We start from the raw sequence: 288,358 nt of genomic DNA, 5'->3' as shown, positions 1-288,358 counted from the left end.
AAAATAGGCTATATTCAAAAATAGAAAACGGTTATAATCATATTTCACAATATTTGTTTTACTGTATTTTGATCAAACAAATATTTTTAACAAACAAAAAATTCACAGACCCCAAACTTTTGAACAGTTTTGTGTACTGACTTACCAGCATCCAAGATCGAAACTTTTATATTTTATATTAAGTGATTTTCCTCTTTAATAATCATATAGAACCTGAATAAATGCGACAGGGATCAACACAAATGCTGGCATTCTGATTACTAAGTGCCAACCTGATGCTTTCTTTGACTAGAGTGGAAAAAGCAAGCAGCGTTCTCTCTATTTCTCTCCCTCTTACTCGTCTTATCTTTCCATCAGCTCCTTTGATCAGCGTTTCATATTAGAGGGGGGCTGATTCAGCTTTGAGACTCCAGCATAAATCATGTACTCGGCTGTCAGGGGCCACATGAATAACAGCCCAATCATCTCAGTTAACTAACACATGCGGTTCATCCCTGCCCTCTGAACGGAACAGCCATCAGCACCTGGCGCAAGAGAACACACACACACACACAAACATACTATCCGTGTTTTGTCTATCACACACACATTTCAATTCCCCGCTGCTATCACACACGAGAGACCTATAAGACCAAAATAGCAGCAGATATGGGAAGACCGAGAACACTGTCCACACTGTCAGTTTTTGTATGTATATACACAACTAATTTTTTCTGCTTTTGGGTTCTTGTAACATGAAATGTGTCTTTGATTGGTAAGGTTTTTTTTTTTTAATGTTTTTGAAAGTCTCCACCATTTATTGGATCAAAAATACAGTTACAGTTACTTTACAATTTTAAATAACTGTTCTATTTTTATATAATTTTAAAATGTAATTTAATCCTTTGATGGCAAAGCTGAATTTTCAGCATCATTTCTCCAGTCTTCAGTGTCACATGATCCATCAGAAATCATTATTAGAAGCTGATTTACTGAAATCTTTTGTAACATTGTAAAATTGTAAAGAATATAGAACATTAAAATGAATGTGGATGATTAATAACAGTGGAAATATCTGTTCATATTGAAATCTTGTGATTGCAGTCTTCAGTATCTCTGTAAATCTGAGCACAGTTTTCAGGATAGATGTCTTCATAGTTTATAAAAAACAATTGAGATGATTTGAATTTGGCTGATTTCTTTTTCTTATGGTTACATTTACAGAGAATGCATTGTGAGTAATGTGTAGTGTGTGTCCAGGCCGTTGCCTTGGGATGATTAGAGGACATATGCAATGTGATGGTGGGTATCTTCACAGAATGATTAAAATAAACGACCCCTTCCAAACACACACACACCTGAACTCATAATACATCCCAACTCTCCCTCCATAGTTTTACTATCAAACACACTACTATCACACACACACACACACACACACCCCACCCTGATGGATTGTTAGCGCTTCTGTCGAGCCATGCAAGGCCTATTAATAACGTGTGGATGGATGGAAGCGTCAGGTGGCCCAGGGGGGAGACATCTTGACATGCGGCCCAGCGAAGAGGGGTACTACTCAGTTACTGAATGACAAACAGCCCCTTAGACAGCAGAGAGTTGCTGTTAACCTGGATCACAGGCCAGGAGAGGTGTCAGTGTTAAAGGCTCTTCATGCTGTCAGTACAAGATCTACCCAGTGAGCAATAACTGTATTAAACCACGAGACAGACACTGCATGTCTACACTCTGGTATAATACTTGAGCATTAAAAAAAGTACTATAATAACAATAATATGTTTATTTTATATAGTGCCTTTCTACAACTCAAGGTCGCTTTACAATATGACAATAGACAAAGAAACAAGACAGATAAACTAAATAGGTAACATAATTAAACTGAACATATAAACATATAAACATGACAAGAATCAGATCAGAGAAACAAGAAGCAAAAAAGATGGGTTTTGAAATCATGCAATGGTTGAAGGTCGCGAATGTGTTTGGGAATGGAATTTCAGAGAGTGGGGGCAGTTCTACTTTAAACACCTAAGCAACCCCCCACAACACTTAAGATACTACATAGCAACATCCTGGCAACCACCCAGAACACTTTAGCAATGAACTTAAACCAACTTAAACCTCCACACCTGCCAACCATGCAGAATATTTCCTTAGAAACTACATAACGCACTAGCAACCACTAAAAATTGCATAGCAACGCCTTTACATACAACCCAATACACTTTAGAAATCACATACTGTAAAAGTGCCCTGGAAACAACCCAGAACAGCCTTGCAATGACTTTGGCTCTGTTTACACCTGGTATTAAGATGCGATTTGGTTGATCGGATCATGGATGACACTTAACACAGGTGTAAATAACATTTAGAGTTTTAGAGTCCACTTTCGACCACTTCCAGAGGTAGTCGAAAACACATTCGACCGGATTGCTTTCGTACCAGAGACGTTGATGTGGTAAAATGCATCCGAACAGCCACAAAAGACCGCCTACTGACTTAATGCGTACATATTATGGCAAGCGCAGCAATGACTTTGTCGGCTTTGTTTGGTTTGAAGACGAAAACGTATCACACACAATATTCTCTCACCATCTCACGAGCTGAATCGAAATCTGATGCTCTTTGTGTTTTTCTGTCATCTCCTTTCATGTTCATATGTAAATTGCACAAGCTTAAGTCCATTAGATCGAAAGATCTGAACAAGCCTATGTTTACCCCCCCCCCATAGACCCTCCCCTTGAAGAAATCAGGACAGAAGTGGTTAAAAGTGAAGAGGCGGATTCAAACACCAGGTGTAAACGGGACTGTGTCTCCCTCGTCTACTTGTGTTCTGATCAACCAAAACACATCTCAATACCCAGAGTAAACAGGGCCTTAGTAACCACTTTAAAATACACTAAAAGCAACATCCTAGCAACTACTGGAAACACCATAATAACCACAGATCAACCCCCCCTTTCAACCACTCAGAATACTTTAGCGTGTTTGACATAGCAACGCCCTGGCAACCACCCAAAACACCTTAAGCCAAGTTCACACTACAGGATTTTAAGCCCGATTTAAGCCCGGTTTGCGAATCGTTGAGCTCGCCGACAAGTCAGGGTGTTATCGCGTGCAAATCGCGGGGGATTAGCGGACGATGAGCGCTTGGCAATCTGTTAGTATGAAAGAGTCAACAACGCATCAAAGACGCTCGCAGACGCCTCGCTGACCCCAAAAATATATAGAATGCTAGATTTCCAGAGCTGTCACGCGACTCAACCTCAGTGATGTCATGAGCTCCAGCCAATCAGAGCAAGGCATGGGTTGAGGTCACCGGGTAAATCTTATTTTTTATTTTTGTGCATTTTTTTTTCTCAGAGCAAATCTTCGCGCAAACAGTTTGAAGTACTAGTTTCTGTCTGACGCCCATATTCACGTGTCGTGTTCTTCGTCTTCTTCACTGGGTATTGACGCACGTGCTGTTTTGCGTCATTTCCGGTTCGTATTATCGCGTGATTTTTCGTGACAAAACGTGGTTTGTAGACAAGATCGAATCGTTGGCTGAAAGAGTTGTTGTCAGCTCGTGTAGTGCGTTACCTCCTGTTGTGGATCAATCATGTTGTGTTGTGTGGCGTGAACAGCTCAACAACTTTCAAAAGTCATGTAGTGTGAACCGCACAGTTCAGCCCGACGTTTTAAAATCATTTAGCAACTGCAGCATGCAGTGGAATTGGCAAATATATTTCTTCAGTACTGCCAGTACATATTTTGATTTCAGTAGCAAGAGTGTGAGGCTTCTGTTTGTGTCAGATGGCACATGTGTTTGCCACCAGGGCCCCTGAGCATGCTGTAAGATTACACACACACACCGATGATGCCATCAATCATACAGCAAATGAGACAGTCCAAACTAAGAGGACTGACTGGCCTAACACTCACCTCTGAATGCTCACACACATTCCATAATACACTTTATGTTGTACATTCTCTATCTAATTGTATATTTTATCCAATAACCCTAAAACTACCCCTAATAATTTTTTACGGTTTATAAGCTGTTTTCCTCATGGAGGCCAACAAAAATCTCCACAAGACAATGTTTCCAATGTTTGTGGAAATATCACCATGTTAACTTTTTCTCCCTTTTTTCTGCGAACAAGGTCTCCTTCAGAACGACTGATAATTTATCCAGTGTTTCCTTTCACGGAGCTCAGAAAAACCGAAGGCCTGGAAACACGGGAGTGTGGGTCAGAGAGGTTCTCAAAACCTCAAATCCACAAACTCTTCCTGGTTTTCAGCTTCAGGCCCATGGGGGAACAACCTCATAACTGTGTCTCCTTACTGAACATGAAAATACGAATCAATCAATGCAGCCATTAGGAGCTGGATCGCTGCAGCGTCTCGTTAGTCATTCTTACGACTTTTACACAGCGTTCCTTGACCAGGCGAGCTGTTAGCCTTGGAGGTGGATCGTGTTGTTTCATGCAATTGAAGGCATTGTGAAAAACCACTAAACTAAAGCATTTACTTCCTCCTTATGTTTCACAAAACTGAGAAAACTCTTTATTTAAAAACAAGGAATTCTTGGCTGCGCAGTCGTAGTTGTTTCCAAGGTCACTTGAATAATGCTGGAGACGTATATCATGACAGTTAGAGCTTTGTTTTATTTTGTGTTTTATATATGTGATTGTGTTTATGGGGTGTAATATGACATGGTTTTTCTTTTTTTAAAAGTCTTATTTTTCATAAATTTCAGCAGCAGGATAATGCAGCTGGATAATGATTCACATCATGATGGGAAGTGTAGTGCAGGAATCTGGCAGACCTATAACATCATGGATGCGCAGTCGACAAATCTGCAGGAACTCCATGATGCTCTCATGTCAATATGGAGCAAAATCTCTGAGGAATGATTCCAGCACCTTGTTGAATCTGTGCCACAAAGAATTAAGGCAGTTCTGAAGGCAAAAGGGGGACGAACTAGCAAGGTGGCTTGAAAATAAAAATCGCCACTCACATTCAGTGTATGTAAAATAACAGCTCAGATATTCTGTAAAATACCGTAGGTAAATTTTTGTTGCACGGAATAAGTCATACTGGTTTGGAGTGACAGTAAATGTTGACGTATAATGTCACAAACATAAAGCCAATGTATGCAAAAGTACATTCTCAAGTGTACATTCGCAAACTTTCCTAAAATGTAAAGACACGTACAAACATGCAATCCAGCTTACTGCCATGAGAGCCTTTGCACAAGGAGCGCTCTTTGAATCGGGCCCCTTTTCTCTCTCTGTATGTTTTTCTAAGAGCAGGAAGCTCATAAAAAGCACAGGTTTCTAAATTACTGTCACTCAAAGAGCTCCTTTCTTGGTTCCCTCCACTCCTTTCCTTCACTCTATACCTTACAGTTCTCTACCTTTCCCTTCATTTACTCAAACCAGAGTCTCCCTCGCTCTTTTTCTGTCCTCTGGCCCTGAAGGTAGAAGAGTAAACAGTGGAACCCCGGCCTGAATAAAGACTTGATTCTTCTCTTGCATGTTAAAAATGGATACAAAGGCAAATCTGTATGATAATTTCTGGCATATGGTGGCAGGGCCCGGCAAGACACTGTTGTTCTTTGTTCTCTTAAAACTAAAAAGTAACTTAAAGTAACAGCTCTCCTAGTTTAACTTTTTTTTTCAGTAGCGGTGACAGTAGCACAGCTTTTTAAGAATTGTGTGGCTTTTCTCGCTTTCCCAGAGCAAACATTCTTTCTCATATATAAGGCTGGGAAGTCTGGATTGTCTGGACAGTTCTTGGAAATGAACATGTTTACAAGAATTGTTGATTTAAATGATTCCCTGCAATGACATTTTGTTTCTGCTGTTTGTCACTGTTTGTATTAATGTTTCTAGATTTACTTTGGTTACACTTTATTTTAATGTGTCTTTGTTACACAGTAATTATACAGTACTGAATAATATTAAGTAACTACAGGACATGTTTATGGGTTATGGGTTGCATAACGTATAGTTAGTAACTACATGTATATAATAATGACAGTATAATAAATTGTTACCATTCATTTTTGTTTCTTGTAATAAAGCTAAAACTAAACTTTCGGGTCCCACTTTATATGAATGTCCCCCTGTGGTGAAAATCAAGCTTTTAATGTTGTTTATATGTCTATGTGGTGTTTTTTAAAGGGGTGGTTTACTGCTTTTTTTCTTTGCATCATTGTGTTTATGGGGTGTAATATGACATGGTTTTTCTTTTTTAAAAAGTCTTATTTTTCATAAATTTCACCTTTATTGTAAGCCGCTTTCTCCTCTGTCATTTGAATGACCGGTTGACCTCCTGAGTCTAAGAAACCACTCCCTCAGAAACAGGCAATGCGCTCAGATTGGTTAGTTTAAGCCGGTGTGTTGTGATTGGCTAAACTGTAGTGCACGTTGTCTGGAAAATTCACGTCCATTACCTTTACGGGCGAAGTTGCATGTGTTGTTCATGTCAAATGTACATAATGGTGTCAATACTGCAGAGAAGCAAGCAGAACCTCACCATAAACGGCTCTTACAAAACGTTTCTGAATGATAATTTGCCTATAATTTTTTTTTAACTTATACATGTTTGTCTTACTGTATAAAGTTGTCTTCCCTACTAAGTTGTCTTGTCTTAATAGCATCGAACTGACTGGCTACTATATACACAAACAGCGTTGGCACTGGTTTACGTTCTTGATCAAATTGAAAAATAACACCATAAAGTATATATACATTAAAAATACATTTACAACATTAGTACAAAATTCAGGTCCAAAATGTTTGTACCCATTTGTCGTAGACACAAAATAGCATAACTAGTAGACTAGTGGCTATAAAGCCAGTGCTGGCAATTGATAAACTAAAACATTACGTCTGAAATTATACATGCAAATACATTTAAAATGATTAGGTCTTAGCCTAATTACAGGTTGTGGCCCAACAACTGCTGCCTCTGGTTTTAAAGTTGGAACTGCTTCATGTGTTAGTAACAGTTTCTTGTTGAATCCGGCATTGAATTCGTGGAGATTCTGGAAGCTGTTTTTAAAATGCGTAGCACAGAGAGCTATGTCATTTTCAGGAACATAATCAAACAACAATTGTCTCCATTGTTGACGAACTACAACGTCTGTTGGAAGCCCGGACACAGAAGACCAGACAGCTGGGTGAACATAACACACTTTCGATGAACCGCAGAAATATGGCCATGCCCTTTTTCGGATATTTGTGACGTCTAAAACCCATTGTAGTCCCATTCGAATCGTTTTTGTACACTGTAAAAAATTTGGAGTAGGATTTACTTGAAAAAACCTTGCCAAACTATCTCACTCAGAAAATGCTAGTAAATTTACAAAGATTTGCCAAGTGAAAACCTAAACATATTCATCAGTAGCTTTAATTAGAAATCTTTAAGTTAAATTTACTTGGAATATGGAATTAGGTAAACTTTACAAAAAATAAGTAATTTTAACTCGGCTTGTAAAAGGTTGATTAATACCGATTTCCTTTGCCTTTGTATTACATTTCACTAAAACAATAATCTTGAAATGTATTAGTCATTTATCGTATGTGCTTTACTTAGATCATCTAAGTAATTTATATATACATCATGTCAGACTTTATGCCTTATGTGAATGCACCTCAATACTTGGTAGACAATACACGATGGCGGTAACATTTGATGGATCGTTTTTGTGTTTGAATGTGTCGTTTTGAGCAAAAAATTTACTCGAAATGTCACAAAATGGCAATTTACTAATACTGACAACAAAAATCAATGATAAAACAGTGTAAATACAGCTGGAAACCAGTGAAAAATGAGCCTCATTAATTATTCAAGGTCCAGTGCATGATGGGAACCCCAGTATCAGAAAAGTTGAGTAATGTTTACTTAATTTTATTGAGTTGATATTTACACTTTCATTTATACTCGCTTGAATTAAGTACTGATATGGAATTTACTTAGTTTTTTTTAATTCTTGCCTGAACTAACTTTTTCAAGTAAATTACATTGGGTTTTTTCATTAGTATTAAACTTCCTGATTTTAAAAATACAATATCTCTGCTTACATTGAACTTTCAGCGCTGCAACTTTGCAGATACTGTTCATGCACCAACAGCAACATTACACACTATTTAAAATGAAAAAAGTGAAATCGCAATCAACCCCCCCTTTAATATGCTTTAAGACAAACCATGTACAAATTCATGTCAACACCAATGATGAGTATTTTCTGCAGTGAACCAAAGAGAATCAAAAAAGCGGTTTGAAATTGCTAGCGTTTCTGACGTCACAAACTAGCATGTAACCAATCACGTCAACGTGTGATCGTCAACGAGTGAATCTCTGAGCTAGGTGATTGAGTGGAGACGGGGCTAATTTGCTTATTCATAAAACCACGTATACTAAATGAGGCAAGGGTTACATTCAAGCTATTTTAAGGCATGATTATTATTTTTTTTCAAGGAAAAAACATTTAAATAGGTCATTTTGGAGATCAAAGATGAGTTTTAAGCAGTGTTGGGAGTAACGCATTACAAAAGTAATACATTACAGTAACATATTACTTTTTGCTGTAACGCAGTAGTGTAAGGCATTACTAATCAATTTTCAGTAATATTTTACTCGTTACATGTTCAGTGAGGCTTGTATTACAGTTGTATTACAGTGTATTGTTTGCTTTTACTTCTTAAAGGCAACAGACTATGTGAAAGTTTTAAAGCAGTCTTTTAGTGCCAGTTCAGAGCGGTCGCGTCTGTAACATTGTTTTTTCCTCATAAATGCGAACACGAAAACTAAAATAAAATGAATATTTTAAGTTCTATGGTTACTGCAGAGCCAGCCCTTCCTCGTCCGATTTGCGCAGTGTAATAACAGAATTACAAAAAATATATTTTGCCTCCTATTTTTTTGTCACGCATGAATGTGTGTCTTTTCCTTAATACTAAAAATAAAACATAGACTGATATTTGTCTAATGTCTGGAGTCCTTTAAGGAAGTAGCCTATATACGTTTCAATACATGTATTTTCTGAGAATTTTTATTTCAAGTTTTGACTGCAAATGTCATGTCCATAATGCTGGACTTCCCCAATTTTAAATAATTTATCCTCAACTAGTTTTGTGGTGTAGGTCTACGTATTTTATAATGTTAACTTCAAATAATACTAATAGCCTAATTTAAAGATAAGGCAGCATTGGATATGGACGCAAGGAGAATAACGCTGGAGTTGGAAGAGGTGTGTCGCGATTCTGTAGGTTCGTGGATCTGAGTCGTGTGGCGAATCGCGATTTCGGTTTCATATTGCATATCGTTACAGCCCAAAAGTTAAGTTCTACTTAGTTATTTTGGTGAAAGTAATTTAAAAGTAATACATGAGTAATGTAACGCAGTACAATTCTGAGACAGTAATATTGTAAGGTAATGAATTACTTTTAAATAACAGTAACAAGTAATACCTAATGTATTACAGTTTGGAAGTAACTTGCACAACACTGGTTTTAAGGGATAAGCTATTGAGTATAGGGAGATTTTAAGTTTCTTTAAAAATATGTGCATACATATTTATTATGCATTGTGCATGTTTTATATTGCAGTGAGCACAAGTGCTTCTGTGGATGTGGCATGTTTTAAGGACTCTGCTGTGTCTCTACATGCCTGTGATGTGTGTTTGGAAAGAAGGACAGCTTTCACAACTCATTCACTGCTGGGTGCCAGGTGGGGATGTTTACACAAGGCTGCCTGGTGCCAGGCTGACAGACGGCTCCTCTTTACCAGGTACAATCTGGAAACATGACACAAGTTACGAGCCAAAAAACTTGACGGTCGACTGTGGGTCTTCGGTACACCCTGCAGAGCATGGCACTGTTGGGCAGGGGTGTTCTGTCTTTAATCTTTTGAGAGCTCTGCGGACAGATGGAAAAGTTCATAGATACTTGCCTGCTATAGATATTTTGTTCAAAGTTAAAATTTCAAGACAGCAACACAGTGTCGGCTCAAATACGGGCCACATCTGGTACATGTGGATTCAACGCGTATCAGATGTGGGCCGGATCTGGGATGTTTTCTTCTATCCCAGTCTAATGTGCAGAGAAACCCATTGTTAGCTTGACTATCTGACTAAGTTGTGCTGTAAGTTGCTTTGTCATTATATAAAAGTGCCAATATATACAAATTATACAAATATGGTTTTAACAATACAGGTTTTTCATATAAATTATATGATATACAAATTTCGAACCGATTTTTTCATAAACATGTCAAACAGGCTAAATTGATGTTTGTATTTCTTTACTATTTCTTTTAATCTTTATTTTTTATTTGCAACAATGGAAAGACATTTATATTCTCTTACTGTCACATGACAGAAACTAAATGGATCCTGTTAAATTTCTAATCATCTACTTAAATGCATTTCACTTAAAATGTTAAGTCAATACTAAAAAGGTAAATATTTAAATCATACATACTACAAAAATGTACCCAAAATAAACATATGAAACATTCTCTGCATCCACCACCTCAAACACAAAGAAATTTTTTCATAACTTCAAAATGAAGCCTAAATGTTTTAGTCTAAAATGACTAACAAATGTGTCAAAAGCTTATTTTTTAGGCAAATTTAATTTAGACTGACCAAAAAATTAAATATAAATACATAAATCATTTGTTAGCAAAATGAGGAAAGGGGTTTGCTACCAAGAAGGAAAATTATATTAGAGGTTTATTAGAAGATAGGATCTCCCCTCAGCTGGAGATCCTGTCCATCCACCAACTGTATGACAGTCAGAGGCCAAAGATCGTGACAAAATGAGAACGAGAGAACGATAAGAAAATCAATGTACAAACACGTCCACAAAACAGTGCTTTGCTCATTGATAGCATTCAGCATCATATCAAGTTCTGATGACCATCTTTGACCCATAAATCCCTTCAGAGTGCTATCAGTCAGCAGAGGCAGAGCAGGCCTGCAGTCAGACACATTTTTGACAAGCACCACCGGGAGAGAGGATGAGACAGGTTATCTGCAGAGATAAGATTACAGAGACAGCCGAGTGATATGACAGAGTGAAATAAAGAAGTAATGGAGATGTAACAGTTCTATAAAAAACACTGATAATTCACTATTGTTTTGAAATCAACCCCTGGAGGCAAGCTGGTGAGGACCCAAACACAAACTTTACCATCAAAACATAAAACAAGGGCATGGCAAGGCATGAAACAAGAACTATGGCAGGAAGCAGTAAACACTAGAAACATACAATGCAAAGACACAGGGCAAACAAGAGGGCTTAAAGGGATAGTTCACCCAAAAGTGAAAATTAAGTCATTAATTACTCACCCCCATGCTGTACCAACCTCGTAAGACCTTCGTTCATCTTCAGAACACAAATGAAGATATTTTTGATTAAATTTGAGAGCTGGATCACTCCTCCATAGGCTTGCTAAGGGATTGAAACTTGACGGCCCAGAAAGTGTCTCAACTGTAAGTTTATCAAGCGACGAGAATACTTTTTGTGCGAAATTTTTTTTTTAACTTTATTCGACTATATTAATGCATATTAGTGTATAAAAGGTACACTAATATGCATTAATACATGATTAATTACTTCATTGTTAGTGCAAATTAATGTACAAATTACTACAATTACTAAATTACTAGTTAATAATGATGTGCCCCAACAAGTAAAGTCATGACATTATGATACCTTTGCAAATCATTAGCTAAAAAAATTAAAGAAAACATAAAAAAAAATCAGCAAATTTATTTGATCATGGACTCTAAAAACCCTAAAACCTCACGATTCTTTATTATATTTAAATTAGGCCAGTACAAATATACAGTTTTAATAAAACAGTTTTTCTTTTCCATTCTTCAGATGATACTTCAGATAAAACAAAACTGTGGTCATATTTTACAAGGACAAATAATGTTCTAATAATAAGTAAACAGATATATTTTATTGGTCTCCAGCATTGCATTTCGTGGTGACGCTGTGCCAATAAATATTAACTCCTCCTGAATTCCAAGTTTCTTCCAGGAAGAGTGAGATCAATTTGTATTTAACTTAGAATGCATGGGTACAGAACAGCTACCAAACTTTGAGACTGGACAGAACAATAACACGTCAATCCCACAACCAAAGATGAAATGTGACACAACCCAGTTCCCCGAGGACAGAGCGACTGGCACTGTCAACAGCCCAATCAATGTGCAATTTATGTCTTTACATCACAATTCACGCCAATGAAACATCATGTCAGAAATAATTGTGCCCAACAAAAATAAATAAAATAAATAAAGGACGAATGAAAGGTTGGCTCAGAGGGCTAATTGACATCTTGTGTGCTTTATCGTGAGTGCAGACACCTCAGACCAGGTCCATAATACCCCAGTTCATTACGTGAGGTGTGAGAACACAAAGCAGGCATTCACTGCAGGCCAACAGACACAGAGCCACGGGAGTTCGGAGGGGGGGGGGGGGATATGAAACACAGGAGCCGTCGGCTGTTTCTCTTGTAATTGTCCCAAAGGCTGCTGCAAGTTTTTACCCCATCATAGACCCCCTCTCTGTTCCTCTGCGCAAGCATCCAGCCTGCCCTGCCAAACCATTGGAAAAAGAAACCCATGCCTCAAAAGACTAGCCGCTGTGGGCAGGGGTGCAGGGCATTCAGTGCGAACATCAAATGCAGCCTTTTGTGTATTGTTATAGAAGACAATGAAGGGGATATTTATCAAAATTCTAAACGGAGTCGGAAAAAAAACCCTACTTAACAATGAAATCCTTCCCACTGAAAGCGTATACTTTGTTTTGACATTCATAGCCACTGCTGGTGCCACTAGAGAATAAATGCACTGCTAAGTGGCTTATTTAATAAAAGTTTATAAAAATAAACTATTAATAACAATAAACCAAACGTACATCTTACAAACCATACTAAATGAGCTGAAAATGAAAACATTGTAGGCTACATTTATTTTTAGAGAGCCAACAATTTGCTAGAAGTCTAGCTTGTATGGTTTTCTTTGAAAAATGCCCATGAGAAAAAGTACATTTTAACAGACTTTCAAAAAGGAATTATGTAAATAATATACTTTATAATAATATACTAAAGTGCTAACTGAATGTAATGGTTTTTGATTGCTTCATTGCATTTAATTTATAATTAAATGAAAATGCAGTTAGTTGAGTTTAAGAGTGCTTTTTTGCGTAATATTTAAATTTCATAATTATTAGGGCCCAAGCCCTGAAAGGGCGAAGGCCCTATTGTTTTCCTTAGGATGGATTTTTTTTTAAATGTTCTATCGACTATTCAGGCACTTTTGGGGCCCTTAACATGCTCGAAAACTCTTGAAACTTTGCACATGGGTCAGAACCCGCGGCCATCAGGGCCGGGCTGAAGCTGGTATCCAGGCGTGGCAGGGGGGCTCGACAAAATGTACTTTATTGTCATTTCTATTGAAACTTGTATATGAGCTGTCAAATCGAGGAATCATTTTAAATCACATCTAACATAAAAGCTTGTGTTTATTTCAACCCGATCTCACGGGAATTCGTGCGAATTTTACGAGGTGGCTAATTCGTAACAATTCATACGACCTCACTTGTACAAATTAGTACGATTTTGCTAAATCGTACATATTTTACGAATTGGCCAATTTGTATGAATTCGTGCGAATTGGCCAATTCGTATGAATTCGTACGAATAACCTACCCCTGACCCCGCCCCTAAACCTAACCATCACGTGGGTTTAGACAAATCGTATGAATTCGTACGAGTGAGGTCGTACGAATTAGTACGAATTAGCCACTTTTTTATCACTCGTACTAATTTGTACGAATTGGTCGTGAGATAGGGTAGGTTTATTTATGTATGCATATATACATATATACACACAAACTTATATGAACACAAAATTTTATGTTAGATGTGATTAATCGCGATTAATCATACTTTGAAATACTTTTGCATGAGTACAAAATACAATTATTAAAATTGTACTTAATTGTGTTCAGAAACTAAGGGCCCTATTTTAACGAAATGAAACGCAAGTGTCAAAGCACAAGTAACTTTGTGGGCGGATCCCGGCGCTGTTGCTATTTTACCGGCGGGATAAATGCCTTTTGCGCCTGGCGCAAATCTAAAAGGGGTTGGTCTGAAGTAGCTTCAGACTTCAGACTACGTGTGGTTTGGGCGTAACGGAAATAAACCAATGAGAGCTTCATATCACATTCCCTTTAAGAGCATGATGAGCGAGGTGCTCTGGTTCCATGGTGCAATTCTATTTTAACGGCGCATTTACCAGACTCGCATGGGACAAACGCATCCAAATTAGCTTTGGTTAAACATGCATATAATAATTTGGGTAAATGTATAAGCTTTATGCCTATTTTTCCCATCGTCATGGACACAACAATTTCCCTCATGTTTATATATTTTTCCTTATAAAAATGTATCATTTGCAAAAAGTAAAATGCATCTGTGTAGAGGAGAGAATCATCTACAGTGTATGCGCATTGTTCACACTCTGTATTATGGCCAAGCAGGCGCGCTTAAAATAGCATCTGAATGTACGCGCAACGCGCCACTGACTTTAGACCAGTTATTTTCTGGTTATTGGCGCAATTATTTTCTGGAACTGCAAAATAGCAGTTTTTGCGCAGTAGCAATGTTTGCGCCGACACACGCCTCCTTTTTGCGCCGACCCGCCAAGGGAGCACAAGTTCGTTTCCTAGTTTACCGACGTGCGCCTGTGGAGGAAAAAAGCCTGCTTTGCGCGTATGCAAAATAGGAATGATAAATGCGTCAGTGCATAAAGTCATTTGCGCCGGGTGCAAGATAGAGCCCATAGTCATGAAAGTGTACTTTGGTACATATCGTACCTATCAGTCATAAAGCACTTGTTTTTCCATTGCCTCCAGACTAACATTCCATCAAATAAGAGAAAGAACGATAGAATGAAAATGAGAGTTCCCCCACCCTAAACCTCAAAACCATTAAATTAAGTTTCAATAGTCTCTTTTATTCAGCTCAGGTTTGACTTCCATCGTGAATATCTGTTATGTAGTGAAATCTGCAAGTAATTATGTCACAGCTCAGAGAAGAACAGGTCATTTGTAAGCAACACACAAGTAAGAGTTCAAGCATTCAAAATAAGACCGATTCAGGCCTGCTCTTTTCATTCATAGCCACACTCAACTGAATGCAAACAGAGCGAGGGATTGAAGGCCCTCATCCTCTGCTCAGGAAATAGATTGAAGAGATAAAAGGGCTGATAAGGTGTGTCTGCGCGCAAGAGTTTGTTTTGCAGGAACTAACGCAGACTTCCTAGAGTAAAGAAGAAGAATCACAAAGGAGACAATAAGACAATGCAGAGGCTTAAAATGAGAAAGAAAGAGAGAGTGAGATAAAGAAAGGAGACGCTGATTTGAAGAAGGGGACGGAAGCTCAAAAGTACCTGACAGAAACTGAGTAACATAACATCCTTTTACCCTCTAGGAGCTAGGATTAAGCAATCGAAAGTTCAATAGCAAGGTTAACATCGCCATCTAAGCCAGGTTTTAAAGAACCAGTGTTACATCATTACAAATATTCCAGAGATTGTGGCTTTACTTACACTTTCACAACTGAATCTGTTTCACATTTCACATTTGTTTGTCAGCCTCGGATCTCCACAGGCTATACATGTAAAGATTTGGTAGTAAAGGTGCTTTACACACAGACAAACTGATTTTGAATCTTGCTTGGATCTTTTCCTGATTCTAGGCCCTTCCCTGAAAAAGTAGTACTCTTTAGCATACTTTTAAAAAGAGAACTTGTTCCAGATGTAATAAACTTTAAAAGAACATACTTTAGTGTGACGTGAATGTAATGGTTTGGAGACATTGCATGTTAATTACAATGAAATGAAAATATTATCACGAACTGTGCTTTTGTGTGCTGTGCGGATGTGCCTGGAGCTTTCAAAAGGCAGGATAGACATCTTTACATGATAGCATCGTCTCTGATGGGCGACTTCAGCGATGCATTTCTGCAGAGGTCCTCTTATCATACTTTGACTTTACTGAATGATCCCAATCAGACCTCAGCAGACAAGAAATTTGATTTGTGAAGGAAGTACTATATCCCATACACAACTGATATAAACTCACTGCACTCACAGATTGAGAAAATAAGGTTTCATTATTTTGCCAGTTTACTATGCATGTATATACAGCTTTTTTTAAACACAAATAACCCCTTTTGAGTTTGACTATCTCTATTTAGATGCGAGCCATTTTTAAAATGTATTTCTTATTGTTATGTTACTGTGGATGTCTGTAGTCTTTATCGTAATTATAAATCACTACCGTGCAATGCACATAAATGCTAACCTATTACAAAACAAATATAGCTTTGCTAATATGCATGAATATAAAACATATCCAATGCATACATATCTTGTCATATCTTATTTTTGACTTGACTTCTTACAAATAAATCAGTCAATCCCTCTAAATGTGCTTTTTTTTTTGGTTGTTGAAATGATTCTGTCAAATGTTTCCAATGCAATCTCCTGCTGCATATACTTCCATTGTAAATGCATTAATGTAAACACAATATATTTTTTTAAAAAAATAATGAAGGCTGAAAAAAAAACCTTTATGTGAAAGCCAGCAAACACTACTCCATGTTTTTAAGGGTAACCATATGTCACAAGCCTTGACTTGTGGAAGCGGTGTGGTGGATTCGGTGACAAACTGACCGCAAAATTATGGACTCCTGAACCCAACATCTAATTACCACATTACCAAAGCACCATAGACAGGCTTGGATTGGTTTAGCCATAAATTCATCTGTGTTGCATGTACACTCACCAACCACTTTATTAGATACACTTCACAATCTAATCAGCCAATCACACGATGAATTTAGGGATTTAGACATGGGAAAGACGATCTGCTGAAATTCAAATTGAGCATCAGAATGGGGTAATTTAAGTGACTTTGAACATGGCATTTTTGTTAATGCCGGATGGGCTGGTCTGAGAATTTCAGAATCGGCTGATCTACTGGGATTTTCATATATAACCATCTCTAGGGTTTACAGAGAATGGTCTGAAAATGAAAATATCCAGTGAGTTGCAGTTCTTTGAATGAAAATGCCTTGTCGATGCCAGGAGAATGGCTAGACTGGTTTGAGCTGATAGAAATCCAACAGTAACTTAAATTACCACCGAGCTCTGCAGAAGAGCATCTCTGATTGCACAACATGTTGAATCTTGAAGTAGATGACCTAGACATCGGGTACCACTCCTGCCAGCTAAGAACAGCAAACTGAGACTACCTTTTGCAGAGACTCGCCAATATTGGAAAAATATTGCGTGCTCTGTTGAGTCTTGATTTCTGCTGTGACATTCACGGTCAGAATTTGTCATAAAAAAACATGAAAGCATGGATTCATCCTGCCTTATCAATGGTTTAGGCTGAATCCATCTTCAGGATAACGTGCCATGTCACAAAGCCCAAATCATCTAAAAATTTCTTGAACATGACAATGAGTTCACTACTCAAATGGCCTCCCCAGTCACCAGATCTCAGTTCAATAGAGCACCATTGGGATTTGGAGGAACAGGAGATTCACATTATGTGTTATGGAAGCAGACTCAAGAAATGGATAATGAAGTTCATAGGAGTTTATTGACAACACTGAGCAGAGACAGAATGCAGGTAAGGGATATGAACAATGGTATTTTGGAGAGCGGTATGCAGGCGATGAGTGGAATGGTTCTTCCTTACCGTTATGGAGACTGATCGTGGGTGAGATGGATGGGTGGAACAAAGAACACTGGAGACACTGGAGACATGGAGATGGAGACACTGGATAGTGATGTGTCGTTCGCAAATGATCCGTTTTGTTGCGTGCGACATATGGCAAATGAACCAAAGACCTGGAAGGTAAATTAAATATTTATTTTCCCTGTAAATGATCTTTGGCTGTACATAAATTATTTCTTAATTCAAAATATAATCGAGATTGCGTAAGTAGATGTTTTCAGGGAATTTGGCTGCTAGAAGTCTAACATTTAAAGCCACTTAAATGAATGAAATGACTCAAAGATTCATTCATTTTGATGAACGAGAGAGTCAAATGATCCGACGTAGACAACGACGTAGTTCACTGCTTCACTACCATAGTACGATGCATCGTTGGAAAAATCAACTAGCTAGTCACGAATGTTTCCCGAAACCAACTGTCGCAAAGTATCGTTCAACCACGCTGGTTTCGCACGTGTGAAGTAATAACTACTTTTAATTAAACTGTTTGAGATCCAATTAACGCTAGATTGGTATATATAAATTACCGACATGACATCTGAGGACTATTTCTAATTGTTCTCAGTTATTTTGCTTTATTACCAGACTCAATATTTGGCTCGTTCTTACATAGTAGAGCATGTTCACACATGCGCACTCTTCAAAATCGGTACTTTAAATCTTTTGACAAACTAAAAGACGGAAATTACATTTATATGTATTCTAAATAAAAGGCACCGGTTGTACTAAATGTCAGCTTGCTTATTTTGCTCAAGACAATGATTAATTACGTCCAAATGTGATGCAATATAGAAACGACTCTCAACTAGAGGTCGAGAGCTGTTGTTCAAACCACACAACTTTGCGATGGTTTCGGGAAACACCGACTCGTTGAACTATGCTGAAAACGACGGAACTTGCGACCATAGTTGGCTAACGATGCTTTCGGGAAACGCACCCCTGGATGTGCAGCTGACAAATCTGTAGCAACTGCGTGATGTCAATATGGACAAAAATCTCTGAGGAATGTTTCCAGCACCTTGTTGAATCTATGCCTAAGTCAGTTCTGAGGACAAAAGCAGGTCTAACCCTGTACTAGCAAGGTGTACCTACAATAAAGGATAAAATCTGGTAGCTATGAAATAGAGGCAAAAAAAAAGGAACAAAAAAAGACATGCTTGTGCTCAAGCAATGACTTTATTAGCCTAACAATCAGCTCAAAGAATGCTGGAATAACAGTCTATCTAAAAGTTTTATTCTTTGGCTGACAGCTATTCTTTCTGTACTATAAATCTCAACCATTTCAAAATAGCTTTCTGTTTAAACACTAAAATGTTATAAATTTGCTGGGTAGCTGCTGCCGTGTATAAACAGGAGACTCGCTCTAAATAAGTGCTGAGTTATGAATCTGTTTCTTGCTCCACAGTTTGGCTGCTCTCTCTCACTCCCCCTGGGTCTTTGGGCCTGTTGCCTGGAGCATGTGATGTACAGCCTCCGTCTCATCCACTTCCTCAACACTGGCATTCCCTGGCTATGTTTCAGACAGCATCATTCCATACTATTTATATTATTTATACTATATACAGGGGTTGGACAATGAAACTGAAACACCTGGTTTTACAACACAATAATTTGTTAGTATGGTGAGGGCCTCATTTTGCATCCAAATACAGCACCAATTCATCTTGGGAATGACAGATAGAAGTCCTTCACAGTGACCAGAGGGATTATGAGTCGTTCCTCTTCCAAAACAGTGTCCAGGTCACTATATGACGCTGGTGGACTCGCTCCTCCAAAACACCTCAATAATATTTAGATCTGGTGACTGTGCATGTTCAACGTCACTTTCATCTTCATCAAACCCTTCTGTCACAAGTCTTGCTGTGTGTGTTGGTGCATGATCATGCTGATACACGGTTTGAGCACCAGGTGCTCATGATCCTCCAGAAGGGTTTGGTAGTCCTCGGCAGTGTCGTGTCCATCAAATACAATCGGGATTGTCATGATATTGGAGCTCAAACCATCACTGATCCACCCGTGCTTCACTCTGAAGATTGCCCTCCAGGCATATAGATGTGAAACCTCCAACATTGACCAGTGTTTCAGTTTCATTGTCCAACCCCTGTATGTACACTGAACAAAATTATACAAGCAACACTTTTATTTTACCCACATTTTTCACAAACCGAACTCAAAGATCTAAGACTTTTTCTATGTACACAAAAGGCCAATTTTTTCTCAAATATAGCATATCAAGATGCTGATTAAATAATATGATTATTGCACAGGTGTGCCTTAGGCTGGCCACAAAAGGCCACTCTAAAATGTGTGGTTTTACTATATGTTGGGGGTTGGGGGTCCAAAAACCAGTCAGTATCTGGTGTGACCACCATTTACCTCATGCAGTGCAGCACATCTCCTTCACACAGAGTTTATCAGGATGTTGATTGTGGCCTGTGGAATGTTGGTCCACTCCTCTTCAATGGCTGTGCGGAAATGCTGGATATTGGAACAAGCTGTCGTATACGCCGATCCATAGCATCCCATCTATTCTCAATGGGTGACATGTCCGGTTAGTATGGTGGCCATGCAAGAACTTGGATGTTTTCAGCTTCCAGGAACTGTGTACAGTTGCAACTCTGGAGTGTTCCTTAATCATGCTGCAACATGAGGTGATGGTCTGGGATGAATGGCGCAGCAATGGGCCTCAGGAACTCGTCACAGTATCTCTTTGCATTCAAAATGCCATCAATAAAATGCACCTGCGTTCGTTCATCATAGGCCACTCGATCCACATAATACAATAATAATACACAAAGACATACATTCACACATATAATAGCACTTTATTATATACTACATTATATTATTAGATACATTATGCATTATTCACATTAATTATGAACCAGTATAGCTCTTACCTCTGGGAGATATGACAATTTTTTTGTTATTGAGTGAGCTACTGAACTTCGTTCAACTGAGCGCTACTTATCAATTTCTTTAAACAGAGTTTCTTGTTAGTTAACAGTTCTTCTTACTAGAATTTAAATGTTGCATACTCGTTTGTTTCTGTCTAGTTATGCATTAATGATGGAACAGTATTCTAGAGTGTCACCGCAGGATGTGCTATTTCAGGCCAGTTCACCACAGTGTTTCGTTTGAGATACCAAAAATGTATAGAGTCAAAGATCCGTATCTCTAGGTGGATTCATTTCAAACCACATGAACTACTGTATAATTTCCCATTAAATCTTCTGACAGCTGTGGACTTCCCAAAAAAACTAAAAAGTCCAGGTGAAGTGATCTTTCTTAGCTTTTAACCCAAAACAACTTAACATGTTTCATCTTTAATTCATTCTATAGAACTAAATAGGCAAAACAATGAGAGTATTTAAGATAAGATAGCTCATTTGCAACCAGAGTGTGATGTACATGCCTTGAAGCCCCTTAGGAAAGTCAAAAGAAAGAATTTCTCTTCTTTCTATTTGACATTACAATGAAATTTTACCCAGGATATACTGAAAAATAGAAAAGAAAAACCTGGCACCTGCTGTTGCCAGAATAATTCTGTAAAAATACCGATTTTTATTTATTTATTTTTTAACAGAATAACCTGTAAATTGTTAAAACTAAAATTACAAGTGGTAAATCCAATAGTCCTTTTCTTTAGTAATGCTGTTAAAAAAAATACTTCCAAAAACAGTACATTGAACAATACTTTTACTGTTAAGTACAAGGTTAGATCTATTACAGTTTTTCATAAATACTAAAGGAACTTAATCAATTAACAAGTTTTTACTGTATTTTTTCAGTGTCTCTTGTGAGCTTTTTGTCTTTAAATAAGCGTTAACTAAGGAACAGCATCTCAATTTTTTTTTCTTCTGTCCATGCATGTTCAACATCTAGATGTGCATCCTATAACGTTAAAACAGTCAGCAGTAGAAACACTGAATATTTAATTTCTGCCATGTACAGAAATTTACAGTATACACAGCTTTGTATAATGACATGTGTGTAGCTTTGTGGCACATCACTACTAAAATGAATGAATGAATGAATTATTAAATAAATAAAACTAAACATGCAAATATGTTTCTCTGAGAGTTAGGGGTAGACCAACAGTAATTTAATATGAAACAAACAATTAATGCAATGTATTCACCATGATGTGATCTAGAAAAATGGAAAAGTGGACACAGAGGAATTGTTCAATTGGGAAAATCCGACAGATTTTCAGACAGACCCAGGGCAACATCTGGGTAGAGTGTGTGTATGTGTTGTTTAAGAGTTATAAGAGACAGTAAAACAACTTTGTGCATACAAACTACTTGTTATAAATGAACTTGATTTTCAAATGTAACATTTTTGAAAGTGAAAAAACATTGTTTCATGATATCTCATTTGAATGTAATTTATTTCAGTGTTCTCTTCATTTTGTTCCAGTTTAGGTAAACTTCTCTTCAAATATATCATAACATGAAAACAACTAAATTGCAATGGGCCACTTTTCATTTGAATGCCAAAGGTCAAACAGGGGTCAGAAAAGCAGACAGAAAGCTATAGTGCAATGAAAGTGCAAAGCCAATGATGACCACATGTCAGAGAAATCTAAAAATATGACTAACATATTAACTTACAGGAGTTCTAAACATAGGTCTCGTCACCAAGGCATTTTCAATAGGCACTTGGGAGTCTGGACATGCGGACGGCATACCGGACCAGCAAACCACATGGTGCTCTCATAAAGAGCAAGAAACTAAAAGAACCTGAAGGGTTCAAATGTACCAAATGTACCAATGTATCTGCTGTAATGATGGAATATGTGGATCCAGTATTCCTAATCATGTTTATTTTTAATTTAGGAGAAAACAAACAGAAACAACAACATAGAGACTCATAAATATCTCATAAATATATTCAAAATAAAGTCATGGGGGTAAAAAATAATTTACACTTTAGCATGCTTTTAAAAAGAGTAATTAGTAATTGTTATGTAAATAATTTTGGCAATACTTTGATTTAGGGTTCAATTCTCGCTATTAACAAGTTGATTATTAGCACACATATTACTAGGATATTGGCTGTACTTTTAAAGCTCATATTAATGGCTATTAATGCATAACCTTATTCTACATCCCTTAATCCCAATACCTCAACTTAATATTCAATCATATTAAAGTTTAGAGTGCTTTTTCACCCACTTGAGAACATCTTTATATGTCATTTCTTAATTATTGTCTTCATATAGCAATACCTACTTCTAGATGTACTGACAATCATTATGGTAAACTAAAATATCCTTTAATGTCGTTTGACACATGTATGTTGTATATTTCAATATATTTGTAAATTGTAATTACACATTTGATGCAGTTGGAATTTCATTTTTAAATATGTATTAATTTTAAAATGTAATATCGAACACCTAGTTAACATTATAATCAAGTACTTTACGTGTGCGCTTTAGTATGGTATGTCCCACTTTATATTAAGTATCTTTAACAACTACTGTATGTAGTTACATTTTAATTAATCATTAGATACAATGCAGTATTCACACACACACACACACACACACACACACATATATATGTACATATATATATATATTTACCGTACCCTTATTCCACGTAAATAGCAGCAAATGTGATTTTCAACATGTATACATTAAATGTGTATTATAGAAGTGCATTATACCTAATAATATTGTATTGATACAAGAACATAACACCAAACATAAAGTGTGGCCAAATAAAAAGTTATTATTTAATGTGTGTTAGAGCAGTAAGTGGTAGAGAGGAGGAGAACGATTTGAGAGAATGGCAGAAGAGATATATTATACGGCATAAATCGAATAATGACCAAAACAATATATCACATGGAGAGAATGGACAGATAGAGAGACAGATGACAGCAGCGATACTAATGTCTTTGGGATGTTTCCAACTGTGCCAGCTCACTAAATGACATCACTGAGAGGGAATGTAATAAGTGATTCATGATCAACTTTGAATCTGATACCTCATTTTCCACACCTGAAGACTGAAGACACACCTGGCTGTAGTGTTATATTGTCTCGGATGAATTAATTGATTTTCTATTCTTCTTCATGAATACAGGATTTATCTTTTTACTTTCACTATTTTTAAATCAAGTTTAATTACCATGTCCATTTTTCTCTTTCCATCTGTTCCCTCTCTTTTCACTCCCTCACTTCCTAACACTAATGCAGAGATGAGCCAAACCTCTAGACCACATAAGCAGGAAATTGCAGTTTGTTTTAAGAAAATTTGCACATGTAATGATATCTCGATGTTCGGTCTGACAGCGTGCAGCAGCGTGTAATTATTGTTCGAGGTTTGCGGAATATATTCCCATCAGGGTGATCACTTAAAATCTTGGGGCCTATGCAGGACAAAATGTTTATGAAGGCCTCCCATAGCTCCATTGAGTATGTTATACCATAGAGCACTTCAGTGGGACCCACTTGCCCCTAAGAAAAGCTCGTATCCATTTATTTATTCAGTACTGAGTAATAAACCCTTGTGATAAAAGAAGTACACTTTAGCATACTTTTAAAAAGAGTACTTTCCATACCTTAAGTGTGAACTGAATGTAATGTAATTGGACACTTAAAGGGATAGTTCACCCAAAAATTTTAATTCTTTCATTAATTACTCACCCTCATGTCGTTCCCAGCCCATAAGACTTTCGTTCATCGTTGGAACACAAATGAAGATCTTTTTGATGAGAAATCTGAGAACTTTCTGTCCCTTTGACAGCAACACTACCGACAATTTAACGCTTCAAAAAGTTCTTAAAAAGATTGTAAAACTATTCATTTGAATTGAACAGTTTAGTCCAATTTTTCTAGAGACACGTGATCACATTAAATGATGAACTGATTGAATTTAAGCCTTTATTCACATATAAACTCCTGGGAGTACGCACACAACACACTTACAGTTTTAAAATGTGCACTTTGTAATAACACTAAAAGCTTTACTTTAAAGCTACACTGTGCAACGCTTTTAGTTTATTCTTAGCTAAAAAACACATAGTTCTTTCAAAAATTTATGTGCTCATTAATGTATATTTACTTTGTTCAAGTAATAAAATATTCTTGTGACTGTATAATATGCCATTGAAAATACATACGGGTAATGTCAGTCGCCATGTTGCCCCTCCATCTTGAAAGTACATTAGCCAAAGAGGGACATACCCGTTAATTCAAGCTTCGCCTTTCGCATTTACGTTTGAGTTAACACTCATGGACGAGGTCGAACTGGAAGCCATGTTAATCTTGGACTACATTGGCCACCGTAGGATTTAAAACGAAATCGGAATTGAGAGGAACAGAAACTAATATTCACTGTATGGTCATATACCTTTTCACCGCTAGATGGGGTTAAAAATCACACAGTGTAGCTTTAAGACACATTTAAAATCATTACATATGAATCTTGTGTTGTTCTTTAAAGGAGTAGCCTTATTTTGATGTGTTGACTAAAGCCCATGTGAGCTTGATTATACTTTTAACTGTAGTATGTTACTTGACAACTGTCACAGATGTGAATGCAGGCAAAAAGAACAAAGACAGATGAATAAAGTTCTAAGCGTACTTAATAATAACAAGTAATCCAAAAGACTATTTAAGATTTTAACACTACAAATGCACATTCACTAAAATGAGGCGCACTTTTTTTTCCTAGGTAAAATCTTATTCCCGGTCATCTTTCGATGTGTTAGGCTGAATGACTTGATCATTTGTACATTTGTCCTGTAAAGTTCACAGTCATGCACATAAATTGCATTTAGTTGTATAACAACTGATAATCCAACAATAAGCCAGTGTATAGAAAAATTCTGTACAGAAAAAAAAAAACAGGCATGAGAAGAAAAACAATCTAAAAAGAGACAAAAAAATAGACAGAGACAGAAATACTTATAAAATATTCTCCAGGTTTAAATTACAGCACTTCTGGTCACAGATAATGTCAAAGTTTACTTAACCATCCTGGAATATTTTTAACTGATGTAAACAGTCTGACCACAGAAACAATGAGAGCATCTGTTTTCTAGATGACTGTTCCTATAAAACTCATCAAATAATTCTTCATACTTGGACCTGCGTACAGTAAACAGCAATAAATCAAAAGTTGATTCACTGATCAGAAAAAAAGTCTGAATAAGAGAGGATCTTGTTGACTTTGTTTTGCTTCAATTGTAAGATGACAATGGCGGTTGTGGTGGTCAGTGGGTCTATGGATAGAACTGAATTCAATAAGCTACATTTATTTCTTTATTACAACACTGGGGAAGGACAAATGTGCACATTAGGAGAGAGAAAGGGAGAATGAGAGAGAAACATGCCAGTGTTTGAGGTTTGTGTTTCCCTTGGCCTCCTCTATGGAATTCACTTATTTGTGGAAATGTTAAGAATTCAAGTAATGGGCCCTACTAAACACAGAAAAATAAATGCAATGCTCAGCATATGAAGAAGCATGACAACCATACCTGCGAACGATCAACGATCACTTTTTCCATTTATATACACCTATAATTCATCTATATATTCTTTATAACCCAACATATAGAAAGCTGTTGTCATTGACAATACTATTAGGCTACATTGCAAGGTTGGTTCATGTTCACATATCAAAAGAAATAACCTCAAGATAACCTCACACGAAGTGTGGCAGGCAACACACACGAAGAAGAAATACTTTAAACAGTCCTTAATAATAAAGGCAGGAGATCATTTGGAGTACAAAGGAGATAAACCACAAGGCTAGGAGATAAACTGAAGGCTTATATACACATGGGAGGATAATCAACACAACAGGGAACAGGTGTGGAACTCAATTAACGTTCATAGAAAATCATGCCATAAACAACTAACAAAATCCAATAGAGGAGGGAGGGTGCACATCCTTATTTTGCCAAGTTAGACTCATTCCTGGGTCAACATATTTAGTTGATCCTGGAACAACATTCCTGTGTGAAACTGTAATCATAACCATATCTACGCCTAAACCTACCCATAAGTCATCCCTAAAATCAGTTGGAAATGATAGGTGAATAACACTGATGTAGAAACACCTAACCCTGGTTGTGAGCATAAACTGTGAATTTGGTCCTCAAATCTGAGGGGTTGATTGGAACGTTGTTCCAGGATCAACAAAGATGATCAACAAACATGATGCACTTGGTGAAATTGGGTTCTGCAAGGGAGAGTGGAGGCTAGAGCTGTAGAGGTAGACATAGAGCTGGAGAGGAATGTGACCAAGGTTGGACTGGCAGAAGGAGACACCATAGCAGAGGATCCAAATGACAACATAGAGTACAGCCAGAGAATGTCTAATTTAAGAGAATTGGCACTGGCTGGTTACTTCCGGGTTCTGGACTGGCTGCAGTAACGCGTCTTTGTCCATGCGGGGGCGCTCGCGGTCGAGTGCAGAATGAATGGGAGTCAATGGGGTTTCACCCCCAGAAATCCACTTTTCTCATGATGTAATTTTTTGTCAAGTAATTTGAAAGTTGCATTCAAAAGGGAGGGCTAAGAAAATACACTCAGCTGAAAATTACATTTTTAAGTTCACTTATCTGTTCTAAAAATCTGTTCAAAAATGTGATAGAAGTCAAGCACAATAGCAGAATGCTAGTGTGTTACGGCCAACAACAGCCTAACCTGTAAGAAATCAAAAGGACATAAGTACTCGTTCATTCGACTTTTGGCCTATAATCTATATTGAACTTGCGGAATCAACAATAAAATCTATTTTGATTTAACGACAAGCAGGTGAAAGAGACACATTTAGCCGTTTAGCCCCATAGACTCCCATTCATTCTGCACTCGCCCGTAATCACCTCCAGTGGAATTCTAATGGAACTGTAACCAAGATAATACACAACGGGGCTAATAGGAAGTGCCAAGGCTCTCCGTTAGACGGGCTCTGGTACAGCCAGGATGAAGGCCCGTGGTGGGAGGAGCCATAGTGGAGTTAGAGGTCTGACAACCATTGAGCCAGGAGAGCTGGAGATCTAAGCGGACCTGAGGAGACACAGAGACTGATCCACACCGTAATTCCTAGAGGCCAAGGTGGAGCTGCTGTAATGAGTGGCTGAGGTGGAGCGAGTGTGCTGGAAAACTGAGGAAGAGAATTGGAGCTGGGCTGGACCATCAGAGATGAAGGAGACTTGGGGCTGGGCTAAACCAGCGGAGATTATGGGGATAACTTCTTCTACTTCCTCATCAAATAATACAGAGCACACCCACTAGGACGGGCGATGCTGCCAGCTCACATATGTGGTCAGAAATTCCGTTGGGCTCAGGCTCCAGGGTGGATCCAAATGACAACAAGAGTACAGCCAGGACGAAGGCCCATGGTGGAACCGATGGTGGGAGGAGCCATAGTGGAGTCAGAGGTCTGACAACCTTTGAGCCAGGAGAGCTGGAGACCAAAGCGGACCCAAGGATAGACAGAGACCGGGCGACACTGTCTGGTCCAATAGGCCAAGGTGGAGCTGCTGTGACGAGTGGCTGAGGTGGATTCAGAGGAGTACTACATGTTCAGGTTCATGTTGTCGACACTTCGAGAAGATGCTGTTTTCTGCTCAAAACCAATCCACTTTGCTTGCACTTCCAAGGCAGAGGTCTTGGGCTCAAACTGATATGGATAAACCGACACCATTGTTACTGTTCGTATAACTGAAATTCAAGTAAGGTAACATGTGTTTTGTTTCTGACATGTGCTGTAAGAGGTAGACCTATTACAACAGACTGGGCCATCTGATCAATCCGAGCAGAGTAAGCTCTCGGAAAGGAGGGAGAGAGACCAAATTCTTTATCAAACCATTTCAGAAAAGAGGTGATGCTGCAATGCTTTGGAACGTGCAGCTTTGCATGATGCTTTGACGTAATAACCAGTGAAACAGGAAGCTAAAGAGGGATATATTGAATGGCTTCCCCCCCCCTTTTAAATAGCCACTAGCGTTTAGTTTACCTCACAGACTGCAAGTTGTACTTGACAGCACCATGGAAGCGAATGATGATACGTTGGATTCAATAGTAGAGGTGTGAATAAATTCTAGCCATCTCATTCTTAACCAACATACAGTTGAGCGTTTGAGCAACCAAACACACATCTCCAACCACATCTCCTTGCACCATGTCAATGGTCGCTTTGACCAATTTGTATTTATAGAATAGGGGGCGGGACGCTTTAAATTCTAGAGAGAATTTGATTGGATGGAAGATGAGATGAGAAGCTAAAGTCCAGCAAGTTTTAAATGCTTATATCCAACGCATTCTCATCCAAAGGTGTCATATACGACACTTTTGCCAAAGCGTAGACATCCAACGCACATGGCACCCTTTAGCGTCAAATAAGACGCTTCGGTTATGGTAGGTTTAGGTATGGAGTAGGGTTAGGGTTAGACCACTAGGAGGTGCCTTCTGCCCCATATATATCTGCATCTCATTTGACAGCCCATTCTCACCCCCAAGGCGTCACTTAACTGACTTAACATTTGGACATGCTTCAATATCTGACGCTTTAGGCACCCTTTAGCGTCAGTTAGATGACGCCCTAGGATCGCGTGTACCCTACCCCCACCCCACACCTAAACCTAACCGCGTCCCTTAACTGACGCTTAACTGATGCTTCAATATTTGACGTTTTAGGCACCCTTTAGCGTCACTTACATGAGGCGATCCTACGGCGTCATCTAACTGACGCTAAAGGGTGCCTAAAACGTCAAATATTGAAGCATGGTCAAAGGTGACGCCTTGGGGTGAGAATGCGTTGCATTTGACGCTAAAGGGTGCCATGTGCGTTGTATGTCTACGCTTTGGCAAAAGCGTCATATATGACGCCTTGGGATGAGAACGGGCTCTTGTATCTCCTAAATGTGAAATTTGACATTGTTTTCGAACACACCAGCTTATTCATAACCTTAAGGCTAACATATTCATTCTAAAAGTTTAGAAACTTTTAATTTCATTGGGCCTTTAAAGGTGCCATACATTTAATATCCTACTTGGCAGAAATCACTGAAATAGTTGATAAATTGCATCACCTTTAAAAATCAAAAACTTACTTTTTAGTGGAATGGAATGGAATCTTTTCAATAAGATTACCTCTATGACATTGGCACATAGAATTTAAACTAGAATTATTGTTTTTTTTTAATTATCTGTTCATCACCCTGGAACATCATATTTGTCATGAGTGTTTGTTTAGCACATTGACATGTATAAGGTCATAATCAGTGATCCACTATCCACTTTTACACAAATGGAGAAAGTCAAGGTATCAGATGAAGATTTGTGAGCAAGATTTTTTTTTACACTGTTCCACCCTGTGAAACGGTGCCAGATCATGTCTCAAACATGACTTCCAAATTGCCGTCACTGTCACTTTGATCTCACACCCCAACTGCCCGCACAAGCGCTAAAAGTGTGCATGTGTTTATGGTTTTTGCACGTTTGAGAGTGTGCTGAGAGTGTAAATATTTAGTGTCTATACAAGTAGGTGTGAATGTGTGTTTGAGAGTGTATGTTTGGGTGTGTGTTTTGAAAGGAGGATGGCGGCTTTCTTTGGGTGACTTGATCAACAACTTTCATTACCAAGAGACAGTCTTTGTAAGAGTATCACAGTTTCACACTGACAGTTCAGCCTGGGAAAAACATGTTCGGAGATCTTCCATGGAGTTCCAGCTGTCACTGCGGCAGCCACAGATGTCACCCTGGTTATGTAGCCTATAACTGCAATCATGGACCATCTAAGATTTCCATTTGCACGTTGGTGTGAATCTCAGCACTCTTGTCCTCTAGCACATTTCATAGGGCATGCCATTCTGACCTCATTAACCTTAATTAGCAACTAATCTCTCAGTGCATGCCTGCATTAAAAACATATGAGCATATGATCTGTCCATGTTGGTGCGCCATAAGTTAAAACTAAAAATAAACTAAGTTGATGTAGTACCATTCAAACAATTGGAAATACCTGACTTGATAAAGGCTTAAATGGCTAAAATTAATTTGGTAGACATATTTAAACCACGGATGTCCATAGATGCATATATAGGCTACTGCAAGACTTCACAATAAGGTTCCATTCACTGACATTGGTTAATGTATTATGTATCATGAACTAACAATGAACAATGATTAATTTGCAGCATTTACTAATCTACAGTAGCTTAATATTAATTCATAAATACAGTACAACTCATTGTCATTTCATCATAATTCATTAACTCTTGTTGAAAATCTATGAAATACACAGAGAAGAGATCATCAACAGAACAGGGAACATGTGGACTAATTAGAAATGATATATCATATATATATATATATATATATATATACATATATATATATATATATATATATATATATATATATATATATTAAATAGAATAAATATCTGGACACAGGTAAAACAGAGACCAAGAAAACCAAGACTAGAAATAAAACAAGACCGTGAAACAGAACTTGAACACTTTAAAAAATAATCCTGTAAAAAAAAAACAAACAAAAAAAAACGGTAAACTACTGGCAGCTGCTTTGGTTGCCAGCATTATACCGTAAAAATATGGTGTCTTACTGTTTTTGAAATTTACACCTAAATACTGTATTGTCAGCTACAGTATAAAACTTTAATTTAACAGCTATATGCTCTAACACAAAAACAGTAACACACCGTATAGTTACGGTATGATGCTGGCAACCACATCTGCCGGTAGTTTACCGTTTTTTTACAGGATTATTTTTTTACAGTGATGGTTGCTAGAGTGTTGCCTAATGGAATAAGTCAAAGGAGTCCATCCACAAGTACAGTTTACAAGATTGTAAGACTTTTTATTGTTTGTCAGGTGAAAATCATCAGTTACACTTTATTATAAGGTGTCATTGTTACAGTGTAATTATTTATTTATTTACTGTTTATTTGAATGGGCTCTATGCACAGCGTTATTTCCGGTGAAGGATTAGGGATGCTCGATAACTTCCGCCGATCATAGAGTCCAATGCAATACCGAGAATTTATATTGAATTTTATACTCCATGGTTATACTAATGAAACGTTAGTCACAAAAACAGATAAAACAGACACCCCTCGTTGTGTTTATGCTTCTTTTTAAAATTATATTAAATAAACATAACTATATATAAAATTACATCTAAACGTATGTACGTTTCGTTTCAAAGACGGGAGGACAGTAAATATTGAAGACTCTGCCATAATCCCGTTTTCTCCGGTTTTCCTCCGCTTTAATCTACACAACCGGAAATGGACGAGCATCCTTACGTCAAATGCGGAACTTATGCGTGCATATAGCCCATAGGGACAGATACAAAAAAAACATAGATTATTACATAAAGAACAATCCGATGCCTGTATCATAGTGTTTATAGCCAAGGCTAATTCGCAACACCTTAATTCTTAAATAATTATATATTTAAGTTCTGAGTAATATTAAGCAACTACATGTACTACAGGGTTTGGGTGGGATTAGGATTTGGTTGAGGGTTAGTTGCAAGTAATTATGCATAATTTTACTGTTATTACTATGGTAAGTACGTGTAACATATGTAACAAGGACACTGTAAAATAAAGTGTTACCAAATAATCTTAGAAAAGTGATAGCACTCCTGTCCATAACAAGCAGTACAATTTGAGATGCCATTCATTTGTGCAAGATGAATTATATAAGTTTAATACTTAGGTCAGAAGACTTTCTAGTCAAAAACTAAAACAATGGATAGTGATGCTTGCTTTAGTCCTGAATTAAATAATTATAAAATGGAAGTGTCTCAAACTAAGTGTACAGTACGTCTGTGCATAAGCACTTTCAAAATGACATTAACCTCTCTGAAATGTTGTAGGACTGACCGCAGTCTGTTAAAGTGTGAAGCAGAAGGCTGAAGTGGAGGGTTGCATGAGAGTATTCTGTTAACTGCCATATGTCAGCTTGTTAAATGAGATTAGAGAGCACTGTCTGTGCCGCTGTGGTGAAATCTGAACCTAATAATTTCAATGTAAAAGAAGATACCCGAAGAGGGGGCCTTCAGATGGCGGTTTGGATAAAACGGCTTAATATCCACCACTAAACACTTAAGAACTGCAAATTACTCCAACACAAGCAAAAATCTCTAAGCAATTATGCCTATTGCATTCAAAAGCCAGATCAATTGCTCTAAACACTCTTTCAACTGGTATTGGAACAGACAAGATCATTTGTAAGAGGTGATGACACCACATAAAGTCCTCTGGAAATGTAACATGTGTTGTCAAGCCCAGAGGAGAATCTCCTCATTCATATAAAGCATTCTTGTGTATTTGCCAGCCTAACGGGATTTATTTCAAACTGAATGGCATATTGGTATGTACAAAATAATTTACAGGAATGCCCTTACAATGGAAGTCTATGATGCAAAGCAACGATGTGCATGTCACATTTTTGTTAAAGTACTTATTCATTATTTAACATTAAAAATTAGTTATTTGAGCTGTGAAGATCAATTGTCCTTCAGCTGCTGTTATTGTCTGCAATGTAGAAATTAGCCTTGCATAACCAGTCCTTCAGACAGCAGAAGTTTTAGACTCCATAGCAGCTTGCCCAGGACCACCCAAGAGGATGTCTGAACCCACGTAAAGCAACCAATCATAGTTCGCTGTGTTCAGCGTCATGTTTAACGGTGTGAAAATGTAAAGTCGATGTATCCACGATAACAAAACCGGCTTGCAATTAATTCAAGAACGTCCTGAAAGTCTACCGCAACAATGGTGCTGAGACCTTCACATACTTTTGAAAATCCAATTCTGATAAGCGTTTGTTTTCAACACGGTAACATTTTATATTACGACCCGCAAACAACTTCGTAAGTAAACCAAAATGGTGTACGGTGTACATTTCTGTAATTATAGTGTACTTCCGTGTAGGTATAAGGGAACCATATAATAAGTTCCCAGATAGCAAACTGACATTGAATCAACGTGGAAATATGACATAGAAACAACGTTGATCTGACATTGTTTTGCTCATCGAATTAACGTTGAACCAACGTCAGACGCGTCATTCTTTCAAAACTAACGGAAAATCAACTTGAAATCAACGCGTTGTCTCAACGTTATGAAAGCAAAACAATTTTCGATTTTCATTTAGCTTTGAAGAATGCCGCGTCTGACGTTGGTTCAACGTTAATTCGATGAGCAAAATCAACGTTGTTTCAATGTCATGAGAGACGTCGTTTCCACGTTGATTCAATGTCAGTTTGCTGTCTGGGTTTTGGATAATAAAGGGGTACAACCAGATATGGTTGTGCGACGGCTCCTCCCAGTCTGTGCCTTTGTTTTAGTTTTGATTGCATTTTGAGTTTGGAGGAGATATGGAGGAGATTCAAGCAGTGCTGCTTTTGTTTGCGATTGGTTTACTAACGAGGTAATTAACAAAATGGCAGAAAAGAGATGAGCACCCAAAGCGTATTCAGAAAGCTTGTAATGCTAGATATAAAAGTAAACGTTTGTTATCAGCGGACATTGACCGTGAGATGGATGGGACGAACGCGCGCCATCAGGCAGAAAGAACAAGTGGTAAAAAACAATCAGCATGTTCAGCGCACAAGTCCCATCCCGAAAGTTCCCGAACTCTGAAAAAGTACTACCTCGCCAGCAGGGACTTTCTGGGGGGGGAATTTTTAACCGGAACTTGGTTTAGACCCATTTAGACCCTGGTTCCTAGTTCCTGGGGAAAGTCCTTGCGGTGGATACGCAGCTATATATATATATATATATATGGCTGTATGTAAGCACAGTATGATAAAAATTTAATTCATTGGCTTTTCTTACTAAACTACTTAACGGTAAGCCAAAAAAATAATAATTTCTGGCTGTATCCCTTTATTACCCAAAACATAACTTGTTCCCTTATACCTACACGGAAGTACACTATAATTACATAAACATACACTGTAATTTCAGTTTACTTACAGGTATGCAGTTGTTGTGGGTCGCAATATAAAGTGTTACCGTAAACACAACTTTGGAGACAACAGCTTTCTTTTTCCATGAGGGGGTTTGGCATCACAATGACTTTGTTTTCAGGCGGACCATTGAAGAACACGACTCACGTTTCCCGGTTTGATTCAATTAAGCAGATTATGATTTCGAAACACCCAAAGTTTTTATCATTTTGTGTGCTACCTGCATCAAGTGTGCTGCCAACTGTCCGTGGGCGTGACGTTTGAGGCTGAGACTACGTAGAAAAAGGATAAGCGTGTTCCCATCACTCCTCACATGCTATAAGAAAAACATTTTTGATGATGAATGGATAGAAAATATAGCACTAGGCCAAGTTAATATTCATTTTAACTGAGGTATGAGTTTTTCTGTAATCAACAGAAGGTCACAGATGCTGTTCACAGAGCTTCACTCATGTTGAATCCAAATTAGGGTGACCATACATCCATGTTTTACAGGAACAGACCCGATTTTGGTGTCATGTCTCTGTCTGAAGCTGTCCCAGGAAATGTCCCCATTTTACATTCAAAATAGCCTGCGAATACACTGCAAAAAAGCCTGACCATAGCCTGCTGGTTACCAGAGAAATCGTCTATTGATTGTTTTCACCAACAGAGGAGGCTGTTCATCGTACGCTGCTAATTTAGCCATGAAGAACTTAAAGTCAAGAAAATGTATGGAATATTGCAGTATTTATTGTAAATGATTTATGTGCACATCATATTTTTTTTGATCACATGGCCTTGTAATCTTCAATCAAAATAACTTCCTCTTCTTTTTGCAGTGACATCTCTTCTCTGGTGATGCGTTGGGGCGGGGCAACCTGTCACTCACATAAAATCACAGGAATAACAAACCACAACTTTCAACGATGCACTCAATTCCTGATGGTCAAAGTCAAGTCCCACCCTACATTATTTCTTGTTCGAGAAGCTGTTTCCCTCAAATATACTTCACAATAGGAACTATTGCAACTTTGTTTCAAGTCAACTTCAAGGAGACCAGATTTCTGAAATGGAGGGACATTTTCTATTTCAGTGGTCAAAATGTAATAAAATGCAAGACAGCACTTGATCATGTCTATCAGGAATTAATTGGATCATTGTGGTTTGCTATGGCTGTGATGATCTCATGAATTTCACACTCACGCCAGTAAACACGTCATCGTTGAAGAGATGTCACTGCAAAAGGAAGGGGAAGTTAATCTGATAAAAGATTACGAGATTATGATATTTAAAAAAAAAAAAAAAAAAATCAGCGTGAAACAGAAGTTGAGATCGTCATTTTTTTCCTTGTCGTGACGTATATCCAAGTGAAACGGCTTCTGAAATTAGAAAAAAATGAAGGGCAGGACTTGATTTCATCCTTCGGTAATTGATTGGATCGTTGGAGGTTGGGCGTTGCAAACAATTTGAATGCGATTCTCTGAGAGGTGGTGCACCGATAGTCGCACCCTCATCAGATCTGGCCACACCCTTTTGCCATTCCACGTGACCAAAAGAGAGAGAGAGGTCGTTTCGATGGGGGAGGGAAGGGTAATGTATTTGATTAAAGGGGGGGTTGACTGCTTTTTTTCTTTGCATGATTGTGTTTATGGGGTGCAATAAAACATGTATTCGTGGTTTTTCGTTTTTAAAAAAGTCTTATTTTTCATAAACTTCACGTTTATTGTCAGCCGCGCTCTCCTCTGTCCTCGAACGAGCGGTTGACTTCCTGATTCTATGAAAACACTCCCTCAGAAACACGTAGTGGGCTCAGATTGGTTAGCTTGGTCCGGTGAGTCGTGATTGGCTAAACTGTCACTTACGTTGTCCGGAAAGTTAACTCCCATTACCTTTACGGGCACGTCATGAGCTCCAGTCCAGATGTAAATAATATGCGTCGAACTGCAGTATCAGTATGACCCAGAATCAGACCGAGAAAGCCGCGATGAAGCGAGTCAAACAGAATCACACCACACACGGCTCTTAATAAAAGTTTCTGAATGATAATTTGCTACATTTTTTAACTTTATACACGTTTGTTTAACAAAATAGCATCTGACTGGCAACAATAGCAACTGACTGGCTACTAATGTTATACTCAAACAGCGGTGGCAAGTTTACATTCTTGATCAAAACGAAAATAACGTCATAAAACATATATACATGAAAAATACATTTACAACATTAGCACTTATACAAAATTCATGTTTGTACGCGTTTGTCGTAGACACAAAATAGCATAACTGATAGCCTAGTGGCAATAAAGCTAGCGCTGGCATTTGAAAAAAACTAAAACACAAGGCTAACGTTACGTCTGGAATTTTAAATGCTAATACATTTAAAATGGTTAAGTCTTAGCCTACTTACAGGTTGTGGCCCAACAACTGTGGTTTTAAAGTCGGAACTGCTTCATGTTTACAGTTTCTCGTTGAATCCCGGTGTTGAACTCGTGGAGATTCTGGAAGCTGTCTTCTTTAAAATGTGCAGCACAGAGAGCTAGATTACGATCGTCATTTTCAGGAACATAATCAAACATAAATTGTATCCATTGTCGACGAAGTACAGCGTCCGTGGGAAGTTCGAAGACATAAGACCTGACAGCTGTGTGAACAACACACTCAACGAGCTGCTGGAGCTGCTGAAATATGGCCATGCCCTTCTGCTTATTCCGGAGGGAGTAGTTGATGCAAATGTGTGGGTTAGTGACGTACCATAACCCAGCTGTAGTCCCAATCCAGTCGTTTTTGTACTTCCTGATTTTTAAAAGACGATATCTCTGCTTACACTGAACTTTCAGCGCTGCAACTTTGCAGATACTGTTCATGCACCAACAGCAACATAACACACTATTTAAAATGAAAAAAGTGAAATCGCAGTCAACCCCCACTTTAAAGATATCAAGGGTACATGAATTTTTTTAAAAATATTGAAGTGCACGGATAAATCATTTATAATAAACACTACAATATTACATATAAAAAGAATATTAGTCAAATTTCATGCCGACTTTAAAGAATCATGTGCATGGATAAAAGAGACCCAGACACGGTCAGGTACACATTCCAATAACAGAACATTCTGTGTCATGATGAAGAGCAAAGCAGCATAAAAATATTCACATTTAATAATGTCAACCCATAATGCAAACAGACGAGGCTTGTTTTGCTAATGAAACCACTGGCTATTTCAGTCGGTTCCCGTTAGTCGGGGACAAAACACTTGAGCATGTGGTGCAGGGTGCAGCGCAGAGGGTCTGAGTCTGTCTGGCCAGACCACACCCAGAGATTTCCACCCGCCTCGGGACAGCTTGTTTATCACACAGCTGAGGTGTCATCCAGGAACATGGAGGAGAAGGGCAAATATCTGCACCCTGTCACAAGCCTCTTTCCCATGCCTTGCCTGACCCCATCCTTCATCATATTTCATTAATAATCCCCATGACAAGAACAGGATTTATGAAAATCTACTTATGAACACAGCTAAAATTTTTACCAGCACACATAAAAAAAAATAGTCCTTTGAATTGGATAAACTTTCTTCACCATGGATGCAGTGCAAGTCATTTTCCCGCCTAAAATACAGCAGTATCTTATTGTGAACAGCGACCTCTGCTGTTCATACACCAATCAGTAGATTCTGCATCTTCAAGTGTGTTTGGAAGTGGTGACTGTTTGACAAGTGTGTCGGCACTCCAAGCCAGTGGCAGAAGTTTCCACTGAGCTCTGATGTTATTTTTAATGGCCGGTTTATTGCTAAGGGGACCTTATCATAACTGACACAGCAATTTACACAGGCATTAAAGACATTAAGGTATATATTTTCAACACAATTAGAATTTCATTTAGCCATTAGGTATTTCTTTTCGATCAGACTTTTTTAGCCATATACGTGGAAAAAATAAAGTATAGACATGGTAAAAAACATAGTCGTTCTTCAGAGCATTTATGCATATCAAGTAAGCTTGTCTCATGTCAAACTGTTTAAGACGTTCTCAGGAAACATGTTAAAGTTTAGTAAAGATCAGTAAAGCATAAGTCACTGAGATCTGTGACTGTAAAAATATTTAGCTAGAGAAACTAGATTTTTAAAATTATTATAAATTATATTACCAACATATTTTTTTTTTTTTTTTAAAATGAACAATTGCAGAAAAAAATATTAACATGTCTATTAACAGCGCAGCAACGTCACATTATTTAGCCAATGCATCAACCATCAGAAGAACACACAATTCATAACCTTTAAACCAATGCTCAATAAAAGCACTTGATATTAAAAGAAAATAACACTACAAAATAATAATAACATGTATAATTATGACCAAAAAAAAAAGTACATTTACTGTAAGCTCTTTTCTTCAAAATTGTGAGCTTACAGGAAAAGATAAAAAAACAGGGGTGTGTGTTTAGGTAGTTAAATTAGTTAATAAAACCATTTGTTTTGTTGTGCAATATATTCTTATTTTGTCACAGAAGAGTGCAAGATTTGGATTTTTGCTCATTATCATTATCATCCAGTCCCGCTAACAATTTCTTCCTATCTGGGTCATTAAGCTCATCAAAGAGTCCACTGTCAATCATCTCCTGTTGCCATGGAATTGGCACTGCCCCTGTGCTGAATTCCTTAAAAAACTTTTCATCATTGGCATCAAATTCAATCCCCTTAACCTCAGAGAAGTCGCGGATATCACCTGTGTCTTTAGCGTACACAACATTGGGTTTGGGCACCCATGGAGGTGCGATAAGTCCCGCTTCCAGCCGACGGATGTTGATGGATTTGAAGAACTCGTGTTTCCGAGGGTCATCCCTGTGGGCAAAAAAACAAGTTTACAGTCAAAAATAAGTCATATATGGATACATTTATGGTTACTGCATTAAGTTTACCAACAGTTTTCTTAGCCAAAATACTAAAGCACTAACTCAACTCCTGGAGGGACAATGTCCTGATTAGCTCCTCCAACTATCTCCAAAACACCTCCCCGGAAGTTTCTAGTAATCCCGAAGACCTTGATTAGCTGGTGCAAGTGTGTTTAATTAGAGATGAAGCTAAAGTCTGCTCAAGCTCCACACAGAGAGGCCTTGAACTCGAGACCTTATGTTGTGGGTGCGGAGGCACAAACCACTGAGCCACCTATCCGTCCCAGTATACAAGTATTTTGAAGCCTTGCAAAAGCATTGTGATAAATAGACCAAAGTCATTTTATACTGACAATATTCCCCTCTGTCGCAAATCAAATCAAAAGTGGAGCCAATACTGCAGGTTGGACGTCGATGACATAAAAGGATGGGTTTTGCAGGCCTTGTTTCTAAACCCATTGACATTAAATCTGGTGTGACACATCTGTCGGCACCATGTTTGATTTGAGAGCTGAAGATTGTCAAGTGAATAATAACTTACATTTTAGTCTGTTCACTCAAAATTGAAATTACTTCAGAAGACTCAAAAGGGCATGAGTCATATTGACTACTTCTATTATTCGATTTTATGGTTTTTGGCCATTTTTGACAGATGTGACAGGAGCTGCATAAAGATTCTTAAAACAATTCTCCTTATGTGTTCAATGGGAAAAATTGGATTTGGGCTGCCATTAGGGTGAGAAAATAATGACACATTTTTCATTTTTGGATGAAAGTGCTCCTATAAGAGGATTCAAATACAAATTTTAGTGGGTTGAAATAGTTTCAGCAACTGACATTGGGAATAGTATTATATGTTAAAATGTCATTTAAACCTATGAGCAATGAAGCTGATATTAAATATCTTTGTGTCTTCACCCACAGAATGAAAAAAGACAGAGCTATTTTGTTTTAACATTCATGCTTTGCTCCATCCAAACCCAGTGCCGCGGCTCCAAAACCACTGCTCTCAATGCGAAAGGCTGACAGAAATGGCCTGTTTCTTCGATTTGCTGCCACACTGGCTTAAATTTGCTGACAGAGTAAAGCTTCTGCTCCTCTGTTGGCACACGGAGGGCAGTTGGACTGACCATGTCCTAATAATGACCTAGAGTGGAAACAGTGTGTCCTCTTGCCATGAAACACAGAAACGCTGCCACTTACTTGCAGCCGAGGCGTTCTTCAGTGTTCTTTTTCAGAAAAAGACTGATGATGTCCTTGGAGGGGGCGTCAAAATTTTCATGTTCAAATTTGCACTCGTCTTCAAGAGTTCTCCTTGTTATCTCTTCTTTAGCAACCTTCTCTTTGTGATCTCTAAAGGGCAAACGGCCAGCCACCATCTCATAGATGCTGCAGCCCAATGCCCACCAGTCCACTGACGTACGATAGGGTTCACGCTTCAGGATCTCTGGCGCCATATACCCCTTGGTGCCAGCCTACGATGGAAAAGACAACAAGAGGGATTATGAGAGAGAAAAAAAACATTCAGCCTTCTTGAAGCCACCTGAAAAAGCATTTCAAATCATATTTAAAGCCATCTATCATGGTACATACTCTTTGACCTTTTCTTCATTCTCACAAAAATCCAATTTCAGAAGAGATTCCTGAAACAAGTTACAGACACAAAAACAGTCTCTTTCCATTTAACCAGGATCTCCAGGGCCGCATGTCAAACCCTTTGAAAGGGTGTGCTCTGCCAAGCCATATGCCAGCTTTGGGTAATACAATACTGCGATTAGCATTAGCAGGGGCTTATTTAATGTTTTATGGTACCCGGGGAAAAATATTTTTTAATAATGAAATAGTCCAATGCCTAATTTTGCCACTCACTGTTTTAGTTATTAGAGCCAATCAAAGTTTTACCTGTGTCATTATGAAACCGTTAACAGAATATTGAATAGTCAAGTTATTTGATACACAAGTGGTTTGTAAAATGGTTGGATGGATTTCATGGGTTTCTTTTCAATTATGTGTGATGTATAAGGTACTCCAAAACTGAGTGGTAGTACTCTAATAATTCAAAAGTTATCTACTCCAATTACATCAATTCTAAACTTACTGTGACAGGAATTAAATAATGCAGCACTTTAAGCCAGTGTTTCCAGACCCTGTTCCTGGAGGCACACCATTTCTACATCTGCATCAGAAAATGCATACTTCACCACAATATAGTAGATGAAAAACAGTATGAGAAATGGGTGGTGATGGCACAGTCTATAAGACAAATGCCTTTGGTGTGAGACACCAATGTGTCCCTGAGCAAGACACTTAAGACACTTAAAGGCATACTCCACTTTTTTTTTGGAAATAGGCTCATTTTACATCTCCCTCAGAGTTAAACTGTTGAGTTTTACCTTTTTTGAATCCATTCAGCCGATCTCCGGTTCTGGCAGTACCACTTTTAGCATAGCTTAGCATCATTAAAGGTGCCATATACAATAATTGAGGTAACAATATACGAAAAATGAGCTACACGCATCAAAAGAATGAGAAGAAATAAGTGCAAAGATGTCATTAAAAAACTGACAAGTTATAGTGCTGCCGAGATATTAACCTGAATTAGCATGCTAAATTACTAGCCCCGGCCCGGCAGGTATCGTAATACCAGTTCCGGCCATGGGAGGCGGTATGCGGACGGGCAACGTTAGCACCAGCCAAACTGCAATACGCGAGTGAGTCGCGCTCGCGCCGGCTTGTGTGTGTACTTGAACCTGATGTCAGTCGTGTGGAAATACAGCCCATTACTACATTTCAGTTCAGGGAAGAGTTCAAAAAATGATTGGTCGACATTATGCATGAGGAATACATTTTGGTAAGTTGTAGCATACTGTATCTTTCAACAGAGTTCATGTTCTTTTTCCAGCTAGTAGAGACGATCGGTTCACGTGCGCTAGGGATATGTAGTGTAACATGTACAAGCGCCAAAACGGTATTATTCTTTGAATTGCGTAATATAATTGACAGAATCTGAGAGCTTAACTAACCTGCTTGCTAAGTGTCAATTGCGTGTGTCTCACGGTGAATTCACGGCGCTAGCTTGATCAACATCAGCGAATGCTGTCTGTCAAATTAATTCACTAACAATAAAAGTGTAATATGAACAAAACGAATACCATAAACTTCAAATAATTGCCAAAGCTTTTATTTTCCCATACCGTCGAAATGCACCAGCTTGTTTTTGAGATCTATGAGGCGGTCTTCATCATTTAGTGTTGAGATTCATAGTGTTTAGTTCACTCTAGTGTTTAGTTCATTGAGTCTCTGATCTCTAAAAATCTCCAAATGTTCCACGTGAAACTGCGGTCTTCCAACCTTTTACTATCATGTCAAATGATTTGAATAACATGCGCGATGGTAGGAGCACAAGTCATTTTTTGGAGGTATACTGCCCCCATCTGTTATGGAATATGGAGTAGGATTTGATTTATTATGGTAGATGGCACCTTTAAAGTGCACAAGACCATTAGCATTTTTTCAGAAAAAAATGACCAAAGTGTTTTGATATTTTTTTCTAATTAAAACTTGACTCTTCAAATGTAAAGTTGTGATTTTCTAGAATGATATGACTAGGAACTATACTCTCATTCCTGCGTAATAATCAGGAAACTTCACTGTCGTACCATGAGTGCAGCAGGCGCAATGTTATGACACAGCGCATGAAAATAGTCCCCAGCTTCCAACGTGACCTAGTCATATCAGCCTAGAAAATCACAACTTTACATTTTCCGTCGGTCTTAATGCACGATGTAACTACAGAAGAGTCAAGTTTTAAATAGAAAAAAATATCAAAACACTTTGGTCATTTTTTTCTGAGAAATGCTAATGGTCTTGTGCACTTCGATGACGTATGCTAAGTTATGCTAAAAGTGGTACTGCCAGAACCGGAGATCGGCTGGATGGATTCAAAAAAGGTAAAACTCAACAGTTGAACTCTGAGGGAGTTGTAAAATGAGCCTATTTCCAAAAAAAGTGGAGTATCTCTTTAATCCCAAGTTGCTCCAGAGGCGTGCAACCTCTGACATAAATAGCAATTGTAAGTCGCTTTAGATAAAAGAGTCAGCCAAATGATAAATGAGAAACAGTGTTTGTCACAGTAGGCAAGTAGTTAGTACTTCTGGCAAGGTGTTTTTGACAGACAATTTACTATCCCATGAGAGAAAATTTGTGAATGGCAGTAAAGCTTTTCTGATGCTGAAAGGTCACAATGACAACATGACACATGTAGTATGTCCGGATTACATTCATACAACACACATTCATACTACACAGAACCTCGAAAAGTAAGTACCTCAGTGGACACGCTATTTTTGGATACAGCTAACACAAACTCTTTCTATAAGCACCTCTAATGCTACAAAGTTTGTTAGTGGAGACTTCTTAGCTGGGTCAGATAAATGAGATGTGAAATGTGTACTGTACATCCAAAATGTGTACTGTTGGTGTAACGGAGGCCAGCTAGTTAGAGCTGTACAAGTAAACCTCACTTCTCTGGCATGCTAGCGAATGACGCTAGTGGCTGCAGTCTTTAGTGTCCTGTTAGTGTGCCCGTCTTCCATGCCAGCTGATGTTGGTTCATATTCTGCTCAAAATTGCTGCTCAATAATGGTATGCCTCCAGGAACAGTGTTGGAAAATATTGCTTTAGCGCAGTTGTAGCCAACCCAGCTCCTGGAGAACTCACCGGGAGTTCAGCTTCAACCCCAATCAAACACAACCTGATCCAGTTAATCAAAGAGTTCATGGTTACTGAAAATGACAGGAAGGGCTATTAAAGCAGGGTTAGGACTAAATTCTACAGGAAGGAAGTCTCTAGGAGCAGGGTTGGCTAGCCATGCTTAAGTGTTATAGTATCAATAAGTACTTTGCAAAGCTGTAACCACACATTTATTATTGGGGGTAGTATTAAGACTTTTTTTCGGACTCAAGTTTTCAGCAGTTACCTTTTCAGGTGCCCACATATTCTTTAAAGGAGCTGTATGTAAGATTGTGGCCAAAACTGGTACGGCAATCAGTTTCATATTACTGTAGAGCGGTGTATCACCTCCCCCTACACCCTGACTCAAGGTTGCCAGATAGGCTGCAGGATCCAACATTTGTTTATTCGACAAGTCTACAACTACACCTCCCACATTTTCCAAGGAGATAATATTTTTTTTCATAAAACCTTGTATTATCTTCCTGTCCTTACCTTTTGAGAGATAGTTTTCCCGTTTGGTAGTTCCACAGCTAGGCCCAGGTCTGACAACCTGCACTGGCCCTGACTGTCCAATAGGACGTTTTCTGGCTTCATATCACGGTACACAATATCCATAGCATGTAGGTGTAGGATACCAGTGGTGATTTGAGCTGTGTAGTGAATGATTCGCTCCATCTCAATGCCATTCTCCCCAATGTGGTAAATGTGGTACTTCAGATCTCCTCCATTCATCAGAGTCATGACCAGACATAGGTGTGTCTTTGTGTCAAATGCATAGGCCAGGTTCACCAAAAACAGACTGTTCACCTTCTCCAAGATTTTTTTCTCCAGTAGAGCCATCTTTTCCCCACCTTTTTTCTTCAGGCGTTTCTTGTCCAGCTTCTTGCAGGCATACATCTGACCCGTGTTTTTGACCTGAACAGCACACACCTGTTCAGAGAGAGATTTAAAAGAATATTAGAAGAGAAAAAATGCTGTTGTTTATTATGGAAAAACACAGAATATGGGGCAGCAGTAAGAATACACACCTGAAAATCTATTCAGATGAAGGAATTATTTTATTATGTGCACTGAATATTATGTCAAAGGTACCAGGAGTATTATTTCCAGGGGATTTTATTACAGTTGGCATTTGGGATTCAGCCAATGTATTACACAATGAATCACACAATGAATTTTACTATTAATAATAAAAGATAAGGGGATGTGCATGTTAATGTCAGTAATTAATCTTTTTTTTACTCATTCTTTTTATAAAAGATTATTTAAAGGTTGAAATACTTGAGGTTTATCTTTTTATAAAACTATTTTTGTGAAGACATTATTTTAACTTGTACATGTTTGTAGATAACCTGTTCCAAGACACTCCTTTAAAATCTGGCCATCATATTTAATGGTATTTTAATGTTTATGTAAACAAAAAGTGCATATTGATTCTAATTTTACTTATTTGCTGGGTTTCGACATACATTTGGCAAATAGATTTCAAGGATCTTCAACTTGTGTATTGTCTCTTTAGTTTTGTCTTAAAGGTGAAGCAATCTGCAAAATATTGCCTGTAATTCGAATGAATTTCCAGAACATTCTCCCCATCTTGCATTAATTGAAATAACTAGTTTCACCCCAAACTCACTCCACAGGTAAGTATGGTGACAGTGGACATGCCAGCTTCTGAAACTAATATAGCAATGTTTGATTGTACCGCAGTAATTAAATATTAATTGAAATCAACCTATGCATGGCTTACTTGGCTGTATCTGCATATTATTGAACAAATTGAACATATTGAATCCTGAGCATGAGGCAGAAGTTGGGATTTTCCTACTGTGACATATTTCCAAATGCAACTTCTTCTTGAACAAGGTAAAATGTAGGGCATGAATTGAATTTGTTCATCAGGAATTGATTGATTTCATGTAGGTGATAGGTTGTTATTGAAAATGTAATAAATTACTGTTTGTTTGAAATCAATTGCCTTTTCTGTTGACATCACTAAACAGGCTACTGGACATGATCTAATCCATTCCTAATGAACAAAATCATGCACTCTTCAACATTTGTTTCTCATTTAATATCCTGCTTAACTCTGAAATGAAATATTTCACTGTTGAAATATGTAATGACATAAAATGTCTCACATGACCTCTAAAAGTTAACAAAATGATATTAGCAGACAATTTAGTTTTATAATGAACATTCATGAGACATGATAACTGTAACTAGAGTTGAACTGAACAATAACTATCAAATTATTCAAGCTGTTACCCAAACCAAGAATCCACAGCTAAAACAGAGAACTTCTAAAACATGTAATATATTTCAACATTAGGTTTGTGACAGGGTAAGAGGTGCAAACACTCACCTCTCCAAAGCCCCCCTTCCCCAAAGTCCTGAACTCATAGAAGTATTTATCAGAGATGGGCTGCTTCTCGAATTCCTTCCACTGAACAAATCTCTCAAAGAACGGGCTAGTCTGATACTCATTGAAAGGATTTCCTCTCAGAAACTCTTGCGTGGCTTCTTTCACCTGTCCCATCATCACTTCCTCAAAGTCCTTCTCAGAGACGGCTTTACACTTCTCCGCCATGTCCTCTGTCAGATAAGACAGGAAACTTTTGGAGTCAGTTTTGCAGAATTTGTTAATGATATTCTGCCTGGCTTTTTCTTTAGCACCTGCCTCTGCTAAATTCCAGTCATTCAGCTCCTCCAGGAACTCTGCAGCGGCAAGATATTCTGGATTGGAGGCTAAGAGGAACTGTCGGAAGCATGTTTTCCCAATGGGCTGCCTCTCGCAGATGTCGTCAAAGTCCTTGGGAATACCTGCACACACCCTCGTACAGTTTTCAAGTTGGGGAAGAATTAGGGTACGCCTTCGTTTCCTCATCTCCTTGTCGTCTTGGCTCTGTGCTTTCAGGTAGGCTGTGTTTGCCACTAAGTTGCCCAGTCCCCCCATGTCAGACATGGCTGCGGCGAGGTGAAGGGTCAACTATGTGATGCTGCAGCTAACAACGAATAAGGACATCAAATATAGGCAGCACAGTGGCAAGCTGTGATATGCAGATGAGTCAAAAAGAATGGGGCTTCAGCATCTCAAGTCAGAGTCTTGAGCCACTCATGTAATTGCTTAGTCAGAATTAAAAACCTCAATAGGGGTTTTCTCTTAAGTAAGTGTCTTTGCATGCTAATACGTGGATACTGCTCACGGAAGGAACTTATGCCCTACCCAACTTAAGAGGCTTTGTACTATGTTTAGCCACAATGCTAAGGGATAGACAATGCAATTGTTGCCTGATGTGCTCAGTCCTCTACGGTCAACTTCAAGTTCGAAAAAATAAATAAAACTTGATGGGTTTCCAAACAAAATGTGAGTGCTTGCCCATGCAAAATGTACTGCTTTAATGCAATAGGGTGTTGCTATCCAGTTTTTAAGCAAGTGGTTCTTAAAATTTTGCCCAAAATGTATATTTTCTTTGATCTCTACTTTCACGATAATACAAAACTCCCCATATTAGAGTAACATTTACAGAAGAATAAAATTTGTTACTTTTTGGAGCTTGGAAAGGTTCAGTTCGAGCAGATGTTTGATTTATACCATCATCACTGTCCTCGCCAGAGCTAATTTCCCAGTACATTCAGTATCTGGCTCATGTTCATTCAATCTCAAACAGTCTCAAACCGATAATTTTCAACATCTTCAAAATTAATATTTTGATCGCTAACAGCTTCTTTACCAGATCCACAATTAAGTGACAGTGACACTAATAAACACTTCAAGTTGTGCTGATGCTATTCTTTTGTTTTCTGCCTGCAGTAACTACGAGTGAAACGTCACTTCATCATTGGGTATTAGACATTGTCACCTATTGTAATAAAGGTGAATTAGATTTATTCAGTCATCTAAGATTCATTATTGTTATATACTTGGGTAGTTAGAGACCCTATACAATGTTTTACAAAAAAAAATAAAAAATAATTGGGAAAACAGGCATTCTTTTAACGTTTCTTTCTTTTTTTTTTTTCTTGTGTTGTTTATAATGAATTGATTAAGGAATACCAAGCAGGTTGATAGCGTTCAAGGGTTAATGATGCATGATTATCTGCCAGATTATAGTAAAATTATAGCTTTTTTTCCAAGGTCTATTCAAATTCTGAACCCCAAGTATGAGCCATATTAGTGATGCTTGCCTCAGCTTAACTCCAATTACATTTTATTGATGCTGTTATAAGCTCATAGATCTCAATTGTTTTAAGTTCTTTGAGTCTGGAGACTTTAGAATCAGACATAGGACAGTTTTAGAGCTCATTATGACAATAAAATGAGAATAAGCCTTCATCAGGTGTAAACAGTATAGTAAGATCTGTCCTCTTGGCTGCTTTAATCAAGCTTTGTACACTGGGGCAGCCATAGGTTGTCTGGCAGTCAGCTGACATATTGCAATGATGCAGCCTTACAGTACTTGCAACTTTTTTCTTTTTATAAATGAAAAATGTGTAATGAAACTTCAAATGCTTGACATGATTTTTGTAGAGTAAAGAACTTGTGGATTTAAATGTATTTTCACTACTAAAAAAGTAACTTTTTTTTTTTAAATGAGTGAGAACAGATAGTAGTCAACAATATAATAGACATAATTAGACATTTACCCTTGGCTGGATTTATACTAAGCTGTAAACTCTTGAAGAAACATGTGATGGGTATAGACTGCATAAATAATATTCAATGAAAAAATATGTTGGGCAAGCCTTAATTATTTCCAAAGCAGGTGTTACGTAGTAGAACGCTGCCAGACCTGAATGTGAACTCCCTAAAAAAAATGTCTAAATAGTATGAAGTATTTATATGAACTTACATATTGTTTATACAGGACACTTGTCACACTGGCTGCTTAACATGTCATGTCAACTACCAAATACAATTTAGTGCATAATATTTAGTCTCGATTGCACTGTTGAGAAAAGCCCTTAACCCCAGAATGCACCAGGGGTGATATCAGTACAAACAGTTTACAGTACCACTGGCGTCACATTTCTAGTAACTAAATCTTTGTCTTGGAAATTGTCCTTATGGGTTCCGGACTAATCATTAGCACTCAAATCCTGAGCTAATTGTTTCACTAGAATTAGCTGAGGATGGAGCAAGAAGAAATGTACTTGCAGAAGACTTACAAAATGCTTTCTCACCGAGTTTTCAGTGTTGAATAGACATTTGTTTTTTTCCCAGTTTTGTGCGGTAAAACATTTCATAGAAAGATTTCTCTCTTAGCAAGTTCCCATGTAAAAGTAAAATTTGCCTGCAAGCGATCTTTATAAATATTGAAGTTTATTGATGACAAGAACCATTGCTTTAAATCTGCCCATTGAGGGATTTTTAGAGACCTGTACACTAATAATGAATAATAATTTAAACAACCATCAATATAGAAAACATAAATTCTCACCAGAAATACTTACATGATTTTTAAAAAACCCTCACCCAGTAATCAGTATAACACCAATAAAACATTAAATTCTTTTTGGAATTTATTTCTAGCACACTTAAAACACGCATTCATAGTACAACTTCAGTTAGAATGTCACACATGATGCCACAAACACCCAAGTGAATCTGCTGTTTCCCCGAGCTCTTCTGGCTGGTTCTTGTTAATGCTGCGTGAGGTGACAGAAGGGTAAAGCTAACCAGTGTCACCTGGATTTCTGCCAATATCCATGGTTTCACTTTGACAGTCAAATACATGCAGATAGGTATTCCTACACATTCAGCGGCTGGAGATGATCTGATATTCAGTCTTGTCTCCCTAAGGGGAGAAAGTGCCAAAGTGGACGGAGGAAATGTGTGTACAAAGCTCCAATCCTCACTTGCCGATCCTCTGTACCACCCAGTCCTGTTGGCATAGTGGGCATCTATTGTTCTGCTTGACCCAGAGGGACATGCAACAGTTGTGGAAGGAGTGGTTGCACTCTCCCCATACCACTGAGAGAAAGACAGAATAAGAGACGGTGATGCTTTGGACCCCACTGACTTTTATTTAAAATCAAAAGATATTCTTAAAAATATCTATTTGAGTTCCACAGAAGAAAAATGTGAGGGTGAATATATGATGACAATTTTCAGTTCTAGGTGAAGTACCTCTTTATGTCTTTGCTGCTATAAATATCATAGTGTGAGACTGTCCTTTGATTATACCAGTTGTCTAACCTACCAGTGTAGAGGCAGGGCGCGTTTGATGACGCAAATGAATACTATGGATTGTGCACTTGATCAAGGTACTTAACCCCTGGTTGCTTTAGTTGGATTGCCACTTATTAGTACTCTGTAAGTTATCCGTTCTGTAAGTCAAATGTTTCTAATACAATCAAATGACAAGGTCATTTTTAGTATTATTGTGCATTAAAATTTAGAGAAATGAAGAGATACAATATGACAGAAAATATTAGTGAAGGGCAAACTGTAATGGCAAAGGACTGTGGTGCCATCTGCTTCTAAGGGCTTAATGCAATTTATTAATTAGAAAGGTAATCAGTATGCCAGCAGTGATGTTACAGTTGACTCACCAACACAGTCCTCTTGTTTGTTTTCTGCCTGGCACCTCAAGCATGCATCTGAAATACATTTTAAAATACACACCGTTCATAAACATACCTAGTTCTTTATATTGATTTAGGACAGAAATAAGTTTAAATCTAAATCATGTTTCTGAAGAAGACACAGTTTGAAGTTGGGAATAGTCTGTCTTAGTCTCTAAGCCTGACCTACCTACCTAGATTGCATGTTGGTGTATTGAATATGTAACTTATAATAAACGCATTTGAATGTTCAATGCAATGACAAGTGCATTTTGCACATTCAACGCAGTCTTCTGGACATTGTTCGTTTTTGACGTCTGCGCAGATTCATTTGATGCAGCATTTCTGAGCATCGCAGGTGTTCAACCGTTACCTTCAATATTCTTAAAGATTTTATTCAGCAGGTTACAGCATAATATTGTTAGCATAGCACATTAGGTTTGGCAATTCTTGTAACATCATAAACGGCGACGATTCAAAGAATTAAACGTTTTTTAGACAGCATAACGTAAGTTACAGGTTCACTGGTCATTCGAACGATCGATGAGCATTAGTTACTGTTGCAGAAAGTTTCGATTCTCTGATTTCTTTTTTTTTTTTAGAACTAACGTTAGGTGCATTTGATCGTAACATGTTTGGCCAGAATACGACTTCCCAGTGTTTGAGTCAGCATTTAAATTTAAACGTCCTCTTATGATTTCCACAAATGTTGTCAGTGTAACGTTAACGTTAGGCAGCAGTTTTAATTAACTATTAGTGTGTCAGACGAACGCTAACGTTAACTACATTCATGGTCTGTGAGGTTAACCAGCTAACAGTCACATACATGCTAACAGTTACCTCAGGTAACGTTAGCCTGTTAGCTAGAGAAACACTCACCCATTACTTGAACCCGACAAATAGCGCATGTGTCGCATTCCACGTCCCAACTCCACATTGCCACAGCATTCCACTTCTTGAGGGAGAACATCTTTTCTCCCCCTGATTTGGATCCTGAAGAACTGCTGTGAGTGTGCGCTAAACCCGGCTCATCACCATCGTCCATCTCCGCCATGGCGAAGAGGAGCAGCAGAAACAAAATGGCTGGGATAGGCGGGTCTGCAGACACGCAGATCGGTCTCTCGGTGGAGTTGTCTGTTAACAGGCCCATGGCTGGATGTCTTAAAATCTATTCACCAGTACAGTATATTTTTAACACACGTGGTCAAGTTCATTTTTACCATTTGCTCTAATTTCTATAGATTTCTAATTTATCTTTTTGAAACAAGAACAACGAAGAGTCCAGAGAACAAATTGATTTTTTTTTGTGTGTTGAAATTATGTTCTGCATTTTTGATAGTTCTTCATTTATGTAAGGTTTTTGTTGTCACTTTTCTGCATTTGTGATGGAAATATATTTTTTAATTTATTATGTTACTTGTGTTACTTATGTACTTGTATTTTCCACACATTTTATTAAATGTGGAAAATTAGGCCCCCCCCCCCCCCCCCACACACACACACACACACACACACACACACAACAACAACAACAAAAAAAAATGTTTAGGCCTATTCATGTTTATTTGGTAACAAGAGTGCTGTTGTGAATTTTAAGTTCATACTGCCGAATCATGCCAAAAGTAGTGATTATTCATGCCCCATTCCGAATGATGCAATTGTATCACAGGCTACTGTCAGGAAAACAAGGTAAAACAATAAAGAATAATAAGACATTCATTAATGTATAGCCTCCATAAAAATAACGTTTACAGAGGATTTTGAAAGTTTTAAAATTCTAAAAGAAAAATCTTGAAAATTGGAATGCCAAATTTTTGAATCTGGTCAATAAAATAAAAAAGCTCAATTTGCAACATGTCTGCTTTGATTTGTACAAATTCTGTATAATAATGTATGCAGTGTAAAGTTAGCCATTCAGAGTGCTGAATACATTGACATTAACACTGACAAAGTTATAGCCTAGCCTACATTAAATCATTTTCATCCTTTCGAAAGCAACCCTGTTACCATGAGTTGTGCTACATTCACAAAATTTGGTCTAGGTAATGATTTTTAAACATAAAAACCTTTCTAAACACAATTATTTTAACTTTGTGTCTACATTTTTCTCTGTATGGCCTACACAGACATTCAGTACAATAGTAACCTGCTAATCCATGCTGTCGATGCAGGTTCGATTGTTAAGTTTGTCTGTACTATTTGTTTTTCATGTTGCGTACTTTAATGATCAAACTTTGTAAAGTAAATGTTTAGCCTATAGCCAACACAATAGCATCAACATGTCAGCGCCCATAAGGGGGCGACTCGTTCCACTTAGAATAAAACAGTTGTTTTCAAGTCAGCTGTATATGGATTCTTCATAACCTCTCAGTGATCATTTTAATTTATCAAAAGTACTTTTTTAAATATATAGCCTACATATATTTTTTTCGCAGTTTTCCCAGCATATGCATACATTGTCTAAAATCTTATAATAATTTATTCAAAAAAATCACCAAATAAAATTGAAAAAGGTTTCTTTGAACGACTCGTAATAATGTAGCCGTGACATCATCACACATTCGATTTGTTGAACACACTTGACAGAATAAGCTTCCCAGGAATCTGCGGATACTTTTACGAATCAACCCAATTCGCTTCTTTAAAAAAAAAAAAGTTGCGGAGAATTCTGCTCTCTGGATGATCACATCTACTATTCCTAGTGAGCGGCTCTTTCGTGCGCCAGTGATTCATGAAGACAGCAAACAGATGTCCACTGATCACACTTCTGTTCATCAACGGATGAACACCGACTTTGAAAAGAATCCTTTACCACGCTTTAAGAGGTGAGTTCTGTTTATTGGACATTTTGGAGATAGGCTATAAATGTTGCAACATTAACTAAGTTAGGAAAAGTTTTTTGCCTACCACTTCTTAATTAAGCTAATTGTTTTCCTAATTTTTGTCATTGTATTTATTTAATGCTTTAGCTGTAGCCTAAGTCAAGATAAATGATTGCCACCCTCTCTGACAAACTGACATGTTAAATGCCCCTGAAGGATTGATCTTAAAACAGTGATAGCCTAAAGAAATGACATAAAGATAACTCTGTTCTTTGTCACTTAGGCCTGTCTATTTTCTGTCAAATTAAATATTTGGACCTAACGTAATGTGAATTAGGGCAATAACCGTGTCTGCGTCTGCCTAGCCTGACAAACTAGATTATGATGTGACCTGATTTTGAAGCATTTTGAGTAAAAGGTTCATTACACAAATGTATTTTTTCTTCTTGACTTTCATCTGGGGTCAATATTTCATCTGGGGTCAATATATTCATCTGGGTCTGGCCAGTCTTTATTTATTTATTTTTTATTTTTTAGATTAATGTCATTCAAAATACAAAGATGAAGTCGTATGCTTGTATTGAATTTTAAAAGGAAAACGTATAATACATTTAAGTGTAAAGAAGAGAACATTGACACTGATTTATCTGATTTATCTTCTTGAATAACAAAGACAGCATTGGTGTAGGAGGACTCATCAATCTCTGATTCAACGCTGTTATTGCTATGGAAACAAACAAATTAATTTTAATCGTAATACTTATTATTAAATTAAGCAATTTAAATGCAAACATTCAGGCACATCCTCTATTCTTTGTCTGACATACGTAAACTACTTTTAAACAACTCTGTAATTTGGTAAATCTCATAATTCACATTTAAAATGTTTTTTTTATTTTTTATTAACGAATAAGCATCTTAGATCTTAACATGTATAATCTGAAAAAGAGATTATAAACATCTCATCTACAGTCACAGTGTTTGGACACTAACATTTAAGAATTTCACTGCAATACTAAAATATCGTCAACCAAGTAATCTGCAAATATGCTGCTAGAGGTTTTATCTGAACTATTGTTACTATTTAAAAAAAATAAAATAAATTGGAGAGACATTAAACCAACTGGTCCCAAAGTTTTTTTTTTTTTTTTTTTTTAATGAATTTATGAAGTCCTATCAGAGTAATCAAAGGTGTAGTTCATCACATGTGAACATGATCCATTTTATCAACCACCAGATGTCCAAATATTTTTTTTGATTTCATGAAACTTCTTCATCCTGAATCTGAACACTCAGCCTCGGAATCCCATGAGGATTATATAACTACAGCTAAACATTTTATTCATAATTAATAAAAAAAATAATAATTATAGCATGATAGTGGCCAAGCTAACAGGCTTCTTACTATAATTCAAAGTAGTTAAAATACACTACAGTTAGCTACTAACAAATGTAGACAACTATATTAAACTATTCAATGGCACAATACATTTTTTAAATACATTTTTAAATCTACAAAATATTTATAATCATATTACTGTATATGCCTCAACCTACATAATAGACCTTATGTAGCCCCACCCCTTTTCAGCGTTGCGCTCATTTGTATTTTTGTATTTTCACATCTTGCACAGGTATGAATGAACTGCTCGTAAAAAATTCTCGGTCAACATTTGTTAAGACATCTGCTTTATGATAAACATTACAATGCTCATGATAACTTTTGTTAACTCTACAATAAGTAAATTCACTTCACCAGCTAATTACTCCTCGACGATGCCATAGAGATATACAGAGCGACCGCAAAAACGGAAGTTAAAAGACAATATTCTAAAGATGATGGCACCCACGTTTCTCTGGTGCACAAGGTCTATAATGACTTCACAAACATACCTACTACTGTATACAATTAACTGCTGTTTTCAGCCAAAATTACCACTAGTGGTGGTAATACACTGGTATTTTTTTTTTTTTAAATAGACTTTTAGTACGGTAAACATATTACAACTTATTTTGTGTGGTTTCTACTTCCTGGTACCAAATACTATATTATGATCTCAAACCACCTTTACCATAGTTTGTGATTTGTGAACTAATTAATTTTGTCATTTGCATAACATAACCATGAGCTCCGTATGGCTTTTCTGAACTTGCTCGAGCTCACCTGGTACAACATGGCACTTGCAAAGTGAAGTGCTTTGGTATGAAACATGAGTCACAATAAAAAATATCATATTGTAGCATATTGTAAAGATCATATTTGTAGGATCAAGCTAAAATGGCATGGGTGCTTCAGAAAATGTGTTTTTATCTCACAATTGTTAATACTATTTATTTGTCACATGCGATTAACCTTAGCTCCTCACTGATTAACCACAGCTCGTCACTGGACATTAAATTTCCAAACTACCATGATATATTCAACAGCCAACATAATAAAACGCTGCCAGATTCACATTCATCTGTTTCAGATGAAACTGCTTTTTTTTTGAGGTGAGCACACCTCACTGTGAAAAGCAAATGCGCAAGAAGCAAACATGTTTCCATTGAGGCTGTGTTGATTATCTCAATCAGAGGGTTTACATGATGATTTTTGTTTCTTGTGAAAACATACTTTTTGAAGAATCTTTAGTTAGATCTTTTCATACGACAGCAGTTCCCTTGCAGTACGTTAGAGAGACTGGCAAATTGGGATCTTGCTTGAGATTGCTTCAACATCAGAAAAAGCAATTTCCCTAAAAGAGTAAACACGGGTATGACGTTGTGTATTTTAAAATGTCATTCCACCCGTGTGTGTCCCCTCTGCTATTGTCCCCTCTTCTACCAGTCCTTTCTTTTTCAGGACATTCCAAATTGTTGTGCTTGCTATGCCTAATGTTTGTTCAATGACTCTGATCAATCTTTTCTTAGCTTGACAATGGCTTTCTTTTTTCCCATAGACAGCTCTCTGGTCTTCATGTTGGTTTATCCTCCTTAACAGGGAATTCAGTCTTTATAGGTTTGAAACAAGGATGAAAACGTAAACTAGTCATGCAGAGCTATTTAATGTTTGGACAATCAACCTAATAGGCAACACCTGGGCAACAAGAAACACCTGTCAGTCACATGTTCCAATACTTTTGCTCACTTGAAAAATGGGTGGGTTCAAACAAAGAGTGGTATGTTGTGAGTTGTTTAACCCATCTAGATGTGATTACCAGGAAATAAAAGCTGAAATTCTGAACTATTGTCTCATACTCATCTTTTGATCTTAAACCCAAATATCTTCAGTGAACAACAAAAACAAAGAATTGTTTGGCCTTACCGTTCCAATACTTTTGGAAGGGACTGTGTACACGTCACTTCTTGAAATTATCTGTGGCCATTGTTGATTCCAAAGTCGGTGCTGGATAAACAGCGAGCGTGCACGTGCAACAGTAGGCCCCAGACAGCAAACTGACATTGAATCAACGTGGAAACGACGTCTCTCATGACATTGAAACAACGTTGATTTTGCTCATCGAATTAACGTTGAACCAACGTCAGACGCGGCATTCTTCAAAGCTAAATGAAAATCGAAAATTGGTTTGCTTTCATAACGTTGAAACAACGCGTTGATTTCAAGTTGATTTTCCGTTAGTTTTGAAAGAATGACGCACCTGACGTTGGTTCAACGTTAATTCGATGAGCAAAAAATGTCGGATCAACGTTGTTTCAATGTCATATTTCCACGTTGATTCAATGGGTGCTTCTCATTTCTTATTTGTGCATCCTCGTTTCCTTTCCTTGCTTCCTTTCCTTGCGTCTCAGCTCCACCCCCTGTAGGACGCGAGGGAAGGAAGCGAGGAAAGGAAAGGAGGACAGAGGAATCAAATAAAAGCTTTTTTATATACATTGGAATTCTTGATCAGTCGAGCGTCACTCCACAGTGTCATCAGCAGCGCTAAAAGGATCTGCCCTTATGTTTTTGAAGTTTGGTTATTTAATAAATTCATAATAAATAATAATAAAGATGGGCTATACTGTTGAAATATATGAGATGTGTGGTTTATATAAACTGCAAAGGTAAAGTATAAATTAAAATGATTGTGACCGATGTGAAGGGGGAGGAGAATTGACACGTGCGTCACGTTTAGTCAATATAACAGTTCCGCGTAGGATGCACCTGTGTATCCTCGCTTATGACTCCTCAGGAAGCCTCCTATCTCCTCGATCCTCGACTCCTCACGGTGCAATTCGAGAATTGAGATGTCCTTCAAGATGGCTGAGCTCGATCGGTTTCCGGGTCATAGGAGGGAGGACAGAGGAGCGAGGAGACGAGGAGGGATATTGAGAAGCACCCAATGTCAGTTTGCTATCTGGGGCTGTGGTATGCTAAATTATTTACGACAGTGGTAATGGATAATTCCGCTTCCAACCTGTAGGGAGACTGCAGAGGAAAAGTTCCTTGGTGTTGCTTTAACTGGATTCCACTCTTCTTATTATTGCATCCATTATGATGAGTGTTCAAATTGGCAGACAGAAGAAAGGTGAAAAACCTTTAACAGAAATAAAAATACTAAATTTGTAAATTAATTGCTAATAAAGCTTATTAAACGTGTTGTTGTCGTGTGTAGTTCTTTGTATCTTATTTGATATGCAACATTCTCAAATAATATTATTAATATGCTTAATAGACTTTTTGAGTATAATCTGCAACATGCACAATTCATAAAATTAACCATGACACTTTATCACAATGTGTGTACATGAAATCAGATAAATTACGTTGTTTTAACAATCTGCTCAATCACACGTGAACTTACGAAATAATATCGTCACTCTCTCCTGCAATTAAATCGAAATACAAACAAAAGTACACAAATCTATTCACCAGTAACTTAATAACATTAATATTTTGCATGGAATTAAATTTAGCTTGAAATAGTCACGTTATGAGCACTTACGCCGACTGCCACTTCGGTATTTGACGATGTATTGAAAGTTTGTGCACTTTCTCCGTGTCCTGCTTTTCAGTTTTCGGCAGAGCTTGTGTCCGACTCGTCTTATACACACCTTTTTTCCGTATTCCTCCCCTCGCTCCGATTGGCAGAGATTACTAGCTTTATTCTTTTAGATTTGTGATTAATTTATATTTCCTCCAGTTTGACTTGACAGCTACCCCTCGATCTGGTTCATCTGCTCAGCAGAGGGCCACTTTGGTACGCAGGGTGATCTGAGGATAACGGTTGAGCGCTCCCGCCCATTGAATCCCAGCGAACCTCTCATTCTTTTCCATTTCAGGCTGTGAAGCTTTTGTGTGCAGGCCTGTCGGTGATTGGTTAGAACACTTTTTGTTTAGATTTTGGGTGGTGGTTGTACCTATTTGTTTTTGTGTGCAGATCTCAGAGCCTAGGCTGCCTACAAAGATGCGTTTTTTGACAGCCTGCTTATGGGGCGGGCAGCTAGCGGATCGTTAGTAAAGCAGATTGTGATTCAAATGTCACTCACCAATGTGCATTGGCTGGTTCTGTTACCACTCAAAGGTGATTGGGCTCTCAGACAAGATCCCGATTAATCAGTTGTTCTAACGTAACGTCTTCGTTACCTCCTTTGGGGAATGGGGGTTACATTAGTAACCTGGACATTCACAAATACTATGTGTTAGGGTTCAGTCTCTTCGGTCTGTTTATTCTTGGAATTCTGACACTCCTTCTGTCTTGTCGCTCATTCTTTCTCGGGCAATATGCTCATTGTGTTCGATTTAGCATGCATATTGTGATTATTTCAGTGAGAGCTTTCATTGGTTGCTGGTTTTGTCATGTTTTGAGTAAATGGCTTGTGATTGTGTTCACTGGCCATGTGCTATTGTTTTTATTATGTTTGGTGTAAGCACATATAAAAAAACATGACAAGCCATGTCTCTCTCCTGTCTAGTAGTTCCCAAACCTGTCCTGGCACACCCCCAACACTGCACGTTTTCATTGGGGCTGTTTACAACTGGCCACTTCATGCGTTTTCTCAGATCGGATAGCTATTTGATTTATCAAAACGATTCCATTTACACCTGGTCATTTAATAAATGTGTTTTTGCAAAACGGATATAAATCTGATCTTCAATTCACACGCTATATGCAGATTTAGTAAAGTGCACGTCACCGAAAGCAACAGATATGAGCTGAATTTTATTAATCATCGGCTAATTACAAAATCAACAAAGACGGCAATAAGAGAGAGTGCAACAGCCCTGGTAAGATCATTTTGTTTCTTTACTTTTAATGAAGATGGTAGTGTTAAGTGTCTGCGACTTACTTTCACTTTGATTTGCGATAGATTGCGGCATGTTGGCTTGATAGACGCTCAGCTGCTCATCTAAGTGATGTGTGTCGCGGTAGCATCGGCATATCTGACTAAAATAACATGACATAGCATGACAAATAACATGACATGACATAGAATACTCTGCGTTTGAGCCAAGTACCAAGATCAGAGATCTCTCCCCGGACAGCACGCCAAATATGTTTACCAATTGAATCTATCTGACCGATTTGTAAGCGTGAACTCGTGAATTGGTTTGAAAGTGACTTATGTGAGCTGTGCGTCATACTTTGCTACACTGTCTGACAGTAGATAATGGACCCTTTTTTCCTCACCAAAATGTCACTATGTTTACACTGGTTACTTACCACTACTTTGTTTTAAACATTAACATTTTCTTTTCTCTCTGTTGGAATAGGTGGAGCAATGATGACATTCAAAGGCACTCATTGGCTAAGAGCCGGCGCATGGCTATGCGAAGACCGGCCTACATGTTTAACGCCCATTACAGTAGTCTGACCTCAATTGAAGAGCGTTTCCTAGAGGCAGCTGAGTATGGAAACATCCCTGTCATCCGTAGGATGCTGGAAGAAATTCCGGAAATTAATGTCAACTGTGTGGACTACATGGGCCAGAATGCATTGCAGCTTGCAGTTGCCAATGAGCATCTAGAAGTGACAGAACTGTTGCTGAAAAAAGAGAACCTGGCCAGGATAGGTGACGCTTTGCTTTTAGCCATAAGTAAAGGATATATTCGTATTGTGGAGGCCATTTTGGCCCACCAAGCCTTTGCAGACACAACCAAACTCACTAGCAGCCCCCTCCAGACAGAGACACACGACGACTTCTTTGCCTATGATGAGGATGGTACTCGGTTTTCCCATGATATTACACCCATTACACTAGCGTCTCATTGCCACGAATATGAGATTGTGCACATTCTGCTAAGGAAGGGTGCCCGCATTGTACGGCCACATGACTACTTCTGCAAATGCAACAGCTGCCTTTATCACCAGAGGCATGATTCTTTTAGCCATTCACGTTCCAGAATCAATGCCTACAAAGGGCTGGCTAGCCCTGCCTACCTATCCCTGTCCAGTGAGGACCCAGTACTGACGGCTCTAGAGCTTAGCAATGAACTGGCTGTACTAGCCAACATAGAAAAAGAGTTTAAGGTAGGCATAATAAGATGTTGGAAGAGAAAATATAGATTGTATTAAACCCTCACTAGACATCCCCCATTTTGGCAAGTGGGGCATTATAAATGAAATACCCAAAATAAAAATGTTGCTGCTCACAAGTCATTCTGGATAGATACATGTGGCGAGCAGGATGAGGCCGAGGACCGTTAGAGATACGAGACCGGTGTGTCGGGCAGGTGTCGCTCATTATCAATCATGCCACCGGCCTCGCGCCATTCTCCCACGGCCCTCGGGCTCGTCCTGCTTGCCATAATACATAATCAATATATATTTAAAAATATGACACGTGGGAAATTACAGTTCAAGACACATAATTATTCAGACTGCTAATAATATGGAGATAATTAAGCTCAAACATAAAAATAAAAAATTTAAGAATATATTTTTAAACGTACACAAATATATATAAATGTGGTATAACAACTTATTAATTAGTGTGGTCTTGGTTCGTTTCAAATGCAAGGAATTTTATCTCTAAAACTATGCTATATTTTATTAATCATTTCATAAGATTATATTGTGTCTTTTTAGAGAAGGCTAATGAATGGGAATACAATTATTTATGGCCATTATAATTTATGGCCCTGCTGGTAACACCACTTTTATCCCAGATTATCCACCTATCCACCTGAAGTCTTTCTAAAAAAAAAAAAAAGAAAAAAAAAAAAGAAAAGGCCTAATCTTGGGCCATCATGTGAATTTTTGTAACAAAATAGATATAGACAGCTACTGGTGTAACAGGTGGGTTAGAGCAACAATTAGCATCAAGCTACATAACACAATTTAAAAGATTAATATTACACTTTTACGCAATTCACTTTAAACCACCAATGAGTGTTTGTCATAACTTCCTATTACCATTTAATATGGATATTGGTCATATAATGTTGTTGAAATATGCTATATTTACCTTTTTATAGAGCTAATCATTAGACCTGCTTACCATGTATACTGTAAACATTCCTTATTCAAATAAATATATACCCCAAATCGCATGAAAATTCAGATATGGAGTAAACGAGTCACATGACTTAAGTCTGACTCGAATGACAAATTTAAGGAGTTGCTTGACTAAATAAAAAAAAAATAAAAAAAACTTGACTTTGACTTGAGATCCAATGACTCGAGACTTGATTTAAACTGTGTGACTTGAGAATGACTTTATATAAAATTTGTATGTAAATCATCGCAACATCAATTGATGAACAAAATTAAAGCAACTGCGCGATGATGTGACGCAGCACAAGCACAGAATAAACATACAGTGCGGTGAGCACGCTAAATACAAAGGAATCTCCCAGCATCGTTCAAAATTGACCATAATCATAAAAGGAAATTTGCTGTATGCATAATAACTGGAAAGGGATATCAGATGCAAGCAGAATTAATACAATGCACCCAAAATGTAAGATATGGTGGGAAAAACCTCCTTAGTATGATTTAATATTTATATTTTTAACATGATATTAAACAATATTTCCAGAATAATGGTGCCATTGCAAATGTGATAATGATTTTATAGAACAGTTTAATAAACAAAGACTGAATATTGTGATGTGACATTTTAGACATAATATTGTCAATACTCTATTTCTCCAACGACAATAATTCCAAACAAGCCACAGAAAAAGAGTTGAGTTGCGCGTATCTGACCGAATCAGGGTTTTCTGATTCAGTGACCCAGTTGCTTAGTTCCAGAATAAATCTGCCTTTTTGAATTTTGACAAATCAATTAAATGAATGCCTTTATGACTCGTTCATTAATGCGGTGATTTGCATCCACCTACTGGCGGTTTTAATTTCATAATTAAAAATATACATTTTTATTTTTTAGTGTCAGTTTTTTCTACATTAAAATGATTATATTTAAATGGCTCCTATAATGCTCATTTACAGGTTCATAATTTTGTTCAGTGGGTCTAATAGAATAGGTTAACATGATTTAATGTTCAAAAACCTCATTCTTTTTCTTATAATTTATATTGTTGCAGCACCTGTTTTCACCCTCTGTCTGAACGGTCTGTTTTAGTTTCGGTTTCTTCAAAAGAGATCTTCTGAAAAAAACCTCTCCTCTGATTGGTCAGCCAGCCCCCATCTGTGATGATTAGTCTACTTAGAGCATGCGTTGGAATGTAACTTCCAATAACTATCGAGTCCCAAGTCTTCCTGGGGTCCTGTAAAATACTGCTGTAATTACATTACCATTTTGAGCCAAAGTCCAATAATGACAGTTTCAAAGCACCTTCACAAGCACAACTTAAGCAGGACATTTGAAAGTGTCAATTTTTTTGTTTATTTGATGCTTCTCTTACATTTCAGTTGTAACTCATTTCTCTTAATCATGGTAAAAACTGTTTGTCCGTTAACACACTGGATTGAAGTGCATTGTTCAGGAAACAGTCGTAAGTAAAATGGCGAGAACACAACAAAAGGTAAATCAATCAAAGGGAAAAATAAAAAAGCACATGTCCCCTTTAAATGACGGAACATAAAAGAATAGGATATTTGTGATATTGTCAACACAGTGAAGAATGGGTGTGTCCAAACATTTAATTAGGTATATTTAGACAGGAAGTACATTAGAAAAAAATTTTTGTAGGTTTTGTATGCAGATTCATCTTAAACAGATGGTAAGCCTGCTCTCTAGAAAGAAATGAAAAGCATATCTGCTACGAATCACATGCCAGTTGCATTCAGTTTCCAAGTATTAAGGATATCATAGGTGGCAAACTTTGCTGTAACAATATTTCTGGCAAGAAATGTTTTTATAACACTTCAATATATTTCATGAAGTCAATTAACCCTTTGATGGTCTTCGTTTAGGAGTCACGTCCTGAGCCTTCCCGGTCAGAAGTGACCAGACACCTAAAAATGAAACTTCCTCCATCCCAGTATAAACCAATGCAATTTATTTTTATTCTATAATACTTATTATTTTTAATTTAGTATTTTGAGACAATTTGATTGAATTAATTAATATTTGTGAAATATTTATGGTCTATTTTTGCCATGGAAAATATATATTATATTATACATGATATAATAATAATAATAATATATATATATATATATATATATATATATATTTTATTTATTTTTTTTTTTTGGGGGGGGGGGGATTTGAATATATATTTGAAACAATCTCAAAAACTATTTTCTATTTCTGTAAGTTTTCCCATTCATTTCCTATGGGGGTCATTTTTGACCGAAGACCAATTTGTGACTATTTTTTTTTACGACCACTTAGCATGCTTAGCAACTCAATTTTGTGTGTTCACATCCATAATGCCAGAAATGTCACCAAGTTTCGTAACATTCAGATGAAGCTGTGATTTTTAAAAATTACAAAAAATGTGTGTGTGTGAATTTTTTGCACTCTTGATTTTGTAGAGTGTCACCCCTTTACTGCGGTGTACTTTCTTTTAGAATCGCAGCCAATTCAGAGAATTTCTGTGTTTTTCTAAATTTCCCATTCATTTCCTAAGGGTCGGTCATTTTTGCCCGAAGACCACGAGTGTGACTATTTTTTAATGACCACTTAGCATGCTTGGATCATGACCTCATTTTTTTCTTTGTATTCACATACCAAATGCCAGAAAAGTCATCAAGTATCATAAACTTCCGATGAAGCTGTGATTTTTAAAAATTCAAAACAGAAAATTATTCGGTCAGAAGTGACCGAGGACCATCAGAGGGTTATGTGAGTGGCACTCACCCAGGCTGCTGGTGGTGTGAGGATATTTTCTTGCCACACTTTGGGCCCCTTAGTACCAATTAAGCATCGTTTAAACCTTACAGCCGACCTGAGTATTGTTGCTGAACATGTCCATCTCTTTATAACCACAGTGTCCCATCTTCTGATGGCTATTGCAGCAGGATAACGTGCCACACAAAGCTCAAATCATCTCAAAATGGTTTCTTGAACATGATAATGAGTTCACTATACTCAAATGGCCTCCACATTCACCTTATCTCAATCCAATAGAGCACCTTTGGGATTTGGTGGGAGTCGTGGGACGGGAGATGAACATCATGGATGTACAGCTGATAAATATGCAGCAAAATCTCAGGAATGTTTCCAGCACCTTGTTAAATCTGTGCCACAGAGAATTAAGGCAGTTCTGAGGGCAAAAAGGGGTTCAAGCCATTTTGGGTGTAATAAAATGGACGGGATGTTATTGTGGCCTCAAATTAGTAATACATTTCCTTGTTTTATTAATTTGTTCCCTCATTTTAACAAATCATGGCCACGTTTAATAATTCATTACCTCTTTTAAATGATGGCCACGAAGTAAGAACTCTTTCCCTCTTTTACTAAGTTGTGGCCATGTTGTAATATTTGTTCCCTTAGTTAAGTTAAATCAAAATGAAAATTAGTATAATGTGGCCATGATTTGCTAAAACAATGGAAGAAATTCAAGTCATGGGAATGCATTCTTAATTCATGGCAATAATATATATATATATATTATTTTTTGTCCACATGTCATTTGTGAGGCTCCACAGAAATTTACTTGATTTTTTTTTTTTTTCACTTTAAGGTATGTTCAGGCTCAAAATGGTGAAATTTTTTATCATACTTGTGTGTGTATATTTTCAACAGATCTATGCTAATTTCCATCCACAGAATGATTATAAGATGCTGTCCATGCAATGTAAGGATTTTGTAGTTGGACTTCTGGATCTGTGTCGGAATACAGAGGAGGTGGAAGCCATTTTAAATGGAGACACAGAGACAGGTGGCCACTTTGACAAGAGTGGCAGACCTAATCTAGTTCGATTAAAGCTGGCCATCAAGTATGAGCTGAAAAAGGTGGGTTTCTCTCATAACAAACATCAATAATGCACACAATGTTTTCAGATATACTTATTCGGCAGATTGATTCATCTAAGTACCATTCAGTGTTGAAAATACACAGTGGATGATAGTGCAGTAATATTAACATATCTGTTTGCTCTGCCTGCTCTTATGCCTCCCACACAGTTTGTAGCCCATCCAAACTGCCAACAGCAGCTTTTGTCCATATGGTATGAGAATCTGTCTGGGCTCAGGCAGCAGACCACAGCTGTCAAGTTACTTGTGGTTTTGGGGGTGGTGGTTGGACTTCCCATCCTGGCCTTACTGTACTGGATAGCACCCTCAAGCAAGGTCAGACTGCAGTAACCTCCATCAGCCAAGGCATTGCATTCTGCTACATAACAATCATTCAACAATGCTAATTTGTACTTGTTTTGTGCAATGTTTTTAACTCTAGATGGGGAAGATCATACGTGGTCCTTTCCTAAAATTTGTGGCACATGCAGCTTCTTTCACAATCTTTCTTGGCCTTCTCATCATGAACGCTGCTGACCGTTTTGAAGGGACAACTCTCTTACCAAATATGACCATCCACGACCACCCCTCTCAATTGTTCCGCATGAAGATCACACCTTTTACTTGGATGGAAATGCTGATCATATCCTGGGTCGTAGGTCGGACATCTCTTTGTGTTACACAACAAATTAAACATTTATTCTAAATCACATCATTTCATAATCTCACATGATGTTCCAACCTATATATTTTGGAACATAAAAGTAGAGCTTTAGCAGAATGTTCATACTGCTCATTTTCTGTATGAAAGTTGCAAAAAAGCATTATAAAAGTAGTCTATATGACCAGTGTAAATGGGTTTGGAATGACGGGTGAGGAAATGATTACACATTAGACATCAAGCTTAAGGAAAGTTCCCACAGTGATGTACTAAAATGGATCCCAAATGACTGCAAGCACACAACGAATCAGAAGGGACACGACTCTTCAAACCGTCCAACAGCTGTCACATCTGCCTTATCAAAATATATTAGATATATATTTGTAAAAATTATCTGTTCAGTTTAGAAAAAAAAACTTTCATTTCAGACTCAAATCGTTTGCTTAAAAAGATCAGACACGAAATGACTGGGTGCTTGAACATTTTTAAAATACAACTTACCTCTTTTTTTTCTTCCCATTAAAGGAATGATTTGGGCTGAATGTAAAGAGATATGGTATCAGGGTCCTCGGGAATATCTGCTGGAGCCTTGGAACTTGCTGGACTTTGGAATGTTGGCCATTTTTGTGACTTCCTTCATCGCTAGATTTATGGCATTTTGGCATGCAAATGTTGCACAGAGTTACGTCGACAAGCGCTACACAGATCTGTCAAACATTACCTTGCCCCTTGAGATAGAATACTATCGTCTTGGTGAGTACTGCTGTCAAGCTTCACTGAAGAAATAATGCTTCATCCATTTAAAGGGGACCATTTATGCCCCTTTTCAGAGTCTTGATTTTGGTTTTGTTGTCTACTAGAAAAGGTTTTCATACTTGAATGTTAAAAAAACAAAAACATTTTGCACTATTTCACATTGTTGCCATAGCACCCCTTTAAAAATAGCTTTGCTTTGTTTTGACATTATCACAAGAATGTGGTCTATGGGGGGGGGGGGGGGGGGGTCAAAACTACCAAATAAATAAATAATGATTATGATTTCAACAACATTACCTCAACAATGCAAAGAGATTTTTGTTTTATGGAATGTTGATCATACATAATATTGGATAATAGCATCTATCTAGTAAATACATGTAATATACTATTTATTTACATTTTTGTATTTCCAACTGATATATTATCTACCAATATGAAAATGAGGTGGTGGTAAAAATGATAATGATGTGGTGGTCTATTTGCTAAAAAAAATAACTTAAAATACCAACGCATTCTCACCCCAAGGCGTCACCTTTGACCATGCTTCAATATTTGACGTTTTAGGCGCCCTTTAGCGTCACTTACATGACGCGATCCTACGGCGTCATTTAACTGACGCTAAAGGAAAGCGTCAGTTAGAGGACGCGGTTAGGTTTAGGTGTGGGGTGGGGGTAGGGTGCACGCGATCCTAGGGCGTCATCTAACTGACGCTAAAGGGCGCCTAAAGCGTCAGATATTGAAGCATGTCCAAATGCTTCCCAAGGCGTCAGTTAAGTGACGCCTTGGGGGTGAGAATGGGCTGAAAATACACAATACTACCAATGCATTCTCATCCTTTAGTGTCATATAGAACGCTATATGACAAAACGGCGCTATACTACGCACATGGCACCCGTTATCGTTAATATAACACGTGCTGTGATGGTTAGGTGTAGGGTAGTGTCATATTACGCTAAAGGATTTATGACGCCTTGGGTTCGCGTGAATATTAACGATAAAGGGTGCCATGTGCGTAGTATAGCGCCGTTTTGTCATCACAGTAAAGTGAGATGTAGCATTGTCAATAATAATTCTTGTATGGTATGGGGCGCTATTAAGCATCTTCTGAAATAGTACAGAACAAGCATTGCTCATAGACGTACTGTAGGCCAATGCAATAATCAAACTTAACCTGCATCAAAACTGCCTCACGTTAATGAATGAAATGTTGGCCTTTGAAGAGTTTGAAGCTTTTGAAGCTTTGTTGATGGACTTGATCTACTCCATCTATATTTTCATACCTTCCGAAGTCTTTTGCAAAAACGTGATTGAAACTTACCCACTTTTTAGTGTTGATAAATTGACAATTTTTTTTAAAGCAGAATCTCTGTTCTTTCTTTTCATATATTTTATGTTCACATATTTAACAAAATATTTTGGGGGCCATGAATTTTTTGTGAAAATGATCAAAAATACTGGCGCTGACTGGCAACTCGACTGGCAAAAACAAAATAAAAACTTCTGGTGGGGATTGGGGAAAGAGTTAAAGGGATAGTTCATCCAAAAATGAAAATTCTGTTATCATTTATTCACCCTCAAGTGGTTCCAAACTTGTATGAATTTCTCTCTTCTGCTGAACACATAAGGCTGGGTTGTTGACAGAATTTACATTTTTGGGGGAACTATCCCAAATGAAGACAAATAGGAACACAAACGTAGCAGCTCACACTTTTTCCACCAATGACTTTCCATTTTAAATTCCTTCAGCTTGACCATTTTAAAAACCTGTAGAAAAGACCAGGGGCCGTATTCACAAATCATTTTATGGCTAAAAGTAGCTCCGGGGTCCGCGACACAAGCGGGAATGCTGCATCGATCTGCAAACAAAACCTCTCCCATGTCTCAAGCTAAGTTTTGCTTGATATCCCAGTGCCGAATTTCCCTTTTTTATGTTTGTTTTCTAGCACCAACTGGGCCAGCAGCAGTAACTGATCCTGCGTCCAGTTGGGATTTCTTTTCCTTTTTGGCGAGTTCATAATCCACCGTCATCCAACTATTACATTACTTCAGGAGCAACACTTCCTTGCTATGAGTAGACTATTTAGGATAATAGGATGTCAATTAACCAAGCAAGTGTTGCAAGTGGCGTTTTTTCATTATAAGGCCATTGGCGGTTTTCATTAGGGTATTAGGCTACCTTGATTTCATTTAATACACGAACTTGTCAAACCACTACATGTCAAATAAACTATCATTATAGTATCAGTAGACTGTCAGCATAATATCTGCAAACACTTTATTTTGTTGGTCCCCCAACAGATATTCTACTGACTATAAGTAACTTAGCAACAACAAGTCAACTTGTTCTCCTAACCTGGGGTGCGTTTCCCGAAAGCATCGTTAGCCAACTATGGTCGCAAGTTCCGTCGTTATCAGCATAGTTCAACGAGTCGGTGTTTCCCGAAACCATCGTTCCAACGAACATTCGCAAACAGCATCGCGAAGTTGTGTGGTTTGAACGACAGCTCTCGACCTATGGTTAGAGGTATCGTTTCTATATTGCATGACATTTGGAGGTAATAAATCCTTATATTGAGCAAAATAAGCAAGCTGACATTCAGTACAACCGGTGTCTTATATTTAGAATACATACAAATGGAATTTACGTCTTTTAGTTTGTCAAAAGATTTGAAGTAACGTGTTTGAAGAGTGTGCATGTGCGAACGTGCATACTATGTAAGAACGAGCCAAATATTGAGTCTGGTAATAAAGCAAAACAACTGAGAACAATTAGAAATAGTCCTCAGATGACATGTCTGTAATTTATATAAAACAAATCTAGCGTTAAGTGGATCTCAAACAGTTTCATTAAAGGTAGTTATTACTCCAGCACGTGCGAAACCAACGTGGTTGAACGATACTTTGCGACAGTGGGTTTCGGGAAACAGCCGTGACTAGCTACTTGATTTTTCCAACGATGCATCGTACTATGGTAGTGAATCAGCGAACTACGTCCTTGTACGGGAAACGCAACCCTGAACCCTAACCCTAACCTAACAGTCTACTGAGAGTCTACTACAGCCTACTAATACTCTAATGACAGTTAGTTGACATGTAGTTTAAAAGTTACTTATAGTCAGTAGAACGTCTAAAGTGACTATCGAAATAAAGTGTAACCCGACTTTTCTCTCTCTCTCTGCCTTTTTAGAATTACACTAAACTGGGACCTGCACAAACATGTCATTATATATGCATTTTGATGACATTACTTTTATTATAGTGTAGGAAACACACATTTTTAGATGTCATAATTCCATGATTTGTTGCATCTGTGTTATGTTCGGCAAGATGGCCCTGTCATCTAGGAGTTATAATTTTTCCTTACTAAGAGTAGGTCTGAATGGCGTTGTGAAGAGAAAACTCCTTTCTAAAACATTTGATTTAGGAGTACTCCTAGTGGTAAGATAAAATTCTTTGTGAATACGGCCCCAGATTCTCCGCCCTTACAAGTTTCCTTTTTATATATTTCAGCTCGTGTCCACTGGGTTCCTTCAGACCCTCAGCTGATCTCCGAGGGCCTTTATGCCATAGCGGTGGTTCTGAGCTTCTCTCGGATTGCGTACATCCTGCCGGCAAATGAGAGCTTTGGGCCTTTGCAGATCTCTCTGGGCAGGACTGTGAAAGACATATTTAAATTCATGGTGATCTTCATAATGGTGTTTGTGGCCTTCATGATTGGAATGTTTAACCTCTACTCGTACTATCGTGGAGCAAAGCAAAACGGTGCCTTCACAACGTAAGCAATGAACATAACTGGTTGATTCACATTAATTCCTTTGATTGTTTATTCTCTTCCTTTGTAATCGTATCACATCCATGTCTTTATTCGTTATGTAATTACAAAATGCCCAGAGCCTTTGGCAGCAGTGCACATGGACATACTGGAAGTAGGCGTTTGGCAAACTCAATTATCATGACTACCACACCATGTCCATGTGGACATCTTCAGGATCTTGATGTTTAAAAAGCCTCAGGTCAATATAAAATAGACAAGTAATTCACCAAAATTCAAAATTTATTCATTAAAAAATGTGAAATCAAAATTTGACTTGTGCCATTTAGTAAATACAGTAGCTTTTTAGAACATATTTGCGAGTTGCACCAACCCAATGTCATGAGTAAATGTAACTATACATAACTATTTTATGAAAAAAGAAGTATATGGAGTCAAACATTCATATTTATTGATTTTGTAACGGACATTGATGAATAAAACACTAATATATAACATACCCCCAGACCTAAAGGAAGTTGTCTGTTTCTTCTCTTTCTTCTTCTCCAGTGTTGAGGAGAGCTTTAAAACTTTGTTCTGGGCTATTTTTGGACTTTCTGAGGTCAAATCTGTCATCATCAACAACGGGCACAAATTCATCGAGAATATTGGCTATGTACTCTATGGAGTCTACAACGTTACCATGGTTATAGTCTTGCTCAACATGCTCATCGCCATGATCAACAACTCCTTTCAGGAAATTGAGGTAATCATATTATGAAATGAGATTTGTGAAATGACCAGACGTTAGAGGGACTAATGTTGTAAATTAGCTTTGGCTAAAAATTGATACATGCATCAGATCACTATCAAAGTGTATCTATGTTATCTGTATCTGTCCCTATCTAAATAAACTATAATAATAATAATAATAGTTAGGAAAGGATAGTAGAGGCCAAGGCTAAATGTCCAGACCCCATCATTTCCCATTCATATTCCTTTTCAAATGAGATGCAAATTTCAGACTACAGATCCTTTATATTGCTGTTACATTTGTTGAAATACAATGGGAAGTCCTCTTTGGTCACAGTAGAACTTTTTTCTCATCAATTAACAATCATTTGTTTAATAAATTACAGCCTGTTTGTGTAAACAATTTGTCAAAACTGGCTGTTCACAATGTTATACAGTAGCATCCAACAGTGAAATATAAATTGGTGCATTGAATGGAACATGTACAACAAATAAAGCTGCTGCTGCAGAGAAAGAATGTCCTTAATAATAAGATTTATTGCACCAGGGAGGTCTGATAAGGCAACAGGAAACAGAGGAAGTTATTTTTGATGCATTTTATTGCCAATCTGGGGATCTCGTTATTTGAACATTAGCTACTAATATGGCAACACACACTTAAAGGAGTAGTTCACTTAAAAAAAAAAAAGTACTAATAATGTACTCACCCCCATGTCATCCAAGACGTCCATGTCTTTCTTTCTTCAGTCGAAAAAAAATTTAAGGTTTTTGATGAAAATATTCCAGGATTTTCTCCATACAGTAAAATGGACTTCACTGGACACCAAATGGTTCAAGGTCCAAATGAGAGTTTCAGTGCAGCTTCAAAGGGCTTTAAACAATACTAGACGATGAATAAGGGTCTCATCTAGTGAAACGATCGGTCATTTCAAAAATAAATAACTTTTAAGTTTTATAAGCACAAATGCTCGCCTTGCTCTGTTCTGTGATGCGTGTTCGTGACTCTCCTGTTCGAACTCGTTCATCAAAATGAACGAATCTTTTTTCGAGTCATTTGGACCAAATGACTCGAAAAAAGATTCGTTCATTTTGTTCATACAGTTTTAGCATTCTATGGTTTTATCAGTGCATTTACAGATGCTATACAAAAAATTCCAGTTCTCTTTCATTTAGTTCTTACGTATGCAAGGGAAACTGGGGCTAGTGATCACATGGGGAAGTTCTATATCTTAGAAAATAATTTGAGTCTTCCTACATTCATTACTGTGAGTTACATACTGTATATGCATTCAACAGATGCTTTTTTCCAAAGCGACATAGGCCTTGTCCTCCTGTCCACACATGCTCGGTTTTTAAAAAAAAAATCTGTCTACATGAAAACGCAAAAAAAAAAAGAGCATGCCACACCAGCAAGTGGCGATATAACTCTAACCGTAAAGCCATGTTGGCCAATCAGAAGCCTAACAAAAAGTTATTACCGGTTTCGGTTGGTGGATAACAGCGCACAATCTGATGACAAACACAGCGGATAACGGCGCACACTCTGACGTCACAAGGCAAAAACCCCGGTTTTACTGTCTACACAACAACAACATATGTGTTTCTGAATATCCTCTCCCTGGCAGGGGTTTTCAAAAATGTTCGGTTTCAGTGACCTGATACCACGTTTCCATGTGGACGAACAGCCGAACCGTGTAAAAAAAAGTCACCGTTATAAAAATACCCGTGTCTGTGTGGACAAGGCCTTAGATTTTTAGTAGTCATACTTGAGGATAAGTTAGGACGTCAACCAAGGACAAATAGCCATTTTCAACTTTGGATCTACGTATAATGGTTTTTTAGTTGTAGCACCCCCTATTGGTGGAATTTTATGAAACTTGGTGCGAGTCCTTGGATTGTCCTGTTGTCTTTATCTGTCAAGTTTTGTTTAAGGCCTAGTTCACAAAAATCCAAAAATTAAAATTCTTTTATTAATTACTAACCCTCATATTGTTCCTGTGTAAACCTGTGTAAGACTTTCGTTCATCTTCGGAACACGAATGAAGATATTTTTAGTGAAATCTGAGCGCTTTCTGTTCCTCCTTAGACAGCTACGCAACTGACACTTTGAAGCTTCAAAAAGTTCATTAAAGCTACACTGTGTGATTTTTACCCCCATCTAGCGGTGAAAAGGTATATGACCATACAGTGAATATTAGTTTCTGTTCCTTTCAATTCCGATTTCGTTTTAACTCCTACGGTGACCAATGTAGTCCAAGATTAACATGGCTTCGACCTCGTCCATGAGTGTTAACTCAAACGTAAACGCGAAAGGCGAAACTTGAATTAACGGGTATGTCCCTCTCTTTCAAGATGGAGGGGCAACATGGCGACCGACATCAGAACCCCTTACCCGTATGTATTTTCAATGGCATATTATACACTCACGAGAATACTTTATTACTGTATTACTTAAAGTAAATATACATTAATGAGCACATATATTTTTGAAAGAACTAAAAGAGTTACACAGTGTAGCTTTAAGTGATCTTAAAACGAATCAACATGAATTGAACGGTTTAGTCCACATAAAGGTCTTACATTGTCTGAAGATGAACCAAAGTTTGATGGGTTTGGAACTGCATGCGGATGAGTAATTACAGATATTTCATTTTTGAGCGAATCACACCAAGTTTAGATATTGCGTTCAGCAGCTTGGCAAAACTGGGCATTGCCCGACCAATTAATTAACTTATAACTTTGCAATGCATCCCTAGCTGTTGTGTGCTTATTTTGGGGAAGATCAGAACAACAGCCTTCGAAAGGAGTTCGAAAAAGTAGGTTTTTAGGAAAATCCTACATGAAATCGGCTTGACTTTTGGCGTAAAAAGATTTGTTTCAAGCGCTTAGGTTTCCAAAGTTGTGATCCAAAAGGCAAATTGTGTGTCTGTATGCTTAAGTAGCGGTGAACGACTGGGACCATCCTGCAAATTTTGGGGTCTTTACGATTTATGGTCTCTGACGCCCATACACTTTTAGAGCAGAACAATAAGGAAGAAGAGGAAGAAGAAAATCAGTACCAACTCAATAGAATTGCACCTTCAGCACCTTCAGTGCTTGCACCCTTAATTATGGGCCACTATATATATATATATATATATATATATATATATATATATATATATATACATACAGTATATGTATCAAATTGTATGCCATTTCCAATGAAACCATATCATATATCTTTGTGACAGAACGATGCAGATGTGGAGTGGAAGTTTGCCAGGGCTAAGCTGTGGTTCTCTTACTTTGAGGAAGGAGGGACTCTGCCTGTGCCGTTTAACCTCATTCCCAGCCCAAAATCAGTCCTCAGCCTGGCTATGAAACTCAAACAGCTCCTGCTAATACCCCTCCACAGACACAAGGAGGACCTGAAGGAGGACACAGAGCTCAGTGAGGTGAGATAAAAACTGAATTGAATTGATGTGTGAGAGTTTTTGAGAGCTTCTCAATGAAAATTGTATATTTGGATTGGTATTTGGTGCCCTCTTATGGTCAGACATCATGAGAAGCTTTCATTTATTGAAAGAACAAAATAGTTTTTAGTAAAATATTCACAAATATTTTTTTTTTCTCCAAGTCGGGTAAACAAAATGAGTCCAGTGAGAAGAATTCACCTCATACATCAAGTCGCTACCAGGTAATACACACAACTGTGACCAGCTGATAGTCGTGCTGAAAGGGGTTTATATTGTGATACAGTACCTGTACACTATCCTGATTACTACACACATACTTGCTAAAATAGGTAAGCAATATGAGAGACAAGAATCCACCACGACTATGTAGATTTCTTGCTATTTTTTTGTATCCACAGAGGATCATGAAACGGCTAATCAAACGATATGTGATCAAAGCACAGACTGACAAAGAGGGCGATGAAGTTAATGAAGGTACAATGTGTAATTTCTGTTCTGTTGTATTCAGCACACATTCACACAAACTCACTGAGATAACACTGTGTTTAATGAGAATGTTGTTCACTGAATATACCTAGTTATTTGGGGTCTGAGTTCAGTTTGAAATGAGTTTATTTTGATTTGCTCATAAAATTGCCCCTTTAATGCTGTATCAAATGTTCCTAATTTTGTATTGGAAGTCTCCTACAATGTTTGTACGCATCCAAAAACATGTTCATCTTCTCATAATATACATTTCAGCAACACTTCTTTTCTCAAAGTGTTGGATCAAGGATTTAATCTCTCTAAACTCCTCTCTCAAAGCCTACTCTACTCTGATTGGTCAAATGGCCAAGTCTGTTGTGATTGGTCTACTGCTTACAGTGTGTGTTGGAAACCAAATATCTATTACCATATTTGAATTTCAGCTCCGGAAGCCTGCTCAGCTCTTGCATACACAGTGACATGAACAGTTATTCTGATGTCAGTTTTATCATAGTCTCAGCCTCAGACGCCACTGGCTAAACGTCTGATGCAGAAAATGGGAATCACTTCTAGTTACTACAGTTTCAAAGTTGTCAACTGATTGGTTGACAAAGCCTTTGTGACGCCAAACCCCCTCATGGAAGAAGAAAGCCGCCAAGTTTCCAAGTATGACATTGAAACGCTGGATTTTCCAGAATATGTGAAGATTTGAAAAACCGAATATTCTCGACATCTCAGTAACACAAACCAAACTCTTCCAGGCCTCAGCTACAACCACAGTGTTCGAGGCCGGGTCAAAGTAGATTGTTGTTCCGGGCAGCCAGTGAACACCATAGGATAGCAATGCGCAAATTGCTTACAAAACTACGTTGGTTCGTGCAGAATGTAAGACTGGAATTACCGAAGACTCTTTTCAGGCAGTTCAGAATCTATTGAGAGACAATAACTTAATTTATCATGCACTTTAACTTTGAATCTTTGCTGTCCTTTTACATTCACAAATGTACACACAAAAAATATATTACACACTACATGAAAGGTAATATCGAAAAAGCATAATAGGGACACCTTAAGCTTTGCTCTTAAAGGTATAGTTCATCTTACGTCATACATCGCGTCAAGTGAAGTGTACTTGCATAGGCCGTCTGCCTGAAGCTAGTTATTTTAGTCGATAAAGTTTTCAATATGCATATTTTTTTCTTACACAAACGCATCACTTCACTTCAGAAGGCATTTATTAATCGGCCCGGTGGTCCGTTTCCCGAAAGCATCGTTAGCCAACTATGGTCGCAAGTTCCGTCGTTATCAGCATAGTTCAACGAGTCGGTGTTTCCCGAAACCTTCGTTCCAACGAACATTCGCAAACAGCATCGCAAAGTTGTGTTGTTTGAACGACAGCTCTCGACCTGTGGTTAGAAGCATCGTTTCTATATTTCATGACATTTGGATGTAACAAATCCTTATATTGAGCAAAATAAGCAAGCTGACAATCAGTACAACCGGTGCCTTTTATTTAGAATACATACAAATGGAATTTACGTCTTTTAGTTTGAAGAGTGCGCTTGTGCGAACGTGTTCTACTATGTAAGAACGAGCCAAATATTGAGTCTGGTAATAAAGCAAAACAACTGAGAACAATTTGAAATTGTCCTCAGATGTCATGTCTGTAATTTATATTAACAAATCTAGCGTTAATTGGATCTCAAACAGTTTCATTAAAAGTAGTTATTACTCCACCACATGCGAAACCAACGTGGTTGAAAGATACTTTGCGACAATGGGTTTCGGGAAACAGTCGCGACTAGCTAGTTGATTTCTCTAAGGATGCATCGTACTATGGTGGTGAAGCAGCGAGTTACATCGTTGTACGGGAAACGCACCCCAGAGCTGTGTGGAGCACTTTCATCATGGATGGATGCACTTTGACTTCAAAACTTAAACGGCCATTCACTGCCATTATAAAGCTTAAAAGATCCAGGACATTTTTTAATATAACTCCAATTGTATTCGTCTGAAAGAAGAATGTCATATACACCTAGGATGGCTTGAGGGTGAGTAAATAATGGGGTAATTTTCATTTTTTGGGTAAACTATCCCTTTTAAACTTACCGTTTATTTAAAAAAAAAGTTTTATTTACTCACCTTCATATTATTCCAACTCAGAATTTATGCTGTTAATTAAGGATATGAACCTATGGGGAAATGCAGGTCTTTATCCTTCTCTTGACTTTGTGTCTTACAGGAGAACTAAAGGAGATAAAGCAGGACATCTCAAGTTTGCGCTATGAGCTCCTGGAGGAGAAGTCCCGTCAGACAGAGGAGCTGGCAGACCTGGTCAGGAGACTGGGAGACAGGCTGACCAGTCAACAGAAACTGTAGCTTTTCTCAACATGAGCACTCTTCATTTTTCTCAATGATGAATGTCATTAGATAGTTGATAGTTTTTATTGTTTTGCTTCTGAAAATGCTAATAATGCTGCTGTTTGCCATTGTGTTGCCAGGTTGTGTCATATTCTAAATATGCATTGTTACAAAATACAAATATATGACAGTAACAGCAAAACACAGTCTGAGACCTTATGTTTCTAAGTTTTGACCAGAGTAAAAGTGTAGTTACTTTGTTTTGCATAGTGGTATTGATGTTAAGGAATGTATAAATGTGTCATATTTTAACATGTTATGATTTTATATTTTAAAATCAGGGTACACTATTTGTTGCAACCCCCTCAAGCATGCTTTGTTATAATTATTAATTATACAATTAAGTCTGACAGTTAAAAGGTGTCAGTGTAACTACAGAGTCAATAATATATTAATAATTTTAAAAAAGGGAATGTAAAAATAAACATTTTTTAACACAAGTGGTAAGTTGTGCTTTCAATTAATTTGCTCCCTCTTTTGCATTCTCTATTTTATGTTCACACACAACGCATGCATATAGTATAAAGGCTTATACGCTGACTTCACTTTGTTACTTTAAGGCAATGAACCTACAGAGATTCTAATGCCTCACATTGTTAGTCGGGCTAAACATGATGTTATTAGACAGTTTAAGTTGTTGAAAGAATAATTCCTCTTCCTTATCCTTATTAATAAGTCCTAGACCTATTATAATAACTAAATTTGTTCTGCAAGGTTGTTTCATTTACAAACTGGCAAATGATCAAGACCTCCCTGCAGGAGAAAAAGGTGAGTGGAACAGAATTGAATGAGCGTAACTAACTTCTAGTGTGTGTGTGTATACTGTATGATTGTACTGTATCTTTAAGATTGTATATATTATTATAAAGATTGAATTTTAGTTCATTAAAAAACTAGCACTTTATTGTTGTAGTAAAAAGAAAAACAAAAATTGTTCTGTCACATGTGTTTTGACTACTTTTTGTAAGTTGTATTATTATATCTCTAGGTAACAAAAAATGAACAAAACATATTTTAGAAGGGCCTCATTGGTGACGCGATTACATGACGCAACAGCGTCATCTAACTGACGCTAAAGCAAAAGCTTCAGTTAGATGACGCGGGTAGGTTTAGGTCATGTGTTTCAATCAAAATGAACACTGAGTAACTAAACCATGGCAACATATAACAAGCAGAAAACATAGGGAACAAAGGAAACAGTGAAACAAAATGATGCAAATCTAAAGTCCAAAAACAGAACAGAACTGTGACTCCACAAGGCACTTAAAAAAAAAAAAAAAAAAAAAAAAAAAAATATATATATATATATATATATATATAATATTAGAAATTGTAAATAAAACAAAGATAACTGAAGAAGGTTTTACAAGAAAATACTTTCAGTATTTGCTGTTTATTTGGGAATTATCACTAGCAAATCTGAGTGAGCATTGTTTTAACTCTTTTTCAGTGTTATTAATCTTATTAATTATTAGGTCCTATTAAAATAACTAAATTTGTTCTGCAAGGTTGTTGCATTTACAAACTGGCAAAAGATCAAGACCTCCCTGCTGGAGAAAAAGGTGAGTTTATCAGAATTGAATGAGAGTAACTAACTTCTATTATTATATCTCTAGGTAACAAAAATATTAACAAAACATATTTTAGAAGGGCCTCATTGGTTAATTTTGCCTGGGGCCTCCACTTAATGTAGGTTTGCCTCTGCCCACACAAAATGATCACCAGATCACCTGCATGGGGCAAAATGCACAAAGTATTGATACAAATACTTTGGCTATAATATGTTTTTAATAATGTGTCTATGTTAATACTGGTTTAAAACAATCACTTTAGCAAAGTTTGTACTTTTTTGGTTTATTTTAATAAATAAAAAAGTAAAGATTCTGAAAGCATTGAATGAGATGCCATTATAATTTAATAAAGCTTTACACTAGTAACAAATAAATGATATTTTGATGATTTCATTATAAATATGGTGATGTCTCTAAGGTGGACACCCAATTTGGTATATGAAATTTGCAGTCTGAATCTAACCATTTCATGTCAACTAATGGAAAAGTCAGCCAGCTGTTTATTACCATGATAATTATTATGCCCTTTGTGCCAAAAGCAGGGGCGCTTTTGAATCCAATTACCATATTTTTACATATTCTTCCGTTATTGAAATTCTGTTGCTTTAATTACCTTGAACAAAACTGAAAAACATTAACAAGACCTTTGTTTTCGATTCTCATTTGCTACACAAATATACAACATTTAAAAAAAATGAAATAAATATTAGATCAAATTAGCACATAATCAACTTTACGTTCTGACCGCAATTGCGTCAAGGAGCAGACAAATTTCCTCGTGCATCATCAAAAGCCAAGGGTGTTATCCATCAGCCGGAAGCTGAAGCCTCGCGGGCGCCGCCATTGTAGCAGAACTTCACCTGCTGTTAGCGTCACTTTGGCGTCATTTGACAGCGAATAACTTTACATCTGAGGCGTCAAAAGACTTCATTTGTCCATTATTTATTTCTAAAGAAACACGACAATGTATAAAATGCTCCATTACTTTGTATAAGTTACGGCCCCATAGAAGACGTTTTTGTAAAAATAGGCTAAAGATTGCGTCATAACCTTGGGACTTTCTGTCGCACAATAGATACATTACCGTATATACACAACGCATTCTCACCCCAAGGTGACACCTTTTGACCATCCTTCAATATTCAACGCTTTAGGCGCCCTTTAGTGTCAGTTACATGACACGATCCTACGGCGTCATCTAACTGACGCTAAAGCAAAAGCGTCAGTTAGATGACGCGGGTTGATTTAGGTAATGTGTTTCAATCAAAATGGACACTGAGTGACTAAACCATGGCAACATATAACAAGCAGAAAACATAGGGAACAAAGGAAACAGTGAAACAAAATGATGCAAACCAAAAGTCCATAAAACAGAACAGAACTGTGACTCCACAAGGCACTGTTAAAAATATATATTTTTTAGGAATTGTAAATAAAACAAAGATAACTGAAAAAGTTTTTACAAGAAAATACTTTCAGTATTTGCTGTTTATTTGGGAATTATCACTAGCAATTTCTGAGTGAGCATTGTTTTAACTCTTTTTCAGTGTATGTTAATCTACAACATCACAGCAAAGTATATTATATTCTGCCGTGAGTTCATGAGTTGTGATCTTGCAGTCTGAAAATGAAAGTGACAAGACAAAAAGTGTACCCCGTCCCCCCCCCGTCCCCCAATAAATAAATAAATAATATAATACCACTTTAGTTTGAAATCTTGTTTTAAACTTGCACTGTATCATGTTTGATACACAGATTTCTAAGGTCTCTAAATGATTAATATGATCAAAGTTTTAGTAAAAAAAAAAACCTGTTGTACTTCAAAATTCCTTCTGCAATCCGATTGATATTTTTTAGCAAGTAAAGGGCCTTTTAGCGCAATTCTAAAAGCGTTGATGAAAATTGTAATGTAGACACAGGCATTTTTTTTTTTTGTAAAACTGCTTTGACATAATGTATTGTGAAAAGTGCTTTACAAATAAATGTGAATTGACCTGAATAATGCATGTGCCTTTTTTGCTTTGAAATACTGATTTTTATAAGGTAAATGTAACTTTTATAGTAACTGGATTGAAACAATTTAGGTAATTGAATTAAATTAAATATCCAATTAAACAGGATTTTGAGAAACGTTTATTTGTATATCTCTCTGATATTAATAATAAATATCAACTGATATTTATCTGCATTTTATGGAAGTAGTCTGGTATCGTATACAAGTGATTTTTAGAAAGAGGAGTGTGGAGAAGGGGTGGAGGAGGGATGCTGCAAACAGTCAATGGATCGAGGTAAGACTGCTGAGTCTATTTGTACCCTCTTATCATTAACTGCTGATTGCTGATTGCTGTCCACTCGTGTCAATTATCTGAACGTGCTCCTCCCGAACTTAGTTAATAAAACTTCAATTAATATTATGCATTTTATGTACTGATACCTATATTTAGATTTTTCCTTCCAAAATATTTGTTTGTAGTGGCAATAAAACGTATTTGTTGTCTAACATAGAACATCTGTGAATGTCACTCACAAACATTACTAGGCAACCAGTAGTGGGAACGCCCTCCAGCGCAGCCACTGGCGACCTGCAGCGACAAAAGGCCAATTTATACTTCTGCGTAGGGTCGCGCAGTAGGCACGGCGTAGCATACGCACAGACGCAACCCATACCGCGTACCCTTCGCCGTCGCCTGACGCGCACCTCTTCAAAAATTTAATTACACGTCGCGACGACGCGGACCGCAAGATCGGTGATTAGTCGGGTTGGTAGCATCGCATTTCCTCCTACGCATTTCCGCACGTACCTTCTCACGCATTTTCACCACTGTCTATGATTTCCACACGTACCATCTCCTCCGACGTCTTCTCTCATTTCTGCCTTTCAGTTTTAGTAATTTCACTAAAGTGAACTGTTTTTTCACCTTAATAAGCTCCAACTCCAACATGATCAGCTTTCTTTCAGTCGCTATTGCTTGTAGTAACCTAGCCGTGAGGAATCTAAACACAGTGGAACATAGAAACCCTCCGCCGCCAACTAGCGTTTCGGAGCCAACCAAGACCTGAACGCAGAAGTATAAATGCTCACAACGGCGTCGCCTACGTGCGTAGCCAGCGGCGTACACTACGGCGTACCCTCGACGCAGAAGTATAAATTGGCCTAAAGTCGCGTGTAGTGTGAACGCAGCTCAACACGCGTAAAAAATTCCTGCGGCGCGAATGAGGCGTAGAGCACAGCACGGTAGACACAAATACGCCTCATTCGCGCAAATATCGTGAATTGAGCATCTGGCGTGTTGCGAGCAAATGATTTAGTTAGTGTTTTTGTGCATTCACGCGTTTGACGCAAATTCGCGTCTGCCACTCGAGTTGAAAAAACTGAACTTTGGCGTCAATTTGTGCCGCGTAAACCAATCAGGAGCCTGCTGCTTGCTCACGTGGTGAAGGATGCTTCAATAAATTATTTTGTAACATGAATAAATGTCTGGTGTGGTTCTATTGCACAACAAAGCAAATATTGTATCACTTAAAACTTCATTTCAATTTACGAGACATGTTCATTTTGTATTGAATGTTATTTACCCCATATCTAAATTATATGAAATATTATTATGATGTAAAGGCAACCAACAGACTTGCGCATAAGTTCGTGTCTGGACGTAAATCACAGGACAGGTTAATAACTTTTGTAGGCTGGCTCTATTTATGATCAAAACAAATGACAGATTAGATGGATGAGGGCGAGGGTGATCCTCTCTCCGATGCGGGACAACAGGTCATCAAACTGGGCACGGGACAGGCGGAAGTACCACTGACGGAGCGAACGAAGTTCCGAATTTCTTCATCTTGAAAACTTGAATCTGTATTTTTTTTAAAACTAGCTAAAATACATGTCTATAAAATTCAGCAATAAAATCCCGTCAGTTTAATAAATTTCAAATGTTCAATATTCGTTACAAAAAATTCAAATTCAGAACTATTTTAAATACCACCTAAAATTCAACTTTGTTAGATTACACTTGCAAATAATTCAAATTTACAAATTCAAATCATTTTGTCATATTAATAGCTCCATATATGCGTGTCAGTTTCACTCTTGACGCGCAAATTAACACAAAGTGGTCAAGCGTCAAACTAGACTCGGTAGACGCGAATTTGACGCGAATGGGAACGCACAGTAAGAAATCTATTGTATAAAGTGTTATATAAACGTGACGTGACTTTACTGGAGTGCCGAATTGCACAGCTTGTGCAAACATATTCATGTTGCTATGAGCACATATTTACATATTCATCTAGATTCTAAATGCTGGGCGGCGGTGGAATGTTCACTAACAATGTATCGCTGGTCACTATAACTATTAACTATAAAATTCGTTTCACACCTAAGCGAAGAACGAAAAAAAAAAAACTGCCTTTGTGGGCAGCCTTTCCCTCTAAAGCCCGGAACACACCAAGCCAACGTTTCCCAAGTTTCCTCGGTGTGTTCCGCAGGGTTCCATGTTGTCGGCTGAAAATAGTCCTTGTCGGATTTGTTTCGCCTGATTCGACATGTTGAATCGGCGTCGGGCCGTTGGGTGAAAGAGAGAACTTTGATTCGCTGTTCAGTTTAGTGAAATAGTCAGTGCACGAGAATAACAGCAAAACAGCAAGCAAAGAAGTCAAAACGGTAAAGACAGAAGGCTGTTCCTATGTTGCGTCATCTTACCTGAGTGTTCCTTGGCGAATATTTCAATATTAACATGAGCAGCGTGGAATAAAGTAAGCAATTAGCAGGATTGATATTCAAAATGGTAAGCACGCACTCCTTTGTTTACGGTGTGTATCTGCAGCCGTCAGCGTCGGTTTTCCTTTTTGAATGACGAATATAGACTAATATATATAACTTTCTACTAATATATAGAAAGTTGGCTCATTACACGCAGGCGCAGAACACGCATTATAGCTGACAGTCGCATGTAGTTCTCTCGGTGTGTTCAAGTGCAGCTTTTTACCCCGACGAGAGCAGACGAAAGGCTTTTCACACAGTCGGCTTTTATCAGCGCTAGTTCGTCGGCGTTGGCTTCGTGTGTTCCGGGCTTAAAAGCAATCAGAAGCAATCTCAGAACTTTACTATTTGTGCAACAAGCGATCATTTAAAAAGTAACAAAAAATTAAAAGATCAGATTGTTTTAACCTCATTTTGGGTCAAATATGGACAAATCGAAACGTTAAAACGTTAAAAATGTGATTTAAAAGTAAAACCAAAGTTGGGTTGTAACAACCCAGCATTTTTTTAGAGTGTGGTCTTCCCTGTTCAGTTCAGAGGCGCAGGTATAGTTTCCACACAAAACAATTCTATATTCATCATAAAGGTATCTGTAATAGACATCTAACATGGCATTAAACCTGTCTCATAGTAACAGGTAGGGATGTTTCTTCCGAAGATCAACCTGACCTCTCAGGAGACACTTTTCTTCCCACCACCTGCGGCAGAGTGTTGTCCATACAGATTTAATATACCAGGTGCTACTCTGCCTGGAAATGAGTCACAAATAGAGTGCTGGGGTGAAAAGCTTTTTTTCAGCATTGGTTGACTTGACTACCACTGCTCTGACCTCAGTAACAGCCTGTTTAGCTATATCCATTAAACCATATCCCAACATGGAGCATAAATGTTTTGCATATTTTTTTTAATTGTTTTTCCATTACAGACATTGTACATTATCCAGCTTATTATTACACTGCTACTTAACCCAAACATAAATAATGAAAATATTGATTGGATTTTACATTTTTTTTAATTCAATTATTTGGCTACATTTTATTTTTCGATAATCGACTTTAGACTTAAAGTAACTTCACAACTACGTGTCAATCACATTTTTTTGCAACTAAATGTCAACTAACTCTCCTTAGAGTATTAGTAGACTGTTAGGTTAGGGTTAGTAGAATAAGCAGACATGTACTTGAAAAGCTACTTATAGTCAGAAAAATGCCTGTTGAGAACCATTAAAATTAAGTGTTAGTATAAGCAGACTGTCTAATATTTTAATGACTGCTAGTTGTAGTTAGAATGTCTAAATTGGACCATTAAAAAAAATGTGTTACCAATTATTGACCAGTCAGAATCAAGTGTACCTCTAGTTATTGCATATCATTTTGGAAGACGTAGGCCCTGTTTACACGAGAACGTTCGCGGGTGAAAACGTAAAAATATTTTATCGGATGTGCCTTTCGTTTACACGGTGATGCCGTTTTTGAGGCTTAGGCCCTGTTTCCTCGAGAAGGCTCGCGGGTGAAAACCTAAAAATATTTTATCGGATGTGCCTTTCGTTTACACAGTGACAGCGCTTTTGAGGCTTAGGCCCTGTTTACAGGAGAACGCTCGCAGGTGAAAACGTAAAAATATTTTATCGGATGTGCCTTTCGTTTACACAGCAACGGCGAGAGTGGAAATCTTAAAAACGCTCCACCGTTGAATTTCACACACTTTTGCGTCTCCATTTGCACACGGATTTCCCACACAAAACGCTCGTCTAAACGCAGAATAAAAAAAGATGACGCAACGCCACTTTTGCGTTTTCTCTTCAGAATCGTTTCCGTGTAAACATAGCCTTAAAAACGCAAAAAAGTGAAACCACCCTCCAGAGTGGAAATCTTAAAAACGCTCCACCGTTGAATTTCACACACTTTTGCGTCTCCATTTGCACACGGATTTCCCACACAAAACGCTCGTCTAAACGCAGAATAAAAAAAGATGACGCAACGCCACTTTTGTGTTTTCTCTTCAGAATCGTTTCCGTGTAAACATAGCCTTAAAAATGCCAAAAAGTGAAACCACCCTTCAGAGTGGAAATCTTAAAAACGCTTCACCGTCGCGTTCCCGTGTAAACGGTAGAAACGCAAAAGTCTGCTCGACAGTGAAGGTTGTACGCAGGCGCGTGGACTTGGTGTTGTTGTAGTATGCACTCCTAGCCGCCTGAAGTGAAAACTACATTGAATTTCACACACTTTTGCATCACCATTTGCACGCGGATTTCCCACACAAAACGCTCGTCTAAACGCAGAATAAAAAAAGATGACGCAACGCCACTTTTGCGTTTTCTCTTCAGAATCGTTTCCGTGTAAACATAGCCTTAAAAACGCAAAAAAGTGAAACCACCCTGTAGGAGCCATTTAATGGGAAAGTCATGTGACCAAATGATAATTGGCGTGTCGTTTATTACGTGTGGTTAAAACACCTGTTGTTTGTGTGTGTTAATATGGAAGAATGGGGGTGAGTGCTGGAGCACGAATCTTTGTTGACCGTGTAAAGCGTGCAAGCCTGTAAAAATAAAACATCATGCAAGCTGTACAAAGAAACGCGTCACAGAAGTTATTCCAGTCACTCAGTTCCTTAGCGGTCTTTGGTTCGTTTGTATGAGCCGCTACACACCCTCCAGAGTGGAAATCTTAAAAACGCTCCACTGCTGCATTCCTGTGTAAACGGTAGAAATGCAAAAGTCTTTGACAGTGAAGATTGTACACAGGCACGTGGACTTGGTGTTGTTGTAGTATGCACTCCTAGCCACCTGAAGTACATACTACATTGAATTTCACACACTTTTGCGTCACCATTTGCATGCGGATTTCCCACACAAAACGCTCGTCTAAACGCAGAATAAAAAGTGATGACGCAACGCAACACAGCTTTTGCGTTTTCTCTTCAGAATCGTTTCCGTGTAAACATAGCCGTAGTCGACGTCGACTGAGTACTTTGAGTACTATTGAACGAGCTAATGGAATTGGCGTGGGTGATGACATTACAAACTCCGCCCCCGCAGCGCGGGTATAAATAACGAAGTGGATGCACGCGCTAGTTGCCTTTCGCTTCAGAGCCGATCGTTTGATGTCTCTGAAGAGTTCTGTTGTTTACAACTAGCGAATGTGTCGGTGTTCTTCTAGAAGACTCTCCCAGTGCTGGTGGTTTCTATAGCGTGAGTGCTGCGGTGATCGCTAGCTTTGAGCTCTCAACTGCTGTTTTAATAGCAACAAATTTCTAAATGTTATTAATTATTGCGTATGATGTGTTAATGTGACCATACCCACGAGTGCACGCTATTCAAACACAAATGTTGAGGCAAGCCATGAAAACGCCCACATCAGCTGGATAAAACATCCAGTTTAATATGAATCTTGTATAACATATTATACATACAGAGGTTGGACAATGAAACTGAAACACTGGCCAATGTTGGAGGTTTCACATCTATATGCCTGGCGGCCAATCTTCAGAGTGAAGCACGGGTGGATCAGTGATGGTTTGAGCTCCAATATCATGACAATCCTGATTGTATTTGATGGACACGACACTGCCGAGGACTACCAAACCCTTCTGGAGGATCATGAGCACCTGATGCTCAAACCGTGTATCAGCATGATCATGCACCAACACACACAGCAAGACTTGTGACAGAAGGGTTTGATGAAGATGAAAGTGATGTTGAACATGCACAGTCACCAGATCTAAATATTATTGAGGTGTTTTGGAGGAGCGAGTCCACCAGCGTCATATAGTGACCTGGACACTGTTCTGGAAGAGGAATGGCTCATAAACCCTCTGGTCACTGTGAAGGACTTCTATCTGTCATTCCCAAGATGAATTGGTGCTGTATTTGGATGCAAAATGAGGCCCTCACCATACTAACAAATTATTGTGCTGTAAAACCAGGTGTTTCAGTTTCATTGTCCAACCCCTGTATGTTACATAGTATGTTTGTCAAAAATAAACTAATCAACTGTTATAGTGTTAGTTCAAATGCAAGCTATATCAAAATAATAAATCCTTAACTTTGAAATATATGTATGATAAAATGCATAGGCTTGCTTTAAAAAAATTATATTTTATAAAGACATTTTTTCTTTTCAAGATGTTTCCAACTCTAACTTTGAACCAATGCTATAGAATGGCCCAGACGGGTCGGTCTGAGTATTTCACAATCTGCTCAGTTACTGGGATTTTCACGCACAACCATTTCTAGGGTTTACAAAGAATGGTGTGAAAAAGGGAAAAACATCCAGTATGCGGCAGTGCTGTGGGCGAAAATGCCTTGTTGATGCTAGAGGTCAGAGGAGAATGGGCCGACTGATTCAAGCTGATAGAAGAGCAAGTTTGACTGAAATAACCACTCGTTACAACCGAGGTATGCAGCAAAGCATTTGTGAAGCCACAAGACGCACAACTTTGAGGCAGATGGGCTACAACAGCAGAAAACCCCACCGAGTACCACTCATCTCCACTACAATTTGGAAAAAGAGGCTACAATTTGCAAGAGCTCACCAAAATTGGACAGCTGAAGACTGTTGCCTGGTCTGATGAGTCTCGATTTCTGTTGAGACATTCAGATGGTAGAGTCAGAATTCGGCATAAAGAGAATGAGAACATGGATCCATCATGCCTTGTTACGACTGTGCAGGCTGGTGGTGGTGGTGTAATGGTGTGGGGAATGTTTTCTTGGCACACTTTAGGCCCCTTAGTGCTAATTGGGCATCGTTTAAATGGCAAAGCCTACCTGAGCATTGTTTCTTCGTGCCCTGGATGTGCATCCCACAAATCTCCACCAACTGCAAGATGCTATCCTATCAATATGGGCCAACAACACAAATCACATGGTGTGACAAATCACAGCATTGAATTGACATTTTTTTTTGTATAATGACCAAACAAGTAAATAAAAGGGCATGAAATGTTTATATGACTTATAATAAAACTAGCATTTATATATATATATATATAGCGAGGGACAATTATTTCATTATTATTATGCAAAAAGGTTGATCAAAGTTAAAATCAAATTCTCAAAATATTCCAGCAACGTATGAATATTCTGGAATATTTGATTTCGCTCAGCCAATCATAGCATTTAGCAGTAAAATATTTGTGTGTAATGACCAGAAAAATAGAAATTCTGATTTCAATGACAATTAGCATATCAATAGTAGAATGATAGCCAGGGACAACTATTTGACAGTCACTATGCAAAAATATAAGCCAATCACTGTACGAATCAGAATGAAGTTATTACAATTATCCATTTAGCTTACGCTTTTATCCAAAGCGACTTACAATTGCTATATATGTCAGAGGTCGCACGCCTATGGAGCAACTTGCTCAGGTACACATTGGTGTCTCGCAGTGGATTCAAACCCGGGTCTCTCACACCAAAGGCATGCGTCTTCTCCACTGCGCCACCGCGTATTCCAGAGATGCATGTTAAACATTATTATGCTCTAACTATTCTAATTATGGTGTCACAAAATCAAATTTTGGTGTTTTTAAGGCAGAGTTTGCGTAATCAAAGGACTGTCACAGCTCACTGAAGCATGGTTGCCAAGGTGATCAAACATAATGCCTAGAAGATGCAGGAAAGGGAAGAATAGAACCGGCTTGGTCACTCTGACCTATCAACCAAGAACTCTTGATATAAGTGTGTGAGGAAAGGGCTTTGAGTACAATTCTGAGAACATTTTTTATCTAGATTGGGCCGTTTCTATTAGAAATCTGCTGAAAGTTTCAGTTATTGTGTCTGACAGCTACAGTATATGATTGTGCTTCAATTGCGACGTGGGTGATATCATACAGCCAAGGTTATGCAACTGATATCAGCTGAAAAAAATCTGTTCAAAACTTATGGAACATGATTATAGTGGTTTACAAAAGCAATTATCACTATTGCTTATACTTAAAGTCAGCATGAAACGGAAGTTGTGACGTGTATCCTAGTGAAATGGTTTCTCGAAAAAGAAAAAAATTTAGGGCGGGACATTATTTTGTCCATTGGGAAATGATTGGATGGTTGTGGTTTGCTATTGGTCAATCTCCTGTGAGTGAAAGGTTGCCAGTAAAATGTCATCAGAGAAGAGATTTTACTGCAAGAAAGATTATGAGTGTGCATTAATTAAAAAAAGTAAAGATGTGCACAGATGGATAATTTATAATAAATACTGCAATATTCTATAAATAAGGATCTGAACAAAAGTTGATGGGTATGCGTTTGACACTTTTTAATTATTTGCTCAATCAAGTATCGAATACCAGAACGTCACAGAACATTGTTTTTATCAGCCAAAGGTAAAAAAATAAAAAAATAAAAAAAGCAAATATTATCCAAATGACACTTTGAAAAGATAATTAAACTTGACTCCTCGCATCATTAGAGTGGAAAATGCTACATAATGCTTGAGTGTGCTTTGTTGTGTGGACATGAGCATCAAAGAGAGCTCTTAACCGGCCTTCTGCAGGCACACAAGTACAGGATGTTCACATCACATTAATCAGTGACCTCAAACAAAGATGATTTACAATATAAAACCAGTCTATTTTCTTAGTCAGTTTTTTTTTTTTTTTTTTTTTTGCTTCTGAAGTTCAGACATCACGGACTAAAGTATACTTTAGTACACATTTTATATTCAGTCTGGATACAAATTGCTTGTCAACAATGTGTCTGACTGCATTGATAAATTAGAAGGACATCTTCCTTCTTCCCATTCGTGCTGAACACATTCTGTATCTGGAACATGTTAGATAATATTTCAGCACTTTGTTTCATTACCTCATCCATGACTTCCAGGTCCCTACCATGATATTTCGGTGTCTTCGCCCATCAAACTTTCACCTGACCTGAGACTATTCGATTTTATTTTATTGACTTGTAAGGTAAGTAATTAACTTCAGATTCGATTTACTGTCTTTACTCAAAAATTGTTAATAAATAAAAGGCAGCACAGTTCAGGGGCACCTAGCGAACATATATAGGCAAAATAGTTTAATTACATATAGTATTATGTTTTCTAAATCAAGAAAAGCATTTATTTAATATTATAGATATTATAGAAATAAAACTTATAATTAATAATGCATTTATTTCAGACTGAGTGTTGTTTTTATATTTAGGAATAAGTCGCTGGAACGCTTTTGTACAGCCTCTCACCACAAGGAGGAAAACATAGAGACGGTTATACTCCACAAATCACAACTTCCAACCAAACAGAGAGGACGCATCTCGCCGGGCACATTTGTGATTATGGACACGAAAAATAACAGTAGAATGGACACCGAAAACACTTCTCACGTTGATTCTACAGATATTATGACGGAAGTGAGTGATTTAATAGAGAAATATACGGACGGGAGTTTTGGGCAGGGCAGGGTCTCCGTGCGTAATTTTGGACACGCGGGTTCTTTACGCAGCAGCGCGGCTGGATCAAGCAGCGACACTCTGGATCAACTCTCTCTGCTTGACTTGCCTCTCGGTACCAAAACGTACACTGATCACATGGATGAATTTCTGAAAGTTGAAACCGGACAGTGGAGCGCAAAAGCGCTTCTGCCCAAGGAGACAGATGTTCTGGGTAGTGCGTTTATCAAAGATGAGAAAGAACAGTCTCTCATTATGGAGCCACCCAACACTGATTTCGACGTCGGCTTAAACATCAGTGCCTTGGAAAGCTGCTTCGACTCTACCCTAAGGAAACAGGAGTGTGGGTTTATTGAAGAGTCTTCAGCTTTAAACCTCTCATCTCAAGATGACCGACTGGAAGTTGTGGAGAGTTCCTCTAACTTTCAGTTGGACATGAATCAACCTACATTGGTTTTGCCATCGGCAAGAAAAGTATCACCTTCTCTAGCCAGGGGTGTGTTGAATTTCGATGGAATGAGCGCAGCTCCCATGATGTCCAAAACGGACATTTCTAAATGGGTGTCCACCGCGGACTCTCCGTTCTGGTATCAGTCCACTAGTGTGAATGAAGAGCACGCTGGATATTCTTCACCAGATTCATCCTTCATCCCGCGCTCACGTACAGTCTACTCTGCTTTCCCAGGGTAAGAACAACGCGTGTGCTGCTGTGCGCTATTCTGAATTGGGTTTAAGCAACATACTGTAGTTGCATGAATTGAAGAAGCAGAATTGAAATGGTGCAAGTGTTTGATTAAAAAACAAAAAGTGATCACAAAAAAATTACAAACAAAAAATGATGTATAATGATGTAATAATTTAATGATGATAATAATAATAGGCTATTTTTTGGCAATGTCACTTGTAGAAATTTGCATTTAGTTATATTTCATTATATTTAATAAATTGACTTTATTAATTGTAAGGCACATGATGGAACAGCATGTCCCAGAGTGCTTTTTTACCCCAAAGTCTTTAAAATGGATTCAAACATGAAGAAGGTTACAATATGCATATCTGCCGTTTCCCAACAGAAATGAACAAACCCAGTAAAACAAACCCTTTTAAACGTTTTCACACACAATTATGATTACAGGGGCAGTAAATTATGTTATGACCTCAAAACACTTTTTATAGTGTATAATTTGAAAAGGAATATATTTTGGAGTTTGCATAATTAGCTCCATAATGCTCGGTTTTGGTTCATATTGAGCCTGCTTGATAGTTCAGCTGGTACATAATTGTATAAGCCTACTTGTTGCGGTGAGCGGGTACGAATCCCGTGAAAAACGAGTCACATAAAAGAGCTCAAAGTCAAGAGTTCAAAAACAAACTATAATGCCATTGTTGCGATTGTGTTTTATGTCATAGTTGCTTGTGTTAACACCGTCTAGTTTAGGGTTTAGTGTAGATGTAGCAATGTTATTTTTGAAGTGCAGCGCTCACATTTCAATTAGAAAGAATTGCTAAACGTGCAGGAAGAAACGTATTTTGCGTTTTGGTAAAGTGTTGCGACAGGTACGTTTTTCTAATGAGCCTGGGCCAAACAATATGGAATCATATTTTAGTTATCCTCCAATCAGGCATCTAAATCAATGGAGCTTATTCTGCTCCTAAAAACTACATTCTTCTTGCACATTTACTTCACATCAGAACTTTGGGATCCACTTTGGTGTGTGTGAGCCCGAACCAAAGTGTTGTCAGCTCAATACTGAGCACATCTAGTTTCACACTGAATGAGCGAATCATTATCATTAATCAGATGGTCAAAGGTTAGGACATACTGTACTTGCTCTTCTTGGAATATGTGGACACTTGTGAAAATATGGTTATACTATTTGTAATGCGTTTTTAATCCACTGTCACTGTTATTTAGGATTTGTTTGGGTTTTATCATCAAGATAACATTGTATCTTGCTTCTACTCAGGGTTCCATCTCAAAGAGTGTGTGTAATATGTGGAGACGAGGCTTCGGGTTGTCACTATGGAGTTCTTACCTGTGGAAGCTGCAAGGTGTTTTTCAAGAGAGCTGTTGAGGGTGAGCAACATTGTAATCATTTTCCCAAAATAGTAATATCTATCTATCTTAGAGTATTGAAGACCCCACGAAGTCTGCAGACTGCAGTTTCTCTCCTGTGGTGATGTATCTCCTAAACAGGAAGTTTGAGCGGGGACCAGCCAATAGGCTTTAGTTATGTCACAGCCATGAGCACAATTTGCTACTTAGCTTACCAATTGACAGCAGATTGTATCGGGACCAGGACAATCTCAGTCTTGAATTGCAAGACTGAACATTTTACATGTGCATGAGTTCTAAATGGCAGTTTTGGCAACTTTAAGGCACAATCACCGTTGCCAAGTAAAACACATTTTGTTGATCCTGTAGCAACATTCCTGTCTGCAAATCCCCGACCCTACCCATAAATTATCCCAAAAATTTTATGGAAACTGTCTGTGAGTATCACTGATGTAGAAGTACCTAACCCTGGCTGTAGCCTGTACTTGGCATAAACGGTAAACACAGGGAGTTTAATATTTTCTGAGATTTGTAAAGTGTTGTTGCAAACAGGAGTTTTTATTTCCTCTTTCAAAGAGTGTCAGCCATGGCAGTGTCCCAGAAGATGTTAATTATCATTTGAACTAATGTTCACAGTGTTCTTTCTTTTTATTCTTATCACTGAGGACAGATATGTAAGAGCCACTATGTCTGACCATGGCCATGTCACTCTGCCCTGTCAGCCTTGCTTCAAACCAATTTGCTCTGTGCCTTTTCCGCTGTACTCTTCATATCGCCTTCCTTAAAAAAAAAAAAAAAAAAAAAAAAAAAAAAAAAACCTGACAGTCATTCATAAGTTTAATTATTTTTTCCCCTCTTGTCTAGGTCACCATAACTACCTGTGTGCGGGACGAAATGACTGCATTGTTGATAAAATCAGAAGAAAGAATTGCCCCGCATGTCGTCTTAGAAAGTGCTATCAGGCTGGGATGATGCTTGGAGGTATCAGTTTCTTTATATTATGCTTTGTATTTATACACACTGTAAAAAAATATTGATGGTTTAACTTAAAAAAGTAAGTAACCTGGTTGCCTTAAAATTTTAAGTTCATTGAACTGGAAAAAGTGAGTTAATACAATGAAGGAGATTAATTTAATCATCAGAAAATCAAAATTATATGTTATCTGAACTAAATAAATTATTTAAGTTGATTTTACAAAAGAACAAATGTTGTGATTACTACACTGTAAAAAAATATTGTTGGTTTAACTTAAAAAACTAAGTAACCTGGGTTGCCTTAAAATTTTAAGTTGATTGAACTGGAAAAAGTGAGTTAATACAATGAAGGAGATTAATTTAATCATCAGAAACTCAAAATAATAAGTTATCTCAACTAAATAAATTATTATAAAGTTGATTTGACAAAAGAAAATATGTTGCGATAACAAATCTTGAAAATATTTTTTACAGTGCAGTAACTACATAAATTTGCCAAGCTTGGACTTAATAGACATTAATGGGCAGTTAATGTTGAAATGTTGAATATTTTCCAAAGTTCAATCTTAAGTACAGTTGTTAACTTTTTTTTAATTTTTCATATATTAACTCTCATGTTGTTCTAAACCCTAACAGAGAGGACGCATAAACCCTGCTTAATTATGTACAGCGAAAGTCAATAAGGTCATGGGCTTTCAAAACGTGTCATAATAATAGTATCATTAAAGTTGTTTGTATATGCTCATGAGTAATTTAAAAGTATGGAGCCCCTAAAGGGACATGGTGTTGAAAAAAGAAAAAAAAAATGTGATGGGAAGAAAAAAAGGCGTCGATGCTTTTGTTCTCTCACAAATGTTTTGCGTTCCCCCGAGAAACTTTGCGTTCACTCGCAAAAATTTTAATGATCCCAGAGAAAATTTTGCGTTTGCTTCTAAAACCTAGGCGTTCTCCTGAAAAACTTGTGTTCGCTCACAAAAACCTTCATGTTTCTGCTGAACACAAAGGAATAAATTTTGAAGAACGATTGGAACCAAGCAGTTGTTTGGCACCATTGACTTCCATTGTAGAAAAAAAAAATATGGAAGTAAATAGTGCCAAAGTTCCAATCGTTCTTCAACATATCTTCCTTTGTGTTCAGCAGAAGAAAGAAACTCATACAGTGTTGCAACAACTTGAGGGTGAGTAAATGATAAATTTCCATTTTTGGGTAGAGTATCCCTTTAATTTCAAGATAACTAAATTGAAACTACGATTATTTTAAAGATCCCAAAGCTTCCACCCTGAATAATCACAAGTAATTAATATTCTAATGTTCAGTAGCAATAGCATATGGAAGTTCAATACGACTGAGGAGATGATCAAGATAAGCCCCCATTAAAGTGCATTTGCGTGTTTCAGGCCGTAAGATGAAGCGGTTTGCGAATCTGAAGCTCATGGGGATGAGTCCATTGCTAAGGTTCCAGGGTCCATTCTCCATGATGGCTGATAGTCAAACGGTGTCCTCCCTGCCCTGTATGCCAGCCATCCGTGAGCTGCAGGCGACCCCGCAGATGATCAACATTCTGGAGAGCATTGAGCCACAGGTGGTCTACTCTGGCTACGACAGCTCGCAACCAGAGCTTCCCCACCTTCTCCTTAACAGTCTCAACAGGCTCTGCGAGAGGCAGCTGCTCTGGATCGTCAGATGGTCTAAGTCTCTTCCAGGTAAAGCCTTTACAATACAATCAGCCTAACAAGCATTTCAGAGACCAGCGTTCATGGTTCATCACCTTCTGAATGACTATGAGATCAAACCAAAAGCACAGTCAATGGAGCTCTTCATAATCGTACCATGCTGTGAGTTCTAAGGCTTTACTAAAGATTTTTCTTGGTCATCTGTGTTTAACAGGTTTTCGCAATTTGCACATCAACGACCAGATGACGCTAATCCAGTATTCCTGGATGGGTTTAATGTTGTTCTCCCTGGGTTGGAGAAGTTTCCAGAATGTCACAAATGATTACCTGTACTTTGCACCCGATCTGGTCTTGAGCCAGTAAGTAACAGTAAAATCAGTGAATTCAAAATCTGTTCAAATGCTAAGGCCCTGATACACTTTAAGCTAAATTGAAGAATGAACTGGAGTGACGTCATTCCGAACAAAATCAGGCTCAAACAATGTTCATTCAAGAGTTCAAAACAGGTTGACCATTGTTCTGTAGTGATTATGTAATAGGTAGGTGTGGTGCTAAGGCTCTGCCTTCTAAGGTTCATTTAGATTCAGGTTCATTTCTTCTGTTCAGTCCGTCAAGGTCATATGTTTAATACTGTAAATCTCTATAAATAAACGTTACGTGACTGGAGTGCCGAACCGCAGAACTCCACATCACTAAAATGCTTCCTTAAAGGGATTGTTCACTTTGAAATTAATTTTTGATATGCTTTAGCTTACCTAAAGGGCATCCAAGATGTAGGTGTTTTTGTTTCCACAGTATTTTCAATTTTGATATTTTTAGGTCAAACCATTCTTGTCTGTCAATCATATAATGGAGGTAGATGGGGTCCTCCTCAAAGAGCATGCACAGAGAAGTCCAAATTAAACATGATTTAATGACTCGGAGTCGTAAATGTAAGTATTGATGGCCTAAGACACGAAACGAACGGCTTGTGTGAGAAAATGAACATTTACATCGTTTTTACCTCTTGTAAATATTGTGCCCTTAACCCTCAGGTTCTCTTCGTTTCGGAGTCACACTTGTTATCTTCCCGGTCAAAAGTGACCGGACACCTAAAAATGAAACTTTCTCCATCCCAGTAAAACCAATGCAATTTATTTTTGTTCTATAATATTTATTCTTTTTAATTTAGTATTTTGAGACAGTTTGATTGAATTTATTAATATTTATGCAATATTTATGGTTTATTTTAGCCATGGAAAAGTATATATATTTTTCTAAATATATATAATTTTTTTAAAAAAAATTATGAATGCAGTATTTTAGTATACTATAGAGTCTTAGCCTTCAGAAAAAAAATATTTTTTGAAGAAAATTAGCACCATCTAGTTACAGTATAGAGAATAAGCGTAGAATATGCCTTCCAAAAAAATTTTTTGAAGGCAGATTAGCGCCATCTGGTAAGAGTATGGAGAGAAAGCGTAGAACCATGTTGTAACCACTAGATGAAATGTACAGTTCTCTATGGAGAGGCATGTGAATTCCCCAGCTGTTCATGGACACGTTTACTTATTTTTTTGTTATAGGTGGATTTCAACATATATTTAAACAATCTCAAAGACTATTTCTTATCAAGTTTTAGATTTTTTTTTTTTAATAGTGATTTAAAGTGTTAGTTTTTGCATTATGATTACAGTCAAACCTAAACATTGTGTTAGAAAGAGAATGCTAGGAAGCAAATTTTATACACTTTTTTTTATTCTGAATTTGTACAAAAAAACAAAAAAAAAAAAACAATGCAATTCATTCAATTATAACACTTTATGTAAAATAATATTTAATGAGCATATCTATTTGTGTCACTGAACCGTAACAAATATATAGGTGTGTGTTTGTTTGTGCGTCTGTTTGTGAGTGTGGGTGAGTGTCAATATCACAATCTTCAACATGACATCATGACTTTGCGTAAACATATACGCCACTTTCGCGCCAGGTGGCGTGTTATCTCCACGCATTTTGAGCCATCCGCGTGTATGCGTATATGTCTACGCCATTAACGTCCGCGTCATTTCGCGTGTCCGAACACGCAGTCACATCCCCAGTCATAAATGCCATTAACCCCAGTGACGGTTAAGTTTAGGGATGGGGTTGAGGTAAGTCATATCTTTTTCTTTCCTAGGATGGTAAGGGAACAGTCATAAATGCCATTAACCCCAGTGATGGTTAGGTTTAGGGACGGGGTTGAGGTAAGTCATATATTTATACAACGTTAAGTCAACGGTGTTCATAAACACGCTGAAAGGCGATTATGCGTCTTGATAGCACGCCAAAAATGGAAATACGAATTGGCGTGTCATACACACGCTACTTCATGAGATCAGTCTGCAATCTTGATGTTTTAGAGTGTCACCCCTTCATTGTTGAGCACTTTTTTCTGCATCATGGCCAATTTGTAGATTGTAAATTGTAGTTTGAAGTTGTAGATTGTTGTTTTTGTCAATTTCGCATTCATTTCCTATGGTCGGGCATGTTTGACAGAAGAGCAGAAGTGTATCTCATTTTTTTTACGACCACTTAAAGTGCTCGAATCATGACCTCAATTTTTTTGTATTCACATACATGTTGCCATAAAAGTCACGAGGTTTCGTAATTTTCTGATGAAGCAGTGATTTTTTAGAAATTCAAAACAGATTTTTTAATCACAATTTATTGGTGTTTTTGTGTAAAAAAGTGTGTGTGTGTGTGGGTGGCTATGTCTGTTTTGCACTCTTGATGTTTTAGAGTGTCACCCCTTCAATGCTGAGCACTTTTTTTCTGCATCGTGGCCGATTTGTAGATTGTACACACAAAAATTCTCAAAGTTTTTGTGTTTTTGTCAATTTCCCATTCATTTCCTATGGTCGGTCATTTTTGACCGAAGAGCACAAGTGTGACTATTTTTTTTACGACCACTTAGCATGCTCGGATCATGACCTCAATTTTTTTGTGTGTTCACATACCCAATGGAATAAAAGTCACCAAGTTTCGTAACATTCCGATGAAGCTGTGATTTTTAACATTTCAAAACATACATTTTTTCGGTCAGAAATGACAGAAGAGCACCTGAGGGTTAAAAAGGGGAAAAATAATGAGAAAATTGAAGAAACTCGCACACACGCAGCTCTCACCTTCACCCGTCTGTATTGAATGAGTTTTTGAACAACGTACAAGAAAACATACACTTCAATATTAATGCACTCATCAGATTCAGGACCACAGTCACAAGTATCTTATTAATGCATTCTAAATTGTCTTTTTATCCAAATAACCATATGAAATGTAAATTGTTTTTAACAAAGTTATCAAATTACATACTAATTTTTTACGTTAGTTCTCACATAACACTAAAATGAATTAATAACAGTATTCATTGTCTCAAGCATGACACAAACTCACCCTTATAGTGATAAATTCACAATATATCTTACAACAAAAATATGTGGATGTCGATAGCTAACTTCAACACCAACAATAAAGTTACCACTCATAGTGGGACTCGGACACGACGGAGCACGAGGTCTCCGGCTGCTAGCATAACGTGACACATCTCAGTTAGCACAAAACTCTTTAACGATATAAACATGTAAACGTCTCTTTTACTCAGATAAACCACAGTAACATAATGAAATGTATTCTAATATCAACATGTGTTAATATTTACATTGCTTTGTGAGTGGTCATTACCTTAAAAAGGGACAAAATAATGAGAAAATTGAAGAAACTCGCACACACGCAGCTCTCGCCTTCACTCGTCTGTATTGAATGAGGAAGAGAAGCGCGCGGAGTCCCCTTACTGAAACCCCAAGGCATTACCAAACGATCGACGAATAATTAACCCATACAGACGAAGATCAGCATTATCTGCATTCAACTTCTTAATATTACTCTAATTTCTTAATAAAACTCTGATTTTAAACAGTGACAAAACTTAATACGCATTATAATATAACCATTAGTAAACAAAACTTTATATGTATTTTATAACAGACTATTTTATATGCAATAATGAATTAAGAACTATAATGTCACACACCACTTTTCACACTCACTTGTCACATAACCACAGCCACGTCCAAGTGATCTGAAGGCACGGGCGCTTCGGTCTGTGCAAGAGACCTCTTGTGCGGTTGTGAAAAAAAAAGTCAACGTTGTCTGTTGATATATCGAAATCATCTTCCATTGCAATTCCCTGTGTATCTAAATATTTTTAGTTTTTCACAGTAAAGGAAAACACTTCTGAAATCTCTGTGTAAACAATGAGTGACGTACACACAAGAGAGATCACTTCCAGGGCTTTCCGGCGCTTGCGTAGATAGAAGTGCCCTCGCCCTCAGAGTACTTGGACGTGGCTGTGATTACAAGAGGTAAAAACGATATAAATACTGTTTTCTGACACAAAACGCTCGTTTCTTGTCTTAGGCGATCAATGTGCACTTACATTTACGAGTCATTAAATCATCTTTAATTTGGACTTCTCTGTGCATGCTCTTTGAGGAGGACCCCATACAGTAGACCTCCATTATATGACTGACAGACAAGAACGGTTTGACCTAAAAATATCAAAATTGAAAATACTGTTGAACCAAAGACACCTACATCTTGGCTGCCCTTGAGGTAAGCTAAAACATATCAAAAAATAATTTCAAAGTGAACTATCCCTTTAACTGTTTTTTTTTTTTTCACCGCTGTCATTTTGTTGTTTGTGTAATTAAGAGGATAGCGCACAGCATATATCTATACCGCTGCTCAGGAATTTCAAACTGCTTTTTACCTCAAAGCAAAGAACAATAAAGAACTTCGCTTCTAGTATATCAGGGAATTTATTACCTAACTTTACACATAACAACATACACAATTTTGTACCTTTTTTCACTGATAAAAATAAGAGAACTATTTAATTCACTATTTGTGGCCTGCCATGTAGATCTTCATAAATACATTCAATAAACGGTATATACTGTGTATATACTAACACACATTGAAATATGCAATTATACTCAGTCAAGCTCTTTATATATTTTAGTGATCAACTGAGGAGGTCTCCGATCTACGATTTGTGCTTGGGGATGCAGTTTGTTCCACAGGAATTTGCCAACTTGCAAGTGTCCAGGGAAGAGTTTCTGTGCATGAAGGCTTTGATGCTCCTCAACACTGGTAATAACTCATCTGTGTTTTCTCTCTGACACATAAAACTTTTACTGTCTGACCCTGTACAGGTCAGGTCGGTGTTCCAGAATGTAATATTAACAGTCTGGACCATTTTAAACTAATGGCTTCATGCCAGTACGCATGGATAGACAAGAGATACGTGTTTGGCAGACTGCGAGACCTTGGAAATCCAAACTAAGTTTCAATTCCAAGCTAACATTTTTCAAATTAGATCAACATTAATACCAAATAAGCCTTACAACTGTGCTGACTGCAACATTACAATATTGATAGAACACTGTGAAACTAGTCAATTCTAATATGACCCTTGGCAGATAGTGTATATGCTATTGGTAATGTTTCAAGATTGATGTGTTCGTGGCAGTTCCTCTGGAGGGCCTGAAGAGTCAGACGCAGTTTGATGAAATGAGACAGAACTACATCTGTGAGTTGACGAAAGCCATCCAGCTGAAGGAGAAAGGAGTGGTGGCCATGTCACAGAGGTTCTACCACCTGACCAAACTCATGGACAGCATGCACGAGGTACAGCAGGAGCTATAGGCTAAATACGTGGCTCATTCTCAGGAAATGCTTGACAGTTTCAGGATTTAAAAATGAATAAATACTTAGGTTATCATTTGAAAAGGTAGACATGGAAGCTTGTTTCTGCCACTGACTTTATAACTCGCAATTTACAGTATATAACCAGTGATGATCGTTATTATAAATAACGCCGTTACTTCCATTACTTTTTCCAGTAACAAGTAATCTAATTGATTTCTCTTCTCATCTTAATAACGCCGTTACCGTTACTGCCAAAAAAATGCAGGGCTACTATAATTATGAAGCTGTTTTTTTTCATCAGTCCAACTAGATCTCTGAGCGAGAGGCAAATACTTTTTTTTACTATTCTTCCTTGGTTAGTGGGCAGAGCACAAGACAAGTACATAAATGCTAATGATTGGCTGAGGTAGAGTAAAATGTCATTGTAAGCCAATCAGAAGTAGAGTTGGGCGGGTGTTTGAAAGCAGGCATAATAGTGATGGGCATTCGGCTCTTTTGACTCAGCTCACTGAAAAGAGCCTCTTTAAATGACTTTGTCTATAATATTTCAATTTTTATTACATAATTATTTAATTTATATAGGCTAAATTTGTAAAAATAGAGTCGGCTCTTCAGATATGCGAGCCAGCTCCCAACGTTCACCTAAGAGTCGGCTCATTCGCGAATCGCGAACGACCCATCAAAAGCTCATTCGCGAACGAGTCGATCCATCATCACTAACCGTACAAATTCATACGACCTCACTTGTGATTTTTGCTAAATTGTACATATTTTACAAGTAGCGCAATTCGTATGAATTCGCGCATGACCTACCCCTGACCCCGCCCCTACGATCACTGGGGTTTAGACAAATCGTACAAATTGGTTGTGAGATGGCGTTGGAATTAAAAATCTTTAATAAAAATCTTTAATAACCTTAAAGGTAATAATTATATATTTTTTATTCAGTGGTGGGAACAAGCTTCCATAGGTAGCTGCTGAGCCGTCTCACACAATCCTATTTTTCTATCCTCAGAAACATAACCATTTAAAGCCTGACATAAAAAAATAGTCTAAATTTTTTTTTTCTATGCTACCATTTATTGAACCTTTAGACAAAATAAATAAATAAATTGTAAATAGACTTTTATGGCTCACATAGTATATAGAGGAGAATATAAGCTCATCCTCATGGAGAAATCCTCATTTTTAAAGTTTTATTCAGAGGCACAAATGCAATTTGTTGGAGTTGCTAAAATTTATATGGCCAACAAGAAAGATCTGATATCTTGTAATGATGTAAATTGCAAATAAAAACTATATGTCCATCTTTATCTCCCAATAATAGACAGTAATAATAATAGTAAGTTGATATTTAAATGCTTATGATCAAAGATTTTTAGTTTTTATTATGGGGGGCAAAACATATAATACAATGACGATTGAGAAATGCCTGGTTTTAATTTTTTTTTTTTTTCATTTTAACATGATTTTTCTAAGAAATTATGTATGGATAATCAAGTAAAACCAAGTTTCTTCAGTCTAGTAAGTATTCATCATGAAATTTTACCAACATTACCAGCAATTCTCATTTTTACTTTGTAAAAAATCACAGCAAAAAGGCAGGTGTGCCAAGATCTGAAGGGGGACATTTTTAGAATTATACTAAAAGGCTTTTTACTTGCTAAAAGTATACTATCAATCAGTCGACGGAAGGAATGTAATAGATTGTTTTTCAGAGCAGTTTCGATCATGTTTTTTTCAGAAACATTTATTTACGCCAGTACTTGTTATATATCAGAATGTGCGAAACACGAGCTTGAAGAGTGACGTTGATTTTATCTTTGTGTAGATTGTAAAGAAGGTCAATCTCTTCTGCCTGAGCACATATATCCAGGCGGACGCCATGAAGGTGGAGTTTCCGGAGATGATGTCAGAGGTCATTGCGTCACAGCTGCCGAAAGTGCTTGCGGGGATGGTCAGACCCCTCCTGTTTCACAGCAAATGAAGCCATGTGATCCAGACAGTGTGCTTGGGTCTGGGACTCATCGTGTCTCTGGTGTACGTGCGCCACATCTAGTTAATGTAGACACACATCTTTCCATACACAACTCCTCCCCTTTTAATAGTCACAAGTTCTGACCTGACGTGTTAGTTGAAAATACACAATTTGTGAAAAGGAGTAAAAAAATAATAATAATTCACAGTCCAATGATAAAGAGATAATATAATCTGCTTTATCATTAAACCCTGCTATTGAATTCTACAAAAAATGACAGTCTTTGAGCATTTTTGTGATAACTTAAGACAGACTGTGTTCATATTTGGCAGGTTTGGTTTGATTAAAATGAACTCTGGTGCGATTGCTCTGTTAGTAGTTCATTCGAATAAGCGCGAACGCTGCCATCCGAACCCTGGCGCACAACAAACAAGCAGGCCGTCTTTTCAGAGCCACTTCCAAACAAACTCCACGGACCAAAGACATCTAAACGAAGCAAAAAACGGTTGTGACGTCACAAGAAATGAGCCTAAAAAGGACAGAATGCTCAGATGTTGCCCATTACAGTCCAGTCTTTTTGCAGCAGATCTTAGTTTGCATGCAACAAAGGAATTCCCTGTGCTGGTTTGACTCCTTTACTAACACAGTCTCACCCCAAGAAGTCATATATCTGACGTCTTGGGATGTCTTTTGACCATACGTCAACATCCGCCTTTTTAGGGTACCCTTAAACGTCGGTTACATGACGATCCCGGCCGTCATACAACTGACGCTTTACCTTTAACGCCGGTTAGGTGACGGGGTAGGTTTAGGGTTAGGTTTAGGTTTGGGGTTAGGATCCGATAACGTCATCTAACCGACGTTTAAGGGTACCCTAAAAAGGCGGATGTTGACGTATGGTCAAAAGACGTCCCAAGACGTCAGTTATATGACGTCTTGGGATGAGACTGCGCTGTCTTTACACATTTTTTAAACTGAGTTTTCAGCTGGTGCCATCATATAGCACATTTAGCCCAGAATACAGCATTGTTTTCATTGTTCAGTAAGTTTCATCGCAAAATATACGTCATGAAAGCTGTGCTTTTTGTATCTTTAGGTTCTGTGTTAAAAATGACAGTGTGAATGCTAAGTGAAACAAGACTAAATGTATAATTTTCATTTTTGGTCTGGACCAAATGAACCAAGTGAAGTAAACGACAAGTGTGAGCACATAACTGTGCAAAAATGTTATGTATTAAGTATTTTTTTTCCATGTTCCATGTAATTCTTGACTGTTACTGAAATTTCCAAACATTTTTTTAAACCAATTAGACTGTAATTTACCGTAAAATTATACTTTTCCTGCCAGTTTTATTTTATTTTTAAATCCTAAACATGTGATGAAAAGAAAACACTTGATAAGCTGATAAGTGTCGAAAGGACATTTTTCATGGTCAGATCTTCAGAACTCCCAATGCCAGACACCATAGATTGTATTCGCATTTACGTAGTAACCGCTCACTTCACGGCAAATGAAAAGTACATGTGAAGTATATAATAAAAAAAATAAACATTGATTACATATAATAACAATGCTTGAAAGACAAAGACCTAAATTGTACATTGGCTGAGAGATCACAGTGTATATTTAAAGGAACACTCAACAATTTGATCCATGCCTGTTTAAAAACGATTTTATTTTTAAAAAAAAAGTACAATATTAAAGGCTCATTGCGTAAGTCTCTGAGTTTTTGCAGAACTATGCCCCCTCTGGCATCAAGCGAAACTGCAACCAGATGTGTGAACGCTCATGGACCACACACACACTTGCACGAGCTGTTCATAACCAAAGGAGGATCAGCCGCACAAATCTTTTGTTACAGTCATAATGTCTTCAGAGGTAATAAAGTTATAAATCTGCAAGTCATTTTAACTATATGAAAGGAAAGGCATTTGAGTAAATTACACACTTATGTGTCAGGGGAAAACGGGGGTAGTAGAAAACTTCGGTTTTTGTTTCCATCTATCTCCATGTTGAACTGTTTTATGTGTTTACTGTATCCACATATGATTGTATTATTATGGAAACACATTCATGAACAATATATGTTATTACTTTGTATAGGATCCCGTTTGAGCCCCAGAGCAGACCGGAGATCTCTCCATTTATTGAAAGCTTCCCGATGTTGACTCTCGTCTTATTCCGACGCATTTGTCTTGCGTGAGTTTGCGTTGGGGTTTGGAATGAATTACAAGCCGCTCTCTTTGAATCCATCTTCTACTTTTGTCGAAAGTTGACTTAAGTTTTGTCGCTCGAGTTGTCTTTGCTGATACGGAGAATGGCGACGAATACATAAACCTGCCAGACATATGGTACGTTCACACCGGACGTGAATAGCGCGTCAGGCGCGAATGATTTCAATGTTAAGTCAATGCAAAGACGCGTTACGCGCATGAAAAATTCATGCGACGCGGAAGATGCGAATACACCTCATTCGCGCGTCAAGTTCGCGCAAATTGAGCGTCTGGCGCGTTAAGCACGAATGATTTAGTTAGTGCCATTTGTGCATTCACGCGTTTGACGTGAATTCGCGTCTGCTGCCGCCCGAGTTAAAAAATCTGAACTTCTGAACTTTAACCAATCAGAAGCCTAGCTGCTTGCTCACGTGGTGAAGTGTCTGGATGCTTTAATAAATTATTTTGTATATGACTAAATGCATGGTGGGATTATGCACAACAAAGCAAATATTTTATCACTTAAAACATTATTTCTATATACGAGACATGTTCATTTTGTATTGAATGTTATTCATTCCATATCTAGATTATATGAAATAGTATTATGATGTAAAGACAAACGTGAAGCTAGCCAAACGGTTCGCCTCCGAAGGGTCCGGTGGACACAAATACGGCGACGATGATCCCCACGCCGCTGTTCTAGCCCTCCAGAGAAAATACAGTGCGGTGAATCTTTCGAGGAATGCTCGATCAACATAAACAAAGATGGCCGTCAACGGGTTTCGGTTTTGACGCGCATAAATTTCGCTTCAAACTTTTTATCAAACTTTTTCAAACTCTCTTGATGCGTGAATTAACAAAGTGGTCAAGCGTCAAACTAGACGCGGTAGACGCGCTATTCGTGTCCGGTGTGAACGTAACAATTGCCAGGTGAGCGTGAAAGCGCATGACGTCATGCCCAGTCTCAAACGTCCCGAATCCCTCTTATTTAATTTACTGTACAGGATTATAGAGACAATCGCAGTGATCAGAGAAGGGCTCATTCAGCCCATCAGGCAAATGTTTAAGCATGTATGGGTTAGAAAAACGAGTACTTTTAACATGAAATATTGCGCAATGCACCTTTATGGGCCAGATTTACAAACAGCTTACTCCAGCGCAAACTCTCTTTTGGCGTTAAACTACTGTCAGGATTTACTAAAGACACGCAGTGAAAAATAAGTGCTGAAAAAGCACAGACACGGTTATTTTAGCGGCTGACCTTATTGTATATGAATTTGTAGTTGTTTCCTTTTCAGAAGCAAAATTTATGGGGAGGATGGTATTTAAATGAATCATACAACGTGACTAAGGTTTGCACTAGTCAATTTACTGGTGTTTATGCCATTATTTACCACCCCTAAAAAAGTATGTCTTAAACCAGAAGCTAATGTGTCATTATGGAAAAATCCGGCTGCGTCTGTGTTCTCGTCAGTAGAGTTTATCGGAAGGCAAGAGCATAAATTTGAAAAACATTTCTTGTTGCTCCTATAATTTCCTCCCTCTGACCTTGATGGCCTATCTGAAGGGAGTATCGGTCCAGCATCAGCAGTCAAGGCCACAGCATTCTCATGTATTTAATTGGGAAAGAACACTGGGATCTTGGCAATCGTCCGCTTTCCAAAGACTTCCGACGCCGTTTCTCTTCAGGAAAGTCATTGATGTCTGGTCTTTACGTCTGATGATTTCGCTTAAGCTAAAAATCTTTAGACAAGAAGTGGGTCTCATTTTGTAAACAAATTTAATGATGAACCAAAATGAATTAAGCAAAACAAAACAAATCATTCATACAGTATATACATTTCTATCATTTAGTTTTTTTTTTTTCAATCAGTAATCATAACACAATTTTCAACAAAATGGCTGGAATGTATCATGTTGGTGTTGTTGACACTGACAGTGGGTGTCATTTGAAACTTCTGGTACAATGACGTTATTACAGTTGGACTTGTTTCATTGGTATTTGTAAAGACCTGGATGCCAAACTGAGGCATCATCCACTGCTATCCCAAGCCAGTGGTTTCCAAACATTTCAGGAATAGGAATCATTTTGTGTGTATTAGAAAATGTGATACATTTCAATTATAAATAACTAGAACACTTAGTTCCATTGCTCTAATGCGATAACATAAGCAGTGATCCAAGGATGCTGATAATTCAGCACAGAATTGGAACATTTTACTTTTCTGAAATTTTACATAAAATATTTTGTGTCTGATTTCAGTTCTGCATGTAAAATTCCACAATGGGGTCCAAAAGTCTGAGACCACTAGTAAAAATATTTAGCTTTTTTTTCCTTTTTATTTAAAAAAAATGTATGAACAGCATAATGTGATAAATGAATATATTTATATTTATATAAATATAAATATATTTATATTTTTATATGAATATATTTATTCATATATTTATAGTTATTCAAGCAACATAAACAAAACCCGATCACATTCTCCGGCATGATTTGAAATGTTCAAAATGCTTCATTGTTAAGCTGAAAATTTGACCACATTTACTCAATTGATTAGTCAGCAAGAAATAAAACAGAATCTGAGATATTTTGTAGTAATTTTGTTCTAGTTTCTCTGTTAAAAATGCTCAAAATCCTTAAAGTGTGGTCTCAGACTTCTGAACATTTATGACAACAGTAAGTCTTTTTAGAATGAGAAACCACACACACAAACGTATACACGTTTAACCTTCTTTCCCTTCATTTCAAAATTATAAGAATTGAGCTAAAATAAAAGAAAGCCTGTCTCTTAGGCTACGTTCACACTGCAGACTGAAACGACCCAATTCCGATTTTTTTGCCCCTATACGACCTGTATCTGATCTTTTCATGACAGTCTCAACGACACAGATCCGATCTTTTCAAATGCGACCCAGGCCACTTGGGTATATGGTCCAAATCCGATATGTATCCAATCTTTTGAAATGCGACTTCAATCTGATCGGCCAGGTCACATGTATCCGACCCGCTCGTCATTGATATGCGTTCACGTTCACACAAACGGCCTTGCAAAAAAATCGATTTTTATCAAAAAATCGGAATTGAGCATTAAGCCCCTGCAGTGTGAACGCAGCCTTAGACCAATAAGCTGGTCTTTCATGACAGAATTGCAGTATTTCCACTGCACAGTAGACCTAAAATGATCATTTAGTGCGGTACATTGCACCTCCTGACCTCAGTGTATCTAAATTTGTGCATCTACACTCAATGATTTCAGTCCGGCTTCCAGAATTCAAGAATTACAGCTGCGATTGAGGCCTTGTACTGTATCATTGAGGTTTGTGTACCATACATGATCTCTTACTATTCAGTGTCATATAATGTCATATCCTTACAGTTCACTTACAAATCATTTAATGCTTTATATATACTTTAAGCTCTTGGTCTAAAATTCATGTTACCATGGATACCATGAAAAGCTTGGCCTCTCCTGGTTGGATGCTGTCAGAGGAACACCACGTAGTTTTCAGGAATGAGTCCTGTTTTGCCCTCAAACGTTGCCTGAAGCCAGCCTGGTTCCACTGAGGAATACACTGCAAAAAAGAAACGGAGAAGGTTTAAGCTGTGGAGAAGTTTTCTATAATATGAAAAAAGGTCTATAGTATTATTGCTCATACTTGGGGGGTGGAATATACTGGTGCGCAACAACAGATACGAGACCCGAAACCAGTGAGTTTTTGGGACAAATGACAAAACCATCATTGGGTCAATCTTGTATTATGCCTTGTATGTTTAGCAAATTTAGATTAATTATTCTATATTACATTGTATGTTCTTTGCTGATTTTTTTATGTTACCAATATAACATCAACAAAATAAACACAAGTAGTCAAGTTAGTAGTCAAGTAGGCGTCAATAAGACCATTTTTAGAAAAAAAAAAAAAAAAAGTTCTATGGCGTTTTTGACCAAGTTTTAAAAAAAACGCTTGATGCCCAAAAATCTCCATATAAAGATACATGTCTTAAATGATTGCATGATACTTTCATGCTTAAGAGGTTATTTAATTTTTTTCTAGTGATAAATAATGTTTATTAGCGGTTGAAGTCATAAAACCGAACAATACACAATTAATTAAAATAAATGACATGACAGAAATTTTTCTTCTAATAATGTGGGTTAAAAAAATATAAATCAATCAGTAATATAGTCGCAAATAACAGTAAAATATTGTCTGTAAAAAATTTTTACAACTATTAATAAAAAGTTTTCTTTGTATGACAGCCTGGCCAAAAATTATGTCCACTCATTTGTTATCACAAATAAAACAACTTTTCACTTTTTGACCAATAAACAGTTTTGACCACTACGGTGTGTGTATGTATGTATATAAGGAAACAAAATTTTATGAAAATGTAGAACTTATATGCAATTTAAAAGTAAGATTTTTGGCATCTTTTGTGGTGGGGTCAGTGAAATTGTTTTGCAAACCTTCCAACCCTAAACATCAAATTTGGCATGAAAGCCATCCTGCATTTTTGAAACAGACTTGAATGTTACCTCAAATCATGTGATTTACTGAGGTGTGTTATTATTTTTAGATTTTTAAGTTATCAATATCAGCTGTACATTTTTTTTTACTTGGTGGGTAAAATGACTAAAGATCAAAATAAGCAACTCTTCTAAAGTCTCACTTTTAAGGCCGTGTGTCCACCAAAGCGTTTTTCCACGCGCCTGGCATATGTTTTCAATTGTTTTCAATGGGAGCGCCGCATTTTTTTAACGGCGTGAGCATACCGAGGCGCAGAGCGTTCTTTTTCGCGCTGAAGCGCTGAGCGCCCAGCGTTTTTACTGTTCGCTGGGAGTTGAAAAATGTTCAACGTTGGATAAAACGCAGCGCTCATCACTGTCACATTTTACCCAGCCGTCCAATCACAGTGGAGGAGGGGCGGGACCAAACCACACCAACCAACTGTCACAACATTCAAACTGCTGCATATATTCCGTATCATAGCAACGAAACGTCTCAACAGAAAAAACGCTGCGCTGCCAAAGCGCTCTCAAGCTCCCAAAGCACGGCGTCAGCAGAGCGTCTAGCGTTTTCAGCTGGATAAAAACGCTTTGGTGGACACACGGCCTAAAGGTGCCATATGGGATAATTGAGGTAAAAACATCCAAAAAATGAGCTACACACATCAAAAGAATGAGAAGAAATAAGTGCAATGATGTCATTAAAAAACTGACAAGTTATAGTGCTGCCGAGATATACACCTAAATTAGCATGCTAAATTACTAGCCCCGGCCCGGCAGGTGTCGTAATACCAGTTTCGGCCATGGGAGGCGGTATGCGGGCGGGCAACGTTACCACCAGCCAAGCTGCAATAGACGAGTAACTCGCGCGGCTTGTGTGTACTTGAACCTGATGTCAGTCATGTGGAAATACAGCCCACTACTAAATTTCAGTTCAGGGAAGAGTTAAAAAAATGATTGGTCGATATTATGCATGAGGAATACATTTTGATAAGTTGTAACATATCTTTCAACAGTGTTCTTGTTCTTTTACCATTAGCTAGTAGAGATGATCGGTTCACGTGCGCTGGGGATCTGTCGTCTAACATTTGCAAGCGCCAAAACTGCATTTATTGTTTGAATTGCGTAATAAAATGAACAGAATCTGAGAGCTGAGATCGGTCTCTGTGTCCTTTTCTGGGCATGACAAAATGGATGTGGCGTGAGAGTGTGTGAAAAGTTGTGTGTCTCACGGTGAATTTGTGAGAGTTCTGAAAGCTCTGAAAGACGCTAGCTTGGTCCACATCAGGGAACACTGTTTGTCAAATTAATTCAAACTAATGATAAAAATGTAACATGAACAAAACGAATACCATAAACTAGAAATGCCTGGGCTTTAATTTTCCCATATCGTCGAAATGCACCGGCTTGTCTATGAGATGGCCTTTATAATTTAGTATTGAGATGTTATTCATTTAGTCTCTGAAAATCTCCAAATGATCCATGTGAAACTGCGGTCTTCCAACATTTTACTATCGTGTCAATTGATTTGATTAATATGCGCGAGACAGAGCAACACAGCGCTCACCCATGTTGTTTGAAGACATGAGTGCGCGCGGCCGCGGAGGTATTTTTCTGGAGGTATACTGCCCCCATTTGGTATGGAATATGGTGTATGATTTGATTTTTTATCCCAGAGGGCACCTTTAAGTTAAGTTGACCGTTCATAAAGTGATTTGTTTGACCATTATGTTCACAAAGCAATAGTCCTCAGAAAAGAAAGGCACATGTGAACCAAATCTGCAAGTAGTTAATCACAAAGTTGGGTCACTTTGCATTGTGAAATTACCCTCATAAAGCTTTCAAAAGGACCTGACAAATGACTTTCCAAGTAATGACTCATATCAATATTCTCTGAACTATCAAATTATCTGTTTACACTAAAGCATAAGGCAGATGGGATTAATTAAGAGTGAAATATATAAGCAGAACTCTCAAATGTCAACAGTGAGAACTCGGGTAGATGGGTAAGAGGAGGTTTATGTTGTGCTAAGTGTTTGCTGAGCTTTAGAGAAAGGAAGACTTGCCTTCACCAGGTTACTGTGACCGGTTTCAAAGCCCTGGTGCCCGGCCAAGTTTGTTCATTGCGGAAAATACATCCAGCAATAAACTTCTATTCCTGACGAGGAATGTACGAGGAACAACAACCGATGGGTGTTCCACAGAACAGCACGTTGTTTTATATCCATATTAATGCCCTGGTATGCAACAAATGTGCATCAGTTCAGTCATAGTTCATTTTCAACATCCACCAAACCACATTGCCAATACACCTCCCAGAGTTGATATGATTCATGGCCAGCATTGCTGCATGTTTCTTGGTGTCTATTGCAGTCACAGTTCATAAAAAGTCACTTAAGAACTGAAGTTCATGTTGAAGTTGAACTGATCACTTGATGAATTGAGACAGCCTGACCACTGACCACCGATTACTAACCATTTATCACACATGGAAATGACAAGCGCTAGCTGAAATCAACAGATAAAACAATGGAATGAGAGAACAATAAAATGATGGAATGAGAGAACAATAGAACAATGGAATGAGAACAACAGAATAAGGTCTATACTGCCCTCTTGTGTCAAATTATATTTCTATATTTATTTTTCCAACAAATAAAACCAAACCTGCAATAAAAACCATCCAATAAACACGTGAAGTCAACAGACTCAGTGGCTCAGTTGATAAAGCGTTGGGCTTTAATCAAGAAGACCCAAGTTCAAATCCCATTCTTGCTTACGTTAAATTGTTGTGATTATATCAAACAAAGTGGCCAACACAACATTTCTCCAGCCGACAAGACTAATCACGTTGGTCCACTTTGGAAAATGTTTAGATGTCACGGTTTCACCCCCTCAAACGTGAAACTTAAACTTACCATAACCTATTGGTTTTCATTAAACCGAGAAAAATGGGATTTTGTTTTATTGACGATCACTGAGAAATGGTCTATTTTTTAAAATGCAAAAAACATTTATTATTTTCAAGGTGAAAAGGATTCATTTTCCTTGATCCACGCCGAAGAAAACATCTAAATGTCACGTTTTTAATGAAGCAGCCTAATGAGTAAAATGTCTATTTTTCCGGGGGTCCCCAGCTCCTCGTTTAAGCAAAAGTTACGCTAAAACAACGTCGACGTTAAGCCGCATTAACCTTGTTAACCATAACCTTTTAAATACTCGACCTAGTTCCGTTGTTTAGCAACGGGACTCATGTAACTTCAAGTGCCCAACCCGGTATCACGACAAGACGTGAAATAATCACGTTGGTCCACTTTGCAAAACGTGTAGATGTCACGGTTTAACAAAACCATAAATAGGGCTATACTGCCCTCTTGTGTCAAAGTATTTAAATTAATTTTTCCAACAAATAAATCCAAACCAAAACCCATCCAATAAACACTAGAACTTAACAGACTCAGTGGCTCAGTTGATAAAGCGTTGGGCTTTAATCAAGAAGACCCGAGTTCAAATCCCATTCTTGCTTACATTATATTGTTGTGATTACATCAAACAAAGTGGCCAAAACAACATTTCTCCAACCGACAAGACTAATCACGTTGGTCCACTTTGGAAAATGTTTAGATGTCACCAGTGATGTAGTGCAGGCTATATACTTCCTTTTCAGTCGGCATTGCGTATACCCACTTCTAAACCCCATCTGATGCGCATCATTTAGATGCTAATCCAATTTCGTGAATAAAAAAAAAGTTAGGGGATCAACCCAGTTAGGGTCGATCGTACCCGTAATATTAACTCTAATTTGTTGCTGCAATGATTCTCCCAACGCGACGATAACTGACCTTCTGATCTGCTTTAGCACTCAAACACCTGCTCGTCAATGTCAAAATGTTCGTGAGACCAATCAAAGAATGCAGTATTTTTGTTCATAGAAGCGCGAGCCGAGCGCGAATCCCAACGCGACGCTTCACTTCAGTTAACGATCAGTGTAAGATACCATCAAAGTAGGCTATGGCTTGTTCACCTTGCTTTGTTTCTGATTGCATACTTATCAGTTTGTCTGGTTAGCAAAGTTGGTGGTAGCATACATGTTGTTCTCGCAAACTAGCTGAATTAAGCAGAATGCGATCGAAAATGTATCATGTTTATAATAAAATTTTGTGGTATGTTCTGACCAAAGATGTATCGTGTGTATGTTACGTGGATGGTGGCAGTTAAACAGCGGAACAATTTGACAGTATGACAAAGCCAGAGTACAGTAACATCACAGCGGCACCGTAACATCTCTCTTGATGCCAGGGAAAACAAAGCCAGAACACCTTAACTCAACGATCAGCGTGCTGGAACAAAGGCAAAGAGCCGTAACAGCTGATACGGCGTTCTGCCTTGGTTTCTCATATGGTTTTGGATGTTACGGTTGTGATAGCCCTTTATTTTCTCGTTAAAACAATCAAATTGAATCACGATATTTATACTAGGGCTGGGTATTGAGAAATTTCACAATTCGATTCGATTTCGATTCACAAGCTTGCAATTCGATTCGATTTCGATTACGATTCGATTCAATATCGATTATTTTGGATATCAGTTACAATAAATGGCATTTTTTCTCAAGGGAATCAAATCTCTTAACTAATGCTGTAAACTATGGGAGTCTAGTTGTAGCCTACTAGGCTTCATTAGCCTAATATGAAGGTAATAATGAATGAATCACTTAAATTACACTTTTATTTATTTTATATAATAAGAAGATTATATGAAATATAAACATTTAAATGGTGGCTGTCATAAAAACAACTTGCCAGATTTATTCAAATATGAAGGTAATAATGAATGAATCACTTAAATTACACTTTTATTTATTTTTATAATAAGAACCCAGATAGCAAACTGACATTGAATCAACGTGGAAATATGACATCGAAACAACGTTGATCTGACATTGTTTTGCTCATCGAATTAACGTTGAACCAACGTCAGATGCGTCATTCTTTCAAAACTAACGGAAAATCAACTTGAAATCAACGTGTTGTTTCAACGTTATGAAAGCAAACCAATTTTCGATTTTATTTAGCTTTGAAGAATGCCGCGTCTGACGTTGGTTCAACGTTAATTCGATGAGCAAATCAACGTTGTTTCAATGAGAGACGTCGTTTCCACGTTGATTCAATGTCAGTTTGCTGTCTGGGAAGATTATATGAAATATAAACATTTAAATGGTGGCTATATATTTAGCAAAATGCTCCTCTCTGTAGTTATTTTTTCCTAGCTGACTAATGAGTTGATGTGGGTTTTCTGAGGTAAATATGACGATACATTGATTACAAGCTGTTTAACTGACGTCTTTCCACGGTTAAAACGCTGATTGAGCGAATCAATGTGACATGATATGAATTTCGATAAGTTGTACTCTATCTTTTAACACACTTTCAGGCGCTCATTCATGTTTATTTCGCGCTGTGACTGGTATTATTAAGCCGGATCAGCGCTGTTGCTTCTCATCAGCTGCGCCAGAGCGATACTATTTATGTTTTTGAATTTCTAAAGAAAATGGACGTAATTTGAAAATTGAGACTTTGCTTCATATCAATAGTAACAAAGGACAAATATTATTGCGATTTTTTTTTTGATGCGCGCAGCCGCGATACAATCCCATTCATTCAAATGAAACAGGATGAATAATCGATTCTTGAGACTTAAGAATCGATATCGGTTCTTAAAAATGAGAATCGATTAATATCGAGAAATCGATATTTATTACCAAGCCCTAATTTATACACATGATAAAGGAGGTCTCAAATACCACAAAAATGACACTAACTCATTTTTGACCAAACATGATGTTACGGCGTTTTGCCTTAGTACGGCAGAATAGATTGATGGAATGAGATAAAGATAGAACAATGGAATGAGAGAACGGAAGGATGATATAACCTTGCTATAATATATATATATATATATGGGTCAATGACGTGACGCCTACATTTTCTGTCCGACTGCATTTTTTCAGGCAAAAATGGGTTTAAATGCCTAAAAAGATACTGCATATTTGTAGTACCTCTCTCATGTATGTACTCACTTTAACTTTTCAAAAACCTTACTTATTTGTTATTATTTTGTTATTTAAAGTGTCAAAACATCATGTGGTGCGACCGTCCGGCCATAACTTCTGTTTTGAAAACATCTTTGAAATTACTCTGAATTAATTCAAATTTATATACTGCACTATTTGGCATGATTTCCAAAATGTTTTGTAATCCTTTAAAAAAATTCTAAGCATTTCCATTTATATTCCCATCATAATATACAAACAAACTTTGTCCGATGATGTCTATTTTATGAAATATCATGTGGTGCGACCATCAAAGAACTACCATTTTGGGACTTATATGTTGAAAACTATTCAAACACAGGAAGTTACATCATAAACCAATTTACCAAGGACCCATGGAAGCAGCAGGCAGGTTTGTGATTCTCTCAAATTGGAAAAAAAATAAACCTTTGTAATGGTTGGTATGTAGTTGCCAAATTTGGATGTCATGTGGTATGACCTCAAAAAAATTTAATATTAAAGTTATTTCTACAAATATATATTTTTATTATAAATTTCATAGTGACCTTTTTTGGCAAGCTAGCTTATTTTGTTTTGGTGGCCATTTCTGTGCCTGTAAATTATGAATGAATTTGAAAATGTCATGTGGTGCGACCAAATATCATGTGGTGCGACCACTGCAGACTGTTTTTAATTATAGATATATGTCCTAAATTGGCAGTTTTATGCTTTTATATTCAATCGGCAGTTTATTTTAAAAAAGTACTTTACTTTAGTATCATTTGGAAAAGATTTTTATGCAATTTGGGATTTTTTTTAATGTATTTCAGACAGTTTATGTTCACTCTTTGTACAATATGAGAAAAATGCAAAAAAAAAAAAATAGAGCATGTAATTTCAGTTTAGTAATACTGCATTTATTTGTAGTGTATTTATTATTGCCTATTTATTTATTTAAAACTATTTCAATCTATTTTACCAGATGCCACTGCCTTCCAAGCAAAAAAATTCTTAACCAGCAGCAAGAGCGGAGTAGAGAAGAAGAGTGAAATATTATTACAGTTTAAAATATCTGGTTTCTATGTGAATATATAGTAAACTTTAATTTATTCCTGTGATCAAAGCTGAATTTTCAGCATCATTACTCCAGTCTTCAGTGTCACATGATCCTTCAGAAATCATTCTAACATGCAACCCTAGACCACAAAACCAATCAATGGGTCAATGTCATATGGGTCACATCCATCACACAATTATTTTAAATTGAGATTTATACATCATATGAAAGCTGAATAAATAAGCTTTCTATTGATGTATGATTTGTTTAGATAGAACAATATTTGGCCGATACAACTGAAAATCTAGAATCTGAGGGTGCTACAAAATCGAAACACTGAGAAAATCGCCTTTAAGGTTGTCCATTTATGTTTGCAATATTGCTATATTCACTCACAAAAATAAATGTTTATACATTTCTGTTAGGACATTTACAAAATATAAAACATCTTTATTTAATATATATATATATATATATATAACATTATTATTTGTTAGAAAGAAAGTCAAGTTAAATTAAATGGTGCACTTGTGTTTGTGATGTGATTTTTATAAAAAAAAAAGTTTAATAAATGTTAATGTTCAAGAAAATTCTTTGAAATTTGTATAAAATATGGTTTAAATCATTTTTTTTGTATAAAATGTATTGTTCATTGATCTCTTTAAATAGATTTTTAACTATATAAGGTCTTCGTGTCATTTGGAGCGACCACTTGTCATGTGGTGCGACCAATAAAAGCAATCACTGTATTAAATTAAAAAAATATATATTTTATTTCTGTGGCTGAAATATGAATCACAGATATAGTATGCTTAAGGAAATTAGATTGTTAAAACATTTCTATCAGTTTTGTGTGATTTATAGGAAAAATAAGTCTGTTAACTAGATTTAAGAAGGCAACTCAGAAATTATAGAACAAAAAATGAGATCGTTATTTACAAAAACTCAAAAGAATTGCAAATACTTGGTTTCTAAACACTTTACTTACTAAGAACTTGTAAAATAATGTTTAAGCATGTTAAGGAAATTAATACATTTTAAGATAAATCACGGTCGCACCACATGACATTTTTTAAGGCTATGGACAATTCATCTAGATGAAAAAACACTAAAATCACTTAAATTCAATTTTTAAAATGAATTTAGGTGTACACAACATCCTTAATGTTTGAACAATTGCAACAGATATTATTATTTTTAGTATTTTAAAATTGGCCAGTGTAAAATCCTTATACGTCATTGACCCATATATATATATATAGTATATACATAGTATATAAATAAATATATATATATATATCACATACTTAGCAAGGTTATATATATCAGCAGGGAGATTTTATATGACACTTCATAAGGTGCTCCTTCAGACGTGAAGGTTTTATGGCTTCATTTGAAAAAAAAAAAACTTTTTTCACATAGTAAACAAATTGGAAACTGTGCATTGGTGGGAGAAGGTATGAAACCTTTGTGTGAGTTTTTTATGAGTTTTTTTGTTTTTTATTAAGTTTTACAAATTTTTTTTTTTTTACATGCACTGTTTGTGGACTGTAATTTGATCTGATAAGTGACAAAGTCAGAGGCTATTATGTATGGAAGACTAGGAATGCACTTCCGTGTGCTCTTAAATGCTCCCGAGTGTTGATCATTGTAGCCAATCACAGACATATCCAATAAGCGCGTGAACACAATGGCCAATCAGAGGTGTTTACGATTCAGCTCAACAGCGCTCAAAGCATCACTATTTTTCAATTTCAATTTTGACAACACTAAAATGATCGAATGATAGAATGATCGATAGATAGAACAATAGAACAATCGATAGATAGATAGATAGATAGATAGATAGATAGATAGATAGATAGATAGATAGATAGATAGATAGATAGATAGATAGATAGATAGATAGATAGATAGACTCACCGTTGGAGAAGTGAGCCCCTTGTGGGAAACTCAGCTCATTGCTGTGTTCGGCTTTACAGGAATATATGGCTTTGGCATCTCTATGGATTCAGATCATGAAATTATACAATTCAAGGATGTTTTAAAAGACCGTTTGTTGGTTTTATAAAAATGTTTGCCATATATTAAACAGTTGTTTTTATGTAGTGTGCCAATTTTTACCTTCCCAAGGGAGGAGGTTTTCCAGCTGATGGGTTCTCAAAAAGCAGTGCTCTGGCAGCCACCCTGAAACATACAACCATGCAAATATGTCAGGAAGGATGATAATTGATGTCATCATTTCACCGCACAAGAATTAGACTGGATGAACAAACCATTTTAACTAAGCAGTTGGCAACAGTTTGAATTACATAAAAAAATGTTGGTGAGAGCCAACATTCAGTACTGAAAGATTCAGTGAATTCAGAGAAATCTCAGTCTGTGTTAGGGCAAAGCAGAAGACCTCTGTTGAATGTATGTGACCTTTGAGCCCAAGAGTACTTTAGAAAACCATTTTCACTGAACACAGTGTGACGCTGCATCATGCAACAGGAATCTCTGTTATGCAAGGAGAAAGCCATCTCTCTCCAAAAAGCCAGATCTCTCTTATTGAAATGTATGACCCATCACGAAAAGGAGAATAAGACAACAATGTCCTCAGACGGTCGAGTAGCTGTCTTTTATCAGGCGAGATTCCATTTGCGGACACTAACTAAAAGTGTCCGCAAATTCCCAAATGAAAATTAGTCCCTCTAGAAAAATTAGTCCAAATTAGGGCTGTCAGTTTAACGCGTTATTAACGGCGTTAACGCAAACCCATTTTAACGGCGTTAATTTTTTTTATCGCGCGATTAACGGTCTTTTTGTCCTAGCAAACTTTGTAGTTTTTTCACATGCTTTCGTCCTGATCCATTTCAGAGTCTCGCGCTCGTCATCCACTCAAGGCCGGCTCGCAAGCCCAAGCATGTGTTTGTGGCGTGCCTGTTGTTTTGTTTATGGTCTTGATCCGCTTGCATTTTGGTCAAAGAAGCAACAAAACGTCCTCGCGTGGCGCAAGCCATTGAAATGAAAGGGTTTCAGAGCGCAGTGCGAAGACGTTTTGTGCCGCACACATTCGTTTCGGCTTGCGAGCTGGCCAAATAGTAACGTTAATTTTGAGTGGATGACCAACACAGTCTCATGAAGATGCGTATCTATACCACGAATGTCATTTCTCGTGGCATTTATACGCCAAAAACGTTTTTTGCGTCTATACGGTACGCACTAAAAAACCCTGGGTTAGGTTTAGGGGGGAGGGGGGTGGGGAGTTCGTGCGTACTGTACGCCAAAAAATGCGTATCATATGCACGCGAAAAACACGTGCCATATAGACGAATCCGACGAGCGTTCTTGTGTAGGCTGCCATCTTGTGGCGACGCCATTACTGAGCTGTTACACCGGCATAGACATATGCACCGGTATGTAAACAAACCTCGGAGATAAGGTGATAACGCATCCTTGATGACAGCTACAGACAGGCAGACTTGTTGGGTTGATGATGTTAGACATTGGCCTCCAGTCACAGATGAAGGTACAAACGATCTTACAGATTATTTATGAAAATAGCTTGGCAAGCAAGCTAGGCTAACGTTTGCTAACGAGGAAACTAAAAAAAGATCTGTACATTTGGCTACAATAAATAAATAAATAAATAAATGAAATCAAATAAACAATTTCATGTTTTTCATTTGTGTCCATTATTTATCTCATTTTTACATTGCAATGGGCATGGGTAAGGTAACGTTACAGCTAGAAAGTATAACTTACATAATATCGACCAACTACTGTTTTTAAACCATGGAAAGAGGTCAATATAACAGCAGGAGAACAATTATGTCACATAACGTTACATTCAGCTCAGGAAAGCCATTTAATGACCATAGCATGTAAATTGAATAGAAAAAATAACAAGAGCGGAGATTTTGCTGATCACTATATCACACATTTATTATATTTTTTTACTTATGTCATTAAATAATTGTTATTATACGCGAATGTCCGCGTCTTGTACTCGCCCAGGAAATCTGTGTTTACCGTACGGCACCAGACAGGGGCAGTCGACCGGGGTATTCACAATGTTTTCTCTTCAAAATTGAAATTTTACTGCCACCATTGAAACAATTTATAACAGAAACTGTTTACCCACTCGACATTATACAAGGGCTAACGTTGTAACGTTAGTGACAGTCGTAAATCTCGAGCTGTTTATTCCAGTGGACGCAAGTTGCAACTAAAACAATAGAAGGCAATGGCGCAACGCTACCCAGCAACAGCTCAGTAATGGCGCCCGCTTACTTCCGGTAGTTTCGCCGGATTCGTCTATACACGCAAAAACTGTTTTTGGCGTATAAATGACACGAGAAATGACATTCGTGCTATCGATACAAACTTTCATGAGATCGGGCTGCCATTGACAAGACCAAGTGATCTGTTTTTTGTCGTTGTGAACTCAGCGATCATCATCGCAGCACGTCCAGTCAGAAACACCACTTGATGATGGCCAAGCAAACACACACACACACACACACACAGAGATGATGCGAATTCTCCGCCCCCTCGCCAATATTAGGGCCTCGTCAGTATTTCTTTCACCCTTTTATTGATAGACAGTGTTACATTGTGTGAGAGATTATTTATAGGCTATATGTTAGTGTGAAATTGAACACTATTCCAATGTTATTTTCAATAATAATTTTCCACTTTTCCACATTGATAAGAGCATTAAAATGAGAAAAAAATGTAACAAAAATAAATCAAGAGACATTTAGAATAGATAAAAATGTGCGATTAATCGCGAGTTAACTATGACATTAATGCGATTAAGCGCGATTAAACATTTTAATCGTTTGACAGCACTAGTCCAAATTAGTCCCTCCAGAAAAACACGATTATGCGATCGCTGAATTCATTGCATAATCAGCCAAAGTTCGTATATTTATGCGGGGTCGCATTTTTTTTTAAAATACTCCGCAATTTCGCCTCATAAATAGCTGATTTCCGCGCAAAATATGCAGGGCTTGCATGATTTCATAATCCCGCATTTTCGTCACAAAAAATGTACATATATCTTGACAGAAAGTTGGAAAATGTTGAGTTTACTTCTCACAAGAGCAGCCACCCCCCTGTTGCCATGGGAATGTTAAAGGGTTAGTTCGCCCATTTAAGACATGAAGTTGTATGCAATCCTTACCAACACTATAGTGTATACACACTGATCAACTCTGTTGTGACCCCCCTGGTCAGAGTTATGACCGCTGGAAGTTTTCCCGGCTATTTTCCGGGGCCACAAAACTGTGCGTTTTTACGTGAAAAAATTATTTGCGTTTCAATGCTTGATTAATTTACCACACAAAAAACACGCCGGGCAAAATTAATACCTCAGTTTTAATGCGGCACTATTTTCTATCCATTTCTATCAATCCGCGCTGCCGCAACGTCAACAGTGAGCACGTTACGATCAGCTGTTCCATAGTTTTTACACAATCGATTGACAACTAACGTTAGGTAAAAAGTATTAAATTAACAATAGTGCGAACTTGTAAATTCCCAGGCTGTGACCACAAGGATGTTCGAGGATCAAAGTTCAGATTCCATCGTTTTCCTGTTTCCTATGAGACAGCTTTGGCTGGTTGCCATGGGAGCTAAAATATCCCTAATAAAGGATTTTCTTGTGTGCTCACTTCAGCGAAGACGATTACATCCCCGACCAAGGAGGAAAAGGGAAAAAAAAAAATATTTTAAAGAGTTTCGCTGTTTGCTACCAGTACCACGGGTAAGCTAACTTTATGATCCCATACGGTAAACAAGCTGATGAGACATTTGGTGTCAAGACAGTAATAAAATTATTAATTTATTAATAATTGTATTACTGTCCACTCAGTATAATAATAATAATAATAATAATAATGCAGTCAGATAGACTAGGCCTATTATATAGCCAACTAGTCAAGACAACGTTAAATTCTTAAATTAAAAAACTACAAAGCAACATGAGCGATCACACTTACTCAGCCGACATCTGACTGTCAAGTCCAGCTGGTTTGGGTCGCTTTTTCCAATTGAGTTTAGGTACGTAGAAGAACGTCTCCAGTACACCTGCATTTAGCATTGCAGGGAAAATGTCATTGGTTGTAGCTAATGCAGACAGCTGGCCTCCTCGTCAATCGATAGGTTAGTTCGGCATCGGTATACTCCGGTTCATAAGGTATTCCTTTGTCGTTGTGCTAAAATTACTTTCATCATCTGATCCGTCTGAAATTGTGCTAAAATTCGTTTCATCATCCTAAATTTCGCAGTCAGACATGTTGTCAGCGAGTCGCGCGCTATCAACAGCTGATCGTAACGTGCTCACTGTTGACGTTGCGGCAGCGCGGATTGATAGAAATGGATAGAAAATAGTGCCGCATTAAAACTGAGGTATGAATTTTGCCCGGCGTGTTTTTTGTGTGGTAAATTAATCAAGCTTTGAAACGCAAATCATTTTTTTCACGTAAAAACGCACAGTTTTGTGGCCCCGGAAAATAGCCGGGAGTACTTCATTGAAAAACTTCCAGCGGTCATAACTCTGACCAGGGGGGTCACAACAGAGTGGGTCAGTGTGTATACACTATAGTGCTGGTAAGGATTGCATACAACTTCATGTCTTAAATGGGCGAACTAACCCTTTAAGAAGTGATGTAATTACGTGATGTGAACACCATCGAAAAGCTGTAAAACAGCTTAAATTTAAAGCAGCTTAAAGAAGCACACTTACATTTTTTATATTTCATTTTTACAGAAGTTGTAGCATATTTCTTTTGTAAAGCTACAGAACTTGTTTGACTCGTCAATGTTTTGTAAGTTTGATGTGTTTAAAGGGTTAGTTCACCCAAAAATGATAATTCTGTCACTATTTACTCACTCTCATGTTGTTTCAAACCTCTATCTGTTTATTTGTTCTGCTGACAAAGGAAGATATTTGGAAGAATGTTTTAATCAAACAGATCTCATTCCCCATTGACTATAGTATGTATTTTTTCCTACTATGGTTAGTCAATGAGGAATGAGATCTGTTTGATTAAAACATTCTTCCAAATAGCTTTCTTTGTGTTCAGCAGAACAAATAAACACATAGAGGTTTGGAACAACATGAGGGTGAGTAAATACTGACAGAATTTTCATTTTTGGGTGAACTAACCCTTTAAGGTCTTGTAACACGTTTTGTCTGGAAGAAAAATAGATGATAGCTCCCAGCTGAAGTTATTGCAGAGGCCAGATCGACTCACGGAGGCGACTGGCATCTCACAACTCGCACTTTATTCCCAAATCGAACTCACATCGTTACTTAATAAAGAAAATAAGACAAAAGTATCAGCATCAAACAGAAATGACACGCACACATGGGGTGTTTGAGGCGCATGCCACATACAATATGACACTGCAGACAGTTCAACAGGGAGCACGCAGCTCAGGCTCCACACCGTATTTCCACTCGTTACAGTCTGAAATAAAACAAGATGTGAAATTAAATATTCCAGCACTTTCTGTGATCTATATGCTTGCTTATCATAAAAATGACTAGCATGAATTTACAATGAATTTACATTAAGGTAGTAAAAATAAATGAATTTACATTAAGGTAGCCTAGTGAGAACAGGGTGTTGGGGAAACTTTTTCGAAAAACGCAAAAGTTCCCGCAGTTTTTGCAAGTTCCAGCAATTTCATTGCATAAATCGCATTTCCATCGCATTTTTAAAGCTACACTGTGTAACTATTTTAGTTTATTCTTAGCTAAGAACACTTAGTTCCTTAAAAAATATATGTGCTCATTAATGTCTATTTACTACGTTCAAGTAATAAAGTATTCTCGCGAGTGTATAATATGCCATAGAAAATACATACGGGTAAGGGGTTCTAACGTCAGTCGGCATGTTACCCCTCCATCTTGAAAGTACATTAGCCAAAGAGGGACATACCCGTTAATTCAAGCTTCGCCTTTCGTGTTTACGTTTGAGTTAACACCCATGGACGAGGTTGAACTGGAAGCCATGTTAATCTTGAACTAGTTAAAACGAAATCGGAATTGAGAGGAACAGAAACTAATATTCAATAGGATGGTCATATACCTTTTCGCTTGATGGGGGTAAAGTAGCTTTAACGAAAATGGGCCGCACAATCAAAGACTTTTGCCCGCAACAATCACAAAAAATTACGTGTTTTTTCTGGAAGGACTGAAATGATTACAAACTGTATTTAAAAAGAAAAATTATAGTGTGACAGTGGTGAACATGCCTCTGTCTCAACTTTTTTGGAGTGTGTTGCAGGCATCAAAAAAAAAAAAATAATTCACAAAATACAATTAACTTTGTCAGTGAAAACATTGCAAAATATATTCGATATACTTTGTCTGTAAAAAAAAAGGTTAAAGAGAATTAACCATATCACCAACCTGATCTTACGGCAATTCGTACGAATTTTACGAGGAGGCTAATTCGTAACAATTCGCACAACCTCACTCGTACGAATTAGTACGATTTTGCTAAATCGTACATATTTTACGAGTTTCCCAATTCGTATGAATTCATATGACATACCCCTGACCTCGCCCCTAAACCTACCCATCACGTGGGTTTAGACAAATCGTACAAATTCGTACGAATGAGGTCGTACGAATTAGCCACCTTTTAATCACTCGTACAAATTCGTACGAATTGGTCGTGAGATAGCATTGAAATCACAGATTCTTGATTGTATTGCATTTGGGAATATTTCTATATGCACATAATGCATTGTATGCAGATGTGAGAATCACCACTATAGCAGTGATTCATGTACAATTTATATAACTGTTAAAGTAACTTACACAGTCTCAGGGCAAACATTTTCAAATCAACATGTTGCTTACACTTAAAGATGAACAAATTGAGTCCAAGTGATGTTAAGTGACGTGATGTTTCTGTTCTTCCTGTGAATAACTCAAACAAAATTATACATCCTTCCATCCAGAGAAGATTTAAAAACCAGTGCAGGGTCACATCAACCCTTTCAGCAGTGTAATTTAAACTGGTGCCAACAGAAAACTGCTGCAATCAATCTCCATTCAGCCACTTCCATCACTGCCAGCAACATAATACTGCACAAACTTTCCTCACGAATTTCAATAAATGTATTATATTTCTCATGACGTAGTGTTTTTCTAAAACCTGACAGAAGCATACACAAGTTGTCAGTGAAGTAATGGAAGAGATTTTCACACTAAAATGAAAATTCTGTCATTATTTACTCATCGTCATGTAGTTTTTAACATGTATCTCTTTCTTTCATCTGTGAAACATGATTTTTTTTCTCCATGTCTTGGTCACCAACATTTCTCAAATATCTACTTCTGCTATGTTAACAGAAAGTCATTCAGATTTGGAACCACATGAGGTTGAGTAAATTATATCTTTTTTTTCAGGTGAACCATCCCTTTAATGTGATCCGTATATTTTTTTTTAAGTGATAAACAGATATGTTATTTTGGTTTAAATTTTTACCTTACATTTTTACTTTATTTTTTTTTTTACATTTGCATGCCAAATCAATTTCTGAATGATGTAACCAACATTCAGAAAGGCATTTTGGGTCACACTTTACAACAAGGTTACATTTGTTACCATTAGAAACATTTTTATCTGCTAATATTTCTAACATTTGTATATTAGCAAATGCACATAAATATAAATAAATACTGTAAAAAAAAATACTGATCATTGTTAATTTTTGTTAATACATTAACTAATGGGACATTATTGTTGTTTGTTACCTAAAGTGTTACCTAAAAAGAAAATAAATAATAATATATATATATATATATATATATATATATATATATATATATATATATATGTATATATAAAAGATATGGAGATATGGATGAGTATGAGGACACTCACTCACTCATTCAAAAGAAAAAAAATTGAGTTTTTTTTTTTCCATCATCTTTATCCTCAAATGTTGCCTGAGATCTATCATCGTTTGATTCGCTCACAGGGTGAGGTTTAGCATCAGTGGGTTAGTTACTGGTAAAGAGTTTAACTTACACTGATCCTGGTCTCTGATAGCCGTTCGTAGAGCCACTGTTGTCCAGCTTTCGTCGTAGGATTGTTTTAGGAGGCAGATCGAGGTATGTGGAAGATCTGGCCCCGTCTTTATGATCCATACACACTAGACTCTGTACAGACCCCACACAGCTCTTAGGACCTCCAGAGAGCCCAAAACAGAAAAGTACAAAATTACTAAATGTTTTTTGTTCTTTTTTTTTTTTTTTTGCTAGATCAGAGGATTACAAACTTTATACTGTATATATATATATATATATACAGAATTTTGTAAATAAAAAAATGGAAAATAGGACACACACTATCAGTGTGTAATACAGTTATAATTCAGAATAATTCAGGTTTTTTTAATGTTTTCAAAAAAGTCTCTTATGCTCATCAACGCTGCATTATTTGATCCAAAATACAGTATAACAACTATTATTGTCAAATTTTATTAAAGACCTGTTTTCTATTTGAATACATTTTAAAATGTAATTTATTCCTGTGATGGCAAAGCTGAATTTCCAGTATCATTAGTGTCACATGATTTAGTGTCACATCATTTCCTTCAGAAATCATTCTGGTATGTTGATTCAGGGTATAATAGTCATTATTATCAATGTTGAATATTGTTTTATGTGGTTGGTTAATATTTTTAAAACCATTTGAAACATTGATCAGTTTTTTTCAGGATTATTTGATGAATAGAAAGTAAAAATAAAGTGAAATAGAAATATTTCTAACACTATAAATGTCAATTTAATAGATAAGTTGAAATAGAAAAAGCATTAATAAAAGTATTACTTTCTTAAAATCTACAAAAACCGTTTTCACCATTGATAATAATAAGGAACGTTTTTTGAGCAGAGGATCGTGTGACACTGAAAACTCAAGTAATGGCTGCTGAAAATTCAACTTTGATCACAGGAATACATTATGTTTGAAAACATATTATTGACGAGCATAAACATTCATGGTGTGTGCGTTTGGCTCCTACCTTCTGTGATATGTAAAGATCTTAGAGATGGGGCGTTGGAGCGGTTAAGCTGTGCGGGTCTGATTCCTACTGAGTGAGGAGCCTTTGCTGGTGCTGGTGAAGATCTGGCAGCTGAGTTCACACCACAGGAGTCCCATTCCACACGTGCAGCGTCCTCTCTGGAGCTGGAGTCGGGACTGCTGGTGCAGGTGGGGGTCTGCCGCAGGCCGGGGAACGGGGGCTTGTCTTTGGGCGGTGGAGAGGAGCAGGTTTTGGAGGAGCTGTTCTGCTCTGAGGAGTGTGAGGAGAGGGAGTCCATGCTACCGATTGGAGTGCTGCCCGAACTACTGCTGAACGTATCACCTGCAGGGACAGTAAGACATACAGCAGATAAAAACTACAGCATATCTTAAATTGATCACAGATGATTGATTTATACAGGTGAAACATGAAAATGACCAGGTCCACTTCAAAATGAAAATAAAAAAAATAAATATGAGTCTATACAAGTCTATTTTCTTTTCTTTTCTTTTGCATAGTGTGATTCTAATGACAAATAGGCAGATTTTATCCAAATATTTCTTATTAATGTAATTTGTCTGAGGTGTTTTACTTTTTACTAATTTCGATTATTCTTACCAATAGCAATTAGATTCTCATTTTTTATTTTTTAACCAGCATAAATAAGGAAGTAAAATAAATGCTAACACAAACTACAAACAATAATAAAATAATAACAATAAAATCACATAAAAATAACAAGAATGAGATTTTTTTCCCCACATGAAAAAGTAAATATAATTTTTTTAGATTTTAGGTTAAATATGACCCAGATATGTTCTTAACATTTTATGAATTAAAAAAAAATTGTAACAATTATTATTTGTTATTATAAATATTTTTTATGATGCCTGTATTAAAACCAGAAACAAAATTAACAACAGTAAATAGTATAGCAGACAGAGATTATAGAATAAACAAAGATTATTATATTACAACAAAATTATGACTCTACAAATATTGAAATAAAAAGTACATATGATAAAAAAAAACTGAATTTAAAAAATAATTAAAAATGTTCTAATTGCAAATAATATTGTACAACCTGTGAATATACAATTTACAGTCATTACAACTTTTTAAAATGTTATTTTATGTTTAATTAGGCTTATTATTTTGCATGTTAGAGAACAAAGTAAGTCAATTTCTCCACATTTAATTGTTTATTTTTTTAAATTATTTATTATTAGTTTCATACATATCAGGGTGTACTTTCACCTATTGTATGTGCTATACGAGCAGTTTAACCAGCAGGATATATTGGTTGGGCTTTTTTGGAGTGTATTTTTGGGCTCTAAAATGGTCATTTCCGTGGACATTTCTACTTTCCCGGACAATACACCAGAAACTGGGACTGTTCGCCCTATGCTACGGAATTACAAGGCAGTTACTTACTGGCACAAGTAAGATAAAAGTCTCAGCAATATTCTGGTCACCAAGGACTTTGGTCCCTCTTTTAATGCAAGTATATACACCTTATTCAGAGCAGCGCCATGACAGGTATGAAAGTGAGGCTGTGAGGGATAGACTTACCGTGTTTCCAATGGCATCCGCTGTAAAAAGCTGAATAAAACTGCTAGATACTTACAATTTTCCACAGCTTACATTGTCGGGAGTTTTTTGTCAACTGAAATTTCTTGGAAAGATATTTTTTCAGTGTTTCATGAGCAGAACAATCCGAAAACACATTAAATAACAGTACAGCCCATTGAAGAGATGCATGACTATCCCTCACAGCCTCGCTTTCATTCTCATTAAAAATCAAAGATGGCGCTGCCGTGAATAAGGTGTATGGGATCTTGTTGCACTTGTTTTATCGAGCCTTATCAAAACCCACTAAAGTAAATGTGTTAATGGCGCTAAATAATCTTCTCATGTCAAAATACAAAACTAATTTCTTACGTAATCATGAAACAGTACAGAGTGGATGTACTATCAACAGAGAATGTGAAATGTGAGGATTACTAGTAGTGTAAGACTCACTGTCCGCGTCAGCCAGGCACAGTGAGGGTGTGTAGAGGCTCTTGGGTTTGCGAGGTCCAGATGAGAGGCAGATGGCTCTGCTCCTGCGAGACCCTGCCTGAGACTGAGGCTGCGGCAGGGGAACATTAGTGTCTGGCGCCTGATGAAATATCTGTGAAAACATATCCAAATAACTATGAAAGATTATGACCAATGAGAAAAGAGTTTCGGTTTGATGAGGATGCAAGCTCCAAAAAGCATTAGTACATTAGTATAAAGTAATCCACATGTATTTATTGTGCGTAAGTGTGTGTGCCAGTAAAAAAAAAAAATTGCATTATAACTTTTTACCAAAAGGTGGCACTGTCCTGAAACTTTTTGAGTACTGTCAGGTTATTTGTGACGATACACGCCAATGCGTTCGTAACATATGGCATCTGATATGAGAAAATTTGGTATCGTTTGACTCGGGATGATCAACAGAATCTAAACAGACTAGTTTTGTGATTTTTGGCCAAACCAGTTAGAAGTTATAATAAACAAAAACATAATTTTTTCTCCATGTCTAGACCACTAGGTGGCACTGCACCGAAACGGTGCAGGTAGTCTAAGGTCGTGGTTGTCATTACACAAACCAAGTCTGGTCAGAATTTGCCAAAGCGTTGCAGAGATACAGTATCACATCCATTTTTGAGCGCTCTTCGTTAAATTCGTTTGAGCGTTATTTGAGAACGGTATGAAGTACATAACTTTTGCCAGCATTATCTTTTTAAGGAGATTGTTATGAATTATCTTTGATTTTACTTGCCTTTTCAAAATTTTCGATGAGAATTTCTACCACAATGTTTTGAAATTTGATGTTCATCATGGCAGCAACGGTTTCCTCTTGTGAGCGCATGAGCGTAGGGCCGAAGATCACTCCCAGATTGGACACCGTCATCATGTTACTCTCACTGTGAGCGGACACACTGCAAGGACATGTGTCAATCAAATCCTCTAACCATTATTTCAAACTTTAAATAATAATTACCCCACCAAAAAAATAAAAAATAAAATAAAAAATGACTGGGCTATGCTTGTTAGTGCTACCTAGTGGACATTCTGTATATCACTTAATTTTAAATGATGAAGGTCACAGGCCAAGACAGTTTTGTTGGTTAAGGTAGTTTAAGGTGTAGTAAGAGTTATCTGAGAAACACTGTTGATATTTGAAATCGACACCCAAACAAACCCATAACCAAAAGAAACACCCGTTAGTTGCTCTGCCCTAAAAAAATGACACGCTATGCAACACAGGCAACTAATATGTGCCGAAGTAATGATGTCACTTTGTAGGACAACTCGGAAGCTAGTGGTGCATGGGTTCCCTCGGACGAAAAGCAATGCATTTTCCCCATAGACTTTTTGGAAAATCGCAAAAAATAAGATCTGTGTTTAACAAAGAGTAGTGACACTTACATGTTTTGTCTATCAAGATAATCTTTACAAGTTAATCCAAAATGTATACGTTTTGAAGCCTATATAAAGATTTTAAAAAACACAATCAGACACAATAAAGTTTATAAAACCAAAAGCAGGTTATAACTGTGTGTTCATCAGTGTTGGGAGTAACGCATTACAAAAGTAATACATTACAGTAACATATTACTTTTTGCTGTAACGCAGTAGTGTAAGGCATTACTAATCAATTTTCAGTAATATTTTACTCGTTACATGTTCGGTGAGGCTTGTATTACAGTTGTATTACAGTGTATTGTCTGCTTTTACTTCTTAAAGGCAACAGACTATGTGAAAGTTTTAAAGCAGTCTTTTAGTGCCAGTTCAGAGCGGTCGCGTCTGTAACATTGTTTTTTCCTCATAAACGAACACGAAAACTAAAATAAAATGAATATTTTAAGTTCTATCGAGACTGGAGAGCCAACCCTTCCTCATCCGATTTGCGCAGTGTAATTACAAAAAATATATTTTACCTCCTATTTTTTTGTCACGCATGAATGTGTGTCTTTTCCCTAATAATAAAAATAAAACATAGACTGATATTTGTCTAATGTCTGGAGTCCTTTAAGGAAATAGCCTATATATGTTTCAATACATGAATTTTCTGAGAATTTTTATTTCAAGTTTTGACTGCAAATGTCATGTCCATAATGCTGGACTTCCCCAATTTTAAATAATTTATCCTCAACTAGTTTTGTGGTGTAGGTCTACGTATTTTATAATGTTAACTTCAAATAATACTAATAGCCTAATTTAAAGATAAGGCAGCATTGGATATGGACGGTAAGGAGAATAACGCTGGAGTTGGAAGAGGTGTGTCGCAATTCTGTAGGTTCATGGATGTGGCGAATCGCGATTTCGGTTTCATATTGCATATCGTTACAGCCCCAAAGTTAAGTTCTACTTAGTTATTTTGGTGAAAGTAACTCAAAAGTAATACATGAGTAATGTAACGCATTACAATTCTGGGACAGTAATATTGTAAGGTAATGAATTACTTTTAAATAACAGTAACAAGTAATACCTAATGTATTACAGTTTGGAAGTAACTTGCACAACAATGGTGTTCATCGATTGTCATCGATCAAAACGTGAAAATATTTAAAGGTTTTGTTCACCACAGACCTTATTTCAGCCGATTTAGTAAAAACCCATTCAAAAATCCCATAGGCTTTAGAGCGAGGTAACCGGTAGTGCCAGGGGCGTAGCCAGGACATTATTTCTGGGGGGGCCAGCTTGTGCCAGTCTTTTATTTGGGGTGGCACTTGATTGTCAAAAACTACTACTAAAACTCACACGCGGCTCGTCAGGCCATAAACAATGGATTGAACTCCCCTTATGACACTAATAATGTCTAATTGATAAATGTGCGAGTGCAATGTGTCATCATTATGTGAGGGGTTAGGGACCTTAACATGAGACAGGGATGTTTTTAGTGCAAATGACAAAAAGACACAATATGAATTGTCATATTAGGCGATAATTTATTTAGGTAAACCATTGCATTTTAAGTGCAACATCCAATTTATTTGTGATAATACAACAAGTTACAACGGTTGCACAAATCATGACTAGATCATGTAGTAACACTTGAGTCATTAGTTAGTTCCAATGATCTTCACTTTATAGTACGGATCCAAATAATTAGTTATTCCCACAGAAGTATCTAGTAACACTTTCATCTGTGAGCTATTACTTACTAATTATTTGGATCTGTATTATAAAGTGAAGATCATTGGAACTAACTAGTAATTACTCAAGTGTTACTACATGATCTAGTCATGATTTGTGCAACCGTTTGAGATTTTTGGTGAACTTTAGTATACTTTTAGAAAATGTCTTTAGTAACACTTGAGTCATTACTAGTTAGTTCCAATGATCTTCACTTTATAATACGAATCCAAATAATTAGTAATTCCCACAGAAGTATCTAGTAACACTTTCATCTGTGAGCTATTACTTACTAATTCGTTAATAAGTGTTTATTTTAGTTAATAGTTACTAGATTGTTAATAAACTTTTTCAGTAGTTCTCTGGGAAGTATTAAAAAATAGTAGTTATTGATTACTTAATAGTGAACTACCACTTTCATCTGTGCGCTATTACTTACTAGTTTGTTAATCAGAGTTTCTTGTTAGTTAATAATAGTTACAAGATCGTTAATATTGTGTTACTCATTAGTTCTTGTGTAGTTACTCATTAACGAAGGAACCGTAGCCTATTCTAAAGTGTTACCCTGAAATGTTCTGTTCGCTTTGTGTCTGCTGCAACAATTACACTCTTAGAAGAAAAGGTTCAATATAGAACCTTAAAAGGTTCTAAAGCGTTACGTATTTGGAACCCTTAAAATGCAATGCATGTGAATGATCACAAAATTCAATATATGGTGGTTAAAAAATGTAATTAATCAATATCAGACGAAGAGTGCCATTCACTTTTTATCCTCTAAAAATCTGCATGATTAAAATGTGATATTAAGTTACTACAATAGTTTAATAAACAATAATTTAATAACAACTACAAATATGTTGCAGAATAATGTAATATATTAATGAATAATAGCCTTTAAAAAACCTTTGAGCCAAAAGGGTTCTTTCTTGTCAGTTTTGAACCTTTTTTAGCATAAAATGTTCTTCGGAATTGATTAAAGAACCCTATGGGCCGTTTACCCTATGGCCACTTCATGCGTTTTCTGTGATCGGATAGCTATCAGATCGTGAAAAGACCTGGTGTAAATACCCCCCGAAACGCATTCGAGACGGATTTGAATCCGATCACTCAAACCACTTCAGGAGGTGGTCTGGGCCGCATTCCAGACGAAACTGGACAAGTGTAAATTGAAACCACAGATGTAAATGTTAATACTCCCAAAAATGCTAAAAAAAAAAAAAAAAAAAAAAAAGAAAGAAACGCGTGAGAGCGTGTTACAGGCTACATGTCATGCTATTTTAGTCAGATATATGACGACGCTACTGCGACGCGCATCATCACCTCAGATCAGATGAAGCGGCTGAACGCAAGCCAACGCGCCGCAATCTATCGCAAATCAAAGTGAAAGTAAGTCGCAGGCGATTAACACTACCATCTTCATTAAAAGTAAAGAAACGAAATGATCTTACCAGTTCTGTTGCCGCTATCTCTTATCACCGTCTTTGCTGATTTTGAAATTAGCCGATGATCAATAAAATCCAACTCATCTGTTGCTTTCGGTGACGTGCACTTCATTAAATCTGTATAACGCGGGAATTGAAGATCGGATTTATATCCATTTTGCAAAAACACATTTATGTGACCAGGTGGAATCGTTTTGATAAATCAGATAGCTATCCGATCTGAGAAAACGCGAAGTGGCCAGGTGTAAACAGCCCAAGCGCTGTCAGAATGCAGGCACGTTATGTCTCGCACTATTGATGGGGGCGAGACCCAACAAGTGACAAATCAATGACTTGATTAAAAAATGCATACATTTCAGCTTCCTTTTTAGACCATTACTGGAGTTTTTATTTTTATTTTTTATTATTATTAAATTTATTTTCCCGTGAGGTTGGGAGGGGGGGCCGGCAGGGGGGCCGAGCCTTGACCAATGGTGGCCGTGGCCCCCCCTGGCCACCATGTAGCTCCGCCCCTGGGTAGTGCTGAAATGCTAACGCACTTCCGCGTTTTGGCCTACAGAGTGACGTTGTAACTTCGGCACTCTATAACAGCTGGCGCATCGGACAGCTCTCGCAACTGTGGATGAATGAATCAGCTGTGTTTCAACAACTACAACAGCAGCATCAGAAAAGCATTGGGAAACATATCAAAAACTAAAGTTACTCATGTTTTGAGCAGAGACAAAGCAAACTGCGTCCATTTTCAGGTCTTGCCGTATATAACGTTTCTCAGAAATCACGTACTGCACCTTTAAGAAGTCTTGTGAAGCCACCAGTACACATACTGTACACTGCTGCTGAACAAACATTTAGCTCTAAATAAATCTACAAACTATTATACGAGACTAAGAAGAAAGTGAGTTTAAAGAGAGAAAGTTTTTAAGTTTTAAGTAAAAATGTAATCTAAGTCTACATTCAGGGCCGAGTCATACTTAAGTAGATGTTTGATTAAAATCTCCAACATCTCTTTGTTTTTGTCAGGTAGTTTATGCACCAGCGCGTGAACTGCACACACTCTGTAGTTCTGATCATCAGATTCTGAAAGAAAACAGACCAAACACATCAAGTGACGTGACGTGTGTAGCCAAGTATGGTGTCCCATATTCTGCATTTCACTCATTCAAATGCACACACACATCATTGTGTATCAACCATGATCACAAACTCAACCCAATTATAAGATAACAGGCTCCTAAAAGAGTGCTAAAACAAATGTGTTTAACATGTAATTCAACTGGTTTATAACTTACTGACAGCCATGAGGAAGTCAGAGTGGAGCTTGTATGTCATGAGCGGCTCAGACATACACCTAGTGGACGGACACAAGAATGACATCTTGTTATCTCCACTCTTAGAAATGCTATTAGTTATTTTCAACTCGCTCAAACAAAGAAAGGTACACATTATTTCAGGGCAATTCACACTAACATCTTGAACCTCCATTAGGAGTAGCCTGAACATACAAACCTGAGGTAATTCTTGAGGCCGCTGGTGATAGTCTTGTTGTCCCATGTGTCTGGGTCCAGATCCATATCTGATGCAGCTTTGGGTGCTGTAAGAGAAACCAAGGCTCATTTGCTACATTGTTTGTGTGCAGATGTTGTAGAGACATTAAACTTTAAATATTGATGACCCATGGAAACGGCTAATCCAAGATAAGTAATTTGGGTAAATCACATAGGCCCTATTTCACATAATGTTCTTACAAAATGAGAAACTAATGTTGCAAGAAAATGAAGGTGATTGTTAGAACCAATTGAGATTTTTACATTGTGCAGAATAATAAATAAATAAAAATCAGCACTGTATCATTATTTTTGGTTATATCATTATTATGGTAATAATAATGAGGGCTTTTTTTCATTACAGGTGAAAATGTGCTTACTAGTCAGGAAATATATGAAAAAAATATGAATGGTTCTAAAATAGGCCTCATTTCCCCTATTCAAAGTGTAATCTCTTATTTCTTTCATTTAAAATAAAAATCATATAAAATATTATATTCAAATAATATACTGTATATGAGGGCACATTAATAAGAAAATTTGCATAGAGAAATCATTTATAATAAACAATGCAACATACCATAAATAAAATAAGAAATTAAATAAACTAAAATAAATTTGGTGTCATGGTGACTCTTAAAGTTGGTCTGTGAAGGTTTTATACTTGGTTTAGGGTTTACAGACATTTGTTGGGATCTATCAGAACAAAATGAATTGCAACCAGATGTGGCGTTAAACTCCAAAATGAATAAATTTGACAATGTTTTTGCGAGAGGGAACTGTATGCATCTTTGCTACCCTGGCCTGATTCACACATTTCTGTGTCTAGTTCTCGAGTTGTGTAATGTTAGAGTGAAGGGACTTACAGAAGACTGTGATCATGAGCTTCTGCACTTTGGAGTTTATTCCACCGACTCTGTACAAACCCATAGTGTTGAGCCCTGCTGAGAGGACAACACATATAAATACAACATACATGCACAATTAATCTCTAGAATCCCAGAGAGGGAGACGACTTATAAATGACTTAATCTAATGTCAGTTTAGGCACAATCCTGAATGTCAGGATTTTTGATAGACAGATAGATTGAAATAGAAATAAGAATTGGAATTAGAAATATTAATTAATTTAAATAATTTTAAAAAGAAATGTTTAGTAACATTATAAATGTACTTTAAATTAAAATACTTTTCAATAAAAGTTTTTGTCTTTTTATTATAATTTTATTATTACACTTATTTTTTAATCAATTTCATGGATACTTGCTTAATGAAACTATCTGTTTATTTTGAAAAGAATTGCACTGACCCCAACATTTGAATGGTGGTCCAAATATAATAATAATACCCTAATTAAAATCAACACTAATATTCTGGGAAGGCAATTAAACACACGCACACACATTTAGGGTGATATTCCTAAAACATGACAACTTAAAATATTTGTATTTATTTATTTGTAATGTATTACAACTAGTACTATCATTATCATTAGTATTATAAGGAATAAATGAAGAGTTCAGATGCAAAAGCCTCTAAATGCCATTTGAAATTTTCTTCTAAAATGACCATTTTTATCGAGCTTGTATATTTAAGTTCAGTAATTTCACTTAAAAGACAATTAATAGGTAATCTTCATTGCCATTTAAGTGAAATTATTGAACTTAAATATACAAGCTTGATAAAAATGATCATTTTAGAAGAAAATTTCAAATGGCACTTAGAGGCTTTTGCATCTGAACTCTTCAAATACACACACACACACACACACACACACGCACACATGCACATTTCTTTCATAGGGTTCATCCTGAAACATGACATTACTTAACATATTTTAGATTATTTAGTTGGAATTTTATAATTAAAAATATTGTTATATGGATGCAGAAATCCACATGTAATTATTGTGTGTGTGTGCGCCAGTAAATTGCATTATAACTTTTTAACATAAGGTCGCACTCTCCTGAAACTTATTGAGTACTGTCAGGGTATTCGTGACGATACACCAATGCGTTTGTAACATATGGGACTTGATATGAGAAAATTTGGTATCGTTTGACTCGGGATGATACACAGAGTCTAAACAGACCAGTTTTGTGATTTTTGGCCAAACAGGTTAGAAGTTATAATAAACAAAAACGTACAATTTTCTCCATGTCTCCAGACCACTAGGTGGCACTGCACTGAAGGTGCAGGTTGTCTAAGATCATGGTCGTCATTACACAAACCAAGTCTGGTCAGAATTTGCCAAAGCGTTGCAGGGATACAGTATCACATCCATTTTTGCACGCTCTTCATTGAATTCGTTTGCACATTATTTGAGAACGGTTTGATGAATCAACTTGAGGTACATAGCTTTTTGTTATATAAGTTAAAGGGATAGTCCACTTTTTTGGAAATAGGCTCATTTTACCACTCTCCCAGAGTTAAACAGTTGAGTTTTACCGTTTTCAAATCCATTCAGCCGATTTTCTGATGTATATCAGTAACCAGACAGTTTCTGGTCTCACTGACTTCCATAGTAGGAAGTTGGAACGTCTATGGAAGTCAATAAGACCAGAAACTGTCTGGTTACTGATATTCTTCTAAATATATATGCAAAATAAAAATAAAAAATTGGCTGAATACATTCGAAAACGGTAAAACCCAACTTTTTAACTGGAGTGGTAAAATGAGCCTATTTCCCAAAAAGGTGGAGTATACCTTTAAGATGAAATAAACACAAAACTCACCTCTCACCTCCACCAGCTGTATACACTTCCTCACAAAATTAAAGCCAGCCTCATTTAAATATGCTATAAAAGACAGGTGAAAAGAAACAACATGTTCAATAGATGGATTTAGCGTGCGTCACACTCAGGGGGATACGGCTTACTCTGGTTTTACTCAATGTAATGCTATCGACCTTGTAAAAGGAAATGAGAGAGCAGAGACAAACAAAGGGTGTAGTGATGGGAAACAGAACACATTATCTGAATAAGTGTTTGTTAAACACAGCTAATCTGATAAGTGCAAGTGAGGTCAGACTCAAACATTAAGCTAACACTGATTGAAAAGACATAATAGCTACACATTAAAAACAAATAGCCTTCACATGATAAATATAAATACACTGCTTAGAGATTTAAATACTTACTCTCCTCTTTCTTGCTCAGAATAGCAGGGAGATTGTAGATCTAAAAGAGTGAAAATTAGATTTATTGTATTGATTTCACTGTGATTTACTTGAGCTGATAATCCATTTTCACCTGCTTTGAAGAAAATACCTGAACTTGAGGATCTTCTGAGGCTTGAATCAATACAAAAGCAATGATGACAACTAAGTCAAAATAGTATAAAAAGGGGAGAACGTTTCTCCAGCACTCACCGGCTCTTTGCCATCCATAGCTTCCAGCCAGAGTCTCCTGTTGGACTCCGACAGCGCTTGTAGCGTGATAATGCCATGCCTGAAGACAATGCAGCACTTTAATGTCTGACATGCTCTAGAAATATCCTGTCAACTTACAATAGTTCCTGTATAGTGCCTTTGCTCGTATGCCTAAACTAAACAATGTAGTTAAAAGAAACAATTCATAGATATAAAGGCTAGATATGTCGTCCACGCTGCTGGCCAATGGAGGTCGACGTCTGCACCTGGCGGCCATCTTGTCACAGGTAGCTCGCTCACTCGTATCATTGTGTTAATGGTACATGTACCATTTAAATGACCATAACTTGCTCAATTTTCTACCGATTTTCAAACGGTTTGTTTTGTTATAAACGTCAGTGATGTAAATATGACACTGCATACTTATGAATAAAAAGTGTATAAATAAATAATCATCCAGATAATTATAGCCACGTTAATAACGTTTGTAAGAAACCAAACCGTTTGTAAATACGTCCAGATTTCAACGAGATTAGAGTATTTGTGTTCGTGCTGACCACTCATCTTACATCAGCTTGTCTGTGACAAGATGGCCGCCGGTGATGGCGATGGAAACTCCGCCGTAACACATCTAGCCTTTATATACATATCTATGATTTACTCCCCCTATGTCATTTCAAACCAGTATGACTTTTTTGAAAATTTCAGTGTGACTTTTATGTGACTTTTATGTCAGTGTGGAACATAAAACGATATTTTGAAGAATGCTGGGAAAAAAACAGTTTTGGTCACCATTGACTCCCATTTCTCAAAATAGCATTTTTATTTTTGGGTGAACTATCCTTTTTAACTCAGGTTGAGCAGCAATAGTTCACCTAATTTTGTCCTTACATGGAACACAAAAAGTAACATTTAGCAGAATGTTCAAACTGCTCTTTTCCATACAATGAACTAGAAAGAGTAGCGGTACAATGATTTTCAGTGAATAACAGCTTCAATTTGGCACTAAACTGTTTAAAACTTCGTTTTACTTACGAAGACAGAGCGTATAATATAAAAGTCATATAATATGTATAATAATGCAGTATGCGGCAGTCCTGTGGGCGAAAATGCCTTGATGATGCTAGAGGTCAGAGGAGAATAGGCCGACTGATTCACGCTGATAGACGAGCAACTTTGACTGAAATAACCACTCGTTACAACCGAGGTATGCAGCAAAGCATTTGTGAAGCCACTACACGCACAACATTGAGGCGGATGGGCTACAACAGCAGAAGACCCCACCGGGTACAACTCATCTCGAGCTCACCAAAATTGGACAGTTGAAGACTGGATAAATTTGCCTGGTCTGATGGTAGACTCAGAATTTTGCGTAAACAGAATGAGAACATGGATCAATCATGCCTTGTTACCACTGTGCAGGCTGCTGGTGGTGGTGTAATGTGTGGGAATGTTTTCTTGGTACACTCTGGGCCCCTTATAATAGGATTCCATAAATTTACCAACAAGACTCATATTGGTAACTTTCATGGTGTTTTTCCCTCATTTTTAGAGTTCCCGGTGACTATATTATGTTGTTTTACGGACAAAAGCAGCATGAACATTCTTCAAAATAATAAAAAGTAAAAACAAAAAAACAAAGTCACATGGGTTTGAAATGACATGATGGTGAATCTGTGATGGGTAATTTATTGAAAAAAGCATGTTGTGTGATGCACTTAAAACATTTACATTTCTCATCCTTACAGTAGTAACACTACACACTCTTCGGAAAAAAAATGATGCATGAAACTACTATTTCATTTACATAAACATCAATTCAACCATATTTTATATCTGTGCTCGGATTTTCACACCGATTAGAATCACAAGGAATTAATTCACCCATTAATATCGCCCATGGATCTTCTTCACACGTGATTTGACAGCATTTGCTTGAACCGTATCTGTAAGGTGAACGTTAGAGCGAGCTCATAGCCATTAACGCGTTCCATGCCTGTGCAACAGCTGTCACTAATATCTGTGCATGGATGAACGAGCTATAAGCTCAGTTATGCTTTGATTATCACAGCTTGTTAGAGCAAGCACGCTGCAGTGCAGTTTGAAGGTGATGCTATTAGGAGATTTGTGTATGTCAGTCAGTGTATGCATAAACTGGCTCATTCAAGTGAAATTTACAACCAAAACAATCTGCTTATAATAAATAAAAAAAAAACATCTTTCAACAACTTTTTCAGAAACTGAAAATTTTGAGATGGAATTTTAAGTGAACTATAGTAAAAAAACTTAGTGATCTGCATTGCTGTCTACATAGGCATCAGCCTTAGCCTTTTAAAGAACTTCATTAGTAAGTGATTTAAAATAATATACACAATCACACAAACTGCCTTCCTCACATGAATTTAATTAGAATCCAGAGATTGAAGAGTAACACATATTCTTATTGGCAAAGAAGCATGTAATACACTTTTGTGTAAATAGTGTGTAAAGTGCAAAATAGAGCTATTTTTATTGATACTTCTGAGTTTTGACTGAAAAATGTATATTCATACTCATTTCTTATTTTGAATAATTCACACACTGTAAAAAATATTGATGGTTTAACTTAAAATTAAAATTTTAAGTTCATTGAACTGGAAAAAGTGAGTTAATGCAATGAAGGAGATTAATTTAATCATCAGAAACTCAAAATTATATGTTATCTGAACTAAATAAATTATTTAAGTTGATTTGACAAAAGAAAAAAATGTTGTGATTACTACACTGTAAAAAAATATTGTTGGTTTAACTTAAAAAAGTAAGTACGTAACCTGGGTTGCCTTAAAATTTTAAGTTGATTGAACTGGAAAAAGTTAGTTAATACAATGAAGGAGATTAATTTAATCATCAGAAACTCAAAATAATAAGTTATCTCAACTAAATAAATTATTTTAAAGTTGATTTGACAAAAGAAAATATGTTGTGATAACAAACCTTGAAAATGTTTTTTTTTACAGTGCAGAGCTTGTCGCAATGCATCATAATGCTACGTTCACACCGGACGTGAATAGGGCGTCAGGCGCGAATGATTTCAATGTTAAGTCAATGCAAAGACGCTTTACTCGCGTGAAAAATTCCTGCGGCGCGAATGAGGCGTGGAGCGCGGCGCGGAAGACGCAAATACGCCTCATTCTCGCGCGAATTGAGCGTCTGGCGCGTTAAGCGCGAATGATTCAGTTAGTGCCATTTGTGCATTCACGCGTTTGACGCGAATTTGCGTCTGCCGCCCGAGTTGAAAAATCTGAACTTTGGCGTGAATTAGCGCCGCGTTAACCAATCAGGAGCCTAGCTGCTTGCTCACGTGGTGAAGTGTCTGGATGCTTCAATAAATTATTTTGTTAATATGACTAAATGCATGGTGGGATTATGCACAACAAAGCAAATGTTTTATCACTTAAAACATTATTTTTATATACGAGACATGTTCATTTTGTATTGAATGTTATTCATTCCATAGCTAGATTATATGAAATAGTATTATGTTGTAAAGACAATCAACATATGTGCATAAGTTCGTGTCTGGACGTGAGAGAGAGAAAAAAAATGACAGGTTAATAACTTTTGAAGGCTGGCTCTATTTATCATATCATTAAAAAAAATTAACACTTACTAAAAATAAATATGAAATAAATTAAAAGACATCCAAGACTTACATTGAAACATTGCGAAAGTGTTGTTAAATTATTGAAAATGTTGGGGTTTCAACATTTTTTTTTTTCAGCCTGGTGTATAATGTTGATTTGATGATGTGATTTTTGTTCCTTGATATCCAGATCAAAAATGAGTTGGTAGAATCACTCAGCCAGTTAAATCAAATCAAACTGTTATCCCACCAATTATGGGTGCAGGAAATGTGCTGGATTTTCAACATGCAATCCTTTAAAACCACCGGGGTGAGAAATGAGCTTTGATCAGCGTGGGATTTGGAATGCAGCACACATGCGCTACAACATGCTTTTTTAGCTGTAGGGCACAGGTCTGGTCACATACCGGGCTTTACAGAAAAATTGCAGTGGTCTGAAAAGAGATCCACGATAGATGGTATTTCTAGATTGAAATAAACACAGAGAAGGGACAAGGGAAATGGGCACATACAAGGTAATCTGTCAGAAAACAACAGTGCAACCTTACACTAGGTGGCAAAGAACATGAACAGACAAGAAGTTACATATGCAGCTACTTACCAACATACAGGTCTGGCTGAGTTTTAGTTCTACTGAGTGTGCACAGTGTAATAACACATATATAAATGCATACATATTTGCCACCTAATATTGTAAGACTGTGCCATTAAGGCAGATGCAAGTAAAAACAGAAGATTATACAGTTAGATTACATAGAAGACACATTGTACAGTTAGTGTGAAACAAGGCACAAGGAGCATGCAGAAAACAGAGCACACAAAGACACAAAAACTATAGCAAATGTCATAGGAAAAGGAATTCACCCCAAAAACATCTATTTGGTCATCATTTAGTCTCCCTAAAGTTGTCTATCTATCTATAGCTGTCAATCAATCAATTCTGAAGACTTGTCTGTGCTGGCATGGTTGTTGGTGCCAGATGGGCCGGTCTCAATATTTCACAGTATTTTTCGAGTATTTTACTGGGATTTTCAAGCACAACCATTTCTAGGGTTTACAAAGAATGGTGTGAAAATGGAAAAAAACATCCAGTCCTGTGGGCGATAATGCCTTGTTGATGCTAGAGGTCAGAGGAAAATGGGCCGACTGATTCAAGCTGATATAAGAGCAACTTTGACTGAAATAACCACTCGTTACAACCGAGGTATGCAGCAAAGCATTTGTGAAGCCACAACACACTCAACCTTGAGGGGGATGGGCTACAACAGCAGAACACCCCACCGGGTACCACTCATCTCCACTACAAATAGGAAAAAGAGGCTACAATTTGGAAGAGCTCACCAAAATTGGACCGTTGAAGACTGGAAAAATGTTGCCGGTTCTGATGAGTCTCGATTTCTGTAATGGTAGAGTCTGAATTTGGCGTAAACAGAATGAGAACATGGATCCATCATGCCTTGTTACCACTGTGCAGGCTGGTGGTGGTGGTGGTGTAATGGTATGGGGGATGATTTCTTGGCACACTTTAGGCCCCTTAGTGCCAATTGGGCACCGTTTAAATGCCACAGCCTACCTGAGCATTGTTTCTAACCATGTCCATCCCTTTATGGCCACCATGTACCCATCCTCTGATGGCTAATTCCAGCAGGATAATGCACCATGTCACAAAGCTTGAATCATTTCAAATTGGTTTCTTGAACATGACAATGAGTTCACTGTACTAAAATGGCCCCCACGGTCACCAGATCTCAACCCAATAAAGCATCTTTGGGATGTGGTGGAACGGGAGCCCTGGATGTGCATCCCACAAATCTCCATCAACTGCACGATGCTATCCTATCAATATGGGCCAACATTTCTAAAGAATGCTTTCAGCACATTGTTGAATCAATGCCACATAGAATTAAGGCAGTTCTGAAGGCAAAAGGGGTATTAGTACGGTGTTCCTAACAATCCTTTAGGTGATTTCTATTATATTAAATGGTAAAAATGGCCTGGACATTCTTTAAAACTTGAATAAATAATGACAAAATGATCATTTGGATGAAATATTTGAAAGTTTTAAAACGTCTGTGCTGTGCTGTCACTGCAGACACCCACCTTTCAACAACCTCGATATCAAAACAGAAGCGTTTATCAATCGAGTCAGTCTTCCTCCTAATACAGGACTTCAGTCTGAACTTCTCTGGGGGATTTGACATGACACCATTCTGTGAAACGAGAGAGACAGACAGTGAGGATCTGAAGCAGCAAACAGCACCTGTGATCCCACATGAGCCTCTTTTTTGTACCTGTTTAGCTGTGGGCTTCGCCTCTGTGTTGCACATGCTGAAGGTCTTATTAACTTTCTCATATGTGCAGTAATGCCGTGTCCATGTGCACCCCAATGGTCCTGCAACACACATGAAAAGTGCAAATGTGATATACTTGCTTTGAGGTATTTGGGGACAACTTTGTTCATTTGCAGCATAAAAGCTATTAAAATGTTTTTATTTTATATAATGTATGTTGTAAATAATTTTTTTCCCCAAAAGTATAAAAAAAAAGTGCTATACAGGCAATGAAATCTATTTCCACCAACATAATACATGTTAGATATAAATATTTTCATTCATTTTTTTTAGAATAGAAATAAATAATAAAATAAATAAATAAATAAATAAATAAAATCTATGTTGGCCACTTAATATGTATTTATAATTTGTATTTTTGAAATTTATTAATATATTTTGGATAACATGTACATATTTTGATTAAAAAAAAAAAAAAATATATTTAGCAAACTCTTCATTGTGTATGAAGTATCAGTCCACAAGAGGGCAATGTTTTTCTTTCCTAGAACAGGTCATTCTCTGTGTATCTGAAATTATCTGGTGATAATCAAAATCATTCTGTTTACATGTGGGTTATATTTTGGCATTTCCTTTGCAATGTGAACAAACAGGAAAATACAGGATAAGACTAGAAAGAGGTCACTTAGCAAAGATGGTAACACTTTATTTTGATAGTCCCTTATGAACATTCTGTTGACTACAAGTTAGCAGATATGAAGCAGACAGTCTACTAATACTCTAATGAGAGTTAATTGACATTTAGTTGTAAACTCTTTATTGTGATGGTCCTCAAACAGACATTCTACTGACTATAAGTGTCTTTGCAACTACATGTCATCTTATACTAACCCTAACCCAGTAAACTAACACTCCACTAATGCTCTATTGAGAGTTAGTTAACATGTGGGTGTAATACTACTTATAGTCAAGAGAATGTGTTAAAGGGACCATGAAAATAAACTGAATCCGAAAAGTTAAATATGAAGACACATGAAAACAAAATTCTAGACCTGTTATCACCATGTTTTGAAAAAAAGTGTCTGGCATGGAAGGTTACAGGCTGTCTGTCCTTTTGTTTGCTCACTGCTCTTGTCTGAAAGATTGAGGACTGTCCATATGACACTCACGTTTTTCCTGGACATAGAGGTATCCCTCCATAGTCCACTGGCCAGGGGGCTTCTGGTCCTGATCTGCAGATCGAACTCTCTTCATCAGCATTTCTACTTCCTGCTTGGTGCTCAAAAAGTTGTTTCTTGTCTTCATTTAACACACACACGCACAAAAAAAAAAACACATGCAAACAGATCATGGGAACCGTATGTCAGCAATGTAACTGCCATTTTAAAACAGCCTTTCATAATTGATCTGACAGATAACAGTAATAGACATTTACAGTATATAAACATGCATTAGAACCAAAAGATCTGTTCCAAAAGATAAGTGACAGAAATTAAACCACATACTGTACATGACTGATTTGTGAAACCCAGGCACGCATAGCTAATTAACTAACTAATTTCCCCCAAGTGCATCGACGGGTGAGTTGAAACTCATTATAATATGCAAAACTGTTATCCACTTACAGGAGTTGGCGTTTACGCCCATAAAAACCAAGCGTTTTTCAGCTAGGCTCAAAACGGGGTACAAAATAGCCTATTACTTATTCATTTTGATTTTTTTAAAGGCAAAAACCAAGCGAACGTCATCAGTTGACATATAATTTAAAAAGCCATTTCATGACCCCTTTAAAGCACTGTAATACTATAGTGTTCTCCTTGTTGCTAAAATGATTGTTTCGTACACTGTAATGCATTTTAAAACATTTTCAAGTCAAATCAATATGTAATACTTGCACAATTATTTAATTTTGAGAAACGTATTTTAATATGTGGTATGCCTGTACATTATCCCTTGATTTGATGTCTCACAACGCACTGACAAACGCCAATAGACTCTTCGTCGGGTTTCATCAGTTCATTGTGAATGTCGCCGTTGGTTTGCGTCTGTCGATGGCGATGCAATGTGAATTGGTCTTGACAAATACAATTCAATATTTGGTGTCCAATTGTTTAGTTATGTGGCAAGTAGCGAGTAATAAGCTGGATAATATACAGAACATTCAGCCAGGTAGTATTGCAACCTGTCCAAATGTATTTATTATATTTACTTCATCCCTTTCTAAAAGCACAGCTAGCCATGAATTTCCCTTGATAGGAAAGGAATTCTATCTGGAAGATTGCTGGAAGGAAAGGAAAAGAAATGGCTTCATTTCCTTCTTTTGTCCTCTGGAGTACTGACATCACAGCCAAATACATCAATGTGAATTATCAATGACACTCCTACAATATTAAATGTGCTTGTCCTGCGGTAGTGAATTACATTTAAGGCTAATGTCTCACGCTTTCACAGCAGTGTTAATTCAGCGTATATATGCCGCAGTGCTGGCACAGTTCTGCAGCAGCGTGGGTCTTTTGTGCTGAAAATCTGACACAACATCAGCTTTGAGCTCACTGTGACAGTGATGCAAAGAAAAGGTCAAAGGTCATGGATCCCGAAACAGAGATGCTGACGAGCAGCAGGAAGTGGTTTGTAACGGGCAAATATTGATCAAAGACGCACAGTGCGGGTTAAAGTCTAAAGAGCAGAGGGCAAAAGGTTTTTATATGCGGATACCTTTTTTGAACACCATGTCGCTTTAAAAAATATTATCAGAAGTGAAAACTTATTTTTGGTCAAAAGGAGGCTAAGTGAAACAGTGAAAGAGAGGCTGGATGACTCACTGGAGATGTGCACTTACATTCTGCAGGTTAAACTGTAGCTGTTGTTTGTAGGGCTCGAATTCATGGGCGAGTTCATAACCCTCATGGTAGAATGTGAACAGACCCTGTAGGAAGGCCAAGAGCTGCAACCCAAACAAGATGTAAATACAAGTTTATATATTATGCCTGTAACACAACATGTCTACTGTACAGTATCTCTTCCTCTTTCTCAGTGCAAACAGGAGTTTTACAAATCATTTTGTGTCAGTTGGCAAATTCTCTGAATATCTAAATCCGTCACATACAGTAACTGCTCAACCAAAAGACTGACATACAATTCAAAGGGACTCTCTAACTTTCATGTCTCCATAAAATGCACTTCAGTGGGAACCAAATGGTTCGAGACACTTTCAGCGCAAACTGCAAACTGTTCAAAGGGCTTTAAACGATTCCAGACGATGAATAAGGGTCTTATCAAGAGAAATGATCACTCATTTAATAAAAAAAAACAAAGTTTAAAGGACAACTCCGGCGCAAAATGAACCTTTGGTCTAATTGCACATTGTTACCTAGTCAACCGTTATCTGAGATTTGTTTTTTTATGATTGCCGAATGTAAATAGTTTTATCAATAAAAACAGTTTACCCTATAACGCTAGTATAATGCTAGTATATAGACGAATCCGACGAGCGTTCTGTGTAGGCTGCCATCTTGTCGCGGCGCCATTACTGAGCTGTTACACAGGCATATAGCCTAGACATATGCACCGGTATGTAAACAAACCTCGGTGATAAGGCGAACTCACCCTCGATGACAGCTACAGCCAGGCAGAATGACTTGTTGGGTTGATGATGTTAGTGGCCTCCAGTCACAGATGAAGGTACAAACGATCTTACAGATTAACGTTATTTATGAAAATAGCTTGGCAAGCTAGCTAGGCTAACGTTTGCTAACGAGGAAACTATAAAAAGATCTGTCCATTTGGCAACAATAAATAAATAAATGAATGAAATCAAATAAACAAATTCATGTTTTTCATTTGTGTCCATTATTTATCTCATTTTTACATTGCAATGGGCAAGGGTAGGTAACGTTACAGCTAGAAAGTATACATAATATCGACCAATTAGTGTTTTTAAACCATGGAAAGAGATCAATATAACAGCAGGAAAACAATTATGTCACATAACGTTACATTTAGCTCAGGAAAGCCATTTAATGACCATAGCATGTTAATTGAATAGAAAAAATAGCAAGAGAGGAGATTTTGCTGATCACTATATCACATATTTATTATATTTTTTTTACTCATGTCATTAAATAATTGTTATTATACGCGAATGTCCACGTCTTGTACTCGCCCAAATCTGTAGACCGTACGGCACCAGACAGGGGCAGTCGACCCGGGGTATTCACAATGTTTTCTCTTCAAAATTTAAATTTTACTGCCACCATTGAAACAATTTATAACGGAAACTGTTTACCCACTCGACATTATACAAGGGGTAAAGTTGTAACGTTAGTGACAGTCGTAAATCGCGGGCTGTTTATTCCAGTGGACGCAAGTTGCAACTAAAACAATAGGAGGCAATGGCGCAACACTACCCAGCAACAGCTCAGTAATGGCGCCCCGCTTACTTCCGGTAGTTTCGCCGGATTCGTCTATAGGGCATAGAGTAATGACAAATAAAAATCACTTGTTATTACCACTAACAAGGCTCAAAAAAGCCCCACAGTAACACGACAGCATAATAAGGGTCCCTACATTCAAACCGAAGCATTGAGAACTTTGTCAGTGTCCATACAGTTTAATAAGAAGATATTTTATACACACAGTCAACTTCGCGAATACAGGAAGAAGCCATCTTTGAAAAATAGTCTCTACCAGTCGATCTACGAACACCGATCCATGTGCGCTGGTGAGATGTGAATAAGGTGGTAAGGTGAGCGCGAACAGTTGGCTACGTGTACATATTGAAGAGAAGAAAACGGTTCGTGTTTCTTCCGAAAACAACGGACCATGTGAGATTCTGCACAGTTCAGCGCACTTGGATCGGCGTTCATAGATCGACTGGTAGAGACTTTTTTTAAAGATGTATTCGCGAAGTTGACTGTGTGTATAAAATATCTTCTTATTAAACTGTATGGACACTGACAAAGTTCTCAATGCTTCGGTTTGAATGTAGGGACCCTTATTATGCTGTCGTGTTAGTGTGGGGCTATTTTGAGCCTTGTTAGTGTTAATAACAAGTGATTTTTATTTGTCATTACTCTATGCCCTATATACTAGCATTATACTAGCGTTATAGGCTAAACTGTTTTTAGAGATAAAACTATTTAAATTCGGCAATCATGAAAACAAATCTCAGATAACGGTTGACTAGGTAGCAATGTGTAATTAGACCAAAGGTTAATTTTGCGCCGGAGTTGTCCTTTAAGTTTTATAAGCTCAAATGCTCACCTTGCTCTGTTCTCCGATGCACGTTCGTGACTCTACTGTTCAAACTCGTACAACAAAATAAACAAATCTTTTTCCGAGTCAATTCGTTTGTTTCGTTCGTTGAATAAACCAAACGACTCGGAAAAAGATTCGTTCATTTTGATAAACGAGTTCGAACAGGAGTCACAAACGTGTCGTGCGTCACAGAACAGAGCAAGACTCTACTTATAAAACTTAAACTTTGTTATTTATTTATTAAATGAGCGATCGTTTCGCTTGATATTCATCGTCTGGAATCGTTTAAAGCCCTTTGAACAGTTTGCAGTTTGTACTGAAAGTGTCTTTTGGACCTTGAACCGTTTGGTTCCCACTGAAGTCCATTATATGGAGAAAAATGCTGAAATGTTTTCATCAAAAAGCTTAATTTCTTTTCGACTGAAGAAAGAACAACATGGACATTTTGGGTGACATGGGGGTGAGTAAATTATCAGCAAAAGTTTTTGAAAAGTGAACTACTCCTTTAAGTTATACATCTATTGAGCATTACAGTTATCCCATCTGGCCGCTGGAACAATTTAACTTTCTGATAGTGACTTTAGCATAAGATTTCAAAGATGCTGATGTCAAACCCCCGAAAACTCAAGAGCAGAACAGACTGCGGTGCTTCTTGTAGATTAATAGTGTTGTTTTCCCCATGCCTGGTGATAAACAGTGGATGCCCCTCTAAATCTATACAGCGCATTGTCAGACTCACTTTACTGCCCTCACTTATGCATATAAATATGCTTAATGCAGGAATGAGTCATGCAAATTCTGTCCACTGTAATATGTGAGGTTCAGCTGTTGTGTATTTTATGCGATCTAATTGCTGAGTGGAGATTTAGATGACAAACATGAAAACTATATGTAAAAACACTTCCTCTAAAACTATTTTTAATGGCAGGAAACTTTGAATTCTTGGTTTATAACTGGGTTCCCTTCAAAAATGTATTAGAATAAATAAAAATAGACTCAAATGAACATATTACTGTATTTTCAATAAAAGAAAAGAATTAGACAATGTTGTCATTGACTATGAAAGTGGAGTGCATCATAGATCATTTGGTATTGGATAAATTTGGCGAGACATGTTTGAGATTATATTGAGATTTCACCACAAAAATGAAAATTCTGTCATCATTCACTCATCCTATAGTGTCGTTCCATACCTGTATGTAATTCTATCATTAAAAAAGGTATTTTGAGGAATGAACATTCTTCAAATTATCTTGTGCTCTACAGATAAAGAAAGTCACACAGGTTTGGAATGAAATGATGGTGAGTAAATAAGCGAATTTTTTATTTTTCAAATAGTTCAGGGGTGATTGTGGGACAGGAAATTAAGTTGGCATGATAAGAGTGTGATTATGACTTCAGTGGTCAAACTCTCAACCTACTTCCTGTTGGCTACAAACCCATTAGTGACCAGATGGCTTGATTCTCATTATATTACACATGATGATGGGCATCTGATTTGGTTTTTTTTCGTGTTTATGTGCATAAGAATGGCTTTTTGTGTATTTGTGAGCTTCAGTTTGTGAGACAGAAACTTCAAGTCTAAATATAAGAGGAATAATAAGCATCACAAAGATCTTACCGGCTCGACAAATTCAAATTTCTTCTTCTCTTGAACCTCCTGGATTTTGAAGACGTATTCTAGCGAGGCGTCATAAAAGAGCTGCCTTTCCTTATCAATCTGAGCGTCAGCCTGGAAATGAATAAAGAGCGCTGTTACCCCAGAGACAGACAGAAAGCGATGACTGCCAGGCTTGTACGCTCATTTGGATGTGCCCAAGGCTTTGGTTAATCGTTACATGCGAGAATTTCTGGCTCAGCTTTGTGAGAATCTGTGTAACAACATGCTAAACAAATGCATCGGAACATCTCTGAACAGCAGGAAAGAGGAATGAAGAAAAAAAGCAAACAAAAAAAAAACAGGAACTGATGTTTTTAAAAGGATTAGTCACCCAAAAAATGGAAATTTGATCATTTTTTACTCATATGTTGTCTAAAACCCATATAACTTTTTTTTTTTCTGTGAAACACAAAAGGAGAAATTCAAGCTTTCAATTTTCAAAAAGAACACCACGGACTATAAAAGTTCACGTGATTTGTGGGTTATTACGTTCCCATTTATAGTAATTGAATGAAAAGTGTGGAAAGTACATGGTTTATCGAAGAAAATCAGGTTGAGAACATCATGAGGATGAGTAAAGGATAAAAAAGAGTTAACAATGCATTTAATAAAATTACATCACAAAACTGTTGTCATCAAAAAAGTCAACGTGTACACAGTTTCAGTTTTACATTTGCTATTTGATTTTGTAAACACTTTTTAAGAAAATGAAACTGTTTTGCATACTGACTTGCATTGATTTGCATACAGAATTTTGATTGGACTTTGTCTTCCTTGCATAATAACCATTTATACTCACCACTATGCTGCCTACACATGCTATTGAAAATTTCCTACCTCCGACATGTGAAGTCGTAATTATGTCACGTTAAAGTGCTTTATTGAAGAAAAGAATAGAGATCATGGAGGAGACCAGGTTTATCCTTACCTATTTACTAGGGAAATCTTATTAAAGATGTATTGTATTGAACAAAATGTATTGAAGATCTTTAAATTTGAATAAAATGTAGTGTCTCATTCATTGACAACCATACAAACTTTCACCGTGGTAACTTGTTGACAATACTAGCCTCTGAAAACCCAGGCAACTTCCAAAAGTTAGTCTGGCAAAGAGCTCATTCAAGCCAATTTCCAATCCGTCGAAATCGTGGCACCAATCAGAAACGTTGGGGCGGGGTTTACACGATGACGACAGCGCTGGGATTTTGAAGCAGATTTCGTAGCCTACATTACAAAGATGGATGCCGCCATCGAACATCACTCGTTCGAATCAGCTATCGCGTCAGTTTTAAGCGATTTGGACGTTTCCTTTTTGGTGAAAAATGAGCAAAGAACAACACTCTGAGATGTTTTTCCGCCGCTCTGCATACGTCATCTCCTTTATCGCTCTGATTGGTATTAGGTCTATCACGATTCACAACGCCCGTTGGTGACGCCCCTCTGGAAATGACTTGTCTATGACGCTTTGCCAGACCATAACTCAGTTACAACTGAGAATGGTCTGGTTTTAACCAGGCTATGACAATACTGGAATTTTAAAACATACAATATGCTTTGAATGGTTATTCATATATGTAAATATGCAGCAGCAGTCGTTCTCTCCTCCGCCATGTTTAAAGGTCTGCCAACTCGGAAACTTGGGAATCAAAATTGTCTCCCAGTACTGAATGCAACTTAAGCGACGTTTAGGGCGTTTGTGTCCTATTTCCACTAGGAAACTGATATTTACGATAATTCCGATAGCAAATGAAGGCAGAATTACAGTGCAGTTATTTTTTGATTCAATATGCTTCTATGCAAAGTTGCGAATCACATACAGTAAACATTTGCTAATAAAGCACTCTTTCCATCCCATGTCATCAAAAGAACAAAATCGTCACTGAGAAAGTAACGCAAAATATATGAAGGTAGTATGATGCCATAAAGAGTCGCACACGCAGGGTAAGATTTGTGAATGTGTACGTAAGATTGCAAGCGTAAATAAAATTTGCATGCGCAAGAGAAAATTTATAAAGGAGTAAATCGGCTTTTAAGTGTACGAAAAAAATATTCGCAGCATTTTACTGTTCTTCGTAAGGCCTGCAATGTTTTTGGCCGTAAAAAAAAAAAAAAAAAACATGCCAAAAATGTAAGCGCCGAAAAATGGAAGTCAGAAGAATCATAAATCTTTTTCCGAGTCAATTTGTTCATTTCGTTCGTTGAATTAACCAAACGACACAAAAAAAAAGATTCGTTCATTTTGATAAACGAGTTCGAACAGGAGAGTCACGAAAGCGCATCACAGAACAGAGCAAGGTGAGCATTTGTGCTTATAAACCTTCAACTTAATTTATTTTGTTTAATTACTGAATGTTTCACTTGATAAGACCCGTATTCATCGTCTGGAATCGTTTAAAGCCATTTGAACAGTTTGCAGTTTGCACTGAAACTGTCTTTTGGACCTTGAACCATTTGGTTAACATTACAGTGAATTATATGGAGAAAAATCCTGGAATGTTTTCATCAAAAACCTTAATTTCTTTTCAACTGAAGAAAGAATGACATGGACATCTTGGATGACATGAGGGTGAGTAAATTATCCGCAAAAAGTTTTTTTTTTTTTTTTTCACTTTAATGCACTTTTTTTTTTTTTGCAATATCCCAAAATGTGCATAAAAATAGGTGATGTAAACATAACATAGCTTCTATGAGTCTTGTGCACAGAATATCATGATGGTATGGAGAATTAAGACTAAAACCTAAACTTACTAAGATTCTTTCTTGTAAGTGCTGGTATTTCCTATGGAAAGTGCAAAAATAGACTTATTTATGGAATGATTCACCTCTTGGAGAGCTGATTCTTTTTTTCTGGATGACAGATTGAGATGTTTTTCCATTGTGGAATAGTACTTTTCCGTCTCCTTGTCAAATTTCTTCTTTCCCTCCTATGAAAAACATAACAGAGTCACTACAGGTGAAAAAAAAAGACTTCAGTTGATCATGAACATGTAACACTAATATTTGACAGCTACAAAGTGTCTGAATACTTTAGTTTCATCATCATTTTATCATTTAAAACCTAACAAACAAATCTTTTGTGAAAAGTTAAGCGTAGAAATCTTTCTTTAAAAGTGAGGCCCTCAAATGCTTGTGATGTGTCAGTCAGGCCATTAGGTGGCCCTCTAATGCTTTATCACACATAGTCTTGTCTCCCACTGCTTAAAAAAAAAACAGTTTAGCACATAATTGATATATTGCATGAAAATAAATATATTCACTCTGTAATGAAATGATATAAACCACGCTTAAAGATGAAACTTAATCGTGAATAGTTTCAAGATAACATGATTCATTCCTTTCTGTTCTCAGCAGGCACAGATCAAATCACACAATATTCTTTCCATCTCATTTGGAAAAAAAAATGCACAATCGCATGTCCATGGGTCAGCTTTTAATGAGTTATCATATCCTGGCAGAAGCAAGCAGACAGAAAAGGTTTGCATTTGTCTCAATGCCTTCTCAATGGCACATGGATCAAACAATCAAATCAAACAAAATATATGCGAAAACTTCAGCCAAAATAATCAAATTACAGCAACACAAACTCACAAAGTAGGCTCAATGTCATGGGTAATAAGAGTCAAGATGGCAAAAGTTACTTTGTCATAAAACACTATTTTTGAAAGGCCATCAATGCAAATATGCTGTGTTGGCAGCACAATGGTGTAGTTACTGTGGCTGTGTCCGAAAGCTACAAGAAATACTGCCGGAGGTAAGAAGGTAACAAGGCATTCGAATCCAATGATAGTGTGACATTTTGTTTACTGAGATAGTTTCATCTGATCGATTTTTTGAAGGCTGCATAGATGTACCCTTTGCTGACTATAATATCCCACAATCCTGTGATCAATCATGTCCGATTCCTGAGCTTAAAAATAAAAACTGCATCTGAAAGTTGCGCTTGGTGGTCAGTTTTTGTCTAAGGGTGTTCACACTTGGAGTTCGGTTCTCTTGGTTCTTTTGGTCCAGATCTCAAATAAGAAACTGACACATTAGTCCTGGTTTGCTTAGTGTTCACACTGTCCTTTTTAACACTGAACTGAACTGACATGTACAAAAAAAAAAAAAAAAAAAAGATGTATATTTTACGATGGAACTTATAGAGCATCGAAAACAATGATGCATAAATGAACTCGTTGTATGTGCGTACATATATGATGGTATTTTTTTACCAGCTAAGAATTCACAAAAGACTTATAACATGTGTAAAGGACTCAAAACAGCCCCAGAAATTGTTTCATTACACACAAATGAAGATCTGCTTCATGATAATGCCGTTCTGATCCCATACCTGATCTGTATTGGACAACTTCATGACTATGACGACCTTTTTAGGGTAACATCTTGTGACATCACGTCCTGTTTTTGGTTTGTTTAGCTGTCTTTAGTCTGTCATATTTCAGTCAAAACGCAGTTCATTTGGAAGTGGGCTGAGACTCAAATTGTGCGCATCAGGGTTCGGATGGCCGCGTTCACACTTATTCAAGTGAAGAAAACTAACGGAGCAATTGTACCAGAAATTGTTTTAATCTAACCAAAACTATCAAGAACGAACACACCCTGAATGTACGTTTTTGACCAACTTTTTCTACTTTTGATGTAATTTCTAACAGGAAATTGTAATTAAACATTCTCTTAGTTAATCAACAAAGCTTTCTATTTTGTAGAAGATGATTAACTCTTTAGGCGCCAAGGTTTTTTTTAAAAAAAAAATGCTGGATTTTGACATCAAAATTTCGTGGCTTGAGCTTAAAGATTTTTTTTTTTAATGTTGGATTTTGACATCAAAATTTAAAAATTTTGTGGCTTGAGCTTAAAGATAGAGATCTACTGAACATTAGAAAAATGTTGGGGATGACAAAGTTTATGTGGGGTGTAGATATACTCATCTAATTTCCATATTATGATGTAATTCAATGTAATTCAGGAAATAGTAGTTATTGAACTGATGTTTGAACTTCTTTGCATGTTTGTTAAAAAAAAAAACATATATATATATATATATATATATATATATATATATATATATATATATATATATATACATATCCTCATTCCAAATGATGAGAAAAGAGGAAACCAACAATAACAGGAGAACGTACTAAATTATTACTATACAATATAGTAGTAAAACGCATGTGAACAGTAGCCTACTTTTTGATCAGTTCATCAGTAATATTCAGGAAATAGTAGATATTGAATTGATGTTGGAATTTATTTACATGCTTTTTTTTCTTATTTTATTTATCCTCATTTCAAATGATCGTAAAATTATCTGTTTGTGCTTAGTGAACACTCGCGCATTGCGCGGCAAAGACGTACTGGGAGAAGCGTGCACAGTACCATTGCGCGGCAAAGACGTACTGGGAGAAGCGTGCACAGTACCATTGCGCGGCAAAGACGTACTGGGAGAAGCATGCACGGTACCATTGCGCGGCAAAGATGTACCGGGAGAAGTGTGCGTGGCAAAGTTGCACCAGAAGAGGCGCGGGCGGCACCATTGCGCGGTAAAGATGTACCTGGAGAAGCGCGATCATTAGACGGCCAATCGTCATTTACAAAAGGTAAATATTCCCCTTCAGAGTAGGGATGGCGAAAACTAAAAATTTTCTTGACCGACCACCGAGCCTCATTAGTCTCAGTAGGTTAACCGACTGGTTTAAAATATGAAGGCTGCTATTTGAAATAACAGTCTTTTTGAGCCACGCCTGCAATTTCACAACTCAGTCGCATCTCTCTGCTGCTCTGCCTCCCACACACACACACACACACACACTGCCCCGGCGTCGCCCTTCCACTCATGTCACTTTTTTAAAATTCCCATACAGCGCGAGACATGAGTCCCGCAAACGCGGCGCCAAGGATCTTGTATGTAATCGGAGGACAAACGGCTCCTTTTTAGTTTCGAAATGGTTTGGGTACAAAGTGATCGCGCTGAAAATAAAGGCGTTAGTCTAGCGTTAAAAGCTCATTTGAAACATTGCCGTGGCGCATTTAAGAAAATTGACAGCTCCGCTTTAGTTTGAGGTAACGTTAACATTAGTCCTAACAATAATAAAGAAAGATGATGATCATCATCACCTCATCTGTTACCACTGAAATATAGATGTAATGTATTTCCAAATCTAAGCCCAGCAACTTACATCTGTGTCATTCTTTTAGGTGAAATAGTCTAAGCTTTCAGACGCAGCCAAACATTATTATTTTTGTCTATCTTACCATACAACTGTGGTCTTGGACTGTACACTGACACCTGTTGGCGTGGAGGCACCATCACACAAATGTAAAGATTTTCTCCTTTTTGCTATTGTAGAAACACACAGGTAAATAAGTAAAAATATTCACATGCATACTTATCATCCATGATTATAATAGATAGAGTCTAATAATAATGGTGTGACTGAGATAAAGTGTGTAGTATTTAGCTGGTCATGTGATCTCAACATGGCAGCCACCATGAAGAGGAGACCGTGAAATAAAACTGCTGTTTTTTTAGTGGAAAACTTTAACTAGTGCATATTTTATAGGCCAGCTTTAGATGAAAATAAAGAGGTTGAAGAGTAAAGAAATGTGAATGATGAAGAGGAGAATTCTGAATTTAAAATTTGGATATCTATCTGCTCCTTCCATCCCGTCACAAATCAAAAGATAACTAACTTCACGAGAGGAGATGAATTTCCACAACACTGAACCCTCCAAAGGCCCTGACTCCACTCAGTCTGTTTTCACACCCGAGTTGTCTGCCCGAGGCCTTTCATGCAGCAATGCAATACTCGGATTCTACAGTTATCGCACTATTCAAAGGTCATATGTAAATTCTAAAGTGCTCTATTTCTTTGCAGCAACTCAAGTGCTGTTCTGAGTGGGAGCATGGGAGATGACAGAGTGGTTTAGACCACTGTCAAAAGAAACAAACTGGTTTGTTTGAGCCAAATGCATGACGTTGCTGAACATTTCATGTGATCCCAATCATTTTCGAACACCTCCCTAATTTTTCTATTAAAAAAATGTGCAAAAATGTCCAAAAAAATGCCAGCAATAGTACTAGATTTTTACATTTTCTTAAGAAAACATACAGACAAATTTTAATTCTGCTCATTGTGTTCCCCAGGGTTCTGTCCTTGGGCCTTTACTGTTCATCCTCTACGACACGCTTTCACGATTATGCGTCATCATGGCTTTAGCTTCAATTGCAACGCAGATGACACCCAACTTTAAATCCGTTCTCAACGCACTGCTCCTTTCCCCACTGACTCCATATCGGCTTGTATTGATGACAAATGCATAGATGAACAGTCATTTCCTGAAACCAAACACTGATAAAACAGATCTACATCTTGTTGGTTCATCTCAAATCACATCCTGTTTCTGTGTTGACAATATGTTAATAAGTCCTGGTTCGACCTTCCACCACTGTTAAACACCTGGGTACACTCTTTGACTCTTCTCTCTCCTTCCTTGTTCACATTTCCCCATTCACCAAATCTGCCTTCTTTCACCTTTTACTGTTATAATCGCTCGTTTATGTCTTTTTCTTTTTAAAATGATGCTGAGACCCTAGTTCATTATTTCATTACTTCTTGGCTTGACTACTTTAATTCCCTTTTTTTATTGCTTAACCAACACAACAATAAATACACTTCAATATACTGTATTCAGAACTCTGCATCTAGGGTCCTCACATATGCAAGATATCTTCCCAAATTACTCCTATTCTACGCAGAATACACTGGCTACCCATTCGCTTTAATATTCAATACAAGATAGGTTAATTCTTATCACATTCAAAGCCTCACATTCAAATTTTATTAGTATTGACTCTGCGCCTGCTGTCTTGTAGCCTACACTTGAGTTTGCAGAAATTTGACGCTATTTAAAATAATGTATTATTAGTAGTAGTAATACTGCATAGTGCATACTAAAACAAAAAACTAAAAAAGAAACAGCATGGCAATAACATGCTATACTAAAAATAGTTGTAGTTACTGTATACACAGTCATGCAGTGAGAGGAAACAGCCAGTGAAACTCGAACCCGTGTGTATTTTCATTCCCATGGCCCCTTCATTAACCCCTGACTCGGTATAACGGCTACTGATATGACAAAGCTAAACACTGCTCTTGAACAACAGTGTGCCACAACACTTGAGTAACCACAGTCCTGCATTCTTCAAACGGTCAAATGTATTACCATAATCAATAAATAATTTCATGACTGCATCTTTAGACGCTTCCTCTGCAGAAGAAGAGAAAACCATTCCAGAGGAAAATGTTGAGTCTATATCTGGGAGACTCCTATGGGATAAGAATTAAATAATAAAGCAGACAAATAAATGAATAAATATTTAAGAGTGTTGACAGTCAATAAATTTCCCTTCGGGTTTGTTTGCTTTATATGAGGATGACAGTGGAATATAATATACTGCATCTTTGGGCTTGATGGCTTTTTTTTTGTGAGATGAAAACTGCAAAATAACCTGACAGAAGGAAACACACACGCACAAAAAAAAAAAAAACGTCCTCCACAAGAGACAACCAGAAACAGAGAAAAATTAAACTAAAAAGCTTGTAATATATTAGATTGCCCCATTATAGTCTTAAATCAATGCATAATTTAGTATAACCACACAGTAAAAGTAGTAAAAGTCGCATAATTTAGTATAACCACAAAGTAAAAGTCGTAAAAGTTGCATAATTTAGTATAACCACATACTAATATATATATATATATATATATATATATATATATTATTCGGATGATAATGGCTAATTTGATATGGATATCTGCAATAAAAAAAGATTGTAATACTATGAACTCCACAAAAAGCCAACAAATAACTTAAGAGCTTGTTTTTAACTAGGTTCATACTAGGGCTGTAACGGTTCTCAGGTAAACCCGCGGTTCATCTTCAATCTGACGATGCATCCATAATATGGTTTATGGAAAATAACACATAAAACAGACAGACAATATTCTGCTAATGTATGTTTCTGTTGATGGATACACATTCTGGGTTTCCAATACATTACAATAGTGTCAGTATATACTGGATCCGTGCATTATATCTTACAGTTGTTGTCTGATTAGCATTAAAAACACAGACAGCAGGAATACAACAGTTGTATCTTTGCTTTATTGTATTTATTTGTGAGGTTGATAGTTAGATTATTTGTTGTTATTTTTATTTGACAGTCTTTTTCCCCTGAACATAGCACGAATATACCGAAACAGTAACACTAAAACTGTGATACAAACCAAACCGTGAGTAAGTCAGCAAAACTGAATATTGTAAAATATATTACAGCCATACAGAGGAATCAAATTTAAAATACATAATGTTTAAAAATTGACAATGAGTCCTATTTATAACATTTTAATGATGTGCAGTCACATGAGATAAAGTATCCAGTCATATCAGTGGCCTGAAAAGCTTTTGACTGACCAGACAGTCCAGAGTGTGTGAGGGGGGAAATAAATTCTGCAAACAAGCAGTCCCCGTTGGAGCAAAGAAACAAACTACACTGACCCGTAGATCCCACGCCACAGAGTGAGGATAAACGTCAGGACCACAAGGGCCTTCCACAAACACACAATAGCCACAGTCACCAGGAAATGCCTTAGTAGTCCAACACATAGCCGCTCCATCCACAAACACTGCACTGAGTTATGGAGAAAGATTGCGGCAAACGACTCCAAACTGGCAGGAAACAACGTAATATGTTGAGAATTTACATTTTAATGATTTGTGTAAAGGACAAAATAAAATTTGACAAGAAGTAACAAATTCATTCACTAATAATTGTGTAGATTATTTTGCATTTGCACGCTCAGGAGACCTCTCCGGCTAATTCACAACACGTTCTTAAAGGGATACTCCACCAAAAAATGACAATTCTGTAATCATTTACTCACCCTCAAGTTGTTGCAAACCTGTGTGAGTTTCTTTCTTCTGTTGAACACAACGGAAGATATTTTGAAGAACGATTGGAACCAAACAGTTGTTTGGCAATAAAATGGAAGTCAATGGTGCCAAAATTCCAATCGTTCTTCAAAATATCTTCCATTGTGTTACTCATACAGGGTTGCAACTTGAGGGTGAGTAAATGATGACAGAATTTTCCTTTTTTGGGTTTAACCTTTAACATGAATGTGGAGTATTCTAGGTTAGTCATTTGCATAAAACACGCCCATCTCCATATAAGGGCTTTCCGCACAACCTTTCCTTTACAGTCTTCCGTCACTCTCGTCAAGCATACTCTTCTCTCTACAGACGTGCTCTCGCCAGATCCTTGAGCCCAAGTTTCAAGTGTCATTCTCAGAACAAGTTCAATCTACTTTTATACAGAACCAGATTACAGTCCTATACCCGTATACCTGCGTTATTCAAAAAAACCTTGCAGCTAAAGCTATAACACAGCTTTTCTTTCTTTCACTGTATATGAAATATATTTAGGATGAAATTGATTTTTTATTATTCATTAGCCATATAATATGATATGATATAATATAATATATAATTATAGTTGTGTTGAAATAGGTGAAATATAATGTTGCGTCATCTGAGGATTTTTTGGCCAAAGTCTAGAGACTACAGTCAGTAGTAGGGGCTGTCCAACATGTTCTCAACCCGCCCATAGAGGGTGTGATCTCACTCACAGAATGTACATATAGTGTCAGCCATCTTTTTTTTTTGGAAGCTTAGCTAGCAGGCTCTCGTTCTGTGGAGAAAGGTGAGTAGTCCTGGACATGTCCGGCCGTCAAGATAATACAAAATGTCCTGGATTCAGCTTTTGTTTTCTGCAGTCGCCATTCATTGTTTGCATGCACAGCTTTTGTTTCAATCTAACTGAATTAATTCCGATTGGTGAATCTGAATGTAGTGTTTACATGAACGCTAAACCTGTGATCGTTTGATTTTTGGACCGCTTTAACATTACATTAACATTGTTAACATTGCTAAGAAAATCCCCACTCCTCAGTGAGAGATACGAGACCGGTGCGTCTCACAGTTGTCGTTCATCGGTAATCACGCCACCGGCCTCACTCGCCACAGTAAACATAATGAATGGTGACTGTAGAACACAAAAGTCGAAACCCGGACATTTTGGGCGATCCCGGGCATACTCATCACGGAAACTCACTAGTAGCCTGACTTGTTGTTTAACTACTGCGCTCTGTTACCGGCAGTGTTGGGAGTAACGCATTACAAAAGTAATAAATTACAGTAACATATTACTTTTTGCTGTAACGCAGTAGTGTAAGGCATTACTAATCAATTTTCAGTAATATTTTACTCGTTACATGTTCAGTGAGGCTTGTATTACAGTTGTATTACAGTGTATTGTCTGCTTTTACTTCTTAAAGGCAACAGACTATGTGAAAGTTTTAAAGCAGTCTTTTAGTGCCAGTTCAGAGCGGTCGCGTCTGTAACATTGTTTTTTCTTCATAAATGCAAACACGAAAACTAAAATAAAATGAATATTTTAAGTTCTATGGAGACTGGAGAGCCAACCCTTCCTCATCCGATTTGCGCAGTGTAATTAACAGAATTACAAAAAATATATTTTACCTCCTATTTTTTTGTCACGCATGAATGTGTGTCTTTTCCCTAATATTAAAAATAAAACATAGACTGATATTTGTCTAATGTCTGGAGTCCTTTAAGGAAGTAGCCTATATACGTTTCAATACATGAATTTTCTGAGAATTTTTATTTCAAGTTTTGACTGCAAATGTCATGTCCATAATGCTGGACTTCCCCAATTTTAAATAATTTATCCTCAACTAGTTTTGTGGTGTAGGTCTACGTATTTTATAATGTTAACTTCAAATACTACTAATAGCCTAATTTAAAGATAAGGTAGCATTGGATCTGGCCGGTAAGGAGAATAACGCTGGAGTTGGAAGAGGTGTGTCGCGATTCTGTAGGTTCGTGGATCTGAGTCGTGTGGCGAATCACGATTTCGGTTTCATATTGCATATCGTTACAGCCCAAAAGTTAAGTTCTACTTAGTTATTTTGGTGAAAGTAACTCAAAAGTAATACATGAGTAATGTAACGCATTACAATTCTGGGACAGTAATATTGTAAGGTAATGAATTACTTTTAAATAACAGTAACAAGTAATACCTAATGTATTACAGTTTGGAAGTAACTTGCACAACACTGGTTACCAGTGTTGTGCAAGTTACTTCCAAACTGTAATACATTAGGTATTACTTGTTACTGTTATTTAAAAGTAATTCATTACCTTACAATATTACTGTCCCAGAATTGTAATGCGTTACATTACTCATGTATTACTTTTGAGTTACTTTCACCAAAATAACTAAGTAGAACTTAACTTTTGGGCTGTAACGATATGCAATATGAAACCGAAATCGTGATTCGCCACACGACTCAGATCCACGAACCTACAGAATCGCGACACACCTCTTCCAACTCCAGCGTTATTCTCCTTACCGGCCAGATCCAATGCTACCTTATCTTTAAATTAGGCTATTAGTAGTATTTGAAGTTAACATTATAAAATACGTAGACCTACACCACAAAACTAGTTGAGGATAAATTATTTAAAATTGGGGAAGTCCAGCATTATGGACATGACATTTGCAGTCAAAACTTGAAATAAAAATTCTCAGAAAATTCATGTATTGAAACGTATATAGGCTACTTCCTTAAAGGACTCCAGACATTAGACAAATATCAGTCTATGTTTTATTTTTAATATTAGGGAAAAGACACACATTCATGCGTGACAAAAAAATAGGAGGTAAAATATATTTTTTGTAATTCTGTTAATTACACTGCGCAAATCGGATGAGGAAGGGTTGGCTCTCCAGTCTCCATAGAACTTAAAATATTCATTTTATTTTAGTTTTCGTGTTTGCATTTATGAAGAAAAAACAATGTTACAGACGCGACCGCTCTGAACTGGCACTAAAAGACTGCTTTAAAACTTTCACATAGTCTGTTGCCTTTAAGAAGTAAAAGCAGACAATACACTGTAATACAACTGTAATACAAGCCTCACTGAACATGTAACGAGTAAAATATTACTGAAAATTGATTAGTAATGCCTTACACTACTGCGTTACAGCAAAAAGTAATATGTTACTGTAATTTATTACTTTTGTAATGCGTTACTCCCAACACTGCTGGTTACCGGTAGGCGTGGCCTCCTAGGGCAGCGAAGCAAGTGCATTCTGGGAGTCTGGGACTAGAAAGCTCCAAATTCAAAACTAATTTCACATTTCTTTTACATAAATGACCCATTTTAAATGCACATTTATCTTTCCAGAGGTGAAGTATACCTTTAAATGCCAACAGGTGTCAACCTAAAATGAATAAATACTTCTCTAAATCTAACAATAAAACAATTAACAGTCAGGTGCAACTTTTAAATTAAACTTTAAATGCATGTTCCTAATCCATATGCCAACTGAAGTTAAAAATTAGTTTGACACACAATTAGCTGTTTTTGAATGCTTTGTCTGAATCCGAGGCCCTGTTTACACCTGATATTAAGCTGCGTTTTAGATCTTAGATCAGATCACAACGCTAAATAATTATACGTATAAAAGGGGGTCTAAAACGTTTTGAGCTTGTCCACTTTCGACCACTTCCAGACGTAGTCGTAAACGCATTCGATCAGATTGCTTCCGTAGCAAAGCCGTCGATGTGGTCGAATGCGTTCAAACAACCACAAAAGACCGCCTACTGACTTAATACGTAAACATTATGGCAAGCGCGCTAGCCAGACAGGATTTAAACTTCGTCGGCTAGAGAACCAAGTTTGGTTTAAAGACGAAAAATGTACCAAGCACAATATTCTCTCACCATTCCTGATTTCTAACACACACTCGCCGTGTCCGCCCGTGGTCTTACGCTTATCAGCACAGTAGTGAAATCTGTTACTGTCCGTGTGTTTTTTCGTCATCTCCGTGTGCGTTCAAAAATGTAAATTGTGTGAGCTTATTTTGTTCATTAGATCGAAATATATGAAAAAAAAACTATACATTTTCCCACTCATAGATCCTCCCCTCGAAAAAATCTGAACAGAAGTGGTTTAAAGTGGACACGGATAGGTATAAACGGGTATGCGACTCTCTCGTCTACTTGTGATCCGATTGACCAAAATGCATCTTAATATCAGGAGTAAACGAGGCCTGAGTTTGATTGATTGTTTTCAAACTGTATTTTTTGATTCCAAACAGTACATGTTTGCTTCATCAAAGCGGCAGCTGTTTACTCCAACGCAGCTGTAGGTGGGAAAATTCATAGCGCTGGCTGCTTTTATACATTGTTTATTTTAAACATTTGGTTTTGTTTCCAAGGCACCACATTACGGCCCTTGTGTTTGCAGCAAATGTACTAAAAATAATCTAAAGAAAGTGGGAGTTCATTTCTGCAGAAATGAGAAATACATCCTCTTTGCTTGCAGTGCATCAGTCTTGCTTGTCAGGAAAGTAGAAACACACTGAATCATACGTTATGACTAGCAGTTACCTACCACAATTTATTATGATTTTGTTCAAATAAGCAGAAAACTACACCAAAGGTCACATGAACCGTACCCGAGACCTCTAGTACAGTTTCCAAGTTCGGAAAACTGTTCACATCATCCAAACTGTCCAAACTCCAAATGAAAGAGGTGCACTATTGTGAAAGCTACATAGCGGATATATAGAACTTTGTGAATGACACACATTAGAAATCTGTGGAAATGTTATGCTTCTGCTGGAACAGAATCAATAGAGGGCTACACAGTGTGATCCTGTTCTGTTGTCCCAGCAGGGCTTTGTTTCAGACCTTCAACAATTTACTCCCATCCTCTACTGACCTGACCTCACGTGACCTCTGCTCATTGAGTCAGTCTGAACTGCAGCCAGGTTAAAGACCACTGTGCCGTGGAGGGGGCCCTGCATGACAGACAGTCTAAAGATCCCCCACAGAGGGACAAAGAAGCCAGACAGACAAACATATGTGCATGAGCACTCACACACTCACAAAGAACCCTGGAGCCTGTGGAGCCACCTGGCGAGACAGGCTGATGGCACAGTTTTTGAGTGATCACTGCCTCAGATACTGACAGCTCCGAGGGGAAACAAACCAATATCCCCCGCAGGGCTGCACTGCACAAACAGCCCAGGCTCTTTCTCTTTATCCATTCTCTCTTCTGCTTTTAGTCATTTGAGTCATTAGCCAATATTCCAGTTTGGCGCCAAATCTAAACAATTGTGATGGAATGTCTTGCCACTGTTTATTACACTCAAAAGTTCAATTAATAAATATGATTGGATCAATTTACTAAGAACCAGAAGAGGAGAGAAGGCAGGAGACAGACTGAGATAAGATGAGAGGGGGAGACAATAAGAGAGAAGAAGAGAACAGACGAGAGAAGATGAGACAAAATGAGGGAAGAGATGCCAAGATATGGGATTAGATGAGCAGAATAATAGAGGAGAGGAGAACACAAAACAAGATGAGAGACGAGAAGAGACAAACTGAGACCAAACAAGTGAAGGGATCAGATGATAAAAGAGAACAGAAGAGAGGAAACAAACTATTATGAGATATGAAGTAACGCAAGGACAATGTGAGATAAGAAGTGAGAAAAAGAGGAGATGAGAGTAGGCAAGCAGAAAACAACGAAAGAGGAGAAGCAAAGAATAGATGACAAAAAACTAAGAAGAGACAAAGAAGAGGAGAGGAGACACAACTAAATGAGAGAAGATTAGACAAAGGGCCAACTGAAACAAGATGAGCAGTGAAAACAATAGAGAAAAGAATAGAGGAGACAACATGAGACAAGGTGAGAAGAGATTTATGAAGAGACAAGAAGAGGAGAAGAACGGGAGACGAGTTAACAGAAGAGAACAGATGGGAAAAAGAGAGGAGAGGTGAAGACAAGAACAGGGGAGAGGAGACGATACAAGATGAGAGAAGATAAGAGAAAAGACAAACTGAGATAACACTTGAGAGAACAAAGAAACACTCTCAGAAAAAAGGTACAAAAGCAGTCACTGGGGCTGTACCTTTTCAAAAGGTAAACTTTTGTCCATTTCAGGTGCTAATATTTACATTTCAGGTGCTAATATGAACATTTCAGGTGCTAATATTTACATTTAATGAGCTAATAGGTGAATTTTAGGTGCTAATATGAACATTTTAGGTGCTAATATTTACATTTCAGGTTGTACATTTTAGGTGCTAATATGAACATTTCAGGTGCTAATATGTAAATTTTAGGTGTTAATATGAACATTTCAGGTGCTAATATTTACATTTAATGAGCTAATAGGTACATTTTAGGTGCTAATATGAACACTTTAGGTGCTAATGTGAACATTTTAGGTGCTAATATGTACATTTCAGGTGCTAATATGTAAATTTCAGGTGTTAATATTTACATTTCAGGTGCTAATATTTACATTTCATGTGTTAATATTTACATTTCAGGTGCTAATACATTTCAGGTGCTAATATTTACATTTAATGAGCTAATAGGTACATTTTAGGTGCTGATATGAACATTTTAGATGCTAATATTTACATTTCAGGTGCTAATATGTACATTTTAGGTGCTAATATTTACATTTCAGGTGCTAATATGTAAATTTTAGATGCTAATATGAAATTTCAGGTGCTAATATGTACATTTTAGGTGCTAATATAAACATTTCAGGTGCTAATATGTACATTTTAGGTGCTAATATGAACATTTCAGGTGCTAATATGTACATTTCAGGTGCTAATATTTACATTTAATGAGCTAATAGGTACATTTTAGGTGCTAATATGAACACTTTAAGTGCTATGAACATTTTAGGTGCTAATAAGTAAATTTCAGGTGCTAATATGTAAATTGCATGTGCTAAAATTTACATTTCAGGTGCTAATATGAACATTTCAGGTGTTAATATTTACATTTCAGGTGCTAATATTTACATTTAATGAGCTAATAGGTACATTTTAGGTGCTAATATGAACATTTTAGGTGCTAATATTTACATTACAGGTGCTAATATGTACATTTTAGGTGCTAATATGAACATTTCAGGTGCTAATATGTACATTTCAGGTGCTAGTATTTACATTTAATGATCTAATAGGTACATTTTAGGTGCTAATATGAACATTTTAGGTGCTAATATGTAAATTTCAGGTGCTAATATGTAGGCTAAATTTCAGGTGCTAATATTTACATTTCAGGTGCTAATTTACATTTAATGAGCTAATATGTACATTTCAGGTGCTAATATTTACATTTTAGGTGTTAATATGTACATTTCAGGTGCTATGTACTTTTCAGGTGCTAGTATGTACATTTTAGGTGCTAATATGTACCATTAAAGTACCAAAATGTACAAAAGTGTACCTTTTGAAAAGGTACAGCCCCAGTGACAGCTTTTGTACCTTTTTTTCTGAGAGAGTAAGATGAAGCGAAAAGAGAGGACAAAATGAGACAAAGAGAAGAACAGAGAAAACAAGACAAAATAAAAGAAGAGAGGAGAGGCGTAAACAAGAAATAGACAAATACAGAAGAGAAGAGACAATACAAGACGAAAGAAGATCAGAGAAAAGACAAACTAACAAGATAAGCGCTGAAAGACGAGACAAGGAGAAGAGAGGACGAGACAAGATTAGAAAAGAAAAAAAACTGAGATGAGACGAGATGAGAGGTGAAGACAAAATGAGAAGATGAGATGAGGGAAGATAATAGGTTGAGACTAAGAGAAGAGGAGACAATATGAGACAAACTAAGATGAGATGACAACATGAGACAAGAAAAGGAGAAGAACAGAGATGAGTCCTGTGTTGCTCTCTAGAGAACTGTGGATCATAATGAGCAGTGACATCCTCAGCATCTTCACACAACACTTCAATTACATTCATTAAGGGTTAATCGTTCCTCTGCCACCTGATACGAGCAGGTGGGATGTTACATGTGCCTGAGCAGTCGCTTGGAAACATCTGAAGATCTACTGATGCAGTGCAGGGCTCTTGAAACGAACAGCTCTTTTTTCAGCTAATTGTCACATGGCTAATTGCACACAGCGTCCAGTGATAATTAAGCAGTAGCACCTCAACTTGATGAGAGATATTTTAAAGATACTCAAAGCATGTTCTCACCTTCCAACTACAACATAATAACCAAAGAAAAACAAACTTTCATAAAGGATACAACATCAGAACTGTTCCATAAACAAACAAAGGTTAAAAAAGTACATTCAGTTATAATATTCTATGCACACATCATCACTTAGTATCTGGAATTGAGTGGCTTTTGATTTGGATAGTGAACAATAAACCGTGTTAAACAAAAGAACATTTTTTTCATCAGCTAGAGTCTTTTATAACAGCAAACAAAGACCTGTCATACAAAGCAAGTGTTTGCCTGTCTAAATTAAATTTAACAAGATAATCAAGGCCACATTCAAAATATTCAAAGAAACGTTTCAAAATAAAGAGGTAAAGTGCAAAAGTTATAAAATGTTATCCTAATTCATTTTATGGAGCAGAAACAAATATAAATATGCCTATTGGAAACACTATGACTGCTCTCTAAATATTATTGGGTTATTTTTTCTACCCAAATCCTGGGTTGAGCCTTTTGGGTCATTTTTTGGGGTTATTTTTTCAGTACTTGGTTAGTTTTTGTTACCCAGCTCCTGTGTCAGACATAACAAACCAGTGTTTGGATAGTTTTCTTGGCCTTGGGTTATTTATCACAGGCTTTCTGCGACTTCTTCAGGAGAGAGCAGTGCAGATCCATCAAAATCATGTATGTCTTCTGTAAAATAGGCTACAGGTTTGTTACATTTTATGTTATCAGTAAATTCGTTATTGTTCTGTATATCGTTTAATTTTACGCAAAACAACATACAGGGGCATAAACGAGTTTCACATCGATCTTTGATAAATATTTATGATTTCATTCAAAAAGATACAGAATACGTATGATGTTAAAATATGTTCTCAGAAACTTGTCGATTATACTGGAAACACTTATAAATGTTTCATTTTTACTTCTAATATTTGTAAAACGAGCTTAAAGGTGCTGTACGTAAGAATGAGTAGTGGTCGAAATAGGTACTGCAGTCGAATTCAAAATATCGGAGATCATCGTTTCTCCCGCCACCTGCTCCTCAGACTATACGGCGCTCAAATGGGTTGTCAGTTTGAGGAGACACAACAGGAACAAGCACAATGGACTATGAAAATTGGGCAATTGGCAATGTGCAGTATCACAGACCAAAACAATAAACATTTTAGCCTGGAAACGCACATTGAAAGCAAAATAACTGGCTGTAGAAGTGTTTTTCAGAGAAACGAGTATGTGCACAGCATGTTTCCTCAATATATGCAAACATATTATGGTATTTTTATGCTTTATTAGAGTGAAAAAGTTACATACAGCACCTTTAAATGTTGGCAATATGTATTAAAAATGATACAAAATATTCTACACTGTAAAATATGATTGAAAATAAAGGAATTATCATGCAAGCCAGTGGTTGTGTTGAATATTTTAAGTATTTAAGTTAGTCTGTACATTAATTCATGTATGAAGTTAAAAAAAAAAAAGAAAGAAAGAAAGAAAAAAAGCTAGTAAAAATGAATCAACAATGCTGGGTTAAATCAACCTATTATGCTGGGTTAAATAAACTCAATTTTCTGGGTAAAAATAACCCAACATGTGTTCTATCCTATACTGTATTTACCCAGCCCTTGGGTTGTCATTAACCCAATGTTTTTTAGAGTGTGTGGTGCTTTAATTCACCATGCATACATTTGGCTAAACAAACTACATTACTTTTGGGGCAAAACTTCCTGTTTGGGGGAGTGTTCATGATGCTTGGTTGCAAACGATCGTTATTTAGCATTATTGTGGTTCAGTTTGCTGGTAGATGATGGTAAATACATCATTCAGTGACCAAAAATTCTATTTCTCTAAAATTTCAAGATATCATTGTAGATGTTTCAACAGTGCCCAATTAGCGATAGCTGAACAACTGCCATTGAGATTAATGGGAATGCTAACGGCTAGCTCTTTGCTATGATAGACCTTGCTGTGTGTCTGTAGTTGTGTAGAAATTAAATACAACACCATAAAAAAAGCAATACTTGTAAAGTTACAAGGTACATTATTAAAATAATTGATCATGATTGGTTAAAAAACCTTTAGCACAACAGTTAATAAGCTGTCATTTCTTTATTATTAAGAATTATTTTGCAAACATCGGTGCTCTGTAATCACAGAACTGAATATAACAAATAACCACAGTGCATTTCACTTCTCATTTTACAGAAGCGTCGCAGAGACAAGAGAAGCATTCTTCATTCAGTCTTTGATCTATTTTAGACATGAAAACGTCTCGGTTACGTATGTAACCCTCGTTCCCTGAGTAAGGGAACGGAGACGTTACGTCAGAAGTGACGGAGATTGGGGGTTTCGCATAGAAAGCCAATCCTCTTCGAGTATTAAAACACGAGCCAATGGCATGCAATGCCTTGGGGCTGCGGAAATTTGCATAGCGTACTCCGCCCTACTCCGTGAGTATAAAAGGAGGAAGTGAACGCAACCGCAGTATGTCTTCGCTGAGGAGCCAAGACTGAACTCGGCCTCTACCCAGCGATACAGCAGAAGTGGCAGGGAGACGTAACGTCTCCGTTCCCTTACTCAGGGAACGAGGGTTACATACGTAACCGAGACGTTCCCTATCGTAGTCACTTCGAGTTACGTCAGAAGTGACGGAGATTGGGGGTCTGTGCCATCACGCCATCTTCAAGCTGTCTTCCAGTGCCCTGCGAAAGACTGAACCCCCGAGCCTTACCTCTTTTTTTTTTTTTTTTTTTTTTTTTTTTTGGGGATCCGACTTTGACACAGGATTACCAAGGTACACTGGGAAACATATCCCGAAGGGGACATGCTACCAGCTGCCTACCGAAGGGAGGACTTAAGAATACACATATGGCCACCTAGGGACACATATGGAACACTGGAGTACCAACCGCAGGTGGCTACTGATTTAAACTCCAGGGGTGGCAGATGGCTTGCCAAGGGAAGACACATGCTCAGAGAGGCTTACAGTGGATAATACACATGAGACGGTTACCATGGGGAACCGTGCGCATGGAGGCACCTAGCTAGCATCCAGAGCCACGCAGTGGTGCCCGCATCGTCGGTGCTGGAGGACTCAAGACTTCAATGGAAGAACTGAGGAAATATCGCACTTATCCAGTCCGGGGAGTGGAGTGGCGAGCAAGCGAAGACACCTGAGCGGATCCAGAACTGGCCGAAACGAGTACGTGAGAGGATACCGGCTCAATTCGCAGATTATAGAATCTGGCGAAGGTGTTGGGTGTCGCCCAGCCTGCAGCTCTGCAGATGTCTGTTAGCGAGGCGCCGTGCGCTAAAGCCCAAGAGGAGGCTACACTCCGAGTGGAATGGGCCGTCACACCAAGGGGGCACGGAAGGCCTTGCTGCTGGTAAGACAAAGCAATGGCATCCACTATCCAGTGGGACAGCCGTTGCTTTGAGAGAGCCCTTCCCTTCTGGCTCCCTCCATGACAGACAAAGAGCTGGTCTGAGGTCCTGAAACACTGCGTTCTGTCGACATAGGTGCGGAGAGCACGTACCGGACAGAGCAGTGCCAAGGCTGGGTCTGCCTCCTCCGGGGGCAGCGCTTGCAGGTTCACCACCTGGTCCCGGAAGGGAGTGGTGGGAACCTTGGGCACATATCCAGGCCGGGGCCTCAGGATCACGTGAGAGTAAGCCGGCCCGAACTCCAGGCACGCTTCGTCAACGGAGAATGCGTGCAGGTCCCCCACCCTCTTGATGGAGGCCAATGCAACCAGGAGTGCTGTCTTCATGGACAGAAACTTTAACTCTACTGATTGCAAAGGCTCAAGGGGATGCCTCTGCAGAGCACTTAAAACTACCGAGAGGTCCCAAGAGGGTACGAGGGGAGGACGAGGCGGATGCAGCCTCCTCGCTCCCCTCAGGAACCTGATGACCAGGTCGTGCTTCCCTAAGGACTTACCTTCCACTGCTTCATGAGAAGCGGCAATGGCCGCGACGTAAACCTTAAGGGTGGAGGGCGACAGCCTGCGCTCCAACCCCTCTTGCAGGAAGGAAAGCACGACACTGATCGAACATCTCCGGGGGTCTTCTCCGCGAGAAGAGCACCAATTGACGAAGAGGTTCCACTTCAACGCATAAAGGTGTCTCGTGGACAACGCTCTTGCGGAAGTGATGGTTGCCGCCACCGCAGGTGGCAGCGAACTCAAACCTGCCTCGTCCCGTCCAGGAGCCACACGTGCAGCCTCCAGAGATCGGGACGAGGGTGCCACAGAGTGCCCCGTCTCTGAGAGAGTAGGTCTTGTCTCAGAGGAATAGGCCAAGGAGGTGCTGCCGCGAGGAGCATGAGATCGGAGAACCACGTCTTGGTGGGCCAGTAGGGGGCTACCAGCAAGACCTGCTCCTCGTCCTCCTTGATCTTGCACAACACCCGTGCAAGGAGGCTCACTGGGGGAAACGCATACTTGCGTGGGCCCCGTGGCCAGCTGTGCGCCAGCGCATCCGAACCGAGAGTGCCCCAGGTCAGAGAATAAAACTGGGCGCAGTGGGCTGAGTCCCGGGAGGCGAACAGATCTATCTGTGCCTCCCCGAACTCTTTCCAGATCAGCTGGACCGACTGGGGATGGAGTCGCCACTCGCCGGAGATAGGGCGGACCCGAGACAGCTCGTCGGCTGCCCAGTTCCGGTCTCCAGGAATGTGAACTGCACGAAGGGACCTCAGGTGCTTCTGACTCCATATCAAGAGGTGGCGGGCGAGCTGCGACAACCGACGCGAGCGTAGACCCCCCTGGTGGTTGATGTACGCTACAGCCGTAGTGTTGTCTGAGCGGACAAGCACATGCTGGCCCTTGAGCAACGCTCTGAAGCGGTGCAGGGCGAGCCGTACTGCCAGCAGCTCGAGGCAATTGATGTGCATGAGGCGCTGGGCCCCCGTCCAGGAGCCGGCGGCTGCATGCCCATTGCACATGGCACCCCAACCCGTGGTAGATGCATCCGTGGAGACGATGAGATGCCTGGAAACTCGCTGAATAGGGACGCCCGTCCGTAAAAAGCTGAGGTTCGACCACGGGAAGAAGGTTCGCCGGCATGTCGGAGTCACTGGGACTCGGAGCGAGCCGCGATGCCATGCCCACCTCGGGACTCGATCGCGAAGCCACAGCTGAAGCGGTCTCATATGAAGCAAACCGAGCGGCGTTGCCGCGGCCGCGGATGCCATATGCCCCAGGAGCCTCTGAAAAAGTTTCAGTGGAACCGCACTCTTGCCCTCGAACTGACGAAGACAAGTCAGCAGTGAGTGCGCGCGCTCGATCGTGAGCTGCGCGGACATGGCGACCGAGTCTATCTCCACGCCGAGAAAAGAGATCCTCTGCACGGGGCAAAGTTTGCTCTTTTCTCGGTTGACCCGAAGGCCCAGACGGGCTAGGTGCCGGAGCACCAAGTCTCTGTGTTCGCAAAGCTGAGCTCGAGAGTGTGCTAGTATCAGCCAGTCGTCGAGATAATTCAGGATGCGAACCCCGTGTTCGCGAAGGGGAACAAGGGCTGCCTCGACGATCTTCGTGAAGACGCGAGGGGACAGAGCTAACCCGAATGGGAGAACGGCGTACTGATATGCCTGGCCCTCGAAGGCAAACCGAAGAAACGGTCTGTGTCGAGGTAAGATGGACACATGGAAGTACGCGTCCTTCAGGTCGATCGCTGCAAACCAATCCTGATACCGAACACATTCGAAAATGCGCTTGGCCGTGAGCATTTTGAACGGTAGTCGATGGAGAGAACGGTTCAAAATGCGCAGGTCCAGGATCGGTCGTAACCCACCGGTCTTCTTGGGGACAATGAAGTAGGGGCTGTAAAACCCGGACCTCACCTCGGCTGGAGGGACCGTCTCGATTGCACCCTTCGCCAGCAGGGTCGCAATCTCCGCTCTCAGGACTGGGGCATTGCCACCGACTATCGTGGAGCGAACTCCCCTGAAGCGGGGAGGAGACCGTGCGAACTGAATCGCGTAGCCGAATCTGATCGTTCTGATGACCCAGCGGGATACCCCGGGAAGCGCTAGCCAGGCTTCCAGGAAGTGAGCCAACGGGGTCATGTGAACCACAGACGTCCCCCCGGAGGGGCAGCGTGGCGGGTCGACTGGCACGCGTGCAGGGGTTACCCCGCTCGGATGCGTCGAAGCCCGCTCCCCGACAGAAGGGACCAGGGAAAGCGGAGCGTTCCACGGGGGTCCGTTCTGCCGGGGGTCTGGCGAGAGAGGGGGAAGGGATTGGTGTAGCCCGGGGACGACACACGCACCCTTCCGCGCCCTCCGAGACAGAGAGGAGTGAGTGGGCCGACACCCTGGGGCATCGGGGGCACTCACTCCAGTCTGTGAGCTCAGTGAGGATGTCAAGTCTTTCTTTAACCAGTTCAGGGTGCTGCCCACCCGTGGGTGAGCAGCGGGGAGCTGAGAACAAAAGATTCTCCCCCGGCCCTCCACCGGGGGAAGGAGGGGGCCTGCTACCGCCTCCTGTGAAAGACTCGAGATCGTCACCGAGCGGCCCGTGTCAGGATCTTCGCTTGGCCTGGCGTTTAGCGGGGCGAGCGGCCTGAGGGGGCTGTGACGCCGGCCTGCGGCCTCCTCGACGCCGGGGCCCGGGTGAAGGCTGCTGCTGGGGCCGGGCGGGAGGGAGGGGAGCCGCAGGGGGGCGTCCTCGGCGGCGAGCAGGGGGAGGCGCCTGTGCCGACGACTGGGTGGAGGCAGCAGCTGGTCGTCGGGGCAGGATGTGTTTGATGGCCTCCGTCTGCTTCTGGGCGGTGGAGAACTGATGGGCGAAGTCCTCGACCGCACCGCCGAAAAGGCCAACCTGGGACAGCGGAGCGTCGAGCAGACGAGTCCGCTCAGCGCTCCGCGTATCCGACAGGTTGAGCCACAGATGACGCTCCTGAACCACGCTAGTGGCCATCACCTGACCAACGGCGCGAGCAGCCACTTTCGTTGCCCGGAGAGCAAGGTCAGTGGCGGACCGCAGTTCTTTGAATGCCGTCGTGTCAGTCCCGCCCTCGTGCATGTCTCTGAGCAACTTCGCTTGGAAGACCTGCAAAGTGGTCATAGCATGCAGAGCGGAGGCCGCCTGTCCCGCCGCTCTGTAGGATCGCGCCGCCATAGCAGACGAGAACCCACAGGCTTTGGATGGGTGCTTAGGAGGACCACGGGTGGAGGCGCTCTGTGGACACAGCTGCATCGCAACAGAGCGCTCCACCGGGGGCATCCCAGTGCACCCACGGGCGGCCCCGCCGTCGAGGGGGGGGAAAGGCGGGGGAGAGATCGCGCTCTCGAGTGGACAAAGGAGCCCCCCAAGAGCGCGATAACTCCGCATGCAGCTCGGGGAAAAAAGGTATTGGAGTCGGCCGTGGCTTTGCAGCGGCAGCCTTGTCCAAAAACCAATTATCCATCCGTGAGAGGTCGGGGCAGGATGGAGGTTTCCATTCTAGCCCGATACTCCCAGCGGCTCGAGACAGCATGGCCGTCATCTCGGGATCTGACGCGGACAACGCTGGGACTCCCGAAGGAGGCAACGCAGCCGGATCTTCCTCTCCCGAGGAATCAAGCCCGCCTAGTGATGCTGTGATAGACATCGCATCATCATCTGGGGCGCTGCTCGAAGCAGCCGGTGCCGCCGAAGAGACAACCGACCGAGTCGAACTAGCGCCCGCTGGCTCACGCACTGAGGCGGGAGGTGTGGCCCGAGGAATTGTCGGGGCTTTATCCCACACCGTCACCGTTAGATCGCCCGGTCCCCGGGTCGACGGGCCCCCTCTCGTGAAGGAAGCCGATCGAGTAGGGGGGACCGGGGCTCTCACTCTAGTGAGATCATTGAGCCGCGACCTCAGTGTGGAGATGGTCATGGTCCCACAGAAGGAACATGAGTCATCCACGAACGCTGCTGCTGCATGCTGAATGCCCAAGCAAACAAAGCAGCGTTCGTGACCATCAGATGACGACAGAAATCCACCACATCCAGAAGGGCACGGGCGAGCCATCTTTAAAAAGACGTGCCGCGTGCAGCTCTTTTACAGAGAGGAGAGAAATTCACTCTTTCAGCGCTGAGGCTACCAGGGAGAAGCGCAAAGTCTGGCAAACCACTGCACAGATCGCAGGCAATGCAGAATCTCGCTGGGTACCGCCGTCACACCAACACTGAAGAGGACGCTCGTCTCGAAGAGTCTTGATTCAGCTTTGAGGAGTGAAGAGGTTCTCTTGGCTCCGAAGCGAAAACATACTGCGGTTGCGTTCACTTCCTCCTTTTATACTCACGGAGTAGGGCGGAGTACGCTATGCAAATTTCCGCAGCCCCAAGGCATTGCATGCCATTGGCTCGTGTTTTAATACTCGAAGAGGATTGGCTTTCTATGCGAAACCCCCAATCTCCGTCACTTCTGACGTAACTCGAAGTGACTACGATAGGGAACTATTATTTCCTACCCAGCACATGAGGGTAAAGGCCAACATCCCACCCCTCATTTTGAAACTATTTCTAGAGACAAGAAGCTCCCCTCACAGCTCTCCGTCTAATGAAGACTTGCAGTAATCGTTGAATGTGTCCGCCTCCCGTTGAGTAGAGTTATTTAAAAATACACTGTATTGCATTCGGCACCAGACAGGAAGTGCCCCAGATTAGACGGGCCTTAAACAACGCTGCCCAGATGACCTGGACACCTACCCATTCATCTTGAACCCTCGAAAAGCCCGACAGAAACACCACAGATACTAGAGGCAGCTCTTGTCCGACCACAGACATCATTAGTTGGGTTCCAAAGTTGCCTACCTAGACAGGATTGTAAGGGACCTTAGAACTGCAGCAAACAGTAAGCAGCATTGCATGCCTTTATGCAATCCCAGAATACATTGTCAAAAACTCAAAGAGTCTTATTTTAATGTAATTTTATTTTAAGATTGCTGACTGTGGTATGGTACGGAATGGAAGCTTGTTTCCGCCATGGAATAAAATTCGCAAGTGCAAGTTTATATCTCACAATTCTGAAAAAAAAAAAGTCATAAACTTGTAATTGTGAGTTATAAAGTCAGAATTGCAAGATATATAAGCTTCCATAGCATTACTATCAATATCAATTGAAGATAAACAGCTTATAAAGTATGCTATGTTATTTATTTTCTTTAATATATTTTATTTTAACTGGAAAGTATGGATAAAAACATATATATCCACTTAAATTATATATATATATATATATGAAGAGTTCAGATGCAAAAGTCTCTAAATGCCATTTGAAATTTTCGTCTTTAATGATGATTTTTATCAAAGTTGTATATTTAAGTTCAGTAATTTCACTTAAATAACAATTAATAGGTAATTAGCATTGCCATTTAAGTGAAATCACTGAACTTAAATATACAAGCTTGATAAAAATTATCATTCTAGAAGAAAATTTCAAATGGCATTTAGAGGCTTTTGCATCTGAACTCTTCATATATATATATATATATATATATATATATATATATATATATATATATCCACTGTTGCTGATGTAGATGCTAGACATCCCTTTAAAAGACATACAGTACTAGTTATTTAAATCGATCCATTAATCCATTATTTTACAAATGAAAGGACAGATGTCTACAATAGCTAAAGAATTCTGTGAACATAAGCGACAGATGATGGGATTCTTGCCCATGTTTACCAGTTATTCCTTTCACAATGTACTTCTTTCAGTAACTGCATGTTTGCACAATGTTCAGAGTTGTGTGGTTACCTTGAATGTCATCAGATCTGCGCCGGTCTAAGGAAGTGGGAGTGTGTCGAGTTTGACGGTGTGAGTTTTTGTGTAAGCGATGTCTAGTCTGAGAATCTCTGAGTGGTTAAGGAGGCAAACAAATCTTCAGCTCTGTATTTGCCTTGTGTTAGCTCGACCTGCCAGCTGGGAATGCAAAGTCTCAGAGATACACACATAACTGAATCCACTTTTGTACAAGACGCTTTTGTTCATCTTGTACCTAGCATCCAAACTGAAAAGGAACCTCACAAGTTTATGATTTGAAATGCACAAGCAACTCCGTCAATGGTTTCTCACACCACAAGTTCACTGTAAACTGTGGCAATTTGCAATTATTACCTTAAAGGTGGAATACCTAAGATTTTTGCATTAAAATATACCAAAATCACAAGGCCAGTGTTATACATTTAGTTAAGATGATAACTTACAATATTCCAAATGTTTCAAACAATGTTTAAATCGCGAGAAAAAAGGAAACGGAGCAGGGGTGAGCTGGGAGTCGCGAGACAATCGCGTCATATCCGCTTACCTCGGTTTCCGCTCGTACTACGTGTAGTCCTGGACAAATGCGGTAGTTGAAGTTGTGCGTTAGCGTCTATCAAGCAACAAACGTAAGCTTGTTTCGCGCATTTGTTATGGAATGGAGCACAATTATTCTCGGAATGTGAACTGTTGGCTGTAAAGGGGGTCGCACACCGGACGAGAAGCGCCGCGCCACGTTTAGGACAACTCCACAGTAACGTTATCGAACAACAGACGCGCACTTTCTCATCAGTGTATGGCCAGCAATATTGTTATGTTTAATGACAGGAAATGAAGATAATGTCTGTTCTATGTTATGATTGTACTGTACAATTAAATACAATCGTTGCTGAGTTTGCATTCTGAAAACTTTACCTCAGAGCATCCGTTAACTGAATGAATTGAGAATCTCACCTGGAAAATCGAATAATAACATCAGCAATTGTCATTCAAGCAGCTGATTTCTGTAAATGAATGCAAAACTAAATGCATATTGAAGCATAGGGCGAAGTCAGGATCCATTAGCAACGATTTGAGACAAAAATAATTACAATTTTATACAAAACTATGTAAATGGCGCTCTGTGGCGCAGCAGGATTTTGAATACGGTCCTGAGGTGTTGCTGGGCGCGGCGGACAGACGCCGAATGGTGCCGCCGGTATGTGTACACTTATAGATAATATGTGTCTCGTCCGGTGTGCGACCCCCTTAACGTTAATTTTGTGAAACTGTAGCTGTGGTTGAATACTTACACGACATGAAAAGATGTGTCAAATGTACCTGATTTTTTATTTTTATAAAGTTACCAAAAAGGAGGACCAGCCATGTCAACTCCTTGCAAGAGACCTGCCCCTTCAAACCCTCTCCACCATAGCTTCGTCCAGTGACTCGTACAGTAATATCTGTGATAACTAATTTACTTTTAAACCTGACTTCTCTTGCGGTTATTTCCGTTTAAGGAAAAACAAGCATGTCATTAAACGCAACATTTATAGAAATCGAACTTTACCTCATCCATGACAACTAATTTTCGATTCCTGTCTGACTGATTTATCCACGGTGGAGTTGAAAACAACAGTTCCCATCATTCCGCGTTCCTCCACGCCGTCATCAAGCAAAGCCGTTGTTGTTGTTTTGAATGTAGCGCCCTCTAGCGGCATCTAAATCTTAGGTATTGTAGCTTTAAGGTGAGACACTACAGGTGATTACGGTAAAATGTTTAAATAATAGATATTACCAAGAAACTTAGTCACAAGTTCGAGATTGTGACTTAATTTTGGTCAATTTCGATTTAAAATCAAATTCGTGACACCCATAATGGTTGTATAAAGCCCTCCCAGACAATTTAATGTCCGAACAGCTCTGGTTCGAGCATAGTTGCTCCACAATGGATCAAGTGCAGACCGAACTTCATGACCTTAAATATTGTGGGCGGGGCTAAGTCCAGCTGGCATCCAGGCCATTTTTAGTGTAGTATTCTCATGAAACATCAACCTTTTCTGAACTCATGCTTCCATTACTTTCCCTCTACATCTGTACAATGCACCATCCATCTCTGATATAAGTTCTAGTGTGTAGGCATTCTAATGTTCATACTTGATTTTCAAAGAGACTAAGCTAAGAAGCGAATACTGTAATAATAGGCCTACTGTCTAGGTACCTGTATGTGTTTGTGCTTTATGTGAAACAAAGAACCTCCATACCCACTAAAGTGTTTTTTCTTAATTATAATAACACTTTCCTTAATCTTTTACTGTAATAATTCCTGCAATGTCATCATATCAGATTATACTTATCTAAGTGAGAACATTATTAACACATTTACTGTCGCTAATCCAGAACATTAGGCCTATAAATCCTGCAGTACATTAATTCGGTATTTTATGTATTCTGTAACTTATTTAATTTAATAAGCAGAGACACCAAAAGGAGCATTTTGTGAATCAGAGGATATTCAATGAAGTCTTTCAAACTTAGCATCCTCATTTATCTAGCATACGTTGAGTTCGGTTGATCGGTAAAAGCCATTTTGACAGATCCCTCCAACCACTCATAAGCGGTATCTTGATGGTTCTGCGCGAATCGCCTAGGCAGTGTGACATATTAGCTTCAAAACTAAGAAATTCATCAATAATTTCCTGCATTCTAAGATTAGGGTACACTTTATAGTTAACTACACAAAATGTAGCAGAATATCAGATGTCAAATAAAACACGTTGTCAAGTTTCATTTGTAAGGATTGTTGCTTCTTCCATAGACATCAGCGTATATATATATATATATATATATATATATATATATATATATATATATATATATATATACTTATACTGTACCTACAGACAGTTGAGTAGGTTTTACTTAATTTTTAAATGTCGGTATTTATACTTTAATTTCTACAAGCTTAAATTGAGTACTAATATAGAATTTACTTTTTTTGTATTCTTGCCTGAACTAATTTACTTTTTTTCTGTAGTATTGACTGTAGTAGCACCACAGAATCAGTTGTATCAGTATATTTAGAAGATGTATGTCATCTGTGATCTTCTGTCTGCCAATTTGTCTGCCTAACCACCTTAGGCAATCTCATAGCAGCATGTTTCATTAGCGGAGTCCCGGTCAGGGCAGATGTTCATCCACCCCCTGCCGTCTGCCACCTGCTCCAGCCACCATCAGTCCAGAGGTGGCTTCACACGTGCCTCGTATCTCCAGCCGTCACTCTGACAGCAAACCATGTGCCCACATCCATCTTTACTCTACATTTCTCAGTAGGCCATAATGATATAACTGCTGCTAGGCAAACGGATGCATTTTAAAGGTCATAAGGTATTTTTTTTTTTTTTAATTATGAGATATTAAAATTCTATGAGATAAAAACTGCTATCTCAAGCTAAACTAATACATTTTAATTCCTGTTGGGGTATAATTACGCCTTCAATAAGGTAAAACGGTGGAGACATTTGTTTTTATTTGACGTTACAAGATTTAGGACCCCATCATACACCCAGCACCAAGCACGACATTAGTGTTTTTTGCTAGTTTCAGCCTGACGCAGTTATCATTTTCACATCCTGCACGTATTTGCGCCCATTTGTGTTGATTCAGGCGCATTGTTGGCGCGTTGCTACTTTGAGGCAACTGAAAAAGACTGCGCCATTGACCAACTGAAAATAAAGTTAATGGCGCATTAGTAATGTGCACCTATAGGCGGGTCCACAATTCATATACACTATACACTCTGCTTATTACACACACAGGGACGCCCAGCAGCACACAAACATGCCAAATATTAAAAATAAAAGAATTACATTGTAAAAGATTATTATTGAGTGCAAAAAGATGTAGTGGAATCCGGCTTGTCCGCGTTTCCTAGCTAGAGAAACATTCAGTCTTTCCGCTTGCAAATTCCGCCATGTAAATAGCAATCCACTATGGTGTGAGCGCAACTGGCTTTTAAAGGGAATGGAAGATGAGACTCTGATTGGTTTATTGCACGTTACGCCTCAAAACACACCCATTACTCATTAAGAGAATAGGGACAACCCTTTTAGACCATGCGCCAGGTGCTGACCATTTTTCCTGTTGTTAAACTAGCAAAAGTGGATTAGGACACGCCCTAAGTGCACATGCCCTTAGGCCCCGTCCACACTACTGTGTTTTCGTTTAAAAATGGAGAATTAAAACGAATACGATCTCCATCCACACCAGCGTTTTATCTGCATTTTAGAATTGATCTCCGTCCACATTAAAACGACTGAAAACGCGAATCACGTGACCATTCACCAACACTCGTGTAAACGGTGGCTGACGAATCAGGGAAGGACACGTCATGACTGATGACACCCAATCATAGAGCCGAGCGTGAGCCTCTGCGTCATCGTTTCACTAAAACGCAAAACGGAGCTGCAGTGTTTCTAAACTTTTCTGTTTTAGGTCTTCACTTTTTACGTTTTAGTCTGGACGGAAGGTGCAAACGTAGCAAAAGGTCTCAGTTTTTAAACGAAAACGCAGTAGTGTGGACGGGGCCTTAGACTGCTAAAATAGGACCCTTGGGCTTGAGGTCATGAAACTAAAAGTTGCTTCATTGTATGAGAATTTACATGTGATGCTTCATCAAATACATCAATCGTAGAAAAATATACACAGTACCTTAAAAAAAAAAAACACAGTACAAGCTGACACCAGCTATTCCAGCCCGTTCTCATCCTTTAGCGTCACTTAGAACGCTATATGACAAAACGGCGCTATACTACGCACATGGCACCCTTTATCGTTAATATTCACGCGAACCCAAGGCGTCATAAATCCTTTCGCGTAATATGAGACTACCCTACCCTAACCCACACCTAAACCTAACCATCACAGCACGTGTTATATTAACGATAACGGGTGCCATGTGCGTAGTACAGCGCCGTTTTGTCATATAGCGTTCTATATGATGCTAAAGGATGAGAATGTGTTGGCTATTCATTGTTAAAGTTGTGTATTTGAGGGACACAAATGGCACCTGTTTTGTAGAATTACCCAGCTGGCTTCAATCGAAACCTATTTTCAAGGCCAATGTAAGAAGTGCATGCTGCAGTTTTTAGTTTAATGCCGTTACTGTTGGTAATGAATGTGTCGGCATATGTCACGTTTGTGGTCCAGTTTGAGGGTGTAGCTTTATTTATTTATAAGTTTTGGATCTGATATGCTGATTTGATGACCTACTGGGGGCAGTTTTATGAGAAGTGTCTCACAGAGAATTATACACGCCATTAGTAGAGATCATTAACTTCTGTTCTGGGGTAGATTTGTGCCAGTGACATTTGCAGACGCAAAAGGCAAGAGTGAATTAATTCCAAATCATTAATGAAAACAAAATCAATCTCCAGGACAAATGTGAAAAACAACACGAAATACCAATACTGTACTCCAATTCTTTTAAAAATCCTTGTGTTCATTAATAGTTGCACAGCTTGTGATTCTGAGCTCTGATGACCCATACGTAAGTGCTCTCTAGTAGTAAAAGCCTTGTACCTGTGAGTTGGCGGGTAGGGTTGCTTGGCCAACAGTAAATACATTGTGGGCTTGGGCTTGAGCGGCCCTTTCATCGGCCACTGACCTCACTCCGTTAACCAGCTGGAGCTGCAGTGAGGCTGTAATTCCCTAATAAGGACGCCTATACCTCCCAGCAACCCTCTGAACACTAAATTTGAGTGAGGGGGAGGACTGGCAGACGGCCGATTCCCCACATTCCCATAATCCTTTAGTAAGTCTCCTGACTCCATGGCTAGTGTTCAATCCATTCTCCATATTTAGACTGTGTTTATAGTAGAAAGCTAGTAAAAGCAAGTGGTTAAAAAGAAGATTAGGGGTGAAAGAAGGGTGACGATTTTTTAACGTCACCATGCAATCTTGTTTTTTATGGAATATTGCAGTATTGCAGTATTAAGTTTTATTATTTAATTCATGTGCACTTGTAATCTTTAATTGAAATAACTTCCCCTCTTTCTTGCAGAGACATCCCTTCTCTTATGTGATCATGAGCACTAGGGCTGGGTATTGAGACAAATTTCACAATACGATTCGATTTCGATTCACAAGCTTGCAATTCGATTCGATTTTGATTACGATTCGATTCAATATCGATTATTTTGGATATCAGTTACAATAAATGACAATTTTTCTCAAGGGAATCAAATCTCTTAAATGCTGTAAACTATGGGAGACTAGTTGTAGCCTACTAGGCTTTATTAGCCTAATATGAAGGTAATAATGAATGAATCACAAGAAGAATATTATATGAAATATAAACATTTAAATGGTGGCTGTCATAAAAACTTGCCAGATTTATTCAAATATGAAGGTAATAATGAATGAATCACTTAAATTACACTTTTATTTATTTTTATAATAAGAAGATTATAAGAAATATAAACATTTAAATGGTGGCTGTCATAAAAACTTGCCAGATTATTCAAATTAAATATTGAAGAACATTAAGATTATAATGCATATGTAATATAGTGTATATATTTAGCAAAATGCTCCTCTCTGGAGTTATTTTTTCTAGCTGACTAACGAGTTTATGTGGGTTTTCTGAGGTAAATATGACGATACATGATATTGATTACAAGCTGATTAACTGACGTCTTTCCACGGTTGAAACTCTGATTGAGCGAATCAATGTGACATGATGTGGATTTCGATAAGTTGTACTCTATCTTTTAACACACTTTCAGATGCTCATTCATGTTTATTTCGCGCTGTAACTGGTATTATTAACCCGGAAGAGAGATCAGCGCTGCTGCTTCTCTAGAGCTGCGCCAGAGCGATCTCACGCCACAGCGCCAAAACATTATTTATGTTTTTGAATTTCTAAAGAAAATGGACGTAATTTGAAAATTGAGACTTTGTTTCATATCAATAGTAAAAAAGGACAAAGATTATTGCGATTTTTTTGGATGCGCGCAGCCGCGATACATTGTTCCATTCATTCAAATAAAACAGGAAGACTAATCGATTTCTCGATTAATATCGATAAATCGATATTTATTACCCAGCCCTAATGAGCACTCACATGAGCTTGACCAATGACAAACCACAACCATCCAATTAACTCTGATGAAGCCATTTTACAAGAATATATATGGAAGTCTGTTTCTGCCAAAGATATATATATTCCATAGCTTGTTCTCTCTCCCTCTTTAAGCTGATTGTGAATCGAGTTAATTTATAGCATCAAATAAACATGAGGAATGTTGTTTTAATCGCGGAAACTACCCCTTTAAATGCACTGTTTTGCAAATATCTTACTGAAAATCAAACACAATGCCACAGCGGTTGATCTCGATTTATGAGAATCAGTCCCTGGTTACACTGTGTCCACCCATCCGCTCAAAAGCAGAGAGAGAATACGGGTCCTCGGGTCCTGCAAGTGAACCTTCCACAAAGAGCAAGCCACAAGCACAAACCCTTTTCATGCAAAATAAATCAAAAGTGGCTTTGAGGTAGGAACATAAATCAGGGGGTTTGGGTTATGTACAGATGGCTGAACCTAACACTCGCCTTGAAAAGACACTCAGCATGTGTGTAGGTATATTTATGTAAGAGTGAGTGTAGTTGCATGTATGACTGAATATGTGTGTATGATCTTTTAGATTCCCTACAGGGTCAAACTGCTGGATATTTTGATGTTGCTTACTTTAATGCACAGCGATGCAGACACATGTGTATGGCTGTAAAAAATGCTGGGTTGTTTTAACCCAATTTTGGGTAAAATATGGACAAACCCAGCCATTGGGTTACATTTTTAAATGACATTTTTTACCCAATGGCTGGGTTTGTCCATATTTTACCCAAAATTGGGTTAAAACAACCCAGCATTTTTTAGAGTGTGGAAACGTGTTTGTTTGGACTATATTCTGGCAAAGTCTGCTACTGTGTTATTTATGATTTCAATTATTCCTTATATGAATTTTGCTGTTAACAAAATCCTAATTAAATACCTGAAGGTAATAATATTTTATAAATGTTTGGCCATTACGAAAGTGTCTTCATACCACTAACTAAAAAGTACCTAAAAATGCCAATGATATGACCATGTTTGCACCGCTAAGTATTCTTTTAAATATTTTGGAATAGCAAGTAAATACCATAGTATATGAATATGGTAATAATTCAGTATCTAAGTGTACATAGTAGCATCATGGTATTTTTTATATCTAATTTCATTACTCTATTATATATATATATATATATATATATATATATGGATGGTTCCCACACCTTGGTTAGCTTCAAGTTCAAGTACCTTTCAAGGACTTTCCAGGTCCAATTCCCTTAAATTCAAGGAATTAATGTGGGGACACATTTCAAGTGAGAACAAGGTTACATCGTAGGATACATTGTTAGTTTTGCGCAAGTGAACGTCATGGCATGTACAAAAAGTACCTCACGTGGAAACACTTAACGTGCATAGGCTACGAAGTGTTGGCAAAATAACACATTAGTGGAGCGGAGGGCATAATATGGATTTTTTTCCATAAAATTTCTTGCACAAAATAAATTCAAGCACTTTCAAGGACCTGTATCTATGTATGTTTATTTTCAAAAACTTTCCAGGGCCATGAAAAAAAAATTCAGATTCACAAACTTTTTAAGGATTTCAAGGACCCGTGGGAAAAAACGTTTTGGTGAAGATGGTTTATGTTTTGCAGCACAGAATATCTCGCTTAACCACAATACGAAAGACTGCTGGGTTAGCTTTTTAAAATTCAACATAAAGATTCCATAACTTGGTTAGCTTTTTTTAAAATTTAATATTCTAAGATTCACAGTAGACAAAAACAGGTACACTTTATTTCAATGGTCCACTTTAGACATTCTACATAAGTTGTTGGAATATTAGTTGACTATAAGCTGTGTTAGGGTTTGGGTTAGTAAAATTAGTACTTACTACTTACAAAGTTACTTATTGTCAGTAGAATGTCTGTTGGGGAGCATCACAATAAAGTGTTAGCATATTAAGCAGACGGTCTACTAAAACTCTGTTGACTGCTAGGTGACATGTGATTGCAAATTTACTTATAGTTAGTATGTCTGAAGTAGACCAAAAATTGTGACCAAAAAAAAAGGTCTGTAAAAATAAGTGACCTGATGCACAAAATGACACATTGAAAGGACTATGAGCCTCAATTTCAATCTCATTAAAATAATACCATCATAATTTTAGCTACAGATAAACAAGAGCAGATGTTCATACCACTTTTGGGAAGTACTCTGACAGTACAATCAATGGTAAAGTGATGGTATTATCATGGCTCTCAATATACAGTATACTGAAAGATTTCAATTTTCAAATTTGATGCTATTCAAAATGTATTTCCTATAATACTACGGTACTAACAAACTGGCCAGTGTAAAGGCAGATTTGTAATAGCTGAACTTTCATAAAATATTACTATCTTCAGGTATCCATTCTAATCATGCTAATTTCAACCACACATAACACAGTAGTTTAATATACACATAGATACTAAATTATTACCATATTCATAATATATGGTATTTACTTGGTATTCCAACATATTTAAAAAAAAAATACACAGCAGGGCAAACATGCATTCCTTTGGCACTTTTACATTTTAGTTAGTGGTATGAAGGCACTCTCCTAATGACTAAACATTCATAAAATATCACCATCTTCAGGTATATAATATATCCATCAAATCATGCAAACAGCAAAAAAGCCTTATAAGGAAAAATGTCAGTCATAAATAACACAGTGGGAGATTATAGCAGAATATTGCAAACAAGATTTGTATACAGTCAAAATACGAAATACACACACAAGCATGACTCCGTTGCATATTTTAGCCATGTTGGTCCAAATACCAAGGTATTTTTGGTTATTGTCTACAGGGATATACAGTAGGATGACTTACTTTGGCTGCTCCGATCTGCTCTTTCCGGAATCTCTCCAAGGGTGTGATCAGAACGTCGTCAGCATTCTGTATCTGCAATCAATCAAGCATAGATATTAGATGAGAAAACACTCATTAAACTACATTAACTTCAATGAAGTTCACAGCTTTAAAGGTGTCATCGGATGCCCATTTTTTTTTTCCACAAGTTGATATTATTCTTTAGGGTGTCATGTAAAGTTTGTAATATACTTTGGTTAAAATTCCTCAATGGTTGTGTAAAACAACACCCTTTTTACCTTCTCAAAAACAGCTTTGTTCACAGAGACCTGTTTTGGTGCATGTCTCTTTAAATGATAATAAGCAACTGCTCACCCCACCCCTCTCTTCCATGGGGGGTGTGGAATGGCTGAGGGCAGAAATATGCTAATACAGGACTGTCCGTCAGTGGACGTGGGCGGAGCATGAGCATTATGATATCATAAAAAATCCGAACGGCCTGATTATTGAGTGTTTGAGGATTTAAAAAAGGAGTGAATGGTGGTCGTGTCCACACACTGCGAAGCCACATTTATATGCAAACGTGAATTTTGCACCCAATGACCCCTTTAATTAAAGTTAGAAGGTTCATGCAGCATTAACGCCGAAGGCTGAGAATTTGAAAATCTCACATTTATGAGCAAATTCGTGGTGTGAGTTTACATTTCTGCAGGAGGCATGTGAGAACATTCACAATAACACTTCAGAAGAACAGTAATGATTAGTGTGATAGAACTTCATTCATCAGTATTCATTTAATGAGACCTCCAGAGAAGAATATTCAAATGAGGAAAATTAGTATAGACATTGTGAATTTGAGGAATAAATAAAGAATAAAATGGCTTTTGTTTTAAACGGGCCCTGAAACGCACCATGAGACACACCGGTATTGTCAGAGCTGAGAGAAATATGGCCATCAACAACCAGAGAGGGAGTTTTACTTCCCCAGATAGGCATGCATTTAAAAGCTGAAATATGACTCTATATATCTGTGATTACTGTGGGAATCAGTTTATCCTGGAAAAGACCATCGCAGCAGATTGACACGCTCTTTCCAGCCTCACAGAGAAAACAGGTGACTGGATCAGTTTCATTTATAATGATGCTGCTATGGTGTCTGGGTATTTGCAGTGGCTCTGCAAGGTAGTTGATAGGATCTTCTAGGTTGTTGCTGGCGCATTGCTGGGGTGTTGTAAGGGTAGTCGCTCAGGATTTAATATGATGTTGCTAGGTGGATGCTGTGGTTCTTTGGATGATATGATATATTTTAGGTTTTTTCATGATACGACCAAGAATAACTCTGCCTCACAAAGGCAAAAGACCTCAAAGGAGAACTCCGGTCAATTTTAATATTGAGCTAATTTTTTTGTACATTTGGAGTGCTGTCAGTACAGACAAAAACGACAAAAATCGGTGTTGCCTACACCATGTTATCGTCGTTGACTTCAATGGGGCATGTTCTAAACCTGCTTTTAGCCTCTTAACATCCTTGATTTGTCATTATGAGTGCACAGCCATGTGAGTGGTGTTATTAAGAGTGACCACGGTTAACCTGACTGCAGTAGATGTGAAAGAATAAAAATTATGTTAATTCAGCCAGCTCACATACCTCTATTTGCTTCCAGTTTTCAGTCGAAGCCCACAGTAGTCGATTGTCGAGTTCACGCGCGCGATCATTAATGAATATCATCTCAAACCTACAGTACCACTGTGTGTTCTGAGAATATCAGCTCAGATGGATAGTTCATCCAAATCAGATGTTGAACACAAGGAGGAGGTTTGAGATGATATTCACTAATGATCGCGCTCGTGAGATCGACAATCGACTACTGTGGGCTTCGACCGAAAACTGGAAGCAAATAGAGGTATGTGAGCTGGCTGAATTAACATCATTTTTATTTATATCTTTCACATCTACTGCAGTCAGATTGACCGTGGTCAATACACCACTCACATGGCTGTGCACTCGTAATGACAAATCAAGGATGTTAAGAGGCTAAAAGCAGGTTTAGAACATGCCCCATTGAAGTCAACAGGGTGAGAATTTAAAAAAAAAAGACGATAACACGGTGTAGGCAACACCGATTTTTGTCGTTTTTGTCTGTACTGACAGCACTCCAAATATACAAAAAAATTAGCTCAATGTTAAAATTGACTGGAGTTCTCCTTTAACTCGCTAGATGTGGCACTGAGAAAAATGACTTTAAAGATTTTTAGTTGTCCCGCCAAATTAATTATAAGTATTATAGGATTATCAAACTTGACTTTTGACTATTTTAAAGTTACTATTCTCTGCCTTTGTATTGTCAGCAAAAAAGTGAAAAGTCATGCCAAGGCAAAAGACAGTAACTTCCACATTATCAATATTTGGTTGCTGATCACCATTAACATAATCATTATATTAACACCTATACAAACTTGTGATCATGGGATTTATTTTGTATGATTTACAATTACCTAAAGCCATGTACTTATTACCTTCAATTACCTAGCCATCTACGTGCTTTTGGTTGCATTCTGGTGGCCCAATTAATACATTAGACATGACAAAATACCTCCATAGCGGCATAGAGTATGGTTTTTCTCGACCCGGAGACTGGTTTATAGCGGTGGATCTGAAATATGCATACTTTCACAGGCATTTACCGAGAGTCGTGTTCAAGGTGTCACGCTCTCATCCGTTCACGAAAAGTAGTCTACGCAGTTCTTTCCCCATTGAAACTCAATAGGGAGCGCATTCTGGACTACCTAGATAACTAATGCATTTAAAGCACAACCTTCTTCTGCCGCTGTGTGTTTTCAGTAGTGGTGGTTTCAGCTGTCTGCCCTATTATTGTGCTTGTGATGTATTCCGGACGCTGTGATTGTATAACTTGCTTGCAACAGCTGGTCTAAAGTTGTATGCACCAGCATTTCTTGCTTCATTATGTTCTATGCACCAATATACCCATGTTGCTTCATTATCATCACTCCCTGTGATATAAGTCCCGCGTCGGCTCGACCAGCGGCAAAGTTTTGGCACTGTGCCAGCTAGATGCTTGATTGTTATAATCAGGTCCGGAACCAGAAATGTGTGAGGCGGGGCTTTAGTTCTTTGTTATAGTAGGCTATTCACCTGCTACAGCATGTGTGACATTTCTCTGTCAACTCTGCATATATCCTTCGCAATCGATATTGCACGTTTGTCGATGGAGCTGGTTAAGAGCATACTAAATGTTCTGACTGCATTAGTTCAGGCCATCAGAAGTACACAGGCAACATCGTAATTTTAATGGAGAGTAAAACAAAGGCAGAACACCGTATAATCTGATAGGTACACTCTCAAAATAACCATAGACTGCAAAAAAAAAAAAAATGGACAAAACGTCTGTGACGTCACCCATAGACTCTCTGAAGAGCAGTTTTGAGGCTGTTTATGGGGGGTATGGGCGGCGCTATACTGGAAAATCTTGGGAAATACAGTTAACCGCCCTTATTTGTCATACATTTTATATCTAAATACGATCTAAACTAATGAGTTAGAAAAAAATTCACCCCCCTTACAGTTGTCAGGCACGCGGAACATATTGAAGATTACAATAAAAGTCCATGGGACCAAACTGTAAAAACATGAATTTATGCTGTGAAAACGGACATTTTAACATGGGGTATATGGACATTTGCTCCCTTTTGGGACCGGCCTCTAGCGGATTTTAGATGGATGGCAGTTTTTCGCACTTCCGGGTAGGCTTCATGTTTCAGATTAGAATGTTGCCGCTTGGTTTTAACCCAACTTTGGTTCAAATATGGACAAACCCAAACGCTGGGTTAAAAATGTAACTAAAAAGTGTAACCCAATGGCTGGGTTTATCCATATCTGACCCAAAGTTGGGTTAAAACAACCCAGCAATTTTTAGAGTGTAGCATTATTTGATAGAACGCCAGCACAGTAACTTCATAGAGAGCCTAAGTCCCGCCCCTCCGCTTCCGGCTCATGGGACCTTATTTCGGAAAAAATATGAATGGTAGTCAATGGTGAGAGACAACTTATCTTTTTATTCCATCTGAACTGTGCCCTCAATTACACATATGATGTTTGTCAATTTAAAAGATAATTCTGCAGTTTGTCATAAAACAGAAGAGTAACATTTAGTTTTACTGTATGTGAAAATCGCTCTATGAACTACATCTCCCAGGAAGCGAAACAACGAGTGAGATCCGCTGCTCGTCTGGTACAAAACACTCAGGTATGACGGCGTAACGTTACGATTATAACGTAAGACTAATACTATAGAAACAACGACAGACAATAGCCTCAGTAAAGTTAGCTTCATTCATTGAGAGAAAATGTGCGCCTTTGGGGTTTGTAGTCTTTGTAATTACGTATTTTCAAAGTCTTATACCTCAACGGTTTTACATCAAACTGTGACTTTCTTTAGTTTAAGTAAGTATCTTTTAAAATGACAAACATCATATGTGTAATTCAGGGCACAATTCAAACGAGATCAAAATATTTGTTGTCTCTCGCCATTGACTACCATTAAATATTTTTCCGAAATAAGGTTCCATGGTGGTCGACCGGAAGGGGAGGGACTTAAGCTCTCTATATTGACGCACGGCTAAACAAAGGCAGAGTCCCGTACCTCAATATGAGCATTCCAAAACAAAGCCAAAAAGCGGTAACTGGTGTTACAGTGTTCTGCATTACATGGTTTCTTATGGGCTTTTGGAAGTTACGGTTAAGACAACCCATTATTTTCTCGAAAAAACAACGTAAGTGACTACTTATCCACATGATAAAGGAGGTCTTGAAGGTACCAAAAATATAAATAACAAATTTTCCACCAAAAACGATCACATTTTGCTAATTCTAATTCATTAAAGATCAATGGTTCTCAGTCTGCACATAGTTGAGGAATTATGACGTATGGTAGTAGGCACGATTGTCTTTCTCTGTTGCACCAGGACTGAATCAGCCCAGTTCTAAACATGCTCTTCATTTCTACAAGCATGTCATATGGAGGGGGTCGGGAGTGCTGTCCATGATGTTGTCCAGCAGCTTGGACATCATTCTCTTCTCTACAACCACCAGATGGTTCCGGCCTTCTCCAAAGAAAAAGCCTGCTCTCTTGATGTGCTTGTTCATCATCTTGTTACGCCCAGAGACACAAACTACGGTGTAGAACAAGGCAGGCACGCCAACAAACTGAAAGAACATGTGTAGCTGCATACTTTGAAAAACTTTTCTCAAGAAGTACATTCAGGTTTGGTCCTTCTTATAGATGAAGTGTCTCAGTGTTGTGTGTTCTTTCAAGTCTGTCATCATCAGTGTTAATCACATATATTATATTATATTACAGCCTGAGACATACATTGGGAAGGAATTTCCCCAATACCCTTAAAGTCGGCACGAAACGGAAGTTGAGATTGTGATTTTTTTCCTTGCTTGTGAAGTTTATCCGAGTGAAACGGCTTCTGAAATTATAAAACAAAAGTAGGGTGGGGCTTGATTTCGTCTTTCGGGAATTGATTGGATCATTGGAGGTTGGGCGCTGCAACCAAAATGGAGGCAGATTTGAATGGCATAAACCGAGTCCGAAACCATATTGGATGTTATCGAGTGCACTCAATCGATCCCACAATCCAGCATAATAACAACTCATGTAAACTCAACGGCTAGAGAATGCACAGTGAAAGTCATGCCTCTAATTAATTGATGATAATTGATGATAATTCATCATATGAATAACCATCCATCCATTTTCCAAACCACTGTTCCAATGGCTACAGTGTAATATCTTTCAGGTATAAATGCCTTTTTAATTGATTATTAAACTGATTCATTAAGGTTTAAACATAGTTTCCATGACAGAGTTTAAGATACATCTTTTGACCTTAATACTGGAGCTGCCAATTCATTTTAAAACAGAAATCACAAACTATGCAAAAGCGACAGCCCTTATGGTACACTCAGTGTCCGAATTCACTTCATTCACAGCCTCAAGTGAACTACGTATATTACTGGACTAATGTAGGGAAAGGGAATAGTGAATGAGGCAATTTCATAGTCATTCCTTAGTTGTCATGGTTTCTGAAGAGTTATCGCCTGTTCTCTGTTCCCTTGCTTACACTAAACTGTTTAATTAAATACATAAAAGATGGCAAGGAAACAAGAATATATAAGTTGCTTCAAAGCAGTAAATATTCTGCGTTTTTTCAAAAGTCGCCACACATTGATCACAGCCTTGCTTCAAGTATTTTTTTTTTTTTTTTTTGCAGTAGATTTTTTGCAGCACATTGCAACTGCCATTGAGATAAATGGGCATGCTAGCGGATAGCTCTCTCTCCAGGTATTAAAAACCTCCTTACCAAAAACATGCAAACATATTAGGTCAGGATGCACATCTGCGTATGTGGAGCAGACCTGCCGCGGTGGCGTGACATGAGTTATTCTGTGCTGTGAGGGTGTGTGATAAAGCTGTAACACAGCACATAATACCTGGTCTAATTTTAGAGAGACCTTTCTGCTCCACCATCTCTGGAGAGTGTCTCACTCCACCCATAAATCAAGAGAATTGTTTTCATTGTCTCCAAAACCTCCTGAAACACACGCGGTCACCCTAACCTTTGCCTGACAAAGGCACACAAACCTCATCTACATCCGAATGCTCGGTGATTAGCCGCAAACCTTGCACCATTGCTATCCGTTTCTCATTTCATTCCTTTGTTTTTATTTCAATTTAGGAAGCATCGCTTCATTGGTATTCGAAGACTGCCCCCCCGAGCCTTGAACAAAGAATTTTGAAAGCATAACTTTATCAAAGGACTTACTGGTTGGATTAATATTCCAACGCAAGGGAATTGCTGCGATACGAACGTCAACCCTGCGGCTAGTGGAGAGGATAATGGATAAATGTGGCTAACTGGAAAGTAACTCAATAAATACTCAAATTTCCAGCTCATTCCTTGATTATTATTTCATGAGCAATGAATAAAGCATGTGTATTCAGAACTCTGGCACAAACAGGTCTACGTTTCTGTGTATCTTCCCAAGCTAAAGCTTAGATTTGAAAGGGATCCGATCTATATGGTTTTAATGCATGAGCTGAATCGACACCTTGGCTGCGATTTAATGTTTGGAGTGGAACGTCCTCACGGTTGATTTCATACCGTCTTAACTTCCCTGGCTGTAGACCAAAACAGTCTGCGATGCAGTGCTCAGACACTGTGACTAATCTGAATATGAATAACTCGATATCAACAGTGAAGGTTTTCATTGCAGTTTTCCCTCTGTAGTTGCAGAGGCAGTTCTCAAGACACTTGACCTTTGGAATTCATTTCGGGATGAGCTCCTGTAATCAGCCTTATCTGGAATGGCCTGTCTTGACGGGGCCTTTGAAGAGTCTCACCTGTAGGGATCAAGTCTGGAGACATCAAAAAGGGGCTTAAATTTTAAAAATCTGCTTCATCATGTAGCAAGTTTATGTAAAACATACATGCAAAAAGCTGGAGTGGTTTGACTTTACATTCCACTCTTTGGAAGTGTTTAATGTCTTAAGATACATCATGAACAAAGGCCTAAAAATAATGCTAAAAGAATAGAATGTATGTAAAAAAAAATTAAAGGAAAAGCGCACAGGAAAATCTGTGTATAAAAATAGATGAGCGATACTATATGGCTGGAAGCCATAGTATTGTGCAGTGAGATTTGTATGCAATCTGATGTGAATATTGTAGAACTTGCAAGGTGTAGTGGAAGATTTCAGTGACGTTGCACTGTGATTTACGGTTTGTTTGTAAATTAATCATCACTGATGATATGTTGGTTTCACGACAAAATGTGTTCAAATTCATTTAATATTATAGTGCCCCCAATATGCTTTTTTCAGTGTGTAATATAGCTGTTTGTGTCTGTAAACGGTCTGCAAAGTTTTAAAGACTAAATTTGCATAATACCAGCCTGGGGTGCGTTTCCCGAAAGTATCGCTAGCCAACTATGGTTGCAAGTTCCGTCGTTGCCAATAGAGTTCAATGGAAATTGCGAACAACTTGCGACCATAGTTGACTAACGATGCTTTCGGGAAATGTGCGTTTCCCGAAAGCATCGTAAGCCAACTATGGTCGCAAGTTCCGCCGTTATCAGCATAGTTCAACGAGTCGGTTTTTCCCGAAAACATCGTTCCAACGAACATTCGCAAACAGCATCGCAAAGTTGTGTGCTTTGAACGACAGCTCCCGACCTGTGGTTAGAGGCATCGTTACTATTGCCATGTCCACACTAATACGTTTTCGTTTGAAAACGTATATTTTTCTCTCCGTTTTGGCCTTCTGTCCACACTGAGACGCCGTTTTAAGTCAACAAAAACGTATCGTTTGGAAAACGCTCTCCAAAGTGGATACATTTGAAAACGCTGTTTTCGCGTTGTAGTGTGGACAGTGAAACCGGATGCATTTCAAAACGATGACGTGAGTTTAGTCATGTGATCCATGTAGTACCAATAGATATTCATGTTTATCGGTATTGTGCCTGTTATGTGTTATTCATTTTTACACTATTGCTAAAATATGTTACTTTCTATGTTACTTAATATGTGCTATTCTTCATAGCACAGTACTGCAAAGATGACAGATAATGTAGTCTACTCACATTTGCTGTCCTGTGGCAAAACAGGAGAGCAGTTGCGTTTTAGACCAAACATATGGTGACTGAATGCGACCTGGACGCATCCGTGATGGTGAGATATTTTGCTAAATAAAATTATCCTGTTATTGTGCGATGACATTATTATTTATTTTCCCCTTTGTATCATCTCAGTGAACTTTTGTGAAGTTTCACGCATGCGCAGTAAGTGAATTTAGAAGTTTCTCATCCACACTGAAACGTCGGAAAACACCTGAAAACGCTAGTGTGGACGGAGAGCGTTTTTAAACGAAAACCCCGTTTTCAAATGTATCCGGATTAATGTGGACGTAGCCTATATTGCAACACATTTGGACGTAATAAATCCTTATCTTGAGCAAAATAAGCAAGCTGATATTCAGTACAACCGATGCCTTTTATTTAGAATAAATACAAATGTAATTTACGTCTTTTATTTTTAAAAAAAATTTGAAGTACCGTGTTTGAAGAGTGCGCATGTGCGAACGTGCATACTATGTAAGAACGAGCCAAATATTGAGTCTGGTAATAAAAGCAAAACAACTGAGAACAATTAGAAATAGTCCCCAGATGACATGTCTGTAATTTATATAAAACAAATCTTGCGTTAATTGGATCTCAAACAGTTTCATTAAACGTAGTTATACTCCACCATGTCCGAAACCAATGTGGTTGAACGATACTTTGCAACAATGGGTTTCGGTAAACAGTCGTGACTAGCTAGTTGATTTCTCCAACGATGCATCGTACTATGGTGGTGAAGCAGTGAACTACATCGTTTTTATGGGAAACGCTCCGCTAGTTGTAGCCGAGGCCTTGATGAGTTTGGTTTGTTTTGTTGAAATGTCTAGAAGACGCTGTTTTCAGAAATGCCAATCCAATTCGAATGCACTTCAAAAGGATGAGGACTCACACTTGAATTGATACGGTAAAACTGACGCCATCGTTACTGTTTGTATCACTGTGTATCAAACACTGAGGAAGATCGATAGCTGAAATAATAATACATGATTCGTTTCCGACAAACGCTGTAAGCGGTAGACAGATCACAACAGACTAAGCCATCTGACCAATCAGTGCAGAGTAGACTCTCGGAAGGAGGGGGTTAGAGAGACTGAATCTTCGAACAACATGAGAAAATTAAAAGGGTGATGAACTGAGAAATCAAATTTTCCTTGAGCTTTTGACATCATAATATGAGAATATCCTGTAAGTTTCATAACTGAAAAGGTCCTTGTTAGTCCAATAAAAACTTTTATTGACACCAGCCCCAGCAAACGACTTGTTTTTCAAAGTGGGGAACTATGACGTCAAAGAGGATAAAATACCAGCCCCGAAGAAGAAGATCAACTCCGATTTAGCTCCGCCCACCGATTCGCGCATTACACGCATAGCTAAACATAGCTAACACAGGCTTACCTCGTGATGACAACCCGGATCGAGCTACCGAGCAATACAGAGTGTTGTGCAGTGCCTGGTTGTGGAAGACAGTCGCTGCATAAGCTTCCTCTGGATTCCAATAGGACTGCATGGATAAACTTTATTTTTAATGACGTTCCACTACTGCTGATGAGGGTAACACCGTCTGTTCGCTTCATTTCTCTGAGGATTGTTTTTTTTAATTGCTGAGCCGACACAACAGTAACAAAAGAGATCAAATTAGAAATAAGTTTTTGATTGTATTTGAAGCAGGAAGTTTGGCATTTGGGATCTTGATTGGTCCCGAGTACTTTAACACAACTGAACAATAAATTAAGCTGTTAGTAATCATAACTTTTATTTAATCATATATGATAACAAACTCATCAACTCTTCCAAGTTACTATAAAAAACTTTTCATAAGAGATCAAAGTAAATGCCGCAAGGAACAAAAGCACCTGGTTCATTCTTGGCATTTGAGAGCAGTCTGCTGTGATCTATATACGACTCTAATTGGTGTCAGTGAGGTTGACTGCAAAAATTTGCTTTGAGCTGAAAGCTGAAAGTCTGCTGAATTCATTTGGATGGTGTTCAACAGATCTTGAAGCACACATTCTACCTATAAATCTAAAAAGAGGGAAATCCATTTGGGCTCTATAGCTTTATCCATTAAGCATTTCACCAGCAAGGGACATCTAATTTCTATGATGAACTTGTATAGATTTACCATGACAGCATTTTCTAAAATCAATTAAAGGGACACTTCAACCATGGGAACATTAATATTTATTGAAAGTGGGTCATATATGTAGTCGAAATGTACCATACAATTCTAATTTGGTAAAGACAGAAAGTAACTTTAGCGCGGATTTGTATGGAAAACCACAACACCCACAATGCACCACATTGCACAGCTCCGCAAGCCACTCCCACTAATCCAGAACATGCCTATGAGATATCCGCCTATCAGAGTCAGAGTTTGAAATTCGTTTCACAGAAAAAAATATCTACACTCTAAAAAACAACAACAATTTTTTCACTGAAAAAGCGATGGAAATGCATTTCACGCCATGTTTGCAACGAACACGAGTGGAAAGATGATGACGGAAAATGACATTGGTGTGACCATCCTGCTTCTTACCGCCCAGGACCTGAGGATGCGGATTAGGGGTGGAACGGTACATGTATTCGTATTGAACCAAAACGATACGGGCGTCACGGTTCGATGCACGAATTTACACGGAGAATACACGGTATAAAAATAAGTAAAACTTGCCTGCATATTAATTAATGTAATGCGGAACTACTGTTAGATACGCGGGTTCTTTAGGGACACATAATCTGCTAGCTAGCTAATCGGCTAGCTCTGAACGCGCGTTCACTTCAAACGTTGACTTTATAGGCACATCCTAGCTTTAAACTAGCGTCGAACTAGACATGACAGACATGAATTTGCCACCCAACATTACTCCATTACTGAAACCACCAAAAGAGACTGCCAAAGCATTGTTCCGCTTCTGAGACCTCTTCACATAGCACCAAACTCAGTCTCCATCTCTCTCACTACTCTTTTGGGACAATACCAGCTATGCCTTTTTATATTCTGTAAATATTGTATATATATATATATATATATATATATATATATAATCAGCTTGTTTAGTTTTTATAATTATGCAATTATTTTCCAATTTGCAAAATATATATATATATATATTTTTTTAGGCATGACCATTGACTATTTATCTAACATGCACTTGGAGAAACCCTAATAAAGACATCAACAACCTGAATGAGAAAAAAAATATTCAAATAATGAAATCAACAAAACAACAAAAATGATAATGTAAACAATAAAAAATATAGTTCCTCCTGAGCGTCCTCAAGTTTGGCCGCAGTACTGGCCATCTGGAGCTGGGTATTTTGCGATTATGCTAAGTGCGCTCACAACAGGACACAAATCTTACTGAGTCGTTCTATCACCTCAGGTGCTGATGCAGCCTAATACCTGCTTCCTGGAAAGACCCTCACATCCTTCACGCACCAAGGCTTGAGGCGACAGCGGACAGAGTAGATGAGCAGATAAGAGGTGTTTTTTTTTCTGCTCATGACTGCCAGGCTGCCTCATTCAAGGTAATGCAAGTTGCGCTCAAACTTCTCATTGGCAGGAGGATGAGAAGAAGAGTGTTTTACTTTGACCAAATCAGATTTTATAGATGGGATGTTAAAATAAAGAACTGTGGCAGTATATATTAGAGCCAGACCGATATATCGGCAGGCCGATATTAGGCATTTTCAAAACTATCGGAATCGGCAGTTATAATGGCCAATAAATGAATATTTCAAAAATAAAATAAAAACCAACGAATCATGCTTGAACCATGTCATGAGTGTAGGAGTTGTATAGTTTGTCCACCAGAGGGCACTCTACACCGTTCCTGTTGACAACAGTCGTTGAGTTGGTCACAAGACATACATTGCTTGAATGACAATCAAAAGAACAACTCCATCAGTTCTCTTAACTCAAATAAGCATGACAAATTTTGTGACTATCATGTCCAGTTTTGCTGCTGTTAAATAAGCCAAAAGTGAAGCGGAATTAGCTAGTAATAGTTAAGTTACGTCGTTACTGTGTAGTTGACTGACTGTCCTTTTAAATTTTGACAATGTGACTGAAGTATTTCTTTAATAGATGCTTTCATCAGACGCGTTGCCCTGGTGATGAGCTGGCCCAAAGTTAACTTCCGTTCTGTTCGTTTATCAGTGTTTACTGGATAATATGGCATTGACTACAAATGCAGTGAAAGTTAAGGTGATGAGCAGGTTATTGAGCTGTGGGGTGCAACCTGACCTTGGGAGCAAACGCAATTTTTAAAAATAAAAATGTCAAGGTTTCCTATGAGGGAGACGGCGGAATTAAAAATAGCCTATGTTTATCTGAGTGATAACCGGTACAGTGTTTCCCATACATTTATTAGTGGCAGCCCACCACATTATCAGCGCTGACCGCCACATATTGATTTCCGTGTTTTTAACAATTTAAGATGGGAAAAGTTGTAATTGACTACAGAGTTGCGTGCAGCGCATATTCGCACGCTCTCACTCTTTCTCTCTCTCTCTCTCTCTCTCTCTCTCTCTCGCAAACACATTGACAGCGGACCAGTCTGTGTATTGAATGGTTAGTATCATAAACAGCGCTGCACAGATCCATCCAACATGCTGTCAATGTGGAGACCCACCTTAAAAAAAGGTTAGCAAGCATGTAAGTAGCCTAGCTAATAAGGAGCTATGTTAACCTTATCAAACCCCGCCGTCGCGCTCGCCACAGTTTTTTTTAACACTGCGGTAACTCAGACTCGTCGGTAGAAAAACATCTTGTCTCCAATTTTTGTTCAACGGGTCTGGTAGTGTCACATTTCAGTTTGGCCAGGTAACATTTATTTTCTTTGACTGGCAAGAAATACCAGCTACTAGGTTATTTACTTGTTCTGGATTGTCTCCGCAAGTCTGCCGGAGGTTAAGTTTGGGCCAAATGAATGCACATGCGCAGTACCGTTTGTTTATGTTGTCACTGCTGAAAGCATCTATAGCGCGTGACAGTTATAGCAATGAGACGTATAATCTCTCCTTGCCCTGTTATATTGAAAATCTATGCGTTACAATTTACAGTATGACGTAATCCTTTGCTAAATTATGGCTCATCACAGACTAGCTAACCATAAAGCTAACAAATGCCAAAAAGTTTCTTTTTAAAATGCATTATCATATTATTTTAGTTAAAACTCATAAATAACTACAAATAACTACTGTTAAGGAAATATGTTAATGTTTTGTTGCGCATTTCTGAAATGAAAAAAATAAAAAATATCGGCCGATATATCGGAATATCGGATTTTAAAAACAAAAAATATTTGTATCGTTATCGGCCTTCAAAATCCTTAATCGGTCGGGCTCTAGTATATATATATAGGTATTTAATTCAATTCCTGGTCGATCTTTTACTTGATCTAGAATAAAAAAGGCACAGAAATGGTTCTAAATAGCCAAATCAACTCATATGCATTTCGGCATAGACATGGTCAAGACGATCTGCTGAAGTTCAAACTGAGTATCAGAATGGGGAAGAAAGGTAATTTAAGTGACTAAAATGGCATGGTTGGTGGTGCCAGATGGACTGGTCTGAGTATTTCAGAAACTGTTTAATCTACTGGGATTTACACACAACCATCTCTAGGGTTTACAGAGTTAAATGGTCCAAAAAAGAGAAAATATCCAGTGAGCGGCAGTTCTAAGGGTGAAAATACCTTGTTGATGTCAGAGGTCAGAGGAGAAAAGCATGACTAGTTCGAGCTGATAAAAAGGCAACAGAAACTCTAACCATTTGTTCCAAACAAGGTCTGCAGAAGAGCATCTCTGAAAGAACATTGAAATCGAACCTTCAAGCAGACGTGCTACAGCAGTCTCTCCTGTCAGAACAGCAAACTGAGGCTATAGTTTGCAAATGCTCATCAAAATTGGACAATAGTAGATTGGAAAAACGTTGCCAGGTCGGATGACTCTCAATTTCTGCTCCTATATTTAGATGGTAGGGTCAGAATTTGGCATAAACAACAAGAAAGCATGGATCCATCCTGCCTTGTATCAACAGGCCAGACTGCTGGTGGTATAATGGTGTGGGGGATGTTTTCTTGGCACACTTTGCACCAATTCAGCATTGTTTAAACGTATTGTTGCTGAACATGTCCATCACTATATAACCACAGACTACCATCTTCTGATCATGAAAGGGTCATGTCAAAAAGCTCAAATCATCTCAAAAATGTTTCTTGAACATGACAATGAGTTCACTATAGTCAAATGGCCTCCACATTTACCAAACCAGAGCACCTTTAGGATGTGGTGGAATGGGAGATTCCCATCATGGATGCGCAGCCAACAAATCTGTAGTAACTGTGTGATGCTATCATGTCAAAATGGGTCAAAATCTCTGAGGAATGTTTCCAGCACATTGTTGAATCTGTGCCACAAAGAATTAAGGCAGTTGGTCCAACCTGGTCCTAGCAAGATGACCGGTGAGTGTATTTGCCAATAATAAATGATTTTTAAAGGACTGGAGTAATGGCTGTTGAAAATTCAGCTTTTGCTATAGATCACAACACTGGTCCAGAAGCACTTCCTGTTTCAGTTTTTTAACACTACATAAAAGCTGGGATAAAATACAACCAACAGAACATATAAAACTGAATTAAAAAGTTAAACAAACATCTTTAAGATGTTTTCTTTACATGTGAAATAAAGAAAACAGTTACAAACTGAAACAGGAAGTGCTTCTGGAAAAGTGTTGTTTACATCTTGCAAAATAACACAAAAAAATGTTCTAATAGAAAAGAGTTATAATATTTTACATTGTTACTGTTTTAATGTATCATTCAACAAATACGCCTTGGTGAGCATAACAGACTTTCTTTTAAAAAGTATTTAAAAAAAAATGCAAATTATTCCAAACTTTTGCTGACTGGTAGCATTATCCATCAATCTGTGTTGCCTCTGTTTGTTTTTTGTTCCAGCTGTGAGAGGTATGCAGGGTCTTTTATTCAAAGACACATTTGTCTTAGTTACAGTAACCTCAAATAAACTTCCCTGTTGTCTGGTTCTAGCTGTAGGGCAGTGATTTCGTCTCGAGTCCTGGAGTTACATTATAGTTTAGTGCATGTGTGTCTCACTATAAATGCCCTCTCGAGTCCCATTAACAAACTCAGTAAACCTTGGAAACAATCGCTTCTTTTCTGTCCGTCTACCCTCCCTGTAGTCACGCTCGATGTGACATTCCATGAGACTGGCCTCAGCACACAGTGTGCCCACACTGCGGAACGCAATCACAGTGAGGATAAACAAAAGCTCCAGGAGATTGGAGAATTCACCACATCAAGCCTAAACCAGGTTCCAGTTTTTGCATAAACACAGTGTTAGTACTGCTTGATCAATTTTTTCAAGATCATTTTCATGACAATTAAAGGGATAGTTCACTTTGAAATTATTTTTTGATATGTTTTAGCTTACCTCAAGGGCATTTCCACAGTATTTTCAATTTTGATATGTTTAGTTCAAACCGTTCTTGTCTATCAGTCAATGGAGGTATATGGGGTTCTCCTCAAAGAGCATGCACAGAGAAGTCCAAATTAAACATGATTTAATGACTCGTGAATGTAAGTACACATTGATGGCCTTAGACACGAAACGAGCGGTTTGTGTGAGAAATCGAACTGTATTTATATCGTTTTTACCTCTAACCACAGTCACGTCCAACTGATCTGAAGGCACAGGCGCTTCAGTCTGTACATGCGCCGGAAGTGATCTCTTGCGCGTGTACGTCACTCATTGTTTACACAGAGATTTCGGAAGTTTTACCTTTCACTGTGAAGATCTAAACATATTTAGATATGCAGGCAATTTTGATATACCTAAATATGTTTAGATCTTCACAGTGAAAGGTAAAACTTCCAAAGCCACACACAGCGGTGTTTCTTTACTGAGTGGATCAGCTTTTCGAATGAATCAGTTGACTAGGTTAAGATGCTAGTCAAATGCTTCTTTCCTTGAATGAATCAGCCGTTTGAATAAATCGGTTGAATCTCAATGATTTGCTCATTAATAGTGGCTTCCTGCCATTTTTCCATTTCACATTTAAAGTATCTTTTCTTGTTTTAAATATCAACATTCAATATTGCAAAGATGATTTTTGTTGATACGGATTTTATTTGAATGGTAACAGCCCTACTGTGTCTTAATTTTTTTAAATTAAATTGGATTGCATTTATGAAATTGACACAAAAGATAATGAATCCATATAATTAGGTTTAAAAATGGCCATATAATGTAAAAATCAATTAAAACATATTGGAAAAAAATCACTGCTGTGAACTAACCACCAGAAAGATTATGAAAAATATCAAAAACTTTAGGAGTCAGCTGTCCAAAACAGTCCTAAACCTGCCCAAGTACCAACAATAAACACACTCGCAAAATATCATCTAATAATCATTAGAGAAAATCCCATAAAATATCCAGATATAATTTATTTCACCAGAAGTTGGCGACAAGTGACTGTTAAAAAAATAAATGAATGTCATTGAATCATTCATTAAATACATTTGTTCAAAAAAGCTGATTCATCCAACAATGAAACAACTAAAGTCTATATGAGTGAGTCTGAATCATTCATTCAAACTGTTTTAAATACAACAATTAAATATTTGCAGCAGACTGCAATATATATATATGAAGAGTTCAGATGCAAAAGCCTCTAAGGGCCATTTGAAATTTTCTTCTAGAATGATTATTTTTGTGTAAGCTTGTATATTTAAGTTCAGTGATTTCACTTAAATGGCAATGATAATTACCTATTAATTGTTATTTAAGTGAAATTACTGAACTTAAATATACAAGTTTGATAAAAATCATCATTAAAGAAGAAAATTTCAAATGGCATTTAGAGGCTTTTGCATCTGAACTCTTCATATATATTATACACATATACTGTATATACACATACTACACACATTGTATGTCATAAGATTTACCCAAGCACAGTTTTAGCACTTGGTTGCACTCACAGGAACTCAGATGAACTTCAATATGTCAAACCTAAGCTCATGAAAAAACAAAAACAAAAAAAACCCCACACCTTTGAAAGCAAATCACGTCACATCGAAGCTTAATATAATAAGTAGTTTAAGGCACAATGTGAGCATAAATGTTAGTGAGTTCCCTGTAACTCAAGATTACACGAATGAGCAGCTGAGGGTCTGACTTCTTAATAGCCTTGATGTAAGACGGGACGTAAAAGCATGCTTTGAGCTGACTAAAACACAAAACAAGCTAAGAGGAACGGTGTTAAGCAAGGAAATTACTAAACAGGGTGCAGGTTGAAGATATCCACACCTGGCTAGACTGACAAAAAGGGGACTGAATTTCACTGCTTTCACATCACTATCAGTTCTAAGGACAGATTTGTTCTGGAAAAGCTTAAAGAGGATTTCCCTGAAGGATATGATCACCTTTAAAAAGCACCACAACATCAGGCCCCTGGCCCCTGAATACCATCAGAACTCAGCGGCCTTGAACAATATCCAACCATGCAGAGCACAAAACAGTTTCCCTCTCTTTCACTCACACACACACACACACAAGCGTTCCATCTCTCTTTCTGCTGTCTCACACCAAGGGAATTAAACCAGACTTCGCTTTAAAACGGTGGAATTTGATAAGTCTGTGCTTCGCAATAACACACTTGGGTGGCTGGCACACACTCACACACGGATACCGATTTCTTCTGTGGCTTTGAGCCAAACAAACCATCATGACGGTAATAAAACCGTCATGCCTGTCTAGTGGCAATAACCCAACTTCACCATTCAAACCATTCCGAAACTTCCTTATATTAGTACTGGCACCCACAATATATATTTGAGTTAATAAACCACTCAAACAGGAAGTGGCACTAATATGAGACACATGTATCAGTGAGGGACCGAGTAAAAGCAGCATCTTATCGCTCAATGTCTTTTCTATTTTGGGTTGTTGATTGACTCCAGATGTGAGTAGGGGACGCGGGGGGTTGGAGGACAGGGGATTTTGTTTCAATTTCTAGTCTGTGGAAGCACACACTTTCAAAGCCGCAGAAGACATTTGATTCGGGCTGCTGGGTTTGCTTTAAGTTTATTTGTTAATTCCCTCAACCATCCGTTCACACATCATTTCCCTTTTCATTGAAACACTACCGTTCAAACGTTTGGGGTCAGTAAGATTTTTTTAAAGAAATTAGCACTTTTATTCATAAAGGATGCATTAAATTGATTCAAGTGACAGTAAAGACATTGATCATGTTTAACTTTCCACAAAAACGTATAATTATTAATAATAACTTTTGTTCATCTTCAGTATACAAATAAAGATCTGAGAGCTTTCTGTCCCTCCTTTTACAGCTACACAACTGACACTTTGGTGGTTCAAAAAGTCCATAGAGATTGCAAAACTAGTCCATATGAATTGAGCAATTTTCTGAACAGACTAATTTGCTTTTTATGATGAACAGGATGAATTCAGGCCTTTATTCACATATAAACATGATCAACATAGAAAGAAGCTAAAAAGAAATTGCTAAACGCGCGAGAACACGAGAATGAACGTCATTGGTTCTCGCCCGTCAATCGAGCATGCTCGAGCTTCCGTTTACCACAATTGATGTGTGAGGTGATGAATTATGATTAAAAGACTAAATTCAATCGGTTCATCATATAAAGCGATTGAGTCTCTTCAGAAAACTTTGAAGTAAACCACTCAATTCATATAGATTAGTTTTACATTCTCTTTATGAACGTTTTGAAGCGTTAAAATGTCAGTTGAGAAGCTTATAGAGGGACAGAAAACTCTCAGATTTCAAAGTTCTTGATTTGTGTTCCCGGAGATGAACGAAAGTCTTTTAGGTTTGTAATGACATGAATAATTGTGTGGGCGAATAATTCATTAAAGAATTAACATTTAACTATCCATTAATGAAGTGGAAAGGCCTGAAAACAGACGCCGGGATTGCTTTATTTCTTCTCGATATGCGTAACATTGGTGTTGCTGTGTTTCACAGAACTAAGATATGCTTTTGCTTGAATATACTTGTGTGTCATCGCGTGTTTGTTCATTTGCATTACTATTATTATGATCCTGGAAGGTCTAAACCTCCTCCACCATCCTTTTCAAGTCCCAAATGGCGCTTTTCCACTGAATAGTACGGAACGGTACGGTAAAAAGCTGAATCGTGGTCAGTAGGCGAAGGGCAATTATTCCTCTTGTTGGTTGCCGAGGAGCAGATAAACTGTAACGGTAAGAATATAATCCCACCCACTTTGAAGCAGTACTAACTGCAGTGGAAAAGCAAACCGAGCTAAAGTGAACCGAGTCGTACCACGCAGTGGAAAAATGAAGCGAGCCGAATCGTGCCGCACCAAGCCGAACCGAGCCGTACCAGCAGTGGAAAAGCGCCAAATGTGTGTCCGAAAAGTAGAGCCCGACTGATAAAGGATTTTGAGGCCGATACAAATATTTGTTGGTTTCAAAATCCGATATATCGGCCGATATTTTTTTTTTTTTTTTCAGAAACACGCAACAAAACATTAACAGATTTCCCTAACATTAGTTATAGTTATTTATGAGTTTTAACTAAAATAATATGATAATGCATTTTAAAAAGAAACTTGTTTCTTTTATTGTCACAACAGAACAGAATGATGATAGTGGCATTAGCTAGCTTTGTGGTTAGCTAGTCTACGATGAGCCATAATTTAGCAATGGATAACGCCATACTGCAAATTGTAAAACATCCATTTTCAATATAACAGGCCAAGGAGAGATGATACGTCTCATTGTTATAACTGTCACGTGCTATTAAAAAAATACTTCAGTCACATTGTCAAAAGTTAAAAGGATAGTCTGTCAACTACACTAACAACATAACGCAACTATTACTAGATATTTCCGCTTCACTCTCGGCTTATTTAACAGCAGCAAAACTGGACACGAGTCACAAATTTTGTCATGCTTATTTGAGTTAAGAGAACTGATGGAGATGTTCTTTTAATTGTTATTCAAGCAATGTATATCTTGTGACTCAATGAGTGTTGCCAACAGGAACGATGTAGTGTGCCCTCTGGTGGACAAACTATACAACTCCAACACTCATGACATGGTTAAAGCGTGTTTCGTCCGTTTTTATTTTATTTTTGAAATATTCATTTATCGGCCATTATAACGGCCGATACCGATAGTTTGGAAAATGCCTAAATATCGGCCGATATTATCGGCCTGCCGACATATCGGTCTGGCTCTACCGAAAAGTGAGATAACACACTCCTAATAAGTTTTTCTTCATTTGATTCACATTTTTAATATAATAGGTAATTGAACTAAAACGGTGTTCTATGGGGTTGCTGACACACTGCACAGTGGTTGCTAGGCTTCTCTGTGTTGTTGTTAAAGTGTTGCTAGGTGGTTTCTAGGGATTTTCTAGTCTCAAATTCAATGCAAATAATAAAGATTATGCGTTTAGAAAGCTGTCTTTGTGCATGTCAGAGGTTTAGGCTTTCGGACCAGTTGTGATTTTGTCAAAATCTGAAATGTCACTAAGCTTTCAGATCTCCAGAAATACTAATGAAAGACGTGGACAGATAATCACAATTCTGCTCTCATTGACACGGTCCGCATTAATAGGTCAATAGGTCAGCATTATTGACAGTATAACAGCATCACAAGGGCCCGGCTTCAATCCCACTCGACTAAAGAGAACTGACTTGCATGTATATATGGCCGCCTCGGATTCAGCCTGACAGCGGAGCGTTCCGTTCCATGACTGATTGGGCTCAGGAGATCAAGAATACACTAGCAACTCCACCACAGAAAATATGTGGAAAATCTACTTCCTCCCTTTCTTATATTCCTTTGTTCAAAAATGTATGACACAAGGTGTTGCTAGACGGAACAACGAGAGCCCTTCAAATCTCTTTTTCTTACAGGTTGTGCTTTAATCACTGAAAGAACACTTCTGAAAAAGTGCACACTAGGAATGGGACGGTATGAAAATTTCATATCACGATTATAGTGTCCAAAATAATCGTGATTATCAATATTATCACGGTTTTGTTAAATTTATGAAAGAACTGATGCTCACACTGAAAACATTTCAACAAGTTTTATAATTGAAAATCAACAAACAACAAATAAAACAAGCCTCTCTATGCAGTTTTTTAAGCAAGATTCTATTCTATGGCATTTGCTTCTTTATAATGCCCGTCGTCAATAGCAACACAATATTACACAGCGCACATCCATATCACAACGAACACGCGCTCTTGTTTCATTCAAATACAACTTGCCGTCTTGCGTCTCCGGTTTTTGATTGTATTGCAAAAATGAAATCAGAGTTGATTTATTGCTTACAGAGTTTGATAATATTGGTGTGATATATCTTGTCTGGACGATTGTTTTACAAAATGAATTCATAAACAGGTAAGATTTAAAACATTAGCTAATCTCATTATCAATTCAATATGTCCCCGTAATTATGTAGTAAAAATAAAATCGGTTTAATACATGATGCATCTATACTTTACTATCCCTTAAAATATCACTCTTAATAATAGTCTTGTTTAAAGTTGTTCGTTCGTCTTTGGCTCAAATCCACTTGCTACAAACTTTTCTTCGCGGAAGCTTCACGTCTATTTCAAGTGAGTGACATAAAATGTTTCAACTCAAAACAACATTTCGTGCCCAATTGTTTCCCAGACGTAGTTTTGGTATTAAGGTCAAAGTTAACTTGCCTTGCGTTCGGGTGATGATCACACAAGACGACTCGGCAGATTTGAAGTGTTTCTATTGCAGTGACTTTTTGTTCGGCAGACAGGGTGACCATCCTCGATCAAGTTTCCCTCAGGACTTTTGTAAAACCCCAAATATGATCACACCTCAGATTTGGTCCTCTTAAAAGGCTGAAAAATCTCCTGAGCACGGTCACTGCCTTCCGCCATTCCTTCTCGAAAAGTAATTAAAAAAAATATTGCGTGCTGCGCGCCTGCGTCAGACTGGCCGACAGGATTCAGTGAGTTATTAAAATCGCGATAATCAAACACGGTTTTAATGATAATTAAATTTTAAACGATAATACTAACCGTCAGTACATTTTATCACGGTTTATCGTGAAACCGGTTATCGTCCCATCCCTAGTGCACACCAGCCATTATATCCTATTAAAAAAAAAAAAAATCTTACAGGCCGAAGTTATGAAACACTAAGCTGGAGACAACATGAAAAAGGAATGTGAATAAACTAAATAAAGTGGAAAGTTTCATTGACTTGCAACTGCATTCCATGTGGTTTCTCATTAACCAACGCTGGCCCTGGATTAGTGGATGTCTGATTAAGCTGTGTGGAAAGTCAATCGCTGAAACAGAGAATGGACAGGAGCAGCGAGCCACACCACGTAAACAAAGATAATGGCTTCATTTCAAAACCTAGCCTGTCTACCGCCTACATACAGCCGTCTTCAACATCGTAATCCTAACTGAAATGTAACCACATAAATGACTGATTTGCAATGCTCAAGGCAGCAACTCACAAATAGTTTACACAGGATACTTAACCCACGAATGATTCAAAGGAAGTATTTTGCTAAAAAAATAATCTATAAATCTATAATGAACCAAGAACAAAACATTAGTGAAAACAGTCTATTTTTAACACCAGTTGGCAGAAAATGAAACAAGTTAAAAAAGACATTGACCAACAGAAGGTCTAAGGGGCAGATTTACTAAACAGGGCAAATAAGCGTGAGAGCACAGTTCTGCATGTGATCTACTGACGACGTGCAAATTAAAAAAAACAAAAAAAAAACAAAAAACTAAAAAACACTCATTTACATAATAACCGACTCAATCTACCAAGAGCTGTGCAAATTAGCATCTGGTTTATGTTGGGTAAGTTCACTTTCTACATGAACTAGTTCAAAGTTCAGTTCACATATTTTAAAATGAACTAGTTCAGTTCATAGTTCATACTTCAAAAAATGAACTAGTTCATTCATAGTTATTTTTTTCCATATGTTGCAAGCTTCTTTTTTTTAATTATTATTATTGCCACAGCCCATATACAACCACCGACAACAATTATTTTATCAACGGGCAGTTTGAACAGAAATGTACGATTTTTCGCATCCTCATGGTACGTTCCATGGTACGAATGATTTCAATGTTAAGTCAATGCAAAGTCACGTTACGCGCGAGAAAAAGACGCGTATACGCCTCATTCGCGCCTGACGCGTTAAGCACGAATGATTTGGTAATGCCATTTGTGCATTCACGCGTTTGACGCGAATTTGCGTCTGCCGCCCGAGCTGAAAAATCTGAACTTTGCTGTGAATTCCCGCCGCGTTAACCAAATAGGATGCGGGACAACAGATCATCAAACTGGGGAAGGGACAGGCGGAAGTACCGCTGACAGCGGCCCCCAGATAGCAAACTGACATTGAATCAACGTGAAAATATGACATCGAAACAACGTTGATCTGACATTGTTTTGCTCATCGAATTAACGTTGAACCAACGTCAGACGCGTCATTCTTTCAAAACTAACGGAAAATCAACTTGAAATCAACGCGTTGTTTCAACGTTATGAAAGCAAACCAATTTTCGATTTCCATTTAGCTTTGAAGAATGCCGCGTCTGACGTTGGTTCAACGTTAATTCGATGAGCAAAATCAACGTTGTTTCAATGTCATGAGAGACGTCGTTTCCACGTTGATTCAATGTCAGTTTGCTGTCTGGGCCGTCATCCAGGCGCAGCTCCTGGAGCAAGCAAATGGTGAAACTAGCCAAACGGTTCGCCACCGAAGGGTCCGGTGGACACAAATACGGCGACGATGATCCCCACGCCGCTGTTCTAGCTCTCCAGAGCAAATACAGTGCGGTAAATCTCTCGATGAATGCTCGATCAACATAAACAAAGATGGCCGTCAAAGGGTTTCGGTTTTGACGCGCGAGACACGCGTAAATTTCGCTTCAAACTTTTTATTTTACCCGCGTCAGTTTCGCTCTTGACGCGCGAATTAACACAAAGTGGTCAAGCGTCAAACTAGACGCGGTAGACGCGAATTTGGCGCGCTATTCGCGTCCGGTGTGAACGTAGCATCAGAGACCTCGTCATAAAATCTGTTGAACACACGACGCCTCCTCGCTCGCTGCTTGTCAACGGCGGCCGCGGTGCGACACAAGTGTTTTGTGTTGCCAGATTGGGTGTTTTTTCGCTACATATTAAGGCCTGTTTACGTGTGTTTTAGCCGGGTTTTCGTCTGGAAGGCTCAATAGAAATCTGTTAAAGTTAAACTGAGAGAGCGTGTGTTTACAGACACCAGAATGAACACGTTCACGGTAACGTTCATCAGGCAGTAATACAGTACGTTCAGTTCACGTTCGCCCAAAATATGAATGCGTTCATGAATAACACTAGGTTTAAGACATGATATTTTTGGGGCGGTAAATAATGGCACAATCACCAGTAAATTGACTAGCGCAAACCTTAGTAAATCACCTTTCATGAATAATTTAAATACTCCTACAAATGCATAAGCAATAAGGTCAGCCGCAAAAATAGCCGTGTCTACCTTTTCAGCGCTATTTTTTCACTGCGTGTCTTAAGTAAATCCTGGCAGTAGTTTTTTTAATGGAAAAAGAGAGTTTGTGCTGGTGGTATAGCTTTTAGTAAATGCTGTCCTAAATCTCTTGGCCCAATACAAAATACAAATTCCAAAACGTAATTTGTGATCATTTATTTTGATTAAAAAGAGGACCCCCTAAAGCATGACATACTGTATCCTGTTGTTTGTTTTTGCCAGGTTCAAAATAATTTCACATGCTTTTGTGTAACTGCACATTTAAACCTCCATTTGATCCATTCAACCTCATTGCTGTCTAGGTGAAAGATAATAAAGATCCCAAAATAATAAGATAATAAAAGTCTTCATCTCTTCTTCTCAGTCTAAATCTTTCAAGTTTCTTTCTTGCAAAGTGTGTGTCGTTGAAGCAAACTATGCATGACGGCTGCTAAAAAAAAGAGATTAGATGTTTAAGATGAAGGAGAGGAAAATGAAATCAAATCCACTGAGGCTAGCCTTAAAAGTGTTTTGTTCTCAATAAAACTAAAGTGTCTGAATGTGTGAGACCACACAAATGAGATTATTCCAGCCATAAATCCATAAGTTATGCATTTAAGAGGAAATTTATATTTTAAAGGTCTTTTTTATTCTATTCAGCCCATTACTCACTGTCTGAAATGAAACAGACTTTGCTTTTCCCTGTATATGGAGATCAGAGAAAGAGAGAGAAAGAGAGAGAGCAGGGGTCGCAGTATACGAATGAACCTTTAGTGCTTCACTCGAGACAAAGATGTTAAGGAGCAGTTCTTCTGGAAAAACAACAACATGGGTCGCAAAACAAACTATTAGTCATTTTATCACACTTCCTTTATCTTCTGTAACTTCAAACATTTTAAAGGAACCAAACATAAATGCTCCCCATTGGGATCACTTACAAACACAAATGCATAAACACAGTTAGCCTCTATTTTGTCTACTGCTTATGTTGACACCGTCAGCAGTCTTCCAAGAAAACATCCGAACTGATATCTAACCTCATAATTGACCAATTAGAACACTGTTCACATAAGAGGTCATATTTTTTTTTTTTTTGACTATGAATCATACGGTAGACTTGACTCACTGATTCCAATGGAATTTGATAAAGTAATTTTCAAGTTAGCTCTAAATAACCCAATTTAAATTAGACTGAGCTCTATGTCAGACTTTATACTGGCACTGAAAGAAAGTATAAACGACTCTGCTATCTTTTAGACTTTTTGCATCCTGATGAATTTTGGGATTGTTAGCATTGGCGCGAGGGTTGGGCAATATTGTCTTTTCCTTCCAGCAACCTCTCACATGACACTGCAGAAATTAGCAAATGACACTGATCCAGCAATCCAATCAATTCCCAATGGACATAATAATCTCCAACTCTACATTATTAATAATTAGGGCCCTATGAGTTCTGCAATCACGGAATCACAGACGGAATTGCGGAATTGGCAAATTAACGTGGAATCTAGTGTTAAAGGGATACTCCACTTTTTTTGGAAACAGGCTCATTGAACAACTCCCCCAGAGTTAAACAGTTGAGTTTCACCATTTTCGAATCCATTCAGCCGATTTTCTGATATTTAGAAGAATATCAGTAACCAGACAGTTTCTGGTCTCATTGACTTCCATAGTATTTTTTCCTACTATGGAAGTCAATGAGACCAGAAACTGTCTGGTTACTGATATTCTTCTAAATATCAGAAAATCGGCTGAATGGATTCGAAAATGGTGAAACTCAACCAGTGTTGTAGTCGAGACCACCTCACTCGAGTCCGAGTCGACACCGAGACCAGAGAGAGTCGAGTCTGAGTCAAGACCAAGTCCATAGAGAGTCGAGTCCGAGACCAGAGACGGTCGAGTCCGAGTCGAGACCGAGACCAGTGAGGGTTGATTACCTAATTTACTTTTATTTACTTAGAGAAATCCTTTTTTTTTTTTTTTTTTTTTTTTACTGAATTTACTTAGATTTTAAAAAATATGATCAGTTTAGGGTAAAAAGGCCACATAGTGGGTGGTGTTAAAAGTAATTTTATTACAATTTGTCATGCGCAGTTGCGCACTAGAAAATCACCAATCACTGGGCGTGTCAATCAATTTAAAGAAATATTTTATTCACATACATTAATAATCATGAAAAATATTTTTAATTGAACTCGAGTGGACTCAAATGAAAAAACAAATGTTCGAGTACGAGTCAATTCCGAGTCCAAATGGACACGAGTCCATGACAAGACCAAGACCATTAAAATATGGTCTCGAGACCGAGTCCGAGACGAGTCCGAGTCTCGAGTACTACAACACTGAACTGAACTGTATAACTCTGGGGGAGTTGTAAAAGGAGCCTATTTCCAAAAAAAAAAAAAGTGGAGTATCCCTTTAACGCGGAATTTCATGGAATTTGACATATTTGCTTTGACATTTTGTTTTTGTGTGGGAGAAGAACGTATGTCTGATGAAAATGCAGACTAGGGGAAGCAAATCTGGGCGACACATACCTGACAATAACCCGTCAGTGCCGAGCCGAGCAGTTTGCATATCCCACACATTCACCACACATTGACTAATTCGCCGCCACATATTGCGTTTCGTTCAGTTTTTGAACACTATTTAAAACATGTAGCGTATTCTTTCACTTGTATTTCCTTTACCCGCTCTCCCTTTGTCTCTCTATCACTCACGCGTCTCTCTCACATACATATACACACACAACGTCGGACTATGAGGCGCCGGACTGGACAAAAGCGAAGCGAACTCCGCGGGCGACACTGGGCGAGAGAGAGAGACAGAGTCTGACTTTATTTAAACTTATATAAACTAATATAATTGGACAGCTGAAAGCTAATAACCATATTTGTTTTGTTGCATAATGCAGTATTTGTCCTAAAAAGGCTACTGAGTAAATATCCTCAATAAAGTTACCTCAATAAATTTAAGGTCATTCATATTTTATTTCTATACATTTGAATCATTAACGTTAAAAGCACACTCTTTTTACGACTAAAATACTGTAACAGTCAAGGGTAAAAAAAATGAATTCCCAAAAATTAAAACGGAAAAAAATAAAACAGATTTCATAGGGCCTTAAATAAGCCAAGAATATGATCTCAACTTCCATTTTCGTGACAATTTTAAGAGTCACATTAATCATTGTTATGCACATTTTTGCAAGTGAAATTCATTAAAGGGGTCATGAACTGGCTTTTTAAATTTTATTATATTGTTGTTTGAGGTCAACTTATGACGTTCGCTTGGTTTTACATTCAAAATGAATAAGTAATAGGCTATTTTGTACCCTAGTTTTGAGCCTAGCTGGGTGTCTCGCATTGAAGACTAGGAAGTAAATGCCCACTGCTGTGAGTGGATAAGAGTTTTGCATATTATAATGAGTTTCAACTCACCTGTGGAAATTGTTTTGAAAACGTCCAATGTTGCAAAATGGCAACCGGAATGATTCGCCCACACATGTTCGACCCAGAGTCCGTGTGTTGCACAATTCCTGTCAGATCCAGTTTAAACGGCACTTAATCGTTCTGCAAATCCAGTCTTGTTTACAAAACAATCCTCAGTGAAATTAAGTGAACAGACGGACAATGTTTTACCCTCATCAGCTGGAACACCATTAAAAATAAAGTTTATCCATGCAGTCCTATTGGAATCTAGAGGAAGCTTATGCAGCGACTGTCTTCCACAACCAGGCACTGCACAATATTTTGTATTGCTCGGCAGCTCGATCCAGTTTGTCATCACAAGGTAGGTATCTATGTTATTTAGCTATGCGTGTAATGCGCGAATCGGTGGACGGGGCTAAACCGGCCGTGTTGAAGTAGGCGTTGATCTTCTTCTGCGGGGGTGGTGTTTTATCCTCTTTGACGTCATAGTTCCACAAAAAACGAGTCGTTTGCTGAGGCTGGTGTCAATAAAAGCTTTTATTGGACTAACAAGGACGTTTTCAGTTCTGAAACTTACAGGATATTCTTATAATATGATGACCTTTTAGATGTTAAAAGCTCAAGGAAAATTTGAATGCACCATTAGAATTGTCAAAACTAGGTATCCTAAGAGGGAGCATTATGTGTAAAATGAGAGGTGGAGCTACCTGACATCATGACTAATAAAAAAAGAAAAACCGGATGACTAAATCAAACCTCGATTTAGTATTTGTCTGTAACCCAATGTAGTTACAGACTGTGTGCATCCCTGATGTATTATTCATGTAATGTAGTTAAAAATTTAAAGGTTTAAAAGAGCAGCTGGTAACTGTGTGATAACCATTGAGCTATTGAGTCTTTTGGATTATTCTCACGTCTTTTTTGGTTATGTTATAAGGCTTTTTAAATAAATGAGGCTGCATATTGCAGGAAGTGTTTTAACATTTAGAAAGTCAATAAGGCCCTGGGGCTTGACCTTGAACCTTTGGTGTTTTTTTTATTACTGGAATAGTATTTCTGGAATAGTAAGTGATATCCGCCGGATGTCACTTGCGAGATGTGACGAGTGATCACACACGCCAAACACATTAACCATACCATCTCTTCAGGATTTCACTGGTGTGTTTGCTTTGAGTTCTGAAGCACACACACCAAGAGAAACCAGAGGCATGTACCATGAAGCTAGCTATGAACAAACTCTGGGTTACAGGATTGTTTTCATTTTTGACAAAACCAAACAAACCCAATCAGGTTTTGTTAGTATATCAACTTTGTCAACTCAGGCAACGCTGCAAATACAAATTGTGAATAGAAACATTTGACATTCTTCAGAGCACAAACAAAGATATGCACTGGATCTATAGCCAAATCTTTTTTGCCTGTTATTACAGATACAACTGATCCTAGACCTGTAGTCATGGTCAGTTTTTCCCTTTAAAAGCAATCAAAAGCAGCGGCAGACAGTGGAAGGTTAAGCAAATCATGTTATGCTTCCGACAGTCTAACCGCACTTGCCCATCAAAACTTGTCCCGCACTGCACTCAGTTGGGTCCCGCAGGAGAGTAGGTTTCAAGCATAAAGGTACTTATAGTATGCAATATGCATACTCATTACTTACCAAGCGCCTTCTCTCCTCTTCCATGGTGTTTAGCAGCTGGGAAAACTCTTTGAAGGACTGAGCTGGAGGAGAAAAACAGAGTTATTAATCAATCTGCATTCGCTGGTTAAAGTTCAGACTTATATAATGAAACTAACTTGATTCATGTGAGTCAATAGAAATGGAATTTAGTAAATGCTGTTAGCATTGGTTTATTGTCACAGCTACTTCTATAAACGAATTAACATTTAATGAGAATGCAGAATGAACAATGGCGATTTTACTACGAATTTAAATCAATATGGAACAGTTAAAAAAGACCTTCCACCACTTCTAGTCACCTAAAAGGTATGAAAGAGAAGCGTTCATTAATTTATGCACAACTCACAGAGCACTTATAGGCTTTTAGACGCTGCTGATAGGTTTCAGGTACTAAAGCGAAATTAAAATTACAATTTTACATTTCATGTCATCTGACATTAGCGATGAATGCCATGTGATGAATCAATCTGGAGCTGCAGGGCAATGACATAATGACAATTTTACGCTTTAAATGTCTCCAATAAAGGGTTAGTGTTAGTGCCTAAAAAGATCAAAAGATTTATTCAATCAGAATATAAAGCTATCAATGAATGGCTGTCAATTGAGAATTTTATGTCTAACATCTACTAGCAGCGTCTAACGAGCAAAACCTTGACCCAGGGGAAGCCACTACATTGAAGGTTGTTTAATCCCAGGTAGAAGTGACCTGTCACCTGGAAATTAATTTAATTCCCACAATCCCCACTAAGTCCTTTTTTTATTTTTTATCTGAAAAATTACAGATAACTAAGCCGATGTGTAACCTTGATCTTAATTTGCACATACATAACATATACCATACACTCAAGTGAAATGAAAAAGTTCAACCAATGGATGTTTGAATTTATGGTTAGCATAAAAAAGATATGAGTGACATAAGTAAGGTATAAACTAGGGATGCACGATATATCGGCCAGCATATCGGTATCGGCCGATATATGTTCATTTTTAATGTTATCGTTATCGGCCTGGTAAGAAAATGTGGCCGATATATTAAAGCCGATAAATAATGTATTATTCCCTTCAGCTGAGACACTTCGTTGAGAACTGTTTATGTTTTTGAATTTCTTGAAATATGATTGAAATCTCTTCAAAAAATGAAAATCTGGTTCGGGACAACATGTGCAACGCAAATCTGTCATATCGGCTATACAACACTATAATGCGAACATCATTATAATTGTGCGCTTGGGACATAGATTTAATTGTGAGACTTTTGTTTTTGTAATCAAGCTCTCAGAATTAGATAAAAATTTGTATTTAAGTTTATCGGCCGATATATCGGTTATCTGCTTTCAAATATAAAGAATTATCGGTTATCGGTATCGGCCAAAATTTTCATATCGGTGCACCCCTAGTATAAACAACCAACCGGTTGTTATCGCAGAATAAACCCGACAGGGTGATCAGAACCTTGACGCGAAGCCGTGTAATAACAGTCATTAAGGGACAGATTGTTAAAGATGGGTCCTTGTGGTAATTAAAGTATGTCGGGCAAGAAATCCAAACATTTGCGTATGTAGGTAGTAGCAACTTTACACGGCTGCTCGCTCTAACCTAGATAAATGTGTGCTGCTCTCCAAGTTTTTATGTGGAGTGTGGAAGCTGAAGTTGCATAACACATTTACTGCATGATATGGAGGTGCCAGCGCGATCACTTGCATTTAACTTAAAACATACCATCATTTTTGCACTTATATCAAGAGTAGCCAAATACATCATTCAAAGTTCAGACAGTCTCCTTGCTGTTTTTTTTTTTCACAAAACATTCATAATCATTACTTTTGCCGGTACGCTGCAGCAATCTTACTGTGTATGTGTTATATATAGGCAATTAAAGGCTCATTATTAAGATTTATGCTTATTAATTATCACAAACTGCTCTGAGACAACGGTTGAGGATCTAAATGTAGTACTTATTTAAAGGGTTATTCACAATCGTAATCCAAGTCCATACACGTCATAGTCATACACGAACAAACAATCCAAACAATAACAGATAAGGGCTGAGGCAATGAGAGAAATGGGAGCCGACAGGCAGAGAATCAGGGTGAAACAGGATATAAACACACTCAGAAATGCAGTGAGACATACAAGACTTCGCAGGGAATGAATGAGTGTGTTTATATCCTGTTTCACCCTGATTTCTCTCTTTGCCTCAGCCCTTATCAGTTTGAAATTGTCAAATAATAAATTAATAAAGAGGAATTAAACACTGCTACCAAAAGTGCACTCGTTTGTGTGTGCTGGGAATTATATATTTTGATTTTATTTTACATACAACACAGTGAAAATGGCATGAATTGGGCAACTGATTATACAGAAATTGAAATCATGGGTTTAAAGTTTGTCGGTCCTGCATTTTCAGTGACAGCTGAACTCTCTTGCTTGGATTCAACACGCACCGTTACACACAGAGTACATCCTCTTAAGCAGAGGTGAGAGTAAGTCACTAAATGCAAGTCTCAAGTCAAGTCCAAGTCTTAACATTGCAAGTCAAAGTCAAGTCAACTCATTCTGTTGTAAGGGTCAAGTCAAGTCAAGTCATACTCTTTGTCATGTCAAGTTGGAATCAACCCAAGTCATTATGTTGTAAGGGTCAAGTCAAGTCATACTCTTTGTCAAGTCAAGTCAAAGTCAAGTCAAGTCATTCTGTTGTAAGGGTCAAGTCGAGTCAAGTCATACTCTTTGTCCAGTCAAGTCAAGTCAAAGTCGAGTCAAGTCATTATGTTGTAAGGGTCAAGTCAAGTCATACTCTTTGTCAAGTCAAGTCAAGTCAAAGTCAAGTCAAGTCATTCTGTTGTAAGGGTCAAGTCGAGTCAAGTCATACTCTTTGTCAAGTCAAGTCAAAGTCGAGTCAAGTCATTATGTTGTAAGGGTCAAGTCAAGTCATACTCTTTGTCAAGTCAAGTCAAGTCAAAAGTCAAGTCAAGTCATTCTGTTGTAAGAGTCAAGTCGAGTCAAGTCATACTCTTTGTCCAGTCAAGTCAAGTCATACTCTTTGTCAAGTCAAGTCAAGTCGCAACTTAGTCATCAAGTCATACCAAGTCGCACACAGGCTAGTTTTACACATATTTTTTTTTAACTCTGAGATTTGTATTACTCTATTTAGACAGAAAGGGGTGATGGGTTACAAAAATAAATAAATTAACTTAAAATATAATATCATATCATTAAGAAACACTTCAAATGCTCTAAAATAAAAATAAATTAAATGAACACAAACAAACAAGAATTAATACAACTTTTCCCATCTTGTAAAAAAATAAAATAATAATACAAAAATATATTGCATTCTAAATTACTGTAGTACTGTATGCCAAAATGTGTATGTTCTTAGTCTAAATATCCAGGTGCCCTACATGTATGGTGCTTCCTGTTCCAGTAGCGTCATAACCAGCCAAAACCACTTGTGAATATATGAAAGAAATGTATTTGTTAATGAACTGTTTTGAGCTTGAATTCCAAAACCATTGCATGTAGTGCTTCACAAAGACATAAGCATCCTTCAAAATAATACCAGCCACCTCACCCTCGGCCTCTTGCTGTGGCACAACGGCAGCTTGTGAATTCTCAGACAAGTGTTTGCATGCCACTGATGGCTCCATTGTTTCATTTAAACAAGATGTGGATGAGAGACAGCTGCTGTCTCCACTGGATGGATTTTACCTCTGTTTGGGCTTGGACACTTGGTCAACTTCAGCCTGCCAACTCTATAAACACAATTATCAAACGATCGGCCCAGATAGCCTGTCCACTCTATTTGTTTCTATTCACGCTTCCTGGCTTTTAGCAGCCACAGCTGAACGAAAGACTGCCATCACCCAAAAGACTCCCAAAACACCCATTAATGCCAGCCAAGCACACAACACACTCAATATTAGGGCTGGGAAGTATAATTTTTCTAGCTGCTGTATAACTATTTTTTTTTTTTTTAATTCAATACATAGTTCAATAGTTCTATACACTCACATAAAGGATAATTGGGAACACCTTACTGATAGGATATCATCTTGCAGTTGATGGTGAGCAAATAATGTTTGATGTGGGGGAAAAACTGCAAACCTGGTAACTCTTGCTTGAAAAACGAGAGATTCATCATGTTAAATGCTAATTAATGGCTTGGTTTCACAGACAAGGTTTAGATTAAGCCCGGATTAGGCCTTAGTCCAATTAGGATATTTAAGTAGCTTTTATAACCATGCCTTAGGGAAAAAAAAAAAAAAAAAAAACATTACTGGGGTACATCTTGAGACAAAACAAGTTGACTTCAGATAAAACTGCTCAAACATGGCATTAAAGGGTTAGTTCACCCAAAAATGAAAATTCTGTCAGTATTTACTCACCCTCATGTTGTTCCAACCCCGTAAGACCTTCAGTTCATCTTCAGGACACAAATTAAGATATTTAAGATATTAAGATCGCTCCTGCATACTAGTCCATAGGCTTCTTGAGGGACTGGCTCTTGCTGTCCCCGAAAAGTCATTAAAGACATTGTTAAAATAGTCCAAGTGACTACAGGGGCTCAATCTTAAGTTTATCAAACGACGAGAACACTTTTGTGCGCAAAAAAACAACAAAAATAACGACTTTATTTCAACTATTCACTTCCTTCTCCATGAGCCTGTAAGTCAGTTAACGTAGTGTGATTGCGTAGAGCTACGTCACACGTAGGCTCACTATTGGCCGACGCTGGTCATGTGTGTGTGATGCGTGTGACGTACAATAACAGAAGCTTACGCTATTAAACTAGTAACCTGACTCGCGCAGAGGGAGAAATAAACGAATAGTTGAAATAAAGTCGTTATTTTTGTTGTTTTTTTGAGCACAAAAGTGTTCTCGTCGTTTGATAAACTTAAGATTGAGCCCCTGTAGTCACTTGGACTATTTTAACGATGTCTTTAATGTCTTTTCGGGGACAGCAAGAGCCAGTCCCTCAAGAAGCCTATGGACTAGTGTGCAGGAGCGATCTTATTATCTTAAATATCTTAATTTGTGTTCCGAAGATGAACGAAGGTCTTACGGGGTTGAAACAACATGAGGGTGAGTAAATACTGACAGAATTTTCATTTTTGGATGAACTAACCCTTTAAGTCTGGGACTATGCTTAACCCTTGTCTGTGAAACTGGGGGAATGTGTTATTGTCGCGATAAACTCAACTCGTTTAGCCCTAAACTTACAGTATGAGTTGTAGTCTGAACACGTTTTTCCACCCCCTTTTGATTGACAGGATATAAATCATGTGATTTTTGGCTGATAGATCAGTGCACATTTATATACATATGAACTGATGATTGGATGATTTGATGATTCATAAATAAGTGTAAAAAAGTGATATAAACATAATATTTCCCAAATAAATTTGTTGTATAATTATATAATTATGCATGTTATTTTAGCAAAACGAAAGTGACTGCTTTTATTTGTGAGAAGTATAGAGAGCAAGAAACTGAATGTGAAAAGATAAGAAGAAGAGAACAGAAAATGAGTGGGAGAGAGTGAAAAAGATTTGATGTTGCAGATAAGGGGAGAGGCTGTGGATAAATGTCTCTATTGAACTATATGAGGTACTTAAGGCAGAATATAGCAGCTAAAAGGGGTTAGAGCATATGTATCATTCACAGGTTAATGGGGAGAATGACAAAAGTGATGAGTCATTCTGTGAAATGGGTTTTTGGCTCAGGACAAAGGAGATCTGACATATATACATTTGAGAAGGACTGATGAGAAAGGCAGACATGGAATCACACTCTAATTTAGAGACCCCACATCCATTATCCATAAATTAACACCAGTTGGACCACCACACTGCTTTTAAGCAGGACAAATCGAAACAATATATATATATATATATATATATAAGCTAGGCTACTTGCTAGTCATGGGAAAATAGAGGGCAGCCGGGCAGGGCATTAATCCATTTGATTGGACAAAAATCTGTGTAGTACAAGATGAGTCATCAATCTGACTGTGTACATACATACATACACAGCACACTTTATGACATGGTTAGTTCAGGTTGTACAATATCATTGTGATGTGCAGCTCTCCAAAAGCTTAATATCTGAAATTTGTTAATTTGTACCCAAAAAAAAAAAAAAAAAAAACCCTATCTTGAAAAATATGTTTCAAAAGATTGTTGAAAAAAATAATGATTCATGGTGTAAGGGAAAAATATTGATTTCTACTTGATGGTTGCACTATTAAATGTTTAGATCTTCTTCTGAGTTGGTCTACAAATTGGCATCACGATTTAACAGCTCTGTTATGTTAGACAATTGGAAAGAGAGACTCAAAGATAAAAAAGAGGAAAGTAAAAAAGAAAGAAAGTATGGCCGCCAACAGTCATCGGCTCATCGCGGTTGAAGTGGAAAAGTCTTGTACTTTTAGGACAATTAATATTTCTATAGCTACATCAATCTTTCAGAGAGATTGATTTCAGGATAACTGGTGTGGATTGTGAATGTCACAGCAGGAAGTCATGGAATGAAATCGATAGGAGGTCAGGTGACCCTGTCTGTACTCCCAGACAGGCTGCTGATGCAACGCAGACTGGTTGGAGCTTCAAAGTAGATTGCAGCTCAGCTACATCAAGATTCTGGTCCCCCAGCACACGAGGGGTCCGGTCAAGTCACTCCATAAGCTCACTTTCATCGATGACCAGATTGATTCCACAAGACAATTACATTTTTCTTCAGTAAGAGTAATCTTACCCTTTTAGTGATGGGACACTATGGGATCACAACAGAAATACAAGACACTTTGAAAACTTTCCATGAAGAGTGATAGATGAGAACTTTCTAGTGGTCAACTGATATGGGGTCTTCGATGATCGATGCCATAGCGGATGGCTGCTAAAAGTCTGCTATATTACTGGGTATGATCTTTAAAAAAAGAATCCTCTGAAAGTGGAAAACTTGAAACTTGGTTGAATGAAATGCTTCATGTTACAACACGTCTACACCGGACGTGACGGCTGCGATCATTGCAAATCCAGTCAGAAGGTGTGCGAGTGATTTAAGTATGTTATAAATAAAACGGGGCATCAGTTTTATGTGGGTAATTTGTCGTGTTGCGTAGTGCCGCATCTAGTGTAGACAGCATCAGTGATTATAATGGGTTATAATTTCACTGTAAAAAATATTGTTGGTTTAACTTAAAAAAGTAAGTAACCTGGTTGCCTTAAAATTTTAAGTTCATTGAACTGGAAAAAGTGAGTTAATACAATGAAGGAGAATGATTTAATCATCAGAAACTCAAAATTATATGTTATCTGAACTAAATAAATTATTTAAGTTGATTTGACAAAAGAAAAAAATGTTGTGATTACTACACTGTAAAAAAATATTGTTGGTTTAAATTAAAAAAGTAAGTAACCTGGGTTGCCTTAAAATTTTAAGTTGATTGAACTGGAAAAAGTGAGTAAATACAATCAAGGAGATTAATTTAATCATCAGAAACTCAAAATAATAAGTTATCTCAACTAAATAAATTATTATAAAGTTGATTTGACAAAAGAAAATATGTTGAGATAACAAATCTTGAAAATATTTTTTTTTACACTGAACGTTAAGGCATGCGTTTAATTTGTGTCCAGTTTAACGCAATGAACGCAGCATCCATTACTTTTGTCATCCTTTGGCTAGCGTTACATTATCCCACTCTAATATGCATGCAAATGATTTTAAACCATTCAAGCGCGACAAGATAAAAGAGACCGTGATGTCTGTGAATGTCCCAACAGTCACACACGACACAAAAACGTGCGCACAGACAGCGCGCCAGAATACAGTAATCTTTCGCGCTTGAACAAACAATAACACACACAATTATCCCAAAATGTCCGTTTTTTAGTATCCTTATGACATTCTGTAAGAGCGGTCTTAAAGTAGTTAAATAAAATCTTAAATGAACGTAAAGATTAGTGAGAGAATAAGTCTCGTGTGAGATCCACGTCGGTTTGAAAAGGGCAGCAGCCAGTAAAGCTTTCTGTCAGTAAAGTTCATCAAAGAACAATTACTCACAGCTCTTGGCTAAAGAACTTTTGTAGCTTTAATAAGGATTAGGCTATATTTAATTTATAATTTATGCAGTGCAGACTGTTTGATAACTTCATTCAATTAGACAGGAAGGCTTCAGTTTAATATGACATTTATCATGGATTTATGTGAGGATTGTTTGAAGTTCACTTAAATTCAAAGTTTGTTCTTTTATTTGTAGTCTAATAAATGTTTAAAAAATGATAGATTTCAATACACTGTAATATTGAATGGCTATAATTATTATTTTTTTTTAAATGAAGGAAGGGGGTCATTTTTATCCAGACATCAATAGCTGTATTATCAGATCGTTATAAATAAACGAATAAACTGTACCCTTCCTATCGTCTATGGGCGGCAGGTCTTTCTCTGTTGTCACCCCTAAGCCATGGAACTCTCTTCCATTGACTCTCAGGACATCACACGAAACCACATTGCACGAATTTAAGTATAAACACAAAACACATTTGTCTAACCAGTCTTTCAGTCATAAGGTGCGTTCCATTCGACCGCAAGTGGACTGCGAAGTGGACTTCACAGGGTATTTTGCCATCTTAAGTGAGATTCCAATTCGAAGGGAACGAACATGTTCAGTTCGAAGGGCACTGCAAACGGCATAGGGAATAAGGGAACATGGATACATCACTTCACAGGAAGTCAGTGAAGTCCACTTCAACTGATATACCGTGTTCAGGGAGTAGGGAGCAGTGAACACCGCGTAGGGACCCTGTCGAATGGAACGCACTAATGGAAATATCAATGTTTACACAGAGATTTCGGAAGTTTTACCTTTCACAGTGAAGATCTAAACATATTTAGATATACAGGAAATCGCAATGGAAGACGATTTCGATATATCTAAATATGCTTAGTGAAAGGTAACACTTCCGAAATCTCTGTGTAAACAATGAGTGACGGACACACGCAAGCGATCACTTCCGGTACATGCGCAGACTGCCCGTGCCTTCAGATCAGTTGGACGTGGCTGTAGTTACACGAGGTAAAAACGATATAAATACTGTTTGTTTTCTCACACAAACCGCTCGTTTCGTGTCTTAGGCCATCAATGTGTACTTACATTTATCAGTCATTAAATCATGTTTAACCCTTGTGCTGCATTAGATTTTTAACACCGTTGAGTGCATTAAGGACCAAAAATGGCCACATATTAAACATTGCCTAAAATATTATATATTATTATTATTTTCCACTTTTACCAAGTTAAATCTTTTAACCAGCATCAGTCCTTATCATAACTACCAAAAATGTATTCAATTTCAGGATTTTAACCCTTTAATTACCAGTTTTGTTTGCGAAACCATCGATTTGTATAAGAGGAAAAAACACAAAAATTCAATTATTTTCAATAAACTAAATGCAAAGAGAAAACTTTAGATTTGGATTATCACAGTCCCACTTTGCAAAAAATCCCACTTAGCGCGTTAGAGACCAAAAATGGCCACCTATTAAACATTGCCTATTGCCTAAAATAAGGTGCATTTCCACCCATAGGGAATAAATTTGTAGTGACGTCATCTGGTGGAATACAGTATATAATGCAAATATAATGCTTTTGCTTCAAAATGAAAGGATGTTTGTGCAAAAATCATGTTTCATGTATTACTGACAGCCTCAGATTTAAACAACGTTTTAATGGGTTTCAATGGGCCATTTTTGGTCTTTATGGTGCTGAGTGTTACTATTTGATCTACACAGTGTGTGTTATACATATTTTGCAAAATGGGATCAAATTTTTTACATGTATCCAAAAAGTCACAATTTTGCCAAATTTCAAACCATTTGCATTAAAACAGCCAACATGGTCAAAGAAATTAAACTGAAAAAGACCAAAAATGTCCCTAATGCAGCATAAGGGTTAATTTTGACTTCTCTGTGCATGCTCTTTGAGGGGAACCCAGGATGGACCCCCCAAACCTGCATTATATGACTGACAGACAACAACGGTTTAATCTAAAAATATCAAAATTATTATTAATTTAGTTTCAAATACAGCTTCTGAATGCTATTTAGATATAAAAATCACTTATGCTATTCATGATTAAAAAAAATCGCATTTAATGGAAACTTATTCAACACAACTTCTGCTCACGTATTTGAAGGCCACATTTAGGGTAAATTTCCCATTATGTGACTATGCTTTACTTTATGGAGAGCTTATGACCTACTAGCTACTGTGCATTCTGCCTTTAAAAATGGTGCAACCGAATAAAGTAGAGAGTTAGTTATAATATAGCTAGTAGTTACTGAACAATTCACAACAATTCACACAATGTAAATATACTTTCCTTTGAGGCGAATGAAGCCTGGTTTTGAGTCAGTGTTAAGCAAACATCCACAGCTACACACCTGGAAGTTGCATAAAACCATTAGATCGATCCTGCAATATTGCAAAGTGCCTGGCATGCTATTTCTATGCACAGCATTCATCAGAGTCACTGAATGGACTGTGAACAAAATGCTAGATTCATGTCAAAGAGACTGCATTAACATGCAGTCACAGGATTCGTCAACATTCACTTGTCCATGGAATGTAAACCAAAATGATTCCGCCACATTAGTGTAAATCAATAGCTGTAGCCCTATTATTTCCTACCTATCAATGTCTCTGTCCATTAAAGCTGTTCATTAGCTCAACAGCCATAAAGATGTCTTTGTGTTGGTACCTTACAAAACATCCCCAGTATGGTCAGCTTGCCCAAAATCCTTTTTAACCATGACAAATAGGGGGAAAAATGGCAAAAATTCATCACAGTCCTATCTGATGAACAGATGGTGATATTAAAGGGCCAAAATGAACTCCATTATGCCATTGCTTTGCCCCACCTCAACATGTTTAATTAGCTTTTCTCCCTGGTAAAAGAAGGGGAAAAGGTAGTAGGCTCAACGACAGGTTGCTTTGTGAGATCGAGAGTACGGAAAGACTGGAAGCCAACTGTTAGATGCAGATGGTCTGAGTGTCAAGCCAGCACACAATGCACAGAGCAGTGCAGGAAGATAATAAACAAAGTAATGACACATAAGGAGAGAACGCTGGAACGAGAAAAGCGCAGGAAGAGATGAATGGATGCTAAAAGAGACCGAACAGAATGAGTGATCAACCCATCAGGGTGTACGAACTCTCAGCACATCTGCTCAGTGCCCACCGTGGGGTGCGCGGTCTGCATTCTCCTTAATCTCTGACACAAATCACAATTAGTTACTCTGATCTTTTAAAGGGCTGAGCTGAGAGCTTTTCGTCTAGAATGTAAGCAAATCAATACGATACATTATGCATGCCGGGCAGGCAATCTTACCAAGACCTGCCTTGAGCTAAATCTGGATTGGGACAGGGTTTCAAGCTTGCTTTCATACAAGAATGCATTTACTAATCAAAACGATGAATTCTAAGTCCTTCAGTGACTGCTCACACGTTTAAGGCTTTAAAAAGTTTGCGTTCAATAGAGTAAAAGACTGAGGCCGGAGTGAAAGAAAAAAAAAGAATTGAAATCCATTTATGCTCCAATGAACTCATATGAAATTTCCAGGGATAGGTCTTGATTAAGATGACAATCCCATCCATCTAGGACAGTGTGCAGGACATTTGGGAATTGGGAGGGAAACTATTCCTCAGAGCATATGGGGAACTTTCCATTATAATGATCTCAGAATGGTTAAGCAGATTGTGTTTAATGCTTTAATGGGTCTGGAAGAACATTTTATCGCTCAGATGTTGAGTTCATAGCTTAGTCGAGTTAATGGACTTCTCGGTTATGATTTAAGTTCAATTTTCTTTTAAGTTCAGGTTAATATAACACGTATGTATTCGTACATTTCCTTGCATGGATGCCACATTTGAGTTATTATTATTAAAGTTCTTTTATAAAAAAAAATAAAAAACGCTAGATTACAGACAATAAATGTAACATTCCATTTAACTGTGTTCAAACACATCAGGACAATCAACAGTGATTACCAACACTTGCAAAATCCAGCTGTAGTCCAATTGTGGGAGTTTTTCTATGTTTACCGAAAACTTGGTGATTAAATCAGCAATTCAAGTGTGCGGACAGTTTATTTATATTTTAAAAGAAAGTTCTGAAAAAATTCTGAAAGGAACAGCAGTGTTTCAGCATTACATAAAAAGTAATGTCTCAAACCTGACAATGTAGATTGAACATCAACGGTAACGAAATAAATAAATAAACCTAATACTAATATTTAAATACAAACAGCTCTTTGCTCAGCTTGGTAATATATAGTTTTTATCAACCTAGAACTTGACATCAAGAAAATCCAGTTTAACAATAACACCTGAAACTAGGGGTTGATTAGGTTTTTTTTTTCTCCACATCAGCAGTTAAAAATAATAACAAATAGGCAAATTACAAACAATAGAAAAAATACAATAAAACAAAGATACAAATGAAAAAACTATGGAAGCTTGTTTCCGCCATTGAATGAAAAATATAAAAGGTTGCGACTTTTTTATCTCACAATTCTGACTTTTTTTCTCACAATTGCGAGTTTAATTCATTATTTCTCAGAATTGCGAGATGGAAAGTCAGAATTGCGAGATATGAAGTCGCAATTGCGAGATATAAAGTCAGAATTGCGAGATATAAAGTCAGAATTGCGAGATATAAAGTCAGAATTGCGTGATATAAAGTCGCAATTGCGTGATATAAAGTCAGAATTGCGAGATATAAAGTCAGAATTGCAACATATAAAGTCAGAATTGCTAGATATAAAGTCAGAATTGCGAGATATAAAGTCAGAATTCCGTGATATAAAGTCGCAATTGCGTGTTATAACGTCAGAATTGCAAGATATAAAGTCAGAATTGCGAGTTATAAGTCCGAATTGCGTGATATAAAGTCGCAATTGCGTGATATAAAGTCAGAATTGCGTGATATAAAGTCAGAATTGCGTGATAAAAAGTCAGAATTGTGTGATATAAAGTCAGAATTGCGTGATATAAAGTCAGAATTGCGAGATATAAAGTCAGAATTGCGTGATATAAAGTCAGAATTGTGTGATATAAAGTCAGAATTGCGTGATATAAAGTCAGAATTGCGAGATATAAAGTCAGAATTGCGTGATATAAAGTCAGAATTGTGAGACATAAAGTCAGAATTGTGAGATATAAAGTCACAATTGTGAGATATAAAGTCAGAATTGCGAGTTCTAAAGTCAAATTGCTAGATACAAAGTCGCAATTGCGTGTTATAAAGTCATGCATGATATAAAGAAATGCATTATATAAAGTCAGAATTGTGAGATATAAAGTCAGAATTGTGAGATTTAAACTATTCTGAGGGGGGAAAAGTTAGTCTTTTTTTCCCCTTAGAATTGGCCTGATATCTCGCAATTGCGATTTTAAAATCTCAATTCTGAGAAAAGATGTCAGAATTTCGACATATAAACTCGCAATTGTGTGTTATAAAGTCAGAATTGTGAGATTTAAACTATTCTGAGGGGGGAAAAGTTAGTCTTTTTTCCCCCCTTAGAATTGGCCTGATAACTCGCAATTGCGAGTTTAAAACTCACAATTCTGAGAAAAGATGTCAGAATTTCGACATATAAACTCGCAATTATGTGTTATAAAGTCAGAATTGTGAGATGTAAACTCGCAATTGTGAAAAAAAAGTCAGAATTGTGAAATAAAAAGTACTTTATATCACGCAATTCTGACTTTATATCTTGCAATTCTGACTTTATATCACGCAATTCTGACTTTATATCTCGCAATTCTGACTTTATATCAGGCAATTCTGACTTTATATCTCGCAATTCTGACTTTATATCTCGCAATTCTGACTTTATATCTCGCAACTCTGACTTTTTATCACGCAATTCTGACTTTATATCTCGCAATTCTGACTTTATATCACGCAATTCTGACTTTATAACTCGCAATTGCAACTTTAAATCACGCAATTCTGACTTTATATCTCGCAATTCTGACTTTATATCTCGCAATTCTGACTTTATATCTCGCAACTCTGACTTTTTATCACGCAATTCTGACTTTATATCTCGCAATTCTGACTTTATATCTCGCAATTCTGACTTTATAACTCGCAATTGCAACTTTAAATCACGCAATTCTGACTTTTTATCTCACAATTCTGAGAAATAAAGTCAGAATTGCGAGATATAAACTCGCAATTGTGAGAAAAAAAGTCAGAATTGTGAGATAAAAAGTCACAATTATTTTTTTCATTTTTATATTCAGTGGCGGAAACAAGCTTCCATAAAAAAACAGAGCTCTAAGTTTAGAAAAAGAGAGAGAGAGAGAGAGAGAGAGAGAGAGAGAGAGAGAGAGAGAGAGAGAGAGGATGGCGAGTAATAAAATGGATATCCCATTGCCAATGTGTGCGTAGAAGGTTGTCTAGGCCTAAAGAACCCAAGCAGGAGACTTGCTCTGCATTTTATCCAATAGCTGAGATATCCCTTGCAATTCCTACATGCATCTACAAGACTGAAACAATATCAGCAGTAGCAGACTTCAAAACAGCAGTTGACCTCACACTCACCAATGTTCACCTCGTCATCCGTTTCTGCATCACCAATGCACTCAAACTGGAACTCCTGTAAAGACTGGGAGAACTTCTGCACGGCTACTGAGAGGTCTGAAACAGAGGAAGAGAGATTTATTTACCATGAATGTTTAAAAAGTGTAACGAAGTAAGAAACAATTGTCGACGGGCCGTTGAATTATTAGAAAATATAATTCAACGGAAAACCCGAGGTGGAGTTATTAATGCAATTATTACAGAGAGAGAATGATATGTGAATTAGCTAAACTTAGTCTGTGCATCTCTCAGCAGAGTTCATCTCTCACTACAGTGGCTCAACCTTAAGTTTATCTAGCGCCGAGACAATTTTTTTTTGTGCGCAAAAAACCCCAAAACAAACAAACAAAAATTAACGACTTTATTCAACCATTCATCTTCTTCTTTGTGGGCCTTAGAGTGAGTTCACATAGAGTAAAAGCACAGCACTACATCAGAACATAGGCTCACTTTGGCCAACATCACACTCATAACCAGCCTCAGCCAATATTGGGCCTACGTTCTACGTTACACTATGTGAACTCACTCTGAGGCCCACACAGAAGAAGATGAATAGTTGAATAAATTCGTTATTTTTAGGGGGTTTTGGGCACAAAAAGTATTTTTGTCGCTTGATATTTAACGTTCAGCTACTGTAATCACTTGGACTATTAACCATGTTTTTCCCTACTTATTGGGCCAGCTGTTTCAATTACAATAGAAGCCTATGGAGGAGTGAGCTCTCAGATTTAATCAAAAATATCGTAATTTGTGCTCCGAAGATGAACGAAAACAGTCTTACGGGTTTGGAACAACATGAGGGTGAGTAATTACTGATATATTTTTTTTTTATTTTCGGTGAACTAACCCTTTAAGCAGTGATTCACACAAAATATGTTTTTCCATTCCAGTACTCTACTTTGCCATTGTTTTATGATGTAGAAACGCTAGAAAGACGTCTTTAGCTGATGACTCGCGTTCGCATCTTTTGTAGTGCTCAAGTTAACTGCAACTTTCAAAAAACACGTTTCTAGACATTGCCCTTTTTTCATTCCACTGATATGCATCTCACGTTTTTAACAGCAAAACCCATTCTGTGAGACCTATCATGGTGCATAAAAAACAATTCATGACATTCAAAGAATTTAAAAACACACGAAAGCTAACTTTGAGTTCCAATCAAATCAAAATCAATCCACTTCAGTCAAAAGGTGTATCCTCTATTCAACATGAAGCTATGAGCCCGTACAAAAAGACAAATAAATAATCTTCACTCCCTGCTGAGAGTAAATGAGAACTCATTTGGCGTGCTAAACGCACATCTCAGTCATGAAGAGTGGGCGGAAAGGACTCGATCAGGGAACGTTAAGCAACTCAATCAAAAAAGGTAATGAGACTGCAGAGAAAAGCCATTTTATCATGTCTTAAAGAGGTGATAGACCCGACTGCTCCTCCAAATACCAACAAAAGCCTTCAAAAGCTCCCTGACAAAGAAAACTTTTAAAAGGGTTTCTCATTACTTTCTCCTTAAATCATATTTTTGGAAGAACGTAGGGTTGGAAAATGGCTCTTTCAAGCTTATGAGCGTAAGATTTGCCAAAAGAGCAATATGTAGGGATTCACAACGGGGTGGGGAGGAATACTAACTTTGCACTTTTGACTGTTGGTTTGATAAATTATTCATTGACATCAATCAAGAGAGGCCACAAGGATGCATTGCAAGGCTCATTACATAGACCAGCGCTAATACGCAGACTGACACTGATCTGCTGCAACGAAGGCTTGTAATTCCAGAAAGATCAGAAAGTTCATTCAATATAATTCGCAGTCCTGTGGACTTTGCTTTTAGGTTAAATGCAAGTGTAATTTGGGGCATTATTGTTCACTTATAAAATATATCCATTGCATTTGTACACCATTTTTCCTTCATGACTTTGGTTTTTATATGAATTTTCTTTGTGTGTGTGTGTGCATCATACAGTTTCATCAAACTGTAATTTGTGTTCATTTTCTACCCACTTTTTGACCTTACATGAAGGTCAAGAGTAGACAGAAATAACATTTCTGTAACGTCTGGCTCTTTGAGTTTCACTGGAACATTCCACTTCCAGAGTTCAATTCAAAAGGTTACAGATTACATATGAATAAATTAGCCATGATTCCTAACTAAAGAAAACAGTACAGCAAAGGACAACAGGATGTGATGTGATTTTTCCCACACTCCATACAAACAACATCAGGGTACAATGTTACAGGATAAGATCTTATAACATGAACAGAGTAACTATGGGAAAATGCAACAGAAGTGTAGAGCATGACTCATTTAAAGTTTCACTTAAGTTAAAATAGTTAGTCAATGTGTGTCAAAAAGGTTAGACATTTACAATGTAACATACACTGAAATATAGATTTTCATGACCTTTTTCTTTCCTTTATCTGCCCTTAAGAATTAACAAAGTTGTACTATATCTGCTACCTTTCAGATATAGAACCCTACATTTTGTAAAATAATCTGTGGTTTGTTCTTCTCTTGCACATTTATCTAACTGACAAAACTATGAATAAATGATTTCCAATGTTTTCGCTGGCCAACATAAGTGATTTATTTGGTATATAAACCAAAAATAAAATTTTGATGGCTGCAACACACTCCAAATGCGTTGGGACAGAGGCAAAATGAATGTGAAAAAATATAGAGACTATAGACCATTTCACAAGATGTAAACAACACTGGTCCAGAAGCACTTCCTGTTTCAGTTTGTAACTGTTTTCTTTATTTCACATGTAAAGAAAACATCTTAAAAATGTTTGTTTAACTTTTTGATTCAGTTTTAAATGTTCTGTTGGTTGTATTTTATCCCAGCTTTTATGTAGTGTTAAAAAACTGAAACAAGAAGTGCTTCTGGACCAGTGTTGTTTACATCTTGTCTATATTCTATAGAATATCCAAGTTAAACATTTTGAAAGAGTCTACAATGAACAGGTAAACTGAACAGGTAAACTGCAAGCAAAGATGGGTTCATCACGGCTCACCACTTTGAGCCAAATTTCAAGAAAGAATTGTAAGAATTCAACATTTTCTCTTTGCAAAATTGCAAAGAATGTAGGTGTTTCCCCATCTACCATACATAATATAGTGAAAAGTTTCAGGGAATTAAGATCAATCTCAGCCTATGTACAGTAGGTTAAGGCAGGGGACCTTTGAGCCCCCAGACGGCACTGAATAAGATACTGTCAAGCTACTCTGTTTAAAAAAAATAAACAAAAAAAACATTGTCACTTAACAGTCTGCCTCTGCATCAAGAAATGTAACTTGAATCTCCATTTATGCAAGGAGAAGGATATACATCAATTCTATGCAGAGATGCGGCTGAGTTTTCTCGTCCTATAAGCTCATCTCCGCCGGTCCAAAAGACAGTGGGAATGTGTGCTGAAGTCAGTCCATGAGGAGACCATGTTTCAGATTGTTTTGGGGAAAAAGAGAAGCAATTTCCCATTTCCAAAGCCGAAAGGGACCATCCAGATTTTCATCAGCAACAGGTGCAAAAGAAAACATCTGTCATGGTATGGGGTGCAAACAGCATTGGTGACTTGAAAATGTGTGAAGGTACCATTGATGTGGAAGTGTATATTGGGATTGTACAGAGACATACAGTATATCCTGCCACCAAGATGACATCTTTCCTGGGAAGCGAGACAATCTCAGGCCTCATTCTGCATCTTCTTCAACAGAGTGGTTTTTTAGACACTCTGCACTGTAGAGTGGATGTGCTTGACCAACCCGATCTCACGACCAAGTCGTACGAATTCGACGAATGATTAAAAAGTGGCCAATTCGTAACAATTCATACGACCTCACTCGTACGAATGAATACGATTTTGCTAAATCGTACATATTTTACGAATTGGCCAATTCGTATGAATTCGTACGAATGACCTACCCCTTACCCCGCCCCTAAACCTAACCATCACGTGGGTTTAGACAAATCGTACGAATTAGTACGAGTGAGGTCGTACGAATTAGTACGAATTAGCCACTTTTTAATCATGCGTCGAATTCGTACGAATTGGTCGTGAGATAGTGTTGGCTTGACAGGTCTGTCTTTTATCGAAAATGTATAGCCCATCATGAAAAGGTGAATTAGATGATTACCATGAACTCTTGAGCAGCATCAGGAGAGATTGGGGAGAAATTCCTCTTGCAAACTGCAACAATTAGTATCCGCAATTCACAAATGATAAAAAAGTCTAAATAAAAGGAAAGGTAATGTGACACAGTGGTGAACATGCCTATGTCCCAACATTTTGGAGTGTATTGCAGCCATACAAATAAAAAATAATTGTTTATCTTCACAAAAATATAATAAAATTGAAAGAGAATTAACAAAATCACAGATTCTTGTTTTAATTATGTTTAACATAATGTCCAAACTTTTCTGGAATAAGGTTGTATATACGCCAATTAAGTTTAACCCCTAGTCAGAGCCTGACTCCACCCACTGGCAATATTTGAAAATGCTGAAAAAGTGGGCAGACCCCAGCGGAGATAGAGGGGACGAAATAGATGCTAAAACACTCTATCCTGATCGTTTTCAATACTCACAATTCCAATTCCTGACTCCCTACTGTGGTTTTGACGACACAAGATGGTTTTTATATTGCCAAGGGCGTAGCTCGTGTGGTGAGCTGAAAGCTGCGTACGTCGCGAAGAACTGCTAAAATCCAGGAAAATTCAACTGCAGTAGCCACCGTCCAACCTGAAGAGGGCAGCACTAAGACACGTTTACACCATATATTGTAGAAATAGAACACTTTATAAACAAATGTCAAAAAAGTTACTCGAATCAATGACTGGTATTAATAAAGATCCATTCTTACAGATCATTAACTAAAAAAAGTTGGTTTAGTGTTTAGTTACTCTTTAATACGATTGGCTAGCTTATTATTGGAAATGCATGGAAATTAGTAAAAACTGATTACTGCTGAATATACTGAACATAAAACTTCATAACAACACACTAACTCCACCCCAAACACAGTAGCAACTAGAGTCCGACCGATAAAGGATTTTGAAGGCCGATACCGATACAAATATTTGTTGGTTTTAAAATCCGATATTCCGATATATATCGGCCGATATTTTTTTTAAAAAAAATCCAGAAACGTGCAACAAAACATTAACAGATTTCCCTAACTTTAGTTAGTTGTAGTTATTTATGAGTTTTAACTAAAATAATATGATAATGCATTTTAAAAAGAAACTTGTTTCTTTTATTGTCACAACAGAACAGAGGAACATCAAAATATATTAAAGTTCTGATAAATAAAATAATAATTAGTCCCTACATTGCCTTATAAGCTACCTGCAACCTGGATCAGCAGGATGTGTGGCGCGTTATACACAAGTGTTGCCAACAGGGACGGTGTAGAGTGCCCTCTGGTGGACAAACTATACAACTCCAACACTCATGACATGGTTGAAGCGTGTTTCGTCCGTTTTTATTTTATTTTTGAAATATTCATGTATCGGCCATTGTAACTGCCGATAACGATAGTATGGAAAATGCTTAATATCGGCCGATAATATCGGCCTGCCGATAAATCGGTCTGGCTCTAGTAGCAACATCCAAAAAAGAGCCTAGAAAACCCAGAAGGGGTTGTGCCCCATTTAAGGGCTGTTCACAAACATTGATAGGCAATTAGAATCCACCCGTCTTTTAAAGTAACACTATGTAGTTTTTCAACCTTCAAAATGTATTTCCAAGACCCTTGTGATGATACATCGACTTACAAAAGGTTAAAGTCCCCGTGAACCGGAAGTTGCAAACGATTTTTCTCCAGTGCTGTGACGTATTTCCAAGTGAAACGGAATATTGAACAGAGGGCAGGGTTTTACTCTAGCGCTCCTCCTCTCCATCTTTCGCTCATAGCAAACTAACGGTTTGAGGGGAGTGGTTAAGCGTTTCCCCACCCAAGTTGTGAAACCTACGTCATCAGAAAAAGAAACCGTTCCAGACCGGAAGTAACTTTTCAGATTTTGATTAAAGATTACCAAGGTAAAACATTTTTTAAATATATTTTTACTTGCACGGATTAATTGTTCACCACAAGACTAGTAATATGCGCTAACAAAGTAAATAGGTTCAATTTTGATTTCACGGGGACTTTAAATGACACGTCTGGACAAGCCTGACGTGGTCTATATCACTTTTAATTGCACTATGTAACTTGGGGTTTCGGGTAGTAACCGGAGCACAAAAAGAACTACAAAATTCGACTGCTTTACGGCATCCGTCACTTCCCTCACCACTTCCTCAAATTGTCTGTGGCCATGGCAGACATCACAAGTCTAGTCTCCCGCATATTGTAAGAACTAAAATTCAAATTCAAAGAAATGAATAAAACTAACTCAGATTTCTATTTACAAATGTCTTCCTTCCTGAAAGAAAAGGCGTAAGTCTAGTCATGGCTTCTAACTGAGATAAACACAAGAATTTACTCAGGTTTCATCTGTGGCCTTATGCGTCACCCACTGCACCGAGAGCGCATAACAAGGTTATCCACTGATGTGTTGAGTGAGCATGTATATCATCTCATGGCATCCACCAGCTCCGAGACTCCAGGGTGCTGGTCAATAATCTGTTTGAGATGTGAGTCTGCTCAGTCAAGCTGAATGAGCCCCATCAATAATGCAGTGCCCTTCACCTCTCGTACCGCCAGACAGCATCACCACTGCAGCGCTGATCCACAACTACAGTACTTCCCTCAAGCCTTCCGTGAGAACGTTAACGTACAACAGGCCGGGCTTTTTCCAAGATCAGAGGTTGTTCAAATGAAAGTGGGTGTCTTGAAGGGATTCCAAAGAAAGAAAGAAAAAAAAAAGTAAAAGTGCACATGTGAAGGCCAAGTATGGTAACCAATAGGGGTGTAACGGTACATGTATTCGTATTGAACCGTTTCGGTTCGAAGCTTCCGGTTCGGTACGCATACAAACCGAACGGTTGTTTGGACCATTTTTCCTGCCGGCAAAATTCGTGCTGACGCGGCCAACACAACGTTGCGCAACATCAAATGGCAAGCGTAATGAAAGCAGAACGAAACTGCGCTACTCGTTATGTGCTTCACGGATCGTTTATCAGTTCGGACCAGCAACATCTGTGCAGCGCGAGCTGATCTCGATCAAGCAACACTGTTACCACACCACGCTAAGAGATCCGGTAAAGAAAACATTTGAATTCGCCACTGAGGTAATAACATCGCTGCGAGATCTAGTGAGATGCATTCACATTTCTCTGTTATTAACCGTAGATCTCTATTAGATCAAACAGCGCTGTCATGGAAACCAGGAGAAACATTGTGCTGTGAATGAAATAGTAATACTTTCGTCCACAGACCAGCAACATTCACCATGGATTTAATATAGTAACACTAACTGGAACCAGTTTGGCTGGAATGGTGAAATGCTTTCAAGTACTTCACACATCTTTTTCCAGCACTTCAAAATTCAAACATTATCTAAAAAATATATATATATATATATATATATATATATATATATATATATATATATATATATATGTATATATACATATATAAATGTTATTTTTAATGTGATGACCAAAACATTATTTGTTCATCCTTCAAAGATGACCCCCATTTATAAACCTGAAAGTTTCAAGATCTAGGAAAACTCACACTTATTTAAAAATATTTTTTCTTTAAACAAATAGGAAATTTCTCTGGCATTTCTTTCTTTTTGCTGTATCGAAAACGTACCGAACCGTGACTTGAAAACCGAGGTACGTACCGAACCGTGACTTGAAAACCGAGGTACGTACCGAACCGTGATTTTTGTGTACCGTTACACCCCTAGTAACCAATAATCCGAATTTGTCCTCTGCTTTTAACCCATCCAAGTTAGTGCACACATATTAAGAGTAGTGAACAGTGGACAGCCATTTTTGCGATTGAGGGGTTAGGTGATTTGCTTGAGTGCACCTCTATCATTTCGTGCCCTTATTGAGAATAGAACCAGCAACCTTTGGGTTACCAAACAGACTCGAACCATTAGGGCCACAGCTGCCTCCAAAGCTGTGAAAAAACTCTCTAGAGTCCATTCCTTCCTGCATTACTTCAGCTCTCCAAACGGTCTCTTTATCTCTATAGGTAATGGCTAGTAGATCTGCTGTCTGTCTCCACAGAGCTGTCACTTTGTGCTGCTTTCGTTTCTTCCTCAGACCTATCAGGTTTCGAACATGCTGCCCGTCACGAAATTCTGCCTTCATGCCTTTAGGGGATCGCTGAGTCAGGATTGTAAATGGTTAGTTCTTGGCTCTGTTTCAAACCCTAGTGAGCTTCCTCACTGCCTACTGTCTATAAGCAGTTGCCATCTAAGAGTGTCAATATTGTAAGTGATTGAATTTAAACGATCTTCTTAGGACGCTCATAATTCGTATTAAAGGTATCGACTCATTTTTTCATTTCATAACTCCTGACACAAATTAAGACATAACTGGCACTATAAGTTTCTCAGAATACAATAGTGGTCAAATACTGAAACTTGAGTCTTGTATCTTTTTAGTGATGTATAATTTGTCAAGGTATAACATTAAACATGATAGTAACTTTGAACTAAATAAAATGTAAAAAAAAATTACGCTCTGGCTGAAGGTTAACAGGTTTTAATAGTCCCACATTAGTAAAGACCTGTAGATAATCCGTTTTACTTATATTTTTCCCAATATTTTGGGGGTGGGGGGTGGGTATTGTCTTTATAATATCAGATCATGGATAAAACGATAAACTTTATTCAACGTAACAGCCATTCATGTGAAATGTCAAATGAGAGATGTAGTTTAAGCTTGATGATAAGAAACAGAGACAAACATACTGAGACATGTAGAGGAAATTCCAAAGACATCTTTTTTCTTAATTAATTTTCATAATTAATTAAAACATTTTAATTTTCATTAAAATAAGAGCCTTACAGCTACATGTCAACCAAGGGTATGTTTACACGCAATGATGTACTAAAAACAGAAACAATTTTCCTTATTTTTTTTTTCACGTTGACAAAATGATCCTTGTTCACACGGCACAGCAAAAATGACAAAAAAAAAAGCGGTATTATGCTGCCAGGCCAGTAGTTGGCGATGTCACTTTGTAAGAAAAAAAATATGCGCCTATAGACTAAACGTAATAAGCATGCACATGACGTCACTATTTCAGTAGTTTACAAGGAAACGATAACGGTATTGTTTTCAGAAACCAGTTCCCCAAGATGTCATTGTCGCGTAAATAATTTTTTGTTTTTTGAACAATTACGTCACAGTATTTCCAGCGGAACTGACAAATGAAGACATTCACTCCGCCAGCCCGGTATTATTTCTCACTCCGATTTTGTAGTCCAAGCTCAATGATGCAGAAGTTATGAGAGTGCAAGTCAAAATGTTCGATTTTTGGATGTTACCCGAAACACTTCAAGGATTCCAACTTCAACAATCTCCGCCAGTATACAGAAGGGTTTGGCAAACGACTTCGTCTGAATGAGGGGTCAATTCCTTCTATCTTTGGAGACGACAAACAGAGCATTTAGATAAGTTGTAAATATCGTTGATAAAAATAAAGTGCTTTGCTTTCTTAACACATGGTGGTCATGGTTTAGCAGTACCTTTGTCTTTCTTTGTTTTTGTTTTGAAGTAACGTTACACACCTGTAACGTTTCATCAATGGTCATTTAGCTGCTGTGTTTTCTGATGCTTTTCTAAACGTAAAATGTGGTTTAGTGGTAAAATTAGACCGTAGTCATTTATCTCGTCAGTGTGCTTGTTTTAACACGAGAAATAGTCGACTTTCACTTATAACACAATACAGTTTCATACCACTGCATCCATATGAAGACGTTCTTCTGCAGGTTTGTCGTTGTCTTTTTCAAATCGTTACATGTAAGGCTTGATGGACAAGTCTTCCGTTGTTGACATTTTGTTAACGTGAGAATAGAAATGTTCCTTGAAGCTATAGTATATAATCGTGTATCTCTAATCAAACTACAAAAATGGCCGAACGGGGTGGAGTTGAATCGACCGTGAACTCATCGACCTGAAGAGCGGGCGGGGTATGAAACATCTCCTTTTTATTTAAAGGGGCCGCTTCAAAACGAGTTGCTCACAGACGCGCATCAGAAAAGGGGTAGAAAAGGGGCCTGTGGAGCTATAATAATGAGGAATTCAGACCCAAGCATTGCAGTTATGCTTTATATAGACCACAAATGTAGGATTTATATGAAAAAATGAATGATTTAAAAGCATGATTATGTACCCTTTAAGGCCGCAGCCTGTGCATCAGAAGCACACCTGCTATGATGCCTAAAGAAGTTGCCTAGGAAGGAAAGCATCTCATTAGTTTTACAGCTCTTGATTCAGACAGTTGTTTTAATGAACAATGAGAAATTAGTAACACTATGATAGGACATACACCAGTAAGAATGAGTATTACGATTTTGCATATTTGCATATGTTCACACTGGGTTTTCATAATTAATAAGTGATAATAAAGTGGAATACTGGATTCAAAAAAGATGACAGAGCAGTGTGAGTCACAAAGCATTTCACACTAAAACTGACTTGAACATAAAACCACTTGGAAGCAATCCCAATAACACACACACTAAAAGACAGTATGTGTCATTACCTACCCAGTTTCAGGCGTAGAAAAGAAAAAAGACAATAAGATCTCAAAGGGCAAAACCAGATAGCAGAACAGGAGCATGTTCTCAAAAGGTCACATACATCACCCCTGCTGCCTCTCGAACCTTACTAGATTTATTTACTTATTTTTCTTTTCATTTAGTGTTTGTCACAAAAATATATCATGGTTGTGACGCGAGACCACAACATGGCCTTAGAAAACTTGGAAAATAGCAGATACGGAATATGGACTACTTTATGATGCTTTTTTAGGAGCTCGACAGACTGCTTGATAGACTGGTTATGTGGAAAACCTCTGTATTCTACAAAAAAACCAAAAACTGCATATATGTTAGGACTGACATGAGGGTGAGTAAATAATGACAGGATTTCTATTTTTGGCTGAACTATCCCTTTAAACACGATCCAATGTGCACAGAACATGCATGTCGGCACTTATCAACATTCCTGTTCTGACATTAACAAGCACGACGCATCTGCTGGGTAATTTTGCTGCGAGTGTAATTACAGGGCATGCTGTGGATCCTGGCAGAGGCAGTGTGCACATATGAAGGGCTTCCAGCCTGCTTTTATCACAGGTTTTATCTGATGTCACACCTCCACACAGCCTGCCATGGAAGAGTGCCTTCATAGCTCACTGCCTGTTAGGGAAAGGACATTTCCTCCAGGCCCTGCTACAAAAAACAAGCCAAAGAGAGAGTGACTGTGCTTGTGTCTAATAGTGTACTGCAGATAGTGGGTGGCTGCGTGTATCTGTTATTTTTTTTATATATATAAGTGTGGGTGTGTAGCGAAAAGGAATTTCAGTTCTGTCTTAAAGGGTTAGTTCACCCAAAAATGAAAATTCTGTCAGTATTTACTCACCCTCATGTTGTTCCAACCCCGTAAGACCTTCGTTCATCTTCGGAACACAAATTAAGATATTTAAGATATTAAGATTGCTCTTGCATACAGTCCATAGGCTTCTTGAGGTACTGGCTCTTGCTGTCCCCGAAAAGTCATTAAAGACATCGTTAAAATAGTCCAAGTGACTACAGGGGCTCAATCTTAAGTTTATCAAACGACGAGAACACTTTTGTGCGCAAAAAAACAACAAAAATAACGACTTTATTTCAACTATTCACTTCCTTCTCCATGAGCCTGTAAGTCAGTTAACGTAGTGTGATTGCGTAGAGCTACGTCACACGTAGGCTCACTATTGGCCGACGCTGGTCATGTGTGTGTGATGCGTGTGACGTACAATAACAGAAGCTTACGCTATTAAACTAGTAACCTGACTCGCGCAGAGGGAGAAATAAACGAATAGTTGAAATAAAGTCGTTATTTTTGTTGTTTTTTTGCGCACAAAAGTGTTCTCGTCATTTGATAAACTTAAGATTGAGCCCCTGTAGTCACTTGGACTATTTTAACGATGTCTTTAATGACTTTTCGAGGACAGCAAGAGCCAGTCCCTCAAGAAGCCTATGGACTGTATGCAGGAGCGATCTTAATATCTTAAATATCTTAATTTGTGTTCCGAAGATGAACGAAGGTCTTACGGGGTTGGAACAACATGAGGGTGAGTAAATACTGACAGAATTTTCATTTTTGGGTGAACTAACCCTTTAACATTCCAAAATGTTCCATCAGTTAGTCAATGTGGACACCTTTTATACCTTTTTATTTTTGATAACAATACCATCTAACACGCAAGTCTCTGAAAAAAAAATAATAAAATAGAGACTGAGAGAGCGGACGCTGTAAAACTCACTTAAAGCATGCAGTGTTTTCAGTGAAACATACTAAAGTTTTTCCTTTGAGTTTTCCACATACACACGACACCATTGTTAAAACGATCCCCATTCACATCGATCTACGAAAACAATGGAAAAACTCTGTATTCTGCTGCCAGGCCATTAGATGGCGATGAAACACTATAGATTGAACATATAAAACGCATGTGCATGATGTCATCATTTTCAGGTATTTTAATTTTTGTTTTTTACACGGAGACTGTTTTCAAAAATTTGCACTTTTCAGGCACCCAAAACGCCATTGTCATGTGAACGAACGGCCAAAACCATAACAACTTTTGCATTTTTATTTGAAAACGACGTTGTAAAAAGCCCTCATATGGCATCGTGACAAAAAGTGTAAAGAATGTTTAGAAGTCAACATAAAATTACAATCAAATTCCATTTTTTTCTGTAATCAGTTTGAAATTGACTATTTTCGCTCACCAGCAAATTGACTTATGGCTATAAGCCACGCCCCCTCCACTCACTCGGACAAACAGTCGACATTTGGGAACAGGTGCTATGGCTCTGACATTTCACAGGAGGCAATTGGTGATTTTTGGAGACAGAAAGATTATATATCATCTCTAATTCACCTAAAGGGCCTTAACTATGCATTGGAGGGTTATATTAATCATTTTATTGTTGAGAAGGTCAATGAAAAGCTTCAGCTCGAGGGAAAAATATACAGGTCACAGTGTAAATGTGATAAACCGGATGTCATTGCCATCGCCGTTTGGTACTACAGTATTTACATGAATCATTCAGCACAACATTGTTAACATTTGTTATCTTGGTTATTTACAGATGCATTAAAGATGCCAAGTGACATGATGTACAATGCTAACGTTAGCCTAATGTTACGTTAGAGATTGTAAAGATAACGTTCAAATATGTTGTTGACTTAACTTAGAACAGATGTAGAAATCCTTGTTTAGTTTATCTACGTTTAGTTGGTGTTGTGGTTTACCGCATAACTTAATCGCATAACTTAATCCAGAGCTGACACTTATCTCAGTTGAGATGTGGCTTGGGAAAGGGTAAAAAAAAAAAAAATACAATCCATCGCTCAGCCTCTCAGGAACCTAGTTTTGGAGTTGTATGTAAAAACTAAACTAAAACTGTAAAAAACTAATGAAAACTGATTGCTAAACACTTACTAAACACTTACTAAACACTAGTTTACTTACTAAACACTTACATTGTGAAATGATTTTGCGTTCTCTAGCAAAATAGTTTGCGTACATTTAAGTGCAAGGTTTGCAGCGCCCATCAGCCATATACATAACATTATAATGCGAACACTAGGCCTATAAGAATGTTGTGAATTCTTTGTGCTTTAGTTGCCAGTGTTTCAGGACATTGTGATGGGAAGAGCGTATCCATGGGAGTGACACTTTCTGGCTAGCATGTCGCTTGGTTGCTTTCACTTGCATTTTCGTTCTTTTGTGCCAAGCGTGCCGCACAAGCCCTCAAAAGTGAAGCCAAAATGTCTTGATCGCCCCCCAGTGACCGGTCTTAGTATAGGTCATAAACCCCGCCTTCCTATGTTATTCAACGGGACGTGAGACCAACTAAAAAATTAAATTACTCTTCACATATACTTTTTCCAAAGATAGTTTCTGTGATTTACTGTAGTTTCTCTCACGTTGATGTAATTTCAAGTGTTTGTTTTTAAATATGTTTGTTTTTAGTTATTTGATGATATAAAAACGGTGCTCTGACATCTTGATTGACAGCTGTGATTGACAGGTTCTCTGTGCGAAGTAGTCACTGAAGCACCAGCTGACTTTTTCCATTATGTTGACTATGTGGTTAGTAGTATTTACCTTATTTTAACGAGGTACTGCAATCAGCAGACATTATTGGAAAAGAACGGAGCAGACAGAGGCCACTTAAAGTGCAGGGGCGTGTGCTTGAGAATAAGGGCGGGGCCTTGATTTTGCGGCTTTACTTCCTGCTCGTGACTGCGCATGTCTGGTCCCGAAAACGCAAGTGCGCAGACTCAAGTTCCAAGATGTCAGCGCCATATCGAGACACTGGCGGCTTCAGTTCTCTCTGATGGAAAAGAGCGAAGGGCATCCATCTTTTTTTACAGTCTATGTTTTTGTGCAGATGCAAGTTGTACATGTATGTAGGTACTGAAGTCAGTATATTAATATATACTTTAAATCCCAAATTGTTGTTAGGTTAATTTAATGGAAACCTATGTAAATATTGGTCAATGGCATGGCAGAATTAATGAACAGCCTCCAACGTCAGAGTTGAACAAATGCAGAGTGGTGCCACCTACAGTATGTGTAGACACTCATAGAAAACAAAAGTCCCTTTTAAAGCAATAAAGAATGCGGCCATCTTTTGAACAAGTAGCTACTACCTGATCGAATATGTAAACATTGAAATTTGAAAAACTGCTCGTCTAAATTAAAATGGGAGCTTTGTCAATTGTAGCTCATGTCTAATCTCTCATGTTTATCTACAGTGTATGCTAGCGCATTCCTAAAAACGAAAAAAAAAAAAAATCAGATAGGCCTAACACGTTTATAAAACACTGTGGTTTTTCACTCTCAGTAAAACGGAGCTTAAAAAATACATTTAATCTTCAATATTTTATAAAATGGTAGGTAGAATGAGAATGTCTCCTTGTACTTTCACAGCCACCAATTGCATATTTTAAAATAAAAACTGGTTTTAAGGAAAATTACATTCCATTTTATGTAATGCCTAAGCTTTATTTAAGTCAAAATTAATTCAAAACAAGTTCAAAAAATGCATTTCTGCCAATTATCATGATCACATTCATAAAGTAATATTTGTGTTGCATTCCTAAAAGCTTTGGAAAGCTTTTCTGAAAGTATGTGTCAAACTATTTGCAAAGTACAGAAAGCGATACTACCAATAAAAATGTAGAGAATAGCCTTGTCTAAAATACCTGCTTAAAATGTTGCAGAATCCATTTATCTAACAAACTGCACAGCAGAGGAGACCTATATATTTTCTTAAATGTGGACAACATCATTTATTTATCCATTACTGACTGTCACAAATGTGAAAGGACTGTTAACACTTCCTTTGTTTGAGGTTCATGTAAAAGTCATGGAACAGAACTGCTAAATTGCGATGTTCTTTTGAGGACTGACAGGTAATGCATTAGGGAACGTCTCAGAGAGAACTTGTATTCCTCTGATACCCAATCAGATGCTCTTGACAGGAAGACCATTCTGATTTGCCAAAAGAGCGGCCCATCAAAGAGACCCTCTTCCAACTTAACAAGAAGCATGGGATTGTTCTCTGATCAAACCTTAGGAGTTCCCTGTCTTTTGATTCCACTCAGAGGGGATCGAAAGAGGAAGAGTCTTGCTCCAGGTAATGGTGACAATCGTTCATCAGGCTCTCAGCGGGGGTGCCCATGTGTCAGCCGCAGGAAATCAGGCCTGACACACCAGTCAGCACTTCTCTGAACACCAATCCCACAGTAAGGCCTGCTGTATCCCTACCTAAACGACACCATCTTAAAGGGATAGTTCACCGTAAAAAGAAAATTGAGTCATAATTTACTCACCCTGTTGTTGTTTGAATGCTTTATGCTACAAAACGAGATTTTTTTTTAAATTTCCCGCTCGTTTGTTCATTGAAATGGAATGTCAATGTGAATAGCGACCAGCATCAAGCTTTTTAAAAAAGGCCGTTACAGATGATTCTATCCGACACGTGCTGTATATTCCAAGTGTTCTGGGGTATATGATTGGGTATACGACCAAAATTGTATGTATTAATAAATACAAATCCTGACCTTGGCAGTTGGGCTTCAGCACACAGCTACACAATGTGCATATCCGTGAGATTCTATTAGCGCCTCAGTTCACTCAATGCAATTAGTGTAAGCAATCATACATTACTGTCACTTGATGCTGGGTCTGGTGAAGAAGCTGTCAGCGATTAAACTAATGATTTTGAAGATGTTGAATATGACAGCTTTGAGAATATCGTTGAACTCACAAATAAGAGACAGATGCTGTATGTACTGGGAAATGAGCTCTGATGATGACAGTGATGATGGTATAAAACACCTGCTCATATTTAAACCTTCCAAATTCCAAAAGGTAATGAATGCTTTATTTTATTCTATTGTAATTGTTATTAAAATACACTACTGCGGCAGTTAGAGGGCCATCGGTGTTAAATATAGATCCGGGTAGCTCAAGACCTGAATGTGTAATAATGAATGGTTAAACATTCATGCATTTAACTCTTTCCCTGCTAGCATTTTTTTTTTTTTTTTTAAAGTTGCCAGCCACCGCCAGGATTTTTGATAATTTTAAAAATAAATCCATGGCCGCCATATATATATATATAAGAAAGAACAGAGCCCCTGCTTTTATATTACATAATTACATGTCCAAATAAGTGAATGTCTACTTTTATTCTGTGCTTCTTTTATGTTATTAAGGTGAAAAAGTTTTAAAATTACCATTTTCATCCAATTCAACCATTTTTGTTACTTAATATAGATAACAAATACATTTTGCAGTTTGCACACTGATTGGAGGACAAAACTGAGCATGATTTAACTTGATGTAATAAAACGTAATCCGATTAATTGAATACACAATTGACCGGTTATGTAAATCGGGCAAGATTCAACATATTTAGCCCAGCTGCATTCAAATGGTTAGATCACAATGTACAAATGTTGTGTAACTTTGTTAAATGACAGCCCATTCTCACCCCCAAGGCGTCACCTAACTGACGCCTTGGGAAGCATTTGGACATGCTTCAATATCTGACGCTTTAGGCGCCCTTTAGCGTCAGTTAGATGACGCCCTAGGATCGCGTGTACCCTACCCCCACCCCACACCTAAACCTAACCGCGTCCTCTAACTGACGCTTTCCTTTAGCGTCAGTTAGATGACGCCGTAGGATCGCGTCATGTAAGTGACGCTAAAGGGCGCCTAAAACGTCAAATATTGAAGCATGGTCAAAGGTGACGCCTTGGGGTGAGAATGCGTTGTAAATGACAACATGCTGCCTTCTAAGATGCTAAAATATAGACGAATCCGGCGAAACTACCGGAAGTAAGCGGGCGCCATTACTGAGCTGTTGCTGGGTAGCGTTGCGCCATTGCCTCCTATTGTTATAGTTGCAACTTGCGTCCACTGGAATAAACAGCCCGCGATTTACGACTGTCACTAACGTTACAACGTTATCCCTTGTATAATGTCGAGTGGGTAAACAGTTTCCGTTATAAATTGTTTCAATGGTGGCAGTAAAATTTCAATTTTGAAGAGAAAACACTGTGAATACCCCAGGTCGACTGCCCCTGTCTGGTGCCGTACGGTTTACAGATTTGGGCGAGTACAAGACGTGGACATTCGCATATAATAACAATTATTTAATGACATAAGTAAAAAAAAATATAATAAATATGTGATATAGTGATCAGCAAAATCTCCTCTCTTGCTATTTCTTTCTATTCAATTAACATGCTATGGTCATTAAATGGCTTTCCTGAGCTAAATGTAACGTTATGTGACATAATTGTTTTCCTGCTGTTATATTGACCTCTTTCCATGGTTTAAAAACACTAATTGGTCGATATTATGTATACTTTCTAGCTGTAACGTTACCTTACCCTTGCCTGTTGCAATGTGAAAATGAGATAAATAATGGACACAAATGGAAAACATGAATTTGTTTATTTGATTTCATTCATTTATTTATTTATTGTAGCCAAATGTACAGATCTTTTTATAGTTTCCTCGTTAGCAAACGTTAGCCTAGCTAGCTTGCCAAGCTATTTTCATAAATAACGTTAATCTGTAAGATCGTTTGTACCTTCATCTGTGACTGGAGGCCACTAACATCATCAACCCAACAAGTCATTCTGCCTGGCTGTAGCTGTCATCGAGGGCGAGTTCGCGTTATCACCGAGGTTTGTTTACATACCGGTGCACATGTCTATGCCGGTGTAACAGCTCAGTAATGGCGTCGCCACAAGATGGCAGCCTACACAGAACGCTCGTCGGATTCGTCTATATAAGGCAGTGCATGTTTCAATCACAGAGCTAATCCTAGAATACATTTTGACAAGCAGAGCGAAAAAAACAAACAAAAACCATGCAACATGATGGATGGAGCGAGAGAAACGTTGAAAGAATGATTTTAATTTATTCAAATTAAATAACTTTTTTATTTAACTATTTACACTAAGTATTTTTTAAGTAGTTAGCCTAACAATATGTTAAGTGCACTTCATGTGACTTTCTCAATCGATAGTTGATAAATCGATTTGATAATTCAAACAAAGCCAAATTATGAAAAGAAAATTATTTTTTGCAAACTTATAATATATTGACTTTGCCATATATTCTGGGAAAATCTAATTTCCAGCTGAACATCAAGCTAATACATACTCACATTTTTTCTTATTCTTTGTTCTTTTGAGGTTGTATTTTTCTATGCTCGAGGGTGAGCGAGAACCTGAAGTCTGTCAGTATTTCCAGACGCGGCTTAATTAGACATTCCAGGCAACATGATGTGATGTGTCAACGTGCTGACAAAATTCTGCAACACACCCTGTCAAAAAATATTGAATATTTTGACTATGAGTTACCAACTTATGAAACAGGTTCCATCATTAAAAAGAAGTCAAGGTAGCACAACAAACACACCCAGCCAATAAGATGTGCAAACATATCGGCCAATCAGACGGGTTGCAAGACTTATCGGCCTCGTCCTGATGGGAATACTAGACATGAGAACCACAAATCAAGAACAACTTTGTTCACGGTTACAGAATCCCTCTCACAAGTCTTACAAACAAGCCTATTACAGCAAAAACAAAGTGATATACATCTCAGACTGTAATAACACTGTCTACAAGCTGAGAAAGATGGAATGACAAAACCAGCTTTCTTTAGGGCTGTAGTCAAGACCACCTTTGTCGAGTCCAAGACAAGGACTAGTCGAGTCCAAGTCAAGACCGAGTCCAAAGAGGTTTGACTCCAAGACAAGACGGAGTCTAAAAAGGTTTGAGTCCGAGTCAAGACTGAGTCCAGGACAGGGGGAAAAAAAAAGTCTTCAGGGCCTGAATTTCATTTTTGCCAAACAAAAGTATTGAATGTATCTTGTCTAAATGATTACGCTCATTGCATTTTACTAATGTTGTAATGTTGTTAAGAATTTACACAACACAAGGCTTGATTTAAATTGTTCAATTAAATTGAAAAAGTTGCACAAATAAATATAATAGAATAAAGATACAAATAAAGACAAATAAAGAGTAAAGTTTTTGAATAGGTCTAACACTACTATTCACAGACAGAAACTGAATAAAGTAATCAAATGGAAAATAACCCTGGATAGTATTTTTAGTCCTGAATAAATTAAACACATAGGCTATCAATCCTGATTCCTTTAACGTAAAGCTTTAACTAAAACAAAATTAATGACCGACACATTTGGTTGCTGTCACTTTAAGAGCTAGTGCACAGATTCTGTGTTCATTATACTGACATGCGTTTTATGCTTTTTAAAAACAAAACCGACTACTTTTATAGTATGCTCACGAAGACCAAAATTGACACAGTTTTGCGTGTTAAAGCAATTTAACCCGTGTAAAATAACTTTTGCTACTGGCCAGCTGTTCTTGAGGCGGATTTTCTATGAATGTGCGCCAGTGTTGGGTGTAACTAATTACTAAGTAATTAGTTACTGTAATTTAATTACTTTTCCCTTGAAAATGTAAAGTAAGGGATTACTCTTCATTTATCTGTAATTTAGTTACTTCTGATGTAATTGAGGTAAATACTGTGTATAGATCAATCCGATCTCACAGCGATTCGTATGCATTTTATAAGGTGTCTAAATCGTACGACCGCACTCTTACAAATTCGTATGTGAATTCGTACGTAATTATTGTAAAATATGCGTGAAAAAAAGTGTGAAATGTCATGAGATCAGACATACAGACAACAGTAGTGGGTTTAACATCAAAATGTATTGTCTGATGTTAAAAAGTATGTTTTTATAATGCAACCTTCTCCACCTTGGTCTGTTTAGGGATAATTCATGCAATTTTATAGTATTTATTTGAAAGAATTAAAACAGATTCATGTCTATCCTTGTATTATTCAGCTGGTTGAGATTGATATGGGATTTTGAAAGTAATTATTAATTAAAAGTAATTAAATACTTTTTAGAGAGAGTAATTCGTACAGTAATCTAATTACATTGTTGAAGAGGTAATTAGTAACTAGTAATTAATTACTTTTTTAGAGTAACTTACCCAACACTGATTGTGCGCATAGTCATACCAGAGAGTGCGTGAGCACTGGTAGTTTAAAGTTGCTTGAATGTTAAACTGGTAAGACTTAAAATGATGTGCAAATGGTAAACTTTATTCACAATGCAATGGCCGAGTTCATATGCGCATGCACGAAATGAAACACACACTTTCCAATAAAACATCTATGGGAATCATTTACCACACTCCTCATTACACGCTCATACTTTTAAAACAAGACAATGATTGTCTTGTCGCAAAGTCAGTTTAGTTACAACTCTGCAATAAATAAAGATGGAAAGCAATCTATTGATGTTTGACAACATTGCATTTAAAGCGTTGATTGGCTGGACAAACTGGTCAATATGAATGCACATCGCTCAGTAATAAAAACCATCAAGTATCTATTATTGCTATCATTTAAAACACACGTGACATGCAATGGCAAGCCATTTTAGCATTTTTGATATCAATAATGACATTTTTACTATTTAAAACGTGAATTATTAATATTAATTTAAAATATGTCTATTTCTGATATCAGGAATTACATTTTCATTAGTAGGGCTACTAACTAAACGAGGGAGGATTGTAGTGGGAGAACTGGGGTGGTCAGGTGTGACTGTGTGGCAATGGCAAATAGTTTACATGGCTCATGGGTCAGGTAGGGGGGCCCATTAACAGATTTTTGCTTTGGCCCCCAGGGAGGTCAGGATAGGCTCTGAATAGAAGCATAAACAAGCAAAACAATGCCTAAAATAAATTGCATAAGCAAAAGCCAAACAGCCATCCAGCAGAACAAAAAAACTGCATCTCATTCAGATTCCATCAAACAGCGTCACTCTCAATTAGCAGCAAAGAGCACATCGTTTAGTAAAAACTGCTCCTTTCTGCTGAGCAAAGGGAAATGTTTCCGTTTAGCACAGCACATCACGTACATCTGCAAGTATTTGCTATAAGCATTATATTAAATAAATTGATAATAAATAATAAATTAAATCGTCAATTATACAGTGCTGTATATCTTCAGATCTTGGCACGTTTCTCAAAATGGTAAAAGGACTGCATTTATATAGCGCTTTCAAAGACCCAATGGCCACCAAAGCGCTTTACATATTGCCCAACATTCACCCATTCACTTGGTGTCAGCCATGCAAGGCACCATCCAGCTCGTCGGGAGCAGCTGGGGTTAGATGTCTTGCTCGTGGACACCTCGACACTTGGTCAGGTGGAACCAGGGATTGAGGTTTGTAGACAACCTACATGAACCACTGAGCCACTGCCGCCAACAACATAAGGCAGAAAGAAGTGTAACATGAAAGACAGGCCATTCAATTGCAGGTCATGTTCCACTGAAAATGCTAGGCAATTTTTTTTTTTCTGGCAACAAACAATATAATTTCGTTTTTCATGACCATCTTCCAACGATTACTAAATCTTATAAGGTTTTTGTTTTGTTTTTGTACCGTTATGCCTTATAATCCAATTCTGGCGCTTAAAGGCTTCTATGTTTATTCCGTATGTGAAATGAGAATCAGTGGTTACCTTGCTATCTGGTCCAAAACACTTCAATCATTCAACAACAGATTCTTTGTAAAATCTGCATCACATGTTGATGCACTCTAAACAATGCTGGGTTGTTTAAACCCAAATTTGGGTGCATTTTGGACAAACCCAAATGTTGGGTTAAAATGTAATTTCAAAACTTTCACTATCAACTGTACATTTTTTAATTGCATTTTTTAACCCAACATTTGGGTTTGTCCATTTTTGACCCAAATTTGGGTTGAAACAACCCAGCATTTTTAGAGTGTAGATTCACAAAAGATTCCTTACTGAATTTAGGATTCTGTAAAATTATTTATTTCCAAACTTTCAGTTATTTTTTGTAATTTTTCTGGATTCAGCTTTAATGATTTAGTCACATTTTAATAGATCAAATGCCTGTATAATCAACTGAATTTATATATGTTTAATATGTTGTCTGTTTTAATAGTGAATCCGCCATGGCATGAGCGCAACTGGCTTTTAAAGGAGCTCTATGCAAGAAATGTATTTCAATTAATCGTAAATTTTCCCTGATATGTCACTAGACACTAAGAAATTATGTTCATTTCAAATACCACTGACAATAGTAGTCCGGCCAGGATATTGTCATTTAAAAAGTGAAGATACAGCCCTCAACTGATGTTGATGTTGTCATGTTGTGTTTTGGTCTGATGCGCCACCCTCCACCGATCTACCAATAACTGAGTTAGTAGTGTTGCGGCATTCTGATTGCCAGCTCTTCTCTTGTTACCACAGCTGCAGATACAAACGTGTCGGAATCGGACAAAAAAAAAAGTCTTACGTTTCGAAACCTAAAAAACTAAAACTTGATATTAATCCGAAATACTTAGTGACAAAGTCCGAAATAAATAATTAACAGAAAAAAAACACTCACTGTGTAGGACTCGTCACTTGCCATTGGAAGCTTCTTGTACAGTAGCAGCCTACGTTCCTGCTGGATCCAGCAGCATATCTGGCAACCTCGAGTCAAAGGGGGGTTGGGGTGGAATACACTGCTCTACAGTAATTTGAAAGTGATTGCGGTACCAGTTTTGGCCACAATCTTGCATACGGCTCCTTTAAAGGGAATGGGAGATGAGACTCTGATTGGTTTACTGTACGTTGCACCCAAAACACACCCATTACTCATTAAGAGAATAGGGACAACACATTTAGATCACGCCTTGGGGACAAACTATTTAGGCATTGTGAATTCAGACTCCTCCAGTGCGCTTTAGACCATGAGCTTAGATCGTTAAAAAAAGCCTCCATTGGTCTGACGCGTGCTTGAATATCTGTAGCAGACGAAACTGTACCATTATTTGAAGTTTTACGGTGTGTATACACAAAGGCTGTATCAAAAGGTAACTTTGCGTCCGCTGCCAAGATGGATCCATAGATATAAACAAACTGCTTCGGTGTCGTATACACGTCGTCATCGTCTTGCCGCTCCCTCCCGTTCTGTGATTGGTTCCCTATCTCAGGGGAAAATTTGGTTCATGGTGTCCAGGCTGCCTAGCAACGTGAATAAAATCGCACTGCGGCAAGGCAGCATGGGGAAACCCAGACTAACAGACCATATTAATGAATACTAAAAAGTCTGGCTAACATCCAAAGATCAGTTGGTTAATACAATAGCTGGGTTTTGCCAACTATGTCACAATACAATCACAATCACATAATAAGATCGCCATTGAAACTCTGTGGTGTGTAAATTTGCAGTATCAGTATCAATCAATTCACTTCGTTCAGAAACGGCTCTGACTGCACTGAGAAACAGTCGTTTCAAAGTATTGTATTCACTTAGACAATGTGCTACTTGATTGTAAGAAATGAAATGGTTGCATACAGTAAATAAACATATTGATAGAAGGACCTGTGGAAACAATGCACCATAAGGAAAAAGAAATCATAATATATCAATATATAATTGTATTGGTAAAGCCATTGTTCAGGAAGTTTAGAGTTTCACTTAAAGATGAACTGAACTGAAAAATATCGACGTTGAAAACGTGTTGTTTATGACAATTAAAAGTAAATTACACTAAACATTTTTTAAAAATATATATTAATATAGCTTTTTTAAGCAACGCAAAATTGCGCTTGTTAGCGCTGGCAGTTCCGATGACGTCACTGGCATGGTAGGACCCGCGGAGCGCCATAGACAACAGCTGTAGGTCCTGTATACACAGACGAAAATGAGCGCTTTTAACGGCATGGATTACGCATTTGAGCCCGTGAGGGACAGGCCGGTAGTGTCTGACTACCACCACATGGAGGACGATCAGTTTCAGGCTTCACTTGCAGTACAGGATCGTTTGGGGGAAAGTGACTGTGGGCGCGAGCGCTGTGGAGCATAGACACTGCACGGAGACGATCTGTTGCAGAGAGGTCAACATGGACATTTATTGATCGGCGAAAAATGCATCACCATGCACCGTTCATTTCGGATGCTGTTCGGTGAGAGAAACGTGTTGAAGGAGGCTATGCTGACTCTAATGGATGTCCGAGCTGAGACGCTGGACCGCCCCATAAGTAGCAGGGTATTTTACGAATAGGTGACGGCTGGGCTAACTTGTTACACTTTTCTCAGATTGTTTAGATTAACAGCGTACTGGCAGTTCACTTTATGGGCGAGGGTGCATTTAGGAAGGAGAAAATCCCATCCTTTACAGTGAACTATACATCAGGGATCTTTTCCCCCTCACCCGAATATCAAGGATTCGAGTAACGTTAACGTGATGCATTGAACTTGTAACTTGTGTAAATAAAACATTTCGTGCATTGTCAGACGTTTCATGTACTCATTGACGAAAGTACACATCTCTAAATAGTGTGTCGCTAAAAAATCTGTTTCCTTAGCCATGTCAGCTAGCCTCAAACTGTTTACAAGCTACGGCTGTTCTGCTGGTGCGGGTAGGCAACGGAGTGGCTTACCATGCCAGTGACGTAGTCGAACGTTGAAATCCAACATGGCGGCGCCCGTGTAACAAAAACAACACTTTCAATGTACCATTTGATCCCTTTTAACAAATTCTGCCATTTTAAAAATTGTACCAATGAGAATAAATAAAATACATCTGTTATATCACCTTTTCTCAAATTTCAGTTCAGTTCATCTTTAATGGCTTGTTTGGCCTGAGAAGGAAGTTTTCAGTTCTGTATCTTTTGTACATGAAATTTTACTTCCATGATCTCACATACTTTGAAAGGAACCAGGATAAAAAATAAAATAAACATGTGGCTATACTGTTATACTGTATACCAGAATGAAGTGATTGGAGGAGAACAGATTGAAAAGTAAAAGTGATTCCTGGTCATTTGAAGTTGTTTAAAAGGGAGAGCACATAATAACATTTGATACAATTGAACTGATGAATAATGCAGAGTTAACACTAGGAACATGCATCAAAAAAATGTAAATAGGCCCAATTTAGATTTTTTTTTTTTTTTATGATATGAAACCTCAAAGGATAAAACAGGCTTTGATCAAGGTTGTCAAACCAGGAACCCAAAAATCTGTTGTACTGTGAGCTATTTTTGAGAAAATACTTTAACTTGAGGTAATGTCATTTTTATTTTTATTTTTATTTTTTTTTAGATATATTTTTTTATTTTACATAAACAAAATGAGTTTGTTTATTTAAATTTAGTTTTAATTTATTTTATCAAAGCGGGAATGAGAAATGTTGCCTTGGCAAGTAGATGAGAAAAAAAAAAAGATTGTTTGCTGTTTTATATATAGATTTTATTTCGAGTAATGAAAAAGTTCTTTGTACAGATAATTAGATACAGAATATTAATTTTCTGTATGGTTATTATTAGGGCTGGGTATTGAGACAAATTTCACAATTCGATTCGATTTCGATTTACAAGCTTGAAATTCGATTCGATTACGATTACGATTCGATTCAATATCGATTATTTTGGATATCAGTTACAATAAATGGCAATTTTTCTCAAGGGAATCAAATCTCTTAAATGCTGTAAACTATGGGAGTCTAGTTGTAGCCTACTAGGCTTCATTAGCCTAATATGAAGGTAATAATGAACTGTTTTGTAGCTATACAAACACTTAAATTACACTTTTATTTATTTTTATGATAAGAAGATTATATGAAATAAACATTTAAATGGTGACCGTCATAAAAACTTGCCAGATATGTAATATGGTGTATATATTTAGCAAAATGTTCCTCTCGAGTTATTTTTTCTAGCTGACTAACAAGTTTATGTGGGTTTTCTGAGGTAAATATGACGATACATGACATTGATTACAAGCTGTTTAACTGACCTCTTTCCTCGGTTGAAACACTGATTGAGCGAATCAATGTGACATGATACGGATTTCGATAAGTTGTACTCTATCCTTTAACACACTTTCAGATGCTCATTCATGTTTATTTCGCGCTGTAACTGGTATTATTTACCCGGAAGAGAGATCAGCGCTGCTGCTTCTCTTGAGCTGTGCAAGAGCGATCTCACGCCACAGCGCCAAAACGTCATTTATGTTTTTGAATTTCTTAAGAAAATGGACGTAATTTGAAAATTGAGACTTTGTTTCATATCAATAGTAACAAAGGACAAAGATTATTGCGATTTTTTTTGGATGCGCGCAGCCGCGATACAATGTTCCATTCATTCAAATGAAACAGGATGACTAATCGATTCTTGAGATTTAAGAATCGATATTGGTTCGTAAAAATGAGAATCGATTAATATTGAGAAATCGATATTTATTACCCAGCCCTAGTTATTATTGTTAACTAGAACAAATACTAAATATATAGAGCATAACAAAAGCAAATAGTGAAAGAAAATTGTACCGTTAAGGTATGTTCATTTAGCAACGCTTGATATGTTAAATGCTTGTTAGTCAATGAAGAGTGTTTCTTTGAACAAAGACATCAGGTAAAATCAGACAATAGCTCTTGAGAGTGAATTTGTAAAGGACAGAGCCATATTCACACTCACATTGTCGTAGATAGAATTGGCTATAGTGTAACATTCTTAATACAGTGGAACAACTGTGTAGCTTGTTTCTTAGAGCATTGAAGAATTAGAACATTTCACTGTGAAAATAACTCCCGACAATCCAATCTTTGTTCAGATTAATTACTCTTTCAGCATCCCGAGTCATACAGATACAAACTAGCACAAACACAGACACACACTTACAGTACTGTCAGAGAGGAACGTTATCAGTGGGAGGAAAGGACAAAGCTATACACAACATTGTTTACAGCGCATTTCCTGTGGCAAAACCCCTGGAGCATTGCACTTACTCACATAAACACACAACACTCCCAGAAGAGTAGTGAAATCCAAACAGAGACCTTACTAATGCGGAGATGGAGGAAGAGAAATGCTTTCAAATTTAATGCACTGCTTGTGCTTTGCAAGAGTGGAGAAGCACAAATGTCACTTATCAATGCCAAAATGTGGGCTCGATGTTTAGCATGTCTACAATGTTGCTGCTATAAAAGCTGCCTCTAAATTTACAAAACAAAACCATTCAAAATTCAACTTTTACAATATTTATACAGTAAATGACACAAGACAAGATTATAAATACCTGGAAAGAGCTATAATTAGCATTTAGCCGCTAGCATGTTGCTCAGCTAACACAGCAGCTCAGAAAGTACACAACCTGTTAGTTTATATCTTTACTCATGTCATCAGAGTTGCTTAGTTCTTTAACTCTTTCTGTTCATATTTTAAAAGTTGCCAGCCATTGCCAACATTTTTTTATCATTTTCACAAAATATTCATGATCACAATACTTTGTTGCACGTATATCTGAACATGCTATGTATAAGGAACAGACCGTCTGATTTTTCAAACAAAAACGAACAAAAAAAGCAATCCGTCCGGAAGCTAGTTATTTTTGTCGATAAAGTTTTAAATATGGATATAGTTTTGTTTTGTTATATGTTTTGTGAGGAGTAGGCCTATAGACCCCTTTTGCGCCGACGTCACAGTTACGTCACGGCGCAAGCTGGAGGCAAAACAAAGTGAAAACTGCAGGCGGCCAAAGCAAAACAGCACAGATTTGGCTACATAATAAGGAGCTTTAATAATTGTTATTATTAAATGTCATCTTGTTGTGTTGTTTGGTGCAAGAATTGATGAAAAATGAATATGCTGTATCTGGAACTTTTATTTCTAGAAAATATTCACATCATTAAAATCGCACTGTAATGTCACTCTTTACATTGTCGTGGTCTCGGCGCTGGCTCGGCAGAACTGCGGATCGTACACACAAGTCTTGTACAGGACCATATAGGCATCTAAAGATTTATATGCCCTCAGTTTCTATTTACGATCGGTTTCTCTGTAGAAGTCAGGCCACTCAACCGAGGTAACGTACGTTAATCCTGTCAGATCGTCCATGCATTGAGTGAGCGTGTGGGCGGCTACGGGTCGGCCAATCTGGTTCCGTCCGTTAAAAATAACTTTTGAAAATAACAATCGCGGTCCTGGACACTGAGTGACCTTACACATTAAGATAATATCGGATTTTCTCCGGTCATTGTTAAAAAACAAGCTAACAATCCTTGCTAACTAGCGTTAGTGAAGCGGCCAGATCGATCTTTCTGCCTCCACCTAAGCTCCGCCCACAAAAAAACGTCACCATGTTTACCAACTGTAAAAGGGTCTATATATACATCTTGGAGCAGATAAAATAAAAAAAGAGTTCATATCTGACTGCTTAAGTTGCCATATGCAGTGATATTGCAATGCATCATCATGCGTTGTAAATTTCAAATCGAAGACATGATAATCGTAATAGGATTCAATCGTGAGACCATCATTACTAGAGATTTTCAGCTCAGTATACAGAGTCCTTCACATTCCACACACAAATCACAATGACATAAAGTGAAAAGTACAACATTCACACACGTACTGTGGGGTTTAGTAGGGTCACATTGGAAATCTGTAATTCAAAGTCTAATCAGGTTAAACTTGATGATTTTTGAGAAGATTATTGGTGAAAATACAGTATACAAGTCAGATTGTCCGAATTCATCTAAAAATCGCCAACCTGTACAATACTTGCGAATTCGGGCTCTAATGCACAATAATACTTCTTAAATATTTCAACCAGTGCTGAAGAGCGATTGTGTAGCAGTTACACGGACATCATTATTTTAACATGGACAGAAATCCGACCCCTTCATCCTTCTTATTCAGAGCTCACTAATCACCTTCATAAGGCAAAGGGTCTTTTGATCAGGCAGCACCTCTTAACCATTTGGGCGGTAAGTAGTCGCTTCAGCTGAAGCTCCCCTTAATTACCTTGACAGAGTCTCTGCTGCAAAATTAGATAGGACTAATCATGTTTTAAGAAGGGCCGTGGTTCATTTCAAACTTCCATTGCTGGGTGAGCATTGAGCAACTTTGACGTAGAAAGACATTGGCTTTGTTAACAATGCCACTCAACTAAAATGGTTTGGTATAGCTCATCAAACGAAATGTTCTTGTTTAGATTCACATATGCTCTGAATAAACACTCACAATTAGATGCAGAACATGTAAATACATGTAGCACCAATTTTGATTTAATGTTGACTTTCAGCCAAAATTACGGTAAAAATGCTCTAACTTACAAATTGTAATTTATGTGGGAATGTCTCAATCTCAAATTTACAAATTTACCAAAAAAATATTGTCCAAAATAAACACCTCTGGCCAATCACTCATAGTGTGCAGAAAATACCCAGCGTCCCATGAGGGTGAATGTGATTTCACCAAGTACAGAATGTTCCTGGATCAACTTTGATGGAAAAACAGAATTGAAGGACAAGTTTACAGTTTATGTCAAGTTCAGGCTTAACCAGTGTTAGGTGCTTCTATATCAGTGTTATTTACCGATCATTCCCCTCTTATTTTAGGGATAACTTATGGGTATGGATAGGACTACAGACTTTATACAGGATCCCATGCGATAATCTAACAAGAATGTGATACTATTCCCGACGGGTATAGATTTTTGTGTGGAGTGTAAGGGCATGTCCCTACACAACATTTACTGTAAGAGACTATAGTACAGAGTAGACTAATCCCTAAAAGTAGCAATCAAAATTTACTGAATGTAACAATGTAAGTATACATAATGTAAAGTAATGTAATATAATGTGATGCAAGTAATATAAGTATTGTATGTTTCTGTCATGCATTAGTACACCCCCACACACACACAAACCGAAACCTAAGTGGTGTCTAGTATCCAACTTATACACAAACATGATCTCCTAAGTATCTATATAAGTAAAATGTCGTTCTATTACATTTACTTGCTTTGCATAGACACTAAACATACAAGAATGACGTGTTGACAGCATCTGAAATGTAAATCATTTATTAACAACTTACCTTACAGTTTACGTAAGGAACTTACCTTCCTTATTTAAACGATGAATATTGAATTCATGAATTTAATTGGTTGATTCTTTTGCATTTATGACCAAATAAATTTCTTTTCAAATCACATTTGTTAAAGGGATAGTTCACCCAGAAATTAAAATTCTGTCATCATTTACTCACGTCAAGTTGTTCAAAACCTGTATGATTTTTTTCTTCTTCTGCTGAACACAAAAGATATTTTGAAGAACATGGGTAATCAAACAGTTCAGCAGAAGAAAGAAATTCATACAAGTTTGGAACTACATATGATGACAGAATTTTCATTTTCTAAATATGTTGTGAAAAAAGGACAATAAATATGCTGAATATTGTTTGCATAAAATACACCCGATTGTAGTCTTCTATCAGTGATATCAAATGCTTATTGGCTTCCGTGTGCCTCATTACTATTACTATTTTCAGTGATTAGCAAATAAAATTCTACTCTGTACATCACACAAAACTTGTAACACCAGTGAGTGCCTCGAATGCACATATTGTTACATGTTAAATGGTTTTTGCCATTTTTGCAATAACTTATTGTAAATAACTTGTCTGTTATGTTTTTCCAAAGTTAGGTTATGTTTAGGTTTGGAGATAGGGTTAATGAGTCTGAAATACATCTATAAAACTGTAAAAATATGACTATTTATTTATTTTTGTGAAATTAATGATTCAAATATATCTTAAATTTCTATATCTGTATAGGTTTCAGATGTGAGTGAGTCGAGGCGTGGCTAATGTGGATATTCATAGAACTGCGTATACTAAATGAGTCAAGGTTGTAGTTAAATTTAAGCTATTTTAAAGTATGAAGAATGTTAAATATGTATTTTTTGTGATCAAAGATGAGTTTTAAGGGATAAACTGATTAACTACAGGGGGACAGATCACATAGATGGTAACAACTGCACATTCACGTACATTGTAAGATCTTTTTTTTTTTTTTTTTGTACGCCACTGCAAAAAGGTAGAAATATGGTAAAGTAGCTCAATGAATGTAGTATATTACATTAAGAAAAAGCCAAAGAAAATTACCATCCTAGATTCTAACCGTCTATGCGTTGCTGTTAAATGAAGGATTATGTGACCTTTACAAAAAACATGCACCCCACTGAAGCATTGAGTGAAGTGAACAAAATTGCACTGCCACCCAGTGACACACCAGTCTGAAAGACACAGTTTTATTCATTTGGGTTCATTTGACTGGGGGATATTATTAAAAGTGTATTTGGTTGATAAAAAAAAATGCTAGTTATAAAAGATCACAAAATTTATTAGATTGAATTAGGGGTGTCACGATTTCGATATTAAATCGAAATCGATCGAAATTAATTCAATGGTATCGAAATCGAAATAAAAAATGGTATCGTCGATACTGCCACGCCCCATGTCGTGTCCGTGATGGAAAGTTCGGATCGTTTTACTGACTCTATTGTTCAATCTCGTTCATCAAAATTAACTAAACTTTTTTGCTAGTCATTTCAGGGGCTTTAAATGTTATACTATTAACATGCAAATTCCCCGAACATTAAGAAGATGTACATATTGAATGCAGTGAAAAATAATTTACAGAGAACATAATTACTTAACCTCCCGAGTCTTTTGTTCATTTGTCGCGTGACAGAGGCAATGAACAGATCGTTTATGATGAATGACTCATTCATGATGAATGACTCATCACAGTGCGGAAAACAAAACACCTGTTGAAAGGCTGCGAGTCCTCTAACTGACACATATGGCAACTATAGAAGACCCATCAACGGAACTTGAACACCCGGCTTCGCCGGTGTGAAGGTATCTTGGATTTGCAGTGCGGTATGTTGACAGCGTTCGCGTTGTCGACAAAACAGCCACAGTTTGCAAGCTCTGCTATGCCTATGTGCGTACCATATTCGTCCTCTGGCAACACGATTAAGGGCCGGTTCACATATCGCGTCTTTTGCGCGCTCAAGTTCGTTATTTCAAATGTAGGCGCACGGTATGCGCGCTCATAATGGAAGCGGTGCGGCGCGCTCTTTTTTTCCATGCGCGTCCGCGCCGCGTCGAGATAAAACATCTCAACTTTTCAGAATACCGCAAGCGCACCATACGCACACAATAGGTCATGTGACAAGAACCAACTGAAGCGCAACCGCCCTGGCGCTTTGCAAAATGAAGAATGCGGCGCACCCAGCGTTTTCTACGCGTTTTTAGGCGCTATATGTGAAACTGATAATAGCAGCTCTAAACAAAACAACATATCCCTCTTTAGGAAGAACATAAAATAATGAAAAATACAGTCATCATTCTCAGGGGATAAAAAGTAGTTATTTGTGTGGTATATGTTTTTTTTATAACAGAATATAACTGTTCGGAAATAGTTTAAGATGCTTAATTATTCAGAGAAGACTAGTGTGGAGTCTATGGACATTGCTGTTTTATTGCTTTTGTTTGTTTTGTTGTGATTGTGAACATAAAGCTCATCTTCTGAGAAGACTGCAGTTACAAAAGCAAAGTAACCTGCCATTTAGTTTCTCTTAAGTTTCCAATTGACTTAAGAAAGTTATTGTTACATTTATGATGTTACTTGTTTTTGTTGTATTTTAAATTTGGCAATGGTGTAGTGTACATTGTGAACAAATTTATATTGCATAATGCATAAATGTGTAGTCTAAAAATTGCATAGCAATCTGCGCTTTACATTTTTTTTTAAAATCGAGAATCGAATCGAATCGTGACCTTAGAATCGATAACTTAATCGAATCGAGGATTTGGAGAATCGTGACACCCCTAGATTGAATGGTAGTCTTGTGTGACATGTGAATTAAGCAAAGGAACAGAGTTTTATGAGTGTCAAAAAAAAGAAGAAAGGAAATAAATTCAATTAAATGAAAACTTGTCATAATTTATTCACCCTCATGCTGTTCCAAACTCATATGACTTTCGTTTTTCCAATGGAACAAAAAAAAGTCTATGCTTCTCCAATGGAACAAAAAAAAGTCTATGCTTCTATGATTTTCCCTTACAATTATGGCTTTCAAACTTCAAAAAAGGATGTAAAAGTAGTTCATATGCACTGTAAACTCTTATAGGTTGGCAGAGCTCAAAAAAGTACAGTACTTATTTAAACGTAGAGTATGTAGTTTATGGCCACCAGGGGGCACTCAATGTAAATAATAACAAAAGACGTACTTTGAGGACGTTGGGCTCACGGGAGTTGTTGTCGCTGTCAATGACAACCATCCCTCTGAGGGAGAGAGAGTCCCATTGGTCCCATTGACTTCCATAGTAGGAAAAAATATATACAATGGAAGTCAATGGGACAAGAAATTGATATTCTTCTAAATATCAGAAAATCGTCTGAATGGATTCGAAAATGGTTAGATCCAACTATTTAACTCTGGGGGAGTTGTAAAATGAGCCTATTTCCAAAAAAAGTAGAGTATTCCTTTAATGGGTTAACCTGTTTGTTACAATGCAAGCGAGATCGCCATCTATCTGTAGCCTATATTTAGCTTGTCACGAAGCTCTCTCCATTTTTTTTTAAATGCAACCCACTGTTTACACATGTCATGCTTTTTCTCCTGTCCCAAACCCTTCTCGGGTCATATTTTTCACCCGTACGTTTGCTAGCTACTACTTTTTTTTCTTCGTCGTTTTCTTTGCTTTTGGCTGTAGTCCGGTGTTCCCCTTTGTGTTTGGTGGTTTTCGCCATAGACATCATATAGGTAGATGCCATATCGACCGCTACAGTCTATTGGCACGAACGAGCCGTGGGGCTGCCATCTTAAACCGGTCATCCGCTCTGCTCAGTCTAATCTGTTTGTCAGGTGATATGAGCTGTCAACACATTTAATGAATCATATCTCACTAAATACCGAACTGATTTTCACGCGGGGTTTTTTGCTGCAAAGGTCATACATGTAGCTATGATACAGGCCATTTCGGATATTTTATTCACAAAATACTAACTTTAGTCAGGTAATGTTAATTGTTAAAGGGTAACTAAACCCCTGGTCAGTGCCTGACTCCACCCACTGTGGGCAGACCCCAGTTGAGATAGAAGGGACGAAATATATGCTAAAACACTCTATCCTGATCGTTTTCAATACTCACAATTCCAATTCCTGACTCCCTACAGTGGTTTTGACGACACAAGACACAAGAAGTTTTTATACTGCCAAGGGCGTAGCTCGCGTGGTGAGCTGAAACCTGGGTACGTCACGAAGTGCGGAACAATGTTTGTCTAATGTTGACCAGTTGCCAGATTAGATTAAATGCATTATATTCACACAATCCACAAACAGTAGCACACAACTGAAGTTATTGGATGCAGAGGCCAGACAGAACAGAGGCGATTGGTATCTCACAACTCGCACTTTATTCCCAAATCTAACTCGTGCTCATTACTTAATAAACAAAATAAGATACAAATGAGCATCAAACATGATATACCCGCATAGGTGTCCGCATAGACAGTAAAAGGGGTGTTCGTTCGAGGCACACGGCACATACAATACAATACTGCCGACAGTTCAACAAGGAGTGCACAGCTCTTAAAGGGGCCACACCTTATTTGTACCCCATGTGAATGAAATGGTTGAGTAAATTCTGAATGTTAATTATTTCTTTAACAGCAATAAACAGTTATCCTATTGTCTACTGTTATCTTTGAGCCAATGTGGCATTCACTAAAAACAAGTTATCATTTGTTTCCATGTCTGAAGGTCAGCGGTGCTGCATAATATTATCATTAGGTAAAACCTCCATTATGCAAAAAGAAGCAGCAGCATTTGCACGGCCTTGGCATGGGAATCAGGTAATCTAGGAACCTTGAAGGGGGCAGGGGGCATATTGTATTTACCCACAATGTATCCACATCCTCTAGAATCACAATTCCAGCATTCCACACACAGCACATCTACATTAATGCATTTGGCAAGTCAAATAGCTGAAACGGTGTGAATGCTTTCATAGATGCATACAAAAATATACTGGAAATATGGCAGCCAAGCACCAATTGGCATACTAATTTTAAATGTAATTTTAATTGAGCATACATCAACCTACAAAAAAAAGAAAAAAAGAAGAAGATATATCTGCCTTGGAATTTCATGTAAAAAAAAATGCTAAATGGAAAAGCCAAGACACACGTAAATTATAAAAAGGTGCATAAAAAGTACACATTCAGTTTCTTTTTTTTATCCAATAAAAAGATGTGCATCAGCTATGGTGGAATCACATTAGCTCAAAGTAAAAAAAAATAATTGTAATGATAAAAAACATGAATATATACCCTTAAGTACCCTTAGAATATGTACCCTTATTATATACAGTGAAAAATATATAGCTGTCACGGGACATTTAATACAATTTTACAGTAAAATACTGTTAAATGTATGGATTTTGGAAGTACACTAAAAAAAACAACCTTACCGTTGCATTCACTGTACCATACTGAACAAAAAAAAATATGGTAGCAATTTTTATGTTTTACATCATTGAACTAAATTTACGGTAAAAAACTGGCAGCTGTGGTTGACAGTCCTTTACTGTAAAAAAATATGATATAAATATGTATGTTTTATGGCATTGAACTAAAGTTTAAGTAAAAAAAACTGGCAGCTGAATGCAATCAATTTACTGTAAAAAAAAATGGGGTAGTTATATTTTAGGATTTATGGCAGTGATCTAAAGATTACAGTAAAAAACTGACAGCTGTGGTTGCCAGTACTTTACCATAAAAAATATGGTAGAACAATTTTAGTTTTTTACAGCACTGAACTAAATTTTACTGCAAAAAAACTGGCAGCTGGTTGCAAGTGCTTTACTGTATAAAAAATATGGTAGTAATATTTTAGGTTTTTATAGCATTGAACTTCAGTTTATGATAAAAAAAGAAAGAAAAAAACTGCCAGCTATGGTTTCCTGTAATATAAAAATATTCTATTACAATCCAATTTGTCATAAAAGTTATTAATGAGAATTACCAGAGGTTTAGAAATGTATGTTTAAATGAAAATAATACAATTTGTAGTCATTATGGAGTCGAGTGTTTGCTTTAGTTGGGCTCTTGACCCTTGACTTTCTAACCTTAGATTTTCTTTGACTGCTTTAACTGTGTTTATAAAACACATCTGCTATGGCATGAAAATCAGAGAGAAAATGTGTTGGTTATAGATCATGACATAATCGTCATGTAGAAGCCTGATTCACTGATCTCATAAAGAGTCTTACCTTTCATTGTATGAGGAATGTTTAATACTAATATATTTCATGTTTTTGAATATAATAGCTCTGTGCAGCTTGCGAGCCAGCAGTAACAAACAGATAATCTGAAGAAACCCATGGTGTTTAAAAAAGGTTTTGAACTACGGTAAAAATGACCATCACACACATCAACAATCATTTGTATGAATCTCAACAATGGTGACAATCAACAAAATAATCACATTAAACTCTGATCACAAAACAAGCTATTAAAAAAATTGCAACAAAAACAACAGCAACAATAAAAACAGATAATAATAATAATAATAAAAGAAAATAATTTATTCAAGCTGCAATGCATGCTGGGAGATATTGATGAGCTCACCGTTGTTGAGATTAATTTGCTGATTCCTGACGTCAGTGTGTCTTAAATATACAGTAGTTCAAACCTTTCTTGTGCACAATGTTTCTGAATGTCTTCAGATTATCACAACACTGATGGATCACATGCTGTAGAATCATAGGTTTACAGCAATCAATAATGTAAAATTATTATCAAAGATAAGACTCTAAATGAGCACAGTGAATCAGGCCACTTCATGATGATTATGTCAACATCAATATATAACCAACATCACCTAATTCACTTACTCTCTGATAGTCTTGCCAAAACAACTGTGAGTTACAGCAGCCAGAGAAACTAATGTTAAAAAGTAAATGGTCAAGAGACCAACTAAAGAAAACAGAGATCACCATTATGGTAATTTCAAATTAATTAAACAATAAATAATCAACATCTACACCTCTGTTTATTCTCAAACAGAACTGTAGTTGTGTGATAGATCTGGTTAGTAATAAGTGAGACTGCTGTTTGTGGAGTTGATTAATCCTCCTCTGCTGAAATCTTCAGATATTTAATGTCTTCTTTTATCTTCAGTTGATTTAAAGCTGTGGCTGAAGTTAGTTGTAGTTGTTGTGTTTCTGCTCTCTGATCTCTGATTTCTGATCTCTTCTCTTTTTTTCTGTTCTTGTTGTTTCTCTAAATTGACATTCAAAGAATTCCCTGCGTGACACTTCACATTTGATGTTATTTCATTAAAACTTAGTTTCTAAGTTTTTGTTATCAGTTATGCACATTTGGGGTTTATATTACATCATATATTGTTGTTTAATGAATGTGAATGGCACTATTTTGGAGTCATGTGCGTGTCCCCATGATGATGTTTTGTATTTGAGTGTATGACACTGTGCACCATCTTTACATTAATATGTGCCTCAGCTTGTGGAAAACTAATGGTATTAAACTTTGGGTAACGCTTCCTTTTACGGTACAGTACTTACAGTGTACTTACCTTGAAAGTACTGGCTAATATAAGGTAAGTACATGGAACAGGGGTAAGTTCAGGGTTAGTACTAGTTATGGGCTATATGCACGCATAAGTTCCGCATTTGACGGAAGGATGCTCGTCCATTTCCGGTTGTGGAGATTTAAGCGGAGGAAAACGGGATTATGGCAGAGACTTCAAAATTTACTGTCCTCCCGTCTTTGAAACGAAATGTACATACGTTTAGATGTCATTTTATATATAGTTATGTTTATTTAATATAATTTTAAAAAGAAGCATAAACACAACAAGGGGTGTCTGTTTTATCTGTTTTTGTGACTAACGTTTCTTTAGTATAACCATGGAGTATAAAATTCAATATAAATTCTCGGTATTGCATTGGACTCTACGATCGGCGGAAGTTATCGAGCATCCTTACACCTTCACCGGAAATACCGCAGTGCATAGAGCCCATTACCCAGTAATTGTAGTTACTAAAATAAGTACATAGTATTTACATGGGTAACTGGATTGTAAAAGGAAGCGTTACCAAACTTTGAATCATCATGTGGTTTCCTTTTTCACCGCCTGTATTATTATGGTGGTTATCACTATATTATAAATGTATAAAGCAGAGTTTAAACATGTGAAATTGATAACGTTTATCGGCTATTCAAATTTAGGGTTGTCCCGTAAAAAATACCGTATTTTAATGGTAAATTACTGAGAACCACAGCTGATGTTTTTTTCTACCACTGAAGTCCTTCTGATGTTTGTTTATTTATTTTTTGCCGTAAATTTAACTCCAAAGTAAGGTTGCTACCATTTTTTACGGTAAAATACTAGCATCCAAGCTGACGTTTTGTTATTGTAAATGAGTTTTTTATGCCCATAAATTGAAGTCCCATAAAATATAAAAGGTTGACACCATATTTTTTACGGTAAAATACTGGCAACCACAGCTGCCATTTTTTATTTTATTTTTTACAGTGAAAGTTTTTTTTTTTTTTTTTTTACAGTGCTGAATAAATTCCTCATGTGACTTCCCTGTCACTCAGAAGTAAAAAAAAAAAAAAAAAAAAACCTGAAATGAAAAAATTAAACGAGTGTTTCTCTTTATTCAGGTGGACGAATAAAATGGCCCAGCGTTTAAAGGTCATTTTTTATAATTGAAATCACACTAAGTTTAGTTTGATGTGTGAATGGTATCTTACCGGTAAAAAGACAGAACGCAGTTTCTTTAACAGCACATGGTGTTTGTCTGGAAGGGACATTTGTCTCAACAGAGTATGTGATTTAATAAAGTGAACTGACTAGTTGACAATTTCATTGCAGCTTCTGAAATGTTGCTTTAGTCTGAAATGGCCGAGCCAAAGCATGTCAAACGGTTGGGTATATTCACCTCCCAGAACTGTCTCATACAACTGCGTTCCCAAACATCAGGCTTCCGCCTCTGAAGGCAAGATGCCGTAACATGACAGTGTTTATTGAATTTTGTCAAAATTCAATTTTGTGCACTGAATTTTGAATTTTGTCATTGCACAAAAATTGAATTTTGTCAGTGCACTCTGAGATGCAAGTAATTTATGATGTATGAAAAAAAAACAAAAACAGTGGATTCCCCAATTGCAGTGACTTTCTTTTTTTATTACAGATATTTCCAATTTCTCAGGAAGTTTTGTTCTCTTGAACAATACTAAATGCAATATTCCAATTTTTTTTAAAACTCACAACTTTGAAAGGAAACATAGCTAGTGTATGTTAATAGACACAAAGCCTGTAGTGAAATACTTCCCTGGAAATTACTACAGTCTATCTATCTGTGACCTCGATCAGTAAACTATTTGTCATTTAGAACTTTAAATAACCCCTGAATAGATACTATCACACAAACATTCAAACATGAACTGAAATAGAAATGTTGACATTCAAAATTCATGTTCTCCTTTTCTGTTTCTCTACCCTGAATATAAAAAAAATGTCTTAATTTTATAGTTGGGTTATATCTCATCACACAAAGTACCATGATTTCACACAATAATTTATGAATCTGAATCTACATATATTTATGAAACAACAAGCATATTCATGATAAAATAATACATGTTATAGTCACTTTCTATTAAAAGCCTTAAATACTTTTAAGACTTGAAACTTTTAAAGGTATAGTTCACCAAAACCCCTTGTTGTTTATCTTATCTACTTTTGTGTTTAACAGAAGAAAGAAACGCATACAGGTTTGTAAAAACTTGAGGGTGAGAAAGTTATGACAATTTTCAAACTATCCCTTTAAATGGTCAACAAGGTAGTGAAAGGACTTGCGATATGACTCATGATATGAACTAACAGTCAGATGTACTGTTTCGTTTTCAATAAACATTCAAGAAATCTTAGTTAAATATTCAACAATACGCCCGACTGGGTAACATTGTTGTATATAATGTTATTATAATGTTGTTATAATGTTGTTCAATGCTGCAATTTAGCTTAAATAAAGTATTTTTTTTATTATTATTATTATTATTATAGTAATTCATTTCTTTAAAATAATTGTTTGATATTTTTATCTTTGGTAGCCATGTCGAATAGCTTCAAAAAGTCAACACAACAAGTGTACACACTTATCAAATGTACAGACATTATTTACTTGTCTTCACGTCATGCTGTAGAAAGAGTCCAAATGAAAATGATATCAATTTAAATGTAATAGTTTATTTTCTTTTTTTTAGAGGGAACACCATGCAGTAACAAGGTAAATATTATGTTTTGGTCGTTAAAATAATTAAAATTTCTGTGAATTCGATTGGATACAACAGAAAAAGATCAGTGAGGTGAGGCTAAAATGTATCATTTTGTTTGATGTGTTTAAACCAGCTACATTTCATGCTGTGTTAATTGTTAGCTGTGGTAATTTTATCACTGGATTTTTGGCTTTTACGCAAACTCGGATGTTTTTAATTCATCACGTTGGCTATTTGTCAAAACTTAGTTAGACGCCTATTTAGACTGCATTGTTGGGCTTGGGCATCATAAGTACGCGTTAGAACACGTCTGTAGTGACCGCAACAAGGTAGACAGCAAACTAGGAATTGAGTTACAGCCAACATGAACGGTTAGAGATGCGGTCGTGAATTGAAATGAATTGAAATGTTTAGTACTCACTCTTGAGCGCGCAGATCAGCTGGTGTCCATCTTTAATCAGTTCTTTGATGAACTTGTTGGTTCGGTCCAGCTCGATCTCGTGACATTTAAGTCTCTCTCTAAAATCCGGACTGTCCACAAAAGAGTCACTGAACTCTAGAGTCGGCAACCCCATTATCAGACCTGAAATAAAGCCTCACAAAACACCTCAATATTTCCTCAGGCTCAGACACACTAACGGATCCGTGTCATCATAATCATCATCATCATCATCATCATCATCATCCTCAGACAAACCCGGGAAGAGTCGCTCACTCTTTTGAAGAGATTCATGCGAAAGTTTCTCTTCACTTCCGCGCTCTGAACTTTCATAAAGTCAAACTTCTGCAGTCAGTCAGCCTGAGATCATGAGACTCCTGCTGGTTACATTAGATAGCACCCAGAGACATGCCGTTTGGCTTTCAACACAATTAGTAAACAATCTATTTATCAATATTTTTTGTTAATGTGACATTCATTCATAAGTTATAAAAAAATTATTTTGGTATTTCAACACAGAAAAATCACAAAAAAAAGCATCTATAGCCATGTACAGTGTAGAGAGGATAACAACATTCAGTGATAAATACAGTGTGCACTAAATACTTTTACATTTTCACATAGCCTATTTAGATATAGACCTAGCCTGTGTAGTAGGGGTGCAACGATATGTCAAGATTTGATACATATGCCAATTCTAAAATCATGATACAATATTATTGTGATACTCCAGGGCATGTGAGATTAAAAAAAAAATGTTGCTTAAAATGCTAAATTTTATATTACAGTGTGGGTATAAGCTAATAATACAGAATTATTTTAGACGAATATGCTTGCACTCTTTCACTGACTAGATATATTTAAAATAATGTTGGCCACTTTTTACTTAACTTAAGACATTTGGCATTAATATACTTTATATTTAACTTTTAGTACTGACACCAAAACGTGAATTTTTTTTTCTCACACAGAAATTTTCCTTTTGGGTGAATTATAATTATGTGTGTATACACAATATATAGTATATTGTCTCTATCCACGATATATTGATGCATTTTTGAATTGTGATAAATTGTGAAACAACATATTGTTACACCCCTAATATTTAGAGTGTGCAGGATGAGGATGCGCCAAGGTGGGATAGGTGGTAGCCAAGGTGGTAGCCATATGGGAAATAATTAAATTGTACGCACATTTGTTAGTTATCATCATAACACAAAAAGTGTTTATAACACAAGTGCAAGGCGTCATAAATCCTTTAGCGTAATATGAGATTATCCTACCCTACCCCACACCTAAACCTACCCATCACAGTGCGTGTTATATTAACGATAACGGGTGCCATGTATGTATAGCATTTGGCCGATTTGTCATATAGCGTCACATATGACGCTAAAGGTTGAGAATGCGTTGGAGGACCGCTGTTATAACATTGTCGTCTGAACACTAAAAATTAAAAAGGAAAAATGTTTCCATTTTTAGTACATCGTTGCTGTGTAAACATACCCTTAATCTCAAAAATGTTGATGTTTAGATGAAATGACAAAATTTAAAACAGATAAATGATTATGTATGAGGAACATTTCTCTTTCCCCACCATTCACAGAAATTTCCTGATGTCTCTGTTTTAACTGTTATGATAGGGGGCGCTATCACACATCTTCTGAAAGATTACTAAATCTCCTGATCAAAAGACAGACAGCAAACTGACATTGAATCAACGTGGAAACGACGTCTCTCATGACATTGAAACAACGTTGATTTTGCTCATCGAATAAACGTTGAACCAACGTCAGACGCGGCATTCTTCAAAGCTAAATGAAAATCGAAAATTGGTTTGCTTTCATAACATTGAAACAACGCGTTGATTTCAAGTTGATTTTCCGTTAGTTTTGAAAGAATGACGCGTCTGACGTTGGTTCAACGTTAATTCGATGAGCAAAACAATGTCAGATCAACGTTGTTTCTATGTCATATTTCCACGTTGATTTAATGTCAGTTTGCTATCTGGGGAAGCAGAAGGGGACACACCATAGACATTACAATAGGGCCGTTTCTCAAAACCTAGAATGCAAAGAAGAAAGCTCTTGCTAGTTGTTCTTGGAAGAACGAACTCACGAGGTGACGAGCACACAGAACGCTGCTGACAGTTTGAGACGATGTGTTCTTGCAGGTATTGCGCAATAGTAACGTTACCCCCGCACAGACGCCGTCTGCGGTGCCCAAACAACGAGAATTATTGACGATAACAGCCAGGCTTTATCGCCCAAGGGATTACTCTACATACTTACACAATGTAATGTATATTCATAACAATAAAGCAACACCTGTCTCATTATTAAATAATTCTGCTTCTGTTGTTTGTTTTCTGTACATCACTAGCCAACGGGGGAAAAAACGCCGGTAATATTCAGGTAACTTAAAATTGACCTTCCTCTCTCTGCTTCCCGCTCCTTCCACGAATACCGAAATGAATTATGGGATATTTCTGCCGTCAAGTTCACACAAGTTACCAACCGATGCATCCTCAGTAAAATGGGAGTGTCAAGAACACATCCGGGATTTTTAACCGTTCTTGCCTAAATGCAAACTTGTGTAATGGGACAGTACTTGGGCCGCGACTGATGACGTTTTACAAGTCCACAAGAACACAAGTACAGACAAGAAGGCATATTGAGAAACGGCCTAGATGCCCAATTGGCTGCTGTGCACCGAGAAATCCGGTCGCCATCTTGAACCGGTCGTATTCCTATTGTGTTGCATAGCAGCAGTAGATGCCAGAGCACTGTGCAGCATATTCCTGATCAAATCAGCAGACTATCGCTCAGGAATTACTTTTCACAAGTAAGATTTAAGATTTAACATTACCGTGCTATTGGTTGTGTATTGTGAATAAAATATCCCATGTGTTCTGTATCATAGCTACATCTACAGTATGACCTTCGCAACAAAACAACCAAGGTGAAAATTAGGTATTCAGTGAGATATAATTAATTAAATGTGCTGACAGCTCATATCACCTGCCATACAGATTACAGTGGAGCAGATAACCGGTTTAAGATGGCTCGTCCGTGCCAATAGGCAGTAGCGGTTGGTTGGTTATCATTCCGAATCTCATCTGGATGTAGTGTTTGACAAAATATTTTTTCTCAAAAAATGTTGCTTTTTAATGGAAGAAACTTACCCTCATTTATGCGTTGATCAAAAATGAAATGCTAGAATAAAAGGGATTTTTTTTGTTTGTTTTTTTTTTTTAAAGCAGAGGCTCTGTTCTTTCTTTTGATATAGGTCTATTGTATGTTCAGAAAGTCATAAAACAAAAATATTCTGGAGGCCATAATAAGTTTGTGAAAATGATGAAAAATGCGGGTGGCGGCCAAAAAAAAAAAAAAAAAAAAGTTAAAGGACAACTCCGGTGCAAAATGAACCTTTGGTCTAATTACACATTGGTACCTAGTCGACCGTTCTCTGGGATTTGTTTTCATGATAATCGAATGTAAAGACTTTTATCTCTAAAAACTGTTTAGCGTATAACGCTAGTATGTTGGGCATAGAGTAATGAAAAATAAAAATCGCTAGTTAATACCGCTAACAAGCCTCAAAGAGCCCTGCACTAGCATGGTAACATAATGAGGTTGCCTACCAAAGCATTGAGAACTTTGTAAGCGTACAGACAGTTTAATAAGTCATTTTTATAAAGACAGTACACTTTGTGTATACAGGCAGGAGCCAACTTTGGAAAACAGTCTTGACAAGTCGAACCAAGAAAGTATCTTCATATTAAACTGTCTGTACAATTACAAAGTTCTCAATGCTTCAGTTTGCATGTGGGGACCATCATTATGTTACCGTGTTAGTGTGGGGCTATTTTGAGCCTTGTTAGTGGTATTAACTAGCGATTTTTATTTTTTAATTACTCTTTGCCCTATATACTAGCGTTATACTAAACAGTTTTTAGAGATAAAACTCTTTACATTCGATTATCATGAAGACAACTCTCAGAGAACGGTCGACTAGGTACCAATGTGTTATTAGACGAAAGGTTCATTTTGCGCCAGAGTTGTCCTTTAATTGCATAGTTAAAAAAACACTGGTTGACTCATTTAATCCTCAGAGAGAGACAGAGAAACAGATCAGAAAGATGGCTTTGACAATAGTACAGCCTGAAGGGCCATACACCAGTGTACATCTACTGTATCTGTGTGTGTGTGACATCAGCAAAACTGCTGGATGTCTGATGACCTGGAGCGTTTCTCAAGGTCTGATGGAACAGGCCAGACATGTGTGGCAACAATAAACCAAACCCTTAAACAACTCCCACACCACCTTTAACCCAGATGTAAAACAAACCCAAATTCACATAAATATAATCCAAGGAAATAAAACAACCGAAACTATAAAGTACCAGAAATCACATTTAGGCCTATATATCAGTCGATAAATATTGTTATGTCATATGGGCAGGTTTCATTCTTTTATTCCCCCTTTCTATTCCAAACAGGCAACTGTAATTATACTCTCTGATAGATCCTGCCAGAACTAATGAGAGTGGGGAGAGAGTGAATTCTGAATTAATACCTTACTAAATGAAAGTAATTAGACTTCAGCCTAATTGGAGCCGGTAGAATCGGCCACAAATACAGGGCACGCTGGAACGATAATGATGTCAAATTCCAAATGAGCATTCGTTCGACGCAAAGCAGGAGGAAAAATATAAAACACTTCAGCCATCTCATTTGCAAACGCCATGCTACATTTTCCATTACCCCAAAACTCAAAGACACATCAGCAAACAAAACAATTGTGCAACATAATAGACAGCCCATAAAGTGGAGTTCACCCTGACAACCATTTTGTAGCGAGACAAAAGGTCATCTATTTTCAATTAGATTTGGTGATTTAAGTTGACAAGACTATAGCGCAACAGTGACCACCTGCTTTTTCAGTGACGTTTTACTGTTTTTTTTGCTTTTTCAATAAGAGTTCCAAGCCATTAATCAAAATATTACCAACTGTGTTTTCAAGCAAATGTACATTTCGTATCGGTACCGCTTCACGATCTTAGACTCATGAGAAGTCTGTCTTGATAATGTTTCATATTGCATCACAATTCTTCTAAAGAGAAAATAAATGGGATTTTTACTCCTGCAATGTTGCATTTCATACTCAAAACTCAAATCACAGAGCAAAACACTTGGTGTGCAGGCTGTGAATTCCCACAGATGTATTTTTTTTCTGAAATTCAGGTCTCAACCAATTCAATTTGATTCTGCAAATGTCAGTTCTGGTGACAAGCAGAATTGGAGCTATTTCACAGTCTTGTTGATGAACCAGAGACCTCCTCACAGCCTGAGCCTCGGAAATGCTCCTATGATGGGATAATGACTGAGAGATTGCTCGGTGAATGTGAGGCTTAATGTAATTGTGTTGCCTAGAGGAGAATTCAGTGGGGGGAAAAAAAGTTCTTTAAAAAAATTATTTAACCGCAATCGTACAATAGCAGGCTGCGTGAGGCTAGGCTAATTGCAGTGTAGCACGGCCGCCTGTGGTGTCTTCCAAAGCAGTTTTCTTTAATTAGGATGATACCAGACACTGTATAGACAAATACACACACTCAGTCAAACCTTACGACCACACTGCATTGGCAGTGGCACTGACATCACACTTACCGTACTCCCACATCATGCATCAAATCCCACCCACTTACAGTACACACACGCAGGCAAAAAGGGAGCACCAGTGCAGTCAGTAATATGTCTGGTATAATTGCACACACAATAAACATCAATAGGCTACGCAGGCAACCTCATTGATTAGCTTCCCTGCGCGGGTTCGTTATTTGCAAGCTCCTGATTAGATTTCAGCTAACGTCAATGAATTTTTTAGCATCTTGGCTGAGGTGTGTGTTTGGAGGCCTTGGCTTCACCAGCCATGTAAGTCTCCCGTGTGACCACGCTAATAGGGTGTCCCAGGAGTCCTGTTTGACTCATCATTGTAATGAGCGGTGAAATTATGAATCAGTCTGCTCAATGAGAGTATGAAGAATCAGATTGGGGGAAAATTAAGGGCCAGATTTAAAAGGTAAACTCTTACAAATGCATATACTTAGACTTAGAAAACTTTAATGTCCTCGAAAGGCAATTTGTTGTGCAATACAGGCATATTGACATATAATCACACATAATCCACAACACAAACATTATCCACATACTCAATGTCATAAATAAATGGGTAAAAATACAAAATAAAAAATACAACCACTTCACATTACTTCACATGTATTCTCCAATCATACCCCTCCCCCCACCTTATTTGATTGGGTTATTGCATCAAGTTTGTATTGATATCTGACTAAAAAGCTATAGTCGAATCACTTTCAGGCGGCCATATTGGATTTGCCCGCCATCTTGGTCTCAGGGACCATTGGCTTGGGCGCCCTGACTAAATCATTTCACTATGCCCTCAGCTACATCTGTGCCAAATGTGATGCTTGTAGATGAATTTACGCGAACAATGGAATGTAAGGCCCCATTCTACTGCCCAAACTGCTTTTTTGGACAACGGCCATATTGGAATTGGAGGATCAAGGGGTCCAGATATACTGGGTCATATATATAAACATTTCTATGTGTTTCTCATGATCAATTAAGCTGAAAAACATATCAAGTTTGTATTTGTAACTCATGTGGTTCAAAAGTTATAGCCGGAACCCTTTTCGGGCAGCGGCCATATTGGATTTGGCCGCCATCTTGGCCCCGAGGGCCGCTGGCCCCGGCGCCCTAGCTAAATCATTTCGGTATGACCTGAGCTACATCTGTGCCAAATTTGACGCTTTTGGATGAATTTGCGCGAAAATGTGCTTAAGGCCCCCAACTAAACATTATCCACATACACAATGTCATAAATAAATGGGTAAAAATACAAAATAAAACCACTTCACATTACTTCACATGTATTCTCCAATCATACCCCTCCCCCCACCTTTTTGATTGGGTTATTGCCATAGGAATAAATGAGTTTTTTGCTCGATTTGTTCTAACTTTCGGATATTTATATCTACGACTAGAAGGGAGCGGCTTGAACTCCACTGAAAGTGGATGGGTTGTATCCCTACAAATCTTGTCTGCCTTCTGTACCAATCTGGTCAGATTGCAATAAGATCAGCCGCAAAAATAACCGTCTATGCATTTTCAGTGCTAGTTTTTCACTGCCTGTCTTTAGTAAATACTGACACCAAAAAGAGGGTTTTTTAACACCAAAAGAGGGGTTTGTACTGCCACAAGCTGTTAGTAAATCTGGCCCTAAAAGTTAACGTTTCTTGAAACTGCTTTGGAGGTTGGAAAGATTGTGTTGTGAAAAGTGGCAAACAAATAACTACTTTATAGGACTTCTTTGAAAACCAAATGGATTTCAATTACAGACAGAGACGTCTTTACTCAATTTTTAAGCAGTTTAACCTTTATTTGATTTTTTTAATCATATCATACAGACCTCAAAATGCATCATTTACCTAGAATTCGTAATATAAACTTGCCCAATCGTTCCACTTATACCAGTGGTTTCTGAATTGTCCGAATCTTTTGAAAGAAGAATGATTAGAATGATAATTTGGTTAATGTAGCATGAGTTTTAACAAACATGAAGGAATACAAAAGGACATGAGATCAATGCTAACATTATTATGGCTTAGTCTGTCCAATTTCCTCAATGTACCAATTTGTATGCCCTGTATGCCCATATGTATGCCCAATTTGTATGTCTTGTTTCATTGTTTTTTGTGATGCTGCATGCATTATTGTTTATATTGTAATGTTGAAATTTCTGTCAAAAACAAGACAAAAAAACAAATGGCAGGGGAAAAAAATACATGCAGAGGGAAGAAAATACATACCTTCATCCAGCTGAATGACATAAAGCCATTTTTCTTACGGTCAACCCTGGGAAATCATTGGAAACTAGGCCTGTTTAGATGAACTCTTTGTGATAAATGATACATTACAAATAACATAAGTTTACTGCTGTTTGTAAAATCCAAAGCAATATTTGTATTTTATTCTACTTTTTCCTAATCCTTTAGCAGAAATGTGCAGATCCAGACTCTTATAATGTGTGTGGTGTGGATTATGATGAGCTAGGATATGATTGAGATTTCAGAGGATGCAGTTCATGGAGACACAACTGGGAATGCCACACACGGCCAACTAACGCAGTGCTCATCAATTGTATATGGATGTTTTTTATTTATTTTATATTATATATTTTTTATTTTTATAGTAATAGCCAGACATTACATTAGTCCTTTCTACATTGAAAAAAAAAACACTTTTTATTTAACTTTATTTAATGTCTTAATTGTCAACGCATTCTCACCCCAAGGCGTCACCTTTGACCATGCTTCAATATTTGACGTTTTAGGCGCCCTTTAGCGTCACTTACATGACGCGATCCTACGGCGTCATCTAACTGACGCTAAAGGAAAGCGTCAGTTAGAGGACGCGGTTAGGTTTAGGTGTGGGGTGGGGGTAGGATACACGCGATCCTAGGGCGTCATCTAACTGACGCTAAAGGGCGCCTAAAGCGTCAAATATTGAAGCATGTCCAAATGCTTCCCAAGGCGTCAGTTAGGTGACGCCTTGGGAGTGAGAATGGGCTGTAATTGTAAAAAAAAAAAAAAAATACATTAAAACATGTAAAAATTGATGAATGTCAAATCTTATCAGACTTTTCAATCCTGTCTTACACTTCTGCAGATATCTTTCTAGTTGCATTCACTCATTTTCCATAGTCATCTTGCATGTTGATTTGTCAATATCTGAAATATTTGAGAGAACATCACATAAGACTTCATAAATTGATGTTGGTTTTCCTAAAATGTTTTTGTTTGAATTCACCATTATGGTGATTAGTGTTCCAGTTGGTTGGGCACTTGGAACTTAGCTAATATTATTGTAATTCCTATTGATGCAGCAATGCAACAATAAATCACAGTTATTTTGTTTTCAAAGAAAGCAAAGTAAAAGGTGACCTAACCTCTGACTAAATCATTAACTAGTATTTTTTTTCATATCGAATACTGATCTTTTAATCAAGTTCTTCATCATAACTTGTTTAACTTTGATTTCACTTTATTTGATGGAAATTTTAACACGTTCTACTGACTATAAATAACGTTGCACCTACATATCAACTAACTCTCATTAGTGTGTTAGTAGAGTATTTGTTTACTGGGTTAGGGTTAGAATAAGATGACATGTAGTTGCAAAGTTAAACATGTCACGTGTCTTTGGAAAGCTGAGACTCTTGTGATTCGAACGATTTTAAAATACAGTCAACACAGCAGGTACAATCATAGTTTTGTACCAAATAATCTACTACAAATATGGACTATTAGTTTTATATGGAATGACTATTCAGCATTCACAAGTATAGTTAATTTGGACTGATATGACATAAGCAAATGATAATGTTATAAAGCAGTGATTTGTATGAAAGCAATTGATGCATGTCCAAAAGCATTTGCAATTTGTTGGAAGGAATGAGAAACTGCTACTATGATGTGCACAAACGACAAAATGTTGTGGAGGTTGAACTAACTGTTGTGCAAGTGTAAATAGTGATGTGAGAAATGCACCAAAGCGACTGAGAAAAACTGTAAAACCATAGCACTTATTTTGTATCAAAAATGTTTCAAAAATTGAAAAAAAAAAACACACTATAATGTGTTTATGCTTCAGTTACTATGTGCCAGCAATCATTGACAGTAAATCTGAATAGAAATAGAATAGCTCTAAGTGTAACCTTTCATTAGAGCCCAATATTATGACTGTACAGTAAAGCATTCAAGAAAAGCAGCAGTCTATGGTTACAAAGGGTCATTTGAAGTCTCCGAGTGGACTTTTATTTTTGGGAAGTGCCTATAAACATGTAAAACTCTCATTTTCTAAGGTATTGTTATCAAATTTTAAATTGGGGTTTCATGCTGTTATCCCATTGAGTTTTCCAGTTAATATAGCTCCCAGCTAGTTATCTGCATGGATCCATTTACAAAAAAAAAAATTAGGCAGAAAGTTTTTTACCCCCTTTTTTAGTGTGTTCTAAGTTCTATTACTCAGTAATACTTACAGTGATTCTGACTGTTTAGGAACAAACCTCAAAGTCTTTCAAAAGACACCACAACCATGCATGTACTCCAAATGGTTCAAGAACATCATGCAATTTTTAGGCAGTACAGCAAGTCAAAACTTTTTAGATTTGACTAATTAGAACTAATTAAATTTTACAGCGCATTTACCAGACTCTGAATGGTCAAAACTGTGCAAATTAGAAAACGATGCAAATTAGTGCCCACAATGTCGCTTTAGTTGTAG

At 37.7% G+C, this 288,358-nt stretch overlaps 5 protein-coding genes across 12 annotated transcripts; 2 read left to right on the top strand and 3 right to left on the bottom strand.

Annotated features, from left to right (window-relative positions):
• Positions 1-39,146: 39,146 nt before the first annotated feature.
• On the bottom strand, positions 39,147-49,757 carry grk7b (G protein-coupled receptor kinase 7b). Its single transcript, XM_039647650.2, has 4 exons — positions 46,765-49,757; positions 44,895-45,332; positions 40,872-41,143; positions 39,147-39,618 (listed from the first exon to the last, which is right to left on the bottom strand). Exons 1-4 carry the CDS (start codon positions 47,362-47,364, stop codon positions 39,279-39,281), a joined length of 1,650 nt encoding a protein of 549 aa, XP_039503584.2. The 5' UTR covers positions 47,365-49,757; the 3' UTR covers positions 39,147-39,278.
• A 142-nt stretch (positions 49,758-49,899) lies between these two features.
• Positions 49,900-52,079, bottom strand: rnf7 (ring finger protein 7). Its single transcript, XM_039647651.2, has 3 exons — positions 51,846-52,079; positions 50,955-51,002; positions 49,900-50,373 (listed from the first exon to the last, which is right to left on the bottom strand). The coding sequence occupies exons 1-3, from the start codon at positions 52,018-52,020 to the stop codon at positions 50,255-50,257; spliced, it is 342 nt and encodes a 113-aa protein (XP_039503585.2). The 5' UTR covers positions 52,021-52,079; the 3' UTR covers positions 49,900-50,254.
• A 1,318-nt stretch (positions 52,080-53,397) lies between these two features.
• Positions 53,398-78,452, top strand: trpc6b (transient receptor potential cation channel, subfamily C, member 6b). Its single transcript, XM_039647668.2, has 12 exons — positions 53,398-53,791; positions 60,483-61,239; positions 65,894-66,079; positions 66,251-66,415; positions 66,522-66,738; positions 67,266-67,493; positions 71,010-71,274; positions 71,821-72,016; positions 75,237-75,440; positions 75,623-75,682; positions 75,860-75,935; positions 78,169-78,452. Exons 1-12 carry the CDS (start codon positions 53,646-53,648, stop codon positions 78,303-78,305), a joined length of 2,637 nt encoding a protein of 878 aa, XP_039503602.2. The 5' UTR covers positions 53,398-53,645; the 3' UTR covers positions 78,306-78,452.
• A 13,389-nt stretch (positions 78,453-91,841) lies between these two features.
• Positions 91,842-106,212, top strand: pgr (progesterone receptor). Its single transcript, XM_039647365.2, has 8 exons — positions 91,842-92,756; positions 94,038-94,147; positions 94,991-95,107; positions 96,500-96,805; positions 96,990-97,134; positions 101,817-101,947; positions 102,327-102,484; positions 104,337-106,212. Exons 1-8 carry the CDS (start codon positions 91,957-91,959, stop codon positions 104,490-104,492), a joined length of 1,923 nt encoding a protein of 640 aa, XP_039503299.2. The 5' UTR covers positions 91,842-91,956; the 3' UTR covers positions 104,493-106,212.
• A 2,249-nt stretch (positions 106,213-108,461) lies between these two features.
• arhgap42b (Rho GTPase activating protein 42b) lies at positions 108,462-278,342 on the bottom strand. Of its 8 annotated transcripts, none has more exons than XM_039647515.2 (25): positions 277,974-278,342; positions 236,555-236,650; positions 221,919-221,980; positions 191,569-191,640; positions 156,537-156,638; positions 153,676-153,786; positions 149,638-149,742; positions 147,968-148,097; positions 146,799-146,899; positions 146,608-146,717; positions 144,915-144,971; positions 140,886-140,964; positions 140,655-140,694; positions 140,251-140,313; positions 138,382-138,459; positions 137,478-137,562; positions 137,261-137,319; positions 136,943-137,048; positions 132,170-132,329; positions 131,365-131,533; positions 129,361-129,702; positions 128,364-128,523; positions 120,448-120,510; positions 120,247-120,326; positions 108,462-110,279 (listed from the first exon to the last, which is right to left on the bottom strand). In XM_039647515.2, exons 1-25 carry the CDS (start codon positions 278,125-278,127, stop codon positions 110,191-110,193), a joined length of 2,673 nt encoding a protein of 890 aa, XP_039503449.1. In that variant the 5' UTR covers positions 278,128-278,342; the 3' UTR covers positions 108,462-110,190. The 8 variants fall into 8 exon arrangements, with proteins under 8 accessions (XP_039503449.1, XP_039503451.1, XP_039503450.1 ...); XM_039647517.2 differs by having other exon boundaries at positions 129,361-129,711; positions 131,383-131,533; XM_039647516.2 differs by having other exon boundaries at positions 138,382-138,456.
• Between the last annotated feature and the right edge of the window lie 10,016 nt (positions 278,343-288,358).

Source organism: Pimephales promelas, chromosome 10, assembly GCF_988280905.1.
Source record: "Pimephales promelas chromosome 10, fPimPro1.hap1.1, whole genome shotgun sequence".
In the NCBI taxonomy this organism is placed as follows: Eukaryota; Metazoa; Chordata; class Actinopteri; order Cypriniformes; family Leuciscidae; genus Pimephales; species Pimephales promelas.
This window is presented reverse-complemented; position numbering and strand designations above follow the sequence as displayed.

Coding starts and splice junctions, on each gene's coding strand:
- grk7b (XM_039647650.2), bottom strand. CDS start 47,364: ATGTCTGACATGGGGGGACTGGGCAACTTAGTGGCAAACACAGCCTAC. Junction 45,333..46,764: donor GGAAGGGGGGCTTTGGAGAG/GTGAGTGTTTGC, acceptor CTCTCTGAACAG/GTGTGTGCTGTTCAGGTCAA. Junction 41,144..44,894: donor GGAAAACTATCTCTCAAAAG/GTAAGGACAGGA, acceptor TTTCCATCGTAG/GCTGGCACCAAGGGGTATAT.
- rnf7 (XM_039647651.2), bottom strand. CDS start 52,020: ATGGCGGAGATGGACGATGGTGATGAGCCGGGTTTAGCGCACACTCAC. Junction 51,003..51,845: donor TTGTCGGGTTCAAGTAATGG/GTGAGTGTTTCT, acceptor AATGTATTTCAG/ATGCATGCTTGAGGTGCCAG. Junction 50,374..50,954: donor CAAACAAGAGGACTGTGTTG/GTGAGTCAACTG, acceptor TCTTTCTCTCAG/TGGTATGGGGAGAGTGCAAC.
- trpc6b (XM_039647668.2), top strand. CDS start 53,646: ATGATCACATCTACTATTCCTAGTGAGCGGCTCTTTCGTGCGCCAGTG. Junction 61,240..65,893: donor ACATAGAAAAAGAGTTTAAG/GTAGGCATAATA, acceptor TTCCATCCACAG/AATGATTATAAGATGCTGTC. Junction 66,739..67,265: donor GATCATATCCTGGGTCGTAG/GTCGGACATCTC, acceptor TTCCCATTAAAG/GAATGATTTGGGCTGAATGT.
- pgr (XM_039647365.2), top strand. CDS start 91,957: ATGGACACGAAAAATAACAGTAGAATGGACACCGAAAACACTTCTCAC. Junction 92,757..94,037: donor GTCTACTCTGCTTTCCCAGG/GTAAGAACAACG, acceptor GCTTCTACTCAG/GGTTCCATCTCAAAGAGTGT. Junction 95,108..96,499: donor GGCTGGGATGATGCTTGGAG/GTATCAGTTTCT, acceptor TGCGTGTTTCAG/GCCGTAAGATGAAGCGGTTT.
- arhgap42b (XM_039647515.2), bottom strand. CDS start 278,127: ATGGGGTTGCCGACTCTAGAGTTCAGTGACTCTTTTGTGGACAGTCCG. Junction 191,641..221,918: donor AAGAGGAGAGAAGGCGCTTG/GTAAGTAATGAG, acceptor GATTGATTGCAG/ATACAGAATGCTGACGACGT. Junction 149,743..153,675: donor AATTTGAATTTGTCGAGCCG/GTAAGATCTTTG, acceptor TTTGGGTTGCAG/CTCTTGGCCTTCCTACAGGG.